We start from the raw sequence: 236,842 nt of genomic DNA on the forward strand, positions 1-236,842 counted from the left end.
CTTCAATTTATATTCTCAAACTCCACACCTGCTTTTTACACTGAACTTATATATTTTACCGCCTTTCAGTCTTTATTCACAAAAACAAAACAAAACAAGCAATTGAAACAACTAGAACATTTCGTTCAGTCTCAAAGGGAGAGGAACAGCCTGGGAGAACTGTCTGTGGCTCGTCTGTGCGAGGCCCGGCACCAGGCTCTCAGGCATGTACTGCACAGGCGTGTGGCAGAGGGGACAGACGCTGCACACTCATGTTTGGGCTGATGGGGATGTTAGGACATTCTCTTCTGCCTGCTCTGCTGGGGAAGGGCCACATGGGTCTCACTGTGGGACCCAGCTGTGCTCACGGTGGGGGACAGGGAACACCCGCTGAGGACCCAGGCTGAACTCCATGGGTGAACTACCCAATGGACAGACTCCAAGGCTCCAGGGGCACGTCGAACACCCAAGGAGACCAGTCGCGTCCCAGACATGGGTGGGGGCACACCTTATCCCTGACATCTCCTCTCAGGGGTCCATTCAGCTGTAGCCCGGCTAACACCTCAGCGGAAGGGGGCAGACCCACCCCACAGCTACGGCGCTGCCCCAGAGTGAGCTGGAGGGGACCGCCGCCCCGCCTGCCCTCCTGCACCAAGAAGCGAGGGACAGGCCATGCACAGCCACGTTGGGGCTGCTTGAGCCCCTCACCAGCCCAGGCACCCCACTGGCAGGTCGCATGGGGGTTGAGGGAGGCACTGGCTGAGCAGGTGGCAGTTGGCAGCCTGGCACTCCTTTCTTGAGTGGCTCCGGCTAGTCTTGTCCGGGCCCCTGGCAGCCCCTACTGGGCTCCCTGCCCTTGATCTTTGCTCTTTGCTGAGGACAGCTGTGTGGCCATCTTTCCTCAGGGACCTGGCAGCCCCAGGATGGAATCCCACCTCAGCCACTGAGGAGCCGTGTGGTCTCAGGCAAGTTCCTGAGTGTCCCCGAACTTCAGACTTCTTAACAGGGGACAAACAATAGCCAACTGGCCTCCCTGTCCCAGGGATGTTGTAAGGAACAAAGGAAGTCGGGAAAGCACCAGAAACCAAACAGCCTGAGTCCTCTGGGAGAGTGGAAAGCACACTCTGCAGCTCAGGGTGTGTCCACCTTCTCCATGTTGGTGACATGTTGGTGGGGAGGGAGGCAGTCACCGATGCTGTGTGCAGTGTGACACTGGGGCCCTTTTTCCCATGGTCTGACCCATTATGTTCCAGAAATCTCCACCATAGGTCCAAGGACAGTGCCCATCCCCAAGAGGCCAGAAGGCCCTGCTGGGTGTCCAGTGCTTGAGCCAGGAGGACCCAAGGCACAGGGTCCTGTCAGGCTCAGGACCAGAGAGAATTAAACCCTCTCTTCTGGCTAACTACAGAAGCCATGTCCCCGCAGGACTCTGAGCTGGTCCTGCACCTGGCCCTGGGGACACCAGGGTCTCCACACCATCCCTCCAGTACCTACTGCCCCGTGAAGAAGTCCAGAAGCGGCAACAGTGAGGGGTCAGGCTCCTTCTCCAGGTGCAGCCCCGCTACTGCGAACTTTTTAAAGTACACGTTCTTCCCTGAACCGACCCCTCCGTCAGTTCTCCAGGGGACTCTGCATCTGGCCCAGGTGAGAGCCCCTGCTGTGGAGGACAAGGATCAGTTAGAACAACTTGAGACAAGGTGGACGAATCTCACAAGTGTAATGTCACAGAAAGGAGCCAGACACCAAAGAGAGCATTCTGAACGACCCATCACATAGACCACCAACCGGGCAAAAGGAGGAGATGCTGTCGGCTGCGAGTTCCCCGCGGGCAGGGAGGACAGCGAGGGGGATCCAGGGAGTTCTGGAGCAACAGCCATGCTCTCCTTCGGGATCTGGTTCTGGTTACAAAGCGTGTTCAGTTTGTAAACATTCAGCAATCTGTCCACTTAATAGGAGTGCTTTCTGTGTCCTACTGAATTTTTTAAAATTATTAAACCATGCGAAGGGCTAAATTAGAAAAGCCACCACCCCCTTCACCGTACATCAGTGTGAACCTGGTAAGTGGGTGACATCACATGGGGTGACCTCGGCCCCGACTCCAGAGAGCTACAAGTCTGGAAAAGACTTTTACCCTCGATGGAAAAGATTTCTCGAATCCAACCTAGAAGCAGCCTCAACAGACACCAGGCCAAGCTAGCTAATTAGAACCAGAGAGAAGCAGCCGTGGATCAACACAGCTGAAACGAGTGCTGCCATTTTTGGTAAAGGATGCTGCTCCCCCATGTTTCCTGGTCTGTAGACAGTGTTTGCAGGAAGCAAGTGGTCTCATGCAATCACCTAGCTGGGCGTTTCACCAGGGGTTCATCTTTGGGCTGGTACCAGAAAGCCGGGTCGCAGGAGGGGAGACATGGGTGCCCGTTTGACTCTGTTGAGGGATGTATTGGGGGCCAAGAGAAGAGCCTGGTGCTTTCTACCAGGGAACTTTCTAGGCCTTGACAATGTGGGATGGGGCTTTGTGGCTCCGTAGCCCTCTGCCTGGAGATTAGCATAGATTCAGGTCTGCTCAGCTGGCCCTGCTGAGGACCACTGTCCCCACATTAGCCGGCTGTCTACTCAGGGTGTGTAGACACATGAGCCCCCTCTATGCCTAACTAGAGGCTCAACCCCAGGATAATTGCCCCAAGTGTTGATCAAGTGCTCCAGCACAGGGGAGAGGAATGGTCCCCTTCTTCTAGAAGGATCTAAAGTCTCCCCTGGGTCAGGCAGAAGCCCTTCTGCATGCTCTTAATTGACCCTAGAATTTGGAATCTGGCCACTTAGCCAAAGAACAGGAGGCCCAAGAGAAAGCAGCATGCATAACTCATGAACCATGGGGGCCAAGCCCAGATGACCAGCCCTGCCTGCCCACACACACCACATTCCCTAGCGCCCCACCACAAGGCATGGGAACCATGAATTCTTTCTCAAAGTGTCCTGTTGCTTGAAGAAAATATGTATTGCTTGGATTCCTTTGGAGTTTACCTGGGGAATTTATTTTGAGAATCTAAACAAGTAGATTCCCCTACTGTTAATCAATGTTCTAGATTTTTATTGGCATCCTTCCAACGGCAATAACAACTTCATTGAGGTGTAATTTGTATCTCATACAGTCCCATCCATTTTGAATGTACAATTCAAGGGTTTTTAGTACATTCACAAAGACATGACTCCGTCACCAAATCAATTGGGGAACATTCTCTTATCTTCCCGAAAGGAATCCTGTTCCCATTAGCAGCCACTAACTTCCCATTTTTCACAACCTCTAAGGGCCCAGCATGTAAGAATCTACTCTTTGGCTCTATGGAGCTTCCTGTGTCTCAAAATGCAATCGCCATGTGTGGTCCTTGGTGAATGGCTTCTTTCACTAAGCAAAATGTTGTCAAGGTTCATTCGTGGGTTTGGAGCATAGCACTACTCACTTTTTATGGCTTACTTTTATGCCCATACAATGTGCATCCATCCCACTTGCCATTCATCATTGGACAGACATTAGGGGTATTTCCACTTTTTTTTTTTTCCAGTTACGAACTCATGCTGCTATAAATATCTGTGTACAACTTTTTGTATGAACGTATGTTTTATTTCTCTTGGGAATATGCTTAGGAATAAAATCCCCGGGTCGTCTGGTAACTCTGTTTAATCTTTTGAGGAACTTCCAGACTGTTCTCCAGAGTGCAGTATCTCAGGGTTCCAGGTTCACATTCCCACCGAAGCCTGTTATCGTCTGTCTTCAGTATACTCTCCTTGGTGGGTATAAAATAGTATCTCACTGTGGTTTTGCTTTGCTTTTCCCTGACGGCTAACCATGTTGAGTGAGTTTTTAAGTGCTCATCGGTCAGATTGGGTATTCTTTTTTAAAGGATTTCTTCTACATGATTTCAGGTTTTCTGTGAAGAGAGAGAGTTTAATTCTTCCTTTCCCCTTGGCTAGCCCTGGCTAGAAGCTCCCTCACGATGTGGAGTGGTGGTGTTGAGAGTGGACGTCCTCACCTCCCGTTCTTCACAACTAAGTTGGATGTTTCTGTGAAGTTTATACATGCCCCTTATCAAGTTGAGAAAGTTTTCTTTCGTACCTGATTTGTTGTGTGTTTTACCATGAAAGGGTATTGAATTTTGTCCAACTCTACAGGAGTCCATATGTCCATCGAGATCATCGGGTGTTTTTGATATTTATTCCATTCAAATGATTTTTATATTAACTGATCTTGCAGGTTAAACCACTCCTGCATTCTTGGGATAAATTCTATTTGGTCATGTTGTACAATCCTTTATCTCTGGGTTCAGTTTACTAGTATTTTCTCAAGGATTTTTTCTTCTATACTAAAAAGAAATATTGGTCTTATGACATTTTTGTCTGGTTTATAAACTTTTTTTTTTGTATTTGTGATGCTTCTTCTAATAAGAATTCATTTCTGGGGCTGGGGATGTGGCTCAAGCGATAGGGCGCTCGCCTGCCATGCGTGCGGCCCGGGTTCGATCCTCAGCACCACATACAAACAGAGATTGTTGTGTCCGCCGAATACTGGGAAATGAATATTGGAGTTCTCTCTCTCTCTCTCTCTCCCTCTCTCACTCTCTCTTTAAAAAAAAAAAAAAAGAATTCATTTCTGAGATGGCTATTCTCTGCCAACATCACATTCCTTTTATTATTATAATGCTTTAAGGCATTTAAGAAGTAGGCTGTCTTTATTACCTATATTTTCAAAATGTTTAAACTGATCTTTCTTGTCTATCCTGCAGATGAGCTTAATAAAAATTTTTATCAAAACATTCTGATGAGTTTTATGTTTTTGGGAAACTATTTATTATCATGAACATAAAATTTGCTGTGAAAAATAAAGTTTATTAAGTTAAAATTTCATATATTTCCTTGGTGAAAAATTGACATTTTAAATATTCTTTGGGGGGGGTACCATTTTTTTGAACTCAGGGGCACTCTGCCACTGAGTCACATCCCCAGCCCTATTTTGTATTTTAATTAGAGACAGAATCTCACTGAGTTGCTTAGCACCTCACCATTGCTGAGGCTGGCTTTGAACTTGTGATCCTTCTGTCTCCATCTCCAGAGCCACTGGAATTACAGGCATGAACCACTCCCCTGGCTTAAATATTCCATTTTTCTCTTCAAGAAAACATGAAAGCCTTCATTCATCTATCAGATTTTTCCTTTTATATATGATGCTTACATTTATAAGATGGCTATCATATGGAAGTTCTATTTTTAATTTTTTTGAGAATCCCATGCTGTTTTCCACATGGCTGTACAGTTTGCATTTGACAGTGTATCTACACAAGGGCGTGTGAAGTTTCCCTTTCTCTACATTCCCACTGACACTGGTTGTCTTTGTCTCTTGGTAATAGCCATTCTAACTGGGGTGAGGTGATGTCTCATTGTGATCGTAAGTTTCATTTCCCTGATGATTATGAGGCTGACCATAGGTAGACTAATCTATTTGTTAGTCATTTATATGTCTTCTTTTGAGAAATGTCTATTCAGATCTTTTTCCCACTTTTTTCTCTGGGTTATTTGATTTTTGCTACAGAGCCAACTGAATTACTTGTATGTTTTGGATATCCGCCGCTTGTCAGATGCATGCTTTACAAACACTTTCTCTCCTTCTGTAGGATGTCTCTCTCCCTCTGTTGATGGCTCCTTTTGTTGTGCAGAAGGGTTTTGGTTGTATACAGTCTGTCTGGTTTTGCTTTTGTTGCCTGTGATTCTGAGGTCTTATTGCCTAGATCAATATCATGAAACACCTCTCCTATGCTTTCTCCTAGTATTTTCATTGTTTCGGGTCTTACGCTTAAGTCTCTAATCCATTTTCAGTCGATATTTTTGCAGCATGTGTGAAGAGACATGGCCTGATCTCACTTGTGGCTCTCCAGTTTCCCCAACATCGTTTATTAAAGAGACAGTCTTTTCCTTTATATCCTTGTCACCTTTGTCACAAATCAGTTGGTGTGAATGCTGTATTAATTCTGGGACCTTTATTCTGTTCCATTATTGGTTTATGTGACTGTTTTTATGCCATTGCTATGCTGTTTAGGTTACTAGTTTGGTAGTAAAGTCTGAAGTCAAATAGTGTGATGTCTCCATTTTTATTTTATTTGCTGGGGATATAACCCAGGATCTTTTGCATGGTAGGCAAATGCTTTACCACTGAACTGCACCCCAACTCCTCCAGTTTTGTTCTTTTTGCTCAAGCTTGCTTTGAATATGTGGGATCTTTTGTGGTTCTGTGTAAATTTTAAGATTATTCTTTCTATTTCTATGAAGGTATTTTGATAGGGATTATTGACTCCTCTGATCTCTTTGGATAGTATTGTCATTTTAACAATATTAATTATTTCAATCCATGAACATGGGTTATCTTTCCATTTATTTGTGTCTTCTGTTTCTTTAATCAATGTTTTATAGATCTCATTGTGAAGCTCTTTCTGCTCAGTGGTTTCATTTATTCCTAGTTTTTTTTTTCATTTGTAGCTATTATAAATGGGATTATTTTCATGATTTCTTTTTCACATAGTTAACTTTTTTTTTTTTTTTATGGTGGTGTTGGGGATTGAACCCAGGGCCTTGTGCATGCAAGGCAAGCACTCTACCAACTAAGCTATGTCTCCAGCCCTACATCTGACTTTTGTATGTTGATTTTGATTTCTGAAATTTTATTGAAATAAATTTATATTACTTCTAGCAGGTTTTGGGTGGAGTCTTTAGGGTTTTTGAGATTATGACATCTGCAAACAAGGACAATTTAATTGTAATATATTCTTGAAAATGTGAAGAGTGGACATTATGTGCTCTCATCACAAAAAATGAAACTACGGGAGGAAACACATTTGTTAATCAGCTGGATTTAACCATTCCACCATGTGTCTATACCTGAAATATCATGTTGCATATGGTGAAACCATACAGTGCTGTTTGTTGATTAAAAAACAGAAGATGAGACATGGAGTGTAGCTCAGTGGTAGATGCTTGCCTGGCATGCACAAGGTCCTGGGTTTGATGTCCAGGACAGGAAGGAAGGAAGGAAGGAAGGAAGGAAGAGAGAGAGAGAAAGAGAGAAGGAGGGAGGGAGGGAGGGAGAAAGTGAGGAAGGAAGGATGGAATTGAGAGAGAGAGAAGGGAGGAAGGAAGGAAGGGGGAGGGGAGGGAAGGAGGGAAGAAGGAAGGAAGAAAGAAAGGAAAGGAAATAAAAGAAAGAAAAATGTCGTCTTGGGTAACTCTGGGCCTGGGCTGAATTCTTTGTAATTCCAATAGTTTTGTTTGGTTCTTTTGGGTTTTAGGCATGTAAATCATCATTTATAAATTATGATTATTGCACCTTCTTTCTGATACCTTATTTTCTTTATGTCTCATTGTGTTGATACAAACCTCAAGATACATGTTAACCATGGTGCTCAAAGGAGCCCTGCTCATGGTGAGAACCACCCCAGGGTTTGTGATGAACTCTTTTTAATTTTTAATTTTTTTTAGTTGTAGATGGACACAGTACCTTTATTTTATCTATTTATTTTTATGCGGTGCTGAGGATAGAACCCCATGCCTCACACATGCTAGGCCCCGGCTCCTGTGGTAAACTATGGTGAGTTTTCCTTCTTGTCCCATTTTGAAAGGATTTTTACTGGGGATTGGTATTTAGTTTTTCCCATTGACCTGCTGATATGCTATGGGTATGAAGACTTTCAAATGATCACAAAATTGCCTCAACTTTATTTAAATTACTCTGAGAACATTTCAACAAAGGAATTAAAGCATTTCATTTAAAAGTTCATCCTTATTCTGAATCTGATTTACTTGGAAAACTCAATTTTTATTTTTTTTTAATTTTTATTTTATTTTATTTTTTTAATTAATTTTTATTGTAGGTTGTTCAAAACATTACATAGTTCTTGATATATTATATTTCACACTTTGATTCAAGTGGGATATGAACTCCCATTTTTACCCCATATACAGATTGCAGAATCACATCAGTTGCACAACCATTGATTTACATATTGCCATTCTGGTGTCTGTTGTATTCTGCTGCCTTTCCTATCCTCTACTATCCCCCCTCCCCCATCCCTTCCCCTCTTCTCTCTCTACCCCCTCTACTGTAATTCATTTCTCCCCCCTTATATTTTTCCTCCTTTCCCCTCACTTCCTCTAGTATGTAATTTTGTATACCCCTGAGGGTCTCCTTCCATTTACATGCAATTTCCCTTCTCTCTCCCTTTCCCTCCCACCTCTCATCCCTGTTTAATGTTAATCTTCTTCTCATGCTCTTCGTCCCTACTCTGTTCTTAGTTACTCTCCTTACATCAAAGAAGACATTTGGCATTTGTTTTTAAGGGATTAGCTAGCTTCACTTAGCATAATCTGCTCTAATGCCATCCATTTCCCTCCAAATTCTATGATTTTGTCATTTCTTAATGCAGAGTAATACTCCATTGTGTATAAATGCCACATTTTTTTTTATTCATTCGTCTATTGAAGGGCATCTAGGTTGGTTCCACAGTCTTGCTATTGTGAATTGTGCTGCTATGAACATGGATGTAGCAGTGTCCCTATAGTGTGCTCTTTTTAGGTCTTTAGGGAATAGACCGAGTAGGGGAATAGCTGGATCAAATGGTGGTTCCATTCCCAGCTTTCCAAGAAATCTCCATACTGCTTTCCAAATTGGCCGCACCAATTTGCAGTCCCACCAGCAATATACAAGAGTACCCTTTTCCCCACATCCTCGCCAGCGCTTGTTGTTGTTTGACTTCCTAATGGCTGCCAATCTTACTGGAGTGAGATGGTATCTTAGGGTGGTTTTGATTTGCATTTCTCTGACTGCTAGAGATGGTGAGCATTTTTTCATGTACTTGTTGATTGATTGTATGTCCTCCTCTGAGAAATTTCTGTTCAGGTCCTTGGCCCATTTGTTGATTGAGTTATTTGTTATCTTATTGTCTAATTTTTTGAGTTCTTTGTATATTCTGGATATTAGGGCTCTGTCTGAAGTGTGAGGAGTAAAGATTTGTTCCCAGGACGTAGGCTCCCTATTTACCTCTCTTATTGTTTCTTTTGCTGAGAAAAAACTTTTTAGTTTGAGTAAGTCCCATTTGTTGATTCTAGGGAAAACTCAATTTTTAAAAAATATTTATTTTTTAGTTTTAGGTGGACACAATATCTTTATTTCATTTTTATGTGGTGCTGAGGCTTGAACACTGCCAGTCCCTCAGGTGTGCTAGGCGAGCACTCTACCACTGAGCCACAGCCCCAGTCCCTGGAAAACTCAATTTTAAAGCTATACATATAAAAGTTTTATTGTGTCCCTTCATTGTTACTTATTTTTCCTCTTGCATGGTCAGATGGCTGGGCTCCTTTTCAATTCTTGGCCGTATACCGTGTTTCCTCACCTTCCTCAGCATTGGGAACTGCTTGTCTTCTGTATTTAACATGATATGCTTTTCACTTCTTTTTTTCAAAAAATTTATTTATTTTTAATAAATTAATACATTGACATAGCTTTAACATTTTAAAAAATATTTAAATTTTGTGCTTTAAAATCTCCTTCCTCCCAACCTTATTCCCCATATGCCCTGGGAATCTTGCCCATCCCTCCTCTGTTAAAAGTATTGTTAATATAAAATATAATTTTATATAAAATGTTTTATATAAAATACAAATATATGCAACTATTGATACTAACTTCTCATAACTTCTTCCTGAAGCTTTTAGGTACATTCAAGTAAATCTGAATGGATTTTCCTCTTTCACACTGATGAAAAAATATAATACTTATTCTTCTGTCCTTGTTTTTTTTTTTTTTTTAATTTATTTTTTGGAGGGAGGATAGCTGGGGATTGAACTCAGGGGCACTCAACCACTGAGCCACACCCCAGACTGATTTTGTATTTTATTTAGAGACAGGGTATCTCTGAGTTGCTTAGTACCTCACTTTTGCTGAGGCTGGCTTTGAACTCATGATCCTCCTGCCTCAGCCTCTCAAACTGCTGGGATTACAGTCATGGCCACCAGGCCCAGCCTGTTCTTGTTTTTGTGTTATGAGAGATTCTGGAGTCCTTTCTTGATCAGCGTATAGAGTCTCTTCTCTTCTTCTTTTGCAACTACATTATGTTCCATTATGTCGGATGTTTAGAATTTTCTGATTGGTGTGACCAGTTCCTGACTGGGAGAAGTTCAGGTTGCTTCCAATTGCCTGTTCCTGGACGAGGCTGCCGTGCGTCACCTGCCGCAGGCCACTCCCTGTATGAGCAAGCAGATCCACAGGCCAGATTCCTACAGATGGGATTGCAGGGTCAAAGCCATTTGCTTTTTACATTCATAACTGCCAAACTGGCCCATTGGAGTGAAGTCAGCGGAAAACCCCTCAGCAAGGGTGGGCGTGCCGTTGGCCCTCAGCTTCACAGGTAGCTTTTCAAACTTATGAATTCTGGCCAATTAGTAAGTGAAAAAAAATTTTTTTTTCTTCTGGTTGGGATGGTCTTTCTCTTATGAGACCGGAGGCTGACAATCTCCTCACCTCTTTAAGGGTGTTTGTGGTTCTTCCTGGTGAGCTGTCATTTTGTATCCTTCACCATCTCAGTCACATTCAGATTTTCCTAAGTTTGATCGTGTGCTACTCAACTTAATTTTTCCCTCCCTCTAGAGAGCTAAGCTGTTTGGGGATCAGAGATGGCTGACCCAGGGACCTCCACCCCTCTCCTCTTGGGTATGGGGAGTGAGCATCAGCAGGCTGAGGTCTGCCCCTGTGACTGGCAGTGCCCCTGTGACAGCAGTCACCCTTCTGCCCAGACACTCTGGCTCCCCCACTGATGGCCCAGGTGTCTTGGGCCAGTGTTTATCTGAACCTCCCAACTCCACTGGAGCCGACGCTCCCAGGAGCCTGCCTTGTCCCCTCTGGCCCCAGCAGTTCATGCTTGCTTCTACACCTTCTAGGCTGGGGGACCCCATTGCTCAGCCTAGATACCCCCTGGGCAGCCCCTAGCCCCTAGCACTTGCTACCTTCTGGGATCCAAGGAACCTCCGGAAGTTCTGGTTTGGCAAGAACTGCACCAAAGACTACGGGGAACAAAGATAAGTGGGGCACCTCATTTCCTACTAGGACACCCCAGGCCCCGGTCCCTTTGGCCAAATGGTACATGCCTTCAACAGACCCCTGCCTTCAGAAATCCTATGGCCCACACCTGCTCTGGTGTCATAGGGGATATGTCAGCATATCCCCAACCTTGGAGAAGACAGGAGAGGTGACAAACAGGACAAGATACAGTCTCCCTAGACTCCCAGAGCCCTCTGAGCTCCCAGCGGGAGCCTCCCCTTCTTGCAGGGGCTCCTGCATAGGAGGTAACATCCCCATAAAGCTGAACACCATAATCAAGATAATTAACACAGCCCTCACCCCCATGCTAGACGTTGGGTCCTAGAACTCACTGATCTTGTAACAAAATTTTTATCTTTTGGCCAACATCTCCCCATTCTCCCATCCTCAGCCCCGGACAACCACTGTTCTTCTCCCTTCTTCTATGAGTGCTACTGTTTTAGCTTCCACATGAAAGTGAGAGCATTTGTCTTTCTGTGTGTAGTTTATTTCACTTAGCATAGTGTCCTCTGTCCTCATCCATGTTGGTGCAAATGGTAAGTTTTACTTCTTTTTATGGGTGAATAATATTCCATTGCACATCTGTACTACATTTTGCATATCTATTCATCCACCAATGAACACTTAGGTTGATTTCATATCTTGTCTATTGTGAATAATCCTGTAATGATCATGGTGTTGCAGATATTTCTTCTAGATCTTGATTTCAAATGGCCAAGAAACTGACTAAAACACTGGCCCTTTTATTTATTTACTTTATTCTGAGGATTTTGCTAAGTTGCTGAGGCTGGCCTCAAACTTGAGATCCTCCTGCCTCCGCTTCCCAAATTGTAAGGATTACAGGAATGTACCATCAAGTCTTGAGAATAAATGTCAACAAGAATGGGGTCCTAATTAGAATAATATATCCCATACTTGTATAATTATATAAAAATGGGGTCCACTGTCATTATAACTAAAAAGGACCAACAAAAAAATCATCCAAAAAATTTTTATTAGAAATATATATTTGAGGGCTTTTTTCTCAATTAGCTTGTATATCTATAGAAAGATATTTCTATTGCTAGAAAGATATGGGTTCAGCATAAGTTCTATTTCTGCTTTCTAACGTTATAGCTGAAGCTGCTAGGAATCTTTTTTACATTAATAAGTGGATGGGAATAGAAGTATTTTACTAAGTCTGTCAAGTATTTGAGCTCACATGAGTTAAAGTGTTACAAATTAATTATAGAAATTATGCTAATGGTATTACCAACCCCAGTTTCAATGTAAGCAAAGACTTGGAAATAAACGGACTTACAAAGTAAAAATATATATATTGATTTCCTTTGGATACCTTTCCACGTGAGGGGTCACTGGATCCTGGGCTTACTGGATGGTTCTATTTACTTTTCTGAGGAGCCTCCATCCTGCTTTCCACAATGGCTGCACCAGTCTGCACTCCCACCAACCAGGCACAGGGGTGCGCTTTCTCTGCATCCTCGCCAACGCTCACCTCTGGTCCTGACTGCAGCTGTCCTAGGGTGGGAATGATACCTCCCTGTGGTTCTGACGTGCACTCCCCTGGTGATTAGAGAGCACGTTTTCACGCACCTTGGCCCATTTGCCTGTCTGCATTTCTGAAGAACTTCAAAGCACACGTCGGTTCCAGCGATGCTTCTTAATCTCACTGGTTACTATGAGCCTCTTTAGTGGAAGAGCCTGGTGTCCCGCTGTAACCTGGGTCTTGATTTGGGCCTCCACTGCGAGGTAGCTGCCTTCCTGCTGTCTAATCAAGATGGGATTTTAGTGGGAAGCGGGGAGCTCAAACTACAGTCTCTCCCAAGGTTCAATCTGGTCTTCTGACAATGAGAGGCAAATTCTGAAATTCCCTCACACACGGCAGAAAGGGGAGAGAGAGCCGGTGGGCCAGACATCAGGCACGGGGAAGGGTCTCGCTATCTTGAATGTCCCCCATAGGCATGTGTTGAAGGCTGGTTCCCCAACTGGGTGTTCTTGAGACTCAGTGGAACCTCCAGGATGTAGGGCCTGGTGGGAGGTTTCAGAGCCCCTAGGGCCTGTTCTCAGGGTACCTGGACCTCTTCTTTCTCTTTCTTGCTTCCCAGCAATGAGGTCAGAGGTTTTGCTGAGCCAGGCACTTCCGCCATGATGGGCCGCAGCACCACCTGAAGCCTAAAAGCAACCGGCCCATTCAGTCACAGACTGAGACCTCCAAAACTCTGAGATGAAAGAAATGTTTTATTTTTGTAATTTGCATCTCAGGTGTTTGTTATAGCAACAGAAAGCTATCAGAGCTCTAGTCCTGGCCATTTTAGCTCTGTCACCCTCCAGGAAACAGAGATGCCTGGAGTGGCTGGGGGCTTTCCCAATTCTCCCACCCACTCTTCTACCATGCGGCCAGCGCAATGGTTTCATTAATGAGGTTCTTGGCATAAAAGTTAGCTAGCAGAGATCGAAATAAACACACAGACTCAGTTACCTTTTTCTATGACCAGGTCCGAGACGGCTCCCCTCTCTGGTTCCCTCCTCTAACCGCCCGGCAGGGCAGCAAGGATTACTCAGGGCTAGCAGGAGAGAGAGAGAGCGAGCACGCCAGGGAGTAGCCTTTTATTGGGGAGCAAGAAACTCAGGGGATAATTCCATCCAATGAAGGTTGAAGGGGGGCCGCACTCCAAGGTCAGGGTCAGTGATTGGGCCTCCGGGGTCAGTGGTCAGTTACACCCGGACACGGACAGGTTCTCTCAACAGGAGAGGGCCGGGAAAGCTCCGACACAGCCAGAGCGCCTCAGACCCTAAGCGGGAGTCACCCAGTCACGTGTGAGAATGGCTCCCGACACACTCTCTTTTCTAATTCATTTCCCGATTCCTGGTTGCCGGTTTCTTCATTCAGTCTGCCTCTTACACTGAGCACCCACTGTGTGCAAATATGGAGCCTTACAAAGCATTACTTTCCGAATCTCCTGCTCCATGAGCTTATTTTAAAGTTCTCTCATCCACGCCTTTTCTGGAAAAATAAACATAGAACTTTATTCTTTGAAAAGTAACCATTGTGTGAACTCTCCCCACCCTGCCCTAGGCCGGCCAGGCCTGCAGGCTCCCTCCCCCATCCCTCCTCCATCTCTGCTCACAGCCCCCTTCCCCTTTATGCTCCTCCCTGGCCACTTCTGCCAACAGGGGCATCTAGCTTGTCCCTTCGCCTCTGGCTTTGCCACACTCTGTCAAGGGCTCTCTTTGTGATGAGGGTTATATATAGACGGGTGTCCCATTCCTCTCTGGCATCTCTCTTCCGTCCTGTAAAAGAGAAGTTCTCTCAGCTTCTCTGAGCCACGGTCCAATTCTCAGGCTCGGGATTCCTGTGGCACCATCAGGAGGGGATGCTGTGTGCCCTTGGCCATCATTTCTCTGCACGTGGATTCTGCCCACTTCTAATCCACTTCCTATGTTGCGTGTGGATGTCACAGGTTGCTAGGTGAGTGGTGACAGCCGCAGGGTGTGGGACCAAGGCAGCTGCTGGAGTCGAAGGTCTGAAACTCAGCAGCCGTGTGGACCTGAGGATGTCCAAGTCTCACTGTTCTGGTGGCCTGGCTAGCAGGTGTTGTTTGGATCAGAGACAATGACTGGGCCTGGGCTGGAGCTCAGTGGTGGAGCCCTTGCCTAGCATGTGCGCGGCCTGGGTCCCACCCCAGCACCGCAAAAACAGACAAACATGCTAAGTTGGTGCTCAGTGGGTTGTTACTGCAGTTAGCATTTAACGTCAGGCCACTTTCTGGTTAGCTGCAGCCCTAAGCTGGATCCTGCCCCGGTGGACAATTTTCGATTTCGGTTTCCCAGCCTATGGGCCACCTTTCTCCCATCTTGGCAGTCTCCCTCTAATTCCAGTTCAGTTTCCCAGAGCAGTAGTCCAACAGCCTTACAGGAAAACCGGGTTCATGGTTACTTTCCTCCCTCATTAGCCAAGAGCAAGCCATCAAATCCCGTTCAGAAAGCTTTGCCTCCCCTGGCGCCCTGCCTGGATCTCTGGCTTCCTTCTTCAGGCCTTGCTCAACAGTAGCAGAGAGGCTTCCCGGCCACCACCTGACCCAGCACCCACACCCCACCCCACACCCCACCCACACCCCTGCCGCCACCACCTCAGGTGTTGCTTCTAGATGGGAGGCTCCTGCCTCCGTCCATCCCTAGTCACTAAACCCACCACTGTCTTCACTGACCTTGGTTCTAAAAGGTCCCCACCTACTCACCTCACGGCTGGAGAACCCTCCCTGCTACCTCCTGAAGCCGCCGCTGCTGTCCCCCTAGAGCGGGCAGAGCCAGCTGGGCGTCAGGCCCTTGCTCCAACACCCCACCCACCTTTCTTTTGTCCCCTTTCTGTTTCTCCCCTCCCAACCCTTGCTCCCAATTTCTGAATTCCCACTTTCAATTTCCCAAGGTCCTTCTCTTCCTCTCTTTGGGCATCTTGTCCCCGTCCTGTCCTTTGTGCAAACTCAGAACACCAACACACTCCCTGTGAGCTGGCCGCAGCTTCGGCCTTTCCGCCACCGGCCAGGTGGATCTGCAGACATCCGCTGCCCCAGTGTCTTCTTGCCTGCTCTCCCTCTGCTGTTTGGAATCCTTTGACCTGGCGGGGAAAGAGAGCCTTGTTGACAGCCAGGTGGGCCCTGTCTTACCCGGAGCAGGCCACGTTCTGCTCAGGACCAGGATGCTGTGAAACGACGCAGGTGGCCTGGGATCTGCAGCCTGCCTCTCTCGTAGGGCAACTGGGAGGTGAGGGTGGCCTCCAGGAGTCCCATCCTCAAGGACAGTGAGGGTTCTGCTAGCCCTTCCTGTTATCCTGAGGCCCTCTCCCTGTCCCGCATCTCTCAGGCCACCCTTCCTTGCCACAGGCCCCACCTGGCTAGCTCGCGCCTCACCATCACCACAGAGTCCTGGGTCCCCTCCCTGAGGGTGGGAGAGGCCTCAGTGTCACTTGCTGAACACTTGCCCTAGGGGCTCCTGGCTGGAGCCATCTGGCCTCCCCTGGATAATTCCTTCCTGCTATTGAGCCCAGGCTGGAGCCTGAGAGCCCAGTTCCTGGGACTGACCCCCAGTAGAGCCTTCCACCTCAGTTCCCCCTGGAGCTGCAGCCTCCCTGTGACCTGCTCCTCACTGGAACCTTCTCTGCAAAGGACCCTTCTTCCCCCTGCCCTCTGCCTTGTAGCCATTGTCCCTCCCTGACCCCTGAGAGCTTCCAGAAGGTGAGCCTCCTCTTACTGGGCTGTCCAGTCCCGAGGGGCCTGCTTCACAGCAGGTGTGCAGGCCTCTCCTGCTGACTTGCTGAAGGCCCTCGTTCCTGGGTGGGAGTCTCTCCCACCTCTTTCTTCATTCCTGTGAGAAGAAGCAGAGGGGCCAGCAGGGGCAGCACCTGCTCCAGCTCCCTGTCTCTTCTCCTGGACCTCCTTCCTCCTGCCTCAACCCTGGGATTTCTTTTTGCCTCTGGCTTGGAGAAGATGCTCCCCAGACCCAGCCAGAGCGAAGGGCAGCAGTGAGAGGAGCTAGCCCAGGGGGCTTCTCCTCCTGCTGTGGAGACTGGGGTTCTGCCCCTCTCCACCTTGCTTGAGCACCCTCCAGGGGCTGGCAATATGGGCGTTCCCCAAGAGCTCATCACAAACGCAGCCTCAGCCCCACCCAGCCCTCTTGAGTCAGAATCTCAGTTTCAGCCAGATCGCAGGTGATTTCTGCAGTGAATGTCTGAGAAGCACAGTTCTGGAGCCTCACTTCCGGGCCCAGGTGCCCCCACCCCCACCCCAAGGGCTGGCTTCAGTTGCCACAGAGGGGCCTGTTCCCTTCCACCATCTTCCCCCAAGGGCCCTGACCTCCAGGCCACTGACTCACACAGAAGGCACTGGCCCTGAGCCCAACGCTCAGCAGCGTTGGCTCATGGGCCTGAGCTCTAAGGGACGGAAGAGATGGCTGCTGCTCCTCTGATTCACCCAGGCCCATCTGCAGCCAGGATATAGAAGAGATTCTTTGGATCACATTCTGCAGCGAATGAGTCAGGCAGAAGGGGTGTGACCCCTGCCTACCAGTACCAGCGGTGTGATCCTGGGCATGCAGCTAAAGCTCTTGGGCTGCAGCTTCCTGTCTGTGAAGTGAAGCTAAGCATGGTATTGACCTCATCGTGGGGCTCACCTAAGGTCATCCATCCATCCAGTCTTTGTTGTAAACAGCAGAGGTTTACAGAGTGCTATTTTGTGCCCAGCACCAGTGAACCAAATGGACCAGGGAGCAGGGAGGCACTAAAACCCATGTGCGCTCACATGTGGGCCTGTGGCCCCTGAGGGTCTGCTAAGTGGATGATGGATGGATGGGTGTTCTGCAAGTGTGACCAGGCCCCTTGGTCGCTTCCAGACAGAAGGCTGCCCCCATGCACCTTCACCCTGAAGTCAGTTCTGGGTCAAAAAGACACAGCTACTCAGGAGGTCAATGGAAACATTAGAAGACTGTTTTGGTGTGAGGGGCCACTGGGTTTAATGGACAAAGAAGAACCATTTACCAATCTTTGTAAAAAGATTCCAGGGCCCAGTGCAGTGGCGCACACCTGTGATCCCAGCGGCTCCGGAGGCTGAGGCAGAAGGATCACGAGTTCAAAGCCAGTCTTAGCAATTTAGCGAGGCCTTAAGCAGTAAGACCTTGTCTCTAAAATAAAATATTAAAAAAAGCTGGGGATGTGGCTCAGTGGTTGAGTGCCCCTGGGTTCAATCCCTGGTTAAAAAAAAAAAAAATCCAGACTTGGAGCACATTGGCCTGAAATAACCAATAATTGAGGCAGGATTAGAGTCATTTTTCAGGTAGTTTTACAAGTTCTGTGTGTGTGTGTGTGTGTGTGTGTGTGTGTGTGTAAAGATCTTAAGGATGGAAAGCTTTGGGGGTACATTTTCTCAGAGTCAGAGCCTTCTTATTTAAAGAAAGTGGTTGGGACAGCTTAAGATCAGTCCCCTGGCTCTTGTCATACCACTAGCCTCCTCTAGATCATTGCACTTGAGAGTCAGAGGAGCTGCCAAGACCCTACCTGCTGCGTCCTGGACAGGAAACCAAGACCTGACTTGCCCAATGCTACAGGTGACTCCAGGCAGCTGGAGGCAGAGATTGGAGCCCTGGTCTCCTGACCTCCAGCTCAGGGCCCTGAAGCAATCCACACACCCAGGGTCCTGCAGAGGACGCCAATAATGGGCTGAGGAGAAAATGCAGCCCACCCCGCTGAAAAGGCCCGTGCTGCCTTGCTCCACCTCCATCCGTGACGGTCAGGAGAGGGCAATCAGTAGGGAGCCTACACAGGTCAGTGGTCCCCAGGAGCTGGGCTGCAGGGCAGTCAACTACTGCAGCCCACCCCAGAAGAGATCCTCGGGGTGGGGACTACTCTGTACCCTGATGGGTTTGGAGCCCATGAGCTCCACTCTCTGGTTAAAACTCATGGAGCCGTACACACTCTACACAGGGCTTGTTCTACTCTGCATAAACCATACCTCAACTTTTAAAAATGCAGCCTAAAATGATAACGGTGACAATCATAACAATAACAATAACCTTGGGTGCCCAAACAGTCCACATTAGGGCCACAACACCCAGGCCTTCAGGACCTGGGAGGCTGTCCATCTGCTCCAGTTCGAGGTCTCTGACTACGGATGCCCCTCCCCAGTGGTTCCTTGGCCCAGCATCCTGGACCAGCCTGCTGCAACCCAGACAGGCTCATTGCACCTCCCCACTACCACTGCCATCACTGCCTGGTCACCTGGTCACCGCCAGCCAGATTCCTTGCCCACTCTACCCAAAAACCACATGAATCATGATGCTGACTTCCCAGATTCCTCACCCCTACCCAATCCTGGTCCAGGTGCTCATCTGCCACACCTATGTGACATCTGCCCTTGGAAGGGTCACTGCACCCTAGATCAGCCTATCCAGGGCTTCCTGGGACCACACTGCATGCTCAGTCAGAGTCTTCATGGGCCTCCTGCCACCAACAGGATTCAGAGACCTCCACAGACTGGCCCAACACACAAGAGTTCCTACATTATCCAAGGACCCCTGCCATCTTACTGCCCCAGACCCAGCTCCAAGCCGATGGTAGCTAAGAGCTGGACCAAGACAAGAGGCAGGAGGTGTAAGGGAAAGGAGAGGAGGAGACGTCAGGGGTAGGTGTGTGTCCCTGAATCCTGAAGCCTCAGAGCTCCATCTGATTACCTCCAGTGACAGGGAACTCAGCCCCGCAGCAGCCCCTACAGCTGGCCTTATATTGTCTTTGCTTGTGGTATTCACTCCAGCTCTCCCTCCCGCAGGACCCTGGAGGTGACAATGGTGATCTCTTTCCTCACGACCTCTCAGCCAGGCCCCATCAGAGCGAGGCCAAGTGTCTCCCACTCATCTGGCCAGGATAGAAGCCTCTTACTCTGTCTCTTTCGTGTGGCTCAAAAACAGTTCAGTTTTGTACATCCTCTGTTGACTCAAGTTGAACTGGTTGTGAATGAAACTTCCCCATGGTTTGGGGGTTCCTTGTCATGTTTGTAATCAGCATCATCCTCTGGGCACTTCTGGGAGCCATGTGGTATTCATTGTCCAACCAACTGAGATCTCTCAGCCACCAACTACACAACCCTCTCTGTCACCTGAGATAGCAGCATGACTCTCTGGCTGGACAGGACCTACTGATCCCAGAGTGCATGTCTCGGCTTTCATGGAAAGAGAAGCTGGGGCAGAATGGCACTCCCAGGCCCACAAGCCCAGGCAGTGCCCCTGTGCCAGGCCATGCTGCTCTGAAGTGGCTCCCTTCCCGGCACACTGTACCTCCCAGTGCCTCAACGCTCACCTCTGCTTGGCTGATTATGTGTGGGCAGGTCATTAACAGAGTACGGCCGGGGCTACAGGAATGTGGGAAGCACATGCTATCCCCAGGTGAGCCTTCTGCACCTGCATCACAGGTAGTTGGTTCTGGAAACCAGAGCGGGCTTGAATCCCACTGAGTCCTCAAACCTCCCTACCCAGAGAGCCCTGATCCCCACCCAAAACAAACAAAGACATCCTGAGCCTTGGGTGGGACCCTGAAGCTCCTAATTGACCCGCTGCCCTGATCAGGGTGCAAGATGACACTGGGCTGGGCTGGAAAAAGGGGTTGGGTGGGAAGGAGATGGTCACCCCAGAAGGAGGTAGACATTGTGTAACTCAGCCATGGGGCAGCCACGGGGTGGGGACCCTCAGTGCCCCCCAGCTGTCATACATGGTTCTATCATGGACTTGGCTACCAGCTGATCACAAGAGGTTTGTCCTCCTGGGCTCATCTCTAAAGGCTCTGTCCTGACCCCTGACCCTGGCCGTCGCCTCTCTCCCATCTTGCCATGGCTCTCTGTGTTTGCGTGTGCAAGTCTCTTCGTGATGCTATCCTGAAGTTCTCTCCCATTTTTTTGCTGCTCTTTTTCTCTAGAATTATTCAGGAAATGTTTACTTGAAAGTTAGTTATACAAACCACTTAAAGCATTTTCTCCAAAGTGCATCCTACAAATAGTATAAACAAGCCTCAATTATAAAATGATACATGAATGTATCCAAATTACAGTGGTTAAGCTGTAATTTTCATTGACAAAGACATGGTTGGCAGGATGTGCAGATTATTCCAAATTTCATCAAATCAGATGGGAGTGTAATTCCATCCTCTGAATGGAATATTTAGCCCAATGACTAACTGAAAATTGTTCTCTTTCTATTCTAAAGCCCTCAAAACCTGCAAAGTCTAGGGAGGTTGGTGACCTCCAGTCGTTCTGCTGAGAAGCCATTAGCTCTATTACCATGGAGACCGAGGAAATAGAAGATCTGGAAAAACCCTGGAGGAAATCAGTGAGTAATTCATGGAAGATTGACAAGGAATCAGCCAAGGTGAGACCTGAGCTGCTTCCAGAAAAAGAGGAAATGCCCTGTACCGAGCAGGAGAGCCAGGACACAGAACCCCGCCGCCCCATTCCCCTGCAGAGAAACTCTATCTTCAACCGCACCATGAGACGAAGAAGCCAAACCAAGGCCAGAGGCACCCCTGAGCGGAACTCCAGCCACCTGGCAGGTCAGTGTCCGGGTCAGAGGTCGCAGCTGCGCCTTCACATCCCGGGAGAGTGATCAGCGTGGAAGATTCTCATGAAATGAAAAGAGAATAAAAGGCACTGAGAATCACCAGGGGCAGGTCTAATAAGGTGGACCATTTTGAAGCCATTATCTACACAATGTGAATTCCCCCATATAAAGGTGTGTGCTGGTCATGAGAGTCTTGACCCCAATGATACAGTGAGGCTGACTTTTACTTAAAAGACTCAACAAACTCTCCTAGCTGCACGTCCCTTCCAGGAGGGGACTCTGAGCCCACTGGGGAATTTCCTCAGTGGGGTCACATTCTATCCTGTCTTCTCCCTGTCACTGTGAGGATCAGAGTTTCCTCCGTCCTGAAAACGGATGAGATTCAACCTTTGGGCTATCTTAGCACCAGGACCCCTTAGTCTCTTAAACCAGTTCCTGGCTCATTTTGTCTGCCCAAAACCTATTTGTTGAGCAGAATAAAGCCCAGAAGCCTTTACCCATGGGTGTGTGAGAGCTGCAGACCCCTTCCCTTGTGACCTGCCACCAGGGCTGAGTGGGCAGGGCGGGATTGCACATGCGGATGGTCTCCTGGCCCCTGAGGCATGGTGGATGCTGCCAGATGGTGCATTGGAGGTAGAAACCCTGCTCAGGTCCAGGGACCCCATAACCTCATCCATAAAAGCTATTCGTCAGTGAACATCAGGGAGCTTTTGCCTTGAGTTAAACTACTCCCAGACAGAGACGTAAGCAAACAACGTCTGCGATTTCTCTCATTCTGGGGTTGGTCAGGCCCTCTGCTGTCAGCCAGGGGCTCATTTGGGGCTGGAAGGCTGGAAGGATCCTCAGCTCTCTGTGGTTAGCAAATGGCTCAAGGAGGGCCTCAGCTCCACCCTGGCGTCTCTTCCTCCAGCCCTTCCTCCAGCTCAGGGGCTCCGGCTTCTTCACCCGGCAGAGGATCCTCAGAGGCCACGGAAGCTGCAGGGCTCCTTGCGCTTTCATCAGAGCATCGTGGTCACTGACAGTATGTTCTGTTTGTTAAAGCAGCTCCCAGGGCCAGCCCAGGTAAAGAGGGATGGGGTAGATGGCCCTAACGCTCGATGACAGTAGAACTTGTGTTTACTGGAACCTCCCAGAAACATTCACAAGATCCTGTGTCCAGGACTAAGTGAAGTGAGAGCTAGACAACTAGGGAAGTACTCTAGTCACGGAGGCTGGCGATGGGGACTGAACACACCCTCTCCACACCCTCTCAACTTTGTGTGCTTGAAAATTTATATAAATGAAAGTTTAAAACATACTTCACACACAGAGAAAGTTGGAGTCTCTGCCTTCAGGACCTCATGATATAATGATGTCACTTTCCTGCCAGCCACATGCCAAGGTGGAAAAGGTGAAGAATGAGACTTTTCTGGTGGGGTCTGGAAAGGTTTCCCCAAGAGGAGGGTGTTTTGGAGAGTCTTGAGGGATGAGTAAGGACCTGGCCAGACGGCAGTGGAGGCTAACTGGGTCAAGCACTTGTAGGTTCCCAGGGCTGTGTAGACAGACATTCTAAGGGCAAGCTCACCACGCCCACTCTACAGATTAAAACAGCAACAGCCCCAAATCACAGCTAGTGAGTGGTTCAGCTCACAATGCAGTTCAGATGCTTCGAGTCCCCAGACCTGTGCAGACAGAGGAGCAGGCTAGAAGGACACTGTCCAGCAGAAATCCAATGCAAGCCACATGGCTTGCTTGAATTTTTCCAGTGGCTACATTAAAAGATTGTGAAGAAGCAGGCAAAATTAATTTTAACAATGCATTTAATTTAACCTAATATATTCCAAGTATTATCATCATATTGTAGAGTTAACTAATGAGATACTTTACACCCATTTTTTTTTTACATTGTCTTTGAAATCTGTTGGGTATTTTATATCCCAGTCCTCTCAATTTATATGCCAACTTTTCATTGGAAATACCTGATCTGGATTTAGATTTCATAAAATGTACAGTCGGAAGAGTAGATTTATAAATGGTTCCAAATATCCTTAGAAGTTTCCTAATCGCTAAATCAAGTATCAGTTTTTACATTTTGATTTGAACTAAGTTGAAGAAAATGGAGCGTGCGCTGCTTCAGCCACACCAGCCGTGTTTCAAGCATGCAATCACCACTGGTGGCTAGAGGCTATCCTCTGGGGCATAGTGGGCATGCAGCCCAGCGAGCTGTGTCTGAGACGATGGTGGAGACAGGGTCACTGGTGAAGAGCCTTAGATTTGAGGACTCTTCAAGACCATCCAGGAATGCTGACCATGACAGGGGATACCTCACCTCCTGTCACCTCCACAGGTACCACTGATGCCCAGCCCAGAGGTACAAGATGCATGGCTTTTATGGTCAAAATGAATTCCTCATTTCTCTGCCCTAGAGTTAACCCCACAAGATGACCCAGCATTGCCTGACTCCAAATCCAAGGAGAAAACATCCTTTTCCATCTCTCTGATGAGAAAGGACACAGGAAGAGGAACTATTAGGAGCAGACAAAATGAGCCGAGGCTGCTCTGGTCCACTACGTAACCAGAAGGCTCGTGCTCTGGGTCCACAGTGTGGGACTCTGTGGAGAGGGTCTGGGAGATGCAGGACACGCCCCTGCTAAATGGGTGCCCTTCAGAAACATGCTCCAGCCTGGCCTAATGGGCCCAGCTGGACCTACTATTAATGTTGAAAGGCACCAGACATCATACAATCAGTTGAGAAAAGATGACAAGTTGTAGAGGATTTTTGTTCAGTGGAAATGGAAGTCCCAGGGGTTCTGGATGTTTTTGTCCTCGAAGACACTTCCACGTTTCCTTCAGGGGGGAGAGGAGAAACCACCCTCCTCGCTGCCCTTCCCTCCCCTCCAGGGCGAGTCACTGCTGCCCTCGTCCTAGAATTGCCTGAAAAGGGGGAGATGAATATTTTCTAACTTGCTCTATTTCTTAAATTCCACAGATTCACAGGAAAATGGGAAATCTATAAATGAGCCTCTGACCTTGAATCTTCCCCAGAGCAGAAAGCCTCTCTGGAGAACACCAATGCAGACGGGGCCAGGAGTCCAGAAAGCAAGGTAAGAGCTGGCAGGACCTGCTCATGCAAAGATGTGTCAGGCATCAGTGTGCGGAGCCTGGCGGGGTGGGAGGGGTCGTGTTTTAACAGCACGATTGCTTATGTTAAACACACACACACACACACACACACACACACACACACCTCCACTATTTCCTTATTTAAAAATAAAAAGGACCAGGAGCAATGCTGCCCACCTATAATCCCAGCTCCTCGGGAAGCTGAGGAAGGAGGTTCAAAAGTTCAAGGCCAGCCTGTGCGACTTAGCAAGACCCTCTCCCAAAATACAAAATAAAAAGGGTTGGGAGTGTAGCTCACTGGTAGAGCACCCCCACTGGGTCCAACCTTGAGTACAAGGAAAAAAAAATTTTGCTTTGCATGTCTGAGGACCTTGGTTCAATCCCCAGTATGGGAAAATACACACACACACACACACACACACACACACACACGACTTTTTTTCTCTTCCATCACAAAATTGAGAAATTTTAGATATTATGCATATTGAGAAATGGAAGAAAAAAAATGGCCAGAAAGATAAAGGAAGGGGAGGGACCAGGGTCCTGTACCTCCTTCCAAGGCACACCCCCATAAGACCAGGAGACTTCCACTAGACCCCTTTCCTTGAATGTTCCACCGTCTCCCAAAGGTGCCACTGGCTGGGGACCACGCCTTTAATACATGGGCCTTTGGGGGACACCTCCCCAAACCATGGCAGTCTCTCTGCTTGATTTGTGCTTATAAATGGAGGTTTCATGATCTAAATTTAACAGACCAAAAAATACCATCAGCACCACCAGCAAAACCCCACCTGGCACAACACCAGTGAGCGTGAAGGGTGCCAGAGCCCTTATCTCAAGCAGAGCCCCAACGTTTTACCTCCCTGTCTTGTTGTAATTGTCTCTATAGTTAGTGTCTTCATAAATCCCATTTTAACTACTCATCAAAGTCATTTTATGTTACACTAAATGTGTAGATCTTGAGTCTACAGCTTGCATGGATACTCCTTGTTGAAAATAAAACACACATATACACCCCTTGATCATCAACCAGACCAAGTACAGCACATGCCCATTACCCCAGGAGGCCCTGCAGGCTCTCAGATGTGATCATCTTCTGCCTTCCAACACCATGATGTTAGTTTCATTGGTTCTTAAACTTCACGCAAATGGGATCACACAGTGTATACCAGTGGTGCCCAATTTATTTTGCTCAACATAATATTTTTTAGATCCATGTGGATGAGATTTTCTCATTTATTGCTAAGAAGTAAAACCACGATTTATTTATCCACCCATCCTTTTTTTGTTTTTGTTTTGTTTTTGGTGCTGGGAACTGAACTCAGGGGTGCTTGACCACTGAGCCACATCCCCAACCCTTTTTATGTTTTGAGACAGGGTCTCACTAAGTTACCTAGGGCCTCACTAAGTTGCTAAGGCTGGCTTTTAACTCGTAATCCTCCTGCTTCAGCCTCCCAAATTGCTGTAACATCCCTAGAAGAGTCTTTTTGTGGACATACACCTTCATTTTTCTGGAATACATATCCAGGAGTCCAATTGCTGGGTCTTAGGGTAGGTGTATACTTAACTTTATGAGAAATAGCCAAATAATTTCCAAATGTGCTACATGCTTGTACTCTGTTACCCGCTCACCAGCAAGGAATCAAAGATCCAGTTACTCTGTATCCTCTGCCACACTTGGAATCGCCAGTCTTTGTAATTGTACCTTTCTAGCACATTGTGGTTTCTCCCTGTTGTTCCAGTGTGCGTTTCCCTGGTGACCACCATGTTGAGCACCTCTTCATTGGCCTTCCATGGGTCTTCTTTTGTGTAGTGCCTGTTTATTTGCTGATTATTCATTTCTTATCTTTAATTTATAGTTTTTTATTTATCAAATAAAAGTCCTTGGTCAGATAGTCCAAATATATTTCCTACCAGTCTATAGCTTCTTTTGTAATGAGCAAAAAACTTTGATTTTGAGAAAGACTAACTTTGCAATCCTTTTTGTTGTTTATCATTTTCTATGTTACCTAGGAAATATTTGACCACATCAAAGACACGAAGCTATTCTGTGTTTTCGCACAGGAATTTATGTGTTCAGCTCTCGCGTTCATGTCCCTGTGGTCCATGGGGAGGTCTTGTGGCTCCAGAACCACCTAGTAAAAGGGTCTCTGTCCCCCTCAATGAATCACACTGATGCCTTTTTAAAAAGTTCCCTGTAGATATGTGGGTCTATTTCTGGACTTGAATTCTGTTTCATTGATCTAATTATCTATCCTTATGCAAATACCAGAGTGTCTTAAATTCTGAAGCTTTTTTGCAAAGTCTTGAAGTCTGGTAGTGTAAGTCCTCCTACTTTGTTCTTTTTAAAGATAGTTTTGACTATTTTAAGTCTTTCATATTTCCATATACATTTTAGAATTGGTGTGTCAATTCTACCCCCCCCAAAAAATATCTGCTAAAATTTCAGTTGAAATTGCATTGTTCTCATAGATAAATTTGGGGATCCTTTACACTTAAATACTGGCATTTAAAATCATTTAATCTACAAACACATCTTAGCTTTCCATTTATTTGCTTATTTTAAAAATTAATCCAGCAATGATTCATAGCTTAAAAGCTTTATGTATATTCTAATTAAATTTGTTCCCAGGTAGTTTATGCTTTTTGATCCTATTTTAAAAGCCAGTGTTTGTGATTTCATTTGTAAATTGCTTTTGAGCAAAATACATCTGTAGTATGTAAAAATACAATCAATTTTTCCACATTCACCTGGTAACCTGTGGTCATGATGAACTTGGTAATTACTTCTCCTGGTACATCCCTTTGGATTTTCTGTGCACACAGTCATGCCATCTGGGAATACAATTTCACCCTTTTTTCCAGTCTTCATACCTTCTATTTGTTTTTCCTGCCATATTGCTCAAATAAGGACTTCCATTACAATGCTGAATAGAAGTGGTGACAGCAGATATCCTGGTCTTACTCCCTGGTCAAGGTCACTTTGGTTGGGAACATCTGAAGCCTACTCATCTTTTTCAAGTGAAAGAGGTAATTGTAGGAGTGCTGAAGTCTCAGAGAGTCCAAGTACAAGAGAAAGCCCCTCTTCACAGGAATGGAAAAGGCGTTGAAACCAGGGCCACGTTACCCTGTTCTCCAGGGTCACAGGCCCACGGCTCCTTGCTTCTCCGTGTCCTGTTCTGTTCTCCTACATCTTTCTCAGACCATCTTCTCCTTCCTGTCAGCCTGCGCATGACCTAAATGGCAGCCTTTGCCAGTAGGACCCTTCAACTTGTCTCCCCAAAGTCTGGGAGCTTCTTTTCAGTTGTCTTAGAGAAAAAGAATTTCTAAGCAACAGAGTTGGTTGGCCATCCTTGAGTCAGAGGTATATCTCTAGAACAATTAGCTGAAAGGACCAGGGCAGGATTAAAGGGCCAGTCCCCCTTCATCAGAGGGAGCTGTGGGAGAATCGAGAAGACAGGGCATTATGTAGAGTCTGGTCTCACACGTGATAATGCCAAGGGTACCTGGGCGAGGGGAGAAGCAGCAGCAGAGATAATGAGTGGGGTGTGGGACTGTAGAGAAGGATTGGGGTCTTCGAGACCAAGGTGGGTGTAGAAACCTGTCCCCTAGAGGGTTAGGAGTTTGGGTGGTGCTGACATAAGGCGGGTAGTCAGTGCCTCTTTTCAGAGGTTCTGAAATTGTCCACAGCTCACCCAGGGGCATTCTGCAAGTCCTCTTCCACACACCATCAAGCAGTGAAAGTCACGGTGCCACAGGACAGGGTGGCAGGAGAGAGGCACAGTGGCGGTAGAAAGATGCTCGATACAGAGGATTATAGGGGAAGAGAAGTGCTGGGGGAGATGGGGACTGACATTTGTTGAGCCCTGTTATACGCACTCTCATTATTCACAGTTCACAGAACAGAAAATTCGGTGCCTGGCCAGAGGTTGTACGGCTAATGAGACAGCTAGACCATGAACACAGAGACTCCTGCCTCCACTCCCCGGGGTCTCCCATGCCCAGGCTGCCAATGGGGACATGGCCAGGTGATCTTGGCTGTGAGAAGGAGGCTGTCCCTGTTAACCTGGCTGCAGAGGGCAAAGGCCAGAGGCATAGGTTTCCCTCACCCCCACCCCAGTGCTGGCCTGGTTCCCCAGAGACCCTCAGCCAAGTCAAGATGTCATAAGTTGGATCTTTATTTACGTAAGTGCAATGTCATGAATCAGGGTTCTAACCCCCAAAATCATCGCATGCCATGAAGACACCAAATTTATTTGAATATATATAATGCTCACTATTTATGTATTTATATATATTACATACATAGTAAAATAGCATGTGCTTTCATAACCTGATATTTAGTAAATACAACTAAGTTGCATCAGAAAAACTTCATGTGGGCAATTTTCCTGCATCAGCTGAGTGAGCATCAGCCTTCCTTTCCCCCGGCAGCACCCGGGGGAGCTGCGGAGCTGTCCATCACTCCGAGGATCCTCAGCACTGAACGTCAGTGTCGCACCAGGGCTGTACTCTGTGGGGCAGCCGGGGCAGCCCTAGGTTGCCACAGCTCTAAATGGTTGAGCCATACTCCCTGGTTATCAAATACTGTGACTACTGTCCCTGAATCCATCTCAAAAAAATGCCATGAGCTCCTTTAATGTCGCTAAGACTCATGCATGGTACCGTGAGTCTTTGCTGATGTTGGGAAGGGACCAGTGTCCATGCTGGCCATGGCATGTGTTTCAGGAAACCATGGAAGTGGCCTATGCAGTTACCCTGGGGCAGCTGGCCATAGGTTCGTCAGCGTTTGTTTGGGTTGTTAATTCTGAGAGTCCTGCTGTGAGAATCTGTAAATATCGCAGACCAATACTGAAGTAGTTTTGAGGGCTGCTGTTTCAGGGGTTAGTTCATTTACAAGCTTTCAGGGCAAGAGAGGAGCTGAGGAACTGCAGCCTGACACTGGCCAGTCTGTAGCTCTAGCTGTCAGTTTACAGGAGAGAGAGCAATGGATCAAGACTCCACACAACGCGATCCAAATGGGGGGGTGCGCCCCAATTTCTCATCAAACTGCAAAGAAAAAAATAAATAAGAGTGGGAGGAAGCCGTTAGAAGACACTAAAGAAAGATGGAGTCATTACAGGGTGGAAACCTTACTTGAACCCTTTTACAAATAAACGACCTGCGACCTGCGGGGGTGGGGGGAAGATTAAAAGACAATCGGGGAAGTTTGAACTCAGACTAGACATTTGGTGATGTTAGGAAATTGTTCATTTCCTTGGGCATCCTGGTGGTGTCATAGTGGGGTTTTAGCTACGTGTAACTCTTCCTGTCTCTTAGAGATACATCTTGAATGTTTTGGATGAAATGATATGATGTCTGGCATTTGCTCCAAAATAATCCAAGCCAGGGAAGGAGTGGGTGGAAGTGGAAGTGAAGGCCAGGAGTTGAGAAGTGTTGGAGCTGGGTGGTGAGTCTTTGGGGGAAATCATTATACTTTTCTGTCTACATGGGTATATGTTTTTAAAATTTTCCACAATAAAAAGTTTAATTGTTATTGAGTTTATTTTTAAAAGATTAATTATTTTACTTTATTTTTGAGGTGCTGGGAATTGAGGCTGAGCCTTGCACAAGTGCTCTACCACTGAGCTCCACTCCTGCCTACTAAAGCTTATATATATATGATATATTTTATATATATATCAGGGACTTAAGTAAAGTGGCAAAATCATCAGCTCTTACTGTTGACCATGGCAGCCCCAGGGGCATTGATTCCTGGCTCCTCAAGGGCAGGCCCACACCAGGTTTTGCTCCCTCCTGGGCACCTGGCACGTGTCTGAGACACACTAGAGGAGCTCCGCCCTTGCAAATGATTGACACATGCACACATGCAGACTCCTGAGCAGATTGTGACCTTTGATCTCTTGAAGACACAGCTATGCCGACTGGTCCAGAAATGACCCAGGACTGTGGGGAACAAGGCTCTTACAAAGCCAGGTCACAGTGTCACCAAGACAGGTGCCTGCTCCTGCAGGAATGTAGCTCCCCTGACTCAGGGCTCACCTGCCTTGCTGCCTGTTAGAGAAAAACTTTCCTTTTACCTGCTCTGTGCAGTTAGGAGACCCAGCGAAGGCACTAAGGGAGCCACAGGAAGTGACTTTCTCCTGGCATGCCTCCACCCAGGTGCTACCTGAGGTCCCCACACAGGTCCCACCACCACCGAGCTTGTGGACCGTAAGCAAAGGCGCTGGCCGGTTGGAAGAAATCTCAGGCCCCTTGGACACAGTGACTGAAGGGAGGCTGGGATCTTCCATCTCTGAATTTGTTCCTATTTTTACCCTGTCTCAGAACAAATATAACTGTGACTTATGTTTCACAGTTTATGCAGCTAATTTCATATACTTTTGACAGCTGCATCTTATTTTCAGCAGTTCTGAGCTTTTTTCCCTTCTGGAAACTGAAGGGGTGCCTTCCCCACCTCCCCACAAGGCCTCATGGATGTGGGATGCAGGGCGGGGGCCCTCTCAGGAGTGACCCTTGAGTGACACCTGCCCTCACCCAGGCCCTGCCCTGCTGGCCACAGGCCCAAGCCCACAGGGGACCAGAGAGAGGCTCAGGAAGCTTGTGAGGCATGGGACGGAAGGGGTCCAGGGCCCAGCCTCGTGGACGTGCTCATTCCTTGTCATTTACAGTAATAATAGTGACAACAGTAGTGACAATGACGGCGCAGGGGTCGGTGCCAGGCTAGGCCGGCAGATTTGTCCACTGGCGGTAACATCTTTAGTGCTCTGGGCCACGGGCCTCTTCCCTCTCGCCACGTCGCGGGTCCAGGATTCCTTTGCCCTCTCCTGGTTCCTCGCGCCCACTTCACCTGTCAGTCTTTAATCTTCAGCCTCCTCACTCCACCCTGAAGGCCCTCCTTCATTTTCCCCGTTGTAATCGCCTTTCTATGTCCCCTTTGGGTTTTAGCTTATAGTTACCATTATCGAAGTTCAGACCCTTTCCTTCAATGCCAAATCAAATCCTTCCCCCCTCTTACTTTGCTGTTATCTTATTATTTAAATTCCTAAGTTTGTTTGTTTTTTTTTTTTTCGGAGAGGGTTACTTATTTGATTTCTTATTTCTTTTTAACTACAAGCCTTTATATGCTCTTTTATTTTGCTTACTTGACTGATGATAACTAACTTTTCAGTAACCTAATTTTGGTTCACTTAAACCAATTTAACTATTTTTCTTAAAGTAATATTTTATGTATAATGTTAATTGTACTAAGTTCCTTCTATTAGTCACAGCCTGTATCATGTTGGTCTTATCTTTTTCTAATTTTTTTGAAGTCTTAATCTGAAATTTTCCCCTAACGGGCTGGCTCTGGGGAGGGCATGGGGGATGGAGGTTGTGCACTGTGGGCCTGCTTCTCTCAGCTTTGAAACCTCACCTGCCCTGCCCTGCCCTGCCCTTAGGAGCCTCAGCCAGGTCTTGGGGGCAGATCCTGGTACAGGCAAGAGAACAGTGTGGTTCAGTGGACTGGGCTGAGGTCCTATTCATACAGTGTGTTGGTCTACTTGCTGTGGCTATAACAAAATGCCTAGAGTGGGTAATTTAAAAAGAAAAGGAATTTATCTCTCAAAGTTCTAGAGGCTTGGAAGCCTGGAGGTGTGGCACCACATCTGGTGAAGGCCTTCTTGCTGCATGGTGACATAAAACAGGACATCACGTGAGATGTGGCGACGTAGACCAAGGCTGCCAGCTCAGGCCTCTCTTCCTCTTCTTGTGAAGTCACTAGACCCCACCCTCATGATCTCATGACCTCCTCTAATCCTCATTGACCTCCCCCAGAGGCCCTAGCCCAAGGCCGCTGATGAATGAATGAACAAATGAATGGCCTGCTGCAACCTCCCAGTCCAGGTTACAGAAGAAAGCCCTCACCTTGAGGTTGAGGTTGGGATGCCAGGGCCCAGCTCCTGAGGGTTCCATTGGCACTACTCTGTGCAGTAGGGGTTCCCACAGTGGCCAGTGCACAGCCTGAGCTGCCTGGCACAGCCCTGACCACAGATGAACGTGCTTCTGGGACGGTCTGTGCTTTATCCATCCCGCAAAGGAAGGAGGATAGCCTTGCAGTCGGCTGCTGGAAAGAAGAGCGTTTTGGGGGGCAGATGCTTCACTCCTGTGACTTGAGGCATCTACCTGTTTGTGTGTTCACTCAAATGACAAATATTTACTGAGCACCTCCACTGTTCTGACTGCTGGCTCCTATTGGAAGATTCCTTATTTGGTGACTGAGGGTGACAGCCGCCACTTCCCAGGTAACCTCCCAGGAAGCCCCCAGGCCACAAAGCCAAGTTCCAGGAGCCACAGTTGGGCCTTAGCGGTGCAGCTCTGATGCACACCTGCTTGGAGCATTCCCAGGCCCCAACCGCCTCATCATGCCCCACGGAGGGATCTGCATGTGTCCTGGAGCCTGGGATGATTTCAGGAGGAGATCCTGGCCCCGGGACACATGCCCTGGGAAAGCAATGGGGACACTGAGGACTGTAGTCCCACTTCCTAAGCTTTATGAAGATGCAGATGTTAATGTCAGCAATAATGTATTTCACACCTTTTTTTAAAAGAATGCATGTCAATCATCCTCTGGGTTGATCTAGCAAGTTGGTCGTGTAGGCATAGCTGTTTCAAAGCTATCTGGACAACATCAAGAGGCACTACACTGCCAGGTGCAGTGGCGCATGCCTATAATCCCAGAGGCTCCAGAGGTTGAGGCAGGAGGATCGGGAGTTCAAAGACAGCCTCAGCAAAAGTGAGGCACTAAGCAACTCAGTGAGACCCGTCTCTAAATAAAATACAAAATAGGGCTGGGGATGTGGCTCAGTGGTCGAGTGCCCCTGAGTTCAATCCCCAGTACCAAAAAAAAAAAAAAGAAAAGAAAAAGAAAGAAAGAGGCAGCACACCAATCACTTTTTAAGTATATATTGATCAAAACAATTGATCACATTCCCAAGACTTTCCAGCAGCAATAAGATGGCAGAGTCAGGAAATAGGGACCCCCAAATTTTGTGTGGTGAATAACAGCATTTCCAAGTAGAGAGTGACGTGAGACAAATCGAAGGCAGATTAGAAAGTGTAGCTGTCACTAAGAGAGGAATCCGTATCTCTATCCAAGGGGATGCGTTACTCCTGGAGATCAGCTATGGGAATCCTGGGGCTTATGTTCTCAGGGGATGGGAAGAGCAGAGTTCAAGAAAGTAAAGTGAATGTGGTTGGTCCAAGGTGTTCTTAGGCTGAGCGCGGTGGCGCACATCTGTAATCCCAGCAGTTGGGGAGGCCGAGACAGGAGGATTTTGAGTTCAAAGCCTTAGTGATGCCCTAAGCAACTCAGTGAGATCCTGTCTCTAAATAAAATATAAAAAAGGCTGGGGATGTGGCTTGGTGGGGGAGCACCCCTGGTTTCAATTAAAAAAAAAAATGGAAATTACATTCTACCAGATTGCCACAAGGAGCCAGTGAAGAGCGTATGGACAGTAGGCTGAGGAGTCCTAACACAGACAGGGGCTCAGTAAGTAGTGTCCACTGGAGCTGGACAGCCTGCTCTCCTTCACTCCCTCACTAGAACATGGTTCTGAGGTCCCGTCCTGGGAGTTCATGCATACATTTCCCAATCTCAGTGGCTGCAGTCTGGCTTTATTTCTGAAGATCCGCCTTAACCACCAGGCAGAGTGCTGGCTCTGCCTGAGGCTCCAACCCCAGAACTCTGCCTCCAACAGAGCCCTGCTAAGGCCACTTGAAGGCCCCACAGCCCATCTGTCCTTTGGAGAATCTGGCTTCACCCTGCACCGCGCCACGCTGTCTGAGGCTGGGTGCTGGGACTTTGCATCTGTGTCTGCCCTCTACTCTAGAGCTCTGGAAGAACGTCTCCACTGAGCTGCACCTTAATATCACACCCTGGCCTGGGTGAAGCCATGCCACAAAACACGGCCACTCCAGATGCCCTGCCACGGTGACTACAGCAGCACCGCTAAGCACGTCATTCTTCATGCAGAACAACCCGTGGGAAATGACTTGTTTCACCCCTAAACAAGGAACTGGGGAATGGAGAGGGAGTGTGCTGGAGGGAAGATGTGGCCCTCAGCACCCTGGTGGTTCCAAGAGCAGCCAGCACGTGCTACCCTGGGAGGGCACGTGAGCCTCCCCACTTCCTCCTCTCTGACATGCCTAATTGGCGCTGTTGGCCCTGAACCTGACATGCCAATCATGCAGCTCTAAAACCTCTGAATTAAGATCTTGACTTGCGGAGTAGAAGAATAGCAGCTCTATTTGACCAAGTTTAATTACGATGCCAGGATCCAGGTCTTCTCGGGCTGCAAAGTCATGTGTGTGCCAAGAAGGCGGTGCCGCCTTGAACTGCAGGCAGCTACGAATTGTGTGTGAGCAGAATAAATGAGATGGGGCTCCAGGCTGGCTGTCAAACAGCAGATGAGTCTGTTATGTCTAAAAAGGACCACAGGACGCACTTTTAGGTTGAAGCCTGTCTTCTACAAGCAGCGCAAGGCCCCCTGGAGAGGTCTAAAGGGACAGTGGCTTTGTCAGAAAAGTCTCAATATCTGTCCACTTTGGGATCCACTTGGTGAGTGCCAACATAAAATGGGACAGTGGTAATGGTTGTCTTTGTCACTTTCCTGGCTCACCTCCAAGTTGGCTTCTGATGGCCCCTCAGCCCAGGATTCACACCTTCCTTCAGGTGTAGCATCAACTTGTGTCCGATCACCCACTATGGCAGCTTCTGTATCTTTCCATGTCATGGGGGGAAGAACCAAGGTTTCCAAGCAGATGCATAAGCTTGGAAGAGGGGCCAGCAGCTTGACCACAGTCTCAGGGAGGAGTGAGAACCACAGGCTCCCTGACCCCTAGGAGCTAGGGGACAGAATCAATGTCACTGTAAGCCGCAAAGTCTTGGGGATGCTTATTACACAGCCAACAGCCATAGATAACCAATTCATTGGGAAGAGTCTAGAAACTAGGGATAGAAGGTAATTCCACCTTCACACATCCCATGCTAGGCAGAATGCTGGCGCCAAGTCCCCCTGACTTCTACATTTCCCCTGTCCCCATGACAGGGAGGTGACCTGCCCTCCACTCCCTGCACTCTTCATGGTCTGAGGCAGCGATGGGCTATTGCCACAGTAGCAAATCCCAGCTTCCTGACTGAAACACTGGGGTGCCACTGGGCCTTCTCCTCCCCCACCCTGCTTCCCAGCTCCCTCCCTAGTTCTCCTTCCAGCTCTTCCTTCAAGAATCACTGCACTGACTCTCAAGGGCACCTGACCAGGGTTAAAATTCAGGCTCCCAGAAACAAGAAAAGGGGTGTCTTACCAAAATTTCCCTTGAAGATTTCCAGATTCTTAAAGAAATACTTCTATTCCCAAAGTTAGTGATGATCATTTTTAAACAAAGAAAATAGAAGTTTACAACTTTAAATATGTCATCTTTCCATTCATTTTTCAAAAACTATTTACTAGGCCTCTATGATGTGAAAGACTATAAGACAATTTTTTTAAGAGAATATGAAGATAAGATGATGTGCACCCAAAGAGAACAGTCTTCTGAGAATGTGCCTGTGTCAGATGACCGGCACCTGCTGTCTGCGGCTCTGCCTTTCTGTATGGCAGTCCCGGGGTGCACAGGGCCAGCCATACGGCTGGGGCTGGCCTCTCATGTTAGCAAGAAGCAGTCTGAACTGACAGACCAGGTGAGTCTAATTTTGACGGTGACAGTTTTAGATCAAATTGTCTCTGGCTGGGGTAAGGGACAGACAGTGGTGACAGGACCTCCCAGAAGTGATACGCATTCCCAGCCGCTGTTCAGAACCCAGGAGCCTCCCCTACACCACCCCACTCAGGTGACGCAACGTGTGTGCTCCATCTCCAGTGAGGATTTGCCCCTTGGTTGCCTTTTCTGGAAAACTGGAATTCTGCTGTCATGCCAGCATAAGGCAAGGGTTGGACCAGAAGACCCGAGAGGCTCCCTCTGCCTCCACCTCATCTTGGGGCAGATGGAGAGTTACCAGCACCTTGTTCCAGACTCAGGGGAGACTGGGCTGGTATTCTGGGGAGCCGGCGGCTACTGAAGAGCTGACCATCAGCCTTCATGGATTCTTAGACTCATACATCCCTAGGAAGTGGGCCATGTTCAATGTGTATCTGCACACGTAAAAAACATTCACACAAACAGCACAGCTCCCTGTATTTACAAGTCAGTTGGGAAAACAAACATCCTACAATTGAAACCAGTAAGAAACGTGAATAGATTATTCACAAGTGTATAGAAAAAATCAACTTCACTTGTAAAGAAAAATGCAAAGTAAAAGAAGACATCATTTTTCAGCTATCAAATTGGCACGTTGAAAAGAAATTCTAATACTAAGTACCGGAAAGGTTGCAGGGGAAGACCCGGATGGGTACAGCGGCTTGACCTTCTGTAACCTCATGATGTGGGTCAAGAGCAATCAGAGAGTTGCTGTTCTTCATCAAAAATCTACTCTGAGAAATAGAAACCAGACAATGAGGTTTGTCACTGAGCTCTTCTCCATTTTCCCAAGGCTGAGAAATGCTTACTGAGCACCTACTGTGATCCTGGTTTTTTGTTCTGGTCCTGGGGATTGAGTAGTGTATAAAAGGGAGGAAAGCCATGTCTCTGTGGGGCTCCACGCCAGCAGGTCCCAGCACCCAAATCCTCAGCTTAGCAATGGGACTGGCAAACTTCTTCCTTCCCTCAGCCTCCGTGCCATCCATCCTCAGTACTTTACAGCCCACTGCACTTAAACTTGATTTTTAATACTTCTTTTAAGTCAAATGTGCTACTTCTCTATTTTATTCAACTCCTCTGTAACTCGTGTGTGCAAGTGTGTATATGCATGTGTTTGTATTTTGCTGCGGGGGGCGATGGAACTCATGACCCCGCACATGATGGGCAAGTGCTCTGCCACTGAGCTATGTACCCAGCCTTTCACCAATGTTTTAGAAAAAAAATAAGTATAGAGAGTAATTGAAAGACTAGTGCAATGGACTCTCATATACCCTCAATCTAGATTCAAAAGATTTTATTAATCCTTTGCATATTTGGATTCTCTTTTCTCTTTCTCCTTCCTCCATTTTACCTAAATTGTATAAAAGTAAATCACAGACAAGATAATTCACTCTCAAATACTTAGCATGCAGCTGAGAATAAGAATGTCCCTGGCTGGGCATGGTGGTGCACATCTATAATCCAGCAGCTTCGGAGGCTGAGGCAAGGAGATTGTGAGTTCAAAGCCAGCCTGTAACTGAGAGAGGCCTTAAGCAATTTATTGAGACCCTGTCTCTAAATATAATAAAGGACTGGGGATGTGGCTTAGTGGCTAAGTGCCCCTGGGTTCAATAGCTGGTACAAAAAAAAAAAAAAAAAAGGGACAGACAGTGGTGACAGGATCATTAAAAAAAATAAAAATGTCCCTCAACACAATCACAGTGCCACCTCACACTTAAAATCAACAGTCATCCATGATAGATGCACAAAAGATCTGATACCTACATTCAAAAGCTCCCAATGTTCCTCAAAACGTCTTTAGAGCTGGGCTTTGTAATCAAGGTCCAATCAGGCCTCAGTCACTGCAGATTCCTGACATTGAAAAGGGGCCCCCCATTTTTTTCCATGCCTGACTTTTGGGAACTCTAGGTTTATGGCCTTGTGCAATGGCCCGTGATGGATTGTCTCAGCACTTTCTTGTGGACTGTTCAACTTCTTCCTTAACTCACTGTGCAGCCTTTAAACTGAGAGTTCTTATTGCTTGATTCGATTCAAGTCGAACATTTTTAACAAAAATACATCCAAGTGTCATACACTCCAAACTGCATTCCAGACAGGACACTGATGTCAGCTTGGCCCACAATTCCCTTTTTTTAAATTTGATAATTTGGTTAATTTGGAAGTGGCTAGATTGCTCTGCAGTAAGGGTACAGTTTTTCCTCTTGCAGCAAATGAGTTATCTGTACCATGTAAATATCCTCTTCCCTGTTGAACTTTTATGCAATGACTTTTAACATCAGATAGTGATCCTTCCTGCATCAACAATTATATTGGGAACTTCACATGTGATGTTGTGCATTCTTTCTAATTACTTTAGTTAATTTTCTTTTGAGGGGGAAAAAAAACTCCTTTGTTACCTGTTTGTTTTTTGTTTGTTTGTTTGTTTTTGTTGTTGTTATTTGAATCCATCAGTGTGGACTCATGGTTGCTGGGTTTTTATTATTCGATGCATTTTCATTCATCACTGTTATATTCCTTCTAACACATGGCCACAAATGTGGCCAGGGGAGTCCCTACAAGCTGACTATGATGTCTCTTTGATGTAACTCCTCCTGACTTTGATTGAGCACTTCCTTTCTGACCGAGCAAGGTACTTCATATACTTTCTTCCACTTTCTGAATCCCAAATGTAGAATCAGACATTTTCCCAAGGACCCCTCATTCTTTTTGGTGTAGAATGGTATTTAGTAACCAAGATCTGAGTTCTGGGTGTGCTCATTACCACTGGTAGGTCAATTCTTCTGGGATACTGTAATACACAGACCTAGGAACTGATGTGTGTGTGTGTGTGTGTGTGCGCGCGCGCGCGCGCACGCACATGTCCATATACAGTGCACAGTATTCCTTCCTTCTTAATTCTACCTGTTCCATATTTACATCTTGCCTTTCTAAAAGTGAGAACTCTGATTCTCAACATCAATGTATCATAGAATATTGCTCTATTTTACAACTACAGAAGAATTTCAAAATTACCTGTTCCATAACCAATAGCAAATCTATTGTATTAGTCTCTTAGGGCTTCTGGAACAAAGATCTCATGATTCTGGAGACCAGGAGTTCAAGAAAGGCATTGGCAGGCCACGCTCTCTTGGGAAGGCCATGGGGAGAGTCTGCCCCCTACCTCTCTCCTGGCTTCCAATGGCCCTTGTGACACACTCCTTGGCTTTGCCAGATGCATCATTCTAATCCCTGACAAGGTCTTCATGGAACTCTGTCCCAATTCCCCTCTTCTTATAAGAATACCATCAGTGGACAAGGGCCCGCTGGAATCAGTATGACCTCATCTTAACTTGATCACATTGGCAAAGACCCTACTTCCAAATAATCACACTCAGAGGTACCAGGGTGAGGACTGAAACATATCTTTTCAGGGGACAAATTCATCTCACCATATCTACCAAGAGAAGTTGAAGATTTCCCCTCCTCTTCCCCCTCCTCCTCCTCCTCCTCCTCCTCCTCCTCCTCCTTCTTTTTCAGTCCTAGAATAGATTTCAAAAAGGTTATAGAGTACTGTGTTTAAAAATCACTCAACTTGGTGCTGGGATTGTGGCTCAGTGGTAGAGTGCGCGTCTAGCACATGTGAGGCCCTGGGTTTGATCCTCAGCACCACATAAAAATAAATAAATAAAATAAAGGTATTGTTTTTAAAAAAAATCACTCAAATTGATTACATTTGTTCATTCAGGTGCTGGGGATGGACCAGGCCTCCTGCACAACATGCACACGTTGCACATTTCAGCCTGGTGATTCTATGACACTTATCCCGCCAATATTCTTCCCATGGAGACCAAGGCTGTTTCCAAAACAGAGCTCTCAAAAACAATGCCGCAGCACCTGACCTCCTGCTCTCAAAAACGATGCTGCAGCACCTGACCTTGTGCATGTCTTATTTAGCACCCAGGGCCTGCCTCTGCAGGGCAAACTCCTAGACGTGGAGTTGCTGGGCAGGGGCAGCCGAGGTGTGATTCCAGGAGTTATTGTCCAGTTCTGTCCCACAGGGGGCTGGATGGTTGTCCTCTCCGCATCGGTGCACGCCAGTGCCTGTTTCCTGACTCTTAGCTCAGTGATCATGATGGATTTCAGTCCAGGAAGCTCAGAGCTCCCCGTCTTTATAAGGATGGCAGGGTGGATGGAGCTGCCGAGCGTGCCTTGCTGGGACTCGGGCGTGGTGTCAGGAAGGGGCAGGGTGCTGCTCAGGTGCTCTCCAGGGAGAGGAGTTCTTCTGTTCAGCTGTCATGTCTCTGATTCATGCTGTGGAGGAAGTTCTCCCCTCTCCTGCTAAGAATCCTTCACTTCTTAACAGAAAACACTCAGCTCCTGACAGGTTGGACTCGCCTTCTTTTTTAAGGCATAAATGCCAATTTCACAGTAGAAGCCTGTATTTTTGGCAAGCCAAAGACTTTCCTTGAAGACCCCACAAGGGAGGAAGGAAGGAAAGACCTATTAAAGACTGTCTTTATAGCCCAAGCTAAGCAGAGAGACCGGCCTAGAGATCCCAGTGGCTGTGATAAATAAAAGCCACTATAAGAGCTGAGCAGCATTTTAGAAATAGCAATAACTTAACATGCAATCTTCACTGCATGGAAAAAATGAGACACGGCCTTAAAATTAGGAAAGCCAGCAGCCACTGGTCAGTCCAGGGGAGGGACAAACAGTGGGTAGGTGAAAAACAAAAATGAAATTCACTATTTGGCTGGTAAACTGACTTTGTCCCTGGAAAACAATGGTCCTTTAACTATAGATACAATCACCTTTTAAGGGAGCAGAAAGGAGAGAAGATTATATTAATGAGTGAAAGGAAAAGGGTTTGTGAGACGTTTCTGTGGCTGTGATTTACTGAGAGGCCCTGGGAGGGTCCCAGATCAGCCTCACTGAGCAGATACATTCAGAACCTACAGGGTGAGCCTGGGCCCTGTCCAGCATAGGGAGGGACAGAAGCCAGGGGCCACGCCCAGTCTCCACGCACAGTCCAGTAGGCCGGAAAACTTTCTAATAAAGTGATCAGAGACTTGAGGGGGCACAGCCAGCTGCGTGGTGGGATGTGGAGGAGGCTCCTGCACTCTGCAGGGAGAGAGCCCTGGTGGTGCCGGCGGGGGTCGGGCGCTGCCTCTGGCTGGAAAGGTGACTTCTTAGGAGTGCTCTGGTGAGACCATGGCTTCAGTAGAAATGTGAGTCACATTCTGGTTAGGACTGTACACATGGATTTATGGAAGGAGAAGGAATTTCTGGAAAAGGGACTATTTTCATAACCAGGCAGATTGGAATATCTGATAAGTGCCTTCATGTTAATGATGCCAGGAAGCAATTTACTGTAAAATTTGAATTCATAATTCTTTGGAAACTGAAGAGCTTTCTCAGAGATAGATTTACGTAACAAAAATTGAGATGCTTCCCCACAACTCATCCCCAGGTACCTGGAGAGAATGCAAACAGCCCCGCCCCCTTTCCAAGTTCATCAGAATGCCCCATGGGTGACGCAAACACTTTGAACTCATGCTCTAAATTTATGCACATTAAGCGATTGATGTTGTTTTTAAAGTAACTTTCCTCCCTTGTTACATAAGTGACACATTTATTGTAGAAAAATTTCAAACACATATGAGTAAAAAGAGGAAAATTCCCTCAGAATCCAGCCAACCAGCTACAAGCAAAATATTTTTGGTGATTGTTCTACCAGTCCTTTTAAAAGACTGTGTACATCCTTAAAATTCCATACCTAAAAGTCTACTTATAAACCAAATAAGACCATACTACCCTCCAGTTTAGAAATCTGCTTTATTTAAATCTGAACATTTTTTCATATTATTCCATATTATTAAATATTCTTCTAAAATGTTGATTTTTTTAATTGTTTTGGTACTAGAAATTGAACCCAGATGCACTTCACCACGGAGCTACATCCCCAGTCCTTTATTTATTTATATTTTATTTTGAGAGAGAGTTTCTCGCCAAGTTGCTAAAACTGGCCTTGAACTTGTGACCCTTCTGCCTCCGCCTCCTAAGTGACTGGAATTACAGGCATGTGCCACTGCACGCAGCTCTTTTAAAATCTTCTTAATGGTACAGTATCCCATGATTTAAATCATCAATCTTCTGTCATTGGACATAGGGTGGCTTTAAATATTGCACAGTTACAAGTAACAGTGCTAATATTAATAACACCATTGTAATAGACGTCCTTACAGAGCTTTTTTATTTTTTTTCACAGACTTAATAGTTTGTTAGGATATAGTCCTAGAGGTAGACTCTCTTTGCCAAAGAGCATGAACATTCACAGATTTAATGTATGTGTTGTCAGGTCACCCCTGAGAAAGATGATATCAAGTCACACTTCCACTCTCAGAAGCCAGTGACAATTTCTGACCACCAGCTATTCATTTTCAAACCTCTTTGATTGCTGTGTTGCTGGTATGTTTGGGAATGCCGTGCTTTCTCTCTGTAACATCCATATGTTTCATGCTCATTTGAACACTGCTGTCATGGTTCTTTAACAGACTCTTGGAAATGCAAATATCAGTAGTGGCCCAAAGCTGTGAAGTTCAAGGGAGAAATGCACTTTTTTTTTTCGAGATTCCAGGGGCAGGCCAGGGCTGGCACTGAGCTCCAACATCTCAGAATGCAACCATTGCCATCAAATACATACTGGTTTTTCTAGGAGACCCCAAATCCTTCAACAGATAGAACCGGTAACTCATCAAAGAGCTCTCCTTCTTCAGGATGTTAGGGCAAGGTAGTTGTTTCAATAGGAAATGGAAAGTTATCACAGAACTTCTTGTGATGGAAAAGATTTTTCTAAAATCCAGTTATTTGGAAATTTCCAGGAATAAAGTCTGAACAATTTCTAATTACAAATATTCTTGACTACCTGCTACTCTTCAAAACTACTTGTGAACAGACAGCCTTTTCTTTCTGGTTTTATACTCTAAGCAGCTTTGCTACATTTGGCAAATGGCCAAGGAAATGCATTCTCCTCACCACAATGAATGTATTGCAGTACGAAATGTAGGCTACCTAGAGAAATAATAATAATAATAATAATAATAATAATAATAATAATAATAATATATTTTCTATGTGTAGCACATGATAGTTTGCAAAGTGCCCTTCTAAAACGGGACTAAATTAGATCTAACAATGGTTTATAAATTAGATGGAGGGGGTGCCTAGTCTTTTGTTTACATTTTGAGTTCTGATTCACAATCTCTAACCCCCGTGGCCACAGCCTAAAGCATAAACTCTGTGCACCTAGGCAACTCTTAATCTTACTTACTCTAAATTCCACCCCCCACATCTTTGGGAACTGTCAGCCCTTCAGTACGCCCTGCCTCAGATGCTCCTGTTGGTCAAAATCCATGACACTGGCCACAGCCCAGACCCCAGGCCCCATGTGCTCCAGCCTCCTTGGTTAGGAATACTCCGGAAATCCGTATTGAAGCCCTCCCTCCCTTTCCAGATTCAGATCAGCACACGAATCACAGCCTCTTATCTGTGAGGGTTTTGGGGAGGGTTTTGGGGAGGCTGTTTTGGGAAATACATTTCTATTTGTTCCATAAATGTGAGAATTGTGTGCATCTCATAGTTTAAGATCATGTCCACCATTTGTCCCAGCCTTTTAAGGACACTGCTAAGGACACATAAACCATGAAAATGCTTTTGGAAATTCTAATTTTCACTATCCAAGCCCCATCCTCCAAGCTGCTCTCAGGTTGGAAGTGGAGTAAAAATCCTTGGTCACCTATTTTTTATTCAGAAAATGTACTCACCCTAGCAATGTCAGATTTTTGGCAGTTAAGCCCTAAGATTATGGGCCTGCTTCTCAGAGTCACTGAACCCATCCAGTGCCCCGCATTGCCCCTCAAACCAGACAGGGCTTTGTCTTCATCTCGTCACCCTCTGGCCTTTTCCCCATTTAACCAAGAGTGCAACTGTCCACATGGCAACCATGTCAAAAAAGGACAAAAACAGAACAAACCACTCCTTGCCTCACCAAACCCTAAATCCAGGTCTAATGGGTTTGGAGACTCACCACCACAAGAGCAGCTGCCTCCCTCCAGCCTGCAGCACCAGGCCAGAGCCACTCCCTGCCAGTTCCCAAAGAGGTTGGCTGAAGAGACACCATCGTCAATCAAAGAGGCCAAGAGCAGGGAGGGCTGGTGCACAGCAAGGCCCAGCCACGGCCTCCAGTGTCTGCAGAGGCACCATCTCTTTCCCAGACCTGCTGGGGATCGGAGATGAATGACATTTTCATAGCTGCTCCCAAAAATCTCAGAGTGAAGACAACAGAGCCATGGGAGCTCACAGGAGGGACCCGCTGTCATCTGGGCAGGGCCAGCCTGGACTGGACATTAACTCCATTGAGCATAAGTTACCAACAAGGCACTAGGGAGTCACTGAAGGTAGCAGATGCTGGGATCAGTGATGCTGGAGGAAAATTTACCTGGCAGCCATGTTTAGGACAGACAGAGGGTGGAGGGGAGACCAGGGAAAGAAGGCCAGGGTAGGAAAGTGACGCTGCACTCTAGGTCAGGCTAGAGGCTTGTGAAGGGAGGCGCCGCCCCAAGACACCTCACTACTGACACAGCTGCGGAGTTTGGGGGTCTGCATGTCACCCTCAGTTGTCATAATTTGCTGGGACTTACAGAACCCCCTGACAGCTGCTATCCTCCAGAAACGACAGGCTACAGGGAAGCTTCCAAATGAGATTCAGCCGAGAGAAGAGGCAGGGGACAGTCCAGAGAGTACAACACACACAGCATCTGGAGGTCTTCGGAAGTCGGGGGCCATGCTGCCTTCCCAGCAGCAGTGGCTGACAGTATGCATAGAGCACTGTCAACCTTGGTTGCAATCTTGGGGTGAAATCTTTTCACCCATCAAGTGTGAGTTCCCGGTTTCTTGGAGCTGCACTGAGAGGGTCCTCCCCTCCAGATACAGCTTGTCGTTTGCTTCACTGTCCCTCTAGCTTTTGGGGTCCAGGCAACTCTGGAGGCTGTGGCCCTCCATAGATTACTGTATCCACACGGATGAGTTTTGTTCATTTCCAAACAAATTAGAAGTCTTTTGAGAGTGACAGAAACTACTGCTTACATATTTAAAAGACACAGTTAATTAAAAGCTATCAAATGACTGTTTCTATAAGTTTACAATATATATTTGAGGAATGTATTCTAATTCCAAAAAAAAAATCCAAGATATTATCCTATGAGATTAAGAATACAAGTGATCTTAACGTTTGGTAGTCTGCTAGCAAACCATGTGACCCTGAAAACAGGGTGATAGAAATCCGCAGTTCCTTGAGCTGGGGACACAGCTCAGTGGGAAGCATTTTTCTAGCATAGGCAACACCCTGGGTTTTCTTCCCAGCACTTTTTTATGTATAATTTTCTATATATAATTCATAAATGTGTATATGTATATATAAATATATACACATATATATTTTTATATATGTGCCCATATGTGTGGGTGTGTGTGTATATATGTATATGTATATATTTATGTATATACACACACACACACACACATATATGCAGTTCCTATTCCACACAACGCAGTCTTCATTCACTATCGTATGTTCCCAAATCAGCTACTATCCAACTGTCAGATCTTGGACTTGTCATTTAACCCTCAATCCTGCTTCTATAAAATCAAAATGTTGGACTAGATCATCCCTAAGCTTCCTTCGTCTTCTAGAAATTCTCCCTCAGCATCAAGAAAAAGTTTATAAACAAAGATTCCTGAAAGCTGAGGTTGCTACATAAATAAAAAATCCACTTTGCTGCCAATATTTATAACCCAAAACAAGAAGTAGATCCCTCAGATTGAATACCTAAGATAGCTAGGTATGTCTTTTTAAATGCAGACCATTAATCCATTCACAAATACTTAGAGAGCACCTACTATGTGCTAGCCAGGTACAAATATTTGAATATTTCCCAGTACTTTATTTTGTGAATGATTCAGAGGAAAATGTCAGTTAAGTGGAGATTTTAATAATAGGCTGCCTAATAAGCACTAAATATGATAGAAAATAGAACATGGGAATTAAGCTTAAGGTTACATGCCTGAGAACTCAGTGACTTTCTAAACCAATTTTATAATTAAGGGGATATTTTTAGCTTATTTTTCAATTGGAAGATTTTATCATGCTCACCTTAATATATATAATTTCAGTTTGATATTTTCAGATTTTTTTTTTAAGTTGAATCCTTTATATTTTGTGGAGCAAAGGGGGAAGGGACAGCTTCCATTTAGTGTCACCAGGAACTTAAGGGCTGACACAGCCATGCAAACCAGCAGACCCTACTCTGGGCCCATAAAGTGCTCTTCACAGTGCCAGGCAGTGAGGGCTGTGATGAAGGAGAGGGAGGGCCCTGTGGGGACAGCTTTTCAGATGGAGGTCGTCACTGGCAGGGTGGGGGGGTGCAGAGTCCTAGGGGAGGGCACGGCACTTAGAAAACCCACAGACCCTGGGAAAGTATGGAGAAGCCAAAACCTCGGAAAAGCAGGCAGGGCAGGGCCCATCCGCAAGCTGACAGGTGTGTGCGGTGGCGGACGGGCTTTGCCCTCAGGTGATAGGGCTCCAACAGAAGTGCTTAAGTAAAGGGAGAGGACAAAGTTGGACCCATAGTTTAGAAAAAGGAAGGAAAGAAAGAAAGGACCCAGGAGAGAAGAGACTCCAACAGTCCAGACTCAAAAGAGAGGTAGGCTGCTCCGAGGAACTCTAGGGACAAAGGGAGCATGGTTAGCCATTGGCACATGGAGTGACAGGAGATACCAGAGCTGAGACACCTCTCAGGTTCTCCCTGGCCTCCTGGCTGCTGGGGCAGAGTCCCCAGACTGGGAAGAGCAGCCTCCACCTCTCTTTTGAAGGGCTTGCCCCACCCCAACAAAGAACTTCGGTGTGGACCACACACAGAACCTTGGCATGGCAAGGGTGGGACCAACCACAGCATGGGCAGCACCTCCTCACGCAGTGGGGGCAGCAGTGCCCCCCAAGTGGCCCCTGAAGGTGGGACCATCTCTCCATTGGATCTGGAATGCAGGCTGTCAAGCAGAGAGCAGGTGCCTAGTTTCAAGATGTGGAGTTCTTTTGCTTCCTTGGGACTCACGCTCTGTTTCTTCTTTCCTACTCCTCCACTCTGTGCTTTAGGATACCATAACTTGTTTGGTTTCAGAGCTTCACAGCTGGAGAGGATCACTGCTCAGGACAAATCATACTTGAGTTTCACCCTTATTTGATGTAGACGATATTTAGATGAGACTCTGGACTTCAGAGTTGATGTCGGAACAAGTCAAGATTCTCGGCTTATTTGCCAAGCCTCCCTGTGGTCACATTTTCTACCCCAGCCTTTCTTGGGATTGTAACCTCTATTTCTGGCTCCAGTTGAATTTTCTCCACCCAAATCCCAATCAATGTATCCATTATGATAATTAGGAGAAGAGAAAAAGAAATATTATTTTTGTTAGGACAAACCACCATCGATTTTTAGCAATGTGTGTCTGTGTGTCCCTCACACCTTTTCGCATCCTGCCTTTTTTTTCTTTTTTTTAATATTATGTACTATATTTTTAGTCTCAAACCTTATATTACATATTATATGTATTTAATTTATATATATATATATAAATATAAATGTTTTTTAAAGTAAAAAAAAAAGATTTTTGGCTTATTGGAATGGAATGAATGTATAATAAATGCAAGAAGGACATGAACGGTAGGGCACAGACAGGATAATGTGGACCAAATGTTTATGTCCCCCAAAATTCATATGTTGAAATTCTTGCTTCCAATATGATGGTATTAGGAGGTGGGACCTTTGAGAAATTTCAGGTCATGAAGGTTTGCTCTCATAAATGGGACAGGTGCAGTTTCACAGAGACCCCTAAGAACGCTGCTGTATTCCTCTGCATGGAATACATGGAAGCCAGCCATCTCCAAATCAAAAGGTCCTCACCAGCACCTGCCCAGGTTATCATGCTAATCTCAGATCTCCAGCCTCCAGAGCTGTAGAAACCAATCCCTGTTGTTTACAAGGCACCCAATCTATGGTATTTTGTTATGGCAGTCTGAACAGAGGGTATCCAGGTGGACATGCTAGTGAGTAGACAAAAATGTGAGGGAGAGGGAGATCAGCTGGGGGTACCTGCCTCCCTGAAAACCATTGCAGAAGGCAGGTGCTTGACTTGGAAAGAGACCCGATGGGTGTCTCTCAAATATCCTGAGCCCTTGAGATCGAAACTGTCGGTTCTGACTCCTCCCAAAACAGAGAGCTGAGTGGTAGCTTTGGGAGCTGGGTTTCAGCCAGCTGCAGCATACCTTCCCACAGGAGGATCAGGGCAAGATGAAAGAGGCCAGGACGATGGGTGATCAGCCGGCGGATGGAAAGGGCAGTTCCCGTCCTGGCAAAAGGCCTTTCAGCCTAAGCTTCCTGCTTTCCTGCGCCTGCACAACCCTCCCTGCAGAACACCTGCCTTATTCCAGGCTGGAATATGTGAAAGCCAACCAACTGACAGGATCTGAACCCCTCCCACCAGCACTGTCTGCCAAAAAAAAAAAAAAAAAGGATTGTGTTAATTTTAACCAATGTGGAGGGGAAGGTGCGAAGGAAGACTCTCCTTACTTTTCTCTGTACCCCATCCCTACCCTCTCCGGACAATTAGCATTGGAATTGTCCTGGCTGCAAATCAAGGCCACTTTACCTGGATGTACAACAAGGGGAGCAGGCTGGTCCCAGGAAAAGATACTGGCCAATGTGCCAGTGTCGTGCAGGACGGAATCCCTCTAGATTTCCCAGGTCACCTCTGAGCAGGCAGCAGGGGCGGCGTGCCTGTTCTCATGCCGACCTTCAGGACCTTGCCGAGGGGAACGTTAGCTTCCTCCTCCTTTCAGTCACCTAGTTTTGCTCGCTTTCTGAATCCATGAGCGGACTGAACTAGCTGACGGAGGAGCGGGTTCCAAGAGTCAAAGTGACTTAGACAGGGAAACTGGGCAGAGTCTTGGCGCACTTCGTTTCTCCCCAACCCAACCCTGTCCCGCCAGGGTCTCTGGGTCGCTAAGAGCAGATGGTCCTGCAGCGAGACCCGCAGGGGAGAGGTCTCCGCGCTACTCCCTTCCCACTCTAAGAGTCAGGAGCCATCGTGCGGGGGTCCTGTAAGACCCGAGTGTGTGCCTCCAACAGGGAACAGAGGGAGGCACTTCCAGCGAGGACACATTCCCCGAGGCCGGGCTCCGGGCGGCAGAGGCAGGGTCGACCAGCCGCTAGCCTGCCCGAAACTGCACAGGGTGCCCGGCGTGGCCAAGGCGGCGGTTCGAGAGTACTCGGGGCAGAGGGTCACCTCGTCCGCACCTTCCAGGAATGCCCGGCCGAGCTGCGACCACCGCAAGCCAGGGGCGGGCCGGCGGAGGCGCCGCTCGCGGACCCCCAGTCTACCCTCGCTCTCTCCGGGCTGGAAGCGGTCGCCGGCTGGAGAGAGGCGCGGAGGGGCGCGAGGTCTCCGCCGCAGTTGGTGCCGCTGGGCCCGAGTCGCGCCCGGCCTGAGCGCCCCCGCCCCTCAGCAACCGGGCCTCGCCCCCGCCGCGCGCGCCCCTCCCGCCTCCCCCCGTTGCCGTGGCAACCCCCGGAGCCTCCAGGCGCGCGCGCGCCCGCGGGAGCGCTTGACAGCGGCGGTGGCGGCGGCGGCAGCTCCGGCTCCAGCCGCGCGCACTGCGACCTCACTCCAGAGCCCGCGCGTCGCCCCCGGCCCAGCCCGGGCCCCCAGCGCGGCCCCCCACCGGCCCCTGTTCCCGCCCCGCCGCCGGCCCCCATGGAGCTGCTGGCTGCAGCCTTCAGCGCCGCCTGCGCTGTGGACCACGACAGCTCCACCTCGGAGAGCGACGCGCGCGATTCGGCGGGACACCTGCCCGGCAGGTGAGGACCGGTGGCCGTCCCGGTTCCCGCGCGCTGGCCCCGTATGCTTCCTTCCCTGCTTGCTCCCCCAGCGACGGACACCGACTGGCAAGGCCTATACCCAAACCCCGGCCCACGGGCTCCCGCCGCCCCCCAGTCCTACCCGGGCCCTCGTCGGTCGGGCATCTGGCCGGAGTAGGGCAGCTTCCGTGTCCCGGCCGCTGGCACCCCAGTTGCTCCCCAAGATCGCCTCCAGTGCCTTCGCCCCGGACGCCCTGGGCGTGCGCGTGCCACATGGATTCCCTCTCCGCCCTTAGTGGCCCTGGGACTGAAGGATCGGGGACGAAAGGGAGTGGGGGCTGCAGGACCGCGAGGGGCGCAAGGTGGCTTCCTGGCCGCGGGACCCGTCGGGGCGACCATTCGGCGCCACCGAGCGCGCGGGCAGGGCGCGCCAAGTTTCCGACGCCTGCCCGCGAGCTCGAAAAACATGAAGGTTTGGGCGGTCTAGTGTGGGAATGAATCACCCCGTCGCGCCCTGGTGCAGGACAAAAAGGGCCTTTGGGTCCGCCCTGCTGGGACGGGCAGTGGCTGCTGTGGTCCCTCGGCCTGGACGGCCTGAGGCAGGGTGCCACTGGCCTGCAGCCGATTGTGAAGACGCCTCTGGCAAGCCAGCCAAGGTGTGTTGTTGCTCAAAAATAACCAGCCTTGCGGTCCTCCCTCTCTGGCAGCGAGTCATCCTCCACCCCGGGAAATGGGACCACACCCGAGGAGTGCCCAGCCCTGGCGGACAGCCCCACCACCCTCACCGAGGCCCTGCAGATGATCCATCCCATTCCTGCCGACTCCTGGAGAAACCTCATCGAACAAATAGGTGGGTGTCCTTGGTTGAGACAGAGTTTTGTTTAAGAAAGTGGGTGCCAGGTGGACTCTGACATCTCCTGGCCCGTGGGATGTGGTTCTGAATGGTCCATAGGCAGAACTGCCACATCTTATTAGTGCTGTACCATTGAGCTAATTTAGCAAATGGATTTCTATCCTGCTGACTCTGCCTGGCCCAACTCTCCTGAGCAAGGGCTCTCTTCAGTCACTTCTGCTAGAAAGAGAAGAGGTGAACCAGTGCTGCTGGACCCTGCAGAGTGAGCCTTCCTTGTGCTCCAGGCAGGGAGGGGCCTGGGAAGAACAGGGCGTGGGCCCAGAGTTGGAACAGAGAGGGAGGTGTGTGGAGGGCCCACCTGGGCAGAGCCAGGCTGATGGCCAGGGACTTTGCAAGCCAGGAAAGGGAAAGTCGAGAAAGAAGGAGCCCCAGAAGCCCTTGAATAAGGAAGGGAAACCTCTCCTGGAATATGGCTCTGGGGAGACACCCAAGGAGCAGCAGGTATGTCCAGCTCCTATAGGCCACCAAGAATTCACAAAGGGGGCTGAGAGTGTCCAAAGAACTCCATGCCTTGCACTGAGAAATTGCTTGTGACATCAGGCTAGTTCTCATACCATTACCAGGGGCACCAGTGCATGGACCTCTAGTTTCCATTCATCTGAAAGTGGTACTGGCTGCTTAGATGTTATTAGAGCAAGGACAAAAAGGGCCTTTGGGTCCGCCCTGCTGGGACGGGCAGTGTTATTAGAGCAGACTACTTGTTAAAATAAAAATTCTGAATTTGGAAATTTTCTTGTCTAAATAATATATCATTATTGTCCTTTAGCCCCAATCACTGGAACAGACACAATGTGTCCTCAGAGTGGAAAGGAGCTTCTGTCCCTATAGGAGACCTGGCATTTGGGAGGCTTTTCAGGCAGCCCCCCTCCTGGCTGGCAGGGAGCTTTCTAACCCAACCCTGAGAGGAGCGAGCCCCTGTGAAGCTGGGGGCGGGGGAGTGTGCACTGCGTGCTGTTAGGCTGCTCTGACTCCCAGAAGTTTGTCTCCTGTGGCACCCTGTACGTCAGGTTGGGGTGGGGGCACGGTGGGGGCCTTTCATTTTGTTGGCTGAGGAAGTGGAGAGGGGCTAGTCTGAAACTGATGCCTGATTTCAAACACAGGGGCTCCTAACCACTAAGGCATATCCCCAGTTCTTTTTTTGTATTTTATTTAGAGACAGGGTCTCACTGGGTTGCTTAGGGCCTCACTAAATTGTGAGGCTGGCCTCAAACTTGTGATCCTCCTGACTCGGCTTCCTGAACTACTGGGATTATAGGTGTGCACCACTGCGTCTGGCAGAAATCCTGATTTTGCAACAAAGATTTTCCCAATGCTCTGCCACATTGTCCTTTGTATGAGGAGAGCCACCTCTGCCTCAGCATATGATGGAAACTTTGGCTTCTACCCTCTTGAAGGGGCTCTTCCGTGGCTAGGATCAGGGCCATGACCAGGAAGGAATTAGGGTGGAGAGGGGCCAAAGTCCCCATCTGCTCCCAGGAGACAGAGCACTTCCCCTGGAGCTGCAGAAGCTCCAAGCTGGAGTCCGGGCCCCTGAGACTTCTGTCTGCCATCATGGGCCTAAGTTTCCTCACCTGACAGTCAGCAGAGACGCTGAGGTTCTGAGCCTTTCCCCCACAGCCCCTTCTCCATATCTGCTGGTGTCATGGGGAGCATCTTTCCCTGTTTCCCGTAGGTCTCCATGGGTGGGCGAGGGACAGCACAGAGCTGTCCCATGCCATCTCAGTCTTCATTGGAGACTCAGTGGCTGGGCCATGCAGGTCCCTTCCCCAGCCCAGCTGCCCTCAGCTATGTGAGTGAGAGGATTCTTCACCAGGTGTCAGGAAAGGACCGCAGGGTCCTGAGGGCAGAGTGAAATCCAGGGGACAGAAAGTGGAATGAGTTTGTTTGCATTTTGTAGACTGTGTTTTGGATTTTGCAGTGGCCACCACTCAGGTTACACAGAATGTTTAGTGACTGCACACTAGAGTACACAGCTGTTGTCACAGTGGCTGTGGCCCCAGAGATCACACAGCCTGAGCCCCTGGAGTGGGGTGTGTGTGTGTGTGTGTGTGTGTGTGTGTAAGAGAGAGAGAGAGATTGTCTATGCTTGGCACATAGAATTGCTCACTAAATCATAATTGATTCCCTGCCCTTCAAATCGTATTTGAAGAATGAAATAAAAAGGAATCCTCTTCAGGAGGAGGGATTTGAAATGACTCAGGAGGCTTTGGCCAAAGGAGCTGGGGACTCACCCTCCTTCTCCAGCCAACCTGTTTAGATCTTTTAGTAAGAGTTGGAACTAAGCTTTCCTATTCCACATGCATGTGATACCAAGTACAAGCTTTTGTAAATTAAAAAGATTTACAAAAGGGAAAATTAACTTCCATATAAAGTTGTGCTTACTGAACATATAAATATAAAGTAGGAATACATGCTATATTCACAACATTTTGAGCTGAGGCACAGTTGAGTGGTAGAACATTTGTCTAGCACATGTGAGGCCCTGGTTTGATCCCCAGCACTGCAAAAAATAAAAAATAAAAAAAAATAAATGCAATACTCTGAGTACAGCGAGTTCTCAGATAACATGTAGTTCCTCATATAAATCTACTGTATTTGGTGGTCTGAATTAGATTATACAGTAATCTGAATTTAATGCAAACAAAAAACAAAAGATTATGAAAAGTAGTTATAATAGCATGTCAAATAATTCTGTAATCATAGTAACTCCAGAAAAAAATTGGAGTTCCAATTTATGTTCTAAATATATACCTGAGGAAAAAAGTCTGCATTTTTTTAATTCTAAAATTATTTTGGCTGCAATTAACAGAATATCTAGCAAAAACTGATCTTAAATGAGGAAGGCAGCCCATGTCAGTCAATGAGTCCAGGGGTGAGAAGGTCCTGAATAGGTTCATCACCCAAACAGGCATCACAGAGCTTCTCCTCCTCAATCGGCTGTAATCGCTCCAGGCATCACACCCTCCAGCCGTAGTCTGTAGCAGCAGGAAGGGTGCTGTCTTTTAGTGTTTCTTGGGGAGAGACATCTTTTTGAGAAGCCCTTAGTATATGTCTCCTTTCTCTTTCTCTCCTTGGCCAGTGTCTTAATCTGTATATAACAAAATACCTTTTGAGACTATAACAAAATAACTGAAACAGGGAATTCATACAGAAAAGAGATTTATTAAACTCACAGTTCAGAGGTCTGAGAGCATGGCACCAGTCTCTGATGGGCTCTGATAAAGGTTCCCTGGTACTATTACAAGATGGTGGGTGGCAGCATAATGGGATTGAGCAGGAGAGATTACATGCAAAAGATTCCAGGGCCAGGCTCACTGTTTTTAGCACCCTTTCTTTCTTTCTTTCTTTAGTTGTAGATGGACACAGTACCTTTATCTTATTTATTAATTTTTATGTGGTGCTGAGCATTGAAACCAGTGCCTCACGTGTGCTAGGCAAACGCTCTTACCACTCCACCACAACCCAGCCCCAAGAACAACCCATTTTTTATGTGTGTGGTGCTGGGGATTGAAGCCAGGGCCCTGTGCATGCAAGGCAAGCTCTCTACCAACTGAGCTGTATCCCCAGCCCAACAACCCATTCTTAAACTGAGGTTCTTGTGGAGTCCTTAAAAGGAAGTGGCCCATGGCCTAGATACCTCTCAACTCCACCACACTGGGACCAAGCCTCCACCTCGGGGACAAGCCATATCCACACTCTAACACTGGGTGACTCATTATGGTTCTGGAGGCTGAGAGGCCCAGCATCAGAGCTGATTCCCGATGGTGAGGGCTCAGATGGCCCTTTCCTGGAGTCCTCATGTTGCAGGAGGGACAATGCGGCTCCCCTCAACCTCTTTCATAAGGACAGTGCTCTGTTCATGGAAATCACTTCCCCAGATGCCCCACCTCTTAGACGGTCACCCTGGGCACTAGGTTCCAGCATATGAACTTGCAGGTGTCACATGCCCATGCCCAAACCCACCGCTGGCAAGGGGAAGGGAGCTGTCAGGGAAGGTGTCCCCCAGTCAACATCACCCACGTCCTGGAGCACAGATGGGCGGCACCCAAACCAAACCCCTGCCCTGCTACCTGGGAAGCCAGGGTGTGAGGGACGGAGGGGAGCCCCTGAGAGCGTCTGCCACAACGTGATCCCCCCCCAGTGCTGAAGTCTCACGCACCTGTGAAAAGTTGGAGGTAGTTCTGCCCCGGATTAGCTGCCTGCAGCATGCGTAAGATGTGCTTTCTGAAATGTCAGAAGTATGCTAGGTCAGACACTCCGAGGAAGCTTGGAAACTGCATTTTAAAAGGTGTTCAACAAATGTTTGAGGGCCTCGTGGGTGCGAGTTAAACATTGGAAGGTGAACCCAGGTGGAAGCCTCCGTAAGCATCCTGTCTGTCAGAAGCCCAGGAAAATAACGAGCTTGATGGCAACAGTCACGTGTCACAATTGAGCCCATTTATGTGGTGACACTCAATTGTCCTTATAGGTCCCCAACCTGAGTTGTATTTAGCATAGATCGACTTTCATTCCTTTGTCACATGAACTCTATATTGTGTTCTGCTGGATGGTGACATTGCAAAGCACAGGGGCTCATTTAAAGGCTTTATGATTTAGAGTCATGGAGCATTGGAAGCCAACGGTGTGACCCGCGGATAGACTGATGAGGTTCCCACCCGTGGATGTGACTGACCCAGCTCACGTATCCAGGGTCTCCGAGGTGGTCTGTTCCTCTCTCACCCCTTCCCACTGTTTAGACATGCTTAACACGTCTCGGCTGTACTGAAGGAGAGGGTGCTTTCCAAGTGGACAAACCTAGGGGTCCCAGCCACTGTCCCAAGCTCCAGACCAGTAAGTCCAGCTGCCCAGCTGGGTTTCTCCACTGGGGACCCCAGAACATTTTCATCTCTGCACTACCCCACCCCCAGTCAGAGCCTCCACTCGTGTTCCTTGTCCTCTTGAATGGTGCCACGAGACCCTCTTGCCAAGCTGGTGACCTGGATTTTACCCAGCACCAGCCATTGCTCTATGTTGGACTGCCCCTGAGTCGGGCCCTGGGCTCTGTTACTACCACCACTTCCTCTGCTGTCCTTGGAACTGCAGCCCTCTCCTACCAATCTGGTTCTGCTGAATGCAACCCAGGCATGCTTGCCTGAGAGCTCCTGGGGCCTCCCTGGCCAATGGGCAGAGTCCTGTTTCTGTGCGTGGCTGACAAGACCCTTGCGGCTGACCTGTCCCCGCATCCTTGTGGAAGGCAGGGTCGTGTGGAGGGACAGTCCCCCTGCCCACAGCCAGTTGCCCTGAAGGGGTTTTTTTCTCATGGAGCTGCTACATCCGTTCCAACTTCTCATACCCCCGAGTCTTCCTTGAGACAGGTGCATTTGCTTTAGAACCGGCTGGGGAAGCCATGGGAGACTGTGCACAAGAGACGGGTCCCTTTGGACTCCTCAGGTTGCTGAGACAGGGATTTTTCCTCCATAAGCAAATTGACAGCTACTCCCACGCCATGGATGAGTGTGCTTGAGGGTCACTATTGGGGCATTAGGGCTGTGGGAAGGTCCCTGCTGGATGTTGAGACCTAACCGGGACATTTCCGTCAACAGCGCTCTCCCGGTTACTGACGCATCAAGGTCTGCCTTCTCGTTTTGCTGAAGAAAGCCCGCATTTGTGTGACTGGATTTTGAATCAGAGACTTTTCTTAGTGGTGGAGAAAACTTGCACATTCTGGTCTTCCCCACGAGGGAGAGGAGGCAGTTTGCTCTGTGGTCCAGGAGCCTATTACTAGGAAGCGAGAGAGCCCGTCTTTCTCTGTGTGCTCCTCAGTAGAGCATCCCCTCGCAGTAAGAGTGTGACGTTCTAGTGATTTGAAATGATTGCCATCAAAAATCTTGTTCTTTTTAAAAATACAACGCTTTTTTATTCCAGGGCTCCTATATCAGGAATACCGAGATAAATCAACCCTTCAAGAAATCGAGACCAGGAGGCAACAGGACGCAGAGATACAGGGCCATGAGGATGGGTCCCCGACCGGCGAGGACACGCCAGAGGAAGAGGAGGAAGAGGAAGAGCCCGCGAGCCCACCCCAGAGGAGGGCTGTGCCCCAGATCTGCCTGCTCAGTAACCCCCACTCGAGGTTCAACCTCTGGCAGGACCTTCCAGAGATCCAGAGCAGCGGGGTGCTGGAGATCCTGCAGCCCGAGGAGGTCAAACTGCAGGAGGTAAGCGCAGGGGCTTCACTTGGTCCCAGCTGATGGGGGGCCTTCCTCTGGGGGCTGAGGTTCTGTTGTGGTTCATCGGGAGGATGACTGGCAGGGCGCACCCATGAGACCACGTGGGAAAGAAGGCATTATCTCGTGGGCAACTGAAGGCACCTGTAGCCTCTAGGTCAGCCCCTCCCCAGGGCTGAGGCCCCAACAGGCGCGCGCCCTCGGGTGGGAAGATGGCGTTTGCGCACCCTTCTTGACTGCCATGGGGCGTTTCTGCCAAAGCACCAGGTGATGCTAAGCCTGTGGTGACTGTGAGATCACCCCAGCCACCTAAGCTGGGTGACAGAAATCTGCTGTACTTCCTTTCCCTTGTCATCTTATCCCCCAACTTTATTTGGGGGCCATTTGAACTTTGGAGGAACGGGGGTGCTGAAAGAAATCCCCCCACGTGGCCACCCCCAACCCCAACTGGGCAGAAATCAGGGCCGTGAGTCTCTTGCCCGGGTTTGTAGGCAGGATCCTTCGGCTGACCTTGGGCAGTCGTGAGGTTGCCTGGTCTGCAGCTGCAGGGAGAAACAGTGGGACAGAGACAGAAACAAGTTTCGGGGAACCTCAGGGCTTGTTTTAATGGAACAAAGATTATTCGGGTATCAAGGAAAGTTGTGTGATTTAGAGAGACAAGCGTATGGTCAACTCGAGGAGAGAGGACCTGTGGACGTGTGTGTGTGTTGATTGTATCGTGTGTGTGTTTGTGTGGTGCTGGCGAGGGAAGCCGGGCCTGGTCGTGCTGGGAATGTGCTTTCCACTGAGCTACATCCCAGCCCTCTTGTTGTTATTTAAAAAGCAAAACAGCCCAGCTACTTGGGAGGCTGAGGCAGGAGGATCTCTTCAGCCCAGGAGTTCCAGGCCAGCCCACGCAGCAGAGTGAGACCCCTCTCTTAAAAAAAAAAAAAAAAAATTAAATACAAATTAAAAGCAAACATGGTAGACTGTAGCATCCATTGTGAATGATTAAGACTGAGAACAGCTCCCGATCTGTGTCCTCTAACTCAGACTTCGGCTTCCAAGCAGGTTTGCAGTAGGGATTCACCTGCTAACCTCCTGTCCTGTAGAAAAATGAGTTTAAATGCTGGCATCCCTCCTGGCTCTTGAGCAGGGATTTGTAAGTGGCTACATCAAGAGTTTGTCTGTTTTAGGAGACTTCTGATATAAAACTTAGAGATCAATCATAATATGTAGAACTTAAAAGAAAGCATGAGCCTTTCACAACATAAATGTAGCTAGAAGCAGAGGAAGGGCCTTTTGTATCACATAGAAAAGCACAGCAAACTGTAAAGAAGCACAGGAAACAAATAGCATTGAAAAAGGAGGCAGAGTTAATAACAAACCTGTCAGTTATAACAATAAATGCAAATTTCTGAAGCTCCTCCATTAAAGACGGAAGTCTCCCTTGTACCACAAAAGTAAATGACTTCATTATTATGGGATGGTAGAATCACCGGGCCAGCAAGTTAGCAAAGTGAGCAGGAGTCACCTCATGCTGTTAAAGGTGTCCTTTACGTGGATAAAGGTACCACTTTATTTTTAAGTATTTTAACGTTGCATGTATGACTCATTGCTACACTTGCATTACTTAAAAAAAAAAAAAAGTCAAACAACACTAAAGTGTCTACCTAGGCCTTTTCTTTGACCTTAGGTTCCCGTTGGAGAACTAGCTTCATCTAATTTGCCTCTTCTGATACAGCACAGCCTTAAGGCACCGTCTGCTTTTGGAGTTTAGACACGTAGGACGACTCCGTCAGAAGCCTTCTGGGTTGTTGTGACGCTGTCCCCAGTGCTGCGCTCGAGGTTTTGGCTTCACCCTAGGGGCGGTTTGGTTTGGTTGCGGGGTGTTAGCAACTTGCCTTCCATGAACTCAGAGTTTTCAGCTTAGTTTTTATAAAACGCTCCCCTGGCACTGGCCACCACTGATTCTCAGCATTAAGTGGTAGATGGTATCACAGGTACAACTGGCTTGAAGAAGTTGAGGAAGGGACACAGGTGGCTTGAAGTGCAACGAGCGAGGTGTGTGTGGAGTCTGCCCAGAGCGCTCCGTGGGCCCCACAGGGCACCAGGGGACCTCAGTGAGGCGGGGAGCACAGGTGGCTGGGGAGAACTCCTGCGTGTGGCCTCCTAGCACCCACGTGAGCGGTGGCTGTAGGGAGGGACCTCACCCGAAGCTGCTGGTCAGAAGTGAAGTGCATTTTGAATGGTAGTGGACCCCACCACACCGTCGTTCAAAAGGCAGTACAGGCTGAGTGTCCCTAGGACGAAAATTTGAAATGTGAAATGCTCCAAAATCAGACTTTTGAGGCACTGACATACCACAAGTGAAAAATTGATACCATGAAGCTTTGCTTCATGTGTTAAATTATTTAAGATATTTTAAATGAAATTACCTCCGGGCTATGTGTATAAGCCTTTTTGAAACATAAATGAACTCTGTGTTTAGACCTGGGTCCCATCCCCAAAATATCTCATTATGTATCTGCAAACATTCCAACCACCCCGCAGGTCTGACGTACTTCTGTCCCAGCATTTTGGATAAGGACGACTCAGATCCACACGGCCACCCGCAGTGTGAGGGCCATTCCCACCGCCCTCCTGGCTCTGTCGAACATCCTGGTTTTCTGTGATCTGTCAGATAAACTCCCGCTTGTTCCCCTGCCTGTCCCCAGGACTTGCTTGAACAGCCTTTCAGGCAATTATCATTTCCCTTTCTTTGTCAGGTGGCTGTTTTATTTTTCGTCCTTTTTTAAAATTGGTTTGTTTATATTGGTGTTCTGTTCGGTTTATTAGCAGCTTTTTGTACATTCTGGATGTTAATTCTTTTTTAATGTACTCAGATGCTTTTTCACGGTGGAGTGTGGGGAGCAACAGAATGTAGTGATTATCATTCTCAGTCCCACTCTACTTCTTAGCTGTGTGACCTGGGAAATACAGGTAACTTCTCTGTTCCTCAGTTGCCTTATCTGTAAAATGAAGATGTGTGGTTCATTTTCTGTTGCTAACCTGAGACCAGGTGATAGGTAAAGAAGAGTTCATGGTTCTGGAGGCCGGGAAGTTCAAGGTGGCTGTGCAGGTGAGGGTCCTGCTCTTCAACTCACGGCTGGAAGTTGAAGGACCAGCAGGCGTAGGGGAGAGAGCAGGGGGCACTAAGCTCCCCTAAGAGCTAATCCCCCTTGAGAGGAGAGCATGAATCCACTAAGGAGGGCGACCCACAAGCCCCCTGAACTACTGCAGCGGGGACGGGGTCTCCATGTGCGTTTTTGTGGGGACTGACAGCATTCCGTCGGGGTTCCTGGCGCTGCCTCCCGGGCCTGTGCACTGGGGGAGCTGACCTGCTGGCTTTGCTGAGGGTGTCTTTCTTCGTGAAAATCTATCACTGTTTTCACCTGAGGTTCCCAGGATCAGGGAGGCTGGTCCTCAGAGCACACTGCGCAGTGGAGGTCACGCGGGATCGGGGGCCGTGTGAACTGGAATGTGGGGTCCAGCACATGGAGCCCAGGGACCGCCCTGCTCTTGTAACCCGCGTCTGAGCACAAGTGGCCCCACATCCTCACGCTGTAGTGGTGGGGCACGCCTGGCCCTGGGGGCCTGAGACAGTGGCTGACTGCCAACGTTGTCCCTGGGCTCTGTCTCTTCAAGCTGTGCCACCCGCCCTGGTGGAGGCTGACCACTGGACACATCACCAAAAGTTGGTCATCGATTAATTAACCGAGATGTACAGCTCCTTAAATGATGACTGAAGTGGTCCAGGCCACGTGTCTCACTACGACGCTGTGGAACAAGAGATAGACGCTGTTACAACTTCACATCAGCCACGTGGCCACCGCTTCTAACCGAGGAGATGGAGGATGCTGCTTAACATGTCAGACTGTTTCAAAGAGGAGGAGGGCGCTGAGTTCAAGGTGCTGTGGAATGGAGGGGGTCGGGCAAGGCTGCATTTGGATAAAAATACTCTCCCTGCTGGGCTTCCATTACTAAATAAGGGAGAAATCCAGATCAGATGAACTTCTCCCTGGCCAGGCAGAAGACGCCCTCCAAACACGCTTCTGAGGAGAGCAGCTGGCCCAGCTGGGAGGAGGCTCTGTGAGTCTGAGAGAGCAATTTTCTAGGAAAATACGAGCCACCAAAAACTGACTCAAAACCAAAAATATCAGCCAGGCACAGTGACAGCCATCTGTAGTCCCAGCTGCTCCGGAGGCTGAGGCAGGAGGATCGCTTGAGCCCAAGAGTTCAAGATCAACATAGCGAGACCCCATCTCTTAAGAAAATCAATCAAAGTTTTAAAATAAAAATGCTAAAAACACAAAGATACACCAGTGACCAAAAACTCACTGGCAGAAGAGATGCCGTGGCCAGCGCAGGGGGGCCACCGTCACAGCAGGGCTGCCCAGAACACTCCACAGTGAGAGGATCGTCCCACAGCTATCTTGCCACGGTCGCCAGCCTCGAGTGGAACGTGGTTCCTGCGACTGAGGAGCTGAGGGCTGGACCCGCGCTCTCTCTCTCTCCGATGTCACTGCAGCCGCGTGGCGCTGGGCAGAGGTCAGCGGGCTTCTTCTTCAAGGGCTAGATAATGGCTGGTGCAGTCTCAGTCGGGACCGCTCGGCCTGCTGCCCTGGTGTGACAGAGCTACGCACACAGGCAGGAGGGGGCCTGCGCGTGTTCAGGAAAACCAGATTTACAACCCGCAGGCTGCCGTCTGCCCGACCTGGGCTATGGCATTCAAAAGAAGGAAATGCCCAAATTATCCGAAGGTAGGGAACATTGACAATCAAAGCTGCCCTTGTTGACATGCACATGCAAAAACATCTAAACCCACAATTGTAGGTGAAGACATGCTGAGAGGCTCCTCTCTCAGTAACCAGTGGAACCAGGAGATGTCAAATCAGCAGGGATGGGGCTGGGGCTGGGGCTCATGGTGGAGCGCTTGCCTAGCATGTGAGAGGCCCTGGCTTCGATCCTCAGCACCACATATAAATAAAATAAAAATAAAGGTCCATCAACAACTATATGTATACAGTTGGGATGTGGAAGAACTGACCACCATCTGCCAGCTGGAGCTGGTTAACTTTTATAGACGACTCCACCCAACCACAGCAGAATACAAATTTTTTTCAAGTACACATAGAATAGTTACCAAGACAGACCACAGCACACCTCAACAAGTGCATAAGAAGTGAAATCATACAAACGGTGTTATCTGACCCTAGAGAATTAAAATAGAAATCGCTAATGTGAAATGACTAGAAAATGGCTGGGGGCGTAGCTCTGTGGCACATACTTACCCTGCATGCACCGGCCCTGAGACCCATCCCCAGCACTACAGGGGGAAAAAGATAACAGGAAGATATCCAAACACTTGGAAAATAGACAACACACTCATAAATAATCCCTGGGCCCAAAGGAAGATAAACACACAAAAATTTGCTATTTTGTTTTGTTTGGGGGCTCAAATGATTTGTCCCAGTCTGCTTTGTCTTTTTTATTTTCTGTTTTATTAATTAATTAATTAATTTTAATTAGGTATATATGAGAGCAGAATGCATTTTAATTCATTGTACAAAATTGCAGCACAACTTTTCACTTCTCTGGTTGTATACAATGTAGCGTCGCACATATGTGCAGACATACATGTACCTAGGGTGATGATGTCCATCTCATTCCACCATCTTTCCTGCCCCCATGCCCCCTCCCCACCCCTCACCCCTTTGTCCCATTGAAGTTCCTTCATTTTTCCCATGCCCCCCGACATTATGGATCAGCATCCACTTATCAGAGAGAACATTCAGCCTTTGGTTTTGGGGGATTGGCTTACTTCACTTAGCATGATATTCTCCAACTCCATCCATTTACCTGGAAATGCCATAATTTTATTCTCTTTTAATACTGTGTAATATTCCATTGTGTATATGTACCACAGTTTCTTTACCCATTCATCTGTTGAAGGGAGTCGAGGTTGGTTCCACAGTTTAGCTATTGTGAATTGAGCTCCTGTAAACATTGATGTGGCTGCTTTACTATAATATGCTGATCTTAAGTCCTTTGGGTATAGACAGAGGAGAGGGATAGCTGGGTCAAAAGGTGGTTCCATTCCAAGTTTTCTAAGGAATCTCCAGAGTGGTTGCACCAATTTGCAGTTCCACCAACAATGTATGAGTGAACTTTTTCCCCACATCCTCACCAACATTTATTGTTGTCTGTATTCTTGATAGCTGCCATTCTGACTGGCATGAAATGAAATCTTAGAGTAGTTTTGATTTGCATTTTTCTAATTACTAGAGATGTTGAATATTTTTTCATATATTTGTTGATCAAATGTATATCTTCTTCTGAGAAGTGTCTGTTCAGCTCCTTAGCCCATTTATTGATTGGGTTATTTTTTTTTTTTTTTTTTTGGTGTTAAGTAAAATTTTCTGTTTTAACAAATGTTGGCAAAACCCAGATTTCAATCAACTAGAAAACTCTTTTCAATAAGACTATGAAAGCACCACAAAGAAAAATGGGTAAAACAATTCACATAGAAGGAGAACAAGTGGGTAGTGAGTAAATGAAAAAGAAATCAAACTCACTAATAATCAAAGAAATCCCAGTATTGAGGTACTGTCTTCTGCATTTCAAAAAGACAGAGACTTTTAACCCAAATCTAATCTAATCTTTTAACCCAAATCATTAAAAGCCTAGTGCTGGGGGGATTTTATTTTTTTAATTTTTTATTCTAATTTGTTATATAAATGAGCATTCTGTTACATCAGTGATAAGCAAAGCATAGCAATCATTGTACCAAAATTCCAATAAGAATATTTTTGTACCTTTTCTAGTATTTCTGTCTAGAAATTTGTCTTGCAAAATAATAACATGTGTGCACAAGTATTTATTTATTAGGATGTGCATCCCAGCAAAAAATTTCAAAGAATGAGGAGAAGAAGTCTAAATATCCAACAGTAGAGGAATTATTTAGTAAGACAGTATATAGCTATCCAAAGACATAGCATTAAAAAACATGTTTTCAAAGAATAAAATAGCAAATATTCATGATATATAACATTTTAAAAAGCAGAATAGAACATTCATCTATAATAGATTGTGCAAAGAAAATAAAAACTTTATACATTTTTGGCTGTTTCCTGTGGATCAGATGAAGAAATTTGAAGATACCGAGGCGGATGGAGAAGCAATGTAGTTGCGTTCAGTGGTGGGAACAGGGACACGCAGGCTTCGGTGTGACTTGCTCCGAGTTTTGGGGATTGGCTTTTCATATTTAAAGAGGTCAAAGTAAGCTTTCTGTCTTGTAATGAACACAAAGCTGAGCTGTCAGACTCTACGCTCCCAATCTTTGGGGTCCCATGCCAAAGCCCGGAGGCGACCCCTGCTGCCCCAGCTCCGTCTGCTGCCGGACCCCTCTCCACCTTCACAGATCTGGGTTCCCACCGGCCTCTGAGCGATGGTTTTTGAGTCACTGAGAACAGGACACTTGGAGAAAGTAATTGGAATATATTCAGATTAAAAGAACAGGAAGGAGACAAGTTAAGAAGGGCAGGGCTTCCCGGTGAGCAGCAGGGGGCTCTTCCAGGACCTGCAGGAAGGGGTGGGACACGGAAATGTCCTGAAAGAATAAAGAGAAAGAAAGGGAATGTGACTGTGGAGGGGGAGGCCAGGGCCACGCAGATGGCACTTGATTCTCCCACCTGACACCTGGCACTGTGGGACCGGCACAGCCTGCAGCTGCCATGCCTTCAGCCTGGTGGGCGGTGTCCCCAGCACATGCAGGACCTGTCTCTGCCACTTGGTCTCCATGGCTGGGTGTGCAGGGAGTGATGTTCTGAGAATCTCCAGGGGACAGGGACACACACAGGTACACTCAGGGGCGACGGCAAGTCCCCAGCATGCCCAGAGAGCGGGAGGGAGGGGCCCAGTGGTCCCCAACACAGTCTGAGTCCGCTCGGCCTCTCTTGGGTCTTGTTTGGCAGCTGCTTTCACTGCTCAGGACTGACGTGTGTTGCCTTCTTTGCGCCTGCAAAAAGGAAAAAGGAAATTGCTTGGGGTTTTGCTGTTTGTGTTTTCTTCTTCTGTACTTATGTACGAACAGCGTGCCTTTATTTTATCTGTTTATTTTTATGTGGTGCTAAGGATCGAACCCAGTGCCTCATACAGGCTAGGCAAGCGTTCTGCCACTAAGCCACAACCCCAGCCCAGGCTTAGGGTTTTTATATGATGGGCCTATCAAAAACTTAAATTGTGATTGTTACTTTATTAACCAGCCTTCACCAAATCTCTATCTATAGGGTTAACCTTAACAATTCAGCAAGAGAGTCTTAAATTGGGAGGGGGCCAGCTCTTAAGGTGGCAGTAGCCATCACCCAAAACGTCAGGTATTTCTTTGATCTGATGTTCTATTTGATGCAGAAAATAAACACCACTAACGATTTAACCAGATAGTAAAATTAGCACATATAATTTTTGAAATGAATCATTTGGATAAATAGTTTATGCATCTGATATAAAATTTAAAAAGAGCAGAAGTATTTGCAGAGGAAGAGTCTCCCCCACCCCATACCTATCCTGAGCTGCCCGGGTCCCTCCTCAGCCGCCTGTTTGCGGTAGAAGGTGTACGCTTGCGCTGTTGTATCAGTAACAAGCTGCTCTGGGCATCGCTGTGAGCCTGGCTTCCTTGACACTCAGCAAAATACTTATCATGTCTCTCTAGAGCAATCTTTTTTTGTACCAGGAATTGAACCCAGGGACACTTACCCTTGAGCCACATCTCTAGCCCTTTCAATGTTTTTCTTTTGACACAGGGTCTCACAAGTTGCCTCTCTAAGTTGCAGGGGGGCCTCTGTGCGTGAGAGGCTGGCTTTGAACGTGGGAGCCTCCTGGGCTGCTGGAATTACAGGCATGTGCCCCTGCGCCTGGTAGCAATCCATTTTTTTGCAGCTTTTGGGGGCTCTGTTGTTTATCCGGTCCATATTTAACCAGCCCCTGTTAATGCACATTTGCAGTTGAAAAGGTCGTGTCTCAGGGATGTTCCCTGCAGCATTATTTAAAATCATGCAAAGACAGAATGCCCTCAGTGGGTCCGGTGGGGACCGCTGAGTGGAACAGCGGGTCTACAGGCCACTTGTGTTTGAACTGGGAAGACACCGCCAAGTTGTCCCCATGCTCTGTCTGTGGGTGGGTGTGCTCTCTCCCCACCACGGATGTAGCACATTATCTAGCGATTTTACCTGGACTCTCATGCTGGATGAAAAATGGAGTCTGGTTCATCTGTATCCCTCTGTGAGGAAGCCTGAACATGGTGTACATTTATACCTGCTTTAATATATAAATTTTTTCAAATTGCTTTGTTACCGGGTTGTCTTGAGGAAATTTAATAATCAGCATTGTGATGGGGGCTTGCTGGAGCTGGGCGGGGACTGCTGGTGTCAGGGGGTGCTGTTGGCCCTGGTACCTGCACCCCAGGGCTGCCTTTAGGATGGGGCTGTGCCTCGTCACACAGAGTGGCACTAGAAGTAGTTGTCACTTGAGCCCACACACAGGCTCCGGCCTAGGCTCCAGAGCCCTGTCCGCTATGATGTATTGGTCAGAGAAAAATCCAAATTTACTGAGAAGAACATGACCCCTGCTTACTGAGTGGGGGTGACTCTGCAGGTGGACAGATGTGGCTTCTCAGAGCTCAGGGCCGCAGCCCTCCCTGTTCCTGACTCTGGCTCTTGGTGTCCATCCCCACATAGTGGTCAAAGGGGATGGACCTGAAAATGTAAACCAGACCTGAGGGTCTCCCACTCGTCCCTGTCAGTGATGGCCCACCACATGCACAGAGGGCCCTCCATGTCCTGCCCCCTCCCTCACCACCATCCTATCTCCTGCCCCCGAGAATCCATCTTTGGCACTCCTGGGAATGGGCTGTCTTGCCATCCTCTGGGGAACAATCCCAGTGTCCTCCTAGGACAGCCCTCTGCCCGTCTGGCCAGAGCACCTTCCCACCACTTGTGGAGGCAACGACAGCGGTTGGACGGGAAATGCCCAAGTCAGGCTCTGCGACGGGACAGGCTCTGTGGCGGACCAGGCTCCAGGCCAGGCATTTCGCAGTCGCTTCCTGATAGCCACACGACGAGTCAGGTGGCCATTTGTACATGAGGAAACTGAGGCTCAGTGGGAGGCCGAGCAACTGTCACTGTGGCAGAGGTTCTGGCCAAGTCCCCACTCCAGGGCCTCAAGCCAGTCTGCAGCTCAGCTGCGCACAGAGGGACATGCCCACCAGTTACGTCACAGTCCTCGAAACCCTGGAGAAATGCCCCGCCTTGACGGGATCTTATGGGTCACAGGGAATCCAGGGCGGAGCTGGCTTCGCAGTGGCGGGTGGACAGGCCTTCGGAGTGGCTGTTGCAGATACCAAGTGCAATAGCCAGGGCTAAGAGCGCCATTCGGGGACCACGCTGTGATTCACAAATTTGGTCAGTCTAATGAGTATTCCCCGAGGATGGGAATCCTAGGCTGGCCGTGGGCTCAAAGCAGCTGCCCTGGTGGGGACGCAGCCGGCCGGTGCCAGCTTGGCCAGAGCATGGGACATCAGGCTTCAGCAGAAGTTGGGACGCACACTCACATTCATTCACACTCGCTCTCACACACACCTGGCCCTGCCTGCTCCTCGATGTGCCTCAGCTGGCTCCACTGCAGGCTTCTCTCACACCTGCTCTCTCTGCTCCCCTGGGCTGTGAGCCTATGGTGACAGCAGGGACTGTGCCCGTCACCTGGGAGCTCAGGCCTAGACCCTGGACACAGCAGATGTCCCGTGAGCTCTGTGGCACCAACAGATGCAGGAGTAAAGGAGTGAGCAGGCTGGCCAGGTCCCTCGTTAGCCCTGTTCCACCTACAAAGGCTTCAGCCTCTGATAGTAAAGTTACACGGATAAGGAAAAGGCGACCATATTGATGTCACAAATACCAGGACATACGCCACAAGACAGACACCCTGCCAAAGGAGAATTCGCAGATGATCAGTTGCCTGTAAATGGATAAGGGGGGGGGGGTGAGTGCTGAGTGAATGGGCTCCGCCAGCCTCAGTGAGCAGTGGTTCAGGCCAGAGTCAGCCTCTGAAAGGCCAGGCCTGGTTGTTCCCGACCACCTCGTCCTCCTGGCGTCAGGATGACAATGCCACCAGCCAGGGAACCCGGGTGGACCCGGGCTAGGGAGGCCCTTACATGCATAATCGGGGTGCTCTGGTAGGCATCCTTCCTGGTGATGTGGTCGACAGACCCCTCTCCCTGTGCCGCTGTGATTTGGGCTCAGTGCCCGCTGCCCCATACCTGTGGCGCCCTGTACCTGTGACACCCGTCTGGATCACCTTTGTTAGTTATGTGTGCCTGGAGCTTGGGAGCCGTGAAGGCTTGACATTGTCTCGAGAAAATTAAATTTAGCAGCAGGAAAGTGAGTTCCTGACAGCATCTGTAGCCAAGAAAGCTTCCAGGAACCTTCTCATGAGGGGCCTCCCTTGTCCAGGCTGGGTGTAGGTAGATGGAGCAGCCAATGGCTAGCTGGGGGGTCAGTGCTGGGGCTGTAGGTCGACCACCAGGAGTCCAGGGCCGTGCGTTTTGTGTGGGTGCTTATTTTCAGGTGGACAAGGCAGTTGTGGTGCAAGGACGTTATGGAGAGGCCACTGCTTGGGTCAGCGTCTTGGTTCTCGCTGTCCTTGTCTCAATCAGGGGCAACCTGGTGGCCCAGGGCCTGTGACTGGCGGCTCAGCCCTGGAGGATGTCACTGTCAACCTGGTTGCGAGGCAGGTCTGCCCTGCGGGACATCCCCGACTTACAAATCTGTTCCTCATCTTAAAGTGCCTGGCTGGGTGGCTGTTGGCAGGGCTGCTAGTGACCGCAGTCGCCCAGCCCACCCCCGCCTGCTGCAGTCCTCCAAACCCTGGAGAAATGCCCCGCCTTGACGGGATCTTACGGGTCACGGGGAATCCAGGGCAGAGCTGGCTTCGCAGTGGCGGGTGGACAGGCCCTCGGAGTGGAACGTGGCTGTTGCAGATACCAAGTGCAATAGCCAGAGCTAAGAGTGCCATTCGGGGACCACTCTGTGATTCATAAATTTGGGGTCAGTCTAGTGAGTATTCCCCGAGGATGGGAATCATAGGCTGGCCGAGGGCTCAAAGCGGCCACCCTACTGGGACGCAGCTGGCCAATGCCAGCCTGGCCAGAGCATGGGACATCAGGCTTCATGGCAGGGGCTGTGCCCTCCCACCACAGAGGTGGGTGACTTCAGGCACGTGGCCTCAGCTCTGCTCCTGCTTCCTTCTGGTGACACAGGAGCTTCTATGCCTCCTTCCTGGGGGACCTTGGGGATTGAAGGGACAGCTGTACAAAGACCCTGTCCCCAGAGCCTGTGTGTTCTCCCTCCCTCCTTCCTGACCCCTGGAGCTGGAGCCTGCTGGACCTGGGGAGGCCAGAGCTCTGCCTTCACCATGGCTGTGTCTGTCCATCCTCCTCTGCCCGGCCGTGTGGGTTCCCAGGACTGCCCACAGCCTGGGGGCAAGAAACCTGAGGTACTCACCCACAGGTGTGGATGCCAGAGGCCTGAAGTGGTCTCTTCAGGGCTGCGCTCCCTCCTTCTCGGGGAGAGTCCTTGCCTCTTCCAGTTCTGGAAGCTCCAAGCGTCCCTTGCTGTGGCCACACCTCCCCAGCCTTTTCTCCATCCTGTGTGCATTCATCTCGGCTCCCGGTCTCTCCACTATGGGCACGCCCACCAGAAATCCAGGATGACCTCACCTTGACATCCTTAACTCACTTACATCTGCAAAGACCCTTTTCCAAACAAGGTCACACTCACAGGCTCTGGAGACTAGAACGCGGGCGTAGCCTCCTGGTGTGGGCACAATTCAACCCATTATATTGTCCCTCTGGGGACCTGAGCCACCCTAGGCCGATAAAAAGTGGAGGAAGGTGGAAGGTGCCAGCTGACCTTCCAGATTGAGGTCATTGTAAGCACGGAAGGCAGGCAGGCCAGGCTGCTGCGTGTGCTTCACGGAGCCACACTTGAGAGGGCAGAGCTTCGGTTAGTTTTGTGGTGTTCACAGCTTCAGTGGATAAACAACAAAAAATGCACGCATGCACACACGCACACACGTGCACACATGCACACAGACGCACATGTGCACACTCACACATGAACACACATGTGCATGCACACATGCACACACACACACAGATGGAAAAGAGGTGCCTCAGAAGAGCTTATTAGATTAAGGATTTCTTTTTCAAAATGAAGATTGTTTATTACATTATAAAATCCAACCTTAGGAGCGATGATACAGGCTCATTTTCTAATTTTCAGACAATTCAAAAAGTAAAAAAGGAAACAGTCCCCCCCGAATTCCTCCCTGCTGGTGCCGGAGGTGTCATGGTGACCCGTTTCCTTCGAAATGTTTTTCTGGGCGTGTGGCGTCGGGGACCTCTGCTCGCCGACTTTCCCTCCTGACTCTGCCAGGAACCCGGGCAGGAACCCGTGGCCTGGAGGACCCCCACCCTGGGCTGACCTCACGTGCTCCGCCTTCTCCAGGTCCTGGACCTCAACTTGTCCCCGATGTCCATGGCAAAGGAAGAGTTGTTGAGAGCGTGCTCTCAAAGGGCAGGACACTGTGCCCTCTTTCAGGGGGCTGCTTGACCCCTTGGGAGGGGTGGCAGCGTCAGGGAGCAGCCGTCCACACACCTTGGTGTCTCCCTCACAGCCGGCTGGGCTTCCCGGTGCCTCTGAGCAGGAGGACGCAGTTGGGCTTCCCTGGAATCAAGGCAGTGACCACAGGGTCTCCTGTGTTGTGTCCCCGCCTCCCCTGACACAGGCCATGTTCGAGCTGGTCACCTCCGAGGCCTCCTACTACAAGAGCCTGAACCTGCTGGTGTCCCACTTCATGGAGAACGAGCGGATGAAGAAGATCCTGCACCCGTCAGAGGCACACATCCTCTTCTCCAACGTCCAGGACGTCCTGGCTGTGAGCGAGCGGTGAGAGCCGCCTCCTGTCCAGGCGGCCGAAGCTGGCCGTGGTGCTTGTCTCAGGGCTGCTCTGCTCTTGGTTGTTGGGAATTTTCCATAATTAATATGACCAATAATGACATAAATCCAAGATCCACCTCCCCACGCAGCGGGGTAGCCAGTGGCAAGTCCCAGGTCCGTCCCCATCAACCATACCCTGTGGGTCTCCATGGAGCCGTGGCCGGGAGGACCCCCACCCTGAACTGGAGCCATGCTGAGTGGTCTCTCTTATGCACGGAACCCACAGTTGTCCACTGCAGTCCGTCTCTCAGGCGGGTGCTCGGCCAGTCCATGACCTGTGGGTGTGTCCCCCTGAGCAGTTCACCCTCCTGCAGTTACAGAGCCCCGGCTCAGGCCCCTGGGCTAAGACCTCTGAGCGTAGCCTGCCTCAGGCTCCCGATCCTCTTGGATGGTGTGAGCCGTAGTTGGGGGAAGTGGTTTTGAGCTTATGGCTGGGCCTGGTTGAAGTCAAGGGTGAGTCAATGGAGGAAGAAGAGACATCCATTGATTCTCTCAAAGAAGGAATGAACTCGGGCATATTATCGGGGTCAGAGGCCCACTCACCACCTCACTGTGGCCTGGGCAGCTTGGCTGCTAAAGGCCACATGGGGAGGAGCTGACCAGTGTCTGCACTCAGCTGTGAGCCCCGGGCATGCCATGTCACATGTGGCCCTCTGCACTGACACCCACCTGTGTGTTAGTCCCTCCACCTCCCTGTGGCAGGCCCATCTGGATGGCTCTGGACACAAGGTCACTGAGGCCTGAGCAGCCGGAGAGACCCTCGGCCTTGGCCTCCGCACCTCTTATCTATGTGCTGATTCCTGTTTCACTGTGGGAAATCCCGAGGTGCAGAAGTAAAGACACCCACACAGTGAGCCCTGGGCTGAGGCCCCTGCTTCAGCAGTGACGGGCAGCACAGGGCAGTCCAGGTTCCCTCACCCCGCCCACCCCCATGGGACCATCCTGAAGCAAGTCCTCATGGTCATTTTACTCCCTCCGCAAACACAGCAGTCTGTCCAGAGACAGAGATGAAGCGTCTGTCTACCCCCGATGCTGTCGTCCATCCAAACCAGATGTGCCCCTCCAGCGTGCAGATTCCGGGCCAGTCTCCTGGACCTGCGCGCTGCTTTGTCCCAGCCAGGGTGTGTCCTGAGCCTGCCTGCCCCGCATCCTCAGCCCAGCCGCTGCCCCTTGCAGGTTTCTCCTGGAGCTGGAGCACAGGATGGAGGAGAACATCGTCATCTCTGATGTGTGTGACATCGTGTACCACTACGCCGCCAGCCACTTCTCCGTCTACATCACCTATGTGAGCAACCAGACCTACCAGGAGAGGACCTACAAGCAGCTGCTGTGAGTGTCCCCCCCGCCGTCCCTGCCCTCCCTGGTCCCAAGGGCCCCGAGGTTGGCCAGACTGGTGACCGCATCCAGACCTGCCACCCTCCAGGCCAGTGACAGTGCCCAGACCTGGCATGTTCCTAGAGCCTTACCCCACTGGACCCAAAGTGAGTGAGATGTCGTCCCCAGACCCGTCCCAGACCGCCGAGCAGTCCCTGTGCACTCAGGGAAGAGGAGGAGGCCGAGAGAGCCGAGAGATTGAACCGGGGATGAACTAGCAGAAGGGAGGAGCAGGGCAGGAGCTGACTTTGTGGCTACCCAGCCGTGCCCTTGGCTCGATTACCAATCCACCATGTCAGCAACTCCCTCTGAGGTTTCAGTTGACAAGATAATTTTTCGGTCACCTTGCCTCTGTTGAGTTTTTGCACTGGTCACTCTTAAGGTACTGGGGCCATCCAGGAGGGCACTCAGTTCCACTCAGAAACTTCGAAGGCCTTTCCGAAGGTGACCTTCCGCATCAGAGAAGAGCAGAACTTCTGAGCAATCCTCATTGGGGAAGGAGGAACAGGATCACAGGCCAGGATACACGACAGGCTGAGGTGGCCTCTTGTTTGTCCTGGGAACGAAGGCAAGGTCAGGGGTTTTATGAGGACAGAGAGGTCCTCGCACGTTGGGGCAGCTGGCAAGCTTGATTGGCAGCAGCTGCCATGCCACCCTGGTCTTGTGGTCACAGTTCCGAGGACAGTTGCTGAGAACACAGCCTTGAGATAGAGTGGCTGCACTGGCCTTACAGGGCAGCTCCCGAGACAAGAGCTGGTGACCGGAGAGTTGCCCCCGTGGCCTCTCAGCTCCATTTAGATGGTCTGACAAGGATGCTTTCGTCCGGATGCCTGCTATTCCTTTGGGTCTGAAGCCTGCCCTTGGCTGGCCTTTCTGTGGGACCCCAGGGTTACTCGTGCATGAATTTGCGCATCCAGGTGCTCCAGGGTTTGGGAATTGGAACTTGAGGTCAGGCATTGAGAAGAGGCACATCCAGCAGATAGGTGCCCACGCACCACCGTGCCCAGGAGCCCTGAGGCCCCTCCCTGTGCCACGTGAGCAGCAGCAGGCAGAGCGCCACCACTCGGCACGTGCAGCCAGGGCTGACACTCATCTCCCACAGCCTCCCAGGCCCTGTCAGCGCTGTGCCCAGCCCACCTGTCAGAAATAGCTCAGGCCCTCCTGGCAGGTGATTGGCGCCTGCTGCCTGTTCCCGTCACTACGTGGGTTACCTCGCCATGGTGTCCTCCTGAGTGAAATCATCTAATTGTGTGTCTGATTCACAGACTTGGCCACACAAAGAATCCTCGCCCTCCCACACGCCACCTATTTTGCAGACTTCACGGGCTGGGCCTGCGAAGTCACTATTGTTATTTGACTTGTGCATGAACAGTTGATTTCCCATTAGAAAAGAGACAGAGAGAAAGAAAGAACTCGACACATTTTCCCTGACCGTGGGTCTCCGGGTCCCTAGGAGCTGTCAGTGGGGAGGAAGCATCTCCATGTGCACCTCCAGGAGAGACCCACTGCTGTGTCTGTGTCCCCAGCCAGGAGAAGGCAGCGTTCCGGGAGCTGATTGCGCAGCTGGAGCTCGACCCCAAGTGCAGAGGCCTGCCCTTCTCCTCCTTCCTCATCCTGCCCTTCCAGAGGATCACGCGCCTCAAGCTGCTGGTGCAGGTGCTGCCGCTGGACCGCACCCCCGGGGCTCCGCAGGGTCCCCGGCACCACACGGTTCCCTTCTGTCTCCCCAGAGCTCTGTTGGCTTTCTAGGGAGACCATTTTTTTCCACAAGTACTAATTAAGCTCCTACTGTGTGCCAAGCATCTCCCTGAGCTGTGAGGACCCAGCCAGAGAAAACAACCAGGAAATGGTTTTGACCATGAGGACAATTAATGAGGTCACCAAATTAAGGTGACTCCCTCGCCACTGCCAGTGGGGCAGGGGGCAAAGAAAGCTAAGCGACACCGGAGTCTTGGCTTGGGAAGGGCCAGCCAGGAGGCCATCTGGAGGAAGGGGCATTCTATCTAGAAGGGACTGGATGCACAAAGGCCCTGGGGCAGCAGGGTTCACAGGAACAAGGTGGGAGTGACTTTGTCAGAGGCAGACTCGGGGCCTGGGGCTCCATCCTGTGTGGTCTTCACCTGACCTGAGGGTGCTTTTCCGGGCTCACTGTGGCAGCTGCAGAGGAAGGGCCGGAGGGACAGTGACTCAGTGAGCTGAAATCAGCAGCAAAGGAAGGAGGACACACCAGGAGAGACTCCCAGGCTTTTAGCCTGAGCAGCCTGGTGCCCTCAGGGAAGTCAGGAGGGGAGGAGCCAGGGCTGGGCTGGAGCCAGTGGGGTTGGCCGTGACCTTGAGCAGCTGAGGAGCCACTTCCAGTTAGAGGGAGAGGTCAGTATTTAGTAGAAGAGGCCACCCAGGAGGGAGAGAAGGGGCAGACAGGCCCTGGGACAGAGCCCCACCTGCCTGAGAGGGAGCAACCAGGAGAGAGGGAGGAACCAAGAGAGGCGCAGCCACGGACCCTGCAGGGGACAGGCCAGAGGGGTAGGGGCAGGGCTGCCCCGCCAGGACAGCAGCTGGCCGGTGTGTCCAGTCAGGTCCTGAGCCTCAGGAAGCCACTGGCCGTGGGCAGTGAAGGGCCATGTGAGTCTCACTGGGGCCCCAGATGATGTCCTGGAGCCACAGCTGTGGAAGTCAGGGTCGGGGTGGGGCGGGGGGCGGACACCAAGGGGCAGCTGGCTCAGAAGCAGAGGGGAGGAGGCAGGGAGGAGGTCTCAGAAGCACAGGAAGCAGCATCAAAGAGGTAGCGGCTGAGGGAACCCACGAGGCTATGGAATAAAGGAGGGACGAACGGAATGTTTTTAACTGAGAAAAACTGAAACAGTTTCTAGGGATGCAGAGTAAACGGCTTTGACATGTTGTAGAGACGAACATACATGGATATATAAAGACCTTGATTTATGTGGGATGAAAACCAGTGTCAGATTGAAACCCACCTGCGTGGTGGTGTAGGAGAGCAGGGGTAACTGGGGGCCCCTAGGGAAGGACTCGGAGGAAGAGTGTTTGGGGATGAGGTCCACCTGGAACTGCAGGTCCCAGCACTAGGGTACCCAGGGACATGCTGAGATGAGCACACAGCAGGCCACGAGGCTGACACTGTCCTCCATTTGAGGCCACCAATGTGACCTGGTTGAAAGGAGCTTTTGCTCTAATGAGACAGCTGAGCAGCACTGGCCAGTAGGGACAGTTAATGACAGGGTTTGTGACTGTCATTAACAGGGTTTGTGACTTCCTCGCATGGTGAGGAAGGAGCGGAAGGTACCTGGGGAAGCTCGCAGGTCTCTGGCTTGGCTCCTGGGAGAGGAGGGCAGGCAGGGGTGGAGGAGAGAGCTGGGGCCAACGCTGGGGCAGCTGGAGACATTGGGTACAGCCATGGTGCATGACAGCCAGGAGGACTGGGAGATGGAGCCCAGACACCCAGACCTCACCAGGCACCCACACCATGGGTAGGGAGGATTGCCAGGAGAAACCACGCCCAACTCAGGGAAAGCACCCTGAGCCCGAAGTTTTGTTAATTGAGGAAAATGGAACAATTGGAGAAAAGACAATTGTTTATGGATGGGGCCAAAGTTCAGGAAGCCTCAGGACCAGGCTCCCAGCAGCAGCTGAGGGAGGGAGGGGAACCGCAGGCGCCCCCCAGGCCCTTGGCGCCTGTCCAGGACAGGGGCCGGACTGGGCTGTGCTCATCCTACCCTGGCAAGCCTTAGGATGGGGAGCCTCAACCCTTGGTGTGTCAGATGGAGGGCTGTGTGTGTGTCACGGTCACAGCTCCTGGGCTGGCTTGGCAGGAAGGGTAACGCAGCCTGTCCCCACTGGCAGAACATTCTGAAGAGGGTGGAAGAGAGCTCGGAGCGTGAAGGGACTGCCCTGGAGGCCCACAGGGAGCTGGAAATGGTGAGTCCCTCCTGCTTGCACACGGGCCAGCCGGCCACTTGCCCCACATGGGCCACCCTCCCGCCAGCCCCCTCATCTCTTTAGACCAGGCCTTCCTTTAATTTTTACTTTTACCATCAAGAAAAGTCACCAGAGCTAAAAAGGTGCCCAACGGTGCTTGAGCAGAACTTCCTGCCCCCGGGACCCCCTCAGCACCCTCCTCTACTAATTTGTTCATGGCGGATGTTGGGGCAGCCACAGGGCACTCGGGGACACTCTGCCCCATCGTGGAACTCTGCCACCATCACAGGCCCAGGCCTCCATCAGCTGTCCGGTGTTGCTCATGGCAAGTGTCTGGGGCCCATACAGACCCTAAGCTTGTCTTTGCCTCTCTCCTCAAGTCACAAATGGTCTCCCTCCCTCCTATGGCTGTGTGGAGGCTGTTCCTGTTCTTCCTGTCCACTGGCAAGCTCTTTGTCCCAACCCTGTCCCTCCACCCCCCTTCCCCATCCCTCAAGACTCACCCCCGCACGTGTCTCCTGGGAGGATTCACCGGCCCTGCCCCAGAGCGCTGGGCTTTCCCTGCGGCTGAGTGGAGGGTCCTCTCCTGGTCCTCAGAGAGGCAGAGGACTCCTAGAAGTGTCCGGCAGGCAGGACTTGGGAGGGGCCAGCAGCTCCGTCTGCATCCTCGAGTGCTCCCGGGCTCTGCCCTATGTGCCAAGCGGCTGCATCACTGCAGCTGAGAGCCAGTTGGGGCTGCTGTGTGGGATGTCTCTGCTGGGCTCTTGACTGCCATGATGGTGGACAGTGGGGTGCAGAAGTCCTTTCCACTCTGTTACCGAGGGGCAGAACTTCGTGAAAGGAGTCCACCTTCCGTGGACGAGTGGCATGGTTCCTTGTTTGGGCTGCTGCCATGTCCTTCACCCAGGCAGTGTTCACAGAAATTTGCTGGCAGTTGTCCCCTTTATCATTGGCAAGGACAGTTCTCCTCCTGATCCTCACAGGGCAAAGCTGTAGCCACCACGGGGCCGGCCAGGAGGCTCAGCAACCTGCCAGCTGGGCAGCACCTGTCAGAGCCCCTGCCCGCCCAAGGCAGAGCCTCCTGTGCCCCCGTGCCAGCCCCACTGGAGCAGCCACGCTGGGCTGCAGGAGGCAAGTCCTGTCAAAGGCCACATGCCCCAGAGGGTCTCCCTGCGGTCATCGGGGGGCCAGGGGATGCTTCCAAATAGATTCCTTTCTACTTTCATTTCCCTTTTGCTTTTAATGAAGGGTATACTCTGTTTCTCACCGCTCACTTTTTTAAAATAAAGGGTTTTTTTTTTTCTAATTTATAAAAGTAATTGATGCTCAACACAAGAAAATTCAGAAGATGCTCATCAGCAAAAAGAAGAGATCGAAGGTGCCTGGCCATCTTGTACCCAACTTCCAGCAGGCTGCCAGGCCTCCAGACAGACCCTGTGCACGCAGGCGCACACACGCTTTCTTTGCCAAAGGGGATTAGTTCCTAAACTCCCATCCAATTTGGTACATGCAGAGTTCACGGCCTTGGTTGCGGTTCCATGGGACTGTCACGTGGGTGTTCTGTCATCATCCCAGTCAGTCCCACGTGATGGACGGGTCTCATGCTCAGGGACCCCCCACAGGCACAGTCGCCTGGCCGCTGCCCTGGCCTGTGAGCCAGCACAGAGCTTAGTTCCTTCAGAACGAGGCCCTGAGGTCCTGGTGATGTCGCAGCCCCAGCCTCTTACTGGGGAGCCAAGGAGTCACATGCGCACCCTCCGTGGGCAAGAGGCCAACCCGGTGCCTCACAGTACATCTTCCAGCCCGGCTGACACTGTGCCTTGTTGGGAAGTACCCTCTGGGGACAAGGCACTGAAGGTCACCAGACTCTCAGGTTTTCACCTAGAGAAAGGAGTGTGGCTGGGACGTTGGGTGGGCTGGCCTGAGGCAGCGTCTCCTGTCCCAGGTGGTGAAGGCGTGCAACGAGGGCGTCAGGAAAATGAGCCGCACAGAGCAGATGATCAGCATCCAGAAGAAGATGGAGTTCAAGATCAAGGTGAGCCTGGGGTGGGAGTCAGCCTGCACCGCACCTGTGCATCCCACCTGTGTGCCCAGACTTGCCCCGGCCTGGGCCACCTCCCCAGCCCTGCTGAATCCAGTGCCCATGCCCAAGCCCGTCCTCCAAACTTGCCTTCTGAGAGCGAGTGCCTGGCTCCAGCGCTGCCTGCCGGCCCGAGGCCCACTCTTAATTACTCACCGTGAGACCTTGAGCTGGTCAGTTCATGGTGACAGGGACTACTCTAGGATTCTCATGTCTGAGAATTTTCAGGTTATCAACCTTCTCCCCAAACTTTACATAAAACTTTGGCTGTTACTAAAGCCCTGAGGGCCCCTGGGGCCTGCGTTTCTGGTGACAGGCACCCAGCACACAGCGCCCACCAAGGGCCCCAGAGATGGGCCTGCTGGGGGAGGCCAGGTGTTTTCTGGGCTGACGGCCAGTGCCCCACTCCCACCTGTTTTGCACAGCCAGGGCCAGCACCAGCCCCTGCAGGCCGGCTCCTGCTCTTTGGTAGCTCTCTTTGCTCTTCCTGTGAACATGGCCACCCCGACTCTGCACCAAACAGGCTGAGCCTAGTGAGATGCTGATCACACACATGGCGCACACACTTGTTCACACACAGTATACACATGGCAGCACACACATGCTCACACACAGTATACACATGGCAGCACACACATGCTCACACATGCAGGATACAGATGGAAGTGCACATGCATGTGCGATACACACACATTTATGAAACACAGCACACACATCAACACAGGCACAAACACATATCCACATGTGTGGGTACGTACACGGCACAGAACACACGTGCACACACAGAAGCCACACACGGGTTGAAGCACACACGCACACAGGTGAAGCACACTTGCACAAGGGGCGCGCATTCACACACACTCCCACTGCTGCTGTTTCCCTGTGCCTGGCCAGGCCCAGCCGCCCTCCACCATCACACCAGTGTCACTCGGTCAGTTTGCTGGGGGTTGGGGTGGGCAGGAGGGTCCAGGCCCTGACCCTGCCGCCCCTCCTAGTCGGTGCCCATCATCTCGCACTCCCGCTGGCTGCTGAAGCAGGGCGAGCTGCAGCAGATGTCAGGCCCCAAGACCTCCCGCACCCTGCGGACCAAGAAGCTCTTCCGAGAGATTTACCTCTTCCTCTTCAATGACCTGCTGGTGATCTGCCGCCAGATTCCCGGGTGAGCCGATGGGATGGCATGAGCCCAGGTCTGACCATGGCCCCAGGAGCTGGGCAGGTGGAGGACAGAGCTTGGGCTTGGGATCAGGTTTGGAGGTCCCCTGCTGTTGTCCAGGAGCCTCAGTTTCCCCTGCCGTGAGGTGGGTTCTGCTCCCATTAGTGTCTGGCACCCAGGAGCGCTCAGCCACTGCCCGCCCCACACCCTGGCCAGGAGGCTCCTGGGGGACAGGCGTGCAAAGGCTGGCAGGGGGCTGAGGAGGCTGGGCTGGGCTGTGCTGCCTGTCCTGTCGGACTGACACGCCCACCTGCTCCCTTGGTCCCCAGAGACAAGTACCAGGTATTCGACTCGGCCTCCCGCGGCCTGCTGCGTGTGGAGGAGCTGGAGGACCAGGGCCAGACGCTGGCCAATGTGTTCATCCTGCGACTGCTGGAGAACGCGGATGACCGCGAGGCCACCTACATGCTGAAGGCATCTTCTCAGTGAGTGCCCTGCGCAGGCCCCACCCTGTGACACCCCTGCGGCCCCTCCCAGCCACCCTGCTAGGAGGCCTGGCCTCCTCTGCCACAGGCCTGCTCCCAGGTGGAATGAGACTCCACACCTGTGGGAGGCCAGCCCTCAGGGAGGGTCTGCCCCAGGGCCACAGCTTCGGGTGTGGGCCAGTGCGGGCAGCTCAGTGTGCAGGTGCGCTCCCTCGGGGCTTCACACTCAGGCCAGCCTGAGAACTGGGTGGATGACCAGGGGACCGCCCTCCTCCTCCCTCCGCCCCTCACCCGCGTGTCTTCCTGTCCACCTCTCCCCTCTGAGCTGCCTGGACAGCTGCCTCGAAGCCCAGAGCTCTCACAGGACCCACGAGACCAATGTGGGAGGGACGCTCCCTGAGCCGTGGGCCCAGCGCTCCTTCCTGGCCACCCGGCCAGCCTGCTCCCTCTGCAGCTGCCTCGCCACTCCCTCCAGGGTCCCCAGGGCTGGGGGTCACGTTAACCCTCCCCACCCTGCTGCCACTAACAAACCACGGCTTCCCTGAGACTCCTCAGATGCACTCTAGGGAGTGACTCCCCCTTTCTGCCTGGCTTTTTAAATGCACCCCGCGAGGAGGGCCTCCTGGGAGCTCCTCCTGTCGCAGGGCATTGGCCTGCTGGGAAGGCTGGGGCCACACGCTGGGTGGGTCTGCTCTGCTCTGCGGTTGGGGCACCGTCCTCTTCCCTGTGCCAGGAGTGAGATGAAGCGGTGGATGACCTCGCTGGCCCCCAACAGGAGGACCAAGTTTGTTTCCTTCACATCCCGGCTCCTGGGTGAGTGCCGGCCTGGCAAGTGGCCACTGCGGGGGCTTTGTACCCGCTCCCTGGGCCGCAGCTTCAGGCCTCGCACAGGGCAGGAGCTTAGCACCACCAAGGAGGCCGGCCCCAGCTTCGCCAGTGCTGGACGGTCAACATAAAGATAGCAGTCACTGGGTCATAGGTGACAGGAACCACGGGGACACCAGGAGGAACCTGGGCCCAAACTCCAAGGCTCTTTGGGGGTTGCCGGTTATTTGGAAAGCATCTAAGACCCAAAGGTGCACGAGCCCAGCGCCTCACAGACTAGCCACGGCTCCTGGCTGTGACCTCTTGTCCTGAGCCCCCAAATCACCTCCAGGGCCACACCCTGGGGTGCCTTCTGAAGCTTCAGCTGAGCACCGCCTCACATTCGGAGGGTCCCTTCCTCCGGTGTTCTCTCCCAGAACTCCTGGCTAGTCGGGGGGTGTTGCCTTTGGAAGCAAGCCCCCCTCCCCCTCAGGTGAGCCCTGTCCGTGGCTGGGGAGTTCACAGTCCTGTATCAGGTGGGGCTCAGCCACACACCGGCTGCAGGGCTGTCCCTGCCAGCCACTGCTTGCCGGGGTGCAGGTGTGGGGCCACGATGGGGACACGCCATCTCCCCTCTCCCCCCATCAGACTGCCCGCAGGTCCAGTGCGTGCACCCGTATGTGGCCCAGCAGCCTGATGAGCTGACACTGGAACTGGCTGACATCCTGAACATCCTGGAGAAGACGGAAGATGGTGAGGCCCCGGGGAACCCAGCCCTGCTCCTCTCCCAGCCCAAGGGGTTGTTTTCGGTGTCTACTTTCCTCCCCAAAGTGGGGTCCCACTTCACCCCTCCCAGCAAGCCCAGCCAAAGCAGGCATTCCGCGGCCCCCTGCCCTTGGACGTCTGGCTTCAATCCTCCCATCACAGTGGAAGGGAGGTGAGCAGAACGTCATGCCCCAAGCCAGGCCTCCAGGGAAGCCTGTGACCACTAGCCTCGGGGCTCCCTGGGGGCCAGGACCCCCCCCCCCACACACACACACACAGATGACATCAGCACCAAATGAAGTTCCTTCCCAGACCCTGCAGAATTTAATTTTATTGAATTAATTTAATTATTTACAGTACTGAGCATTGAACCCAGAGGCTGTCCACCACTGAGCCACATCCCCAGCCCTTTTAAAACTTTTATTTTGAGACAGGGTCTCTCTAAGGCACTGAGAATCTCCCTAAGTTGCAGAGGCTGGCTTTGAACTTGCATTCCTCCTGGCTCAGGCTCTCAGTCGCTGGGATCACAGGCGTGGCCACTGTGCCTGGCTCCCCTTTCCCTGTTTCTCTGCCCAGGCCAGGCGACCAGCCCATCCCGGGAGGCCCCCTCCACTCAGGCCCCCTCTGGGCCCCATTCCAGATTCCTTCTTCAACTCAATCCACACCTGCCCAAAGGTGACCTGCAGAGAGCATGCCCCAGGCCCCCAGAGCTGATGGGAATATGCCCCCAGGCCCAGGCTGGGGGTGGGGAGAAGGGGGCCGAGCAAGCAGTGGGGGAGAGGGCCAGAGCACTGTGACTCAAGTGTTACCAGCTCAGAGGCCACTCTCAGCTGGCTATAGTGGCCTTTGGGAGGCTGAGGCTCTGAGGGGAACTGACCAATAAGAAGGTGACCTCCGGGTCCAGGCTTGGGGCATGGACTCCAGGGGGCCCCTTGGAAGCCTTTCACTCTGGGGGCTCCTGGCCTCCTATGGGAGTGCAGAGGGGTCCAGAATGGGCTCCCGGGTCAGTATGGAGCTTGTGTCAGAGCCTGCAGCCTGGTCCTCTGCATTCGCCACCTGCCTTCCCAGCTCACGGGGATGAACCTGGCCTGAGCACTCGAGCCGGGTGTGCCAAGCTGCTGCCCTCTGGGAAAGGCCAGCTGGACTCAGTCCCTCAGCTTTGCTCCCCTCACAGACAGGAGCCTTAGCTGGGGGGCTCCACCCAGGCCCCAGCTCCTGCCCCTGCCCCTGTGGAGTGCCTGACCCTGCTGCCCCTCCTTCTCAGGGTGGATCTTTGGGGAGCGCCTGCATGACCAGGAGAGAGGCTGGTTCCCCAGCTCCATGACTGAGGAGATTCTGAACCCCAAGATCCGCTCTCAGAACCTCAAGGAATGTATCCGTGTCCACAAGATGGATGACCCCCAGCGCAGCCAGAACAAGGACCGCAGGAAGCTGGGCAGCCGGAATCGGCAATGACCCCTGTTCCAGGCACTAACCTGCACAAGGAGGGGCGGGGGAGCAGGCCTGGCTGGGACCCTGGCAGACAAGGAGGCCCTGGGAAAGGACAGACTGGCACCTCCCCAGGGGTGCGACAGGAGGTGCACACGCTGGTCCCTGCCCATGCGGTGAGTGTGCCAGTGTCCCCGCCCTCGTTCACTCACAGACTAGCAGCAGCTGCCTCCCCTGGGTCTTCCAGAAGGAGTCACATTGTGAGCAGTACATACACCACCTCCCTCTCTTACCTCTTAGCGGGGTTGGGGGACAGGCATGCCCAGGGATCACTAGTGTCCCTGAGCCCGGCGTCCCTGGCAGGCCAGGCGGAGGGTAACAACTGTCAGGGTCCCCTGCACTGCACGTGCCCTTCCCTACCTTGAAAGCCGTTAGAATCTACCAGGCACACCCAGGGGCTGCCTTTGCCTGACGGAGCTTGATGAGCGGCCCTGGGTCTCTGACTCACGGGACTAAGACCAGCTGCCTCTGTCCTCCTTCCCCTGCCTCTGCCGCCTCCAGCTGCACGGCCAGGCCCTGCTCCGTGGCAGGCCTGCCCAAGCTTGGATGGGGGCCCATGTCGCCTCTGGCTCCTTGATGGGCTGGATGTAACTTGTGTCTTCTGGCCTCTTAAGGAGCCTAGGTGTTTTATGGAATGAATTGGTCACTGCATCGTGTATGGTTATGGTTCTGAGAAAAGCAAATATCATTTTTTTGGCTGCATTAAAAGAAGCATCATGTATAAAATATAAGAGGCGAAGGTCTATCCTTTATTATCCGGGTGCTCACAGGAAGGAGGCATTTGGTTCTGGCCCGGGAGATGGGAGCACCTTTCAAGGCCAGCAGGGGGAGGCATGTTCCAAAGGATCAAGTCTTCAAGTCCCTGAGGAGGCTTCCGGGGCAGGGGAGAGCAGCCAGGGTCAGGTCTCCAAATGGATGGGGATTTGAGCCTCCACTTGTGGAAGGAGGGAAGCAGCTGTTGGAGGGAGTGGGGGACATCTTTACTGCATGGAATTGAGAAGAGCTTTGCAAGATCACAAGGGCAGTGAGGTGGTCCCCAGTTGGGGGGAACTCCCCACCTGACCCAAACACTAGTTTTAGACACTTCTTCAAGCCTTCAGTAGCAGCCAGTTACCAGGGGCTGCAACCTCGTCCCTGGCCTAGCTGGCCAGCAGAGCTACCTCATCCCCACCCCTGATTCTGTCCCCTGAGTGTCCAGGGTGTATGGTGGGACCAGGAACACTCTGCCAGGACGAAGAACACTAGAACAGGCCTTGGAGTTAGAGCTAGTGGGACTTCCTAGCATCTTCCCAGAGGCCACAGTGGGGGTTTTTGGCCTTTCTGAGACCTCAGACCCTTTGAGCATCCCTGGGAGCATGTGTCACCTGCAGCAATGTGGGCCAGCTGCGGGGCAGAGGGCCTTGGGCGCAGTAAAGAGATCTAGCTCTTGGGGCCTCTTGATGCACCCCCACTGGGAGCACCTGCACCAGGGTCCCCCAGGAGTGGGCAAGGGAAGGGGCCTCTTTCTGAGCCCTGGGGTGGGGGAGGGGACAAGCTAGGGCCTGGAGTGGGTGATCACCCAGGCTTTCTGAATCTGGGAACAGCATATTGAGTTGGATTATCTTCTCCATTGAGGATTTTGGCTGTTCAAGGTCATGTGGAATGAAATAATTTCAACAGTTTCATGAAAATTTATAAGCAGACCCTTTTAGCCCATGATGTGCTCTGGGGAGACTGCCAGGAGTGGAAGTTGTTCCACAGGCTTCTATGGGGTCTGCCCCAAGTGTGTGAGTGTGGTGATGGTGCAGTTCTGGCTCCAGAGTACCCAGGAGAAACGGGTCTTGGCAGGAAAAAGTGCCCTTGGGGGCTCAGGGAAGCCAAAGAAGCCAAACAGTTTTGAGAGAAAATGGTTTTAAAAAGGGGGGTCAGGGGGGTAGGGGAGACAGCTTCTCTCCAGCACCCCTGCCCAGGCCTCCTCCAGCTGCAAAAAACCACCAAGGGATGGCTTCTACCTGCCACTTCCATGCCCAGCTCCCACAGCCCCAGGGTGGGCTAGAGTTGTGCTTCAGACCTGTGTGCCCAGAGCAGGCCACTGTGAAACCTCTCCAAATGCTCAAAGCTGTTTCCTGTTAAGTGTGGAAGACAGAAGGCAAGACAAAGGACAAAGTTCCAGGAGTTGGGGGGAAAGGCGATTGGATGGACAGACAGCCTTATCCACACTCCCAGGTTCCCACAAGGACAGCTGAGCTTGGAAAGGCCAGCCCAAGGGACACTTCAAGTCCCTGTTAAATGCAGTAAAACCGCACCCAGGCCTGGGGGTGAGGCTGGGGAGTGGGAACAGGGGTGATAGCACCCAGCTTCACTCCTGGACCCATCCTACTCCTGGGGCTACCTGGAGGAGGGGGATTCCCAGGACCCTGAGAGCCTGGGGCTGTGAGTAGAGATGAGATCCCTCGTGTCTGTATCTAAGTCAAATGATGGCACCACCCCAAACAACCTGGCCTTTGGGAGCCTGAAAGCCCTCCACCATCCCCAGGATCTCTAGAAGCAGGGCTGCGGCTGGACAAGCTCTGTAGCGCAGTTCTACCCTGTCGGCCTCCAGCTTCCCTTCGCCTAGGTCTCTCCCGGCCCAGCAAGGGGGCGGATGTGGGACCTGCCCCAGGTGCTACGGAGACCGGAGTCGGGTCCAGGGCCCAAGAGCAGGAGAGCTGCCCGGCTCCTTAGCTTGCTAAACGCGCTTGCACTCGAGCACCCACCACCGGCGGCCCGCTGCGCGCACACAGCACCCTGTTCTGCGCGCGCTCTCCAGCACATCACATGCACGCGGGCTCGGAATCGCCGCGCCCACGCGCGCATGCACTGGCGCACGTGGCCACCCGCGCACGCCTCCAGCCCGCCAGCCACGGCGCAGCACACGCGGCGCGGACCTGCGTGCTCTCCCCGGCTCTCGCGCGCACTCTGGCACACCTCCACGCGCTCACACTCACGCGCGGGCGCACGCGCAGACACAGGGCGCATGGAGAGTGCAGCCGAGTCGCGCCGCAAGCGGTCGCGGCTCATTTATTTGCTTCAGGAGGTGGAAAACTTTCTCAGCGCGACGACCACTAGCGCCAGCACCACGCAGGTGGCCAGCAGGGCGGCGATCACGATGGCTGCGATGGCACCGGGCCCCAGCGAGCCTGCGGAGGACGGAGACCGCATCAGTCCCTGGCCCCAGCCGCGGCCGCCCTTCCCTCCGCTCCCCTTCCCCTCCCGCCCTCTTCCCCAAGCTGGTACCGCCGCTGTGGTCCAGCCGCTCCCGCGCCGTGCTGTCCTCTGGGCCCGGCACAGAGGTGGGAGGCGGTGCAGCGGTGGCTGCAGGCTCCTGGCCGGGGCTGGTACTCTCAATGGGGCCTTCTCCCGACGGCAGCTCGGCAGGTTCGTTCCACAGTGTGGGATCAGGCTCCTGCGGACCCTCGGCTGCAAGGTCAAAGACAGGCTGTGGAGCCAGGTGACTGGGCCCACTGCGCTTTGGAGTTCCCCTCCCTGGTCGGTCAATTCAAGGTGCCGTGTGTAAAGCTCTGAGTTCAACACCTCACTGGCCTTCCCATTTCACAGGCAAGCAAACTGCAAAACTCACCCCCAAGACTGGGAGGCCATGTGTACATTGGTCCAGATGCCTGCCAGGGGCCGGGAGCCAGGCTGCCTCCAGAATGTGAGGACAGATGGGTGGGGGTGGGGGTGGGGAGACCTATGGACACTCAGAGACTGAGCCTGGGGCTGGCAGGGTAACTTCGGGGCAGTGGAGGTGGGGTTCATGGACCCAAACCCCAAGACCTCCTTCACCTGAGGAAAAGACTGGGAACCAGGGTCCCTACATACCCCGAGACCCTCAAGGGTTCCACTGCCACAAGGAGAGGCTCCTCCAGGCCCTGCCTGATACAGGTGACGCTGCTCCTCCTGAGCCTGACTGGGGCAGTCCTGCCACCACAAGGCAGAGGGCTACCCTCCACAACCAAGACTGCTGTCTCCTGAACAGGGGGGTGGAAGAGGGGAGGGGCGGCCAGCAAGGGAGGCCCACCATCAAGCCAGGCCCCTGCACATCAGTCCCTGGGCAGCTTTCTGCAAGAGCCCTTCTCTGCTTATGAGGTTGGAGTCAGCAGGGTTGGGGGAATGCAGGGACCCCAGAGAGCAGGAGGGAGACAGCCTCAATCCCATAGGGAGCACAGGATGAGAGGCCTGGTAATGATCTTCTCCTTGGGCCCCAACCAGCCTCACCACCCAACCCTCAGGACCCCGGTGGAGCTCCAGAGCAACACACACTGAGTGCCCAGCCACCTTGCCCAGGAGGGAGGCCTCCGAAACCCAGTTCAGTTTAAGGCCAGGATGGCAGGCGGGCTCCAGGCCTCTCCTCCCAGCCTTCATCCCACAGTGAGGCTTCAGCAGAGTCAGGGCTGCCATGCCCTCCTGATAACTGGGAGAGAACTGTGACCCAGAGACAGCCCCCAAGCAGATCCCTAGAGTGAGCTTATTGGATGTTGTGTCACTACACGCCATTGCATTGACTACAGCTGTTTGTGGCATGGGGACCATTCTTATTCCTTTTCAGGAGCAAGAAAGCCAAGGCTCAGGTTGAGCTGTGGGGTCACGTGGTAAATGGTCTGCAGCCCTGGACAGTGTGCTGAAGGCTGCACTTCCTGTGAGGCTGCGGGAAGCTGCAGTTCTGTTAACAGCCCTGACAGCAGCCTGTAGGTTCCTGGGCCCTTTCATGCACAGGAGCTCTATCCCTGGGCACTCCCCGGCCCCTGAAGGCCTCACTGGGGTGAGCTCACCAACTCCAGGAGAGGGGTGCTCAGAGAAGACACAGGGACCTCTGGAGCTTCCTGCCCATCTGGGGCAAACCAAGAGGAAATGTCAGCCAAACCCACACTTAGGGTCAGTCTTAAAATAACTGGGCCCTTCAAAAATGTCAGGGTCAGGAAAGGCAAAGGAAGGTGGAGGACTTGTTACAGATTAGAGAGGAGACAGGTAAACAAAGGTGTGTTCCTTATTGGGGGGGGGGGGGAGTGGTGCGCCAGGCCTGAGGTAGAAGATATTTGGAATCTGTAGGTGGAATCTGAATCGGGCTGTAGCTCAGGCTCTGTCAGTGTCCTCTGGTTTTAATTGCAGACTCTGCTTGTGTAAGACAAGGTGCACGTTCTTAGGAAACATTTGGGAGCAAAGAGGCATCATCGTCAGCAACTTCCTTTCAAACCATTCGACATCCAGGAAGCAGGGGCGATTGCAGCAGAATGTTGGTATTTGGTAGATTTAGGTGAAGCATCTACTGGAGTTCACTGGATTATTTTTTTGCAACTTTTCTGTGAACTTAAAATCTTTTCACCATAAAATGTAACCAGGTCCCTGGCTCCCCAGACTCTGCCCCTGCCACCTCGTCAAAAAGCCTGGTCTGGGTCAGTTGTGAGGCTCAGCTTGCAGGCAGGGACCACTGTCACGTTCCTTAGGGCTTCATCAAATCAGAACCCTTTTCAGAAAAGATCAATGGCAGTCAGGTGTGGTGGCTCACGTTGGCAATCTCAGTGGCTCAGGAGGCTGAGGCAGGAGGATCACGAATTCAAGGCCCAGACTCAGAAATTTAGCAAGGTCCTAAGCAATTTAGTGAGACTTTGTCTCAAAACAAACAAAAAATAAATTAATAAATAAAGGCCTGGGGTTGTGGCTCAGTGGTAGAGTGCTTCCCTAGCATGTGTGAAGCAATGGGTTCAATTCTCAGCACCTCATTAAAAAAATAAATAAATAAATAAAAGATATTGTGTTCCTCTACAACTAAAATATTTTTTAAAAATAAAAATGGCTGTGCTGGGCGTGGTGGCATATGCCTGTAATCTCAGCGACTTGGGAGGCTGAGACGGGAAGATCGCAAGTTCAAAGTCAACCTCAGCAAAAAGTAAGGCCTTAAGCAACTCAGTGAGACCCTGTCTCTAAATAAAATACAAAATAGGGCTGGGGATGTGGCTCAGTGGTCAAGTGCCCCTGAGTTCAATTTCCAGTACCCAGTAAATAAATAAGTAGGGCTGTGAATGTGGCTCAGTGGTTAAGCAACCATGGGTTCATTCCCCACTATTAAAAAAAAAAAAAAAAAAATTCCCTGACAAGGAGGCCCCTGGAGCCCAGCAGAACCCACTTGGTGGTCTACCTCCCAGAAGTCCCAGGGCTGAACTGCCACACTGGTGTCTGGCTGCCACTCTGACCCAACCTTGAAGATCATCCTTTGAGGAGGGGGAGGTGACCCAGCTAGGCTTCCCATGTTGCAGCCAGGAAGGGCAGGGTCTGTAGCCTCAAAGCTCCCATGAAAGGTCCCAGACCCTAGGCATGTGGGCCTCAGGCTCCAGGGGCTAGGCAAGAAAAGGCCAGAGTGTGCCCATTGCTTGGCAAGCCCCGAGGTCTGGGGTTCACAGACTGCCTGTCTGCCTGCCCTGAGAAATGGACAAACCGCTGGCCCCCTGCTTGTTCACCACATGCCCAAGACAGACTGGCAGGCAGGCACCTCCCTGTCCCACCACTGTGGCCAAGGCTCACCTCTGATGCTGGGCATCTGACCAGAGAGGCCGCCCAAGGGCTTCTGGGTACCAGGCCCAGCCGACCTGGGTGGTGCCTGCTGGCCTGGGCCAGAGGCTAAACTCACCCCAACCCACCAGCAAAGGAAGTGCAGCTGTGGGAGCCCCGTGTGCCCGTCTCCACCTGCGTTGCTCTGTGCCTGTCCTCCCCCAAATTGGTGCTGGGAAGCTGTCAGCCAGTTTGCTCCTAGGAGGCCCTGTCAGAGGAGGGTGAAGATGGGCAAAGAAAAGCCACAGGGACCAACAGGAGCACAGTCCCCCCAGTTCAGAGGACTGCCCAGCAGGCTAAGTGACAGCACGTGAGGGTGGGGAAGGGGAGATGCGGAGGACTGTCGCCTTGGCAGTGGTGGGACCCAGAACTTCAAGGACGGAGTGAGTGATGGCCTGGGCCTCCATGCTGGGCCGGAGCCAACAGGGATGGTGGGGGCCTGATGGTGCTGCCACAGGCCTGGGCATCTCAGGCTCCCCCAGTTACCCTGCCTTTCAGTAAATAAGTTTGTTTAACACTCCGTCTGACCACAGGGCCCCGAGGCCAGGCACTGTGTTCACAGGCGGCCTTTGTGCGGGGCCATGAAGGGCCTTTTCATCCCTGGCCTGGCCTCCTGCCGGCTCAACCTGGCTCACTCCCCCACCCCAGTGGCTGCAGCCACCGGCTCCTGGCAGAGAGGACAGCAGACTAGCGCTCTTTCCCCTCCTTCTTGCCACAGGACCCCAGCCCAGGAAAGTCAGGGGGCCTGCTGGGCCTTGAACACATCTGCTCAGCTTCTATCTAGCCCAGAGCCAGATCCCAGAGTCCCCAAACACCCTCCTTCCCAGAAGGGTCAGAAGAATAGCCAGAACCCCCAACCCTGGGCAGGTTGGTATGCTCTGGCCCCTTGCCCGTGGGGCCTGCCTGTTGGTAGCACATGTAAAAGGAAGAGGGAAGTGAGGCCAGGTGAGGTCCTGGCTGTCCCCAAAGCCCACCAACCCCTGTGTGTGCACAGTCTGACCTAGACTGGAGGAGGCCTGGGCTGGGAGAGCCAGCAGCCCCAGGCCACAGGGAGGTGGGCTCAGTAGTTTCCCTAGGGTGGGGGCTGCAGGGATCTCAACGCTAAGGTCCAAGCAGTAGGAGACACCTCCTACACTTAAGGTTACTTCCCCCAACTCCAAGGCCATCACATGGGTTCGCTCAGTAGGCATCTCTCCTACCACCAGTTGGCAGGGCACTGCCCAGCCTGTGAAGAAAGTCCCTCTGCCCGAGACCCAGGGTTCCAAGGAGGGCCTAGAGGTTGGAGGTACATTCCCTCAGCATCTGCTGAGTGTCGACAGGACGCTAGGTCCATCCCGAGAGCTCCTGTGTCTGACTGTGAAGCTCCCTGGTCCCTGAGGGAGGCGAGTGGTGGTCGTCTCGCCCGCTGCTGACAAGGAGAGGGCATGTGCGGAGAGGGTAGGGACAGAGCCAGAGGCGACGCCAGCAGGCCACCATCGTGCAGGCTTCCCAGGGTGGGGTGGGGGTCACATCAGCTCTCCCCAGGCCACGCTTTCACAAGGGAGGTCACTTTCCTCCCTCAAAGATCCACGACATCCCCAAAGCCCAGGCTTCAGGGCCTTGAGACACTCTGGGTATAGAGGAAGGTGCCCTTTAGCCAATGGAGGGAGAGTATTTCTTCCCAGAGCAAAGCCAGCCTCTGCCCATCTGCACCTTTTTCTCAGACTCTGAAGCCAGCCTGGACCAGTCCCTCCCAGTGCAGGCCCAGAAGAGCCGGCTGGGGCTTTTTTCTTGCTTGCCCCAGATGGGGTCATTTTGGCCTCAGTTCAGAGCCTAAGTCCAGCATCCTCAGTGAGATCTCAGGTCTTTTGCCCTCTCTGAAAATTTTCCCAAGATGGAGACATGACCTGGACCTTCACTCTCTGAGCACTGCAGAAGACCAGCAGGGAAGGGTTTGTGGGACTTGAAAGGTAACTAATAGGAGTTTGTGGACTTCGGCTTTGTGACTGGGTCTGTGACCCCTCAGCCACTTGCTCTGTGCCCGGTACCCTCTCCTGCCTCCCATAGCTGAAAGCCTTCAGATGTTTGAGTGCTGGAGTAACCCTCATGTCCCCGTACAGATACATGTCCTGACCCTGCTACCTCAGTCATTGTTCTTGTGGTTGAGACACCTATCCTGTGCAGATAGATGCTCCTAGCTGGACTCTGACAGCTTCCAACAGTCACCCAAATGCCCTCAACCCAGGGGACACTGAAGAATCTGGCCCCAAGGGGGTTCTTGACCCCTGGAGGCTGATGGCAGCTGAACCAAAGGCCTGCACCCCTTACCTGTGAGCACCGCAGGGGCCAGGACCCCAGAGATGAGCAGAAGAGTCACGCGCAGGGCCAGGAAGGATGCCATCCTGGCGGAGAGTGAGCGTAGTGCGTGCCGGGCAAGAGGACTGAGCCGCTGCACTTTAGCAACGGGAAAGAGGCATCAAAGGGCTGGGAAGGGTTTTCATCAATGCAAACTCTGTCCTCCTGGGACACCGTGCCCGCCCCCCACACACACTCACTCTCTCTCTCTCTCTCTCTCTCTCTCTGGCGCGCGCGCACACACACACATACACACACAGCAAAAGCTCACGGAACAGACCTGGTCTCCCAAACCCAGGAGCAGCCCCACCCTTGGAGAGGGAAGGAGGAAATTGCTCTCTCCCTCCCCCCCCATCTCTCTCTCTCTCTCTGTCTCTCTCTCTCTCTCTCCCCCAAGTGAGGAAACAAGGATACACACCTCCCACACATATTTCTCAGCCACTGGAAGTGAGAGATTTCCATATTTCCTGGTGCAGAAGAATCACCCAAGGACCTTAGAAGCACATATGCCCCAGCCTCCATGCCAGGGGCTCGGGTGAACGTGCTTGTTCATGTTGTGGCAGGCCTGGGAGGTCCAGGACAGGCACTCTGCTTCAGGTTGCAGAGCTGACGAAGAGGTGCGTTCATTTAAAGCACTGTCTATCCAAGGCCCCGGCTGCCCTGGTCTCTTACAGAAAAGCCTGTGGCCTTGCTCCTGCGTTGGGGTTTTCACAGGCACTCCTCTCTGGTCCAGAGACCTGAACTCCCACCTGGGCATTCATGCCGTAACCCTTGCTGCAGCCCTGCTGCCCACCGCCTCACCCACACTCACCCACAGTGGGGCACCTAACAAACTGCTCAGTTCCTGGCATCCAGTGTGTGGGCCTCCATGTCCTCCTCCCCTGCCCATCAATGGGCTCCCCGCTCCCCACCTCCCAGAGGGCCTCAGCACACAACTAAGTCGCAAAGCTCTCTCTTCCCCTCACTCCCTCCGCCCAAGCCCTCGAGAGACCTGCCCACACCCCTCTCTGCACTTTTCATGGCTTCCCACAAAGAGCTTCCCTGGCCCTGCCATCCTCCACCGCCTCAGCTCTCTGTTCCTTCTGGTCCACGAGACTTGCAGGGGTTCCTCCGACATACCCAACTTGATCCAGCCCAGGACTCTTGCTCTTGCTGTCCCTCTCATTATGGGCTACCTCCTTTCCGAGTCTCAGTCCCAGCAGCCTTAATTTCTTCTTGGCTCTCATATTTTTATAAAATTATCCTGTTTCTTTTTTAATTAATTTTCTTTTCACTGAAAAAGTTTTTATTGGGTGCAGCCATCTGCCCATGCTCCAGACTCAAGCACCTTCTTCCTTGGTGATCCATCTTTCTGAAGTGGTCCAATGAGTGCTTTCTTCTCCTCCATAGTCTGGAGGCAGCCATTGCCAAACTTGGTTGTGGTGTCATGAACCCTGGCCGACCTTCTCCAGAGCACTGTTCAGTCTGTACCAGTAAGAACTTGTGGAAGGTGAGCACTGGCTTCTTGGACCCACCAACCTTTCAGCATGATGAAGTCACTGGTCACTTCACCATAGTGGACAAAGCCCCCAAAGGGCTGATGCTCTTGTTAGACAGGTTAATCAGTGGAAGCATTATTTTTTATTAGTTTGTCATCCTTCATGAGGTAGCCATGACCAATCTTGTAGATCTTCTTGTTGATCTCAGTGTGGTGATGGTAGCCCGGGTCACAAAGAAGACCACATAGGCAGGATGCCAAGCTCCAATACAGGCAACCTTGCACAGCCCTTGGTGAGTCTTGCCGGGCAGCTTCTTGGTATGCCAGTGACTGGTGACTCCTTTGTAGCCTTTGCCCTTGGTCACACTGATGATATCCATCATATCATCCTGCCCAAACACCTGGTTCACCGGGACCTGCTGCTCCAGCCTCTCCTGGCCCAGTTCAGTTTCTCAGCCACGGTTCCTCCATTCACCTGGATCTCCATCAGGTGGGCTTTCTTCTGGTGCAAGGGAAGCAGCCACATCTGGGTGTAGGTGATAATCCAGATGACCTGGCAGTATTTCTTCATGCTGTAGTCCTTCTCCAATTGCTTCTTGCCCATTACATCCTGCCACTTCTTGCAGTATTTGGCAAAGGCCTTCTTCTTAGATTTATGCCAGTTCTTATAGAAGCACCTTTTGCACTCATCACTGATATGCTCAGCAAAGATTGTCTTGAAGGACTGGAGGCCTGGTAGGGTTTTCACGTAGCTCACAATGCCTATAACCACCCTGGGTGGGTCTCCACTATGATTACAACCTCCACAACCTCCTCCTTGTGCACCTTGGATCCTGGCTTATCAACTTCCCACTTGATATAGGTCATGCCATCCTTGTATCACAGAAAGGTTGTGAGATGGGTCATCTTCAGGGAAGCTCTTCATCTTCCCGTGATGCCTGCTGCTGTGCTTCCTAGTTTTAGAAGCCCAGGGATCCAGGTCTGGGAGTGGAGAGCTACTTGTGAGACAGCACACTACCAAGGCCCACCAGAGCTCTTATTTGATTAATTTTTGAAGACACAACATACATACTGGGAAGTCTACAGATCCTGTTTATAGATGAACTGTCCTATGTATACACCTGAGCAAGCTCCATGCCAGAGAGTGCACTCCTTGTACACCAGACGGGGTCCTCCCCAGTCAGTAACTCCCAAAGCTCTGGTCCGCCTGTTATCCCCTGGACGAACTGGACAAGTCTTGTGTGTGGACCGGTCACATGGTGTGCACTGCTGTCTGGCTTCTTTGGCTCAACATTACCTGCAAGACTCATCATCACTGAACACTATTCAGTTGTACGACTGCGCCATGGTTTACCCATTCTCTTACCCCTTCATCCACATTTTGTTGGGTTGTCTCCAGATTGAAGGTTTTATGAATATGGCTTCCATGAACATTTTATCCAAGTAAAAATGTTCTACCACTTATCAGCTATTAATTCGCCAATTCTCCGTTTTGTTTTTATGTTCTCCAGAAATTCATTGGGAATTTTTTTCTTGTAGTGTCTTTTGTGGACCTGGGCCATTAGATCTCTTGGTTACATATCTGGAGTGAGAGCCCCTGGGTCCCAGGGCAGGGACATCATTGCTTCTGTGGACAGTACTGAGTAGCTTCCCAAAGTATCCTGGCTTATATTCTCCCAGCAGGAGGGGGCTGGTTGCTCCAAGTTCAGCACCACCAGTCTTTGTCAGTAGGTAGTTACATGCTGGTGCCTCACTTGCTTTTCATTTGCCTTTGTAGTACTCAAGGACAGCTCCCTATTTACAGGAATAGCCTCTTTTGTGAGGGGTCTGCTGTGGGGGGGGGGAGTATTTATTAGAGTGATCCTTTACATTTTATTTCTGGGGGATTTTTGTATATTCCAAATAAAAACACTTGGTCTGACACACCTAATGATACTTTAAGGTGAAGTGTTTAATAGCATATTTTTTATGTGCCTCTGCAATGTGACTGTGCTTCGGGACAGTGGAGGCTGTTTTGTTCCCCAGTGCCTCCCAGGACCTAGCACTGCCTGCAGCAGGAACTTAGTACTTGAATCCAATCAGCCTGGGCTTCTGGGGTGGACATAACACCTGTCCATCTGGCCCCATTCTCATCTATCCACACCACAGCAGGACCTCATGACCCCATGACCCCAGTACTCTGCTGTCTTTCTGACTTCCTGTTAGGATCTGCCAGTGGGAGACACTGGCAGGAGATGGAAGGAACACTCTTTCTACTCAGGTTTCTGACCTTTGGTGACAAATGTCAGGTGGCTAGCAATAAATTAATCATGGAGTACCAAGTTAGTAAGATTTTTCTAGTTTGTATTATTAGAAACGTGGAAAACGTGTGAGAATGAGTTCTGAGGTGTGAATATGACCCTAGTTGGGCCACGCATGTTGTCAGTTTGCTTACTGGAGATCCTGAATCCAGTGTCCTCAGGAGCTCTGACAGTTTGGCTGACTCATTAGTAGCCTAGGTGCCATGAGACAGAGAAGCCCAAGTTTAGAGGTGAGAAGCCAAAAGCGTAGGAAGAAAGGAATGCTGGGGTGCATTTCTCTTAGGAGATGATGCCCACATTCATCAAAGTACACTCTTCACAGAGGCACTGGGAGATGCATTGAGAAGGAGATCAAAATCCTCCAAGGCCAGGAGATGACTGGATCAGTGATCCTATCGCAGCAGAGGCCAAGCAGCAACACTGACCTTCCAGAAGTGAGATGGATGCAACACTGCACAGTTGGATGAGGATGTTTGACCCTCAGGAATAAAATGGGAGCCTTCTAATGCACTACTACTTGATAAACAAAAATGGACACAAGCACAGAGCCTCTACTCCAATTCACAGGCCAGGACTCTCTTGACAGAAAGGGAAGCAGCTTATCATTTAGATGGCCACAGTGTAAACAGCAAGTCTCCTCCAAACATTCCCTGAAGGTGTTGGCAGCCAGAGGCTAAGACAGCTATGCCCTGCAGGAAGAGAATATACTCACCTTTCAGGGGTCATTAGACACAGGCTCTGTGCAGACACTCTGCCCTGGATAGTCTGAATGCCACTGTGTTCACCAAAGTGCAAGCTCATAGGTAGTTTTCCAGCCCTGAACCCATCCCAATGCATGAGAGGTAAGGAGAGGAGGTTGTCCAGGGGCAAGAGTGGGCAGCAGAGAACCCTTCCTGGTCCTGGTGGCAGGACCAGGCATGAGTCAGTCTCCAAGCTCCTGGTTCATGCTCCATTAGTGCATCAGACTTCACCTATTAAGCACAAACTACAAACATAAATTTAGAATTTCAAGAAGTTAAAGCATAACTCATGGTACATAGCATGTGCCAAGGATCTGGGTTCAACCCTCAGTATTAAAAAAAATTCCAGATAGTGAGTTCAGTATTTCAAATGATTATCATAGCCATACTAAAGGAAGCAACTCTCAGCCTAAGACAAAAATCTAAATTACAGATTGTTACAACAAATAACCTTGTACATAGGTATTTTTGTAATGTTTTTCTTTAAACAAATACAGTCATGAGGCACAACAGGGACACCCTCTGAGAAACACATTGTTAGGCAATGTTGTCATTGTGAAGACATCATAGAGCATCCTTACACAAACTAGGACAGCAGTGACCTCCCTAGGCAGTAATAACCTATGGGACCACTTAAGTATGAGGTCTGGCTTTGACAAGCATCTTGTGACTGTATCACACTAGAAAGCTTGTCTCTCACAGTGGGTTAGCAACCATAAAACTACTTGGGGGGTATTCTAGGACTGAGCAAATGTGGAAACAGAGCCGAATCCTGCACAACACGGGAGATCAGGGGCACCAACCCTTTTGACACTCCTAAAACTTAACACTAGAGTTGACTGGGAGCCTAACTGATAATGTAAAGTTGGTTAACATATTTTACTTTTTTGTTTTTTGGTACAGGGGATTGAATCCAGGGGCGCTTAACCACTGAATCCCAGCCCCAGCCCTTTTTTACATTTTATTTAGAGACAGGGTCTCACTGAGGGTTAATACATTTTACGTTACATGTATTACACACAGTAAAAAAATATGCAAGAACTGTGAGGCGTTTTTACTGGATATGGACTTTACTGGAGACCAATTTCTCACATGGAGGTGACCAGAGCTGCACAGTTGTTTTTATTTTGGTACCAAGAATTGCTTAACTACTGAGTCACATCCCCAGCCCTTTTTATTTTTTGAGACAGGGTCCCACTGAGTTGCTTAGGGCCTCACTAAGTTGCTAAGGATGGCTTTGAACTTGCTGCACAGCATTTTAAGCAGATACTTGCAACAAAATTCACCCCAATAGCTATACACAGTGGCTACGGAAGTATTACAGTAGTATAATACGTACTAGTTAATTTTATACTGTAATGATTTAACAGTGTGTTCAATTTGTTTACATTTTCCTTGACATCCTGTATGTTAAGTGCTCAAGTTTTGATAAATTTTCAACTTTTTACAATAGATGTATATGTTTATGGTAGTAAATAATTTTAAAATAAAGTATTATCTACATATATTTTATGCATTCGTGATACGCCTTTTAATTTTTCTATGCTACAGCTTGCATATTTTTTCAAATTGTCACAATCTCCCAAAGGTGAATCCATGTATAAGATGGCCCACACAGTTCAAAACTATGTCATCCCAGAGTCAACTGTACCCTGAAGATAATAAGAGCCAGATTTCTCACTGTTGGGGAAAGGAAATACAAATGAGAGAAGGTCAGAACGTATCCTGTGGTGTTGCACTGAAATTGAAATTGGAGGTTATCAACAACTCATGGTAGGTATAGATGTTATAGAGATATATGCACATATATGGACAAATCTGAACTTACACATAATAAACTCCCTGTTTGCAGGGATATTCCTGAATCAGTGACACCCCAGTAGCCGTGAGCATGCCCAGTGCCCAGATTTTAGTTTTTGGATACTCTCCTTACTGAAGAGAACCAGAGCTCCCTGGAGAAATAGCTAAGTCCATATCTGGGAAAAGTAGATGATGAGCCTAAATATCTTATGTCAAAATACAAAACAAAACAAAACAGAATGATGGAGATGTGGTAAGACGACACAGAAGCAGTTCCATTTGTGCATGAAAAACGGTATCAGATTATAAGAGTGTATACATGTTTGTATGAGAAACTCTTCCTTATAGCACAATGTTAACTAATTAAAGTGCAAAAGAAATGTTGGCAAGCTGGGTAAAGGGGCACATGCCTATAATTCCAGCGGATCAGGAGGCTGAGGCAAGAGAATTTAAGTTCAACACTAGCCTCAGCAATTTAGCGAGACTCTCTTAAAAACAATAACAACAACTACTAAAACAACAAAAAATATGTCTGGGGATGTGAATCAGTGGTTGAACTCCACTGGGTTCAATCCCTGGTACCAAAAAGAAAAAAAAGTGTTGGCAGCATCTGAGTAATAACTGGTCAAGCAAGAAGTATCAATAGATGATGGGAAACTAGTGGATACATTATATATGTGTGTATTTTTAGTTGTAGATGAACACCATACGTTTTATTTTTAATGTGGTGCTGAGGATCAAACCCAGCGCCTCACACAAAGTAGGTAAGTGATCTACCACTCAGCCATAACCCCAGCCCTAGTAGACACATTTTGATGAAGAGATGGACATTCACACAGTCTCAGTGTTTACCACAAAGAGAAAGATTGTTACTTTACAAAAGTACTATCACCAACCTCATGTACCTCCTATGATGCATTCACTAGTGGTATTCCTCCAGAATCAACTTGAGAGGAAGTACCAAACAAATCAGATTTGAGGGTGTTCTAACAAATAATTGTCCTGTATTCTTCACAAATGTCAAGGTATGAAAGATTAAGAGACTGAGATACTGCTCCAGATTAAAAGCAAAGACTCTCAAGAAAAATGACAGTTCAGTATGAAAAGTGATTATAAGCTTTTCCTTATCCGACACTAGTGGAACAACTGGTGAAATCCGAATGCAGCCTGGCATTAACAGCATTGCGTCACTAATTTTGTCATTTTGATAACTGTATTGTGGTTATGTAACGGAATGGCCTTGTTTTGAGGAAATATATCCCCGAGTGTAGGGATAAGAAACAGAAGGTATAAAACTTACTTTAGAACTAGTTCATTTAAAACATTGGAGGTTGCTATGGTGCTGCACACCTGTAAACCCAGCAGTCGAGCGCTCATGGAGCCTGGGATGAGCAGTGAGTGCTCAAGTCCCCTCCCTCAGCCTCAGGACCAGCTAGAAATGGAACTTCAGCAGTCATCTTGAGTTTTATTCCTTCTTACATGTACACATGTCCAGCTATATATATGAACCAGCCAATTTTTTCTTCTCCTTTCCTCTTTGTTTTATATATTACACAATCCAGTCTCTGGGATACCAAATGCCCAAGCGGGGCTGAAAGTGAACTAGAAGTGGGCATTGCCTAGACAGGGGTGTAGTGATTGGTGTACATGACCAGCAGGCACGGCTTTAGTTCCCCAGTAATTCATCTTTTAGTAACTGCCTTCTCCCATTTTGCTCCCAACCTATTCAACCCCAGTTTTTCTTTTTAAACATTTCTTTTGATTACCTAGGATGGTGTGTTCCATGTTGGGACCTTGACCTGCTTCAGGCCCCATTTGATGTGACTATTGTCAGAAAATCCAGGTGAGGGACTCTAACCCCACACAAGCCCACAATGCTTGCATTTAAACAGGTCTCCTGCAGTGAAACTGCAAAGGGTTGACTACTAGCCATCAAGAAAACATGTGTTGGCAGCCCCCAGACTCACGCTCACTTACTAGCAAGTTGGAGCTGACGGGAACCTCCCAGACCAGACAGGCCAGGGTGTGTGATCCACCTCAGGCTATAGAATCACTTGGGTGTTGATAGGTAATTTCCAGTGTGGTGCTCAACTCTGGGACACAGAGTTGAGGGACTGACTTCTGTTTCAATTTCCTCAAATGCCCTGGGTCAACCCCTTCATTCCACAGGCAAGGAAACCAGCAGCCAGAACAGTACACATGGAGGACTGCTGTGCAGTCTTGTGGGATTCATGCCACTCCATAAGAGTGACACTTCTTCATGCTAAGTTGAAGCCATCCAAGGAGGTAGTAACTCCTGTTTAACATGCTCAACTACACCCATGTAAGGGCAAAATAGCCTACAAGTGGTGTTTATCAAACATTTAAGTGCTGAGAACTGTACTATATTATACTCATAAGTTACTGATCACAACTCCCTGATAGTTCTCATTTCACAAATGAGAACTAATATAATGAGAACTAATATTGAAAGAAAGCTGCCCGAAAGTAGGTGATGGGACCAACATTCAAATCTGACCTTGGATTGCAAGGCCCCCATTCCCAAACCACTCCCAGGTTACTTACCCACCAAATTCCAGATTCTACGTAGAATTGTAAACTACACAGCCCAGCTATTACTTGGAATATGCTCTGACTCCCTGGCTGTGCACAAAACAGAAACCAGAGCTGATTCTGAATCCTTCTGCCAGAAAGGCTAAAGTCCTCGGTCCACAGGCTGACTTGGGGTAGCACCTGGATTCTTTTCCTTGATCAACATACATAAACTCACTACTCCATGTTTCCCGTTTTAAAATAGAGAATGGAAGAGATGACTGTGGTAAAGACTGCCAACTACCAACACATTTATTCTTCTCCAATTCTTAGTGACAGAATCCTATGGTGTTTCGGACAGCTAAGCACTCAACCAAACTCCCCAATTTCCAGTCTTTTTTGCAACTAATTATAGTTATGTATTTCATTCCGACTGGTTTAAGACTTCCAACATTGAGAAGAGCTCCCAAACAAGCTCCTTTAAAGATGCTAAGCAGACAAAAGTAATCTCCTTCTTCCTGCCTGGAATATAGTCATGAATGTTGGTGCTCTAGCAGTCACCTTACACCATGAGTGACTTAATAGGATGGTGAAACAGAAAGAACTCAGGTCCCTGAACCATCATATGAGCCTTGGACCAAGGCTCATATGATGGTTCAGGGATTCCACTTGAGAAATAAACCAACTCAAATCACTGCAACCTGATGTCTTCTGTTATACACAACCAAGCCAATATTGGCCCACTGAGCATTTTCAGGACCACTATGGTGCTCATATAGAGCATAAAGCATCTGCTGACCACTGACCACTCCTGCATTGGGGGAAAAAAAATTTCCTTAAGAAACCTGTCTTGGGCTGGGGTTGTGGATCAGCGGTAGAAACGCTCGCCTAGCACATGCGAGGCCCTGGGTTCGATCCTCAGCACCACATAAAAATAAAGAAAAGAAAGGTACTGGGTCCAACTACAACTAAAAAGTTAATATTTTTTAAAAAAAGAAAAAAAAAATCACTACTCTGCTTCCTAAGTTCAGCTGCATTGAGTCATGTGTCAAAGCCATTATTAATTCTGTTCCCATGCCTTCACCACTTTATAGCAATGGTGAGGGAGGAGACTATGATGGCTTACTGGCCAGAGCAGTACTGAGGAGGAGCTCCCCTCTCTTCCTTCCCAGCACCCATGCACTGTTTTTCCCACTGGGTGAAGCATAGCTATGGTCGATACTTCAGTTGTAAAACACTCCCACTTCTGGCTGAAATTTTCCTCTTGGAGGCTTTGGGCTGGCTCCCAGTCCAGAACTAGCAAAAGCAGAAGCCGTACACGGCCATCAGCATTGCATATCTGGCTACTCCAGGGTTCCCAGATACTCTAAGGTCCCAGCAAGCACCAGAGCTTCCTCTCCAGGAACAGCCTAAACTCAAGCAGGACCAAAGGCATCTTCAGAGATGGACCTTGTTGTCAGTCTAATTACCCAGGTGGGATGTGCTCTGTTGTACCTGGTTTAACTTGCAGGTCAGCCGATCTTCTGCCAAAGCTCTATCTCACACCCTGGAAGTACCATGTAGAAATGTTTTTTTTCCAAAGATCACTTCTGTTTCGTTGATCACATTATTATCTTTATTAAAATGCAGACAGAGGCATTTTGTATAAAGTGGCCAATTCTGTCACCAGGCCAATTTTAAAATAGGGTGTAATATACATCCTATATATAAAATAGAGCATGTATGTGCATGCATGTATATATATATGTAAATAAAATGGATGCCCTAAAGATTATTTAAATTGAGACCAGAATTATCAGATCCATCCTGAAATAAACAAAACCAAACCACTTTGACTTAAATCAATGAAATAAAGTGCTTGATGCAGATGGCTGAGCTCATTTTACTCAATCACCTTCCTTGAAGGGCTTCAATAATCTCTCCCACCCCCACCACTTCCACCAAGGATGATATAAGAAGGCTGTGCTCCACCTTCTCACCCTGAGAATCTGAATACAGCATCACAGCAGCAATTATGTTGCTCCAGAGCATAGGTTAGAAAAAGGTATTGTACTACTGCTTCTACCTGGTTCTTTGGGGGATGTCCACAAGTTGGTGCCACCTAAAGAAGACGGACAGACTTCCAGACCCACAAGTGGGCTGCCTTGGAGAGCCCACCTCATTAATCAAGCCTTTTTTATAAAAACAGTCCCAGCTGACATCTGACCACAACCACAGGAGACCCTGCAAGGAACCACCCAGATGAGTCCTTCCCTAATTCCTCACCACAAAATCACCAACAAAATGAGGTTGTTGTCAGCCAATTTGGAGGCCATTTGCTATGCAGCAATGGTGACTAGAACACCAACTATCTTTGAGGTAAGTCTCTATAATCAAATGGGACATTTTTTAAATCTCAAGAGTTAAAAAAAAAAAAAAAAAAAGATAGTGTACAAACAAACGCAGCTGGTCCTCAGTATCTGCAGGTTCTGTACCCTTGGAGCCAGCCACCCTTGACTGGAAATGTAGGGAATGTCTCTGTACTGAGTACATGCAGACCATTAGTCATTAGTCTCTAAACCGCATATGGTGTAACAACTTACAGTGCATTTACTCTGTGTTAGGCCTTACCAGCAATCTAGAGAGGATACAAAGTAACCATGAGGATGTGCATACTTTAGGAAGGCAAGGTTCTGTCTGTAGAGTCCTGGAACCCATCAATCCCCTGCGGATACCAAGGGACAATTTTACTTTAAAACTTGGGAAGGGACTAGGGGTGTAGTACAATGGCAGAGTGCATGCCTAGCACATACTAGGTCCTGGGTTTCATCCCCAGAAAACCTCCCTCTCCTAGTAAAAACAATAACAAACAACAACAAAAGCTGAAGAGTGAAGGGAAAACCCCTGAAGAGTGGTAGCTGCAAGCAAAGGAGAATATGAAGGGTAGAGTTGAGACAGAAACATGCTTGAGAAGATTGGTTTCTTTCCACCGAGTAGGAAAGTCCTCAGACAGGAGCAAATCTCCTGATTAGGCAAATGGAATGTTCCATGACTAAAATTGACTTTTGTTCTGCTCATCTGCCCACTCCACTTCCAATTTTTTAAAAGCTTATTTTTATTTTTCCTGAATAAGTAGCAGAGTCTGCTTTAGAAAATGTGGCTGACTCTGAGGCACATTCAGAGGGTGTGTGTCTGTGGTTTCAGGGCGGAGCAGATCCACAGGGAGGCAGAAAGGGAGAGTCAGAGGAGGAAAGCCACTGATCAAACTCTCCCATGTTTACCCTGACCTCTACCTTCTCCAATACAGACCCGGCCAGTGCTCCATAGCCTGGCAGGGAGAACCACCTCCAAGTCTTGGGAGGTCACCGTGGCCTGGAGCTGTTCCACGCTGCCAAGGGGAATGATCTAGTGCAAAACTCAGCCTCCACAAGGAGGGGCACGAGAGGTGCACTCAGAGAAAACCAACCACGTTTTATTTAAGTTTTTTTTTTTTATTTTCCTCCACACTGGCAAAAGTTCCGAGGGAGCTTAAAGTTTTGTAAACATTTTAACTATCCCTCTTCCCCACCCCCCACTTTTGAATTTACAAAGCAAAGGAGAGTAGGAGTTCCAATTTTAACGGATCCCCATCTCCTCATGCTATTTGATCCAAAAACTATATACAAGTTTGTAGCAGTCTCTGTATAGTTATTGTACATGTTTAGGAGGGAGGGAGGCAAGAGAGGATAGGGAGAATGGTAATCCAAAATAATAAAAATAGAAACCAAATATAATCTTCCAAAACCAAACTGCTCTCAGAGCAACTCCAGCTTTCTCCAGGCACAGATGACAAAAAGGAAAGGTGCTCCACCTGGCAGCCGCCCCACCACAGCACCTCTCACAGCCGGCACATGGCTCCCTCCAAGGTGCGACTGGCCATTCTGGGTGATGTTCTGTGGGGTGTGGTGGCAGCAGGAAGAGGGCTTGTTTATAAACAGCGCTGAGTACAGTTCTACTTGAAGTGACAGGGTGCGAGGAGGCCAGCACCAGAAGCCAGAGCAGGCTTCTCCACCCCATTCTCACCCACCCCTCCATCCCACTGCTTCCTCCTGTGTAGTGGTTTCCATGGATGAGGGTCTTACAGATGGTCAGGTTTTGTATGTTCTCTTTGCAGAAAAGGCAAGCAACTTGCCATCCCAGAATCTTTAAACAAAACCTGTTCAGGGCCACAGCAAGACACACACACAATGCTCTGAGGAACCAGATGAAATTCCGGGCTTTTATCGGAAGCAAAAGTTTATCCCTACCCAAAATGAAATTATACAAATTCATACATATGGTATAGATCCTAGCTGCCTCTTAAACGAGACAAGTTTTCAGCAGAAGGGCCCAAAACAAACTGGTCCTAGTCCTCTGAAGTAAAAATATTTATGGGGGGGTGGGGGGAATCAGTTTTTTTTTTTTTTGGTTTGTTTTTTTTTTGTTTTTTTTTTTTTTTTTAAGAAAGGAAAATTAAGAATAAGTCCCTCTCCCAGGCCACAGGGTTTTCTTTGTCCAATCAGGGTGGAGTATGCCAGGGGAGAAGTCAGCTTGCTCAGAAGTCACTATCTAATGAAGAAAAACATGAATCCTTTCTCCGAAAGGATGTTCAGAAAGAACAGGCAAGGGGTGTGCAACATCAAACCAATCAACCCAAACTCCACCCACTCGGGGCCTCTGTGATGCAATCCGAAGTTAGCAGTGGCAATGCAACCTCCAGACTGGGAGAGCTCTGGCTGTCTCTGCAGACACTTGAGTCACAGTTCATGGGGTGTTTTGTTGCTGGCCAATGTCTGTTAACCATTAACTCGCTTCATGATTGCACCAGTTAGACCTTTTGCCCTTATGGGGGGAAAGAAGAAAAAACAAAACAGAAGGGGAAAAGTGACAAGAGAAGTAAGCTGCCCTTGGCAGATCCCAACATACTATGCTCTCTGGGAGGCAGTAGATGAAATCACGGCACAGTGAAAATGTGCTGCCAAGATCAGCCTTGCTGGGGAGCAATCCCACCTGTCAACCCCGACACAGGGTCTGGTCCACTTGTGTACAGTCTGAGATGCTCACCAACAAAAACGGTTTAAGGAATCTTGGACACAAGGGGCTAGAAGAAAAAGCCTGAGATGATCGGTTCTGTGATTTGTTGCAGAGTGATATAGAGTAAATGATGAGTACGTGTTGTGTCCAAAAGTGGAGAATCCATGGTCGGCAGAGAGGAGAGGGAAGTGAGTGCCTGGCAGGTGCTCAGTAGTCATCCAGAGTCTCAATTTCACCCATGTTGAGTCGTTCTGATGATGCATTGACTGAAAATCCTGAGGAAAAAATATTGGCTATGAGTGACCACACCTAGACAACCAAGTGGCTCAAATTCTACGCAATGGGCTGGAATATAAGTTTGTTTTTGAACATACTACCTACATGGTAGTAAAGGGAAACATAAGTAGACTTACAAAGGAAAGGATTTCAGTTAACCACATCTGATAAACCTAAATGAAATCTGACTTAGGAAAAAAGCAGCACTCATATGCACACAGGCTATAAGCAGTGCTCATCAACACCACTGACTTGAAAATCTAATGCCAGAAGTCGCATGTAATTTTTACAAAATCTACAGCCAAAGGTTGATAAAGATGATCATGAACAGGGCTTCTTTGGAGTTAGCAAGTCCTAGCAAGCTTTCCAGTCCTCTGCCCTGCATAAATTCCATAAATATCTCAGTTGCTGTTTGAAAACCAAAAGCAAACAGGCGATGCCCTCCATTCCAAAAGAAAAACCTGCCCCAGAATCAAAGTCACAGCTCATTTCATAAACTGTTTGGTCTATGTTCTGTTTGGAAGATGTGTGCTGGTATTAGGTAGGTTTTTCACGTCCTCTTTTTTGTTCTTCAATATTCACACATTTGAAATGTTCCAATAACAAACAAAAATACCTTACATAATAAAACAGCTTAGTTAACTGACTAAATTATCATTTGAAAATATAAGCTTGCCTGCCTACTAACCAAGGAAGCTATGGTCCCAAGCTGCTGATAAGGCTTGACTCAGGGAGAGGCTAGAACTCCAAACCTACCCTGAGAGTCCCCATCTACTGTGGACCTGTGACTGACCTGCAAGATCTTCTTTCCCTTGAAAGTAGTCAAAGGTCAATGTTCACATTTTTACAAGAACGTAAAGACCAAACAATGTTCAACATGAGCTGTTATTCTATGATTTTGAGGCAGGCTCTTCTTCAATTTCACATTTATCTCAAGAATACATGACATGTGATAGAAGACAATAATACATTATATCAATACAGGAGAAATGTAATTATAAAAAATAAACCAAATTTATTTTAATTACACAGACAGGAAGGGAAAAGTCTACTGCAAAATATAAAAAGCTGATTATCTGATGCTATGTGTTGATTACTAAAGCTAGGATTCGAAGACATGATCTTGTTTAATTGTCAAAAACCAAAACAATAAAAAATACAACGGGGTAAGGTGTGCTCACCCTCCACATGACAGAAGGAAAAGCTCGGGGGACACCAGAGGCAAGGCAACACAAATGAGGCTTACCTCAACAGACCTGGTTCTACACACTACATCCTTGTTAGGTTCAGCTCAGACTCACTCACATGATTTCTTTAAGGCTTGTGAGGCTATTCTCATAGGAAAGCCCGATGTGTGTATTAAAATCCAAGTGCAGGCTGCTGAGAACTCTAAGAACTAGTGTGTGGCTGGAGTACAACAGAGGACACAGAAGATTAAAACAAGTTGGGGCTCCCTCTGCTGGCTGCTCCTTCAATGGGTACTTACAGATCAAATTAGAACCCTTTTCCCCATTTTGTGTGTGAGAAAGTTGTGAAGAGTAGTTACTATGTTTTCTATGTTACTATGTTTTCTCAAAAAGTAAATCTATAAGGAATATATAAATTAAAAAGTAACAAATGGAAATGAGAGGCATGGGGCACAGATTAGCAATTATCAGAGAAATTTCCAAAAGGAGCTTAGCTGAACAGTGAATTTTATGGAATCGTCTACGTGAAAGGTCATCCAAGTGAGCTTTCTCAAAACTGTTCAACTTGGGCTTGCCTTGCATGTGTGGGGCACTGGGTTTGATCCTCAGAACCACATAAATAAAAATAAAATAAAGGTATTGTGTCCACCTGCAACTAAAAAAGAATTAAAAAACTGTTCAAATCTTATTTATCATTTATCTGCTTTTCTTTCCCTTTGAGATTTACAAAGTTCTTAAACTTCACTCTAGGGGACCTATCCATCTCCCACTCACTTGTAGGTGAATCTTTAACTCTTCCTTTCCCAAGTCTGCAGCAGAGGATGGAATACTTAATCCAAAGAGCCAGACCTCACTTGCAGAGGAACCTTTTGATCTCTGACAGCTTCTCTCAGGTCCCAAAACTAAATTGCAAGGTCCTTAGAACCCACAGTTAGAAACCTGTCCAAACTAAATCAAATATTGCAACATCTTTACCATTAACTTTCAAGAAAGGTATGACAGGCAGAAGAAAACAGAGTTTCACCAGATCTCAATGTTCTCAAACCCAGCTTTGAGTCACTAATCCCAAAAGGCAATCCTCAAGTCAGGAATCTGTCACTGGCATGTTGTTTCCCTCAAGGCAGGCATCCTCTTGAGGCAAGTAAGGATCTTCCCCGGGGCAGAGGAAGATCACACCTGCCTCTTTGCCAGATACAGGCATTTCCCACTAAGCCCCTAATACTTCACCCTTCTCATGTGCTTGCTCCGTTCCCAGTGCTCAACAGATTTCAACAACTGGCAACACCACCCATCTTGCTCCCAAAGCCAGAGTACTTGCCTACTCTCTCTGTCCAACTGATTCAATGCTCTTAATTTCTGAAATCCAACTAACTCTTCCCATCTCCACTACCAAGACCATACTTCAGGTCACCATTATCTTTAACAATCTATGCTGCAGTCTGTTAACTAGTTGGTCTTCGGACCAGGCCAACATTGCAGACTGCCATCTCTGCCAACAGACTCGCTCCATCACAGACAACATGGTTTTCTAACAGCCTATTTTACACTGACAAATAAATAATGAAAAGAAAATAATTTTAGTTTCATAGTTGTTTGGCTAATTTACAAAACATAGGCAGCTTAGAATGCCTGCTTTTCCTGAAACATCATTCTCATCTTTCCTGCTGGTCTTCCAAAGTCCCAATTCAGAAGTCATCTTTTTCAGGAAGTTGCCTCAAATGAGGACAGCCACACCAGTCCTTAATGTTGGACAAGAATAGGTGCAGGTAACAAAGAAAAGTAGAAAGCAAACAGGCCTGCACTGCAACCACAGCACCACCACTGAGAGCTGTGACACTGGGAAACGTCCTAAATTTTCTGGGCCTTGGTCTGCCCAGTAGAACTGAGATATCATTTTACAATGAAGAGTCATTCTGAGAGTTTTAAGATACAGGTAAGAAATATTTGTTCTTTGAACACCTGATCAGACTTATGGTCTGCTTCCAACAAAATAAACATAAATCAGAATTAAAGTTTCTAATTATTTTTGCTGTTTTCCATTATTATTTTCCAACTAACCTGAAAGGCCCTCCAGTGAAATCCTTATACCAAACATGAAACAATGCTTTGAAGTTAAAAGTACCATTTAATTTTCTTACTCCAACAGCACATGTGTCACAGCTCCTTATACTAAATACTAGCTACCTATTTTGAATTAGTTAAAAAATTAATCTTGCTGGGCACAGCCTATAATCCCAGTGACTTTGGAGGATCCAGCAGGTGATCACAAGTTCAAGGCCAGCCTCAGCAACCTAGACTATCTCTAAATAATATAAAATAAGAGCTGGGGTTATAGCTCAGTGCTTCAGCACTCCTGAGTTTAATCCCCAGTACCCCCACCAAATATATATATAAATATATAAATAAATAAAAATCTTTACCAAAAAATAACACAAAGGCTCCCACTTGATCACTGTTATCGTCTAGACTCCTCACAGCTCAGCTAGGACTCTGGGCCTGTGCTCACCTAATAAACTGGGATCTGCTCGGACCATCTTCTGTTTTTTCTTCTTCTTGCCACTTTGCACAGCCTCAAAATTGGATTGTTGATTGTTGCTTTGATTGGTCTGAAATACTGAATGGAGTGTACTGTGGTTCATCCCCCACACAGAGTCCTGTGAAATGAGACAGCATAACTGAGATTACACAGTAGATGTAGAAGTGGCTGCCCTAACAGAAAGCTGGTATGCCTTTACCTTATTATCAAGTGTGAGTTTCAAAACAAAAGGTTCTGGCACTACTGAGACTCAGAGCAGGCCACTGAGCCAACAGTTCCCTCATTTGCATTCTGATACTCCACAAAGCATTTCCTGCAAACACCAGGTCTTCCCCCTGCTGTGCTAGCACGGCTGTCACAAGTTCTCTAGCATACATGGTCTGTACCATCCATAGGAAATCAAATACACAACAAATAATCATTAACAGGAATGCACTGTGGCAACGTATACCCTTCACCTACCCAAAGCAGATTTTCCCAGGTCAGAGGACAGGCCAAAAACCAAATGGCAGCACATTACCAAAAAAGGTTAAAAGTCTTGTACATCAATCCTATCAGCAATCCCTGGAGGGATCTGGCTCCATATACTTCCTATCAACTGGTTAGATTATGATAATCTATTAGCCCTTTGCACTTGCTGGGCTACCACATTCTGGTCTAAACCCTGGTAGTCACTTTACAGACCTAGGTATCTTCTGCACTGCAACCTGATGCCTTCTCTCCAGAAGCCATAAAATACCTTTTCTAGGGTTGGTCCATGACTGACAACTTACACTTCTTCATTAACCCATTATCTACCTATGCAGCTTGAACTCTAAATGCCTTGCCTATCACTGTATCTTCCACACTTCCAGATGTGACCTATAACAAATATCTATCATCTTTAGTAAAACAACTATGGGATTTAAGGATATTAATATTTTTAAGCCTCTCTGTGAGCCTTACAAACTTGTCTTTCAGAAAATGTACAATTGATCCTCAAAGATTTCATATTTATGAATCCACTCACTTGCTAAAATTTGTTTCTAATTTTAAAATCAATACTTGAAATATTATGGTTACTCAGGACAAGCACATGTGCCAAGAGCACATTTGGGACCCTCAATGCAAGCATTCCCAGTTGAAGTGACACAGGGAAACATCTGCTTTCCTCATTTCCTATAAGTAGGTATCTTTATTTAATACTATGTTATTCACATTTTTTGTACTTTTTGTTAGCAATTTCATTGTTTAAAATGTCCCAAGTATAATGTTTAAGTGGTATTTAGTGTTCCTGGCTATGCTACACCTTCTTGGGAAAACATGTGCTAGATAACCTTTGCTACAGGAATGACTTACAGTGTTACTGGCAGAGTTCAATGTTAACAAGTCAACATACATTAAATAAGGCATCTTTAAAGAGAAACACATATTAAACCAGAGTATATATTGATTAGCCGATGAAAATAATGTGACCAGAGGCTCATAGGAACTTAACCCTATATATTCTTCAGGAGCAATGATTCAGTATTCATGGGAACTTTATGCAACAAAACTACTGTGAGGAAGGATTCTTCATGCCATTTACAATCCCATCAACAACATAGGTCATACCTGGCATGTCACAGTGTTGCCAATTCTGGGCACAGGGCTCATATAAAGTAAAAAAAAAAAAAAACCAACAAAAAAAACCACACACACAAATTTGTGGGTCTGTGACATGTTGAAATTTGCAGGTTAAGAATCAAGAAAAAAAATGGGGCTGGGATGCCTAGTATAGAATAATGGCTGTATTTGCAAGCAGAGAAATTTGCAAAGGTTTCTAGACATGTAATTTGAAAACACGAAATCTACATACTTTAAAATTACTAGATGTACAAAAACGGAATCTTTGTCTTTATTTTCATTTCTGCTTACTCAACATTCAAAGGCTTCAATACTTGATACACTAGATGTTATACCTGTGGTGGTGGCGGCGGTGGCTGCTGCTGCTGTTGCTGCTGTTGCTGCTGCTGTTGCTGCTGTTGCTGCTGCTGCTGCTGCTGTTGTTGCTGACGCTGCTGGTTGACTTTTTGTTTGGCACGGCGCTCAAGGAACTGCTTGGCAAACTCCTTGGCCTCAGAAGTATCTCCTAAGTAGGCCCTGATATAATCATGGACCTCATAGGGAGATTCTACTTCTTTCAGGAAAGAAACAAATGTGGGAACTGCAATATGGGAAGGAAGAAGAGAGTAACAATGAAATAATTATATATCACATAGGAAAAAACAGTTTCAGATTTTAATATATCGCCACATCTAAAAAACAGATGTTAAAGATAGAAACTTTAAAGGTGTGCAGCTATTGGGTTAAATATTCTTTAACCTTTAAATTTGTTTTTTGAAATGAAAAACACACTATCATCACTATTACAAAAATTATATGAAATAGCACAGCCTCAAAGACATGTTGTATGTACTCATTTTCACTAAGTGCTATGGTTCGACAGTTACTTGTCCAGTACTCAAGTATTTGGGGATTTTTTCAATCAATATTATTAAAAGCTAAGATGTGTGCCAGGCACTACAACAAATACTAAAGATAACCTATATTCTCCTGGAAATTAGATATGTTTAGAGAGAAATCAAATGTAAACTGCAAATAGTATGGTACTGGAGAAAAAGCACAAGTACCAGAGAAAGAAATTTTTTTTAAAATATTTATTTATTTATTTATTTTTAGTTCTCAGCGGACTTTGTATATGGTGCTGAGGATCGAACCCGGGCCGCACGCATGCCAGGCGAGCGCACTACCGCTTGAGCCACGTCCCCAGCCCCAAGTACCAGTGTTAAACAGGTATGAGTTTAAAACTTGACTCTGAAATCTGCTGGCTGTGTGACCTTGATGAGTTACTTAACCATTCTGAGCCTCTGTTTCCTAATTTATAAAATGGGGATAATACCACCTACCTTGTAGAGGTATCTTTAAAAATTACAACAAAAATTGAAAGACTGAGAAAACATTTTATCTGTAGATAGTGCCTAGCACATGGCAGGTGCTTAATGGATGGTAGCCATTATTATTTAAGACTGTTTTCTCTGTGGACTTCCAGACAATCAGATATTGCTATAATGTTGCAGAGGAACCCTTCAATTTCTTCACTGCTATCTTGGCTTCAGATCAGCTATCAGAGTGAACTAGTTAGTTTAACTTGTTCTATCATTATGGGAATCCCTCCTTCCACACACTCATCCATCTACTTTCAACATTTAGGGTGAGAGGAGGGACTTAAACCCATCTAAGACAGAGTTCTCTAAACAGCTGACTATCAACAAATTTTTCTTCAATGGTGCTAAAAACTTTTCACTTCTGTACATAGTTGTACACCACACAAAATAAGTCTCCTTGCTCTATCACCATTCCCACCCCCTCCCCAAAGGTTGGAAGGGAATGATGTCACATCACCTCACTCCTGTTGCCCAGGCTGACCTTGGTCACCACGTGAGTTACCTTCTCTTGGATTGACACAGCTGGCAAATTTCCTCTTGAAATGATTATGACCTCTGTCTTGTACATCAATAAGAGAGCCTCGGATGGCAGCTATTTTCTGATAATCACCCATAACCTATCTGAGCTTAGTATTTCGGGACTCTTTGGATAAGCAATAAATGATAACTATCAAAGAGTTAATATTTTATGGCAGGTAAAAACTGACTTTCTCAGATTTCATCTCCTAAATTCTGGCCCACTGTTCCAATCTGCCAACCTGTTTGTGGGTCCTGCTCTGTCATTCCACATGCTGGGATTCCCTCCCCAGTTCTTACCATCCAAGTTATTTGCCGTATTAAGGGCATGAAGCATCTGTTCACACCACTGGGTAAATCCATCTTGGGCTTTATTTACTCCCTGAAAGAGCTTCAGCAACTTTTCTTCTTCTTCTACTTTCTTATTCTGCCGGTTAGACACACCTACAGATTTACTAAAGCAAAACAATAGGGCGATATTATATTCCCAGAAACTGTTACTATATGATTATACTACAATTATCATAAATAATGCCTTGTCAATATGGAATGGCTGCTCAGTAATCCAATTCTTGGCTTCAAAAACTATTTGGATTGGATACCCTCTTAAAATCTAGCCTCAGCTAATGTATCCTAGTTTTTAAATATAAGGCATCTATTTAGAGAAAATGATAAAATTCTTCCTGTGTGTCCTTAAGTAAGTTATTTAATTTTACTAAGCCTCAGTTTCCTCATCTGTAAAATGGTGCTATAGCACAGTGCCTGGCAAAGATGCTCAGTAAACTAACATATACTTATTGTCCTTTCAATAACACAGTAGGCCCTCAATCAAAAACAATCTGACAACACTACCATTATTAAGTAGTTACTATGTGCCAGGCACTTTACTAACTACTTTGCATGTATTCATTAGATTTTTACAACTATACACATGAAGTTGTTTTTATTATCTTCATTTTACCGATGAGGGAACTGAGGCCCAAAGAGGTTCCCTCTTGCCCAAGGTCACACAGCTAATAAGTGGTAGTGCTGGGATTTGAGTTCACATAAACACTAAACAATACTGTCTACTGAGGAAAGAAAGTTGAAAAGGAAATGTAACTCATTTCCCTTAAAAATAAACAGGTTTAAGGTCACTGCAGAGGTATCTGTAATACTCATTTACAGTCTCAATAACTTAAATATATAAATTTAGAAAAAATGCTAAGATGTCAAAAGTGCTAAGAATACCTTGGATAAATGTTCAAAAATGAAAAAATATTATACTATTCCTAATATTTATTAAGTGGTTACCACTGACAGACAATGGATTAAATGCTTAGCAGTAGAATGAGCTTCAAAAAATAAAAGTGTTTTTATGAAGAAGAAAGCAATCACCATAATTATGGCTCATTATAATTACAACTCATATTATGAATATATATGATATAGTATATGAATTATAATTCATGTGCTTAGAAATAAAAACTTTTAAACTAACTACTTTTCCCTGTCTCCCAAATACCCCATATTTCCACTGCCTTCACCTCCCAAGGTGCATAGATATCATCATTTTGAGCCCTACCTGAGACTGGCGTTGTTTTTATTTTTATTTGTTGAATTCCTAGGTCCCACCTCTTTCACTGCATCATCCCAGAATCCCATGTTGGAGTTTTTAGTGTCAGCATTACTCCAGATACTACTGACTAGGTCAGATGCCCACTGGTTAGGAGGACCAGTATTTATAGAGCCCCAAACAGAATTCCCAATGCTGGTGTGCAGGTTGGAATGCTATTAAAGAAAGAAAGAAAAAGGATTATGATTAATAACATTTAAAAGATAGTCCATGAGAGTCAGAAAAGATAAACTATCACCAGTCCCTGTAAGAACAGCTTAGGAAAATGAACCCACTGTGTTATTCCGGGCTCTGTTTGGTTGCTGGTGCTGCTGTTGCTGTTGTTGCTGCTGCTGCTGCTTCTGCATCTGCCTGGCCTCTTCCTGCTGGATCTCCAGAAGAGACTTCGTGGTGCCTGCGGGTTTGCTGACATTCCCCCAACCTGAGAGTTTCTGCTGCTGCTGCTGTTGCTGCTGCTGGAGAGCTTTCATCAATTCCCTCTGCTGGCGCCTTTGCTATTGCATAAGAACAGAAGCTGGCTCAGGATTCCTGTTCTCAGCTAAGTTACAAACACTCAGCTAAGTTACAACATGAAACAAAATGGTAATATACAGTGGCTAAAGAACACCAACTTGAAGGGGTTAATTCTTTTGCTGCAAATAAAGGCATAAACTGCTAGAGGTACTAAGAGGAGAAGAAAAGGATCAAAAGCAAATTACTTCTTAAAAATTAGGTAGGCATTTTGATTAAGCACAGAAATGAAATACATGTGTTTACTTCCCAAAGCCACACCAAAATGACAGCATGTATTTGTGCCCTTATGTATATATACATGTATTTGCTTTTGCATAAGCTACTAAGGATAGAGACAGAACAGAACAAATTTTAAAAGCTAGAAAGTAAGACAGCAATAACCAGTGCAACAGACCCAATAAACTGAAACCTAAGTAAAAAGAAGCTCAGAATGGGCAGATTCATGTATCAAGCTCAGGAACAGGAGGTGCTCAGCATTTTAACCAGAAGACTGGCTGAAGTTCGTAAACATAAGCAGAAGGACCCCAAACTGCCTCCCGAGCCTTATACAATTGGGCAACTGTCTCTCTCACACCCCAGCAGAAAACTAAAAATTTTCAGTTTTCTGTTTGGAAAAGCCAAACCAGATTGGCAGATATATTCTATATAGAATATATTCTATATATATGGAATATATTCTATATAGAATATATCTACAGATACCAATAGTAGAGGCACTCCCCAACTCCCCCAGCAGAACAGCCCAGATAGAAACCATTATAGGGAAGCCTACCACAGTGTTGTATACACCAGAAATTCCAATCAATTTTTTAGTGTTTAATTTGTAAATATGAATAATAAGCCCAGGATTACTAAACATTTACATAAGCATCTAAGGCAAAAAAAAAAAAAAAAAAAAAAAAAAAGACCAAAACAAACAAACAAAATTTAATGGAAACAAAGAAGGGAAAAGAGGAGCTGGCTTTTAAAAAACTATCAGTCATATGCTTGTAAGGCAAATGCCAAAGACCAAACAAAATATACAAAATTCGATGGAAGCAAATAAGATAAGCAAAATAGAAACTGGCTTTTAAAAAGATATCAGTAACATCCTAGAAAGATAAGATGGTACATTCTATAAAACAAAAAGAACCTATAAAAACAAATACTTAAAGAAAAAAAATGGTACTAAAGAGAAATTTAAAATAGATATCATACATCAAAAGTTCAATAGAAGGAAAGACAAAATTGAGAAAATACAAAGAAAGAGACTGAACATAGGAGAAATTCAAAATCAGTCTGGGGGTGAGGATGAGGGGGGCAGATGGACAGTTGCATAGCACTGAGAGTGTCCAGATCGTCGGAACAGGTGAGGAGGTCCCAAAGAGGATACCTCAATGGGAAAATAATGAAAAAGCCTCATCCTAATGTTTCTCCATGTGATAAATATGAACTGAGTGGCATTTTACAACTTTTGTAGGGTGTAGGAAGAATTAAAGTTCAAAGAAAATTAATGAAAAGAAAATACAGATGAAGTAGTTATTAATTTCAGGGAGGCAAAAAAATGAACAGAGAGGAGGAAAAAAAGAAAGAGTAGGGGGAGATGGGCTGGGGGACAGAGGTAGGGGAAGAAAGTGTTTGTTCTGATTCTTACTCATTCCAACTATTATTTATTTTTCATTTAGCAGAAACCAAAGTTACCTGCACAAGTTTTAGCCTTTTAGAGAAGATTCCAGAAAAAAGAGTTCAATCCTCTTTTCTTTTTAAATGAAGGTGGAAGATAATTTTCAAGGTAAAGAAATATTTTAACTCACTGGATAATATCAAGCATACTACATGGTTAACACACATAAACAACGTCTCTCTCTCTCTCCATGACCCTCTATTTCAGTGAATCACACAACCCAAATTAAAAAAATGATAACTTGTACTCTCCAACAAGCTGACTGCTCTGCCTTAAATCACACCCACATAGAGCATGTTCTTCAGTACTCTGCTACTTCATGTCACCCTCCCAGACCACACTACCTAAAAGCAGATGATCTATCACACCACCCCCAATGCTACCCATGACTCCCTCACTCACTCATTCTCTTTCCAGAGTTATTTTTGTCTCTGGCACCTTTGAGCCTCCAGCAGGTTTTATGTTTCCTTTAGATAATTTCTATCATCCACCTCTCCTCAACCAGAGGGTATATTCATGAAAGCAGACAATTTTGTCTCTTTTGGACTCAGTGACATGCTAGACTATGAGAGAGTGAATACCCAAGAAGTACGTGTTGAGTGAATCACTGAATGAGGCACCTGACAGCGAGGCCTCCTGAATTACTCATGTTGCCCTCTCTGTCAAGAACTGTTACTCTCCCTATTTTCTACTCTTTGGTATCCTTCATATCCTAATGAACTTCAGGATACAGAATTAAAAGCAGAAATACATTATTTTCAATGTAAGTTTTTCTATGCTAGTTGGAGAGCTCAACCTTTAGAGAAATGTTATTCTAAACATCAAATTTACATTTAAACATCAAATTTACAAAAACTCAGTATTACGAACTCACCCATGATTCTACCTTTTTTATTTGAGCTATAGAAAAATACTTACGAAAACTATACTACCTGATCATAGTGTTTTTAGATCCTTAATATCTGCCAAGGTGACATTATAGGCTGAAGTGTTAATAATGAATATACAATTTAGACATATAGCAATTCTGACAGTAACCATTGTCTTCAGAAACTACTAACCCATAATACACTCTAGATCCTCTGGAATATCACTTAGCCGGACTACTCTTACATTAAAAAAAATTTACCTCTTCTCGGGCTGGGGTTGTGGCTTGGCGGTAGAGGGTTCGCCTAGCATGTGCGAGGCGCTGGGTTCAATCCTCAGCACCACATAACAATAAATAAAATAAAGCATTGTGTCCAACTACAACTAAAAAAAAAATCTTAAAAAAAATTTTACCTCTTCTCGAAGCTGCCGTTCTCGTTCTTCTTCAAGTTTTTGGATTTCAGCCAATGACAGTGTGGCCTGGGACTGACAAGCTGTTGTATTAGACTGCTGGCCCCACGTTGAAGAAGAGGGGAGCTAACAAATAAAGGAAGGCAGGAGAGTTTGTGAAGAAATGTGGACAGGAAAAATAAGAAGCAGCAATGCATTACGTACAGATGGAATATCCAGGATTCCCTCAACTCCACTCACAACATTAATTTCAAAATTCCTTATCCATTTCTTTCTCATACTATTCTTTCAGTTCGCTTCTTTTGCTTCAGTTTTGTCATTTCCCCAAACTAAGTTTATTTTAACTAAAAACATACATATACACTTATAGTTGTTCTGTCATTTTGGGTGACAATTTTTTTTTTACATCTGGCACTGACATATACAGCAATATGTAGTCACAAAGAAAAAGGAGTTATCAAAGAATAACTAAATTGGTTTAAGAATTTTTAATCCAAGAAGGTAATGAAGAACATGGTGTGCTACCATCCAGTGAACAGGTTAGGAACAAGATTTCTGAAGGGGATCAGAGGAGACAGCTAATGAAAGATGCAGGTATAGGTCTCCCTTTTTTTCGAGCCCCATCTCCAACCCTATTCTGAATTTTATTTAGAGTCAGGGTCTGAGTTGCTTAGTGCTTTACTTTTGCTGAGGTTGGCTTTGAATTCTCGATCCTTCTGCCTCAGCCTCCTGAGCTGCTAGGATTATAGGCATGCACCACTGCACCCGGCTAGTTCTCACTCTTTTATGAATGAAAAAGTCACTGCTACCCAGGCTGTAGCTCTGGTCATGAATACTGAATTGTTTTTGATCAATAATTCTACTTTTCTCTATTCTTTAAAGTTACTGACTAGAATGTAATTTAAGCACATGAGTCCTGAAATCCTGAGTTCTCAAATCCTGGTTATTCTAAGAGAATCCCTTGTTCCTCTTGGCCAGAAAATGATACACCTTAATTTGGGGCATCTTATGGGTCTTAAACATAACAACAAATAATTCTAAATAGACTTTAAAGGTATAATAGTTTAAATCATCTTCCATATTGCCAAAGAACAAATGAATGCCTTCAACATTACTGAATATAATCAACCCTTAATATTTTTTACCCAACAGGACAAGCAGTAGGGCATTTCTCTCAATATGTACCTGTGTGGGGCAAGAGAGGGGAAGCTACCAGAGAGAAGCTATCAGAGAAAAGACAGGTGGGAACAATGTAGGCAAAATTGAGCAGAAATGTTTTCTCCATAGGAAATGACATACTTGGAAAGCACTACCCAAAATCATGTAAGGTGACAGATCTGAAACCTGGCACTGCCATCTGAGGGAACCTATAAAAACAGAGATGCACTAGCTCTACCATGCCCAGATATCAAGCAAGAATATGCAAATGAAACCTGAAAATCTGTATATCTTTAAGATCTGATGCAGCCAATCTCCCAGTAACCACAGATATAGTCTTAAGATCCCAGTGTATATTCATTCTCTCTCTCCCAACTCCCATCTATATGCACACATACATATGTGTACACTACATACACTCTCTATTTCACAGATCTGTTCCCCAGGGTAAAGGAGAACAAAAACTCTGTGCACTGCTGGTGGAAATGTAAAAAGGTGCAACCTCTCTGGAAAATAGCCAGCAGTTCCCTCAAGTGTTAAACACAGAGTACTGACTCAACAATTGCATTCCTAGGTTTTATACCCAAGAGAAATGAAAACAAACAGCCACACAAAAGTTTGTACATGAATATTTATAGCAGCATTATCCATGATAACCAAAAGATAGAAAGAGCTCAAATGTCCAAATAAATGAATAGATAGATGACAGAATGTGGCATTACCCATATGAGAAAATATGTGTCAGCCATAAAAAGGAATGAAGGTTTCTACATGCCACAATATGGGTGAACCTTTAAAATACTATGTGGAATGGAAAAAGGCAGACACAAAAATATCCAGAATAGGCAAATCTCTAGTGGCAGAAAGTAAATTAGAGGTAACTTAGGGTTGAGGCAGCCAGGACATCAAAAGACACAGGGTTTCTGTTGGGAGGAAGGGAAGTGATGAAAACATTTTGAACTCACTTGTTTAACAGTTGAACATATCTGTGAATAGATTAAAAACCACCAAATCATACACCCTAACTTAAATTGATGATATGTGAATAATCTCAATAAAGCTGATTCTTGAGTTCTTTATCTTCTTTCAGTGGAGAGTAAGAGGCAAAAACCAGACACACAAGATCTGGAAATTACCCATGATTTTGTCCCTGACACCCCAAATTCTGATCAGTCACCATGTCATGTGATGCAGACTCTTAAGGTCTTCCGTCATCCTGTTCATGGCTCCTGAAGCCAAAGACATCTGCTACCATCTCTCACGGGAACCCACAGCAAGGGACTCAATCTCTCAGCATTTGTCCTCTTTGGTAAATACAGGCATCAGTATCTAAACTTTGTTAAGAAAACTTTGTGAATATTAAATTATATAACATATGGAAAGTTGCCACTACTGTGCCTGACACTAAACAAGCACTTAATAATCAGTAACAAGGCCCCTCCTTTCCAAACTCACACCCACCACTGGGCCTTGACCTACTTTTCCTCCCTTATGTCTAACTCCCATTAAGCTTTCCTACAAATGGTATTGTTTCCAGTGTTCTCCACACCTTTAAATACTAAATCTTTAACAGGATGGGAAGAGCCCACGGCATGAAGGACCTTGCCCATATTTAACTCACACTTCCTACATACTCTAGTGATAGTAATCTGCTTTTTAAATTTCCCCAAATATTCCATAGCATTTCTAAACTCCATGCCTCTGCTCACCCTCTGACCTCTCTCATAACCTACCCGCCACATACTGCCTGTTTAACTTGGAAAAATTTTCCATCCCTGAAAACTGTTAGGAAGCAATCATTTGCAGGAAGCCTTTCCAAACATCCCAGATGAGCAGTGCTGAGAGTCATAGCCGAGTAGGAATGGCACATGGCATTTTTGGTAGGAGGGATTTCCGGAGGAGGGATTTCCGGTTGGTGTGGTGTGTCCAGGGAGAAGGCCGCGTGCGTGGAGTTCGAGGGAGTTTTGGAAATAAAGTTTGTTCCTTCTTGAGTGGCTCGTGATTTTGTGCCCAGCCAGACTGCGACAGGGCAGTGCTTCTCACATTTTTAGCAAGCATCAGAATCATTTTGAGAGTTTGTACAAACACAAGCTCATTGGACTCCACCCCTACCCTAGAGGAGTGCACTCAGTAGGTCTGAGGTATAATGATCAGAGAGACTGCATGTCCAATGAGTTAGCAGGTGACCACACAATGAGAACTACCGTCATAATGCCACCTCTCCCACTATACTCATCACACAATATTCTAAATTCCTCTTTATAAAAGCTTTTATCCTGTGAGCTCTTTGAAGACAGGGAGACTATTATTGCTAACTGCAGACCCAGCATGAAGTTATTTAGAACCTCCAAAAATCTGTTCCTCCTTTCCCAGTTATTCCAGTTTCACTAATAGTTCCACTACTTTCCCAGTAGCTGAAGGCTTGCTCTCCAGTAGCCACTCAGCTTTTGCCTTTGTCCTCCAGAATCAAAGGGACAGACCTGCTGTTTGTGTGCCTCAGGCCAGTCCTCTATCGCTGGCCCCTACTATTCACAGCCTCACCACCACCATCACCCCTCTTTACTGGGCTCCCAGGCTTCACTTTCTTCTTAATTCAAACGATGCGCTGAGTTCTCCTAAAATAATCCTTTGTACACATGAGCTCTTAATCCGACTTTCAATAAATCCCCATAGCCAACTGTATTCAAGCCCTGTGCTCTGGTTCCCATTTACATATCCAGATGCTGAGACACTGACTACTCTTTAAGTCCATGAGAATTCTGAGGGTGACAGCCTTCCCCCTTTTGTCTCAGTTTTGCTACATGGTAATGGAATGGGCATTTCAACAACCATAGAGCCCCATTAAATTTATGGATCAAACAGATTGTCCACACCTGCATAGCTGCTTACATCCTAGCCCCTTCTGTTCATTCCTCTCATTTATATTCTTACCACTCAAAGTAAACACACTGTATTCTATTTTATTGAGGATGAAAACATTCGATAGTAACAATCAATGGTAAAGAAAACCAGCACCTATGTAACTAAAACCAGTTAGCAAGTGGCCCCTCTCATTATTGTCTTGGGCTTTACCTTCATCTGTGCCAGCTGCTGCTGCTGCTGCTGCTGCTGTAGCCTGCGCAGGGCCTCTTGCTGCTGTTGCCTCTGGCGCATAAGCTCCTTTTGCCGCTGCAGCTCAAGCTCTTTTCTCTTCCGCTCTTCCTCTTCATGCCGGAGTCTGGCTGCCTCCTCTTCCATTCGCAGCCGGTTCTCCTCTAATCGACGCTGGGCTTCTTCTTCTTCCCGGGCCCATTTGGCAGCCTCCTCTTCCTTTCCAGAAGGAAAAATTAAAGAAAAGGGGGGGAAAAAAAAGTATTAATTGTAGGGGAAAAGGTCTGAATCACATTCAAAAGCTTCTATCGAATAGCTTATAAAAATGACAGCAGAAACCCTGTTTAACATGACCCAAGGCAGAAATGGTTTTTTTGTTTTGCTCTGCAGTACTAGGGACTGAACCAGGTGTGCTCTACCACTGAGCTACACACCTAGCCCTTCTTATTTTTTGAGACAGGGTCTCACTAAGTTGCCCAGGCTGGCCTTGAACCTATAATATTCATGCCTCAGCCTCTGAAATTATAGGCACATGCCACCATCCTTGGTTCAGTACCCACAAAGGCCTGGCACACTCAAAAGGAGGCAACTTTAATGAATTATACAACTGTCACTTTGAAAGTATATTGATGAAAGCCCTGATCTCAAAGTGGCTCATCACTAGCTGCAGAAAAGTCTCCTAAAAAGAGTGCTCCGTTTGAGGTTCAGGAGCCTTCCAGGGTGTTCAGTGCAAGAAGTACCAAGATCCAGGCAAGGATCTTGATTACCATAAAACTTCAGCCAATTCTGGAACAAGAACAACTTTTTTTTTCTCTTTTTGTAGTTGGAGAGAGACAGCCTGCATATATATATATGTATTTATTCATTCATTCATTCATTTTAATGCAGTGCTAAGGATCGAACTCACTGTCTTACCTGTACTATGCAAGTTCTTTGCCACTGAGCTACAGCCCCAGCCCCACAGGAACTTCTTAACACCACTTAATTCTACCACTGGATCTCATCTCACCCACAGCCACAAAGTTCTTTAAAAATATCTGTCTTTGACCCATTCTCTTCACCTTTTTACTAACTTTTCTCTTACCTAGGCTCATTTTCCTTCTGGTTCCTTCCCTCAAAAACCACTATTCCCTCCAGAACTGTTTAAAAAAAAGACTCCTTGCCTTTGCAGTCTGTTTGCTGTGCCTACAATGTTCTGTCTCACTCAAGGTCACATGTTCTACAAAATTTAGGTCAGATGTCAGCCACTCTAAGAGGACTCTGGGAGATGAATTTTACCTCTATCTTTTCATTATACAAAACTACCCCTCATCTGACTCTCCTATTTGCTTCTAGTACAATTGGGGTAGCTTGTTTCTACATAGCCAGTGACCATTTCTTTCAGTCTTCTTCCTTACAAAGTCTCCTGGAATCAGTGATGCAGATCTAATTTAGACCAAAGTGTCATATTCTAGGAAATTTCTAAGAAAGACATTCTTTCCAGACAAAAGGAATAAAGGACGAGACAAGAATCACTCCCTTTTGGACACAGGTTATATAAGGGCAAGATAACCCAAATTCCTAAACATGAGATAAAAAATATGAATTCAGAAGTTAAGATTGCCACACTTGTAATCCCAGGAACTTAGGAGGCCAAGGCAGGAGGATTACAAGTTCATGGCCAGCATGAGCAACTATAAGAGAGACCCCATCTCAAAATAAAAACACCTGGGGATATAGCTCAGTGGTAGATCACCCCCAGTACCCCCCCAAAAAAGAAAAGGGCAGAAGTATGTGATGGAACTGAATCCTAATGGCATCCTTGTCACCTGAAGCAAGTGGGTAACACTTATGGTTAGACCTCCTTGGTAAGCAAGGCAACAAATAATATATACATACATACAATACTCAAACCTGTTGTTTGAGTCACCTTCAGGTGTGCAGTTCCATTTCACAGCTGAAAGTATCCTAACTGTGGCTTTTATTTATTTATTTATTTATTTTTTGCAACTTCATCACCTATAGGCTGCAAACTTCTTGAAGAAAGAAACTATTTCCTAGTGATCTCATAGACCACCATAAAACAGGCATGATAACTGGTATAGAGCACATTGACTAAGCAACTTAAATGTTAAAAAATCATCACTACACAAGATAACTGGGACGCTATCTATCCATGAAAAAGTGAGTTTCAGTTTCTGAGAGAGTTTTAATCTACAACCCAGGCACAAGTCAGTCATCTCCAGCTTTGTGTCAATTTACATTAAAAAAAAAAAAAAAAAAAAAAACCCACATCCTAAAGTGTGGATTTACATAGTGACTTCCAAAGAACACAGCAAGGAGGGATAATTTCAGAGTGATAAACCTGACAAACCTAACTGAAGCCAATTACGTAATCAAAGTGTACATCAGCAGTCATAAATCATGGACAATATGTACCCTTAATATGACGTAATGAAAATTCACTTTGCTTCTGTAATCTTCCTCCCAAACACCTGTAACCCCAGCTATTCATGAGAAAACTTCAAATTCCAATGTAAGATACCCTACCAATAAAATGACCAGTAATTCTCAAAACTCCTAAGCTCATCGAAAACAAATGGCTGGGGGAACATGTAGCTCAGTGATGCAGTTTAAACCCTGGCACCCCAAAGTGATGGAGGGTTAAGTCAAGTCTGCAAAACTGTCACCATCAAGAAAGACCTAAGGGGACCCAACTAAATATAATGTGGTATTTGAAATGGAATCCTAGGACAGAAGAAAGATGTTAGGGAAAAGTCTTAGGAAATAATAAAGGACTTGAGTTAACAATAATTAACTGGCTTATCAGCTGTAACAAATGTGCCATACTAATTTCGAAACTATAGGGGATATATGAGAGCTTTCTATACTATTTTCTAAAATCATCTGAAAATCTAAAACTATTTTGAAAATAAAGTTATTTATTTAACAATAAATAAATCTACTTATATTCTTAAACAGAATGACATGCTCTGGGGTTCTGGTTTTCTGTAGTGGCAAAACACCATAATTGGACCAACTATCTCACATGTAATTATAAAAGCTGAACAGATTTCAAAGAATCAAAACCAAAAGGTAAAAAACAAAACAAAACAAAACATAAAACACCACCAGAGGGAAATAAAGGAAGACTCTATTCTTTAAAAAAAAAAAAAAAAATGTGGGCTGGGGATGTAGCTCAGTGGTAGAGCACTTGCCTATAGAATGTGTGAGGCCCTGGGTTGATCCCCAGCACCTCAAAATAAATAACACATACATACTATACATAACCAAATGTGTAAGGTTTCCAAGTTTGTGACATTTTGCCTGAGGGCCCTCCCCAATTCACAAAGGGCTCAATTAGCTTGAGATGCTAAAGGGAAGGTTCTGGGATAGAAGAGTGGCCATATTCAGGGGGAACATTTGCAAATGGGGCTGGAAGAAGGAAGGGAGCTATACAAGAGATGAGGCCTCAGACCTGCTGACAACTCTAGCTACAGGCTTAGGGGCAGACCTCAGGGATGGAGTCTAAAGGGAGCAGCTAGAAACTGAGAGTAGATTCCAACTGCCTCCCACCAGAGGAGTGGTCAGGAAGAGGATGAAGACTGAGTTCAATGAAAGTCAGAACAAACCCTTTAAAGGAATGAAAAAGAATCCATATCATTCCCAATGCTCCCTATACAATTTTTTTTTAAGAGAGAGAATTTTTAAATATTTATTTGTTTAGTTTTCAGCAGGCACAACATCTTTATTTAATTTTTATGTGTTGCTGAGGATCGACCCCAGAGCCCCGTGCATGCCAGGCTAGCACGCTACCGCTTTAGCCACATCCCCAGCCCCCACTATACAATTTTTAATACCTTTTTAAAAACATTTTTATTAGTTATTGATGGACCTTGATTCATTTATTTGTTTATATGTGGTGTTGAGAATCGAACCCAGTGCCTCATATGTGCTAGGCAAGCACTCTACCGCTGAGCCACCACCCCAGCCCCTACAATTTTAAAAATCATTAGATACACAAAGAAAGTGAAATAATGAGAAAATAAAAATATATACCATATATTAAGGGGGTTGCTGGGGATGGGATCCAGGGCCTTTCTATCACTGAGCTATAATCCCTAAATCCCAAAACTTTCAATATAATAATGATGAAACACTGAATATCTTTTCACTAAAATTAGAAACAAGGCCATTCATTGTCAACTTTACTTCTATCCAAGACTGAATAAGGAAGAATTAAAACTGCTTCTATTGGATCAGAGATAAAGGTTCACATTGAAAATTCTAAGGCATCACCTAAAATATTGTAAGCAATAAATGAGTTTTAAAAGTCTCAGGATACAAGATCAATACAAGCAAAACAACTGCAATTCTATACAGGAGCAACAACTAACTGGCAAACAACTTTTTAAATTCCATTAATAGCAGTATAAAAATTAAAATACTCATTAAATTTAACAAAAGCTGTTCATAACCTCCAGAATATTACTGAGAAAGGAAAACAAAAATAAAAACATATACCATATTCACTGACTAGAAGACTCAATACATATTAAAACGCCAGCTCTCCCCAATTTTCAATGACTCAATGCAATCCTATTTACAATCACAGCAGGCTTTTATTTGTTCAGAAAAAAAAAGATGGTTTTAAATTTAATAAAAGGCAAATTTTAATAAAAGGCAAAAGTTAAACAGTTTTGCATAAAAGAACAAATCTAGAAGTCACATTGGATTACTTCTTCAAGACTCAGAGAAAGCTACAGTAATCAAATCACTGCAAGCTGGTGCACAGCCCTTATCCCACCAGCTTGGGAGGCTAAGGCAGGAGGATCACAAGTTTGAGGCTAGCCTCAATAACTTATCAAGGATCTAAGCAACTTAGGGAAACCCTATCTCAAAATTTTAAAAAAGGGTAGGGAGGGGGAGGTTAGGAATGTGGCTCAGTGGTTAAGCGTCCCTGGGTTCAATGCCTAGTACCAAAAAAATAAAAAAATAAAAAATAAATCAGTGCATTACTTATTTAAAAATAAAGGTGAATGACTAGGGCTGTACCTCAGTAGTAGAGGGTTCACCTAGCAAGTGTGAGGCCCTGAGTGCAATCCTTAGCACCACATAAAAATAAATAAAATATTGTGTCCAACTACAAATAAAAAAAATAAACATTAAATAACAATAAATAGATACACACACACACACACAGGTTGATCTGTGGAACAGGAGTCCAGAAAAAGAATCATTTATATGCTTGATTTTGACAAAAGCACCAAAGAATTTCAATGGAGAAAGGAAATACCCATTCCTCATATCATACACAAAAAGCAATTACTTACTTATAAAATTAAATATAAAGGGTTTTTTTTTTGTTGTTGGGGGGGGGGTGAAAAGCAGGGGATATTTTCATGTAGGTGAATTTTGTTTTTAGAGAAAGACAATGAGAAAAAATAAAAAAACTCCAACCAAACAAACAAAATCCAACTAGGCTAGGGAAGTAGTTCGGTGGTGGAGTATATGCAAGGCCCTAGGCTCAATCCTCAGCACTACTCCCCAAGAAGGGGAAGGGGTGGTTAAGAAAATATGATCTCTCTGTTTATCAAAGAATAGAGAAGACATAGCTCGTGAGAAATTATGTTACAAAAATTTATCTACTTACGTGTTTCAAAACATGCCACCAAGAAAGTGAGAGAATAACACAGTTATAAATCCATAAATTCAGAGTTGGTTGGTTTTTGATAAAGATGTTAAGACTTAAGAATAGGACTGTCTCTTCAATAAATGAAATCAGATCTTTATCTCACACCATATACAAAAATCATTCCATTAGTAACTACAGAAGTTAGGTGGTTTATGGGAATTTGATGTACTATTCTGTTTATTTTGTATAAAGTTGAAACTTGCTAAAAAATAATTTACATTTTCATTATAGAGAGACTGGTTTTATTTTTATCCCAGGAAACGGGGTTTCATGTGATGATAAAAAAAATTCAGACAGAAGTAACAAGAGCCATTTAGGGTGCTAGACATGATGTTGCACACCTGTAATCCCAGCAACCAGGAAGATGGAGGCAGGAGAATTACTAGTGCAGTAACTTAATGAGACTGTATTTAAAAAATAAAATAAAAAGTGCAAAGTGTAGTTCAAAGAAAGAGCAGTCCTGGGTTCGATCCCCAGTACTGAAAACAAAACAACAATAACAAAAAAGAGCTAATTAGGCTTATTTGGGTAATTTTCAACAAACTGAAAAGGCTTTAGATAGGCTATGTTAATGTCCTAATTCTTAGTTTCAGAGAAGCAATTAGAAGGAAACACTTGGCCACCTGCTTGCGTAACAATTCTTCCTGCTTCCGCCTTTCTTCCTCTTCTCTTCTCCTTTCCTCCAGTCGTCTGAGAGCTTCTTCTTGCTGTTGTCTTTCTTCCTCTTCTCGCTGTCGTCTTAATGCAATTTCTTGCTCCCTCTGGCGTCGCAGAGCCTCTTCCTGAAGAAATAAAGGGTAGGGGAGCAAGGTTAAACTCAATTTATCTATTGGTATCATATCAATTATAATTTAGAAAGGAATAGATGATGTGCTGAGTCTCTGTGAACAGTAAATATAAAAAAGTATATAATGAGGATCTAGAGTAAAAAGTATTATATAAGTTGGAGAAGTGGCACCTAAGAATAAATAAAGTTGTATTTAAAATATTAGTAGTTAAAATTGCAATACATTGTGAAGTCTATTCTGGCTTTTCTATTAGCTACATCATTTACTGATTAACCCTAGAGGAACTACATTAGAATTTAGGCTTTGCTTTCTCCATTGGTACCTTTAACCCCTATTCTTTAATCAGCTGGAAACTTAAGGCATAGTTAATCATTATAGCCACCAAAAATTCCTGATGAGGTAAGAATAAGTTCTTCTAGTCAGAAGTACTGAGAAAGCCATGAGTCCCAGAACATGTTCTGAAAAACAAAAATCCCACCAATATCATCAAATACACAGAAAGGGATCCTGCTGTCAAAGTCATTTAGCAAACACCAAGCACTACAGAATTAAATTGATTTTGTCACTGTGGTACTTCTCAGAGCCTTTTAATACTGCTGCATAGTACAGCTCAGAAATGTAAGTAGTTCTCATCTCAGCATGAATCCTTTTGTTCTTCACAGAGCACTTCTTGGGGCCTATAAGTGGGATATATATGTGCAGCAAGGCTAGACTTCTGGGTCAGTGAAGAGCAGATTCTTTCTATGGGTGTCTATATATAAAAGCCCCAAAGAAAAATGGACCAAGCACATGAACAGACATACAGTGAAAAATACATGAAAAATGTTAAGCCTCTCTATCAACACTTAGAAAAGACTTAGCTATAAGGATTTTTAAGCACTCTTATATATAAAACAGTTAAAACATAGGAACAAGCCTCATCTCTCACAATAGGGAATTGGCTAAATCATTATAATTTAGAACATAAAAAATTTTCATATAGCTAGCAAATATGACAATGTAGTTCTGTTGAGGTATATTTGACATACTCATTAATGTAGTTATAAAAATGTAAGTTATAAAAAATACAGCTGGCCCTTTTTATCTATGGATTTGACCAAACCACAAAATAAAAATATTCAGAAAACAAAAATTGTACCTATATTAAGCTATACAAACTTTTTACCTGGTCATTATTACCTTAAAAATATAGTATAACAACTACTTACATAATATTTACATTATGTTAGGTATTGTCAGTTATCTAGAGGTGATTTAAACTATACAGGAAGATACGATTAGGGACCTGAGCATCTTGAGATTTTGGAATTTTAGAACCTGTAGAGGTCCTGGAACCAATCCTCTGCAGATACCAAGGGAGAGCTATATATAGTTACATGTATGGAGTTTTGATTTTTATTTCCTCCTCCCTAATCCCTCAGAAAAGATTCATTAGGGGAAAGAATAGAGGGCAAAGGTCTAAGTCAATGAGAAGTACAATATCATAAAGATACTTGCATGAGTGATATGAAAAGATGCTCAACATCAATCAAAACCACGAGATATGGCTTCCTACCCAGCAGGGAAGGCCCTCAGAAAGAAAACAAAACCAGAAAGTGTGACAAGGATGTAGAGATACTGGAACCCTTACGTGTTGTTGTAGGAACAAAAAATGGTAAAACAACTGTGAAAAACAGCATGGTGGTCCCTCAAAAAATTCAAAATAGAATTAGCATATGATCCAGCAACTCCACTTCTGGGTACATACTCAAAAGTTGTAAGTAAAACTCAATACATCTATACATCAATGTTCACAGCAACAATATTCACAATAGCCAATAATAGAAGTCATCCAAATGTCCATCAAGAGATGGATAAATAAAATGTATACTGGAATATACACCACCTTAAAAAGGAAGGAAATCCTGACATATGCTGCAACATGGATGAACCTTAAATGAAATAAGCCAGTCACAAAAAAGACAAACATTGCATACTTCCAATTATAGGTATCAGAAACAAATTCAGAGAGAAAGAATTGTGGTTACCGGGGACACAGGGAAGCAGGAAATGGGACTCTCTGTTTAATGGGTAAGGTGTTTCAGTATGTGAAGATGAAGTAGCTCAGTAGACAGATAGTAGTGAAGTCACAGCACCATGAGTGTATATAATGCCACTGAACCAACGTTTAAAGACTAACCACTTTATGTTATTGTAGATTTTATTTTCTGAAAACACACTTGACTTTAAAAAAAAAAAAAAATTTATGCTGCTCACCAAAATTACTCCCTCATGTTTTTAGCAGAAAGGCTAGAACTTCTGAAATCTAACTGGTTTATAAAATGCAGAAAATTATGAAAAAGAAATCAATTCAAAGAATGACTTACTAAGACTATGGGCACTGGTGGAAAACAAAGGTTCTCTATAAAGGTGAGTCTTCTAAAGTTCTGATCTTAATTATGCTAATACCCCCCCCCTCCTTTGGTGAGCAGATCACGGAAGCCCTACTCTGACAAAGACAGTTCCCAGAGATGTACCTGTTTCCTTCGGGCAAGCTCTTCTTCCTCCCGCCTTTTCCTCTCTTCCTCCTGCTGCCTCCGAAGAATTTCCTCCTGTTGTCTCCGGAGCTCTTCTTGCCTCTTTCGCTCCTCCTCTTCCCGTTTTGCCCTCATTTCTGCCTCTCTTCTCTCCTGCTCTAGCTGGGATTACAGGAGAGTATTCTCAGAAACTTGAAATCAAGCACAGGAGCACCCCAAAAGCACTGAGCAGAACTGGCAGAAGCTGGGGGGTGCAGACATTGCCATTCACTCAGTTGCTGGTGCTGCAACTGGGTGATGAAACCCTGCATGGACTCTAAGCTCTGATGAGCCACAATAACCACAAGAAGCAGGGGTGTGGTGGCGCACGCTTGTAATCCCAGCGACTCAGGAGGCTGAGGCAGGAGGATCGAAAGTTTGAGGCCAGCCTGGGCAACTCAATGAAACCCTGTCTCAAAATAAAAAAAATAAAAAGAACTGGAGATATAGCTTGGTGGTAAAGCATCCCTGGGTTCAATCCCCAGTACCAAAAACTTAAACTGAATGCATTCTCCTCCATTCTGGCCATCTCTCTCCTCTCCAAACTGCACTGCACTGCAGACAGAAAGTGGCCAGTATGAGAGTATCATCAGAACACTCCTGGGATGGCATGTCTGTTATTTAATCTCCCTACAAAGAATTTTCTGACCTAAGATCTAACAGTGTAGCTACAAGGTTCAACTGCTACTGTGTAAAGCTGTTGGTGTGAAAAATGATACAATTCTTTAAAGTTTGAAGACCTTACCAAATTATATCACATATATTTCCCAAATACTACTCAAATCCAGCACCTTATCTCCAGTCCCGTTGCCACAGCTATAGTTCAGGCCTTCACTTTCCTCATCCATGTTCCTAAGAGTCTCTTATCAAGTTTTCCCTCATCTAGCTCTGCCCATGTTCCCCAGCTCAATACCAATTCCCACCAAAATAAAACAAAGAAATACTCATAAACTTAGATGTAATAGCACACTTCACTCTAAAAATAAATCTAACTCCTTAATATGACATGAAAAAGTACCCTCATGATGACCATCCTCATCTCCTTAGTCTCTCATCTTTTATTGCTCAGATACACCTTGTCTCTGGGCCACACCACATTACTCAACTGTCTCCAGAGTCCAGCATGTTCTCCCTCACTTTACTGTTGTTGCAGTCCTTCCAATGCAATCTAATATTCACCTCCTTCCACTATGTCATCCCTAAACCCTTCACCTGGGCTAAGTCCTACTACCCTTAAAGTGAAAATTTACTCTGGTATTACTATCCGAAGTGTAACCCAATTCCTGATCCCCACCTCTCTAAATGGGTAGATGACCCCTATACTCTTGACCACACTGTGCTACTTTGAGTGCTAATAATCTGTGCCTCCCTTCCCGGCCCCCACAAGACTGCAAACTCCCCAAGGGACTCTACTTTCATCAGCTATATGTTCCCAACACAAAGCACCAAGGAACCAAAAGATGCTCAAGAATTCTATGAACTATGGTGTCTCACTCATTTACGGAAAAAGACCTGAACCATGAATCTTGGGCACTCTAAATATAGACTGTTACTACTACTTCAAGCAACAGGAATGCATTAAAGGTAAAATAGTAATGAGACTCGCTTGGAGGCATGAGATCCCAGAAAACATTATATAATGACAACAGGAGTTGGCACAGATATCCATCCTCTTTAACTCCAAAATTCAAGATTCTAGCTCCTCTAGGAAATGTGGATGGAACACAGGACTAGCGATAATTTCCAGCTTTTCAGTCATGTCTGGGGATATGAGGAAATGACTATAAAGATTCAATGTGAGAACTTAAGCCACAGATCAGGAGTTCAACAAACAATGTAGTGGATATTTGTTACAGCCTTAGTATTTCTAACAAACGCTCATAATAAGAATAATGTAACTAAAATACACACATGACCATGATCATTCATGTCAACTATTGCTCCCTCTTTAATTTTAATTATATTATGAGGCTGTTTTGGGGAGAAGAGGACACAAAAAGGATAGAATATGAATGTACTTATACCAGCTAAGCAGAAGTAAACTAGAAAGAAAAGGTCTGGCTAGCAAGAGAGAAAGAAGTGAATAAAGAGAAAGGCTTATGTCCTGAAGCTGGGAGGCATGCACAGCCATGGTGGCATGAGTTCCAGACCTTTGCAGCTTTGGCTTTCTCCAGCTGCTGAAGCTGTTCCAGGGCAGGGCCTGGTGCTGTGGTTTCTAGGGGAAGATCCCATACACTTCCACCTTCCCAAACTGTAAGAAAAAGGAAAAAATGAGGGAAGTCAGAGCTTGCACTCACGGTCATATACTCATGGACATAATTTAAAAAAAAAAAAGCTGCTTTTTTCCTGGGCCTGAATGAGCTCTATCATACACATCTGTTTTGCTTTTAAGTAGACTGAACTACCAGCAGATTCTCATTTCTATCACTGTCCTTCAATACATCTAGAAAGAAAGAAGTATAGGGCCTTAATTGGGGAACTGATGTCAAAATACAAAAGCTCTATAAAGGCATCTGTTCAAATCTCCCCAACTTTACAGGTAATAAACTAGTTTTTAAAACTCCCAAGGGCATATGGCAAGTATGTGGCCATGCCAAGACTTCAATCCCAGCATGCTGGATCCAACTCCATAGACTTCCAGTAGCCATACAGCCTCTTGCTATACTCAACTAGAGAGAGCTAGGTGGGTACACACTGTGGAGATATTAAATGTCACTGAACTATTCATTTAAAAATGGTTACGGAATGTTTCATCTGGAAAGAGACCCTGTGTGTTACAGCTGGAGCTGGGGAGGTCTCTGGCAAGGTTGGAGAGGTGTTACAAATAATATTTGGACAGGGTGATCTAAAAGGCAGTACAGGATCATACATGGAAATGACAGATAAAGGCTTCTGAGTCTGTTTTGTTACTGCCAACAAGATTTGCTAACATCGCTTTTGATCTATTTCCTATGACACTCAATTTATGAACTACTACTAAGTACTGTATAAAGCCAATAGACTTTAAAAGGACTATGACCCCACACAAATCCAAAGGAGTTTTCAAAACACTGGAGAATATTTTAATATCCTAAATATAAATGACTTCTATAAAAATAATAAGATATACATAGCATAGAAAGTTTTTGAAGGAAGACAATACATCCTTTCACTGTCATAATCTGCAGGATCAGTGTTAGAATACTGCTTTATGGCTCAACAGCTCTTCACCAATGTTTACAGTTCCTAAGAATTTTCAAACAACATATAGCTCTCTCTTTTTTTAAACACAATATCTTTACTTTATTTATTTATGTTTACATGGTGCTGAGGATCAAACCCAGGGCTTCGCACGTGCAAGGTTAGCGTTCTACCGCTGAGCCACAACCCCAGCCCCCAAACTCATATCTCGTATAAGAACTACTCATTATTCAAACTTGCCACACCTCTGCAGACATCAGACCTTAAGAAAAAGAAGTACTTACTTCACCAGTATCCTGACTTTAAAAAAAAAGAATCCTAGCCACAAATTTTCTAATTTGATGCAAAAAGATCAGAGGATGAAGGAAGGTACTCATTTCAAAGCATGCTTTTCTCTTCCCTACATTTCTGGGCATCTACAATATTAATGCATGTTATCAATCCTTAACTCAAAGAGAGATCTGTTTTTACTTATGCATGTTTTCACTTTTAACTAAAGAAACCAAGAGCAATTAAGACTTTCCCATTAGAAAATCCTTTACAGTGCATTTTTAATACCTTCAGTCTTCTTCTATGATCTATTAATAATGGAACTTTTTGTTAATACTCAATACAGAACGGATAAAAATCTGACACATTTTTTAAAAACTGAATTATAAGTTACTACTACACTCTTAAGTGTTTACCTGTAGGCTGTGAGGCTGTTGGCTGAAGTTCCCAGATAGAGGCAGTATCTGGCACTGACACAGACCTAGTTACTGAGGGAATGATGTTCTGATCAGATACTCTGCAAGAGGGGGGAAAAAAATTAACATGTTCTTGTCACCTGCAAAAATAAGAGGAACTTCTAGATTATTATGGGTTTTCCAGGTTATTGGCACCAAACTACCAAAGAAGTTAGACGAGGAACAAAAATAGAGGCACAGTGATCACAGGAATCTTCTACAGTGTTAGCAAATGTTGGTTTCTAAATGACTGCTGTACCTACTATCTTTTAAAAACCCTGATCGTGTCAACAAAAGTCACAGTGGTGGCAGGTTATGATAAAAAAGCCAAAAAGTCTGCACTTTTGTCTCTGAAGTTTTCCACATTAGCTTAGTCAAGTCCTATAGCCTCACAGAGCCCCAGTTTGCCTATCATTAAAACAGAGGTCCTACCACCAACCTGCCTGCTTCATAGGATAGATTAAGGTTCAAAGGAGAAATATGAATCCTTTTGATTAAATCAGACAGTAAGGTTTTGATAGCAGTAACTGGCACATCTTCAGGAGCTAAGACAAATATCCTGAATCATAATCTGAAAGAGCAGAAACCTAAATGCTTTCTGCATAATTTTTCCCTGTCCTTGCACCTACTTTAATGGTTTTTGGGTTCCAGAAAATCTTAACTCTATATAGCATTGTTAATATATTTTTACAGATATTATGGATGAAAGTAAAATTAAAATCCTAGACTATGATTTTTTGTTGTTCTTACAATTCCATAAGATCATGCTGCTTTTCAAGGAATAATGTTCTCATTATTCTTTGGTTATTATTTAAAAAAAAAGTTTTTTTTAATGCTATGACCATCTAAATTACTTTTTAAAACTATATTGTTTTTATATACAACATGTAGATATGGGTTATCTGTCAATATTCTGACAAATTCACTCATTATACCGAATTTCCTTTAATTCTTTCACATGTGTGAATGTACACACAGGCATGCACATACACACACACACACACACACACACAAATGTGATACATAATGGAAATGACCACCAACCTCATCTTTAGAGCCTGGAACTGTTGGAGGAGAAGAGCCAACTGTTGCTGTTGCTGGGTTGGCAAGGTTGTTTTCTGTTGCTGATTCAAAACCTGTGCGTATTGTTGTCTTCAAAAAGTTAAAGGAAAAAAAGAAAAAAGAAAAAAAAAGAGTGACCCTACATTTATAGTTCACTTGAGTAAGACATCGAAAGATAAAGTTGAGTTCATCATCACCCCCAAAATCATTAGAAATAGCAACCAAATATATTTTATATTTTTATATTTTATATTTTATGATCCTTCACACAGAAAATTCTATAATTTGTTTCAGAGATAACTAAACTCATAGATGACATGTCTGGTGAATATATAGATGATGTATTTCTAGCAAAAAGCAAGCAACAACAAAAATCCCACAAAATGTAGAAAAGTGCCAAATGCCTTCAATATGAAAACAGTCCCTTACCAGATTAAAAGTGAAAAATAAAACAGATTTAACAGCTATTTCCAAATGAAATACCCTCTGCAAAAAATAAAATTATGTCTATAAAATTTTTTAAATTTGAATAATTCCACTTGGAAATTTATAGATAATTTTTCCCCCTAGATCTGAGAAGGGGCAAAGAATAAATATTTTCAGCTTTGCAAGCCACATAGTCTCAACTCTGCCTTTGTGAAGCAAAAGCAGCCACAGACAATCTGTAAACAAATGGATGGACCTGTGATCCAGTAATACTTTGCTTATTAAAAAAAAAAAAAAAAGTAATAGGCCACACCAAGGCCAGACTTTGCCAACCTGCACACCAGAGCAAACCTACTTCTTCTATAAGGATTATGCAACCTGAGTGATTTTGTCATCATTTCGGCCTACTCTTAAACAGTATAAACTTTAACTTCTTCCTGCTAGTCACCTATATGTTGTCTCACTGACAGCCTCAGAAGGCATTAAGTTCTTCAAACATTTTTGCCTCTTCCTTTAATAAATACAGACCTTGAAAATTATAACTATGTATCATCTTCTGCAAAAGTCTGGCATTTAAGAGGTAAGATAAGACTATAGTTAGAATGTACAGTGGTCAACATGCCACTAGTAGGCTACTAAAGTATCACATGAGCCTGCAGCTCTCTGCTGTAAAGGTGAGAGACTGGGGAGCAGATCCTGTCTAAAGCCCCTTTGGTGCTGCAGTATATCATGCTGCATTTTTGCTTACTGTATCAAGAACTGCTGGTACTGGAGGTGCTGCATCTGGTATAAGGCTGTGAGTTCCTGCTGCCTGGTCAATCGTTCCTGGTCCAACTCCCCCTGGGAGTAAAGGGATGGAGGAAGAAACACTATTAAATAAATTGCAAAGAACCTAAAAGCCACTTTGTATATATATCTGAAAGCAAAATGAATCCAAGACCTTCCCCTCAAACACTATTCTTTTACCCAAACCCTTAACTAAAAACTCTAGTATCTTTAAAAACTAAACAACGCCATCTAGTGGAATAAGATGGTGTCTTAATTATAAGAGATTCCTTAAGGTGAGGAAGAGTCAGGAGGTACTATCAAAGAGATGGAGAGGGAGATACTATTAAGAAACTTTCAAAAGGAACTTTTTGGGGAGAGGCCTGGAGAAACTTCAAGAAGGATTCCCCAGCCAAAGATTTAAGTCCCCGAAATATCCTGAAGCACTGATGATATTTGTTTCAGGGAAAGACTCAAATTTAAGAATTCTGTGAGCCAGAAAACAAGAGGCAAATGGAGATACCAGGAGGAGAATGTGCATTCCATCTAAGGAACTCAAAGAGGATATTTATGTTGAAGCACAGCAGATGAATGAAGGTAAAAGTTCTAACATGAGCTTAGAGTGGTAAGGAGGCAGACCACAGGTAGGTCATTGGTTTTCCTTCATGCTACATCTGCTGGAAAGGTACTGAAGAATCCTGTTTCACAAGTACACAAGGGACAGAGAGGGAGGGAGAGATTTGAAAAGGCCATTATAGCTCAGTATTCAGTCTCCCATTATCATTTCAATCACTTTCAAAGAACTACCATTTCTTTCTTATTAAAAGTAACACGGGGGCTGGGGATGTGGCTCAAGCACGAGCCGCCTGGCATGCATGCGGCCCGGGTTCAATCTTCAGCACCACATACAAACAAAGATGTTGTGTCTGCCAATAACTAAAAAATAAATATTAAAATATTAAAAAAAAAAAAAGTAACACGGGGTTGTGTTTCAAAGAGAACCAAGTGATCCTGTTTCTACATGTACTCCAATTGAGCTGGAAAGTACTCACCATATGAGGAGGGGGAGCTGGGCCTGGGGAGAAGGGAACTCTTCCCCACATCTTCATGATATCACCGAGAGGCTGGAAGCTTTCATCACATGCTCTCTTCACCAACAAAGACATAGTAAAGTAGCCAGCCTGAAACCATTCCGCCATCTCTTGATTATTAAAGGGACCTGTAAGAGTACCAATTAAACAAAAAAGCAGTAAGAATTCCTTTCTGAATCAAACAAAAGAAATATTCCCTAAATCTGATCCTCTAAAGATTTTTTTTTTTTTTTTTTTTGTACTGGGGATTGAGCCAAGGGCTGTTTAATCCCTGGGCCACACCCCAGCACCCCACCCCTTTTTTCTGAGACAGGCCCTTGCTAAGTTGCTTAGGGACTCACTAAGTTGCTAGGGCTGGCTTTGAACTTCAGAGCCTCCTGCCTTATCCTCCCAAACCACTGGCAAAATATTTTTATAGTATTATAATTTACCTCTAAAGGTGCCATATAGGCTTCTAACTAATAAAATATAACAGAAACAATTTTTAAATAAACCCCCTCCTTTTTTAATGGTGCTATAGATCAAACCCCAGGGGCCTTGCATATGCTAGGCAAGTGCTCTACCACTGAACTACATCTGCAGCCCAAACTCTGTTTTTATATATCCCACAGTCACAGTAGTGCTTTGGTTATTACCTTTATCTCAGTTAATCTCTATAACAATTCATTCGTCAAAAAAAGTAAGAAACAATTGAAAAGAGTTAATAAGTACTTGGTGGACTTTTTATCATTTGAACATAGAAAAAAATAAACATTCAGGGCTAAACACATTCTCTAGTTTTTATATTCTTCTAGGAGGTAAGGCAAAATATAAACAAAAATCAATTAAACTGAGACAAATTACAATTTACCTAGGTAAGATTAAATCTGGCCCTGGGAAAAGATAAACTAATGTTCTCTAGATTTTACAATAAGAAATCATCGAGTATTTGATACATTAAAAACTAACAAAGCATGTGATCAGTAAAATATAATGAATTCATTCAACAAATATTTACTAAACTCAGGCTATATAAATTAAGCAATTGATATGTAACAATAAAACAATGCCTTTGGGACTTCCACTTCAGATAGAGTAGATAAACTTTTCCTTACTTCTCCTGCTAAGCTCAACTAAAAACTCTGGAATTCTTCTAGAAACGAAGAAGGAGGCAACCTGAAACATGACCCAACCACAGAAGAGTCCCCAACTTAATGGTTTGACTTCCAATATTTCCCCTTTGTAGTGATGTGAATGTGCTATACATTCAGTAGAAATCATACTTCAACAATACTATCCTAACTACACTAACTCACAGCTCCCAGTCAGCCATCAGATCATGAGGGTAAAAAATGAAGACTCTACAGCATACTTTGTTGCTAAGTTACAATGTTCAGTAGGTTAGGTATATTACATATTGTTCCACTTACAATCTTTTCAACTTATAATCAGTTTATTAGGACATGATCCCATGATAAACTGAAGAGGACTTGTATATACTACCATTAAGGTAGCTGAAAGTAAAACAATAGGAAAAAATTTATCATGCAAAGATTAACAAAAAGTTATGTTAGTAGTTGTATTAGTATTTGATAAGGTAAACCAAGAAAATTATCAGAGACAGACATATAACAATAAAGGGTTAATTCACCAAGACCCAGCAATTATAAATGTGTAGGGCTCAAACAACATAGCTGCAAAATATATTTAGCAAGATGTGAGAGAACTGAAAAAGAAAGAGACAAATCAACAAGCTGAAGACAACAATACCCTTCACTCAACTTTTTTTTAATTGTCGATAAACCTTTGTTTATTAATTTATTTATTATGCGGTGCTGAGAATCAAACCCAGAGCCTCACACATGCTTTTTAAATTTGAATGAAGCCCAATGAGCCACAACCCCTGCCCTTCATTCAACTTTTGATGGAACTAGGCAGAAAAATCAGCAAAATTACAGAAAAACATAAATCAAACATTAGAAGTGAGTCGAATTTTTTTGGAACACTCCAAAGATAGCAAAATATACATTCTTCTCAAGTACCCACATTACATATAACATTGATAGACCATCTTCTAGACCATAAAACAAATCTCAAAAACTTTTAAAAATTGAAATCATTTGCAGTATTCTCTTTGATTAAAACAGAATCAAGCTAGATACCAACAAAAGAAAGAAAAAAGGGAAATCTCTAAACACTTGGAAACCAAAAACACCTGAAAATAATCCATGGATAGAAGAGGAAGTCTTATAATCCATGGATAGAAGAGGAAGGGAAATTAAAAAACAAATACACAGAATAGAATGGAAATGAAAATACACATATCAAATTTTGTGAGAGACAGCTAAAGAAGTGCTGAGAGAAAAAAAAAAAATAGTATCAAAGGTTCACATTATCAAAGAGGAAAAATCCCAAATCAATATCTTAGCTTCTACTTCAAGAACCTAGATAAAGAACAAAGTAAACCCCAAGCAACCTGAAGGGAAAAAAATAAAAAGCAGAAAATAACAAAATTAAAAACAAAAATAATATAGAAAACAATCAATAAAACAAGAAGCTGATTCTTTGAAAACATCTGTAAAACTCACAAAAAAACTCTGGTACAAAGCTGGGCATGATGATGCATGTGTATAATGCCAGCAACTTGAGAGGCTGAAGCAGCCTCTCAATTCAACGCCAGCCTCATCAATTTATTGAGGTCCTGTCTCAAAATAAAAAAATTAAAAGGGCTGAGGATGTAGGCTCAGTGGTTAAGCACCCCTGGGTTCAATCCCCAGTACAAAAAAAAACATTTGGTACAAATGGCAAAAAAGAAAAATACATAAATTACCAATATTGGGAATGAAGCAGGATAGACACTATAAAATTGAATATCTAAATATATAGTAAGAGGTCTTTCTCTGCTTGAAGAAAGCTCTTTCTCTCTCTTGAGAATGCTCTTTGCTTAAGCCTTACAATTTTTTTCCAATAGTAAAGCTTTCATGCATGGCAAAACCAAAAACAAAACACACAATAAGAGAATACTACCAACAATAGCTCTAGACACGTAAATTTCGTATCTTAGATAAATCAGACCAATTTGTCAAGAAGTGCAAACTAACACTACCACATTAAATAGATAATTAAATAGCTCTTTCATAATTAAAGAAATTGAATTTTTGTTTTGTTTTATGTTTGTAGTTCTGGGGATTGAACCCAGAGGCACTCTATATTCCCAACCCTTTTTATTCAGAGACAGGGTCTTGCTAAATTGCCCAGGCTGGCCTGGAACTTGTGATTCTCCTGCTTCAGCTTACTGAGTTCCTGGAACTATAGGTGTATGCCACTGCACTCAGACTTATTTGTAATTTTACAATTCCCAAAAAAGAAATCTCCAGATGATTTCACTAAAGAATTCCCCGAACATTTAAAGAAGAATTAATACCAATTCTAAATAATCTCTTCCAGAAAATAAAAGCAGAGGGGATATTCCCAATTCATATTAACCTATTGCTAAAACTAGATAACAGAAAGTACAAAAAATTCAAAATAAGATCCTTCATAAATAAAGACACAAAATTTTAACAAAATATTAGCAAGTAAGATTCAATAATATATACAAAGGATTGTATTGTACACCATGAACAACTGGAGTTTTATTCCAAGGATGCAAGCCTGTTTGATATTCAAACACCAATCAATGTAATTTACTATATGAAATGGGTAAAGAAGAAAAACCACATGATCATATAAACAGATGAGAAAAAATACTTGATAACATCTTACATATGATAAAAACTTAGAAACCAGAATGAAAGAGTACTTTCTCAACTTAATAAAGAGCATCTACAAAAACTCTATGACTAATATTATGCTTAATGATTAAAGACTGAATGTGTTCCCTCTAAGAGAAGAACACAGGACCACACCACATTACAGAATAAAAAGGGTGGAGGGAGTTTGCCACTCTTGATCATTGTAGTGATGAAACATATAACGAGGCAATAAAGGAAATAAAAAGCATACAGGCTGAGAACAAAGAAATAAAAACTGCCACCATCTGCAGATGACATGACTGTCTGACTACCTGGAAACAAATCAAGCACAATCAAAGGGTATAAGATAAATACCCAAAGTTCAACTGCATTTCTTTCTTTCTTTCTTTTTTTTTTTTTTGAGACAGGTCTTGAATGTGTAATCCTCCAGAGTCACTGGAATTATAGGCACATACCACCACACACGGCTACAACTGAATTTCTATACACTAGTCATGAATACAAATATACTGCAATTAAAACTATAACATTTATAATCACTCAAAGAAATCAAATACTCAAGTGTAAATCTAACAAAACATGTAAAGAGCCTATAATGAAAACTACACAATATTGATAAAAGAAATCAAAGATATCTAAATTGACAATAGACCACTGCTTGTGGATTGGAGGGCTCAGTGTGGTAAAGAAGTCAATTCTCAACTTTATGTGGAGATTTACCATAATTCCTACCAAAATCTCAGCAAGATATCTGGAAGATAAGGGCAAAATTATTCTAAAATCTATATGGAAAGGCAAAGGAACTGAAGCAATAAAAGCAATTTTGAAAAAGAATAATAAACTGAGAACAATCAGTCTACCTAATTTCAAGATTATTATATAGGTACAAATAATCAAGACTGTGCGGCATTCTGAAGGAATAGACACAATGATCAATAGAAGACAGTAGAGAACCAGAAACAGACCCACACAGGTATTCAACTGAATCTTTTTAAAATATTTTTTTTAGTTTTCAATAGACCTTTATTTTATTTATATATGGTGCTGAGAATCAAACCCAGTGCCTCACATATTAGGAAAGCACTCTACTACTGAGACACAACCCTAGCCCCTGTTCAACTGAATTTTGACAAAAGTTGAAAGAAAAAAATTTAAGGGAACACAGTGTGTCTTGATCCTAAAGCAAATAGACATCCATCAGCAAAAGCAATCAAACCAAATAGAACCAAATGAAACATATAACTTGATAGTATGTTTCATACCTTACATAAAAATCAACTCAAATGGATCATAAATTCAAATGTAAAATTAAAGACTTTAAAAAATAAATATAAAATATTTGGGATCTAAAACTAAGCGAAAAATTCTTAGACTTAATACTAAAAAGAATAATCCATAAAAGATCTACTGGGCTTCATTCAAATTTAAAAAGTTTTGCTCTGTGAAAAATTGTTAAGAAGACAAAGAGAGGAAAGGATGATGATTGGGAGAAAATATATGAAAACTACATATCTGTCGAAGGACAGTTACCTTGACTCAGTAATCAAAAATCTCTTGACAAAGAAATGCTCTAGACCTGCTAGCTTTAACATCAACCCAAAAAAAAATCAAAGAGGAGGGAATGTGGGCTGGGGATGTGGCTCAAGTGGTAGCTCGCTCGCCTGGCATGCGTTCGGCCCGGGTTCGATCCTCGGTACCACATACAAACAAAGATGTTGTGCCCGCAGAAAACAAAAATAAATAAATAAATAAATATTTAAAAAAAAAAGAAAAAGAAAAAAGAAAGAGGAGGGAATGCTTCCTAACTCATTCTGTAGTTCAAAGCCTAACAAAAACACCATAAGAAAACTACATACCAAAATCCTTTGTGAATACTGATACAAAAATCATGAAAAAAACATGACAGCAAAGCATATTCAGCAGCATTTAAAAAGGACTATACATCTAGTCATGTGCAAGTTACTCCTGAAATGCAAAGATGGCTCAATATATAAAAACTCATCAATGTGATATAGTACATTACAGAATAAAAGTGGGGATCAAATATTTCAATTAATGTAGAAGTGTTTGACAGAATTCAAAAACCTTTCAAAATAAAAAAAAGTCAATAAAGTAGTAGAAATAAAAGGAAACTACTTTAACACAATTAATGCAATGTGAAAAACTCGTAACAAACATTACAATAAATGGTGAAAACTGAAAATAAATTAAAACACACATATACACAAAGTCCTGCTTCTCAGGTTATCTCATAGTGTAGTAGAATGTAAACAATAAATAAGTATACATAATGCCACGTAGCAATAAATAATACTAAGGAGAATAAAGCAGTCAATAAAGACTGAGAGAGTAGAATGGGAGTTAATACATTGGAAAGAACTTACAGGGTGAATTCAGTAAAACACTATCCTGAAAGTGACATTAATATAGTCAACAATCAATTTCATGTTAGAAGAAAAAATTTCAAATGCAGAAATAAAGAATCCACAAATATTCTGTATAGCTTTCTCTCCCAATCTAAATTTTGCACCACACAAATCTTTTAAGGAATTCATTTATAGTATAGCACTATCTTTTCTCAGACATTTTTAGTAGTTCTCTACCCTTTATTTCAGCAAAACATTCAAGGTCTCCCAACACCACTGCCACCACCTTTTGATGGTCAAGGAGACTGAAGCACAAGAGAAATGCATAACTTACCTGACTACTTCACCAGCTTTACTTATGTCACTTTACTTATGCCACTGCCATATTAAACATCACATTCTGCCTTGTGTTCAAATTATTTTCACACACATATATATTTTCATATATATAAACAAAGCCTGCTGATGACTTTACAGACTATTATGCAAGTTAACATTAAATAAATCCTCTTCTTAAAAGATTTTGGAGGTAATGGCAGGCACTTCAGTATTTCAAGTAGGGGGGAACAACTTACCTTGAATTTCTCCCTGAGGATCTTTGTAATACCACTTCTGCATTGCTTCATGCATCAATGGAATTGACACTCCTTTAGCTCTGTGCTCCTGCAGTTTTGATGCTAGTCTCTCATCATCTAGTGCACTGTCCTGGAGATAAGCCACCATCTTCTCAGCTTGCTAATAAAAAATAAGAAAAACAAAAAGAGACCAAGGAAACAAATGATCCTAAATCAATACTTACACGTTATAATGCCCACCTTTTATTGGTCTACTTGATCTGTGAAAGACACTGAAAGGAACAAAGCAGGCAGCAATTTTCCCAAAAATGCCATAATAGGTACTGTCCCCATTTTACAGAGGGAGAAACTAAGACTCAAAGATGTCAAGTATTGCTAAAGGTTTCAAACTGTTAAAGATCAAAATCCAGGTTCCTAATCAATACACTAATAAAGTTTTTCTTTTTCTCTCACAATCTATCTTATGTACCATACAAATCTTTCAAGGATTTAGTAGCTGGTTAATTCTAAATTGCATAAACTAAAAACAGGATTTTATTAGAACAAAAGGCTCAATTTCTACAATTACAAATAAAATTTTAACAGGTTTACTAAGGCCCACACTCCCTTCTTATAGCATTTCCTGTCTCTAACACAATCCCAGTCTGAAGGAAAGAGAAATTATTTTGTACAAAAGCAATATATCAATGGTATATGCAATCTTTGAGAAATCTAGAGACAGGAATATGATGCTAACATCCTGAGACTTAACCAACATCCCTATTATACTTGAGGCAAAAAACACAGACAACATGGTGCCCATCCACAGCTGCTTATATTCGCCATTTCTGGCATTTGATTAATGTTCAAAAAAGACAAAAGAAAAGTAAACAGCTAAGGGCAAACTCAGAAGAGCAAAAAATAATCTGACATAATGACTACTACATAGCAGAAACTTAAAACCATGAAATGATTTGAAAGACAATTACTCATACAAATAAATACAAAGTAACCAACAACTTTTCCATTCCACTTAAAATTTAGTGCACAAAAGTTCTATATTTGAATATTCATTTAAGGGTTTCTAATTTTTATGGCAGCTTGAAAAGAGATGAGAAAGAATAACATGATTTTTACCTGCTCCAAGTGTTTGAGACCCTCTTCATCATCTGGCTCTGTGGAAACACCGCCCATACCAGGAGCACCAACAACTGGCATTTCCACTGGCCGCGAGGCAGGACTGGGAGCAGTAACAGGAGGTGGAAGTATGAGAAGAGGAGAGGCTGGGTCTGGAGGGAGCTGTGTCAGGGGCTGCTGGATGTCAGGAACCATTTCTAGAGGAAGAATTTAGACTAGTAAAAATCTGTAGAAATACAGAGACTCTTGTTAGGTTAACTCAACATCATTAACTTGGGCAGCCTGCTGAATGGGTCCAACAGAAATGTGACCCCTGTCATGAACACTGAAGCTACTTCCTGTGGAAAAATGTAGTACTGTCCCTAGAATGACAATATTATTTCTACAGGATGACAGAAGATAAGCGTTAAGAGGTCCCTAAAAGATCTTCCTACAATGTCTACTTGTGTCACTTGCACATATATCCAACAGCTACAGCTGGACCTCATGGCAACAGTCTAATCCCTTCTTTATGTACCCAAGTAGTAAAGACAATTATCAAACCACCAAAATTTTCTCAAAAATGTGTCAAACCTCATCTAATCCTCCGCTGAAAATATCAGCAATCATTTTTAAGTACCTATTATCAAGTCATAATTCAATACACTACATGTTTTATTTAGGAGTGTATGTGAATAGTGCAGGACATTCTTTTCAATAAAGAGTAGAAAATATAAAAGCAATTCTATCTTGGCTACTAGTTCTATCTCTCAGCATGCAGGCTCTTAAGAAGGAAGAGGAAAGTTGGGGAGTGTAGCTCAGTGGTTGAGCGCTTACCTAGCAAGTGTTAGGCCCGGAGTTTGGTCCCCAGCAAACAAACACAAACACACACACGCACAAAGGTAGGTTAAAGGGGTGGGGGGGGGTGCATGGAAATAATCAAATACAATTTTAGTTTCTCCTTTGAAACCTGTTTCTTCAATTACAGAGGCTTTCTCCAACCAAATTCCTGATCTCTTACTCTGCTGAAGTTTTTTAAAGGATAGTCCATATATGCTGTCTCCTCTTTACCACCACCCACCCTTAGACTTCTATGTTCTCTCACCTCAGAAAAGCTCTTCTCTGAAAGCCAAGCACTTGCTGCTAATTTAATGACTCTTCCTCATCTTTATCATCCACTCTTGGGGGGAGGGAAATGGGGGATTGAACCCAAGGACACTTTCTGGCATCTCTAACTTTTTTTATTAACACTTCAAAACTAATGTCCCAAACTGAATCTATTTTTTCCTTTCTCAAATGTGCCCAACTTTCACTCTTTTCCTGTGAAATGCACCATAATCTTCTCAAGCACCTCAGTCATCTTTGCTTTCTTCTCTGCCCTGACAGTCAGTCAGTGACTAAGTCCTGTCAATTTTGGTTCTTAAATCTCACCTGCAACCACTCTTACAGGTGCACTATCTACTTCATTGTGATTGCCGAAGAGCTTAAACTGTCAGAGTACAACCCACCTGTCTTTTCACAAGATACCCCATACATAGCTGCCAAATCTAAGTTCCAATGATGTTCTTTACCAATTTCCTTTTCTCTCACACCTCATACCATATCTTAAAAAAAAAAAAAAAAAAAAAAAAAAAAAAGGCAGATTCTTACCACTGCCTCAGTCAGTCCTACTTCCTCACTTTTATCTCACTGCTTCCTTGAACTAGAATGCCCTCTCCCAACTTACCCAGTCACATCTACACCTCCAAATGCTACTTATCATTCCAAGATGAGTTCAAAAACTAACTGCCTCCTGATGCATTCCAGGAGTCTGACAATAGTGAACTTCTATTGTTATTTTTTGCTCTGGGTTGTTGGTTATTGCATGATTGAATTTGCTACAGACTAGAAATTAACTTTTAATGCACATCTATGAAGATCTCTCAGAATATGCATGTATGCTCTCGATGCTAACATCTAGAGTAAGACCTTCAGGGTATGTCCTTTTAAGAAAGCACACTGCAAATAATTCTGGGGTATATCATAACTGAAAAACAAATACTTTGATTCAAACAGGTCTCAAGCAGCATAAGTTCCACAGTTTCTGACACATAGACATCAAATATTTGTTGAATCGGTTCACTCATTCATTCATTCAGCTTTATGCTCTACATTAAAAAACTGAAAAGAAATTATTGGTTCAAATAAATTCTCAAAGTATTAAATCTACTGAGAAAAAAAAACTGATCGTTGGAATTGTGTGTGCACACACGCATGCATGCATGAGAGAGAGAGAGAGAGAGAGAGAGAGAGAGTGTGTGTGTGTGTGTGTGTGTGTACACGCGCGCATGTTAGAAACAGTCCCAGTTGTTTTTAAGAAACAAGAGAAATGATGACACTCTAGCCTGGGGGCTTGGCAGGAAGAAAGTTTCAGACACAGTATGAACACAAAAACAGGGTATAAATCAGGACCTAAACGCTTTCAGGGTGGTGAGTCGTGTGAGGGAGATGGAGAACAGCACAAAAGCAGCACGCTTTGAGGCAGATGCTGTATTAGGTGAACTTTCCCAGGCTATATGAAAGGCTGTGAGTTTTGCTGAAGAATGAATCAAACAACCCTTTAACATCAAGCATCACAATGTTGTTTTTAAAATGTGTGTTAAGAATAATCATGGAAATAAACAATAATAATTGCCTAAAAATGGCAATGAGCAGTTCAAACCAATACAGCAACACTGGAGAAGATAAGGAAAAAGCATATATTCTAGCAAAGATGATGGGACCTCCAGAATCACCCATGCACTCTTTTTGGCTTCTTTGGAACAACGGTGTTTTGGTGTAAAGTTGTGCACAAATACCATTACTAGAAGGAAAGGTTAATTATATGATATGGGAATTGAACTAAATGCAGAGAATTCCAAACCCAACTCGCAAATGATGCAAGGACAGCTATGTGATAACATCCACAACGTAAAATCTCTGAGCTCCAACTTCACAGATTTTATTTTGGTGAATTCTGATATGAATACATATGTGGGGAACGTTGTTTAATTGCATTTACTGATTTAAAAAAAAAAAAAGCTATTCTAATAATTCACCCACCACAAGGAATTCTAGGAAACATAAGTCAAAGCCTGTCTTATCAGTGATCACTGGCCTCAACAGAATCCTAGTTTGTCTACTCTCACAAATACATACCATCCCCTCTGCTGGGCACCTTGGCTGGCAGACTGTTTTCCGTCCGAATCTCCTCTTCAGCTTTTTCCATTTGCTCAGTTTTAGACTCATCTTTCCTCTCAAACTGTGATGCTGCTTCCTGGGGTTGATGTTCTGAAGGAGTACCTGGTCGAGCAGATGATGGCGAAGTTTGGGGTATTTCCTCACTAGCTTCTGGAACATAAAGGAATTTTAAATGAATTTAGGAAATTTTTGGTTTGATGGATAAAAAAAGGTAAAACACAAAAATAAGCCTTACCAACTCCTACTCTATCTACTTTCTCTCCCTCTTTCTTATTGGTCTTATCAGGTTCTTTGGCCTCTTCATTATGGCTACCCTCAGAGTCAGAACACTCCTCCCCTTCTTCCACAGGTCGGAAGTCCATCTCCTGCTCTTCAGGAATAGGCTCTTTCTGTACTTTCTGTAGTAAGAAAATAAAACCAAAGGTCAACAGCATATTTGGCTTTGGTGTAAGGTCAAGGTCTGCCATCATTTAAAACAAATTTCTTACTTTTAAAGAGAGGAATGCTCCAGATGAGTCAAACGTGCCCATTTCTTCTTCAGCATCTTCTAAGCACCATTCAGGCAAACTATCCCTGTCATCATCTATGCTCCCACTGCCAGAGCGCACTCTTCGATAACCTCGTTCATCATCCCGATCTCGAAAATCAAACTCAAACCTCCTACGGCGTTCCATGTGTTCCCGCCAGCCTGCAGAACGAGGGCCATCTGAGATGAGGAGGAGGACACAAACCTTAGAAAAGTTTTATGACAGTATTTGAAAAAGAAAATCATGGCCAGGGAATAAAGGAGAAAACTACAATTGGCAGCAAATCCAAAGGGATCAGTCTAAAGAGAAAATTTAGCAAACTGATGTTCAGAGCTCCAAGTAGATATATGTCATCACTAAGTGACAACAGTACTGACCTTCATTAAATACTGAGCCATAGCTGGGTGCAGTAGCACAAACCTGTAATCCCAGCAGCTTGGGAGGCTAAGACAGAAGAATTGTGAGTTCAAAGCCAGCCTCAGCAACTGAGAGGCACTAAGTAATTAACTGGGACCCTGTCTCATTTAAACTACAAAATAGGGCTGGGGATATAGCTCAGTGATTGACTACCCCCGAGTTCAACCCTTGGTGCCAAAAAAAAAAAAAAAATACTGAGCCATGTAACATACACTAAAAGCTTAGAATATACATTTCAAACAGCACATTTAAAAGACACTTTATTCAAAAGTAAGCACTTTTTCTAGGTGTGGTGGCACATGCCTACAATCCCAGTGGCTTGGGAGGCTGAGACAAGAGGATCTCAAGTTCAAAGCTGGCCTCAGCAATGGCAAGGCACTAAGCAACAAAAAAAGGCTGGGGATATGGCTCAGTGGTGGAGTGCCCCCTGCCCCCCCCCCCCGCCCCCGAGTTCAATCCCTGATACCTGCCCCTTTAAAAAAAAAAAAAAAAAGGAAGGACTTTTAATAAGCTTTAGGTATCTGATTAGCTATTTATGTGGTCTATTTGTGAGACCACAAATAGCATAGGATGTTTTTTTTACAGCATTGGATATTTTTCCATGTAGGAATTTTAAAGCATTTTTTTCTTCCTTGAAAATATCACTCTTTATTGCATAAGAGCAGTTCTCTGTATTAATTCACATCAAATTCACCATGCCTACTTATTAATGCCACTTCTAATTTTGATTCCCAACAAAAAGTCATGGAATTATAGTACTAACCAATAATGTTAGAGATCTTATGTGGTCCACTATCCTAACTACACAGGTTAAAAAGAAATTAAAATTCTGACAAAAGTAATGGGCTAAATAGCAAACAGAAGTAGAATCCAACTCTGTATCCTCTGCTGCTGTTTTCACAATAGCACATTAACTCGTTTCCCCTTTTCTCATCTCTTAATTCTCCCTAGAGAGTTTTTAATTTCTGTGTAACACCCCCAGGCGCATTCCTAAATCCACCCTAGCACACTATTTATTGCATTTACTTTCCAACAGAAAAATAATGCCTAAGAATAAAAGATCCAACTTAAGGTTTTGTTTTGTTTTTCCCTAAAAAAGAAAAGCAAATTCTTGTTCAAAATCTGTCAAACCTAAATCTGAAAGAGTATTTTTTAAAAGGGCAGGCTTTAACTCATAAGAATTTTCTATTATTGATTGTTTACTCTGTGGAAGATACACTAAAGAAAAGAGGCCAAAGTGAAATGTTCTTACTAATGAAGCCCAAATTGCTAGAGCTAACAATATAAAAATCAAATTGGGGGGGAAAAAAAGGTAAAATGTTAAGATTCCTAATACAGGTAGCATCTTATAAAACACTCTCCAAAAGGTATTTCCATATACCCTAATTATAAAAACAAAATACTCCTTCCATGACACCAAAGGAATTTTATGCCTAGATTGCTTAAAATGTAAACAAGGAGCCATTACTCAAAAGGAGTCTTCATGATCAAATGTTGAATTCCAGAGTCCTTTGTCTACTACTATGGTTTCTAAATAGTCTAAATATGCAGCATGATAGGAATCTATCCTTCCAGGCACCTGGCTCATGTTTCCCTCTTACTAAGTTTCCTAAGTTCTGCTGGCTGAGTGGATACTTCACTGACTTCCACACTCCCAACTCTACCCACATCCAGCTGCGAGTTCTACTGACATAAAATTAAACCCCAGAGAGGCACAGTGGTGCAAGCCTATAATCTCAGTGATGAACAAGGCTGAGGCAGGAAGACTACAAGTTCAACACCAGCTTCAGCAACTTAGTGAGACCCTGTCTCATTTAAAAAGTAAAATAATAATATATTTTTTAAAACCTACAGCTCATAATTTTGTTATCAATAATTCATAAAATTTACTAATGAAACTAAATATAACAGCTAAGACTTAATAAGGTTGACCACTGTTTTATAGGCACGGGAGCTAACCTTAAACACTATTTTCACAAAACCATTCAAAATGATATTTTTAAGTTTTACTCAAATTTTAAAAGATTTACTAAAATCTAAGAAGTGTTAAGAGTTAACCTATAATCGCTGCTATAATCAGACGGAGTATTCTATATCCTAAGCAAAAAAAAAAAAAAGGCCTTCTTTAAAAAAAAAAAAAAAAAAAAAGGACAATTAATATTATTTTTTCAAGCTGACAGTGGACCTTTATTTTTTTATATGCAGTGCTGAGGATCAAACCCAGTGTCTCACACGTGGCAGGAGAGCTCTCTATCACTGAGCCACAACCCCAGCACCCAGACCTCTATCTTTATACTCTTCACACACAAATATCTTCGAGGAAGAAATATATATTTATATGGGGAGCCAGGCATGATGGCATAAGCCTATAATCCCAGTGACTTAGGAGACTGAGGCACGAATATTACAAGTTTGAGGCTAGCCTCAGCAACTTAGCAAAACCCTGTCTCAAAATATAAAAGAGATGGGATGTACCTCAGTGGTAGAGCTCCTCTAGGTTCAATCCCCAGTATGTATGTATGTATGTATGTGTATATATACATATATATATATATATATATATATATATATATACACACATATATATGAATATATGTGATATAATATATAAGGGGGAAGGTGTATAAAGATTTTGGGAAGATTGTGATGTCAATGAGTAAATGTTATGAAAGTTAAATTATGAAAAACAAAAAAAAACATTTAGAAAAGATAAGAAAAAACATATACTCAAGTTCTAAGTTGGGGCAGGGGTCAACAGTAGAAAATAACACTAAAATTTTACTTGTTCAATTCCCTTAAATAGAATCAACATCTGACATTTGGGCTCAGAAACACTGTTCATCTTCCAAAACATTCACCTTATTTGTTTTTGACCAGCTGGAATTTCTCTTCTAGCTCAGCCCAGATCCTATCCATTCTTCACTGAATGCTTATTGGGAACATAGTCTGCAAACCTGTTTACCAGCAAGCTCAGCATAAAATGCCACAATGTCTTGAAAAAGAATTATAACATTTGATTGTCCAAGAATAGACTGATGAGAACTGCCTAGATCCTGTGATGTAAACAATACCCACTAATGACAGAAAGCTTGCCCAAGAGGCAGCTATAAGGAGTTGGCACAAATGCATCATGACTCTATCCAAAGACTAACCTTCCTATGTTTCTACCTACCTACAACCCCATAAAATATTCCAAGTGCCTGTTATGTTACTCATACCTAGGCTAGTGGTTTTACTAATGAACTGATTTTTTAAAATAAAAAAAATTACATTTTTATAATTTCCTCTATTATAGGTAAGCATCTTTGGCATATGGTTGATAAATCATTATTATAAACATGAAATTCATAGAGCATGTACACATTCTTTGTATGTTTGATTTCTGGATGACCCCATAATTCAAGCAACAGTTGCATTTGATTATCATGAGGCATGGAATCAGCACTTTGGTAGGGAATGAACTTTAACACAAAGCACCAGTGTCTTTAATTACCAGCATATCTAATGTCCAAGAAGAACAGTTTGAAGCATTCTTAAGAGTCCACAAGAAGAACTTAAAAAACTACTTATCACTACTATTCTCCCTCCTTTTTCTAAAGCTAGAAGGACAAAAGAATTAACTTGTGACTATGTCTCTGACCTGGGTTTTAGATTTGTTCTTCAAATAAGTAAAATCACATTTCCAAAGGAAATAAATATTGAAAGAATAAATCCTTTCTTATTCAGCAAAAATACCCACTTATGGGGAGGACACACATTCCAAGTGTATAATTATGCAGTTGGAATAAAAAGTTTTTATTTTCCATACACCCCACCCCACCCCCACATTTTAAGTTTTAAAGAATGCTAAAGATAGATTAATACACGAGTTAGAGAAAATTGAATGAAACTCTCTCACTTTTATAGTTGCAGGCAGGTGTTTCCCATTAAACTATACCTTTTGAACCAGGAAAATAAAGTGATTTCAGTCAACGGAATAGATGAGGGAACTTTTATGCTGAAATTTTTTAGCAGTAGTAAGAGAGAGTATGATAGCATAAATGACCCCTCTTTTTTTTTTTTTTTCCATTTTTAAAAATCAGTTTATTTTTTCCACTTAATCGCTGACATTTTCATCAAGCTCTTACATTTCAGTTTCTTTGCGGTTTTACATAATAAAATTCTTACCAGGACTGTGAGGACGCCACCTCTCTCCATCCCTTCTGGGTCCAGCTAGTCGCCAACCTCCATCTTCATCTTCTCCGTTTTGTTCCTCTCTAAAGATACGCCAATTTTCACTTTCTGATCGTATAAATTCATGCTTTCTCCCTACTGATGCTGGTCCACTTTCCTCAAAATTTGGTCTCCCTATAAGCAAAATAAAAAAAACACAGTAACTAAACATGAGCCCCTATCAGTATAGATTTTGAAAAACGCCTTGAGTCAAAGTTTCCCCAAGATGTGTCCATTTCAATGTTTGGAAGTATCAATAAAATAACTGAGTATATGCATATATTTTAGACACTTTTCTTAAAGCTGAATAATCAAATACTGGGCAATTATTTTTTAAAAAGCATGCAATGAAATGAGAACCAATGTTCCCTCAGTCTTACTCCCCAGAAGCAACTGCCATCAATAGTTTCTCATAAAGCCTTTCAGAAACAGTCCATGGGTACGCTCAACTCCCTCATCCACACATAGAAATGAATGGGGGATGTTGTACATGTCATTGGTACCCTTGCTATTTTCACTTAAGTGTACCTTGCCCATCTTCCTTACCAGCATATATTTTTAACACAATGTTTGTTTTTTTTTTATTACATGAGTTACTTTAATTTATATAAAACCAACCTGTACTGGTGATTTTGGCCTAAACAGGAAATTTGTGTATTTCAACCTCTTTTATCCCCAAACAGACTGCAAATTCAAAAGCAGGGACTGTGGGTTCTAATTTCCCATTTATTTGAGCATCTAGTGCAACATAGGCATACAACAAATTGCTTTTGGATGGAATTCAAACTTGAGCCATGTTTAACTTAACTGCCCTGGAGTTACATTAATGGTAGGAGAGTGCCTGTATACCAAATCAACTGAATTGGTACTTTTTAGGACAAGACAATTCTAAATAATGCAAACAAAATCTTCAATCACTCCCCACCATGTACCAACATCTATATTTCACAGTGTCATAAAATCTCACATTTAAGCAGCTGAAAAATCCAGAATGATACTCACTTATACATTCTCTGCCTATAACATTCTCTCAGTGACAAATTCTCTTTATTAAATCACACTAAAAGCAGGAAAAAAAAGTTGAACAATGGCTTGTGATAATGAGGAAATTCTAACTTCTGGTCATCATCTTATATTCCATTTTACAAATAATAAGATTCGGCATCCTGTAATTACCCATACGGTTGTTAGGCTGTTACCAGGTATTGTTTTATGAAAGAATAAAAATACCATAAGGATTAGAGGAGGTATTATCTCCTAGGAAAAATACTACCTGCTTTCTTATTGTGATCAGCAGCCTCTAAATGTATTCCAACAATTCCTGTCTGCTGGTCTTCCCTTAAGTATGGGCTGACTTACTGTTTCACTCTTAACAGAATACTGCTAAAGGGATGAAATGCCCACCGTTTATACTAAGTTTTTAAAGACTGTGGCTTCTATCTTGGAGGCCCTTCTCTGAAGGATGCCAGTTGTTATATGGTGTGGCAGCCCTATGGGGAATTTCAAAGGGCAGAACTGAGGCTTTCCACCAGAAATGTATGTGAGTTTGTAAAGGGGTCTAATTCCAGAAGAGCACTGAGATGACTACAACCTTCTTAGAGATCTGAGCCAGAACCTCCTAGCTAATAAACCATACTATTCCTTGATAATAAACATTTGCTGTTCAGCCATTAAGTGTGGAGTATCTGTTATAGTCATAGATAATAAAAACTCTTGATCTGATTTAATCTTCCTAACAATCCTCACTAATAGAAGCTAATTTTTTTCCCATTTATAGCTTAGAATATTGCAGATCAAAAACACAATCTAGGAGAATTATTTAAAATCACACACCCCTCTTAAATAGCAATTCCATTATTTGGAAAATGGAACATAAAGAGGAATATCAAATGTTAATCTTCGAATCATTCAATAAATATTTACAACACACCAAATACCAAATTTTGTGGATTTAGGTGTAGACACAGCACACATTTGCCCCTAGGTCAGAAGATGTCCCAGGGTCTCTTACTTAGATTAAGAAGACAATCCATTTTGCAAAGTATCACTTTTAGCATATGACTTGATGAAAAGTGTAGCTATACTTCCAAAAAAGAAATTTAAAACAAAGAAATCCCTAATGTATATACACTGGAAAATAATGGGGAATGGCTTTTACAATAAAACCAGTAAGCCACAAATATTACATAGCAGGCACTAAGCTGTGACTTGGACATAAATGCTTAGTCACACAATGGATGAGCTAGGTGAATGACTCATCTTTATTATCTACTTTTATACCAAACCTCTGAAAAAATAACAACTGTACCAAAGTAAACAATGTATCACTAATGGCAAAAAGCATTAACTCATCAAAAAACAGTTATCACCTTCATAATAAATATTGTTTTATTGAATAAAAATCAAGTTATTTAAATACTAGTAATCCCATAATCTTAAAAAATAGAAATCTATCTGTAATTAGTTTTTATGTAACTTTTTTGTCTGAATGACTGTCTCACCATGTTGTCCAGGCAGACCTCAAATTCCTGGGCTCAAGTGATCCTTTAGCGGCAACTATATGCGCATGACATGCACCCAAAATAACTTTTTTATTTTATGAAGTTGCAGTCTGTACACCTACTATTATGTAATCTATTTTCACCTGTAATAGCAACTAATTCCCTATAATTATAATTCTTCCTAATAATGCAAATAGGCACATATTACTTATAGCTTGCTATTGTAGCAAAATGTACTATTCTATGTTTCAACCAATTTTTTTCGGCCAAGTATTGACAATGAGGGGGAAAAAAATCTGTGGACCTATGTGTTTTGCTTTCTTAAACTATTATTTATTTAAAAAAAAAAAAAAAAAAAAAGCTTTAAAAAGTGAAACTACTAGCTCCAATGACAGACAATGTATCAACACACCACAATCCATGAAGGGGGAAAAATAAAAGTCAAACCACCAGACTATTTGCATTATCAACTCTAAGTGCTGCTATCCTTTCAACAATTTTGTTACCATAATAATTGTAAAATGATGGTACACTAATGTGGCTCAAATCTGAATTGTCAATAAGATTTTACATGTTGTTTTCTATCTTTATTTCCCTTTATATTAAATGTTATTTGAATATTTTTTCCTAACCTAAGAGTTTATTTTTGTAACTGTCAATTTCTACAAGTACTTTTGATATTAATACCAAGGAAAAAAAAAAGTATAAAGGAAAGGATAGGGTAAGTTAGAGAAACTCTAGGAAGAAAAATATCTGGCTTTTCTATTTGCCAAAAACTAGCTTGTGATACTCAAATTGTTGAAAACTTATACCTCATAAAGTATGAATGACCATTTATGCCATTTCTTATTACAAAAAGGATTTGATACAAAAATTTTGCACTTTATAAAGAGGAGCATAGCACCAAAAAAATGATGATGATCTTGGAATCATTAGAACCTGTTTTAAATTCTAGCTCCAATTATGATCAATATCCTTTGACTACTGAAGACCCAGTTTTTCACTGGGGAAGATGGGATAATTTGAGGTAAAAGCAACCTGAATTAACATGAACCCTGGTCCTGTGTTCAAAAATCTGTATCAAAGAAGTTCAAATTTTGTTACTACATAATTGTTTCCACAAAATAATTTCTAAAAAAAATACAAATACTTCTTCATATACCAAATATTCATAATATAGTAAAATTGATACATTTAAGTGATAAAATCTGGTAAACCAAGGAAAACCAAAATAATACAGTTCTTATATTCCACATGTAAGAGCAGATAAGCAGAGTTCTGCCTTTAGGGGTCACAGTCATTTTCATAAGTAAAGGCTGGAAAAGATTCAAGAGCTTGGAAATGGACTTCACTCATCTCTTCCTGCTCCCCTTTAAGAAATCTTTTAATTTGAACACAACATTCTTACAAAAAAGCACACAAATAACTAATATACAATTCAAATAAGTTTTCTGAAGGCAAATATATGCACATAACCACCACCTGAGATTTAAAAATAAATGTGTGTGTGTGTGTGTGTGACCATCCTCAGGAGCTCGTAACTTTCCAATCAGCCCTTCCCAAAACAGGCAGTGTTCTGACTTCTATCCCCTTCTATTTGCCCCTTTTGTACTTTTCATGTAAATGGACTATTTGTTTATATCTGGCTTCTTTAGCTGAACATCATGCAAGTCATTCACATCATTACAAAAGAGTTTATTCTCTTGCTCATTTAAGTTGTTTGTAGCTTTTTGTTATTACGAATTGTGCTTCTATGAACTTTCTTAGCTTCCAGTTTTGGTGAAATATGCTTGCATTTCTGTTGGATATATAATACATCTAGATATAAAACTACTGAATCATAGAATGTTCAACTTCTGTAAATACTACAGAATATTTTCCCAAGGAAATGGTATTACTTTGCCATTTGATTGATGGTTTTACTCAAACCTCTAGCAAACATGAACAAAACTGCCTCCTCTGTGAACAAATACATTTAGACACATAGGATTAAAAACAAAGAAAGACTTAAGACACAACACCTGCCCTCGAGACCCATTGTCTAGAGACATACGAGTAAACAAATGACCTGATACATTACAGTTGACACAATACACTGCCAGATCTTGTTGATCTTCATAATAAACCCAAGACATTAAGTCAACCACCACCACTTCTACTGTTGCTGTGAGGAAAGGAATACCTGCTGAACGGTGATTCCCAAGATCATACAGCTGAGCCAAAATGCAATCAGAAACAGAATCTAGGTGTTCAACCTCATAATTTAGGGTTCATTTCTACTACACTATTCTTAGTCACAAATTAGGCCCACTGGCAATATCCAGAAGCTCTTAAAAAATCTGCAACAAGAGGAAGAAGATCTAAGTCTTAAGCTCTGAAAGGGTAGTAGACATGCTATGTGTTCTATAACTTGTTGACATCTCTAAAAGGGAGAAAGTGGAACTAAGTCTAGTTTCAATCTTCATCTTCATGCAGAAATGATTTCAAAATGTCTATCTCAGGGAAAAAAAAAAAGGTAAGACCAACAAATTTTCAACATAGAAATTTTATGGTGGCTTCATACACCACCATAAAATACATATTTCCAATTACTATTGGTACTGACTAAAAATCATCATAGTATGACGCATTGCTCTATAATATGAAAATAAATTCTTTCTAACCTCATTGATTACAGATGATTTGTGTTTGTGTTAATTTGGGGAGTCAAGGAAAATTTCATATAATTTGCTATAATTTGTTTTAAAAATACACCTATTGGTATATTCCTGATACAATGTAAAATAAATGATAAATATTCAAATAATTCACAGGCAATTTAAAAGTATCTCAAGCTCCTTTCATGCCAGCATTCTAAGTAATCAGGGGTAAAATGAGTGAGGGACACCCTCATGGCCCTTTTCAGCATTCAAAAATCAAACCTTTCTTTCTGTAATATATCAGCCCCATGACAACATCAAATAACAAAATATTTTACCTCACTTCTTTTAAAAATCTTAACAGGTTAATTTATAATAAAAACAAGCCAATTTAAAAGTAAATCTAGGGTTGGGGATATAGCTCAGTTGGTAGAGTATTTGCCTCACATACACAAGGCCCTGGGTTCAATCCCCAGCTCCACCAAAAAAAAAAAAAAGTGAATCTATCTAATTGAACAACTCACACATTCGTGCCTAAACCAAATATTCCTATCATATAGTCAATGAATGAGCTCAGGACTGTGAATCTCTGAACTGGAAGCCCACTGTGAGCCAAGATGGCTTGTCATCAGTCTTAAGGTATCTAGCAAGACCTTCAAAGTTAAAGAAACAAACCGAAAGTTTGGGGATTTTTCATTTGATACAGCAAATATGACCATTTCATAAGGAAATTACACTACCTAATTTCATCACATACATATTAAATTACATCACAGTAATTTAATATGTATAAAAGGTACTAATATATTTATGTAGTACAACACATATAAATAATGTCTTCAGTGATAGTAAATACTTGTTTCTACCTTAATGAATTAAATCTCAATAAGATTCTTCTAAAAATAAAATTAAGTTAAATGAAAATGCAGTGTTAGTTTCTGCCAGGTCTGACTGAGTGGACCTCCTGAGGAGAAAGAGCAGTAAAAGGGCACCTGCGTGCATGTTTGACTCATAGCCAAAAATGGTGTTTATGGAAAACTTCAGATGGAGCAGGGAGGCACTCAGCCAACAAAATCTACAGCTGTGAGACTTGGAGCTTACAAGTGCCCAATCTCCAAAAGCAAAAGGGGAATTATGGGACAGACTTTGAAGCTTGTTTATGTGCAAATTTTTTAACAAGTGATTTTGTATTCCTCTATTCTGATATATATTCTCTGATCAACACTAAAATAGCTGCTAACACTTAAAAAAAAAAAAAAAAACAGTGAAAGGGAATCCCACACAAATGTTGATATTTACTCATCATCTCCTATAACACACTTATAAATATAACTCAAAGATAGCAAAATTTAAATTCTAATTCCAGAGATCTATAACTTTTCTCTGAGCCAAACCCCTGAGGGGATAACAAAAGTTCTGCTAGTTAATACGGTCCTGAAAACACAGCAGATTCTAGCTAGAGAGGGACTGGAGAGGTTGTAGCACATAAGAATCTCTTTGAAAAGGCACCTGTGCAGGCGGAGTCTTCCCATGCCCCTATAGCTCTCACACTCACCATCTACTGGTTCACACCCAGAAGCTACCTGCCACTGGGAAGAAGAGGGGCTTGAACATGCAGAAAATGGAAAGAGATGAGGCGTATCAAAAGCAAGATAAATTATACTGCCTAAGAAAGCAAGCCAGGACCAGATACCTAGACACAGAAGCAGGATATTGCTCTACAACAAATGCTTCGCTGTTTTCAAGAACAATGTGGCATATATGTAGATTACATACTAGACTACTTCAGTCAGAAAATCAAATACCTTTAGGGACATAGAGTTGGATTTAATAAAGAACAATTTATCTGATCTTGGCACCTGGCTTAATCATTATAGTTCTGAATTAAAAAATTGGTGAATGAAAAGATATACAGCATTGATCTTCATTCATAGAAAATATGTTTCAGAGCCATCTCCAATCACCTTACTGCCAAATACCCCAAAGAAAAATCACCAAGTTTGTTCAGATGAGACGGTCTGTGTGTTTTAGGGTAAAATTGGCATATCACTGTGTCAATATCAATTTCATCCCAGCTAACCTAACAACCTCAAGCAGAAATGAATTTAAACATCCTGGGTACTGTCATGGGAGTGCTCTGCTCCTCTGCGAGCACTCCAGCATTAGTGTATAATATCCACACAGTTAGTAATATGAAATCAAATTGGAAAAATACTGGAATCAGAAACCATCTTCACCTAAGACATTTCTTTCTTAATAGAGTATTATTTTTATCTTATCATTTTTGTCTCAATATATTCTAAAATGGAGGCCCCTAAATAGGTGCACCTGTAATCCCAGCAACTCAGGAGTGGAGGCAGGAGGATCACAAGTTCAAGGACCACCCTGGCAAGTTAGCAGGATCCTATCTCAAAAAATAAAAAGGACTAGAGATGTGGCTCAGTGGTAAAGTGCCCCTGGGTTCAATCCCTACCATCAAAAATAAAATAAAATCAAGCCCCTAAGTTGAGTAAAATCTTTTACTATCTTGTCTACTCTAATGTCTGTGTAAGACACATGGCAGATAAATCCAAGTGTTTCTGCTTTCTGGAAGGTAGTGTTACACTATAGTTGCTTCAGTATGCTTTTTTCCCAATCAGACAGCTGGGAAGTGACATAAAATATAATTCCTACTAACACATGCAGGGAATGAGCCTCACACTACAAGCCCCTCCCTGAAGCATTTGCCTTCCCTAGTTCTGAAGGTCAAAGTTTCCAATGCTATGTCTGAACTTGTACTGAAATGTTTGGCATTAATAAAACAAAGAAAGAATTAATATATTTTTTAAATTGTGGGGGAAAGGAGAGGAATCTACAAAGGCGGATTTCCTTAAGTAGCATTATATTAGTCTACATTAATAATTTTCCCAGCAGGCCTTCCTTGATTTTACTTTGAACAATCACAGTCTTTGTTTCTCAGATCCTCTTACATGTGACATTTGATCAAAGTTTTAAAATCAGCAGCTAACAGAGGAGGAGAAAAGTACTGCTCACTAAGGCATTACACAAAGCCATACTCAGTTCACTTTGAGGCTGTTACAAGCTGGATCACAGACATTTCCAGCTAAACATTATCTAAGTGCTGAGTAAAATTTTATGTACCTTGAACACTATATTTTACTCTACTTCTTCTCACTTATCATGGAAACATCCCCTAAATATTACTAAAATAAGCTTTAAGAAAGTTCTTCAGTTCCTTGAAACAGGTGTGCTGGTTTTTTTTCTTGTTTTTTTTTTTTATTGGTTGTTCAAAACATTACAAAGCTCTTGACATATCATATTTCATACATTTGATTCAAATGGGTTATGAACTCCCATTTTTACCCCGTATACAGACTGCAGAATCACATCGGTTACACATCCACGTTTTTACATAATGCCATACTAGTGATAGTGACTGTTGTATTCTGCTACCTTTCCTATCCTCTACTATCCAGACTCCCCTCCCCTCCCATCTTTTCTCCCTATCCCATCTTCTGTAATTCAATTCTCTCCCTTGTTTTTTTCCCTTCCCCCTCACATCCTCTTAAATGTAATTTTGTATAACAATGAGTGTCTCCTTCCATTACCATGCAATTTCCCTTCTCTCTCTCCCTTTCCCTCCCACCTCTCGTCCCTATTTAAAGTTAATCTTTTTCTCATGCTCTTCCTCCCTGCTCTGTTCTTAGTTGCTCTTCTGATATCAAAGAAGACATTTGGCATTGGTTTTTTAGGGATTGGCTAGCTTCACTTAGCATAATCTGCTCTAATGCCATCCATTTCCCTGCAAATGCCATGATTTTGTCATTTTATAGTGCTGCGTAATACTCCATGGTGTGCTGTTTAAAGATAAGTACAAAGCAATAAACAATTATTTTTATTCCCAAGTCAAGGTCTTTTTATGCAGGCTTCTTAAAAAGTCTGTTTCCTTCAATTAAAAAAGGAAAGGGAAAAAGGTTTCAGCTAACTGAAATGTAGGTGGCTATATAGGTGGCTATATTGCTAGTTCTGGAATTAATAGCAGCAATTCTGATGAGATGGGACAGAAAAAGAAAAATTATTATTAATTTATAACTAAATACCCTGCCTTATATAAACATATCTACCCCAAAGAAATGATGGAAACAAAAAGATTAGTGAAGGAGATATCTCACACTTTAACATGCTATATAAGGAAAGACGGCTGAAAGGAAATCTTGCAGGGAATTTTATCCCTTTGAACTTTCAAATAAATTCTTAAGTAAGATTATGCAAACTTACTAAAAACCGGTCCTGATTAGAGGGAAAAAATGCACCCCTTCTCCAAGTCAGTTCTGGAGGCTTTCTCCAGAGTTGTTAAGGTTTGTGTTGGGTAAAGAAAGACCTCCTAACAAACCAGCATTCTTTTCCACATGATCAGAGCTAATTGGCCCCCCTGCAGACTAAGTGACCAATCACATCAGCTTCAGCTGAAACCAGCCCCCACGACATTATAAACACAGGAATGTAAGCTGTAAAGCCAGTCCAAGAAGAGAACCTACAAACTAGACTTGTAGATTTAAACTACCTTACCAAAAAGAAAGATTGTGCAAGCCTCCTTAGGACCTACCTTGGTATACAGACTGACCCACAAAAGAACTGGTGAGTACATGAAATAATATTATTTCTTTCCTTAAGTGGAACAGGGAAAGAAATTGACCATCAAACAGAGACAGAGCTAGACTAATTCCAATAGATTTTAAAAACAATTACCATCAAACAGAGACAGAGCTAGACTAATTCAAATAAATTTTTAAAATAATTACCTGTAGGTTCATACTTTAAGGTTCTTTATTTTCTTTTTCCTTAAATTTTAAATTTGGAATAACAGCCCTACTGAAAGCACTACTGGAAGTTCTCTTAATTATCTTATTGTATGTACACTAGTTCTCTTTTAAAATATATAAATTCAAAGAGAAAGACCCTAGATTAAATTCAGTGGCTTAAAAAATAATAATAAATGTCTTTTGGAAGGGATTATGGGAACAGACCAAAATGCCTAAAGAATAGATCACTTTGTTTTAGCTTTTTCAATCCATGAAAAAGTGATGAATATTCTAATTTTAAAGTTCTTTTAAAGAAAGGAATTTTTACTGAAATTTGTGGATGCTTTTGAAAAATAAAAATATGAAAGGAAGAATGAGCTTATATAATAGGGTTAGAATTCACATTGTTTGCCCTAATTACAGCAGGAGAGATGATTATAAGACTCTCAATATAGTCTTAAAGTGTTAACATCAGATGTGAACAAATATCATATTCATTTAACATTTGTTAAGTATGTCCTGGATCTTAATTGCTTCATAAGAACTGCAGAACCACTTTAAGTTACGGCAATAGAAAATACATAATTTTAAGGGCTACAACCAAATGAGTAGAATGAAAACATTATTTTGATGACTAATGAAGCTTTTTCAACTATCACTTTTAAAATAAGTACTGTTTTTTTTTCTACCAAACAATTTAAAAATGGGCAAATATTTTACAGCCCACACATAGAACTGCAAGCAAACTTTCCCAATATTCCGTTCTATTTTCTATTGAGATTAGTTGATGAGTATCATATAAATACAAACCAAAATAAATACATTAAAAAGCACTTGTATGGGGGAGGGGATAAAATTAACTTAGAATTAAAATAGTACACACATATTGTATATTCATTAGACACTTTTAAAATTGATGGGAAATCCTATATATATCAGGCAACAATAATATAATTTTTAAAATTGTAAGTAGATGGAAAAATCATAGAAAAAAAATGAATGAAATCTCTGAATCAGCTGAAGGAATTAGGAATAAGTTTACAAACTTAGGAGGCTTTAAAGAATAGTGTTTAATTCCCCCTCCCGCCCCCTTTCTTTGTTTAAACCTAAAGACACCTGGCCAAGAGAACCAGGTGGCTTGCCCAAGATGACACACCTTCGTAATCAACAGAAACAGAACCTGATAGCCATAACCCTTGTTTTGTGTTCTTTATAGGACACCACATGAGTCCAATGAATAGTTATCCAGGGTAAACTGTTAGGTGAGAATAGAAATCTTACTTCTCTCAACACAATCCAAACAAGATACAGCAAAGTTTTATGTGGAAAAAAAAAAATACTGCTTCACTATTTTGATAATGGCCTTCGGATTTTCCTGGTCATGTCTATTTCCATGTTATTTAGTTGCTACAGAAAAAAATGAAATTTTAAAGAATCTAGATTAAGACTGCTATAAAAACTGTAGATAATAAGTAATGGTCCTGAAGAAACTTGAATGAGAATAATTAACTTTGTAAAGTACAGAGTATACAGAAAGGCTCTCTAAATCTTAGAACGTTCAATAACAATATAGGCTGAAATCAAGAATAATTGTGGAGATCTTCTTAAGATTTTTTCAAACACTGAGCATTTAGTAGTATTCACAGGAGAGTGGTTTGTTCCAAAAGCAGACCAAGCACTAGCAGCCAGTACCAGCAGGGCTTCCACATGGGAGGAAAGCAAGGCATAAAGGACAACAGAGTGTTCGTACTCTGTAAAAGGATCGAACTAGTCTTTCATTGTTATACCCTTCCTCTTCAAGTGTCAAAATAGTTTCTTTGATAAAAGTATGCTAATAGCATTGTTTTTAAAATTATCTACTCACCTGGCAAAATATAAACCTAGCAATGCTACATAATAATTCTCCTCTTCTCATTGTTTAATTTTACTGGTCTGCAAAATACAACTAAACTAATAATTCTGATTAACCTCTAAGTCTTCAAAGAAGTCTTCCTTAAGTGAAAACTCGGTTCTTACTTACAAATCAAAGGTCTGAACCTAATAAGCATTCCTGAAGAACAAATAATTCTGTAGAGGCTCTTGAACAAAACTAATCAAATAGAACACTGTGTTTTTCACAAAGGCTAACCAGGGTCAAACGTCTGTTTCTGAGGCAATGTAGCAGCGGCTCTAGATTAACACCTAACACTTACTACCTTTGTGATCTTAGGGAAATTCACTGTGCTTCAGTTTCATTACCTGTAAATGGGAATAATAATGGAATTTTTTACTATGAGAGTAAGGAAACATTAAACAATAAGGCAATTTACAATTACTGAGAGCTTCTTCTATGCCTATTGCCTTCACATAAGCAAAAAACCTGTGAAGTACTTGCTATGATTTCTGTCAAATAACAAATACTAACTTCTATTATTAACCATTACTGTCATAAGAATCATATATAAAGGTAACAATGGTTAGGTTAGTTATTTGAGTTTGAGGGACAAAAGGAGCATCAACTAAAAGTGCTAAAATTCTGGCTACTGAAAACTAGCTTTAGAATATAATACCAATCATCTTAGGAAGGATTTTTATTTGACCAAACTATGAACAGACAGCTTCTTATAGTTTAAATTTTTTTTTTAAACTGGCTTTGCACTTGGGCAGACTTGAGATAATAATTCAAATAATATACAGCACTCACTTATCTTGCATAAATTTCTAAGTCCAGGTGGCCTTATCTGAAAAATAGGGACAGTTAATGTCTATCTTGCTGAAATAAAGATTCAGAGATAATGCAGGATTAAAAACACCTAGCATAGTGCCTATGAAGATTTTGTTATTATTATTGCTGTTCTTATTGCTAAAAGGACAGAGACCAGAGACCAGGTCTTTTAAAATATTTAGATCCAGAGTGTTCTTGCCTGAGATGAGCAGGCTGGGCCACAACTGCTGTCACCATTGTCATGGGCAACAACACCCTTGATATGAGCTGGGCTAGGAACACCATGCTCAGACCCCAGAGTGCTCAGTGCTATGTGGAGACGTGTCTGGGCTAGATGTGGGCTGCTGAAGCCAGGGCTGGTTTGGGCTACCTGCCTGGCCCCAGCCCTAAGACCTCTCTCAGGTACTTCCTATAGGACTCTGTGATTAGATGCTAGGGTGCCTGAGTTTACCATTCCAGTAGCAGGTCCTTCCTGACAAGGAGCTGAGCCATTGCCTGTTGAGGGGTGAGGGGTCGGCCCCTTCCCCTGAGTTGGCAGCCTGGGCTTCCCCTAGCCAGCTACCACACTTGGAATTGTGGGGCAGGCTACCCACCCTGTTCTCCTAAGGGCTCCAGGCATTCCCTTCTGTGACCCTCTCTCTGGGTGTTGCCCTTAAGCTGGAACTCCTGAAACAGAAGTACATGGGTACTATCAGGATATAGGTGGGACCAACCCCCAATAGCTGCACCTGAAAGTCCTTCAACCATCCTCCACATCTTTCCAGCTACCTCTCAGTTCAGGTAACAACCGCCCCACCACCACCATCAGCCTGGGCCCAAGTTGGGTATGTGGCTGGGGTCTCTGGGCTATAAAGATGGGCTGCTGTGGAAGGAACCACAAAAGTGTTTGCTGAGTCATGCTCCCTACCCCAAGCCCTCCAGGGAAAATCCCCCCAAAACGGCCAAAGCTTCAGCACACACAAACAGAACAGAAAGCTACGACCTTGGCCTTAGCCACCAAGTGTAGGGGCTCTTGAGGTCAGGAGGCGGTTGAGACCGGATTCCAAGCTCTGGGCCTGGTGAGGGTTAGGGAGGGCTGTGGTTCCTAGTTCTACCCTTTCCTGTTGCTTTCCTCTCCAGCCTTTGACCCCTCAGCCTTATTTCTACCTCTGTGGCAGTCTGGGGGAAGGGATCTCAGGGAGGACAGACAACCCAGCTAAGTCCTGGGGTTGGAGGGGGCCTGCAGGTAACACCAGAGGCACTGTTGGCCCCCTCCCACCAGGTTCAGACAAAACACCTGACCCTGAGTTCTTCAGGGTGTGGCAGGACTGGGGAGCTGGAAACCTGATACTCAAGAACTCTTGTCCTCCACATCCAGCAGGGTAGGGCTGGTGGGGTGAGCATCAGGCTGGATGTCCCTGGCCCTGGGATCAGGTACCTCTCCTGCCTCTCCCTAAGTGGGAACTACAGGAGGGAACAAGGAGAAGCCACCTGGGATGACAAATAAGGCAGCCTCACACAACTCTGAAGATGCCATACTCAAAAAATGGAAGTTTCCTCTTGTGCCTAAGTTTCCTTTTCCTTTTGTGCTTTTGCTGGAGGCTGGGACCAGGCCAGCTTGAGAGCACCTGCAGTTGCCCACTGCTCAAGATGTCAACTTCTGGGCAAAGGCCTTGGCCTGGGCCTGGTCATCCAGGACCTCCTAGACTTTTGCACAAAGGAAAATATATCTATCTAAGCCCTCAAAGATCTGTGTGTGGCTGGCCCGCAGTTCTGGCCCACAGCCTACCCATTCTGTTCCTTGTGCCCCCACTCTCCCAACACTATCTTTCCTAATTCAAGAGCTGCCACTGAGAGCATCCTTAGGTCCCCGCTCATCTGCTACCCACACCAGACCTCTGGGTACTGTACTTCTCTGGCATCCCTACATCCTCTGCATCATTCCATCATCAAGCGAACTCAAGGCAGTTGCAACCCCAATGGGGCTGGGGATGTAGTACAATGATAGAGCAAATCTGCTTAGCATGCGTGAGGCTCTGAGTTAGATTCACAGCACCACAAAACTACAACGAAAAAGAGCCTAACAAAATAAGGATATAGCTTAGGAGTGTGACTTGGTGGTAGTGTGGACCTAGCCATGGTTCAATACCCAGTGCCAAAAAAAAAAAAAAAAAAAAGCCAAGTAAAAAATATACTGGATAAAATAATTATGATAACTTGCCAGGGTAATAAGTTACAAAACATTAACCCCTAGGACGGGGGAACCTAGTTCAGTGATAAAGCACTTGTCTAGCACATGCGGGTTCAATGTGCAACACTCACAAAACCAACCAACAAATAAAAAAAGACTTTTTAAAAATCTGTAATATAAAACTAAAATGACAAATCTAAATAAAACGAACAATCATCCTAGTGTTCAACCAGTAGTTCAAACCTAAGGAAAATACAAAAGACTGTCTCTAGTGTCCCTGAAAAATATTAAATTAACCTCTGGACAAAAGCGAAAGCTGTACAAAAGAGAAAGCTGTGTAATTCCAACAACACAGAGAGGCCACCTCCACAGCCCTAAAGTCCCAAGACCCAAAAAGATCTAGTAAACCCATATGATAGCCTTGCTCCACAAGTGTTCAAAGGCCCTTCCTAAGCATCATTCAAAAGGCAAGAAAGGGTATGCAATATCCCCAGAAGTATCTACTTCTGAAAGAAGAGTCAAACAGAAACTCCTAATGCTACCTGCCTGCAGAGAACAAAAGGAGGACTCAAGCAACAGGTTATACATTTTCTGGTGTGTTCCAAGGAGTCCCCATACAAAAGTCTTAGACGCTTGTCATACATGCAAGGATGGTCACAAGGAAGGCACATATTATATTTCTATTCACAACATAGACAAAAGTATAACCACTGATGAAAACTGTTCAGCAGAAAACTCATTATCTTATTACCTATTTAAGACTGCCACTTGACCCCTTAATGATTACTCTGATTCATTAACTCTGGAAACCTTTTCCTCTGGATTACTTATTTCGAAGGTAATGTTACTGAGTCTGGGCTTACAATTCAATAGTAGAACATCTCCCTAGCATGTGCAAGGTCCTGGGTTCAATTCCCAGAATTACCAAAAAAAAAAAAAAAAACCAAAAAGCAAAATAAATGCTATCTAGAAATGTCCTACCTTGAATTTTTTTATTTTGCAAAGAAAACAATTCTCTCTCCACCCAACAATCTAGTCAGAACCTAGAATATTCAAAAAGACAACAATCTGTCAGCCAGGGCAGACAGAATCCATGAATCTCTTCTACAGAGTGACAAAACAAACCCATTATGAAACAGGCTAATTACAAAAGGCAATAAGGACATTAGAACTGTGGAGCTCTAAAAGCTTATCACAAACATGTCTTATCCTAGTACTAGATTGGCTTCAGAAGTTTTGCACACAGTTTAATAGTATGTTTCCAAATGATTTCTATTTATTCACAAAGAAGAATATTTATATACTTAAACATATTCCTTTTAATTATGAATTACTCACACTTAAGAAAAGCTGTTAATTTACACATACTATTTGCTCAAAGCATTAAATACCTGATGCTTGGACTTGTGCAAATAAGGTATAAGAGTGTTAAATAGGCACAAACATAATCCTTACTCACTTCAGGAATTCCACAATATACTTAGAAAATGTTAAAATATCGAACAATATTTTAACAGCCATTCAGGGAAATGGTAAGAATACCCTTGGGTAAAATATGATTAACTACCAAATTAATGACTCAGTCAGTAAATGCTCCCTTATGGAATGGGAAAGTCTGCCCAAGTTATAGTCAAGAGAGGCATTCTCAAGAAAGCAGAAAATGAAGAAGGTTTCAAACTTATGAATATTAACTATAAAAGAGTTAAGGGCTGACTAATTTACTCTTGATTTCAGAGAATTACAGCCTGAAATGGAAAGCAGTAATTGCAAAGTCATTGCTCCCCTCTTAAGTCAGAGATACCGAAGGATGGTCACCAAAGATGGCCACAGCACACTTCAGATGGATGGTGCTCAAAGAGGTCTTGCGTATCTCCGAGATGCATGGGGAATCCTAATGGACATGCGCTGGCGCTGGGTGATGCTGGTCTTTTCTGCTTCTTTTGTTGTCCACTGGCTTGTCTTTGCAGTGCTCTGGTATGTTCTAGCTGAGATGAATGGTGATCTGGAACTAGATCATGATGCCCCACCTGAAAACCACACTATCTGTGTCAAGTACATCACCAGTTTCACAGCTGCATTCTCCTTCTCTCTGGAGACACAACTCACAATTGGTTATGGTACCATGTTCCCCAGTGGTGACTGTCCAAGTGCAATCGCCTTACTTGCCATACAAATGCTCCTAGGCCTCATGCTAGAGGCTTTTATCACAGGTAATTGTCTTTATTCTTAAAAAAAAAAAAAAAAAAAAGTGCAAGCATTTTGGAAAGGGCATAGTCAGTTATAAGTGATTCTGATATAGAGTAATTTATTCATATAATTAGCAGGTAATGCCTAAGAAAGAAAAAAACAAGTAGTCTAGGATCAAACAATAGACTGTAAAAGGAATTTGATGCAATACTTATATTTTACCTACTGGAACTACTTAAGGGAAAAATGTGGGGAGGGAATTCTGACACTAATTTATAGGAATATCCTATGAGCAAAAAGTATTAACAGAAAGGTCCACAAGTAGTTTTTTTGCATAAGCTAATCATTTTGTTAAATAAGTGAATAAATACATTCAATGAATATTTTGACAGTCATATTACCTAACAGGAATTTGATTTTTTTTTTTCTTCTTCACTGTGCTAGAATTTTTTCCTCTAAGATCATCTATTCAACATTTACTCAACATTAGTGAGCACACAGCACCACAGGTAGCATTATATGTTAGAAAACAAGTTATATATATATATATCTTAAACAAAATTCACTGACAATATGGCCATAAAGATCATGAAATCTTGATTATAAACCGCTTAACATGCAAGACTCTTTAATAAAGTAGAGCTTGTGTCCTTTTTATGTGACATATACAATTTAAAAAAAAAGAACAGAAAAACTGGCTTTAATATTCTATCCAAAAATAATCTGAGAAGGTAAGCACTGGCCTTCCACAGGGTGATCGAGAATGAAGTCCCAGTGTGTTAGCAATAGGCTCTACACCTGAAACAAGTCACTTAACTTCCAAAAAAGTTCTTACACCAGGTCAGTTCTTGGATAAAATAAGGGAATCTGTGAATTTAGATGGGAAAAACTTATATTTTTTGCACTAACCCTTAACTAAATTTGGCATTTCCTTCCATTGTGAATGTACGTAATAAAAAAAAAATAGTGTCCACTGCTACCAGTAACTGTGATACAAACAGAAATTACAGATATTTTCAATATCAACAATAATATTTCAAAATCACAGTGTTAAATCCACTGCTAGATTTTATTATTTAATGCATTGTTAAAGAACATTTAGTATTACATTGTTTTTTAAAACATTTAACTGAATTCAGTATACTTTGTTTCTTCTGTATTCACTTTACTTTTGGGGGGGGGCAGGGTGGGGGGGCAGGGTGGGGGTGGGGTTGCTGGGGAATTTAACCCAGGGGCACTTTACCACTGAGCTATATCCTCAGTCCTTTTTTATTTTGAGACAGGGTCTCACTACATTGCTTAGGATCTCTCTATATTACTGAGGCTGGAAGGGTTGCACAGGTCTTACCAGCCTGCCAATGAGATCTATTGGCACAAAAGTGGTTAAGAAACCCGCATCTATAGCTAGGAAGATATAACAGGAAGATGTACCTGAGTGGTGTGCTAAAATCCCCTTATAGCCAGTCTTCAGCAAACAAAAAGAGTTATAAGTTTCAAGGTTTAAAAATTCTTTAGTGTATATCACTCTTTGTACTGATCCTCTCCTACCTCAAATCATTCTACTTTGAATAATTCTAGCTCCATTTCAACTTGAAGTCATCTGGTTGCAACCAAATTGCATTTATTTTCTATAATTTTTAAAGTAAGGGTATGAATATAGGTAAGGATCAATTCTTTGACTCTAAGAAACTAAGTGTAAAGTTTTACATTTTATGTTACAAAATCAATTCTGTTTACCCATTTTGCAATCATGGCTTTTTAAAAGAAATGTATGTATACTCTGAACAATTCTTCAGGCAATTGGAACCATCCAAAATAATAATAATAATAATAATAATAATAATAAATTAAATTCCTGACTCACTGGAAAGCATAACACCAAGAAATGTATAATTATTTGTTATACTCCTCTCATTCAGAAATGGTCATTGATATTTAACATCTTCATTCTAAAAAAATATTCAATGATTTCTAATTTAGGTGCCTTTGTGGCGAAGATTGCCCGGCCAAAAAATCGAGCTTTCTCAATTCGCTTTACTGACTTAGCAGTGGTAGCTCACATAGATGGCAAGCCTAATCTTATTTTCCAAGTGGCCAACACACGACCCAGCCCTTTAACCAGTGTCCGGGTGTCAGCTGTACTCTACCAGGAAAGAGAAAATGGAGAGCTCTACCAGACCAGTGTAGACTTCCACCTTGATGGCATCAGTTCTGAGGAATGTCCATTTTTCATCTTTCCATTAACCTACTACCACTCCATTACCCCATCGAGTCCTCTGGCTACTCTGCTCCAGCACGAAAATCCTCCCCACTTTGAACTAGTTGTGTTCCTTTCAGCAATGCAGGAAGGCACTGGAGAAATCTGCCAAAGGAGGACATCCTATCTACCCTCTGAGATCATGTTACGTCACTGTTTTGCATCTCTGTTGACCAGAGGCTCCAAAGGTGAATATCAAGTCAAGATGGAGAATTTTGACAAGACTGTTCCTGAACTACCAACTACTCTAGTCTCCAAGAGCCCACATAGGACTGACATGGATATCCATATCAATGGACAAAGCATTGACAATTTTCAGATCTCTGAAACAGGACTGACAGAGTAACACTTATCCATGGCATCCTATTGTCTAATGTATTAAATATACCCAGCCAGTATGCAGCTATTTCTCCTTCACTGTATCTCATGTTTTCTTTTTTTCAATGCTGATTACATCTCTCTGATTATATCATGATAATCATGCCAATACCCACCCACACACACACACACACAAAGGCTGAGCTAACAATACACATCCTGAAAACAACATTCTACCTTTCAAAGTTTGTATTTGTGGTTATCTGCTGAAATCAACGTGATTCAACTTGACAGATACTTATACAGAAATGTTGCTGATGAATTTATAAGGATGTGGTATGCTACCAGGAATGAATGGAAAATGGGCCGAAGTTTAACACAACTGAACTGTAAGAAAATCAACCATAAATCTCTTATTTTCATCTGTCAATTGGAGCAGTATGATTTCAAACCTAGCTCCCTGGGTGGAAAAATGATTTCACAATAGTTAGTGAACATCCTTTTATAACTGTTATTTTTTCAAGACAGCAAAGATTATTCCTTTGGTTCTTATTCATATCACATCCTAAATTTTTAATGGCTAAGAATGGAAATTCAAAATAACAACAGCACAGATTCATACATAACCCATAAAAGCATTTGAACATGACTCCCAAACACATGTATATCTTCATGTATTTGTGGCAGAAAGTGATCAGACCAAGTAAGAGAAGCTCTAACCCAAACCTTCAAGGTGATATTTGTGGAAAGGAGATACAAATTATTTTTGCTTTAACACTCACTTGCATAATAATCAAATAATGGTTTAGAACCTATAATCACCTACTATTCATCTGAATGGCTTCTAACCTAAGCAAAAAATTCTCTTCCTCCCTATGACTCATTCAATGACATGAAAAACCATGATGGCTCTAAATAGTTCATAAATATGCATATGTTTAAGTTTTTATAGATATATAAAGGTTTAGTTAGATATAAGTCAACTAGGAAAAAAATCTCCAATAGATAAAGCAAAAAATAATTGGGCAACAAAGTATTTTCAAACCCAAATTCCTGTTTCCAACATCAAATAGTTTTTTCTATAAACACAAAATGAGTGTTTATTCACCAGTAGGAGGTTGGACTAGATGATCTCTATTATTTCTTTCCAAATCTAATGCGCCATGAAAATTATGCTTTCTCTGCCTTGGTTTTCATTTATATATACTAAGATGAATACTTTCTCTATATCCAGCTTAAGACATTTCTTTGAATTATTTTCATTTCAGTTAAAAAATGAAGCTGTCCTCAAGCAAAACAAGAACCAAAAGCAATGCCCTATCAGATTTCAAACAGATTTGTAGCTGCTCTTCTTTTCTGAAATTTCCCTTATTCAGGCTCATGTGGAAAAGCGAAAGATTAACCTTCCCCACTGGTGATGACCCAGGCGGGAATCATCTCTTGAAATAAATACTAGCTGAGTAAAGGCAAGCAGTTGTAAAGAGCAGGGCACAGCAGCAAGTCACATTTTTCTACTCTTTGACCAAAAGGAAAAGAAAATAATGAAGAACTTTGGAGTGGTCTAAGACTGATAATAGCAGAAGAATATCAAGGACACAGAAACCTAATTATCATGGACTTTGCTAGTTAAGAATCTTAGGCATTCATTAAGTAGGAGTCAGACCAACAGATTTTTTTTTCCCCAACCCAAAACTATTGTAACACAACAGCAGGAATTCTTATTTCATTTATAATAAATTAACAAGATTTGCCTAACCTATGAAAATAAACGCAGTATCAAAGACTCACGTGGTATGTTTTTTTCCTAAGAGCACTATGTCACCTACACAGACAACTATTTAAACAGTTGAGTGAAGCTGTTCAAGGTGACACAACATGCCAAAGTGTGAGGCCTGAGCTCTGAGTCTCCCTCTAGATGCTTGATGTTCCCATTTAAGTCAGTCTCATAACACTCAAGTCATGCATAAACTTTACATAAACTTGACATCTGAAAAACTAAATGTGACTTCCCCCACACATTACCCCCACCAAAAAAAAAAAAAATTAATGCTGTCGGTTAAACTAATGCTATTTAAAAAATATTTTACAACTAAAAAATGTGATCATAAACTTCAATGCAGGGAATAGAAAGCTTTTGGGAGCACTATTCATCATTTTTCAAAACAAAAATCACAGTCTCCCGCTTATTTTCTGCAGAGACCATTAGTCTCCCAGAAAAATGGAGAGGAGGAGAAAACTACTTGGAAGTACGAAAGGCAGCTCTTTACCTTCCAGGACTGTGCAGTTCACTAACCTGGGTCACCAGGGAGCTCATACATGATCAGATAGACAACTCTGGAACTAATATAAAGTAAGTCTTAGAAACCAACACAGGTGGTCTGACAACTCTTAACAAAGTGAAGACATGTGATTTCTAAAAATTGTAAGGTTCTAGATTTATGTATGTAAAAAACCCACATTATTTACTGCCATAAATAGTCTACAACCAAAATTTTCTGTCTGTTCCCAAGTATTTCACACCAAAATGCACTAGTCAGTATGACACATGGCTAAGCTCATTTACTGGTATTGTGTGGATTATTCATTTTACAATATTATCCCCACAGAATCATACTACAAGATTATTATAAGAACTGATCTCCCCCTGTGCAGTAATCAATTACTACTAATTACAATCCCAACAACACAGGACTTTTTCTACCTCCACATTATCCATGGGTATTCACAAGGTTATACATGACTCTTACCCGAATTATCAGTAATTCCACCATTTCCCTTCTTATATAAAGGGGTTGGGATCGAGGGTGGGATACATTTCAATGATAGTGTTTGCCCAGAGGTATGAGGCCCTGAGCAGCAAAAAAAGGGCAAATACGTGATATGAAAATCTCAAAATTTTATAAGGAACAAATCATTCTGGAATCTTCAATGCTTGAATTATCTTAGTTCAATGTCACAGATCATCTCACAAGTGATTCATATATTAAAGTGTTCCACGAACTAGATTAGTACTGAATAATCTTTTAATCCATATTACTTTCAACAAAAAGATTATGTGATGAAACAAGATCAGGATCCTTAGCACAGTTAACCTGAAGGAGCATCTTATCAAAAACCATTCAATAAAAGCCACTATGAAAAAAAAGAACATGTGCAGTTAGGCATGGTGGCACACGCCTGTAATCCCATCAACTTACAAAACTGAGGCAGGAAGATGATAAGTTCAAAGCCAGCCTCTGCAAACTCGAGGTGCTAAGCAACTCACTGAGACCCTATCTCTAAATAAAATACAAAATTGGGCTGGAGATGTGGTTCAGAAGTAGAGTGCACCTGAATTCAATTTCCAGCCCCCCATACCCAAAAAAGAACATGCACCTATATACTATGTGTGTGGAAATTGCCATGTTTTATTATATTAGTAGCTAGCATATCAACCTCCTTAATGTTCTTGAAAACTTCATGTCAATTTGGTTTTGTGAAATTCACCTTTTTAAAGTTATTCCTACAGAGTACAAAGAAAACCACCTTTATTTTTAATAGAGGGAGGCTAGGAAAATTCGTTGGATTAACAAAAGAACTAAAAATAACGATGAAAAAGAACTTTCACTCATCTATTCCTATCACAAAGTGTAAATATGAATCAACAAATTAAAATTCAGATATTTAGTTATTTTCAGACAACTCTAATTATCAGAAAATGTATCAGATACCTTCCTCCTTGAACCTTCCATCGTTCAGCCTCTTTCTGTCCTTGAGACTCATGCAGGTTAATTCTTAATTCCTCTTTCACATGATCATTTAGCAAATATTTGCAGACGGTGACCCTGTAAACCCTGCTGCCCACTCTGCCCAATCCACAGCCTTGTCTTCTATATAAACAGCCCCATTTTCTTTATGCAGTCCTCATCACAAGGCTTTAAATGCCTGGACCACCTACTCCAATATATGGACCTTTCAAGGTGTGGCCCCAGAAATAAACAGAATGTTTAGGTTGTCCTGTGACAACATAAATGACAATGGGCCTCTGCACCTGAGGAGACTTTAGGTCTACTAAATACTGCACTCAGCTTTGAGGACACCATCAAGCTGCTGATTAACATGAAGCATACTATCAGCTGACAGAGCTGAGCCTTTCCCAAGTAGGCTGTTACACACAGCTACTCTACATTTTAAATTCAGTAACTTATAAGAGAGCTTTTTCTGCTGTTCAATTTCCATTTAATTAGACTCGGGTTTTTTGTTCCACCTTAATTCTGATCCCAAGTCCAAACTGTACCACTCTACAGCTAGCCCTCTTAACATTGAATGATTTGCAAATCTAATCATCACACCAACGTCTTCCAAAGAAAAGGAATATGTATTTAGCACCTAGGACAAGGTCAGGCACACAATAAGGAATTCCAATATTTGTTGAATGAAGAAATTTCATGCAGTCTCATTTAATCCTAAAAATTTCTTCAGTCATTACCACCTTTTTCATTATCAGATTAATAAACATCTCAGAATTCAGAATACCCAATCTTTTGTTTCTAAATCATGTATTATTTAAATTTCGCTGCCTCTCCCTACTAACTGGTAAAAGTACTGAATCAGACAAGGTTGAGAGCAGAGGTCCTAACAAGTCCTCCAAGATAACATTCATCCAATAGTCTACAACATGGGTAAAGCTGACAATAAATTATCCACACAGACTGATTCAAATTTCTTCATGCCTCACTCATGCACTGTTTTTTCATTAATATAAAGCAAGTATTTCCAAAGCCATGTAAATGAATAATAAATTGAAATCATTGATGCGTTTAAATAAATTTTATATGGAAACAATAAAGCAAAAATTGTTTGATAACTACTTTGTTCTCAAAACAGTCTGCAAATCAGTCTATGAAAGGTATTTACATATTTAATACATTTGATGAGAAATGCTTGTCACTATCATACAATAACACTGAAGAATTTTTTTGGCACTTGGAGGAATTTAGAAATTGTGTGGTAATTTTCATAACCCCAACAGTAGTATGAATAGGCTTTTTTTTCTCTCAGATACTAATATCTACAGGCAGTATATAATGCAGTGCCTTTAATCAGTCTGAAAACCATCTTAACATTATAAATTATTTTATGTAAACCTTGATTAATTCAGCAACACTGAATTCCTGTTCCCCTTATCCTCTTCCTCTTCAGTGAGTATCTTAATTATATAATTTAATTTCTCTTAAAATGAGAAAACAGAAAGTATATACCACATACAAACAAAAAAAAATTGTAGATTCAGCTTTTACTACTAAAGCAAAGATACTAGCATTTTCCCTATTTCTTCTCACATATGAGATGCTATATATCCTAGGAATGATGATTCCTATCCTGAAATTTCAGTTCAAAACAGGGTCCTAATGCCAGGGAACAGTAGCACACACCTGAAATCCCATCTACTTGGGAAGCTGAGACAGAAGGATCACAAGCCCAAGGTCAAGGTCAGACTTGGAAAGTTAGCAAGTCCTTGTCTCAAACTAAAAGGGTTAGGGGTGTCCCCAGGTTCAATACCCAGTACTGCAGAATAAAAGGGGACAGGAGGCTTAGGAACAATATAGGCCTTGTAGAGAACACACAAACCTAACAAGTAAATCCTAAATGGTTCATTCATCACCTCTGGTTTCATGCAATGGAGACCTAAAATAATCATAAAATTCTAAGTGCAAACAATGCTACAACCCCATCTACTGGAGAGGTGTAGGTAATGAATCAATTTTTAATAAATTTATCCTTTCCTGTGAGCCTTGGAGGGTCACAAAATACTTCAAGAACCTTACTTACCTACATCTTTTCGCCCTGGTTTTTCAAAACGTCTGTCACCCCTAGAAAAGATAAAAGAAGTTTCAAACAAGGTTTGCAAATAATATATAGACTTTCCATCCATGGCATCCACTTTCCTATATTTCCATTAATAGTAGATTTTTCTTTCTTCAAATGTGTGGTATTGCCCAAATTTTAGAAAATATAGGAAGGAAAGTACTACACCACAAACCAAGATACAGCTTCTATTAACCTAGAATATTATTTCTTTTAATAAACACATGGAACCTGAATGTGCTTCCCCATAATCATTAAACATGTTCAAAATCATCCTTATCTTTGTTATATAGTATTTTATTTATAGCATTTTATTTTATACCATTATTATCAGGGCAATGTCAGTCTGTTTCACTTGTTTTCAAATATTTTGTAGTATAAATGTCATCAGAGTGAACATCTTTGTACATCTACCTTTGTGCAACTGTTCTCACTCATCTGCACAGACTTCATATAAAGTTAAACAATAAAAGGAAGATGCTTTTACAATGAAGGTTAATTCTTAATTCCTCTTTCAAAACGGCAACGCTTCCCACTGAACACTAATCAAAAAGCAAACTGTCATCCATACTGGCACTAACATTACTTAGTGCCAGTATGCATCTTCTTTTAAATAAGGATCATTTAAATTTTTTTCACAAATTAATATTCAATAATTAACAGCATTTAAAAAATAAATAAAACCTTGTAACTACACAGAGGCTTCTCTGCAGAAAGCAAAAAATAAGTACGTTTTATATACCAAGAAATCTTTTACACCAAGATCTGAATCCTTCATTACCTTTCCTCCCAGCTCTGTGATCTATGCATTTCCCTGCCACCTCCTCGACCGAACACACCCTCTACTTCATCAAAACTTCTTTGGTAGAAACCACATTCACCTCTACCTCTGCCTGAAAATAATAAAACAGGAAAAAATGGAAAGTAAGAAGTCAACATCCAGCACGTTTGACAAGACAGATTATCCTCTAAAGTTCTGTCTCTACAAATAAGATATATACATTTAAATATTTTACAAGGCCTGATGGATCTTAACCTGTGGGACCAATGATAGCACCAAAGTAACTACCCACCCAAGGCTGAAAAATAAAAAAAAACTAAAGGAAGAGTCCCACCCAGTCCTGAGCAATAATGAAAATTAACATAAACTCTTGTTGTTGTTGTTTTTTGGCAGGGGTGGGGGTTACCAGGGATTGAACTCAGAGGCACTTGACCACTGAGCCACATCCCCATCCCTATTTTTGTATTTTATTTAGAGACAAGGTCTCACTGAGTTGCTTAGCACCTTGCTTTTGCTGAGGCTGGCTTTGATGTCTCAATCCTCTTGCCTCAGCCTCCCAAGCTGCTGGGATTACAAACCATGATATAGCTATGCCTTACGTGGGTATATAAACCATTATCATCAAGAAAAGTCATCTGAGAGACATCAATTTAGAGAAGCAATCCCCCAAGATACATAAGGAAACTTAAATATAGAAAGTGCATAAAGGAAAGGAGAATACAAAATAATGCAGTAAGAACAAATTCAAGCTGAGAGCCCTTGTTATCATTGTTTTAAATTTGCCACTGCGCCTGGCAACATAAGCTCTTTAATAAAAACTTCAATAGTGAAATTCTAAGTAGATCCATAAAAAGTTACTGCAAATTAAGCCTTTTATTGGATTGTTTTCAATCAAAATGAGAGAAATCTTAATCTGAAGAGTGTGAAAAGAGAAACTACAGTAAAAGAGTCAAGCAAAATGTTAAAGAAATTTATCTAATCTCAGAAAAAGGATAACTTAATAGGGTCAATTCTAAAACTGTCAATTTCATAAAAGAACTCCTTAGAGGCCAAAAAAAGGACCCTCTACCTTCTAATCAAATCTTGAGATAAGGAAAAGTATCAGGACTAAATTCCAGCCACAGAACTGATTACTGTATAGATATAGGGATTTAGATGATCTAGTGGTTCAAATATAAACTGGCCTTTACTAAAGGTAATTTGGCTAAATCTACCAACATCTGACTAAACAATTCTTCTCAAAATTTATCCCAACAGAAATACTTGCACAAATTTGGTCAATTTTGGACTACTTTTCCAACAGTAATTAATCAGATTACAATGGAGCTGAAAACTATCTATCTACCTGTAGAGACATCCTACCAACATAATGTTTTCAGAGAGCAATCCATTACTCACATGTTCGGATAATGTTGCTGCTACACTGCCAGTCATAAAAATATGGCACATACAACAATGTACAATCCACAGTACTTGGTAACAATAATAAATGACTATGTCAGTGGTGTATGTGTTTATTATATTATACTTTTATCACTATTATAGAGCATACTCCTTCCACTTATTAAAAAAAAAAGTTTATTGGACTGGAGGTGGTGGCACATGTCTGTAATCCCAGCAGCTTGGGAGGCTGAGGCAGAAGGATCGGTAGTTCAAAACAAGCTCTAGCAACTTAGGGAGACCCTAAGCAATTAATGAAACCCTATCTCAAGAAGAAAACAAAACATAACATAAAAAGGGCTGGGGATGCTGTTTAGTGGTTAAGCACTCCTGCATTAAATTCCTGGTACCAAAAACAAAAAGTTTACTGTAAAACAGTATGCCATGTTACACTGGCAGCAGCCTCATACACTTTGTCTCTCTCAACTGCAACAAGGGGCCAAGTCAAGTAATTGAAAAATACTATCTAGGTTTGTGTAAGTATACTATAATGTGCACACAACAATGAAATCAAAATCATCTAATGATGCATTTCTCAGAATGTACCCCTTGAGTGATACATAATTATACATGTATATGAAAGTGTTCATTGCAATTTTTAAAAATAGTAAACAACTTAATCAATAAAGGATTGGCTATAAAAATCCTGATAAATCAATATGGTATAACATTATGAAGCCACAAAGACAAAGCACTGATACTAACTGATATCTATATTATGCTACTGAATAACAAAAGCATACCATAGAGAAATGCATATAAAAATTATTCCAATATTGCTGCACAGTTAGGCTCAGGAAGAATGACTATCCAGTTGCTGGATCTGGAGGCAGAAAGTAAAGTATACACTCTCAGCTTTATATTTCATGTACTATATTCCTAACTAATGTACACATTTGTATCTGATACACTGGTGAGAAAAATGGAGGAAGATGGGGGTTGGGGGATGTACTTATAACTAGAAGAAATCTTAGCCATCATCCCGAACTCAATTTCTCCCACAGTACAAAATGCCTCAATAGAAAAATGACTAATCTTTTTATTTATTTACTTTGTGGTGCTAGGGATGGAATCAAAGTCCCCATATGTTAGGCAAGCACTCTATTACGGGACTCTATCTCCAAAATGATGGATACTAAATAAAAGCATGAATGTATTCCAAAGCCAAAAAAAACTGAGTTAAAATTATTCCAATTATTCACTTCTTCCTTACTACCTATCAAGAACTAACAGAATATATCTGTACTTTTGTATGACCACATTAAAATAATGCACAGAATTGTATGTGGGTAATCTTAGGAACTTTGGTGACTAGTCTTAAGTCTCCACCTCTTCATCTGTAAAATGGAAGTGAGAACCACAGTTGAACTGTAACAATATTAAAGTCACCTTTCAGTTCTACAAAATTCACTTTAAGTCAACTTAAAATCAACTCACAATTTAAGTACCTTTCCCCTTCATGAAATGTATACATTTTATAACAGTGCAATACAAACTATAATATAAGAGCAGGGTATTCCACAATGATGATCTGGGGATTAAAAAAAAAAGTTCCCTCTCCTTTTAGAGAACAATTTTTTCAGGGAAGCCATTACACATGTATCATCTTAAAGAAGATTTTTTTTCCTAGAAATACATTAATATAAAAAATAGCTTTCAGGTTACCAGGAAATCACATATAAAATATTTTCTGCCAGTATTAGCACTGGTCCTGGTCCTGCTTATGAGACTGAAGCTTGATTAATGTACACATAAAAAAGAGTCAGATTTTACAACTTTTCAGTTTATCAAATTTAAATCATTTACAAATATGGTTCCCATGAAAGAATAAGAAAATATGTGATGAACCTTTCAAAAAGCTAAATTTAACCAGGCGCAATGTGCACTCCTATAATCATAGCTACTCTGAGTAGGAGGATCACAAGTTTGAGGCCAAATAAACAAAACAGGGCTGCAGACACTCAATAGTAAAAAGGTTAAATGGCAAGCCTGAGGCCCTAGGTTCAATCCCAGCACCACCAAAAACAAAAGGACTGTCCTGTTGTCTGAAATTTCATATCATTCTTTTGGGAGTTTAAATATGCTTCCTTTTAATAATGCTGAGAACAGTGGTTGACAATTGTACAGATCTGTTTTCTTTTTAAACATCCAGACCAGATAAAAAAGAAAGATAACATTATATTGTTTCCTCCAACCAATTGTTTAATGATTATTTAGAAATCTACAACTCAATTTTCACATCGACATTTCCTAGAGTTGGAAAGAGACAAAATAATCATCTAATGTTAGCTCTGCCCATGCAAAGAAAAGCTGAAATAATCATTATTTAACCACCAAATTAAAACTAAGTAATTGAAAAATACAAAACCACAGATTTAATAATTACAACCTTCTTTTGTAAAACGAGCTGCAGAGATTACTAAACAGAAATACAGGTGGTTGTGAAAATGGAGTTAAAAGTATTTTTCACAAAGTCAAGTGCATTCATTTGACTAGTTTTATGATTTTTCACATTATACACTGATTTAGTCACTAGTTCTTCTATGTCACAGCACGTATTTTACACATACTCTATTTAAGTTCTTAAAAAGAATTCTATGTTATAATCCTCATTTCAATAAAACCAGAAAGCAAGAGAATCCAATTGTTTGTCAATACGCAGGTTTTCTTATAAGGGCCTGGAGAGACTAGTTCATATCTGCAGCACAGAGAATCAGTGATTCATACTTCTTGATTAAGAAGATCTCTCTTTGACAACCTGAAAGACACTGGAGGCAAAGTTGCCTGGGTGAAACCTCTCCTGTCACATTAAATCAGGAACACACAGAAAATGCACAACTAGAGTCAGAGCCATGAGGGGTCAGTCACATCCCCAAACACCAACACATCACTAAGACGCAGAGATCTCAGGCAAATTCTGAACAACAGGAACCTAGCCAGGTGTGCAAACCTGAGCTGCCTATGGAGGTACTGCAGCACAGATATTCTGCAATCTCACTACTACTGTGGCAGAGGCATTTCCTGAAAGTCCTATAGATGAGTCTAACAACTCCTCAGGTTAACAACCATTGTTCTAAAGATAAATAAGTAAATTCAGAAGAAAAAAACATGAGTAGGTAACAGTACCTACAAAAACAAGTGAAGAGTTTTAGTTAACCTCTTCACTATTCATAACACCTGCATTCCTACTTTGTACATAAACTACTAAAAGAAACTTAATTAGCTAAGCGTGATGGTGCACATCTATAATCCTAAAGACTCAGGAGGCTGAGGGAGGAGGATCATAACTTTGAGGATAGCCCTGACAATTTACCAAGACCCTCAGCAACTTAGCAAGACCCTATGTGAAAATAAAAAATAAAAAGCACTGGGGATGCAGATCAGTGGTAGAGCGCCCCTGGATACAAATTAAAAAAAACCTGTGGCTGAGGTGAGGTTGTAGTGCAGTGGAAGAGCATTTGCCTCAACGTGTGAGGCACTGGGTTCACATAGAAATAAATAAATAAAGAGTATTATGTCCATCTACAAATTAAAAAAATATATATTTAAAAAAAACTAATTGTATATAAATTACCCTATTCAGAAAACACACTCTTTTCTTTTTGGCGGTGGTGCTGGGGATTGAATCCAGGGCCCTAGTGCATGCGAGGCGAGCACTCTACCAATTGAGCTATATACCCAGCCCAGGCACAATCTTAAAGTTGCAAAAGGAATTCAGGTACCCCATATCATGATCAAGCCAATGTGGAGATATAAGAAATGGGGACAATGGTCTGTCAAAGCAGACGCTACATTCTTCTACTTCTAAAGCTTCTCTTAGAGAAAATGAGATACATTCAGGCTACTATATAATTTAACCAACACAGGGTTAATACTCAAGTAAATTTTTATATTATAATATCATGAATGTCTTTATTTAGCAGAAAATCACTGGGCCCAAAATAAGAAGCAGATATCAAAAAAGTAAGTAACAGTAAAACACAAATTACTTTTCTAAGACATAAATCTATAAAAGTATGTTATATAAGTAAATACTGCCTATTTGTTTTTTTGTTCTATTCCCTAAAAAGTTCCTAGCATCGATGAGACAATTTTTGATGAAGTCCCTCTATGGCTGAGGTCATTCCTAGCACACACTCTCATATAGAAAGTCTATGCATGGAGACCACAGGGCCCTCAGTACTGCTTCAACAGCCAAGACCCTTTAGGACACTCTGATTCCCAAAATACAGAGCCCTCCAGGGATGGGAAACATGGATGACTAGAATTTTCACATATTAACTGGGACTGTCCAGGGTCCCTCATGTTCAAATCTCTACCACTGGAATTACTCTCCTCTGCTCAAAACCAGGGACTGCAGAGAAGATGCCTTGAAATTTTGTTTAGGGAAGATACGTGCAGGGCATTGAATATGCAGTTAATGTCAAAGAGCAATTGTTGTTTTTAAAATAAGCATTAAAATATTTAGTAAGTGATTTCCCTATCCTCCTCTTCCTTCATCATTATTTTTCATGTGAAAACTCGCTCACCTCTCCCTCTTGAAGAACTTCGACCTCTAGGAGCCCCCACCACTGTTCCTCCTCCTCCTCCTCGTCCTGTCAATCGCAGGACAGCGGCACTATTTACAGACATGGAAAAGTTTCTCTGCCAAAAAATAAAAAAAGAAAGAAAAATGGATAAAACAGATAAAACTACATGTTGCTTCTCCCCACCTCCCACTGCAAGTATAAAATGGCATCTAAATACTACTGGCAATGTGAAATCATAACTACACAAGATGCACAGATAATCCAAAACCTGGTTTTACCTGACAATTTTAAATTAACATTTCAGATCAATAACAATGAAAACTAATACCTTACACGATGCTAGGTACATTGAGGAAATACACAAGTAAACAAACTAAATGCTGTATATAACTAGAAGCAAACAAGGTAAACAGGCAACAGAGGAAACTTGGTAAGAGAGATCTCATTTTGAAGGGTCCTTTCAACTAATGAAAAAATAAAAGAGTCATAAAGTCCAATGCACCTGTAAACCCACCAACACGTGAGGCTGAGGCAGGAGGATCACAAGTTTGAGGTCAACCTCAGCACTTCAGTGAGACCCTCAGCAACTTAGCAAGACTTTGTGTCAAAATAAAAAAGAATTAGAGATGTAACTGGTAGAGCACTGCTGGATTCAATCCCCAGTATGAGGGAGGAGGGACTAAGAATCTGATGAAAGAGAGAATGATAGAGAGGAAAATTATCTTTCTGCCTCATTCTGTCCAGCACTGTGAATTAGCAACTCAAAGGTCTATTTGACAGAGTGACAGGAATCAGAAGTGAATGGGCAAAGGCCAACTAAGAATCTATATAAGATCTGCTACATGAATAATACATGAATGGGAAGGAAAGGAAATGCTTTTTTAAAAAAAATCCAATCAGTCATTTAACATGCACTTACACCCACAGTAAATCTGGAATAGGGTCAAGTACAATGTGATAATGGTGGGGAGGTAGGTATCCACACCGCAAGAGGAGAGGCCAAGAAATAATCCTTTGGGATAAGTGGAATAAATGGGGGCTTATGAAAAGGTAAACAATAAATAATCATGAAAATTTTGAAAAATAATCTATAAATAAAAAAAAATACTTGGCATTTGATGGAGAATTTTGCAAGAGGGTTTTAAACTAAGAACATGCTGAATCGGTGGGAGGCAGGGAAGAAGGGGGGAATGCTGGAGAATGATATTGGCCAAATTATATTGTTATATTGTGTGCATGTACAAATATTTAACAATAAATTCCACAATATGTACAACTATAATGCACTGACAAAAAATGTGGGGAAAGGGGCTGGGATTGTGGCTCAGCAGTAGAGCACACGCCTAGCATGTGCCAGGCCCTGGGTTTGATCCTCAGCACCACATAAAAAGAAATAAAATAAATGTATGTGTCCAACCAACTACAATTAAAAAATAAATATTTCTTTTTTTAAAAAAAGGTGGGGGAAAAAAGGAAATGTTGTAATAGATCCTTCACTCTTTCTGTACCCTTGGAACCTAACAGACATTTGCACAAAAGTACAAAGTGGTATATTGGGGAAAAAATGAACATATACATAAATAAAGGAAAGGTTCATTGACAACTAAAAGAAAAAAAATTATTTTTAAACTCAATTTTTATAACAACAGAACAATATTTAGTCTGTACTGCCACTTGAAATTAAAGGAGGAAAATACATATATATATATATATATATATATATATATATATTTGCTTGCAAAAGTATAGAAGAACTGGGTGCAAAGAACCAAAACCCAGTGATTACAACACACTATAAGAATGATCACTGCAGAGGCTGGGCCTATATCTGACAGAGAACTTGGTTAGAAAGCAGAAGGCCCTGGGTTTGATTCCCAGAACCTGGTGGGAAGATGGGGAGCACCAGATATGGTGGTACACACCTGTAATCCTAGCAAACTGGGAGGCTGAAGCAGGAGGATCCCACATACAAGGCCAGCCTCAGCAACTTAGCAAGACCTTGTCTTAAAATAAGAAAGAAAAAGGGCTAAAAATGTATTTCGGTGGTAAAGCACAACAGGGTTCAATCCCCAGTACAAAAAAAAAAAAAAAGGTGGGGAGGGGTGCAGGTGGAGAAGAATATTCACTGTATCTTAAGCTATAGTAGCAACAGCAACTGAAAACAACCTAAACATCCAAAGATAGGGGATGGGAAAAACTGTGGACATTTCTCATACCACAGAATGTACTATAAAGCAGAGATGACCAATTGACAGCTACATGTATCCACATTGTTAAATCTAAAGATCAAAATGTTGAGAGAAAAAAGCTAAAGAATAAACATAAAGTATGTTACCTTCAATGTAAAATGTATAATCCTATAAAATGAAAATATATTTATGGCACATGGATAAATATGTAACAAAAATAGGAAAACATAAATAAGAAATACCAATTCATGGTAATCTCTGGGATGAAACAGAGACATATAACCCTAAGAAGTTTCAACTATATGGAAAATCTTATTTTTTAAAACCAAAAAAAAAAAAAGGATAGAGCTGGACATGGTGGCTCACTCCAGTAATTCCAGCAACTTGAGAGGTTAAGGCAGGAGGATGATGAGTTCAACGCCAGCCTCAGAAACTTAGCAAGACCCTATCTCAAAATTAAAAAAATCAATAAAAAGAGATTGGGTGCAGCGGCAAGAAACTTCAGCAATCACAAGAGACAGGGTTCTTTCTTTCCAGTGTTCTTTACAGCATAAACTACAGTTTTGTCAATGAAAATATCCATTATGATCCTAGAAGGTCTGAAGGTATCTATATGACAAACACATGACCATGAGATTAATGCTATTCCTCCAACTGAAAAAAGATAAATCAAGAAAAAAACAGTCTTCACCTATTATTATTATAAACTTAAAATTTATTCAGCCACAATAAACTTCTATCAACCAGATATTTGAAGATGGAACTAGCCTGACTTAGAAGCTATAAATAGAACAAAACATGTTTATGAAATTTAGGTGCTAAGGGCTGGGGTTATGGTTCAATGGCAGAGCGCTCGCCTAGCACGTGTGGGGCCCTGGGTTCATCATAAGCACTGCATATAAATAAATAAAGGTAGTGTGTCCAACTACAAATAAATAAATAAGTTTTTTTTTTTTTTGTGGAAGGTTGGTCTGGGTATTTTTTTTTTTATATTTATTTATTTATTTTATTTTTAGTTTTTCGGCGGACACAACATCTTTGTATGTGGTGCTGAGGATCGAACCCAGGCCGCACGCATGCCAGACGAGCGCGCTACCGCTTGAGCCACATCCCCAGCCCAATGGGTATTTATTCTACCTTACTGCAGGAAGCATTTATAGCTATTTACACTAAAAAAAAAAAAAAAATGCCCTTTGTTTTGTGAAACTTATAAAAACTTATAAAAACGAGGTACATTAGAATTTCTTTCCTCTATATTCTTTCTCAATTTGTATAAGGATATAAAAGAAGTTGTAGTATTTAGGTGCTAAGAAAAAAAGAATCACCAAAGAGGACTAATATATCTTTCTTAGATCTTAACACAATTCTAATAGAGAGCTGTTTTAATAAGCTGCTCCCTCTTGATACAATGGCTTCATCCATGAAAAACATGAGTTACAGAAAATATACCCAGGATTATCACAAAACATAATGATGAGAATGTTCTGCAATTAAGATAGCAGTGACAGTGACAGCTGTATAACTCAGAGATACACTAAAAGTAACTGGTTTGTATACTTTTAAAAGCATAAATTGTATGTATATCCCATTAAAGCTATTTTTTAAAAGTCATAATGATTTTTTATTTAAATTAGCACTCCAGCATTCCAACAAAATTCGTTTCTCCATTGTAATACAATCATCATAAGCTTCTTGAAATCACTCATTTATCTTTGCATAGGACACACAGGGCACTATGAATAGGGAAAATACAAAATTTGTTTCTTTCCAGCCCAGAAGTTTTTCTCTCTCACAATATTATGAAAAAAAGATGACAGAAGAGTTTTAGCTGCACTCTGTGATGAAGACCATTTTTCTTTAGTGGTAAAAACAATGCAATAGTGAGAATACAGGTTGGCAATGACTTATGGAAAACTATGCTTTTCTACAAAGATGAACTTCTCCTTACCTTTCAAAAAGCATCAATTCTTCTCTACTTATAATACATTATAAGGGATAGTTCTCATTATCCTTAAGGCCCAAGAAACATTTCTCACCTCTATATGATAGTCCACAGCTTCAAATGCAAAACTCAGGCAATTCAAAGGCATCCACATACCAAGAAATAGTAAGAAGGAAACAGACCAGAGAAGACTCGGGATAATCCTTGGGGCCAAAGTACTAGCTTCCCCGTTTCATAACTGAAAGGAACAAGCATTTGACATGAGACTCAGAGTTAGGCACAAACCTGTTCTTCTTCTGTAAAGGGTACCAGAGCCAAGGGTGGCAGGGGGTCTTCCTGTAGGATAGGCAGAAATTCTTTATCCAGAAGGTCTGAAGGTATCTACATGACAAACACATGACCATGAGATTAATGCTGTTCCTCCAACTGAAAGAAGATAAATCAAGAAAAAAACACTCTTCATCTATTATTATTATAAACTTAAAATTTATTCAGCCACAATAAACTTCTGTCAAGTTTGGCATTAACTCTCATATTCCAGAGCACAAAGTGGAGGAGTAAAAATCTCCACATTTAACTCAAGGCAGATGGTAAGGACAGTTTCATAAGCAACTTTATCTGTCCTTAGCAACATTAAAATTAAAGAATCTCCATCCATTAATGCAGGAAAAATAAAGCATACTGGAAAAACAGAATAGTATTTCTCTCAGTATTGTTATACGGTTTCAGTTTAATCATTTACAAGTGACAGAAATATAGTATTACATCTTAAGATTTTTCTCCACTAAAAACTATATTTAACTCAGACAGGGAAAAGGATAGAAAAGCTACCCCTCCTCTTGTTCCTGGCTTCTAACTGGAAAGGATAAGAGGTGTAATACAGATAAGGGAGAAATTCTTCATTTCTCAGCCATCAAACTGGGACAAAAATAGAGAAAAAAGGGAAGTTAAGAAGAAATTAGCTAGAGAAGGCATGGTGCTACTGCTATCTCTTGCTGTATGCTCCTATAAGGACACTGAAACATGATCTTCTCTAAAAAGAAGAGAATAGCCTCTGTTAACACTGTCCGTTTCAATGCAGGAAAAGGTAAGGTGGAGGAAAAAAATACAGGTCAATACATGGACAGAATAAATATTTTTCATATATCAATATATCACTACACAAGTCTCATTCACAATTTTAAATTCTTCCTACTTTCTTACCTTGTTGTCTTTAAGAAAAAGTGCTAACATTTCTTCTCTGCCATAGCGATAATCTGCTAATTTATACTTCGGCAATGCTGGAGAAAGAGGAGGGGATGTAATACTCCCACCACTGGATAGAGCTCGGAGCCTAGAATAGGAAAAACAAAATACAAAATGAAGTGGCAAATATTCTGGCACTGTGGAGTTTGTACTCTATATAATACACTGCAAGGAAATTCATTTTAGTTCCTGTGAAGAATAAAAATAAACCTTATTATCTTGAGGTACCAAAGATTTGACCTTGACTACAACTTGCTATCACAGCACAGAGAGAGCAATTCAATAAGAGGTAACTAACTAGGCAAACCCATGGCAATTCCCTAACTTAAAAGGTGTCACAATACATTCCTAAGAAGCCTGGGAGTTAGGAAGGGGATATTTTACCAAAATATAAAAAAGTGAGGTGCCACTTTCCCACTAGATTCATAAAATAAGTCTAGCAATACAGGTATTGGTAGGGATGTAAAACAATGGAAAGTCTCAAGCAGTGCTGAAGGAGATCACTGAAACAAGCAATCATTCATAATCATTAATTATTTAAAAGCTGTTAATAACAGCTAATTGTTAATAGTTAAAATGTTTAATAAAGCATGTGACATAACAGCAAAATACAAAGACTTACAATAAAGATAACTTTGTATAAAATGTATATATCACATATAGGATTATACTATTTACAGACATACAAAATATGGTAAAAGCACAGAAACAAACATGAAATTGACAAAAACAACATTCAAGATAAGGTTATATCTGCAAAGGGAAGGAAAGTATAAAAGGAGCTCTAATTGTATCTTTAATAGCCTATTTTATCAGCTTGGTGACAAGTACATGGAAGCTTGTTATAATTGAATATACCTGTGATATTTCATAATATATTTTAATAAAGGCAATTAGTGTATTTATTGCTAAAAATAAAAAATAAAAATGTGCTCCAAGCTGACACTGCCTCTAAGGAACAGAAATGGGGAAGAAAAAACCATTTTGATTTTTAATAATACTTTTATGAAAGAAAAACCTCAGCAAAAAAAAAATGGCAAAAGTCAGATCCTACTGCACCACTGTGTCAAAGAGCATGTGGGAAAACTAATATCAGAAGCAAAGTTCTATAAACGTGGTAGATGCCAAGGGGAAAAAGAACCAAAGTACTTTAAGTGGGTTTGCTAAAGAAGAAATCCAACAAAAGCAATAAAAGTCATACCCCAAATTGTTAAGCTCTATTCACAAAAGCAAAAGAAGGGAGCGATCTACTAAATTATAACATATTAGAAGCCCGTATGAAGGCCAGGTAAAAGCACAGTAAATATTTGCATAGTATTTAAAAGTGGCAAGAAAAAACATATGCGTACTAAACATAAAAATGTATTTCCACATAGAAAGTAGTACAAAAAAAGAGTGAGACTATAGGGTTTTTTCCAATGTTTCTATTTTCTCATTCTATCTTTTTTTAAAAACCTTGATACCACTTTGAAGTAAACCTTTGGATTATCACTTCTTCTTCTCATATTTTACAATCTCTTAAAAATAGGGACTTCTTTTAGAAGTCTGGTTTTCCTGATTTGACCCATGATATCCTCTGCATTTCATGTAAACTGGCAGCTGGGTATAGAGATTTAAAATGTGGGTTCTACTTTTTTTGGCAATATTTCATATGTAGTAGTTTATGATTACATTAGGAAACATACAGTGTCTGGTTGTTTTTATGATGCTAAGTCATTCAGAATCAATGCATGGATTCCTGACTTCACCAAGGTTGTTGCAAAGTGATTCTATTCTATAATTCCTTCTTTATTTGCTGGACTATTTTTGCAAAGAGAAACTTCCCTCTTACACTATTTGACCTAGTTACCCAATAGCATAGTTTATACATGGAAGGAAGGAAAATCCACCTTGAATGTTTCCTTTAAACTTTTTAGTTTTCAAAATAATGGCTTGGTTTACTAGTATCCTTCAACACTAACAAAATACTTTTTATTAAGCTGCAATTACTCTTAACAATGTCCAAATTGTCTCATCTTTGACCAGTGGGCAACTCTAATCTTATTCCTGGGTCCATCTGACATAATTCTATTAATCTGTAACAGTGTTTGCTCTGATATGCCAAAATCTTCTGACTTATCTTGTATTATCTTGCCTCAGAACTGGGATCATCCATTTCTTCAGAGCCAGGACTATCTCTAATTAATAAAAAGGCCACTATCTGGCTACTAGGAATGCTCATTAGTACTTGATTGGTCTTTGTTTCCTCTGAAATTATTTTTGGGCTTAGAGATTATTTAGTACAACCCCCATTAGACAGGTTGAACAACCAGTAAGAAAACAACATGACCCAAAGAGCCATCCAACCACTGCTGAAGAACCTTCCAGGAAACACCTCTCAACACAGCTCCATAAAGTTGGGCTATACCCTAAAAAAGTAAAAGTAGCATCCCCTGAAAACTGAAGCTGGGAATTTTATACATAATTTGCTCATTTGATCTTATTTTTAAGTTTCATAACCTCAAAATAACAGATAAGAAAAATGAAACTGAGGGGTTAAACTTCTAACACATAGTCACAGTCGGCAGAACAAAGATCAAGCCTAGGTTTTTATGGCAAATAGGGCATGATCTTTCTAATCGTGAGGTCTCTAAAAGTGTTTAAAATAGCCACAGTTTATTTACCAATTTTAAAATATACATATATTTTTTACTAGAAATTATTTTAAACTATTTTCCTTATACCAGGCTAACATGTTTCCCCACAACTTCTACCACTGAGGGCACATCTAAGCCCTCTTTCAAGTGAAAATCATTCCAGTCCTGGCAAAGTCGCCATGTCTCACTAGAGACTCCCCCTAGTGGCTTATCATCTCTAATTTCTTCAAATGCTCCTCACAGAAAGGTTTCAATTCCATTTACCACCCTCTCCTGCCAATGGATCCTGGATGCCCTTCCAATGTCCAGGACTGAACAATTCTTGTAAGTACCAGATCTACTGAGAGTAACGTGACTGATAAATCCTCCAGCTGCTGTGGAAAGACTGAGAAAGGTGACAATGAGTCAAATTAAGAGGGTCCCCTGTGTTAGAATAATGACTGTGTTCTGACTCAGTCATCATCAAGTTCTATTCCAAGTCCTCATTCATATACAAAATCTTAGAAAAGCCGAAATATATCTGGGTTACATCCTTCCCTAAAAACCCATCAGGAGTCTTCGTCTCCTCCACACAACCCCCTCATCCAGAAATCCAACACCTCCCTACATGTTTCCCATTTTAAACTCAGCTAATAGTGGTATTTAATGCAGCATGCCACTTCTAGCCATACACTCTTCATCTCTCCTCTTCATTCCAGAAGTATCCCTACTTCCTTACTTCCTTCAAAACCCACTGACAGCTGGCTTCTCTCCCTACTCCGCTGGTCTGCAAAGTTCATCAACATTGCCAAAAGTGAAGAAAACTGCCTGCCCTCAAGAACTTCACCTCCTTGTCTGAGAGATTTTAACACAGGAAGCCCTGTCCTACCAAAGGCAGTAACTGATAGGTAGCAGTGACAAGACTCCTAATACCCCCAATACCCCCATATTTGCCCCCATCTACACTTGCTAGTGCTATTCAAACTCCAAACTTCAGTTTTAAAAAGCAATGTGGAATGTCAATATAGATGATGTGTGAAGGATTGGGAGTCAAAAAGCTCTCCTGCATAAGTTCATGATTCTTTTAAGTCCAGCTCTGACCTCTCCTGCAGAGGCAGGCTTCATGTTGAACCATAGAGAGGCCATCAGGGTCAATAATGCCCAAACCTTACTCATCAGTTCTTTCATCCCAACCTCCATTCCCAGAGGCAGTTAAGAATTCCACCACCCAATCAGCACTAAATAAGAGTCTAGAATTCACCCTTTACTCTCCCCTCACAATCTACCATCTCTTATACCTCCTTATACGTCTTAACAAATCCTAAATCACTTGAGTCATATTTTTTTGTTGTTTGTTTTCTAAATTGAGAACTGAATCCAGAGATGCTAAACCACTGAACCATACTCCCAGCCCATTTTGTTATTTTATTTGGAGACAAGGTCTAGCTAAGTTAATCTACACTAAATTGCTGAAGCTGGCCTCGAACTTGCAATGCCTCTGCTTCAGTCTCCTGTATAACAGGTGCACACCACAGCATCTGGCTTCTTGATCCAATAACCTCATTCTAATTCATACTTTTATTTTTGTAACACCATCCTAAATTATATAATTAGTCTTATTCCATCCTCCACATTACAAGGGAATTTTATTTCAAAAGCAAATCTGGGGCTGGGATCTTAGCTCAGTGGTGAGAGTGCCTGCCTAGCATGTATAAAGCACTGGGTTTGATCCCCAGCACCACATTTTAAAAAAAAAAAAAAAAAAGCTAAATGAGCAAAATAAAGGTATTGTGTCCATCTACAACTAAAACTATTTTTTTAAAAAAAAAGGCAAATCTAAATAAAACTCTCCAATTCTTTATTGGCATACAATAATCAAACAAAACATTGAGATTCTTAGAAGGGTCACCTCCAAGCTCATTTCACTCACATTTCATGTTACAGTAAAAGCAAATATCATGGAGTTCCTTTTAAATCTACACTTTCTTGCCACGTTGTCTTTAAACACGCCCTTTCTGCTGTCAAGAATATTTTTCCTGAACTTTTTCACCAATGGAGGAGAGAAGGATTCTAGGGAGAAGATAAGCTACGTGGAAAGAACAGAAGAAAAGAAAGGCAGGATAAAGAGAGGCAGAATAAAGAGAGGGAGTTGAGAGTAGTAGGAGAAAAGGGCAAGAAGCTGAGATCTGGGCTGGGGATGTGGCTCAAGCGGTAGCGCGCTTGCCTGGCATGTGTGCAGCCTGGGTTCGATCCTCAGCACCACATACAAACAAATATGCTGTGTCCACCGAAAACTAAAAAATAAATATTAAAAAATTCTCTCTCTCTCTCTTAAAAAAAAAAAAGAAGCTGAGATCTAGACACAAACACAAAATACAGCAGGTACTTGATAGAGTGTTTTCTATATAAATCCTAGTATTCTCTTCTAAAGTATACCTTTAGATAATATCTAATTTACTACCCTAGTTTACTACTTCTTATACCCTTCTGAAACCTGGGAATATTAACACATTCCATCCTCTAGAATTTCTCCCAATTTTTCACAATTACACAAAGATTCTGAATAGTAAGCTAGCTAGCCATCTCAGGTTTGTATTCTCCCTCAAAAAATAAGAATAAATAAAACCTAAATACTTTCATTCAACAAACATTACCTACATCTGGTACACTAAGCTAAATAATGGGCTTAACAAAATTCAGAAACACAGGTCTCTCTTAATAGAATTACTTCTTTTTGAAGCAAAAACGTATAGAAAAAGATCAGCCACAAAATGGTTAAATTTTTTTTTTTTTTAAATATAAACAAAGTATTCTGGAGCAGAAAAGTACCTCCCTCTATTGCAAGGTCAAGACCTGGGAAGACATCCTTAAGACCAATGGAGAGATGAGACAAAAAAAGAAATTCCCTTGGCTCCTCCCCCATTAAGCCAGGTCTATAATTTCACTCCCTACAATAAAATTATTATCTAAATTTATCTGAGTAGATTTTTTGATCTTCACAAAATTCTGTAAAACCCAAATAAATCAAGTAAAGTTGTATTTGTTTTATAAATATCTCAAAAGTATACATTTGCAAAGAAAAAATTAATAAGATTCGAATCAATATGTTAGCAAAGGCTCTTTGGGTGGTAGGATGAAGGGCAACTTAAATCTTTTCCTTTTCTTTCTGTAGTATTGTTTCCTCCAGGTTTTCTGAAATGGGTCTTTTTGTTTTGTTATAGGGACCAACAAAAAAATTCCCAAAGACCTAAATCAAAGGGATTTAGCATCAAAAAGTTATCAAGATAGTACAAAGTGTTTTGTCAAGGGTGAAGTAAACACACAGGAAATGGGAATTAAATTAATCAACCTGCCCATATATCATTCAAAAACCTTAAAAATGAAACTTGTTGATTTAATAATGCCACTTTCAAGGAATTAATCCAAAAAATGATTAGCAATCCAAACAAAACCATTCAAGAAAAAATGTATGTACATATATATCATTTACAATAGAAAAACATTTAAAACAACTTTACTTTCCAATAATTTATGCATTCATTTAACAAAAGTTTATTTAGTGCCCAACTATGTGCCAGGCACTGGCGATACAGCAAAGAACAAGCTATACAAAAATCCAGACCAAGTACTTGCCCTCAATGGAGCTCACAGTCTAGTGAGGGTTGAAAATAAGTGCATAAAATATCTGGCATGTTACACTTTGATACAGACCATGAAGAAGCCAGAGAGAAAGGAAGTGGGATGGTGAGTTGTAGAGATGGGTCAGGAAACGTCTAAGGTAGCAGCATTTGTTGAAAGGCTTTGATTCCTGTTTTATACCTAGAAATGAGCAACTTCTCCATTAAATTTATCACACCCTTTTAAACTGATTGATTCTGATACATCTCTTTACTTCAAATATAATCTGAGACCTAACGAATTCTGTCTTGGTCCAAGTCTCTCTAAGTCTTCAGAGTGTGATCCATCCCCACCACAGATGTTCTCTCATCTTCACAACTGCCCCCCAAGTATGAATAAATCTCTTCATTTTGTGCATGTATTATTAAACATTATATTTTACATTATTCATTAAAAGATGATGACCTTAGTAATGAGATCATCACTAAATGGTTCTGTATGGTTCAGTTACACTGAATCAATGTAATAACTAACCCTTTATTCTTGAGTACTTTGAAAATAGTTCCTTACCTCATGTTTCATAATGAACATGTTACTTGCAGAAAAATATGGCAGCAGTCTCTAGTTACACTGCAGCTTTCTAGCTCACAGCTACTTGAGTTATTTAAGGGATTCATTTATTTCCTTTGCCAAAAGTAATCTTGATAGATGGTACAAATAAAGAATACCTACTCAGACCTCCATTCCTCAGTTCCTGGGCATTTAGGTGACTCAGTGAAGGGTCCTAAATTCTAATGCTTATCGGGTAACAGAGGTAACAATTAAATAAAGCTACTGCTTAAGGATTTAAGAACTGGCAAATGCTCTCTGCTAAAGCTCACTCAATTCAAAATTTTTTTAAAAACACAAACAAAATTCAAAATACCAATGAAAAGGAAGATGTGTAAGATGCTACTGACAGACTTGGTCAATGACACACTAAAATGACTATTTGGGAACATATGGCGAAGGGCATGAGCGAGCAAATTTTTCTTTTTTTTTTTTTTTGCCCCCCAACCCTGAATGTTTTTCTATAACAGGCCAGAAAGAAAATTAAGCTCTGCAAATCAGTTGGCTTCTGATATAACTATTCAACCCTGCCCAAGTAGCATAACAGTAGTCAGATAATATGGAAACAAATGGGTACAGCTGTCCTCCAATAAACTTTTATTTACAAAAACTTTATTTACAGTCCCACAGGTCACAGTTTGCCAACCCTCATTTTAAGACACTAAGCTAAATATGAAGTAACTCTACATCATCACCAGTTTTGTTCCTCCTTTGTTTCAGTTAAATTTCTAGTGTTACTCTCTTGTTACCTATTAACAGTGATTTTTTTTAAACTTTCTTAAACTACCTAATGATTTTAATCATGTTTTTACAAAGAAAAAGATATGAGGGTATATAAATACAAAAGAAGCAATTACAAATTCTAAATAATGACAGAAGAGCTACACACAAAATGGTTTACAAACTGAACTATATAAATTTAAATTCAGTTGGTAAAAGAAGTTAATGAATTATCAATAAAGATTTAGCTATAAGAATGTTCATTAAAAATACTTTTAGGATATTGAAAAACTGAGAATAGTTGTATATGCTACATATGGAGGACTAGTTAAATAAATAATAGTACATCCATACAATGCAACTATTTAATAGAAAATATTTATTGATAAAAAAGATGCTTTGGAATTACTGATTTTTTAAAAGGTTACAAAATTTAATGCACAGCATGATCCCATTTTTGTAAAAATAAATGTATACATATACAAATAAGATACATAAAACCACCTGGAAAAATACACCAAGATATTTTACAGTGGTTACCATGTATGGTAAAATTATAGTGATTATACCTTCTTCTGAATTACTTATAATTTCTAATTTTTCTAGAAACATGACCTAGTAATAAGAAAATTAGTTTTAAAATATAAAATGATAACTGAAAACAGGTACAGTATTAAGTCAACATATTCAAAATAAACTCTCAAAGTATAGGAGTTCCATCAGTTCTTAGGACTTCAAATAGTGATTTCTCCTCTGTCTCCAAATGCTAGCTATAAAGGTTAAGAAAATCTAGGAATCACATATAAAAAGAAATGCATATAACAGGGCAAGTCCTCCAATAAGGAGCTACTACAAGTTGTCTGCGTTACTTATCAAACCACCAGCACCTGAACAATAAAGGATGTTTAAGACACTACTCCAATTTATCTATACTTTAGACACTGCCTCTGACATTACCAAAAGGGTAATGTTCGAGGTATAAATGAAAAAAGTAACTATCATTATTCACGCCACTGAAGAGAGGATCTTCAAGCACCAACTTTTGGGGAAAAGGAAGAGGGGGGGGGAAGTCACACTACAATGTGATGGATCTCAAAATTCCATGAGAATTCCATATTCGGAGTCCAAACACATCTGTAAGAGACTCAAAGGTCAATTAATTGTTATTGTGGAAAATGCTAACTCAATCCTAGATGGGCTACTGCTAACAACCAGTATAATTCTGGACCACCTGCCTAGCCCATCGATAAAATAAAATTCAAACAATATTTCCATACAAAATAATTTTTCAAATGCATCTATGAATAGCAATCACAACACTATAGCAGAAAACATACACATTAAAATATTACAATTATATAAAATTTAATATGTACCAAAAAAATGTACCTAGACAAGGGCTCAAACAAAACAAACAATTTTCTAGGGTGATAGAGCTGTAGAGTTTGAATTTCATTCCCCATTACATAGCCAGACCAAGAAAAACATTCCAATGAAATATAAAATGCAGTCATTTACCAAATATAATTTATTACTAGTTTTCAACTAGGCACACGAAGCAAAGTTTCAAAAACGTCTACATGTACACAGCACCCAGTAACTGATCAAATACCTTTCTAGTCATCCAATATCAAACAGGATGAGACTTTGAAAACTCACCATTCAGGCCCAAAGTTCAGTGTCTGCGTCTCCGCTGCCATTCTTCTCCGTATTTTTACAAAGAGTTTTATATGGGGAGAAACCTGTTAAAGAGAAGAATAGCTGCACAAATTAGTCAAGATTAAATGCAGAATACCAGGTCAGAAAGCACAGCTACGAGTGCTTTGCTTATGTTCCTCTCAAAACAGAATAACAAGAATTACATTTTTTAATTCCTATTTATAACAGTAAAGCAGGCAAAATGAAATGAATAAATCCACCCACAGCATAAGACTAAACTTCCAAAACAGGTAGAAGCAGACTATGCAGGGAAATTGGGACAAATTAAAGGATACTCTCCTTTAGTTTCTATTAGTTCCTTGAGAAGGGCCCCCCCCATCGCCATAAGGGACAATAAAGATTACTAAACTAAAAAAAAAAAAAAAAAAAAAATTACTAAACTAACTAAGAAGCCTCCTCACCTATCCCACAGCCATCTGCCATACCTTTTCCCCACTATCTACTCAGCACTTTATACCCCAGTGATGCTTTAAAAAAATCACCTTGTGGGAGCTGGGATTGTAGCTCAGTGGTTGAGTCACTGAGTTTGATCCTCAGCACCACATAAAAATAAATAAAATAAAATGTTGTTTCTATCTACAACTAAAAAAAATTTTTTTTAAATCATGTTGAGGGGCAGGGTCTGTGATTCAGTGGCAGAGCACTTGCCTAGCACATGTGAGGCACTGGGTTTGATCCTTAGCGTATACAAAAATAAGCACATAAAATAAAAGCATGTTGTCCATCTACAACTACAAAAAAAATTTTTTTTAAATCACCTTGGTTCATCAAGTTAAAATAAGCTAATGAATTTCATGAGTAACAATTCAAAAGCAACTGTAAACCAGGCATGGTGGCATGCATCTGTATTTCCAGCTTCTCAGGAGACTGAAGCAAGGAGATCAGGATTTCAAGGCCTTGAATTTAGCAATTTAGCAAGACCCTGCCCAGGCAAGAAGGGATCCCACAATTTTAAGAGATTAGATCTTAGAAAATGGAAAATGTATAAAAAACTGTAAATATGTTATGCACAGTGGCACATTCCTATAATCTTAGTAACTCAGGAGGCTGAAGCAGGAGGATAAAAGTTCAAAGCCAGCCTCAGCAATTTAGTGAAGCCCTAAGCAACTTAGCAAGACTCTGTCTCAGATAAAAATAAATATATAAACAGGGCTGGGGATGTGGCTCAATGGTTAAGCACCCCTGGATTCAATCCCTGGGTACCAAAAAAAAAAGTAAATAGACCATAAAAAATAACATCAAAAATGGAAAATGCAGTAAAAAAATTACACATTTTCTTTTACATTTTAACTTCACTGAAGTTAGAATGCATTTTAACTAGAAGTTATGTTATAACTGCCATTAGTTGTATGGCAGTTGTGCCAGTTGTCTGCAAACAAGCTTATTTTTAGTTTCAACTGCTGCTTAAAGTCTTCAAAATGTTTACAAGATGATTCTGAAATGAAATAAAACTTACTGTCTATTACAAAGGCAATAAAACAGCAATGGGATACAGTGAAGTAACTATTCATAATTAGATGAATAATTCCAAGTGCTCTATAGGACATTAAAAAGAAAACAAAACACAGCTGCTCATAGACAACACTGTGCAAACCACATGGTCACGTGCAAAAGCCCTGAAGCATTTTAAAGGGTTAAAAATTTACCATGAACAGTGGTAAGCACCTGTAGTCCCACCTCTTAGGAGGCTGAACCAGGAGGATAGCCTGACCCTAAGAATTAGGGGCCAGCCTGGGCAACATAATGAAATACCAATCTCTTAAAAACAAAACAAACAAACAAATAAGTAAGTTAAGATTGAAATCACTGGGCTGGAGATATAGCTCAGTTTGCTGAGCATTTGCCTCACATGTACAAGGCCATGGGTTCAATCCCCATCAAATATATACACACACACACACACACACAAAAAAAAAAAAAAAAAAAAAAAAACTAAAGCACTTAAAATGCTTTTAAAAGATCACAAACATCAAACCACTAAATTTAAAATTGATAAGAAAATACTGGAGCACTCCCTTAAGAACTGCTGCGTTGTCAAACTCTGAAAGATATGTTACTACATGTTACTACGCTGGTGGGGAAAGGAAAAGAATGGAGGGAGACTTCCATAATGACTAGCTGAAAAGTGATTTGTAAGAGTCAGACTTTATGAAAACCTTAGGACCATTAACCAATTTATTTCACTTTGCTATTATTATATAGGAACAAGTGATATATAATAAAAACCTACATTCATTTTCTAAATAAATCTAACAACTCTTCAAAAATGCAAAACAAAAATCAAAAAAATGAAAAAATTTAGCAATTAAAAAAGGTCTGTTAAGAGTTTACTTGACAGTATAATTTCTAAGAAATGCATAAAACCAACAGCTTCAAAACTGTTTCAACTGAAATTACGGCACATCTCAAATGAAATAATGCAGTAAAATATCCACTGTTCAAACAAGTATCCTGGGGCTGATGTTGTGGCTCAGTAGCAGAGCGCTTGCCTAGCATATGTAAGGCACTGTTTTCAATCCTCAGCACCACATACAAATAAATGAATAAAATGAAGATACATCAATATCTTAAAAAAAAAAAAATTAAAGCATCCTGCTTACCAAACTAATGACCTACTTAACCATAAATCAGCTCAAACTCCTAAATTCAGTATGATTTTTATATAAACCTCCTTAGCCACTAATCCTCAGCACCACATACAAATAAATGAATAAAATGAAGATACATCAATATCTTAAAAAAAAAAAAATTTAAAGCATCCTGCTTACCAAACTAATGACCTACTTAACCATAAATCAGCTCAAACTCCTAAATTCAGTATGATTTTTATATAAACCTCCTTAGCCACTAAATAGTGCTGTAGAGACTGTATCAACTTTAAAATTTTTTTATAATGCAAAATACCTTGAAAAAACATTTTTTCCCACCATTTTAAACCTAGCCAAAGGTTTTAAACTCAAATACCCAAGAGACTTCTTCTAGATCACTGGAAAATGGTTCTGAATTTAAAAACCTAGTCAAGGTGTGAACCAGACTGAAATTTATGAAGTGATTAGATTCTGATAAAAAGTCAATATGGGGGCTGGGGTTGTGGGGTTGTGGCTCAATAGCAGAGTGCTTGCCTAGCACATATGAGGCACTGGGATCAATTCTCAGCACTACATAAAAAAATTAAGATATCATGTTCATCTACAACAACAAATATTTTTTTAAAAACTCAATGTTATTTGTGAAAATATTAAAATAATGCTTTATGATTTTTTTCCTTTTTAACTCACTACAAGGCCACCACATATGGTCACATTTTGCATAAGTATAAAACTCTGGGGCTGCCATTAACACAAACAATACAAATGAGCCCCTAGAATTGTGTAGTGCACAACTGCCCAACTGCAGGTAACAGTCTTGGACTACAAAAAAAGCCCTGAATTCAGGCAACAGGTAAGAAACAATGAGCAAGGAAATCCTGTTCCAGTTCACTCTACTATCCAGCCTATAAATCAAATCTTTAGGTACTGTAAAACTACCACAATACACATTAAAAACTCAGAAGTTTTTTTAAATGCCTTAAGCTAGGAAGCCAACTACCATTTACAACATTTTCCTAAGAAAATTATTTCCTAGTGTAAATTTCTAAAGAACTCTTAAGAACTTAATAATAAGCCAAGTGATTTAATTATCAAAGATCAACACTGCCCTGAATAGTGCTCTGTTCATTTTCCTTTATAAATTAAAGCAGAAAACCTAAGAGGTATGACTATTGAAGACATTTAACTTAAGCACTTAGTACCATACTCTGAGCTCCAGAATTGTTCCTTCCCAAATAATTTAAATAAAACCAGAATTAATGGATTTAAATCTCACACAATGCCTCTCAATTATTAATTAGGTTGGAATGGAAACTGCACCTTATTTCTAAACACTCTTCTAAAGTAAAAAAACAAAACAAAAAAAAAAGGAAACATAGTCTTTTTAGGGATGTTAGAAAAGACTTCACCACCTCTCCGAATGTTTTCAGTTCAAACTCCTAAAAGCCTTGTGGTTTTCAGCTCTGGATTTACGGAACTATTCAGGATTGTGAGCCAGAATTCTGATGCTCCACCACATTATTCTACTTCTTCAGACTGCAATCTCAAGAAATTACTTCCTCCTTTTTCTTTCATGACTAGCACTAACCTTTCTATTACATCATCATTCCCAAATTTCCTCTTTTCTTCTTTTCTTCATGTTCCTCAGAGTACTCATGGTTATTTTAACTATAAACTCTGTTCAGATTCTACCTTGAACTTTTCTGATCTATAGCGGTGCTCCCTATTAACCTTGTGGATAGAACTCTGCCCACAAAATTGTGGAGTGGTAAAGAGGGCATAGGGAGTAGAAAGGTCATTATAACAAAAGCAATGAAAATTCTCCCATGAATTTCAAAATGGCCCATTGACAGGGGAGGATCCCCACTCCTGTCCTAAATTTCAAATTTTTATTTTGTTCTATGATATCACCAACTGATAAAGGTGGTGATGGGTATTTGGGGGTACAAAAAAAGTCATATGGAATCTCAAAAGAAGTACCCCAAAACCCTTGGAATGCAGGAAACGCCCATGAACTTTTGAATGCAAAACAAGCATGTAATCTCAGCTACTCAGGAGGCTGAGCCAGGAAGATCTCAAGCTGGAGGCCAGCTTGGGCAATTTAGCAAGACCTCCTTTCAAAATAAAAAGGAGGGCTGGTGTTGTGGCTCAGAGGCAGAGCATTTGCCTAGGATTCTCAGTACCACATATAAGTAAATAAATAAAATAAAGGTCCATCAACAACTAAAAAATAAAAATAAAAATTTAAAAATGCTCTGAATAAAATTAGATTTCAAAATAAAAAAGACTGAGGTATATATCTCAGTAGCATTCCTAAGTTCAATACCCACTCCCGCAAAAAAATAAAAAAGAAAAACATGCATGTGAGCAACCCGGCCCATGTCCTTAGCTTGAGAGGTTGCTTCACTCACGCCATTGCCTGCAAAAAGTAACATGAGAGCAAAACCAGGGAAACTTATGCAAAATTGTATAACTCTGCCCTAACTTCACCTCTAGTCCCACCCCTAACAACTGTCCCTCTATAAATATTAATACACCACACCAAGGCACCGCTGTCTCTGCCTCTGAAGATGGCCCACAATATTCTTTGAATGTATAGTCCTTGCTTTATCCCAAAGCTTCTCATTCTCAAGATGGCCAGCATTCTCCCTTGAATGATATTTCTTACTTTACTCTAAAAGACACCTCTCCCTTGAGATAGCACCCATTCTCTCATGAATATATGTCTAGCTAAATAAATCTGTGTCTGACTAGCACATGCTGAAATTCTTTTCCATTATATCCCCTGATCCTGAGGTAGGATCCCCTTTTCTGGGAATTCCTCTACTGACACCGCTGTTTTCAGTTTATTTGTCAGTCAGGCTTCAAATGAAAATCCCTCCTTTATTTAGCCCTCATATCCAGTCATTCTGCCACGAATTTGGCTAACTCATAGATTTTTCTTGCATTCTTATTTTGTTATAGTCCAAACCCTTTTAACTCATGTCTGAATTATTACAATAAAATTTCTAATTTGCTTCTTAGACTAAGCCTCAAGGTCAATTTCCCTAAAACACCACCACGGTCACAACACACATTTCCCTTTATTTATTTTTTTAATACTTTTCTTTTCCTAGTTATAGTTGGACAATACCTTTATTTTATTTATTTATTTTTATTTTGTGCTGAGGATAGAACCCAGCGCCTCGCATGTGCTAGATGAGCGCTCTACCACTGAGCCACAACCCCAGCCCAACTTCCCTTTATTTTTTACTTATTTATTGAGGTGGGGTGGGGGAAAACCAGGGACTGAACCCAAGGGTGCTTAACCACCAAGCCACATCGTCAGCCCTTTTTATGTTTTGAGACAGGGTCTCTCTAAGTTACTGAGGCTGGCTTTGAACTTGGAATCTTCCCACCTCAGCCTCTCGGCTGCTGAGATTACAGGTGTGTGCTACCATACCTGGCTTCACAGTGTTTTTTAAACACCTAAGGTAGAGTTGGATGTGGTGAGATTCTGACTCAAAATTAAAAATTAAAAGGGCTGGGGATATGGCCAGTTGTAAAACCTCCTGGGTTCAATACCCAATACCAAAAAATATACACATACATACAACATATGATCAAAACTCCTAGTATTTCAGGTTCCTATTATCTGATGACTCTAGCCCACCCAACTCAATCCATTACTATTTAACCACTCATCTAAAAGTCAGAAAAGAACTTCCTATTATCCACTGCATTTAACTTGCTGTTTAGTTGTACTCATGCCATTCCTTTCCCACAGAAATCAACCCACCCTCCCTCAGAATAGTCTTGCAAAACCAAGAATCCATTCAAACTACCTACTCCATAAAATATTTCCCAAAGTAGAAAAAGTACTGCTCCCTCTGGAAAAGAAAAGTCTAAAACAGGATTCAGAAACAGAATAGAATATGTAAGATTTAATACTTGGGATGAGGAACTTTTCATATCTATATTAAAAAGCCTAAGAAGCAGCAGAAAATAGAAACTAATTTGGAGGGGAAGGACTTTGAGTATGGTTTTGGAAAAAATAAATGTGAAGTGCCTGACAAGATGTCCAAAAGACCTTGAACTCTGGAGTTGAGCTAGGATAGGGAGACACACATATTTGGAAATTAATCCAGAAAGTTACAATAAAAAATTCAATGAGGGGGCTGGGGATGTGGCTCAAGCGGTAATGCGCTCGCCTGGCATGCATGGGGTACTGGGTTCGATCCTCAGCACCACATAGAAATAAAATAAAGATGTTGTGTCCACCGAAAACTGAAAAATAAATATTTTTTTAAAAAATTCAATGAGGTTACCCCAAAGCAGAATCAAGACGGGACTAACACAAGGGACAAGATCCAAACATCATGTACAAAATGTACAAAAGAATACAAGAAAGAGAAAGGCATATGGTTAGATACCCAGTTCAATTTTTTTTTTTTTTTTTTTGGATACCAGGAATTGAACTCAGGGGCACTCAACCACTGAGCCATATCCCCAGTCCTATTCTGTATTTTATTTAGAGACAGGGTCTCACTGTGTTGCTTAGCACCTCACCATTGCTGAGGCTGGCTTTGAACTCACGATTCTCCGGTCTCAGCCTCCGGAGGCACTGGGATTACAGGCATGCGCCACCAGTTCAAACTTTTGACTTAAACTTCTAACTTAAACTCAACTTCACTGACTCCAGATTTCTACTGAAGGTACCTCAGATATACTGCTCTCACTGTACCTTTAACACTATATCTACAACACAACACATATTAACCTCCAAAAAGTTAATGATCACTATGTTAACAGCCTAGAAAGTGTCCCTCCATGTTTCTATTCACATTCAAACATACATTCACATATATGTGGTAGGGCAATTAGCTATCTGCTTATACAAAACTAGAATCATACCACCTACTTTTTTTCAGAAGCATGCATTTCTCTCAGTAAACAGATACAGAATTAAGCCATGTATTTTGAAAGCCATATGAAGTTCCACAGAAATTGATAATTTCCAATTTCTTGCTTTTATTAACAATGCTATAATAAACAATCTTTTATACTTATGCTTTCACTATTGGAAAGATTTCCAAAACTCATGGTTTACTCAAAATAATACACAAGTATGATTTCTTTGGAGACAATCATTCAAAGGTCACAACAGTGAATTCAACATAATACACACTGTTCATTTAATACAGTACTTTAAGTTTCATATTGTTATTCTTGTGGTGGAATTTTTGGGGGGGATGGGCAGTGCTGGAGATGAAACCCAGGGCTTCACACATACAAGGCAATCCTGAGCTATACTTCTCAGCCTCATTCTGCTATTTTTATTTAACTTTTCATTTAACAAACTGCTAGGTTTTAAGATTTTTTTTAAAGATAGAACTCCATACTATACTAGTGTTTTGATTCATTCAGAATGATAACAGTAGTTACATATAGTACCCATTAAAATATATGCTAAATTGAACACAGGGGAGCAAGCTGTAATCCCAGCTACTCCAGAGACTGAGGAAGGAAGATCCCAAATTTGAGGCCAGCCTGGGCCTCAACTTAGCAAGACCCTGTCTGAAGATCAAAAGCGTTGGAGATGTAGCTCAGTGGTAGAATGCCTCTGCATTTAACCCGGTGTCATTTAAAAAAAAAAAAAAAGTTAAACAAAGTTCAGACCCAGATTACATGAACATACTCTATACTAAAGGTTTAAAGGGAATTGGGGATGGAGATGTAAAGCTTAGTGCCCCATCTGTGAGATCCAAGCTTAATTCTCAATGCCACCAAAAAAAAAAAAAAAAAAAGGCAAGGTAGATGGACTATTAAGACAACTTTAGTGTTCAAAAGTTTGCTGAAAAAACACATGTGAACAAACTACATGCAAACAAGTCAGTTTTCAAAAATAAGAAGTCTGGTGCTTCTTAACTTCCTTCCTCGAGTATGAAAATATGCCCAACTGGTCACTGTTCCTTTGAATGGACTAATACATCTTAAAGAATAAAACTTCAAAAAACTAAAACAAGAAAGATATTTATATTGCAAAATGACATTGGTATACAAATTCATTAAATACCTACCAAAAAAAGTGCCAGTATCTGCTGAGCCCTGAGGACACAGGGGCATTGCACTCAAGGAACAAGAGCTCTCCAGAGGGAAAACCAACTCAAGGCCAAGGGAAAAGGGCCAGGAAAGGCTTTAGTGAAAGTGACAGAAGGAACAGAAAATGAAGTCTAAGAACCAGAAGAGCAGAGACTGAGTCCAAGCAATACAAGCAATTCACTTTTATAACAGCTTACCTAAAACAACAAACTACAGGATCTAGGACTGCAGAGGTCTGCAACAACGGGGAGCCAGGCCTGAAACTTTTCTTGAGCGTGTCTAGGCTGACAATTTATATTGATGTTTACTTAACTGTATGTACTGTGTCACCATATGAACAGTGAGCTTTAACTCTTATATGTTTGGCATTTTAAGACAGTTAAATAAGGACCAATTTATCATTTTACAACTAGGAACTTCCTAAACAGAAGACTAATCTAACAGATCATTTTTAACCTGAAAACATATTAAAATAGAGGGTTTTTTTTTTCTGAAAAGTATGTATATTCATGTTCCTAAATATACAACAAAAATTTTTGTGGAAGAATGCATTTAAAAAAAACATAAATACCTCTGTGAGAGGGACTGTTGGGATGAGTGGAAGAGCATTTGCCTAGCATGTGTGAGGTCCTGGATTGAATCTCCACTATAGCAAGAAGAAAAGAAAAAAGAAAAAAAAAAAAAAAGCTAGAGAGGGGATGGTATAATGGAATGAACAAGATTTGTTTCCTATTAGACAATCTCTTGTACTTTTAGACTTCTTGTCACATATACCTTCAAACAAATTTTAAACTAGTAAAATTCCATCAATATTACTAATAAGGGGCTGGGATTGTAGCTAAGCAGTAGAGCGCTCACCTAGCATGTGTGAGGTCCTGGGTTCGATCCTCAGCACTACATAAAAATAAGTAAATAAAATAAAGGCATTGTGTCCAACTACACCTAAAAAATAAATATTTTTAAAAATATATTACTAATAATAAAACAAAACACCCTGACTGATTTCCTACAGTAAAATTTTATCAGATTTAAATGCTATTAGATAGCAGCAAAAAGAGCAAACTATTTGCAAGATCCTAAATTCTCAAGGATTATTGGAACTCTTATTTTCTTTATACTTTGCATTTTCTGATTTTTCAATAAAGAGCATTGAGAAATAAGACACACTCCCATCTAATTTATTTTTTAAATTCCAAACTATAAAAGGTTGCAAGTCATTACTATTACAGGCCACCTAAAGGGACAGAGGATCCCTGTCCTGACCTCTTTTCTAAAAATCTTTATAACGAGGTCCCATTTTTTTTCTACAAAATAACACACTTCACATATAGGAATTTATAAGGTTAGGTTTTTCTATAAAAAAAAAAAAAAACCTATATTTTCTTTGATTCAATATAAAAAAATCTAATGAATTCTGGTAACATTTTCTGGTTATCTCTAACCAGATTAATGAACAACATAAATTTTGGCAATCCCCGGCATCAAGATACCAGTCTCCTAAATAAGTAACTAAATAAAAGGGAAATAATTACAATGTTATAAGCACTAAACTATGTAAAATAAGCTCTGGGAATATTGGGAAACCTTCTAAAATAAAATGGAGTAACACTTAAAAAGGTGTTTAGTTATAATAGCTGCTAGCATTCCCTGAGAACTATGTACTTACTAAGAGTTCAAAGTGATTTTATTTATTCTTTTAAATTTGAGATAGATTTTTGGCCCCATTTCGTAGATGACAAAATAGGGCACAGAAAAGTTAAGCAGTTTGCCCAGTGTTAAACCCATATAACAAGGACTCCAAAAATTAAAGCTACAAAGAATGAGACAAAGTCAATAAGGGTAAGGTGGAGAGAAGGCAGTGGATGGAATGCTAAACAAAACAGAACTTAAGTTCTTTGGGGCAGTAAACTGTGGAAAGAGGCTAAAAAACAAAAGGTTGGTAAAGCAGGGCTAAGATCACAGAATTCTTTGTATTTTATATCTCAAGGACAATGGAAGGCTATGAAAAAACTTGGGCAGGAAAGTGTCTGAGATGAAAACTATACTTCAGAAAGATCACCAGGGATAACCTGGAGAATGAATTAGCAAGAACTAAAAGGAAAGGAAGAATATTTTAAAATGCCATCAGTAATCACTGAAGTAATCACATCTTGAAATGGTTTGGCTTATGATTTTTCGATTTTATAATAGTACAAGTTATTTCCATTCAGTAGGAATTATACTTTTAAATTTTGAATTTTTACCTTTTCCCAGACAAATCTTGCCATACCGGACTAGTAAACTAGTTTGTAGTCAGCCACAGAATTATGAGGGAAAACAAGTGATACCCTACAGTATACTGTATTGCCAAGTTATAATATTCAGTATAATGTATGCTAAATGCACTTTAAACTTAAAATATTTTCAACACAAAGTGGGTTTATTAGGATAAAGCACCATCAAAAGTCAAGATCCATCTGCCAGTAGAGGAGAAAAGGGTAAAGTCTTTACTGATATGTAAAGACAGCAGTTAAGCTGTCTTTAATAATTTAAGGGCTGGGGATGTGGCTCACACGGTAGCGCACTCGTCTGGCATGTGTGCGGCCCGGGTTCGATCCTCAGCACCACATACAAACAAAGATGGTGTGTCCGCCGAGAACTAAAAAATAAATATTAAAAAATTCTCTCTCTCTCTCCCCCCCACTCTCTCTTAAAAAAAAGAATTTAAGCATTTAAGGCAAGTTACATAATACAGAGAATATAATTATATATATTTTAAAATACATTGTTTATTTATATAAATATGCCCTAAAATATTAATATTTCCATCTGAATGGTGGAATTATGAGTAACCTTCCTAGTAAGTTTCTAATCTGTGTGCATAAGAAAGATAGCACTGGTAAGAAACACTGAACACAGAAACATTCAAATTTTAAAATTTCTAAATCAAAAAAGACTGAAAAGTCTTCATTCTTCAAAAGGGGACACTTGTGACTTTTAAGAATAGTTGTAAGAGTGGGGGGTAAGGAGGTAAAGTCAGACTGTAGTAGGGTGAGTAGGCTGGGTGAGGAAGGGAAGATCACAAATGTAGTCAACTCTTTCAAACATTTTAGCTGTAAGCTGGACACAGTGCCATACACAATTCCAGCAATTTGGGAAACTGAGGCAAGAAATTCAAAGCAGGCCTTGGCAACTCAGAATAAAAAATAAAAAGGGCAAAAGGATGTGGCTCAGTGATACAGCACCCCTAGGTTCAATCTCCAGTACAGAGAGGCAGTGAGAGGAGGAATCTTAGCTGTAAAAGAGTGAAGAGAAAGAGTAGAAACAAAATTTTCCATACTTTAAAATACCCACTAAAAAAGAACTAGTAGAATCAAAAGATAAAGAAACAACTTAGCAAAACAAATATTATATATATATGTCTTTGAGAAGGCACAAAAGAGGAAGATTTCAGAGAATAAATAGGGAAAAACAACAACAAAAACAAAAAACCTTTAATCCTATCCAATTGTGATAAAAGAAAGTAGATCTAAATGACACGATTTCCTCCAGAGTTATTTTCATGGGAGGTTTTTGGTGGGAAGGGAATCACATTTGATGGCCTGAATTTTTCTAGAGAAGTGAATGACAGAGAAGATGACAAATAATAGGGTTTGAATGAAGAAGATAACTGCTTCCCTACAAGAGTGTGGGGTTGTTTTTTTTTTTGTTGTTGTTGTTGTTGTTGTTGAATTTAAGAATGCTTAGTTTATTTTAAAAAATAATAATAACAAAAAACAATACAGAGTTCCCTCAATTTCCCCTAATGTTCATACTTAAAGAACCATAGTACAAGCAAGACCCTTGTCTGTAATCCCAGCAACTCAAGAGTCTGAGGCAGGAGAACTGTAAGTTTGAAATAAGTTTCAGCAACCTAGTGAGGCCCTAAGCAATTAGGCCCAGTCTCAAAAAACAAAAAGAACAGAGGATGTAGTTCAGTGGTAAAGCATCTTGGATCAATCCCCATTATCCCAAAGTGGGGGCAGGGGGACAGACACAGACAGACGGGGGGACACCACCCATTCATCAAAACTAAAGAGACCAACATTGGTACATCACTATAAACTCCAGAGTTTTGTTTTGTTTTGTTTTACTAAGATTTCACCAGTTTTCCCAACCATGTTCTTGCTGTGTATCAGAATCCAATCTAGGATCCTCAAGGAGATCCCAGTCAAGATAGAGCACCTACTTGCAAGGTGGTAGGCTTCTCTCTCCAATTTAGCAGCCTAGGTATAGGACAGAGAGGGCTAACAAAACTAAATATGGGTTAAGGTTTTGTCAGCACAGTAAGAAGAATAAAAGATCAAAGCAGAAGCTTTTGAGAGGCTGAGGCAGGAGGATCAAGAGTTCAAAGCCAGGCTCAGCAACAGCGAGGAGCTAAGCAACTCAGTGAGACCCTGTCCCTAAATAAAATTCAAAATAGGGCTGGGGATGTGGCTCAGTTGCTGAGTGCTCCTGAGTTCAATTCCTGGAACCAAAAAGGAAAAAAAAAAAAAAAAGCAAAGCAAAGAGGATAGCAAAATTGTGACTTAGGAATCAAGGGGAAGAAAGTAAAAACAGAAGTTGACATGTGAGATTCTGATAATGTCAAAAAGGTATACTAGGAATAAAAATGAAGCACCTGTCCATAGGAAAACCTACAGAAAATCTCAGAGGAAAAAGGCAAAATTACCAGGGGAAGATGAGCTTAAGAAGGCCTGAAAATGTCTTATGAATAGCTTACTACAATGTAGCTGTTCAACAAAAAATGACATTTCAGAGAATTCAATATAAAGTCTTAAAAAAGGCTAGATGAAGAGAAGAAACTGTGGTATGAGGGTAAGACAACAACAAAGGATGAATAACCAGAAAGACTATCATTCCAGACAATGACAGGCAGAGACAGGAACACAAGGCATATAGGAATTAGCAGGCCCCAAGGATTCTGGGAGAACTTGTCCTAGTACCTTTGAAAGACAAAAATCACTCACACCTTTGAGGAAGAGTCAGAGAAGGACGGAAAATGCTTCTGAGAGAAACTAGGCAAAATATTCTCATAGTTCTGAGACTGTCTTAGATAGCTTATCCTTAAGATATCTTAGCATATCTTTCTCATGCTGAAACCAACTATGACAGAGTAGAAGACAAGGCTCTCATCTCCCTCCTGTGGTCTTTTCTCACCTGTAGATATCCTAGTTTTAAAGATAAGGACTTCAAACAGAGGCCTCTCAACAAATTTTAAAGAATTGGCTTAAAGAGACCAGAAACAGCTGGGGGCAAAGGCACACACCTATAATCCCTGCAAGGCTGAGGCAGGAGTATGACAAGTTCAAGGTCAGCCCCAACAATTTAGCAAGGACCTAAGGAACTTAGTGACACCCTGTCTCAAAAACTAAAAAGGCTAGGAATGTGGCCCAGTTGTAAAGCACACCTGAGTTCAATACCCAGTATCGAAGGAAAAAAAGACCTGAGAGAATATTTCTATGTGACAACTATTTCTGACCCTGGCCATTACTCAAAATTCCTTGTAAGTGAATTCAAGTAATCTAATCCTTATACAATTATCAGGAAATCTGTCTTCTTCAATAAACTGCACCCTTGTACTTGATAATGTTATGTAGTCTGATCCTTCTGTCAACTCTGAAAAGACTGTGAGCTAAATTTACCCCTTACTATTGGTTACTTTATCTCTGATTATTAGGATAATTATTTTTACTTTTCTATTGTTTTCTTTTCTATTGTTTTCCTAGCTTCCTCATCTTTGTTAGGCTCTTCTTTGGAACTTCAACTATCACTCTGTACTTATAAGCACATTTTCAAAGAAGGAGAAAGAGAAGAAATCAATCTTATTGCTGGGTTTACAACAAAGAGAAGACAGACTCTGGTCTCTCATCTACCTTAAGAAGAGAACAGAGGAGCTAGATGACGTGTGGGTTCAGGTAATCACTATCAACATGAAGGAGCTGCAGATCTATGTGTTAAGTTTCAGCTTAACGAACACACAGCAAGGAGAAGACAAAACAGATGCAGAATCAAAATATGGCACAGTGTCTAATGGTTCAACTTCAAAAGTATTCCCTAATACTGACTCCTGGAAGTCTTGATAGACTGATTAGCTACCACCAGTGTTTCACTAACGATTCCATATGTATGATTCCATATGTGATGTTCAAGAATTTGTAAAATAATCAGTGGTCACAGATGTCTGAAAAGTGCTCTCGATGGAAGTAGGGACTACAAACAAAGAATAGGAAACCTTTTGGGGTGCTAGAAATGTTCACTATATAAAAATGGTGATAACAGAGGTATACACAAAAGCCAGAATTTATCAAACTATATACTTCAGATTTATGCACGTTTACTATATTTTAATCCTCAATTTTCTTTTTTTGGTGCCAGAGATTGAACCCAAGGGTGCTTACCCACTGAGACATATCTCCAGCCTTTTGATTTTGAGACAGGGTCTTTTAAATTGCTGAGGCTGGTCTCTAATTTGCAATCCTCCTATCCGCCTTCTGAGTCACTAAGACTGAAGACATGTGCCACTGCACTCAGCTCAATTATTTTTTAAAAAGGTTAAATTAGGTGATAAATGGTTTATCTATTTTTTTTAATATTTATTTTTTTTTTTTTTTTAGTTTTCGGCGGACACATCTTTGTTTGTATGTGGTGCTGAGGATGGAACCTGGGCCGCACGCATGCCAGGCGAGCGCGCTACCGCTTGAGCCACATCCCCAGCCCCATATATGATTTATCTAGAATAGTACAATTAAATATATTCAGTGATCATGAAACTAAACTATTTTAAATGCAAATTTTCTGATAACATAATTTAATTCCCTATTTAAATTTTCCCATAAAATTAATACCACCACTTTGAGAAAATAACCTTCAAATCTGTTTTTATTTTTAAACATGGTGTCATTTTTTTAATACCTTTATTCTGTTTATTTATTTACTTAATTTTATATGGTTCTGTGGATCAAATCCAATGCCTCACAAGTCCTAGGCAAGTTGTTATACCACTGAGCCACAACCCCAGCCCAATTTGCCAGTTCTTTAAGACCATTAACAAGGACTCAGAACACATTTTCTCATACTTCAGAAAAGAACTAAGTAAAAAGATGAAAAGAAAAGGTCCAAACATGAAGGAGAATCACATACACCACATCACTAGAAAAAGTAGAATATTCACTCAACAGAATACAGATACAATAATGTTTCTACAAAAAAATAAATTAATTAATTAATTAATTTAAAAAAAAATAATGTTTATACAGAGTGTAATTAGTTATTATACTTATGCCAAAATAAGACAAAGAGAACACAAGATCAAGATATATTAGTGAGCCAGGTGTAGTGGCACATGCCTATAATCCCAGTAGCTCAGGAGGCTGAGGCAGGAGGATCACAAAGGTCAAAGCCAGCCTCAGAAACTTAGCGAGGCCCTAACCAACTTAGGGAGACCCTGTCTCAAAATAAAAAATAAAAAGGGCTAGGGCTGGGGATGTGGTTCAGTGGTTATGTGCCGTGGGTTCAATTCCTGGTATCAGAAAAAGAAAAAAGAAAAAAAGAGAGAGAAATATTAGTGAGAGTAATGATTTTTTTCCTCCACTTTCATAACCTGCAATAATATTCTTGAATTACTTTATAACAAAATGTTTTTAATTACCATAAAAAGCATATGCCTGGTCTATTAAGAAATACTTATACAGCCCCAAAATAAACATCATAGAAAGTTACAGAAAGTTAAATATTCTTTTCAACATTAATTCAGTTTAAAAAAAAAAAAAAAAATGGGTGGTACTGGGAATAACCCAAAATGCTTTACCACTGAGCCACATCCCCAGGACGTTTTTTTATTTTGAGACAGGGTCTTGCTACGCTCCTAAGGACTTTCCTAAGTTGCTGAGGCTGACCTTGAACTTGCCATCCTACTGCCTCAGCCTCCCAAGTTGCTGGGATTACAAGGCCATGTGCTACTGTATCCAGCTTAAAAAAAAAAAAAAAAAAAAATTAATGAAATAAAACAAATTTTTAATGAAAAAATAAGACTCAGGAGAGGTGTCCAAGCAACTTGAGATGCTAAGGCAGGAGGTGAGAGCATCAATCACAAGTAAGGTCAGCCTCAGCAATTTAAGGAGACACTACCTCAAAATAATAATATAAAAAAGGTTGGCAAGATACCCAGTGGTAGAACACAACTGGGTTCAATCCCCAGTACTATTAAGTAAATAAATAAATGAATTCTCCTATTATAGCAAATATTATTAACATATCATTAATATGTAAACATTTTAATAACAAATTATGTTAACACATTTTACTAATTACAAAATTCTATGAAGTAAAATTAGGCTTGAATTATTCACTTTATTATTAAACACTTAATCCAAGGAACTAAAAACAAAGAATTTTTTTTTCCAGAAAGTCCCCAAAAATCCAAGGAAGAATCTACATATCAGGCCCACACGTTGTATCTAAAATTATTCTTATAGGATTATCTTTTTAAAAATTACAGATGTTCGGATAACTTCTCCTTATCCTAAAAGGAATGTAAATTCCTAATTTGTAAGATTGTGGCAAATACTGCAACCTAGTAAAACTCAGAACCATTACCCATACTATAAAACCAAAGTCAACTTTATGCCTAATATTCCAAAAATCAAGATCAATGTAAACATTCACCCACAAATATATGGATAAACAAATACTGTAATAGTCTTAACTTGGAGTACTCTTGGCATTTAAAAAAAAGCAAACTATCAATATAAGCAACATGGATGAATCACAGACATTACACTAGGCAAAAGAACCCAGACACAGAAAAGATACATACTGGATGACTCGGAATGATTCTGTTTACGTAAAATTCTAGAAGAGACAAAACTAATCTAGTTCCAGAAAATAGATTATTAGCAGGGGAAAGGACTACAAAAAATTGGAGAAAATTCCTGGGGGGATGAGAGGTTATTTTAATTGAAGTGACGATTACACAACTATATATATTTGTCCAAACTTATCAAAATGTACACTTAACATATATACTTAAAATGAAGGCCTTTCATCATATGTAAATTATACCTCAAAAAAGTTAATTTTTATAAAGACTACGCTGGGTTGGGAATACAGCTCAAAGGTAGAGTGATGGCCTAGCATATGCAAGGCTGTGGGTTGATCTCCCAGTACCACCTAAATAAATAAATAAATAAATGGATGGAAAAAGGCTAAGCTTATTGAAAATGAATAGACTCCCCCTCAAAATAAAACAAAGTTTAAAATTCAGTTCTGCAAGAGCACAGGTGGAATACAGTGGACAAAACATGATAGAGTATCAATGCTAATGACGCAATCAAAGTCAACATGGATGGTGACAGGTCATGTTGACAGTATGTGCTCTTGATATGAGGTGATATAAATGGCTCTTTACATCCTCTGTGATTTTTCTTCTAAAACCCACAATTCCAGTCTAACCCTGAAAAAAAAAAAAAAAATCACTCTTCAAGAAGCATTCTACAAAAATACTTGACTGGTAATTCTTTAACTTGTCAAGATAATCAAAAATAAGAGAAATCATCAGAGCTAAATGGTGCCTGAAGAGACAGGACTAGACTAATATAGTATTCCTGAACAGGGTCCTGAAACAGAAAAGTACACTAGGTATAACCAAGGAAATGTGAATAAATGATGAATCCTGGTTAATAACAATGTATCAGTACTGGTTTAGTAACTATAACAATGTACCACAGTAACATGTTAATTTCAGAAAATTCTTTGTACTATCTCCTCAATTTTCTATATATCTAAAATAGTTTAAAAAAATAAAGCCTATTATAAAAACAAAGAAACCTAAGCTGTAATAAAAAGTTCTTTTACATTTAAAAAAAAATACAATTCCTTGGTAATATTTGTCCTATCTCCAGTGCCAACAGACACACATGGCATAGCTACAGTACTCAACAGTGGAGATTAATAGGACAGTTCCATCATAGCTGTAATTCTGGTGAACACTGCTGGTATAAGTTATTTTTAAAAGAATTATAACTGATCACCACTTCCACAGATCACAATCTGCCAGCACTAAAAAACCCTCCATGAGGGCTGCAGATGCAGCAGTGGTAGAGTGCATGCTAAGTATATGCTAGGCCCTGGTCAACTCCCAGCACCAAAAAAAAAAAAAAAAAAACAATTAATTTAAAAATGTTTTAAACACTCAATGATATGTTTACTCCTATTTGAAACAATTTTTAAATCATTTTTAAAACGCAATGTAACGTGTAAATATAACACTGAGAACTATTCAAAGCACCCGTTCACAAAGTATAGCCTGTGGACCTACAGACTCTGTTTCAGATCATTTTCAATGTCAAAAATCATATTCACATCAAGGGTCAAGGGCAGTGACACACAGCAATAATCCCAGCAACTCAGGAGGCTGAAGAAGAAGGATGTTAAGTTGGAGACCAGCCTAGGCAATTTAGTGAGACGCTGTCTAAAAATTTTAAAAAGACTGAGGGTATAGCTCTGTGCACTTGTCTAGCATGCTCCAGGTCCTGGGTTTGAGGTCCTGGGTTCCATTCCCAGTATTGCAAAAAATACATTAAAAAATTGGAATTCTGGAAAACTTTTATTTACCACCAGCAGATTCGCGGTTTTCCAGTACTTAGATTCTTAATAATTTAAAAGCTTTTCTGATGAGTACTGATATTAAAGTATTTTGACACTATATAAAATAGGCACTCAATATACAAGACTAATGAATTTTAAGATTAGAGCACAAAAAAAAGAAAATTACTGATGTACTTCAGATTTCACAGTGCAACAAACCTTTAAAACACTGCTACAGCTGAGCATGATGGCACATGCCTGTAATCCCAGCATCTCAGCCAGACTCCATCTTTAAATAAAACCTAAAAAGGGCTAGGGATGTGGCTCAGTGTTTAAGTGCCCCAGGATTCACTTCCTGATACCCGCCCCCCCCCCCAAAAAAACCCTACTGTTTATCCAATTTTATCCTAATATCAAAGGATACACACAATTATCTGACAAAGCTGCTAAGATACTCCTTTTTCAACTACATACCAAACTCATAAGGATGATTTGTCTTCATAGAGCTCAATTAAATGAACAGACTAAATAACAGGCAGATATGTGAACCAAGCTGCCTTGTATAAAACCAGACATAAAAACAATTTACAAAGGCAAAACAATGACATTCTTCTCACCTGATTTTTTAGAAAGGTTTTAGAAAATAGGTATTGTTCATTTAAAAATGCCTTTGTTAACCTACGAGTTTATTATCTTTAAATGAATCAATTGTTTTAAATTTATCAAGATATGGGCTGGGGATGTGGCTCAAGTGGTAGGGCTCTCGCCTGGCATGCGTGTGGCCCAGGTTCGATCCTCAGCACCACATACAAACAAAGATGTTGTGTCCGCCAAATATTAAAAAATAAATATTAAAATTCTCTCTCAGGGGCTGGGGATGTGGCTCAAGCGGTGGCGTGCTCGCCTGGCATGCGTGCGGCCCGGGTTCGAACCTCAGCACCACATACAAACAAAGATGTTGTGTCCGCCAATAAATAAATATTAAAAAAATTTTAAAAAAAAATAATAAAATAAAATAAAATTCTCTCTCTCTCTCTTTAAAATAAATAAATAAAAATAAATTTATCAAGATAAATACAGACAGATGTAACTAAAAAAACAAAAATTCTTTGGGGTTCTTTGATAACTTTTTAGAGCATTAAGGGATCCTCCTGTGATTTGAATGTGTCTCCCAAAGTTTTGAAACAATCCCAGTCCAAAAGTATTGAGAGGTGGGGCCTATTACAGGCGATTAGGTTACAAGGGCTCTGCTGTCATGATTGGATTAATGTTAGGCTGGAAGTTGGTCAGTTATTGTTGTGCGTTTAGCCCCTTATTACTTGCTCACTCTTTCACTCTTTCATTGCATCATGGATGATGCAGACTGCAGGCCTACACCAGATGCTAGCACCAGACTTCCCAGACTCTAGAACCACGAGCTAAATAAATTCACTGTTCATTATAAATTATCCAGTTTCAGATATTCTATCATAACAACAGAGAATGGAGTAAAGCAGTTCCTAAGATCAAAAAGTTAAAGAGTTGGAGATGAAGCTCGGTGGTAGAGTACCTGCCTACCATGCATGACTCCAAGTTCAATCTCCACACACAAAAAAAAAAAAAAAAAAGAAAGAAAGAAAAAGAAAAAAGTTACATCTGCCTCAGAGGAAGAGGGAAAAAACAGCAAGAAAAATAAATTAATAAATTAAAACAAACACACACAGCATATCAAGGAGCATAAAATATCACACAAGGACACCAAGATCCAAACATGACACTTCCTTAAGAAATATGTAGGGTTTTAAATTGCATTTTTTCCAAGAACAGAAGGACTTCACACTTTGAATTTGATTATGTGACTCTCCCACTAAACTGTAAGCCTCATAAAGGCATGATAAAATGTTTTCCCCACCATTAGGGCTAGCCCAGCACCCAGCACAAAGCAAACACTCAAATATTTGTTGTATTAAAAAAATGTTTAAAAAGATCTGCAAAAAGGGCCAGGGTGGGGCTGGGGATGTGGCTCAAGCAGTTTCGTGCTCGCCTGGCATGTGTGCGGCCTGGGTTCGATCCTCAGCACCACATACAAAGATGTTATGTCCACCGAAAACTAAAAAATAAAAATATCAAAAATTCTCTCTCTCTCTCAAATAAATAAATAAATAAAATAAAGATATTGTGTCCATCTATACCTAAAAAAAAAATACTTAAAAAATAAAACACAATCTAACTGAAATTGACTTTAAAAAAAAAAAAAAAAGGGCCAGGGGTGTAGTTCAGTGGTAGAGCATTTGCCTAGCACATGTGAGGCACTGGGTTCAATCCTCAGCACCTAATAGAAATAAATAAAGTTATCGTGTCCATCTTCAACTAAAAAAAAAAAAAAAACTACAAACAGAACCCACTGACTTAACTATTCAAAACTTCTAAATATAAAATTTTACAATAAAAATTTACCTATCTACATAGTAATAACAATCATAAAAACTACCATGCGCTGAGAGCCTATTTATTATATGCCAGGCATTGTACTGGGCACTTTAGATTTTTTAATTCCCATGACAACCATGGGGTATACTTTACAGGTAGAAAGGTAAGGCTGTAAGAGGTTAACTTATCTATAATTATGTGAAATAAGTAACAGAAAATTAAAACTATATCTTTGCTCAAAAACATTCACGCCTTTTACCACCTATTGATATGGGGCTTAATACTGCTTGGTTACCTTTCTTTCTACTTCTTGGCAATTTTTACTAGAACCTGTTTTGTGAAAAGTCACTTTTTTCCTCCTTTTCCCAGTCTTCTACTCTGTTCCCCGTCCCCAAATTCCCACCCCTTTACATCATTCAATTAAGCAATATATTAAGCCTACAACTGGAGATAAACGTATGTTCTTATAAAATACTATCAGAAACCTCATTAAGAATGGTGAGAGCTGAGGATGTAGCTCAGTTGGTAGAGTGCTTGTCTAGCATGCACAAGGCCCTGAGCTCAATCCCCAGCACCAAAAAAAAAAGGTGAAAACTCTGTAAAAGTCTAAGGAAAAGTATAAGTTTCCAGAACACAAATTAAAGCTCTCTGACCCACTGGTCTTGCAAGATGGCTTCACATCCAGTTACACAGAGTACACATGGCCATGGTTTGGGAATCCTTTCCCAAGGAACTGATCATGAGAGTCCCTGGAAATCTCCATCTCATCAAGATCTGTGCCATGATACTAATTAGAAAGCACTAAACCTTCAGCAACTTACCGAGACCCTGACTCAAATTCTTCAAATACAGGCTGGGGATGTGGCTCAGTGGTTAAGAGCCCCTGGGTTTAATCCCAAGGAGGGAGGGAGGGAAGGAGGGAGGGAAGAAGGGAGGGAAGGAAGGGAGGAATAATTGGGGCTGGGATTGTGGCTCAGGGGAAGAGTGTTTGCCTAGCATGTGTGAAGCACTAGGTTCGATTCTCAGCACCACATACAAATAAATAAATAAAATTTAAAAAAAAAAGAAAGTACTAAGATGGTATGTATGGCTGTCAATTCCTTGTCAGTTTCTACAACCAAAGGACCTATGCTAAAGAAAACAGAGCTCCCAAGACTTCCTCCAGGTCCAGGAGAACTTGAATAAACAGAGCTTTGTCTCCAAAGAACGTCCTGGCTACTAAAGATCACCCTGTTACCATTACTATCATTGTCCCTATGGTTTCCGAACAATATGTAAGTATTTCTCTTTCCCCCCTCTCTTTTAGTGAAAAGATAAAGAGTAAAATTAGCAAAAGTGAACTATTCTAGGAAAAATTACAATGCCATGTTATCTGATAATCTCACCACAAGCCAATGTTTTCCAGAGAGGAATACTCAGTTTATAAAAGTTTTACACAGAGTATGTTGAAATAATGTCTTAACTCAATGTCTAGATTTAAGAAAAATGCACAATTTGAGAAAAGACTCTTTAAAAAAAAAATAGCTAGCTGCAATTTATTAAAAAAAAAACATCCTGAATGAGAAAAAAAAAAAAGTATCAGGGCTGGCTCAGGGTAGAGTGCTCACCTAGTGCAAGTGAGGTACTTACTAGGTTAAATCCTCAGCAACATATAAAAATAAATAAAAATCAAGGCACTGTGTCCACCTACAACTAAAATCTATACACTTATAAAAAAAGGTATCAGAGGAAGTCACATACATGGCCTGACATTAGACATATCACTCAAAATCACTTTTACAGTGATATGGGCTTTGTATAGTCCTAGCTAGGCTTTGCATGGAAAAATCTAGATATCTGAATATTAACAAAAGTTAAATAATCTTACTTATTATTTTACTTATTTCTTAAGAAAGATACTACCAGTATATAAAAGCTACAAACACAAACAAAAAAGACTTCAAATAATTCCAATAAAAAAAATTTACAGCTGGGCACAATGGCACACACCTCTTATCCCAGTGACTCAGAGGATGACACAAGAGGACCACAAGTTTTAGGCCAGCCTGGACAATTTAGCAAGATCCTACTTCAAAAAATAAAAAGGGCTGGAGATTTAACAAGTGGTAGAGTGCCCTTGGGTTCAATCCCCAGTACTGCAAAAAACAAAAACATCTGTTTAAAAAAAATGAATCGAGGAGCCGGGCATAGTGGCGCATGCCTGTAATCACAGTAGCTCAGGAGGCTGAGGCAGGAGGATGGTGAGTTCAAAGCCAGCCTCAACAATTTAGTGAGGCTCTAAGCAACTTAGCAAGATGCTGTCTCTAAATAAAATATAAAAAGAGATGGGGATGTGGCTCAGTGGTTAAGCACCCCTGGGTTCAATCCTGTGACCAAAAAAAAAAAAAAAAAAAAAGTCTAGAAGAGCTTCTAGGTGAATCTGCCTAGAATAGCCATTGCTCTACCTTCTCTAAGAACCAGCAGAAAACTGAACCAAGTACAACCAATCAAATCTTCCTTCCCAGGAATTTAAAATTTAGACACTGAGCTAACAATCAATTGGCTAGTGGCACTAGACCTTAGGTTCATCTGTGGCTCCAGGAATGAAGCAGCTATTTTCTTCCACTTATTTGTTAAAGCATAAAAGGCCAGACTACAGAAAGACAACTAAGGCAAGACAAAGAGACAAAGGATACTTCTAAACAACTGGGAGTAAAATGCTATCTATACTATCTTGGTTCCTGAATACATCCCAATTTCTGGTTCACATGAAGCCAACTATTCTTGGGTTCTTTCATGATAACTCGGCCCCTCAGCACTCCTGACCCAAAAGCATGCCTCTTCCTGTTTCCAGCTAGCAAAAAAATCATTAACAGTTTAAAATGCAAATTCACACCAGGATCAATGTAGAAACACTATGTTATTCTTACAGTTCATAAAGGATATAAGAGGTACCACAAAAGAAATTTCTAATCACTAATCATAACCTCAGGAAAAATAACGGAAACCTAATATAGCAAAAATCAACTTTTGAGCACAAGGATTTAACTCTGTGGTAGAGCACCTGTCAGAGTACTTGCCTAGTATGCACAATGCCCTGGGTTCTATCCCCAGCACCACACACACACACACATCACCTATTAAGCCCTCAACTTTCAGCTCCCCTTCCAGCTTACCTGTTCAAAAGTTCTGCTGGTTCACAGCAGGAGGTTTGAGCAGATTTTTCCGGCCCTTTTAACACTGTAAACAATAAAAGTATTAACGTAAATCATCTAGCAAAGTTTAAAAGTATAGCTTTTTGTCATGAATATATTTCACAGGAAATGGTTTTCAAACTTGGTTAAAATATTACAATCACCTGGTATGTTTATTATAAATTTGATTTCCTGCTGGGTCTGGAAAGCCTATAGTCCCAGCTACTAGAAGGTTGAGGCAGGAGGATTACTTAAGCTCAAGAGTACGAAATCAGTCTGATCAATACAGTGAGAGTCTCATCCCCAAGAAAAAGACAAAACAAAACAAAAAACTAGATTCCCTCATATCTGGAGACCTGGGTAACACTTGAGTAGAAATGAGAAGTAAATATTTTAAACAAAATTCCTAAATGATTCTAATGAAGCAAATGACTACCACTACAGGGCTTCAAGAAAATTATTATTATTGGGAGTTTCATTCAAAACCACATTATAGCCAGGCACAGTAGCACATTATCTGTAATCCCAGCGGATTAGGAGGCTAAAACAGAAGGATTGCAAATTCAAGGACAACCTCAGCAAATTGGAAGGGGCTAGTAATGGAGCTCAGTGGTAAAGTGACCCTGGGTTCAATCTCCAATACCTGCCCCTCCCAAAAAAAGCATCTATTATAGGGCTTTGATAATAATCTTTAAAGAATAGCTGATAGAAAATAAAGTAACATCATGGCCATATGCGAATAATCACTGAGCCCCCAGAAATCTGACTAGCGCCAACAAAATGTCCAAGGAACAAAGCTCCAGGTGCACTTCCAGCTCCAAAATTACAACATGCTTTTAATACTGTGTTGAGGCAGAATCTTAAAAATCCACAAGATGGTGATATTTCAAGTGACAAGGAATAGACTGAACCACAATAGCCTCAAGTGGTATCTTAGCTAAAATCAAGATGCTTTTAATACTATCAAAGAATAATTTAAAAAGTTGTTAATTTTATTAGCAGCAAGAAAGCAACTTGAGAAAGCCATTTCTACTTTTGATTGAATTTTGCAAAGTAGCCATATTATAATGGTCAACTATAGCCCTTGCATCCTACCTTTTTTAAGATAAAAAGAAAAAGGGGGGAGAACTAAATAAAAAAAACAAACTTCTACAGGCCTAACTCAAGAGAACAAGTTCCAGGTTATCTCCTATTGTAAATACAAATTAAGTTCAAGTTAATAAACCCTGTAACTAACAAGAAAATACAAAACTGAGTTCTTTATTTAATTACTTTTAAAAAATATGTAATACCTTATATTTTATAAATATATTCATAAAATAAAGTTTGTTCACTCAAAGGATTAGTCTCTTCATTTTTCTATTGCTACTCCTTTTCCCAACGTCACACTAAATTATGGGCAATTCATAAAAAATATAATTTTCCATTCCTACATAATTAATCTAGTATATTTCTCATTCATCTGAGAGTATGACAAAATAGAAAAAACAATAATCTGATCAAGAATACTGAACACTTCCCTAGCATGCATGAGGATCTGGGTTCAATCCCCAGAACCATAAAATAAATAAATAAGCTTATTCTTGAAATAAAAAATTCCTTTTATTTTTAAAGAGAGTAATTCTTCAGGGCATTAAAAATGAATGGAAACTCTAAAACTTTATCAGCATAAAATACTAGTAAGAGTCAAGGGGAGGGGAGGAAGAAAACCTTGGGTTCAGTCTTTTACAGCAATGATCAAAGAATGTTAAGGCAATTCAAAGTGTTAAAAGGAAAATGGACATTTAACTTGCCTCTATGACACCTGGATTAACACCAACATAGGCTGTAGATTCAACCTAATAAGACTGGTTCCACTATAGAATAAAACACAAAGTACGTAAAATTTAATCAGCAGGGACAAATAGAGATCTGCAAACAAACTCAGTTTTTGAAAATGACATCAAATATCTTTTTTAGAAGGGACAATAGGAATCTTTTCACCCAAAAAGGTTCTCTTAGACAGCAATCACTATCAATAGTATCATCTTCCAGTGTGAAGGTCAATAAAAAGAGAATAGACATTTGGAGTATTAAAATGCAGAGTCATGAGAACAAATGAACTGATTATGACATCAAAGTAATTAAAATTTGGAAATGTCATTTTGAAAATTCAAAAAAGGAACAAGAGGGAGAAAGGCAATTAGCTAAAACACTACCTCATCACTACCATCATTGACTATGTCCCCTTTTATCAAGGAGCTCCATTCACTCACTGACCTTGTTAATTCTGTCTTCACATGATTTTAAGGCAAACCCAATACAAATTATTTTTCATATAGGCAAAAAAAATCAGCAAAAACACTTCAACCCTGAAGTATTTAATTCTTCCAGTAAACTAAAATGAAAGGACATTTATCAACACTCAGGAATAAGAACATGGAGATAAACTAGAAGAAAATCAGTAAAAAAATTTTCCCCAGTCTATTAAATATTAATTTGAGAACTAGTCTTAAAGGTAAAAGGAATAAAAAATCAGCAAAAACAAGTTTTACATACGTGAAACACTATAAAGGAAATAAATACAAATTAGTGGGAGAGTCCCTGTGGTATTTACAACTAGACAAAACAGTACAGAATTAAAAGAAATTCTTTCCGGATCAGTTAAAAATAACCTGCATTAATATACTGATTCTACCTCATTATATTTCTTAATCACCTATGTCTAAACTTCAAAGGAAATCCTCATTACCCTATATTTTCAAATATTCTTCAATTTCCAAAGATCCCTTCCTACAAATTATTCCTTTCAAAACTGTTTCAAGGCAGTCTAGCATCAATCTCATTTTTAAAAAAGTCTTCTTTTTTAATTTTTTTTTTAATTTTTTAGTTGTAGATGGACATAACACCTTTATTTTTTATTTTTACATGGTTCCAGGGACCGAACCCAGTGCCTCATGCATGCTAGGCAAGTGCCGTACCACTGAGCCACAACCCCAGCCCTTAAGTCTTATTTTTGAGAAAAAAAAAATTCATTAACAATTTTCTAAAATATGTGAACATCCTGAATTTTTCCAAATGTGATTCACATTTGGAAATGCTGGTCTAAATCTCCAAATCTGATTTTCCTAAGAGTCACAGAAAAAAAGGAAAAATTCCAGGACAGCGAATGCCACATCTCATCTTTGTAAGAGAGATGGGTACACACACTGCCTCCAGCCTTCCAGTCTCCCTCCCACCTCTAGGTGAGCCTCAGTGCTTTGCCCAACTTGGTGTTTGTCTCAGGGTCTTTGTCCTTGCTGTCTCCAAGCCTGAAGCACTCTTGCCCTTGTCCCTTTTTTTTTTTTTAATATTTTATTTTTTAGTTTTCGACGGACACAACATCTTTGTTTGTATGTGGTACTGAGGATCAAACCCGGGCTGCACGCATGCCAGGAGAGCACGCTACCACTTAAGCCACATCCCCAGCCCTTGCCCTTGCCCTTTTACTTATTGAGGTCTTTCCACAAAAGTTAGCTTATCCATAAAGCCCCAGGGGACTCAACTTAAAATTAACCCCTCCCAACTCCCTATTATCCTATTTCCCTTTCTCATTTTTCTCCCACATCACTTACCACTATACAGATGGTCCCCAACTTAGAATACGGTCATCTTATGTCTTTTCAACTTCACTATGGTACAAAAGGCAATACCCATTCAATAGAAACCATTCTTTGAATTTTGATCTTTTCAAGAGCTAATGGTATGTGGTACAATACTCTCTGGCAATGCTGAACCTTGACAGTGAGCCACAACTAGCAGCATGCAATTATGAGGGTGATCAACCAGTGTAAACAACTAAGACTCTACAGTAGTCTATGTTGCTAAGTTGTGATGTGCACTGTTAAGTATGTTAAATGCATTTTTGACTCAAAGTATCTTCAACCTGGCGGGTTTATGGATATGTAACTTCATCCTTAAGTCAAGAAGCATATGTATATTTTAGCTAAGTTCATAATTATCTGTCTAGAAATTAGCTCCATGAATGTTGGGTCAGTTTTTTGCTCCCAGCACCCAAGAGTGTATCAAGTACTCAATATTTGTCAAATGAATGAATGAATATGAAACACATAGTGCCTTCTCCCTCACCAACCTCAAAACTCTAAAAGTGCTTTGTCAAGTAACAAAAGGGTGTGAAGGCTTTTCCTTTCTAGTGAATCACTGCCATCATCAGTGTTAAATGTCAAAGGATCATATGACATTTTCCCGATACATGCCACTTCTAAATTTTTTTTCTAATGTGCTCTTCTGATGTTAATATCTGATGTAAAAGAAATATACATATTCCAGCTTAAAGCAATCCAAAAGCTGCTACATTAACTGGTAAATCACGTAAAAACATCAATGAGAGAAAACATTTACATTCTAACCAAATCGGTCAAACTCTTCAAGACCAGAGCTGCAAATATTATAGGATGAAAGCTAATGTACAGAAAAGATGTCCAAAAACAAAATTGGGGTTGCTTTTTTCCCCCTAATCTAGGGAGTCACTGGAGTGAATCTAAGAGGGAAATACTACATAAAGACAGAGAATCTCCCCTCAGTACGACACTGCGAACCAAAACTCCCATAATCCAAGGTTCACAGCACGGGACAGGAAGCTTTTCACAGGTTCTAGTCCCTTACCTAATCCTCCGGTTAAATTAGCATACTTACCTTTCTTTCAGAGAAACTAGGTATGTTTAGGACCCGGGAAATGCAAAGCCACGTTATTTATCGCCAAACACGGTCATACAAACCTGCTTCTTCATACCCTCCTTCCCTGTCCATTTGATTTTTCCAGTCATAAAACTAAAGTGTCCAGAGTGGTTCGTGGGAAACTGCTTACAGTTAAGACTAATGCCCATTTCAACCTGAGGTGAACGTTCGGGTCCCCAAAGCTGCCACCGGCTCTACACGCCCAGCCTCGGTGCCGGGTTCCGATCATGGCTCCACCTTGCCTCGGGCCTGGTCCCGACCCAGTCCTCTCGCCAGGGAAGCAGTCTCCCGGTCCAGATGCTCCGCGGGGAAGGCCAGGGCACACCTCCCGGGGGCAGGTGCGGGCTGCAGGGCCGGCGGGAGCAGCTGTCCGGCCGCAGCAGCTGTTACCCGGGCACGCCGAAGCTGGGCGGGCGTCCGGCCCCGGGGAGCGGCGAGCGACAGCGAGCCCTCTGGCCTGGGCGAGCCGGCCTGGCGCTGCCCACCCCTCGCCTCCTCCCTTCCTCGGCTCCCCCCGCCATGCCACGGGTGCCCCGGCGGAGGGGCTGCCCGCTGCTGAGACGCGCCCGGGCCCGCCGGGCCCCTCGCCCGGAAGGAGGCTTCCTCCTGCCCCGCACCAGACCTGTCCCATCGCCTGACGCCCAGAGCCGCCACGGGCGCAGCCGGGGCGGCCTGTGGGTGTCCATGCGGCCCGGCCGGGTCGGGCAAAAGCGGCGGGGACGCGAGCGCGAGCGGAAGCCCTAGGCGGCCCGGGCCGCGGCGGCGGGGCCAGGGAGCGGAGGGCAGCCGGGCTGTGGAGCTAGACGGAGTCGCTGGTTACCTGCGGTCCCGGACAGGGAGTCTCTCAGAACCCAAGTCAGTCCTCAGCCTCAACAACACAAGATGGCCGACACGTCGCCACGCACGTCACGTGACAGCGCGCTCTCGGTCACGCCCCCTGACCCGCCCCCGTCCCGCCTCACTCCCGCCCCTCTTTCCAGCCTCCCACGACAGCCTTCCTTTCCGAAGCCGCCCACCCCTCTGCCCGAACACGCCCCTGCGCGAGACCCGGATGAAACGCTGACAGAGGGCGGGGCAGCACAGTGCGCAGGCGCTTGCTGGGCCACTTCCTGTCCTTGAGTTGAGTCCAGAGTTGGATCCTGGCCAGGGACCCTGTGACTTACTATCCTATGCACCCAATCCATGGCCAGTTTGCAATTCAAAAGTCTCCGAATAACTGAGGGACTGATCTTTCAAGCTAGAACTTTTCCGCAGCTTTTCGTCCAGCACTTTCCTGCCAGTTTATCATAGGCAATGGGGCAGTGACAAAAGCTGAAATTCAAAGCAATTTTATCTTTGAGGGAACTGGGAGTTCATTTTGAAGTGTTGGAAAACGACAGCTGGGAAGGACTTTAGAGCTCAGACTCCCGCCCAGTATCACTGGGCCTACAACCCTTTGCTTCAGTGCTCCGTTTTGGGGTAAAACACGGGACACCCAGCAATATTTGGAACATAAACTAAGAGGTTTTTTTTCCCAAAAATTCAAGTTTAACTGGCATCCCTGGTTGTGTGTGTGTGTGTGTGTGTGTGTGTGTTGTTGTTGTTGGCAGAGCTGAGGACTGCACCCAGGGCCTCATATATGCTACCGCTGAGCTATATCCCCAAGCCTGGGCATCCCATGTTTTGATTCGTTAAATCTGGTAACTTTACCCTTCCCATGTCATAATTCTTTCCTGTGCCATCTGTCTCTCCCTTTCTACAAGATCTTTCCCAACAACTTAAAAAAAAAAAAAATCCTCAAATTTATCTCCCATCTTAAAAATTTCCCTTCCAGCTACCTCTTTGTGCCTCTGATCCCTTTCATAGACAAACAAGCATGAAAGAGTTGTTTATATGCACTTCCAGTGCAATTTCTGTCCTTATCTATTATACACCTATAGCTTGCCATAAGAACACCACAATTTACAGATAGATTACTGGAGATTTTCGGTTCTCATCTTGAGTGCTCCTGTCTTCAGAGTGATTGACTACTTCCTTCTTTCTGAAATACTTTCTTCCCTTGACCCTTATATCCTTGCAGCTCAAAATGGCCCAACAGGATCATCATCATCACCTGGAAGAATGTTAGAAATGCAGAATTTCAAATGGACTCCTTACAGTCCCATTCTGCTAAATTCTACCCTCTAACATCCATGCTGCCATCCTTTCCTGTTCTTCCCCCAAGAACATAAGGTTCTAGATGTGCTGTTGTTTGAGGATCCACCAACATGCCATTCTGTTTGAGCCTTTGCACAAGCTGTTCCCTCTTGGTAACAATGCCATTCTCAACACGTGTCCTGCTTTTCTCCAACCTACATAATTCCTGCTCATCTTTAAAAGCCTAAACCATCCAGGCAAAATGGCACACACCTGTAATCCCAGCAACTCAGTAGGCGAGGCAGGAGGATCACAAGTTTGAGGTCAGCCTCAGCAACTTAAGGCCCTAAGCAATTTAACAAGACCCTGTCTCAAAATTTAAAAAAGAAAAAATGGAGGGCGTGCTGGATGTGGCTCAGTGATTATGTGCCTTTGGGTACCAAATAAATAAAAGCCTAAACCATATGTTATTATCTCTGAAGATTTTCTTTCTGATACTAGGGATTAAATCAAGGACCTCGAACATTCGAGGCAAACTCTAAGAGACAGCCCCACTCCTTTTTATTTTATTTTGAGACAGAGTATTGCAAAGTTGTTGAAGCTGTTAGAAATGCAGAATTTCAAATGGACCCCTTACAGTCCCATTCTGCTAAGTTTGATCCTCCTGCCTCAGTCTCCTTAGTAGCTGAGATTACAGTTGTGTCACACCTAGCCTTCAGTATTACATGTCGTTGGCTTGCTAATACATGGTTTTGGTTTTGGATTTGGTTTTTGGTTTTTAAGATTTCTTTAATCCTTTGTGGGGTTTTTTGTTTGTTTCTTTTTTCGGGGTTTTTTTGTTTGTTTGTTTGTTTGTTTTTGGAAGATGGGGCGGCAGGAATTGAATCCAGGAGTACTTAATCACTGAGCCACATTCCCACCCCTTTTTATTTTTTATTTAGAGACATGTTCTTACTATATTAGTTAAGGCCTCACTAAATTTTTGAGGTTGGCCTTGAACTTAAAATCCTCTTACCTCAGCCTCCTGAATTGCTGGGATTACAGGCCTGTGCCACCATGCCTAGCTTGAACTATCATTTTTAATAAAAATAATAAATAACATTTGTTTTGTGCTGACCACCTCACTAAGTGCTTTACTTGCATTTTCTCTTGTAAATCCTGGTGACAGTGCTATGGAACTCTGAGAAAGCCAAACAGGCATTAGGAGAAGTTCTAACCATCCCCAAATGTCGGCCAGCACTTCCAAGCCCAACCTGGTTAATTGCAGAACCCATGTCCTTAACTATTTTGGCATAACACCTTTCTGATGCTTTGCCACCTATGCGTTGCCTGTGGGTTTTTTTGTTTTGTTTTGTTTTTTGTTTTGTTTTGTTTTTAATGTTTATTTTTTAGTTATCGGCGGACACAACATCTTTGTATGTGGTGCTGAGGACCGAACCCAGGCCGCACGCATGCCAGGCGAGCGCGCTACCGCTTAAGCCACATCTCCAGCCCTGTTTTTTTTTTTTTTAATCAAGGTAAAACACATAGTAAAATTTATCATTTTTATTGTATATTTCTGCAACTTTTGACAAATGTCCACAGGTGTGTGCAGCCATACAAATCAAGGTACAGAATGGTCTTGTCATCCACAAAATTTACCCCAATGACCGTTGGAAATGAGCTCTTACTCCACACCCAGCCCCTGCAACCACTGATCAGTTTTATGACCTTCGGGTTTCCTCTTATAATGTCATATATGTTGAGACTGACTTCTTTCACTTAGCACATGCATGATCAACCAGTGTTGCATGTCAGTACTTCCTCCTTCTTGCTGCTGAATAGTATTTCACTGTGTGTATGCACCACTATTTGTTTATCCATTCCTTATCTGTAGGACATTAGGGTTGTTTCCAGTTCAGGAAGATTATTAATAAAACTTTAATAAATACTTACAAGCAGGCATTTGTGTGGACATAGGTTTCTGCTTCACCTGGAAACATCTAGGAATGGGATTGGTGGTGATGCTTCTTTAACTTTCTCAGAAACTGCCAAATTTATTGTCAAGAGTGCCATGGCCATATTTTTAGCCTTAAACTATAAAGCAGGAACCAATTCTAGGGAATGATGATGACCTTGATGGTGATCAAAGCGGACAAACCCCCATGGTTTTAGCCACTGTTCACACTGCATTCTTCAACTTTGAATTCTCAACAAATGATTGTCCTGGTGCAGAGTAAATGTCCAACAAATCCCTGGACACTAAAGTTCTGGATCCTCTGCTCCTTAGGAAGGATGTACTCTGCTTCTTGTTTTCCTCACAGTCTCTCCAGTGCTTCACTAAGTAGTGGTTTTTAATCTACAACCGTAGGCTGATACATGCCGGCTGCAGGATGCTGTCATCAGGGATGATAAGAAAGCTTCTACTTCACTTCGCCATCAATAGGAACAGAAGCTGTGAGGAATGGATCATTTGGTAATGGGAGTCAAGGCAAGGAGTCTGATCTGAAATAGTTTGATTTGTAATGAAGTCAGGCCCATCACTTGGGACAGATTGCTTTTTCTGAAGATGGCTGTGATATCTTCCACTTGACATACTCTTCTAGACCATTTACTACACTTTCAAGAGGTAGAGTCAAGTTCCCTCCCCCTTTGCCCTTCTGGCCAGTGGAAGGTGGTAGAAGTAGTTTGACTGGCCAGGAGTGGTGGTACACACCTGTAATCTCAGTGGCTCAGGAGGCTGAGGCAGGAGGATTGAAAATTCAAGGGCAGCCTCAGCAACGTAGCAAGACTCTGTCTCAAAAAATTAAAAAAGGGCAAGGGACGTAGCTCTGTGGTAAAAAACACCCCTAGGTTCAATTTCCAGTACAAAAAAAAAAGCAAGAAGAGGAAGTAAAACAACAACTCCCGGTGCTTGGTCATGAGAGGCGGTCTAGCTTCCACCCCCTGCTTGCCAAAACATTCCCTTTGGAAGCAAAGCTGACACATAATAAGTCCCAATGGCCTGAGGCTGCCTGGAGCCTGACCAAAAGGAAAGGCCCACTAGTAGTTGCCCTATCGACAGC

The 236,842-nt window shown here is 42.8% G+C and overlaps 4 protein-coding genes, 1 non-coding gene and 1 pseudogene across 11 annotated transcripts; 3 read left to right on the top strand and 3 right to left on the bottom strand.

Moving 5' to 3' along the window:
- Positions 1 to 20,923: 20,923 nt before the first annotated feature.
- Positions 20,924 to 84,023, top strand: Ngef (neuronal guanine nucleotide exchange factor). Of its 2 annotated transcripts, XM_076865628.2 has the most exons (14): positions 20,924 to 21,191; positions 24,168 to 24,282; positions 50,730 to 50,872; positions 56,840 to 57,132; positions 70,999 to 71,159; positions 72,387 to 72,539; positions 74,111 to 74,240; positions 76,443 to 76,517; positions 78,463 to 78,552; positions 79,593 to 79,756; positions 80,080 to 80,235; positions 80,969 to 81,048; positions 81,688 to 81,792; positions 83,069 to 84,023. In XM_076865628.2, the coding sequence occupies exons 1-14, from the start codon at positions 20,924 to 20,926 to the stop codon at positions 83,257 to 83,259; spliced, it is 2,124 nt and encodes a 707-aa protein (XP_076721743.1). In that variant the 3' UTR covers positions 83,260 to 84,023. The 2 variants fall into 2 exon arrangements, with proteins under 2 accessions (XP_076721743.1, XP_076721744.1); XM_076865629.2 differs by lacking the exons at positions 20,924 to 21,191; positions 24,168 to 24,282 and adding an exon at positions 49,919 to 50,022.
- Positions 84,024 to 86,340: 2,317 nt separating this feature from the next.
- Positions 86,341 to 92,236, bottom strand: Snorc (secondary ossification center associated regulator of chondrocyte maturation). Its single transcript, XM_076866823.1, has 3 exons — positions 92,164 to 92,236; positions 86,548 to 86,730; positions 86,341 to 86,450 (listed from the first exon to the last, which is right to left on the bottom strand). Exons 1-3 carry the CDS (start codon positions 92,234 to 92,236, stop codon positions 86,341 to 86,343), a joined length of 366 nt encoding a protein of 121 aa, XP_076722938.1.
- A 1,273-nt stretch (positions 92,237 to 93,509) lies between these two features.
- LOC143407253 (large ribosomal subunit protein uL3 pseudogene) lies at positions 93,510 to 94,737 on the bottom strand (annotated as a pseudogene).
- Positions 94,738 to 105,250: 10,513 nt separating this feature from the next.
- Positions 105,251 to 232,575, bottom strand: Gigyf2 (GRB10 interacting GYF protein 2). 5 transcript variants are annotated; one of them, XM_076865488.1, is made up of 30 exons: positions 232,504 to 232,575; positions 228,761 to 228,823; positions 226,950 to 227,013; positions 202,052 to 202,134; positions 192,789 to 192,918; positions 191,871 to 191,966; positions 187,455 to 187,569; positions 181,486 to 181,597; positions 180,669 to 180,709; positions 155,235 to 155,414; positions 150,612 to 150,829; positions 150,359 to 150,521; positions 150,082 to 150,273; positions 146,926 to 147,122; positions 145,810 to 145,969; positions 139,096 to 139,262; positions 138,027 to 138,118; positions 136,835 to 136,942; positions 135,752 to 135,852; positions 134,036 to 134,136; positions 131,847 to 132,008; positions 129,166 to 129,324; positions 122,851 to 123,087; positions 118,624 to 118,746; positions 115,442 to 115,660; positions 115,116 to 115,321; positions 113,852 to 114,006; positions 112,010 to 112,254; positions 110,040 to 110,187; positions 105,251 to 106,345 (listed from the first exon to the last, which is right to left on the bottom strand). In XM_076865488.1, exons 4-30 carry the CDS (start codon positions 202,090 to 202,092, stop codon positions 106,278 to 106,280), a joined length of 3,936 nt encoding a protein of 1,311 aa, XP_076721603.1. In that variant the 5' UTR covers positions 202,093 to 202,134; positions 226,950 to 227,013; positions 228,761 to 228,823; positions 232,504 to 232,575; the 3' UTR covers positions 105,251 to 106,277. The 5 variants fall into 5 exon arrangements, with proteins under 5 accessions (XP_076721603.1, XP_076721607.1, XP_076721606.1 ...); XM_076865492.1 differs by lacking the exon at positions 228,761 to 228,823 and having other exon boundaries at positions 150,612 to 150,811; positions 232,504 to 232,563; XM_076865491.1 differs by lacking the exon at positions 228,761 to 228,823 and having other exon boundaries at positions 150,082 to 150,270; positions 232,504 to 232,563.
- Trnav-cac (transfer RNA valine (anticodon CAC)) lies at positions 160,827 to 160,903 on the top strand. Its single transcript has one exon. It is a non-coding gene; the product is annotated as a tRNA-Val (tRNA).
- On the top strand, positions 171,846 to 174,885 carry Kcnj13 (potassium inwardly rectifying channel subfamily J member 13). 2 transcript variants are annotated; one of them, XM_076866582.1, is made up of 2 exons: positions 171,846 to 172,305; positions 174,263 to 174,885. In XM_076866582.1, exons 1-2 carry the CDS (start codon positions 171,846 to 171,848, stop codon positions 174,883 to 174,885), a joined length of 1,083 nt encoding a protein of 360 aa, XP_076722697.1. The 2 variants fall into 2 exon arrangements, with proteins under 2 accessions (XP_076722697.1, XP_076722698.1); XM_076866583.1 differs by having other exon boundaries at positions 171,846 to 172,069; positions 174,263 to 174,323.
- Positions 232,576 to 236,842: the final 4,267 nt, after the last annotated feature.

Source organism: Callospermophilus lateralis, chromosome 9 (genome assembly GCF_048772815.1).
Source record: "Callospermophilus lateralis isolate mCalLat2 chromosome 9, mCalLat2.hap1, whole genome shotgun sequence".
Classification (NCBI taxonomy): Eukaryota; Metazoa; Chordata; class Mammalia; order Rodentia; family Sciuridae; genus Callospermophilus; species Callospermophilus lateralis.

Excerpts from the sequence above, each read along its gene's own strand:
- Gigyf2 (XM_076865488.1), bottom strand. The coding sequence starts at position 202,092 with ATGGCAGCGGAGACGCAGACACTGAACTTTGGGCCTGAATG. Across the intron at positions 180,710-181,485 it reads TCACAGAGCTGGGAGGAAAG|GGGTGACAGACGTTTTGAAA; the intron begins GTAATGAAGGAT and ends TATCTTTTCTAG. Across the intron at positions 106,346-110,039 it reads AGCAGATCCCAGTTTATTAG|GATTTTCAGTCAATGCATCA; the intron begins GTGAGCACAGGC and ends TTTTTTCCTCAG.
- Ngef (XM_076865628.2), top strand. The coding sequence starts at position 20,924 with ATGGAGACCGAGGAAATAGAAGATCTGGAAAAACCCTGGAGGAAATCA. Across the intron at positions 71,160-72,386 it reads GTCCTGGCTGTGAGCGAGCG|GTTTCTCCTGGAGCTGGAGC; the intron begins GTGAGAGCCGCC and ends TGCCCCTTGCAG. Across the intron at positions 72,540-74,110 it reads AGGACCTACAAGCAGCTGCT|CCAGGAGAAGGCAGCGTTCC; the intron begins GTGAGTGTCCCC and ends CTGTGTCCCCAG.
- Snorc (XM_076866823.1), bottom strand. The coding sequence starts at position 92,236 with ATGGCATCCTTCCTGGCCCTGCGCGTGACTCTTCTGCTCATCTCTGGG. Across the intron at positions 86,731-92,163 it reads GGCCCCTGCGGTGCTCACAG|CCGAGGGTCCGCAGGAGCCT; the intron begins GTAAGGGGTGCA and ends TTGACCTTGCAG. Across the intron at positions 86,451-86,547 it reads GCGGCTGGACCACAGCGGCG|GCTCGCTGGGGCCCGGTGCC; the intron begins GTACCAGCTTGG and ends CGTCCTCCGCAG.
- Kcnj13 (XM_076866582.1), top strand. The coding sequence starts at position 171,846 with ATGGAAAGCAGTAATTGCAAAGTCATTGCTCCCCTCTTAAGTCAGAGA. Across the intron at positions 172,306-174,262 it reads GCTAGAGGCTTTTATCACAG|GTGCCTTTGTGGCGAAGATT; the intron begins GTAATTGTCTTT and ends TTTCTAATTTAG.